At 43.8% G+C, this 288,358-nt stretch overlaps 3 protein-coding genes across 8 annotated transcripts; 1 reads left to right on the top strand and 2 right to left on the bottom strand.

Annotated features, from left to right (window-relative positions):
• Positions 1-51,930: 51,930 nt before the first annotated feature.
• MPPE1 (metallophosphoesterase 1) lies at positions 51,931-74,314 on the top strand. Of its 5 annotated transcripts, none has more exons than XM_030335659.1 (12): positions 51,931-52,030; positions 52,918-53,000; positions 58,310-58,423; positions 62,174-62,556; positions 65,725-65,833; positions 68,439-68,542; positions 69,184-69,258; positions 71,098-71,206; positions 71,349-71,414; positions 71,500-71,622; positions 72,325-72,465; positions 73,481-74,314. In XM_030335659.1, the coding sequence occupies exons 4-12, from the start codon at positions 62,288-62,290 to the stop codon at positions 73,661-73,663; spliced, it is 1,179 nt and encodes a 392-aa protein (XP_030191519.1). In that variant the 5' UTR covers positions 51,931-52,030; positions 52,918-53,000; positions 58,310-58,423; positions 62,174-62,287; the 3' UTR covers positions 73,664-74,314. The 5 variants fall into 5 exon arrangements, with proteins under 5 accessions (XP_030191519.1, XP_030191516.1, XP_030191517.1 ...); XM_030335656.1 differs by having other exon boundaries at positions 71,346-71,414; XM_030335657.1 differs by lacking the exon at positions 58,310-58,423 and having other exon boundaries at positions 71,346-71,414.
• A 313-nt stretch (positions 74,315-74,627) lies between these two features.
• GNAL (G protein subunit alpha L) lies at positions 74,628-227,735 on the bottom strand. Of its 2 annotated transcripts, none has more exons than XM_030335654.1 (12): positions 226,940-227,735; positions 181,119-181,191; positions 180,367-180,421; positions 180,143-180,262; positions 118,721-118,818; positions 87,454-87,508; positions 86,192-86,265; positions 85,585-85,643; positions 84,962-85,082; positions 82,923-83,053; positions 80,904-80,971; positions 74,628-76,471 (listed from the first exon to the last, which is right to left on the bottom strand). In XM_030335654.1, exons 1-12 carry the CDS (start codon positions 227,304-227,306, stop codon positions 76,325-76,327), a joined length of 1,368 nt encoding a protein of 455 aa, XP_030191514.1. In that variant the 5' UTR covers positions 227,307-227,735; the 3' UTR covers positions 74,628-76,324. The 2 variants fall into 2 exon arrangements, with proteins under 2 accessions (XP_030191514.1, XP_030191515.1); XM_030335655.1 differs by lacking the exon at positions 226,940-227,735 and adding an exon at positions 181,454-181,927.
• On the bottom strand, positions 93,084-95,814 carry CHMP1B (charged multivesicular body protein 1B). Its single transcript, XM_030335662.1, has one exon. It carries the CDS (start codon positions 95,698-95,700, stop codon positions 95,101-95,103), a length of 600 nt encoding a protein of 199 aa, XP_030191522.1. The 5' UTR covers positions 95,701-95,814; the 3' UTR covers positions 93,084-95,100.
• Positions 227,736-288,358: the final 60,623 nt, after the last annotated feature.

Raw genomic sequence — 288,358 nt, 5'->3', positions numbered from 1 at the left:
ATCTCAAGAATCATGAGATCATGACCTGAGTGGAAGTCAAGAGTTGGTGGCTTAACTGACTGAGCCACCCAGGCGCCCCTAAGGCCATGTTTTATATTACACTTTAAAAATGTTTGTTTATTTATTTTTGAGAGAGAGAGAGAACACAGTGGGGGGAGGGCAGAGAGAGAGAGAGAGAGGGAGACACAGAATCCAAAGCAGGCTCCAGGCTCTGAGCTGTCAGCACAGAGCCCAACATGGGGCTCAAACCCATGAACTGTGAGATCATGACCTGAGCCGAACTCATGCTCAACCGACTGAGCCACCCAAATGCCCCTAACCTTTAAAAAATCTAATCTGAACTTAAAAAAAGAAAGTACTTTTTAGTACAGTTAAAAATTGTGTTTATACACACATGAAGAGAGAGAGAGCACATCACCATATACCTTTAGGGAATTTATAGCTGACAGAGGAAAGCTAGCAAATAAAGAATCTCAAGAATTTTCATTTCTAAGGCAGCCATTGCTTTTAAGCTAGCATATTTTTCACTTTGAAGGATGAATATGAGATTTAAATGAGATATGTGCATTCTACCTGTCTCTCACAAAAAGGAAATATTTTGATCAGTATTAACGTTTGAGTCTCTTCTGCCAAGAGAGGAAAGCAGTTTAAGAGGAAAATAAAACAAAGATAAATTTCATATTTTCGTGTGGATTTATCCCCACAGATATCATTTGTTTATTCATTCATGCGTTCATTTATTCAACAGGCATATCTTCATGACATAGTGGCTCTTGGTGTTCAGGGAAACAAGAAGAGAGGGTGATTCTATATTATCAGTTCTATATTATCAGTTATTTCGGTTGGTGGCTTTGCACATGGAAGGTGGCCACCACTGAGTTGAGCTGGAAATGTCTCTGGACAGGGGAAAATATCACGTAGGGCTTAAGAGAAAGAGGATGGGAAAACTGGTAGATGAGCGTAGCAACAGATTGTCATTAGATTGTCTTTGGAAACTGGTTTGCAGAGTCAGACAAAATCCGGGGGACAGGTGCAGAATTCAATCAAGTGTCACTGTCACATCAGTGAGAGCTGTGGTCCCAGCAATAGGAAGAATGTGAAAATGAAGCAGAATGTCATCAAATTCAAAAGCCTGGAGCAGACACCTTGTCTTCCTGGAATTGGGTTGAGCATTGTTCCTTCAGTGGATGGGCATCTTTTAAGTGAAGAAATTAAGTGAATTAAATGAAGAAATGTAGGATGTAGAATTAAGTGAAGACATACTAAAGAGAACCAAACTCATAATCCCAGGATCTCCATGTTAAGGGATTGTCGGTGAACACATATACATTAAATGTATAAATGTAATCTAAAAATTTAAATGCACTTAACAAAACAATCATATTATAATAAAAAAATCACTTTTTAGAAGTGATTGTTTAAATTTGCTAAACAAAATATGAATTAAGTTGAACTAGAAACTTAGTAATAAATATTAATTATAGGACCAAAGCCACCTGTTTCCTCTGCACAAATACCATCCTCGAGGACACTAAACAACTCCCTGACTCATATGACTCTCCCTTCAAAGCCTATTTCTTTTGGAGGTAATGGTGATTGTGGGGGGGCCATCATTGAGACCAGAGACAGAAAGCAAAGTAAAACAAAGATATTTCTTTTATTCCGATATGAGAGGTCTCTTGAAGTTAAAGTTAACTTCTACAAAGTCAATCCTACTTTTCATTACTTAGGGAAAAAAAGTCTTCATATTTATATCATGAGCATTGTTCTCATGTCTTCCGCATTCCGGAACTTGATTTGCCTTTTGTTTGCTATTTGCAGTGCTTTCTAACATTTGTAACAAATGACATACTTGAACACTCAAGTTGCCAGGGTTCTAGTTTTCTTCTTCTTCTTCTTTTTTTTTTTTTTAATTTTTGAAGTTTATTTATTTTGAGAGAGACAGAGACAGCATGAGTGGGGGGAGGGGCAGAGAGAGCGAGGAGAGAGAATCCCAAGCAGTCTCTGTGCCACCAGCACAAAGCCTGATGTGGGGCTCGAACTCACAAAACCTCGAGATCATGACCTGAGCTGAAACCAAGAGTCAGACGCTTAACCAGCTGAGCACTCAGGCACCCTTAATTTTCTTATTTCATGTTGATGGACTGTTGTATCCACTTTGTGTCTTATAAAATGGTTTCACATAAGGTGGGAGCATATTTCCCCAGGATTCCAAATAGTTTTGTGATTAAAGGTGAAGCCTTCTGGAAACAGGGGAAAAAGAGAAAACGGGTGCCATCCATTGATCCCTAAATCTCAGAAACAAAAACAAGGAGATACATTCTGAGGCCATATTGTTAAGGTTAAGCCAGAGTTTGAATATCTAGGTATTGCATGACCCCACCCACAGTAAGACCATCATTAAAACAAACCTGTCTCAGGGCTACTGCAGAGCACAGACTTTGGGGAATTCAACAGGCCACCGACATGGCTACTCTCTAGCTGACCTCCAGAAGAATGTACATGTTTGTGGTAGACTCCAGATTTAAGCAGTGCCAAAGAGAACACACTCCTTATTTTGCAATGTGAGTATGTAGAAAATACACTGAAAGGACTCTAAAATTTGCCCAGCAGGACGAACAGAAATCTTAGGCATAAAGTCCAGCTGAATCAAGGAGTTTCTATCTCCTTCTGCTTGCTGGAACAACAACTCAAGCCAGCACCACTTGTCTGTGTCACAATGGCTTGAAACATTTCTAAATCTAATACACCCCTTCCCACTGTGCAAGAAAAAATATGCAAACATGAACAGATGATTGGAAGCATTCATTTCCAACTGATTTGCAAAATTAAAAGATTTGTCAAGATGTTACCAAAAACAGGGGCGCCTGGGTATCTCAGTTGGTTAAGTATCCGACTTTGGTTCAGGTCATGCATGATCTTGTGGTCTGTGAGTTCAAGCCCCACATCCAGCTCTGTGCTGACAGCCTGGAGCCTGCTTTGGATTCTGTGTCTCCCTCTCTCTCTGCACCTCCCTCGCTCGCATTTTGTCTCTATCTCAAAAAATAAATACACATTAAAAACATTTTTACAAAGATTTAAATAAATTTATATAAAAAAGATGTTACCAAAAATGTAGATTCTTATTTGCCTAAAATGAATCAAAAAGAATTCAAATAAGAAATTTTAAAAATAATACATCATTATTCATAATAGTATGTGAACAACCTAAGTGTTAACAGATGAATGGATAAAGAAAATGTGGTAGGTGGATAGATAGATGATAGATAGATCATAGTTCAGCCTTTAACATGAAGGAAATCCTGTCATTTCTGATAACATGGATGAGCCTGGTGGGTATTATACCAAGTGAAAAAAGCCAGACAGAAAGCATGGTGTCACTTATATGTGTAATCTGAAAAAACAGTCCGACTCATAGAAACAGAGAGTGGAACAGTGGTGCCACGGCCTGGGGGTTGGGAGAAATAGGGAGAGGTTGGTAAAAGGTTGTACATTGTACACTTTAAATATCCTACAATTTTACCTGTCAATTATGCCTCAGTAACGCTGAAAAAATAATAATAGTCGATGACACATTGTCCAGCAGTGATTTGTTGTGTAAACTAAATTTTTGTTTTGGATCAGCTAGTTCTTTTTTTTTTTTTTAATGTTTATTTGTTTTTGACAGACAGAGCACAAGTTGGGGAGGGGCAGAGAGAGAGAGAGGGAGACGCAGAATCCAAAGCAGGTTCCGAGCTCTGAGCTGTCAGCACAGAGCGTGACTCGGGGCTTGAACTCATGAACTGTGAAATCATGACCTGAGCTGAAGTCTGACACTTAACTGACTGAACCACCCAGGCGCCCCTGGATCAACTTTTTAACCAAATTGTTTTGGATCAAATGGTCTGCCACACAAAATGCGGATGAAGGGGGTATATAAAGCAAAGATAGAGGACAGGATCATATTTTTCCAAAAGTGCATTCTCAATCTTGTCCTAAGGCTAGTGGGACTTCCAATGGGTGTACCTGCTGTTGGGAGAGGAGGGAAGGAAAGGGAGGTGAATGGGGGGACAGCAACATCAGCCCAGACTTGCTTATCTTTCCAGGTCCTCAAATCTTGATCTATAGGCTCTTTTTGACACAAGAGACCCTTTGAGTGATTGCTAATCCCTCTCACCCCACCCCCCAACTCCCACCCCAGTCTGGGGAACTTGTCTTCCCTGCCAGTTTTTCCATGGGCTCTACGGAAAAGGCCGAGGCAGGGAAAGATTTGCTCAGTACTCAGACACTGCAGCAGCAGAAATGGTTCATAGCTTCCCCATATTCTTTTTTTTTTTTTTTTCAACGTTTATTTATTTTCGGGACAGAGAGAGACAGAGCATGAACGGGGGAGGGGCAGAGAGAGAGGGAGACACAGAATCGGAAACAGGCTCCAGGCTCTGAGCCATCAGCCCAGAGCCCGACGCGGGGCTCGAACTCATGGACTGCGAGATCGTGACCTGGCTGAAGTCGGACGCCTAACCGACTGTGCCACCCAGGCGCCCCGCTTCCCCATATTCTAAGATCATTAAGAATCAAATGTCTTTAGAATAAATACTCTGTGGTGCCTGGGAGTGGGAAAAGAAATGTGATTTATCAGGCAATGACCTTGTCCTCTTAGAGTAGCTCAGGACGTTGAAGGAGAATTGGGCATGAATGTGATAAATTATCCTGAAATTTCAATGTATTTGGACGGGGCTTGGGTAACTCCTCTTAAGTATGGTTGTTCTTTTTTTTTTTTTTTTTTAATGTTTATTTATTTTTGAGAGAGAGTGCAAGAGGGGAGGGGCAGAGACAGAGAGAGAGAGACAGAGGATCCAAAGCAGGCTCTACGCTGACAGCAGCAAGCCTGTTATGGGGCTCGAACTCAGGAACTGAACCCTGAGATCATGCCCTGAGCTGAAGTGGGATGCTCAACCCGACTGAGCCACCCAGCGCCTCAGTATGTTTATTTTTAAATGGTGTGTGTCCATCTGAAAGGAGGACAAGAGGTGTGGACTAAAGCAGTTTGCGTCTGAGCACTTCACGGTTACTACTGTCCAAAGCTTAGATCAGCCCCGAAAGCAAAACAGGTAGAAGCCTACTATCTTTTTGGGCTTTGGGCCCATCTTGGTTTCTCATGCACCCTCCTCCCATTGCTGCTACTGTGACAGGCTTTCTCATTGAGACCCCCACCCCCACCCCAATGTACCCATTTCTCTGTTAAACCCCTGCCCTCAACACACACACACACTCAGCATCTTCACAGAAAGCTCTTCCTCTCTCTTCTGGTCCTAAGTGAAAGCAGGCTGTCTCTAGCAATAAAGCACCCCTTCTGGAAACTCTTCTGCATCTCTAGGGCCTGGGGTATGTGAGTGAGGACAGAAGGATGGGGGTGGGGAGAAGGAGGTTAGTGTTCCCTCATCCCTTCACATTTTACACCTTGCTCTCCTGACTTCAGGGGAGACCCCAACTCCAAGGAGATCCCTCCCACACAGCAACTCCACCGTCCTCAGGGTGTTAACTTCAAGGTCATCATTCACATTTTGCAGAGTCCATCTCCAGAATTATAGTTTTTTAACCCTCCCTCGGCCTATCCCATTTTTCCAGATTTTGCCAACGTTTAAAAGAATGACAGACTGCAGTAGTCTCAGAGGTTCTTGACCTCCTGCCTCCAATGTGTTCATTCCCATTCCCATATTCCACTCCCTGTCTGAACTGTCCATATTTCTTTCTGTCCTGCACCTATTCCCACTATCTTAACTGTCCTGATACCTCCAAGAGTGGAGCACCGCAAAGGATATGACTTCAGACCCAACGTAGGCTCAGGGTCCAGGTATGCTACTCGCTAGGACATCAGGCTTTACCTGAGACCTTATCTCTTTCACTTCACTTTCTGGTCATCTATAAAGTGATATGACACCAACTTCATAGGGCAGTCACAAGCAGTAAATGAAGTAACAGCTAAAAGATCTGGCACATAGTAGGTGCTCATTAATGTTGGCCACTTTCCATTCCCTCGACTTTGGTGCTTCCCAGCAATGCTTTTCCTCTCCCCTTCACTGACGTTTCCAAACCTCTGCTCACTGTCCAAACGCCCTATTGCACTAAGTCCAAATGCACTAAGAGGTAATTCACCATGGTAACACACAGCACCCTTCCCCTGCACTCATTTTCCCCTGTTTCAAAAGATGCACTTCTCTGTTTCCTCCCTATTGTGCTCTGGACCCATTCCCTCCAATTTCCCTCTGGACCTCACTTCATCAATTACTTCCTCTCTCTGGTATGTTTACTCCCTACATCCATTTCCACCGACTATTTCTTCCTACTTGCTCCGCCCATGATGTCTGCCTCTTCTTAAATATCTTCTGTTGACCTTGCACCACTTCTAGTCACCACCTTCCCATTGTGTCTGGATCTCCTTGAAAGAGCCTTCCCTCTCCTCAGTGCCCAGCCAGCCAGCTTCCCCTCAACCTGCTGCAGGGCATGTGGCTTCCTGTGTCACCCACCTCACCTGCTTTCATGAATGTCGCCAGTGCCCTTCTGAGTGCTGCATACAAGAGACTTTTTAATCTTTTTTTCCTACTTCAATTCTCAACAGCATTTCACTCTGGGGGTGACTTCTTGTAGTGCTCTACTCTTTGTGTCCAGGACCTCAATATCTGCTGGTATATTTTTTTGCATGACTCTGGCCACTCCTTTTTCAGTCTCCTTTGAAAACTATTGGTTCCTCTTGTCTAAGTCCACTCTCTGCAACATATACTGTGTGCCTATTGAGTGCCAGACCTGTGTGGATGGATGTGTTGCAGACAGACTAAGACTATAATAATAGAAGCACAGTCCGAAGCTGTACAAAGACAAGACCCACGCTGGAGCGTGGTCAGGAAAGGCTTCATGGAGAGGTGAGAGGAAGAGTAGGTGTCCACAACCAGACAAGGAAAGAAAGGATATTTTAGGCAGAAGAAACATTCCCAGGGCAATGCCTGAAAGGTAGACAGAAGCAGATTTACAGAAGTAGAATTCTGAGTAACACAAGTCTCAGAGGTACTATGTTCCTCTGTTTCAGTGTTCTCAACCAGTGTGATCTTGTCCTTCAGGGGACATTTGGCAATGTCTGGAGACACTTTGGGTTGTCATGATGTGGGGAGTGCTATTAACATCTGGTGGATAGAGGCCAAGGATACTGTAAAATATCCCACAATGCACAGCATAGCCCCCTCCCCTCCCCAACAAAGAATCATCCAGCTCAAAATGTTAATAACGCTGAGGTTGAGACATCATGTTTTATTCTAACTTTAGCCTGAGGAGTCTGGCTCCAGGCCAAGTTTCAACGTGTGATGTTTTCAGACCAGACTGCAGGCAATTACAAAGTTTTACCTGGCAGGTCTCATAAGGGGTAGGCTCTGCCCTACCCATGCTAGACTTGGTGCTCAGCCAGGGCACTGCAGTTTTCTGGACAGTGTTGCAAAGACTCAGAGGCAAGCCCCACCGCGCTGCACCCCCACCCCCCACCCCAGCCCTGCTCTGAGGCATATCTGCAAGCCTGGCCCAAACACCCCCACTTCCAGGCCTCTTTTTGTGGGGGGGTTGTCTCAGATGAGGCCTTTCTCAGGACCTCTGCCAAGACCACCTGGTCTGGGGGGCCTTGAAGACACTACTCTCCACTCTGACTCAGCATTCAGTACTTTTCCACTCTTAGCCTTCCTCACCTCTACCTCCCCAGGCCCCCAGGTCCTGGCGGCTCTACTCTCTGACTGGCTGTAGACCTAGTCACATTGTACAATTATTTGGCTTTCTTTGTCTTCGAATCTGAGAGGCCCTTAATGATTTTAGAGCTGAGTGAACAAAAGCATGTGTCAGTTTTCCAGATGGCAAACCTAAGAGGGGTAATTCACAGCAGATGATAGAAAAAGGCTTCAAGGAATTTTGTGGACAGCTTGGCAAAGGAAAATTTCACTGGGGTCAGTGGAAACTCCTCTGTTTAGGTCTCAAAGAGTAACTGTGCAAGTGCGGAGTGAGTGCCTAGGGTTACCTAGCACTTGTGGGACCAGCACCCCGAAATGTTAGGATTCCCTGATATTTAGAGTCATGTAGTTTAGACTCCAATTGTACTCTGGCTGGGTAGGTCATCCTGGAGTGTGTTATTCAGTTTTTGACATGCTCGAAAAAGTTATTTGCTTAAATTTGTGACTAAAGGCATTTCATTGTGCAGCCATGCATGCTCATGACACAAAGTCTTCATGAGGGCATGTATTGACAGGTGTCCTCTCAGCTCGGACACTGTCTCCCACTTTCCTTCTCCAGAGGCAGTGACTGTTTTATGCAACCATTTTTTAGGAGGGTCCATGACAAATCTGAATACGTCCAAGGAAACAATTGGGTCAACGAAGGATGCTTATCTTGGAGAAGGAAAAACCTCTCAGCATGGTGGAGAATGAGGTAACATGAAGAAGTCTCAGGAAAAGAGATTGGAACAGAAGTGGATTTGCTATGGCTTTCATGGAATAGAAGCTTCTGGGCCCCCCACCTGCGCTATCTTCTTTGAAGACTTCCACCTAATATCACGTTCATCATTGTTATTCTTTTTTTTCTGAAGGAGAGCCCTCCCCCCACCCCAAGTTGAATAAGATCAGCTCCACTAATTCTGGATCCACCCCTGATCTAGAATTAATCTACATAATTCCTTGGGACAAAACTAGGATTAATAGTAGAAAGTTACAGTGAGGCAAACATTGCTCAAGATCTGGAAATTCTCCCAGTTAGAGCTATTAAAAATTGGGATGGGCTGCAGAAAACCAGAAAGTGCGTCATTGGATGCCTTGGGTAGAAGCGAATGAGGCAGGGGTGTTGTAAGAGGGGCTGATGATCTCTCCCAACTCTAGGAATCAAAGTCTCTGAGATAAGCTACAGAGAGGGCACTAAGACAGCATTTGCTTGCCTATGTATTAATAGTAGGGACCCCAAGTCCAATAGCAGGGACCCCCAAGTCCAGGCACGTATAGTTTGCTAGGTTTAAGTCACTGTATTAAAAAAAAAGTAATAAAAATATTCAGAAGCATTCAGTGTTCCACGATGAACTTTCTCAAACATATTCAAACCAGTAGGAAGTCACTGAATCGAGTTGGCAATAGACTCCTAATCTATTACTCCTAATCTCCTGCTCCTCCAGCCATGCTCCCAGATGCTGGATTCCTTGCTCAAAATCAGCTAGAGGCGTGGTTGTATTCCTTCGGTAAGGTCTCCAGCGCAGAGAGAAGTGGCCAGCACCCCACCATCACAGTAATGTTTGTTGCTGTTGAACTGTCAAGCGCAGTGGCCACTGGTCTTTTCAGGCACATCAGTAGACGCTTCCTCACGACGAACCACTGGCGATCATTTCACTACTAGTGATGCCGTCATATGCTGCGGATTACTGGCGTCCCATTTTCATCAGGAAGAACTTCAGCACTGCATTCAAGGCCAAACACATCCATATCCATCCCATATTCTGACCTTTAAAAGTTTGTTTTCTTGGACCACTCACACCCTATATGACATGGATCACGGTTCTCGGGACAGCAGAGACAACCCTAGGCATTTCACTAGAGAGAATTCAATGTAGGAAATTGGCTGTGCAGGTAAGAAGGCAAACACAGAAAAGTGTTTAGTGAGCGGAGATAGTGGGGGCTGGCTCAGGAAACAAGGCAGAGGCCGGATCACCAGAACCTGCCAGCTGGGAGGGGTGGCCTGAGGCGGGGAGCTGGGCCTCCATGGAGAGCTGTTGCACAGGCAGGGCAGAGGCATGGAAGAGGGGCCTTGAGGCCAGACTGCTGCCTGGTGGTGCTGTCACCTCTGCAAGACACGGGCAGACTGGTTTGGGGGTCTGGAAAAGAGCTGGGAGTCTGCCAGTGTGATGGTGACAAGAACAGCAGGCCAGCAGGTGGCCATTCCCTCCTCAAGCCTTCCAGTGTCCTCTCGGTGCTCCCACTGGTGGGTCCTAATGGGGAGCCAGCTGGCAAAGGGAAGTGTATTTGCAGAGCCTTGACCTTGGCCTCAAACTGCAGAGCAGAGCAGGGCGGTGCTGAGCTGCGAGGCAATGACTTAATAACTAGCACAGCCTCACCTGCCCGCAGGACACCCAGACCCCTCACCACCTGGTCTGCTGATCACACTTGGAGGGTCTCCTTCCCTCCCCGATGAGGGGGTGTGGTCCCTCCCCGCCATCTCCCGGGGAGAACTGATGATGCCCACTTCGGGTTCTGTTGTACCTGCCCAGGTAATTAAGAAAGCACTGGGAACACATCAACATGTCTGTTTCTCCCTGTTAAAATCCTGAAGCCCCTTGATGGAAAAGGGTGAGTTTTCATCATCGTGCCTCCAAAGCTATGGTTGGCACATAGCACATACTTTAAAAACATTTGTTGAGGGAGCGCCTGGGTAGCTCAGTCCGTTGAGCAGCTGACCTCTGACTTCGGTTCAGGTCATGATCTCATCGGGCTAGCTGTTATCTGCGCAGAACCCACTTTGGATCTTCTGTCCCTCCCTGGCCCCCTGCCCCTTCCCTGCTTATGCTCTCTCTCAAAAATAAATAAATCTTTAACAAACAAACAAAACATTTGTTGAATGAATATGTCGTAGATGTTTGCCCAGTCATGGCACTGATAATCTAATTGGAAGAGGTCATATAAAACATTAATATACAAATTGAAAATCTTTAAAGGAAAGTGAAGCACACTGGACTTTAAAAAAAATTAGTTTTTGATTTTTCCTAATTTAGAGAAAACTCTAACAACTTCCTTTTAGTAATTAAATGTATTAGGTAGCTTTTGAGGAGTCTCTAATATAACTTTCCTTTAGTAATCAAATGGATTAGGAACTTTTCGGGAAGAGTTTAAAAGTCCTCATCTCTGCATGAGTTGGATAACACACATGGAAAGTACTTGTGGTCTGAGAACAGAGGTGTTTTCATATATGGAAGGGTTTTGTTCTTTTCCCATTTTCTTTGGGAAGGATGGTTATTCTTTTACGGAAGATGACAGAAACAGCAAAACAATGCTAAATTTCCTCCCAGGGAAGCACATTGGCCCCACAGAGGTCACTTCTCAGTTCTGAAGAGGGCGTTCCCTCTCCAAGCTGTCCGCTGGGGACGGGAAGGGCTCAAATGATGTCTTTGGACTCACGGTTGGCCCCGTGACAACTTTGGAGAGTAAAGTAATGCTGACAATAATAAGGCGCATTAACCAAGGGGCGCATTAATCGAGGGGCACAGATACTTTAAACAATATGAGGCTGACACTTGAGCCCACTAAGAGGCTAGGAGGGCCAGGCAGCTCGGCGGCGGGGGGTGGGGGGGCGGTCAGAGACAGGAGACCCAAGATGGCACAGAGTGAGTCCTTGCACACGTGTGACGAGACCTGTGGGATGGACCCAGTGCACAGCCTATTCTCTGGGGCTGTAACTCCCAGGTGGGCGCTGGTCTGCCCCCATGACATTTATACCCACACTAGAGTAATAGGGACAGCCCCATGAGATTTTCATTCAGCTAAGTGTATTTCATGTGAAAAAAATGTCCTTAGCCCAAGTCATGTCCCTTCTGCATTTTGGTGTCAAAATGTCATTTCTGTAATAAAATGATCGTGATGGGAAATGGCAGGGCTTTCTTTTTGCTTTTCTTTTTCGCTTGGCCACATACATGATTGACTAATCTATGTAGGTCACAAAAACAAAATTTTTTTGAGACATTGCTGGTGTGTGGAATCTAGAAGTCTGGGAACCACGATAAAAGACATGTCCCGGGGGCCCCTCTCCTGAGTCTTTCCTTAACCAAGAGGGAAAGAACTGGGGGAGGGGGTGTTAGTCAACAAAGGGCAGCTCTTCATTCTTGCCTGATTAAAAGCAGAAAAACAAGTCATTGGGGACACCTGGGTGCTCAGTTGGTTAAGTGTTGGACTCTCTTGATTTTGGGTCAGGTCATGATCTCACAGTTTGTGAGATTGAGCCCCCACTCCCCTACCTTGGGCTCTACACCGTCAGTGCAGAGCCTGCTTGGGGTTCTCTCTCTCCCTCTCTCTCTCTCTGCTCCTCCCCAGCTAGCATATTCTCTCTCTCTCAAAATAAATAAATAATTAAAAAAAAAAAGAAAGAAAGAAAGAACAAGTCATTGGTGAGAATCTCCAGAACTTCCAAGCCTCAATGAATTTCTCCAAGTACTAAATAGGAATCTCCCTTTCTCTCTCTCTCTCCCTCCCTTCCTCCCTCTCTTCTTTAAAAAAAAAAATTCTTTTAATGTTTATTATTTTAGAGTGCATGAGAGAGACAGCAAGCAGGGGAAGGGCAGAGAGAGAGAGACAGAGAGAGAGAGAGAGAGAGAGAGAGAGAGAGAGAGACATAGAATCGGAAGCAGAGCCTGAAGCAGGGCTCGAACTCACAGACCAAAAGATCATTACCTGAGCTTAAATTGGCTACTTAACCGACTGAGCCACCCAGGCACCCCTTTCTCCCTCTCTTTGTCTCCGTCTCCATCTCTCTCAAAATGCCCTTTCAGGGGAAATTAAAAAAAAAAAAAAAGCCCACTGGAAAACATGGTTGTTGTATGAATATTCCAAAATTGGATTAGTCAGAAAAAGAAATCATGTGGTTGTTAGGAGAAAAGAGCCTGGCCTTTTCTGTGACATGGGTGACTGCGTCTCCTTTACTAAACTGTGGTAGAGGGCTGTCATTTGTGTGGTTTGATAGGGAGGCAGTATTATTCTCCAAAAAGAAAAGAAGATTGTGGGTTTTTTTTTTATCAATACTTAATGAACTAAAATTATAAAATTAAAAACGAAATGTTCTTCAACCTTTATGTTCAGTTGATAAATCGTGCTCATTTTTTCAACCACCTAATAATGTTGGGAAGTCAAATACAACTTTTCATTATTATTTTTTTTAATATTTATTTATTTTGAGAGGGAGCGTGCAGGCATGTGAGTGGGGGAGAGGCAGATAGAGGGAGAGAGAAAACGTCAAGTAGTTTCCACACTGTCTTCCCAGAGCTCAATCTCACTAACAGTGAGATTATGACCTGAGCCGAAATCAAGAGTGGGCCATTCAACCAAATGAGCCACCCAGGTGCCCCTCCTTGTTCTTTAATCAGCACTCAATCTGTGTGTAAATTTGACTGATTAAATTCCCCTAAACAACAGCATTTCCAAACTTGACTAAATTCTCTTAGATAGTTCAAACTATAGTTGAGTATGATATCTAATTCTTTCAAATACTTCAACTGGGAGTTTTTATAATTCTGAGAGGCAAAATTGCCCTGTACCCTCGAGTATTAGCTTGTCCATCTGATAAGTCAGACTTCAGAACCCAACAAATCAGGATCCCTAGCCCTATCACCCATCCTAACCGCAGCCAAAGCATACATAAAATAGTGCAATGATTGCAAAACTTGCTACCACGACTATATAAGCAACTTAAACAAGCCCCCATATAATAGGCTGGAGTTCCTTCTTCATCTCAGAGTTAAAAAGGTGCTTATCGGCCACGGAGTTGCATCCCACATCCCAGGCCCTGGGCCTGCAGTGCCATAGGGGAGAGAGCAGGTGTGGGGTCTCAGGACTGGAGCAGAGGCCCAGTGAGTCAGGCTGGCACCCTCATTCCCAAAGACCTCCTTACCACCTGGTAACTCACTTCTTTGCCTTTATAGATTTTCCCCCGATAACAGTTTACCCCTGCATAGTCCCCACCTGCCTCTACCTGGTCCCCTATCCCCCTCAGAGGATCCCAGAGTCAGTCCTGCACCAGCAGATCAACTCTCCATGCCCTGATGCACACTGCATGGCGACAGTTGTCAAACAAAATACAAGCCTGGTATGTAATCAGGGGTTATCAGTACATATCATTTTCTGAACCTGTTATTAGAAATTTATATAAAGCTTTCCTGAAGCACGCCTCATACTGTTTGCCTCTTTTGAGGTTGTAATGGACTCAGGGGCTTTACAGAATGATTATTTTCCTTTTAATGCTCACACTGTCACAAGTGCAACCCATGGGAGTCCCTTATTTAAATTAGCTCCTTTTTAGTCTTGAAATACCCTGTATCTTTGACAGCAAGCAAGCTGTGTCAGGCTGGTTTTCATTTTCCCTCTCTACAACATAGAATCAGCTGCTATGATTGAAAGCAGCAGAGAGGCCCTGGGAACGTGACACTGATTTAGGCTGCTTTAGTAAATATCAGAAATTCATATGTATGTGTCTAATTTTACCTCCATCTTTATTTACTGAGTACTCCTTTAAAATTTTTTTATGTTTTTTTATTTTATTTTTGAGAGAGAGAGAGAGAGCACAAGTGGGGAAGGGGCAGAGAGAGAGAGACACCAAATCCAAAGCAGCCTCCAGGCTCTGAGCTGTTGGCACAGAGCCTGACGCGGGGCTCGAACCCGCGGATGGCGAGACCATGACCTGAGCCAAAGTCAGATGCCCAACCGACCCACCCAGGCACCCCTGAGTACTCCTTAAAAAAAACTTTTTAAAAATTTATTCATTTTGAGAGAAAGAGAGAGAAGAAGCTTGAGTGGGGGAGGGGCAGAGAGAGAGAGAGAGAGAGAGAGAGAGAGAATTTCAAGCAGATTCCATGATGTCAGTGCAGAGCCAGACTCAGGACTCTTTACAGGACTTGAACCCTCGAACCGTAAGATCACGACCTGAGCTGAAACCAAGAGTAGGATACTCAGCTGAGCCACCCAGGCGCCCAGGAAGCACTCTTTATTTAAAGCAATCTGATGTAAAATAAAATAAAATTTTCAGTATTTCCCTCCCTTTTCTGAGCCACCGGCTTCTCTCATCTGACATAACCGTATCTTCTCGCCAACTTCAGTGCATCATGCTATATGTTAGTTTCCCCAACAACATGATTAAATCACATCACCTAACCTTCTGTCACACAAATGTGCACCTGTTTAGATCCTGGAACCCTCACTTGGGTCGCCTGCTCTTTTAAAGTCCTTATGTGTCCCATTGGCCATTGTTCTGGATTTGTCTGACAATCACCACACTCTATTAGGAGCCAGAGCTTATGGGGTTAGACATAGAAGACTGAAATGTAAAGATGCTTTCATATCTCTCATAACACCAAAATCAGTAAGATGCCTTGTGACTATCAGGCATTAATACTTACAAACGGACTGTTAATATTACTTTACATACCAAACCATTGACTGCAGTTTTGGTACTGCAGTGTCTGTGCTTGTGGGTGGCAGAAAAAGAGAAAAGAGAGGGGACAGGCCTTTTTAGTCACTTTTGGCTCAGTTCACTTACAAACATTAATTCAACAAGCATGTGAGTTCCCACTACGTGCCATGCCCTGTTCTAGGCTCCAGGATCCCCGTCCTTGTTGGGATTACATTCTAATGCCAGCAAATACACTGTGTTAGCTAAAGCATGTTTGCTTCCAAAACCTGATTTAAGCATGTTCTAATTCCCCAGGAGACTGTAGGAGCAGAAAGAGGTCCCCTTACTCCCGATATATAATCCCTCTAACTGAAGAGCTATAGCATGGAACGCTTTTAACAGAGAACAATGCCTTCCAACGAAAAGGCAGGAATCTGGGACAGATTACTTATTGAGTCACTGAATTGCTATGAACGATTTTCCATTGAAATATAAATGTTAACATTCCAGGCTTTGCTGGCTTCATAGAGAGATTAGAAAGTAGGAATGTACTAAGAATGTGCACACAGGAGGACTCCAAGATTAAGAGAAGGAAGGCAACAAGAGGAGGGGCAGAGGACGCCTGGAGCTGGTCTGTGTCCAAGCACATCTAGATGGCTTCTCAAGGGCACATAGGCCTGTGCTCAAGGACATTCTCAAGGACAATGGTGGCCTGCACTCTGTTCTTTGCCTACAGATTTTATTTGATTTTTAAAAACTTTTTACGAGGTACACATACATTCAGAAAAGTACATATACCCTAAACATAAAACTCACTGAATTTTCAGCAACTGAACATACCTATGCAAACAATCCCAATTAAAAAGCAAGATTTTATTTTGGGCACCTGGGTGGCTCAGTCAGTAAAGCCTCTGACTCGATTTTGGTTCAAGTCATGATCTCATGGTTCATGGGTTTGAGCCCTGCATTTGGCTCTGTGCTGACAGTGCGGAGTCTGCTTAGGATTCTCTCTCTCTCTCCCTTTCTGTCTGTCTGCCCCTCCCCTGCTTGGGTTCTGTCTCTCTCTCTCTCAAAATAAGTAAATAAGCACAAAAAAATAAATAAATAAAGGGGCGCCTGGGTGGCTCAGTAGGTTAAGCGTCTGACTTCGGCTCAGGTCATGATCTCGTGGTTTGTGAGTTCGGCCCCACGTCGGGCTCTGTGCTGACAGCTCAGAGCCTGGATCCTGCTTCCGATTCTGTATCTCCCTCTGTCCCTGCCCCTCCACTGCTCATGCTCTCTCTCTGTCTCAAAATAAATAAAACGTTTAAAACATTAAAAAAAAACAAATAAAAAGCAAGGTTTTATTTTAATAATATGAACAATTTTGCATGTGACATGAAATCCAAAAGGTCAAAAGAGTATGTATGAAAGAAGTCTCCCTCCTACCCCATTTGCCAGTCGCCCAGTTCTCCTTTCTAGAGAAAAAAAAACATTAATAGTTTCTCACCCAGTGGGTTTTATTTAGTTTAGAAAGAATTTTTAATTCCAGGATAGTTAACAGACAATGTTAGTTTCAGGTGTACAGGTGTGATTCAACAATTGTATACATTGCTCAGTGTCCATCAGAAGTGTGCTCTTAATCCCCTTTACTATTTCACCATTCCCCCTCCCCCCCCTCCTGTCTGGCAACCATCAGTTTGTCCTGTATAGTTAAGAGTCTGCTCTTTAACCAATGAGGGTTTTAAGATTTTATTTAAATTTCTTTTTTAGCATTTATTTTTGAGAGACAGAGACAGAGTGCAAGCGGGGGAGGGGCAGCAGACTCTGAAGCAGCCTCCAGGCTCTGAGCTGTGAGCACGGAGCCCACCGCCCTGGCCTGAACCTGGGAACCTAGAGATCATGACCTGAGCCAAAGTCGGAAGCTTAACCAACTGAGCGCCCCAGGCGCCCCAAGATTATTTTAAAGTAATCTCTACACCCAAGGTGGGGCTGGAACTCACAAGCCCAAGATGAAGAGTCACATGACCTGCGCAATGAGCCAGCCGGGCTCCCCTAATGAGTTTTAAATCAGACTTTCTGACAACTGTAGGCTCTTTGCTGGGTGGGGGATGGGAGGGTGAAGTCCTCCCTTTATAGGAGCTAAATAAGACCCCTGAACCTGTCCCAGACTCGCCTGGCCTAGGCTGCCCAGAGACAACAGCCAAAAAGGGTCCAGGGCCGCGATTCAAGCAGCAGCCACGCCAAGGTCCGCCCCCACGCCCGCCTTGGCCCCCCGCCTTGGGTGACAGGTTGGGGGAAGGCGGGGCACAGACGCGGGGGAGGGGTGGGAAATCTGAGACTCGAGTCGTATGGGCCCCTGGCCATTAAAGAGGAAGCTTCCGGGCGGCCCAAGGGTGGGCAGAGGGCCATCGTCAGTCCTGGGAAAGGGGAAAGCAAGGAGGCCTAGAGGGCGGCCTTTCCCCGGGAGAGCGTGGAAGGAAGGCGGCGGCGGCCACGCCAAGGAGGAAGAGAGCAGGACAGGGTGGGGACAGCCCCTCCGGGGGCTTCTGGGGGCGGATCCCCGGGGTCTGGGGGTAACCCTTCTGGGTGTCCGGGGACTGTCCTCCCTCCGGGGTCTGGGGGCGGTGCTCTCCGGGGTGTCTGGGGACGGTCCTCTCGCTGGCTGGGCTGCAGCGTGGAGACCCGGAGGACCCGGCGGGGCGGCGGCCCCGCCCCGCGATGCTTTTTCTTTGGGGATCTCCAGGAGAGCCTTTAAAAATAGCCTGGCTGACGTGTGAAGAGCGGCTTCTATGGCAAGGGACGAGTGCCTGCTCTAGTGCAAGCTTGAGCGAGGATTGAGCGAGGAGGAGAAGGGGCCGAGGCCGCCCGCGGGGAGAAGCGTCAACGCCGCCGCCTGAAGTGGGGCAAAGGTCGCGCGTGGCACCCACCGCCTGCGGCGGCCCAGACGCTCTGGTTCTTGTGCCGGAAGCATTTTCACTCTCAACATAATAGGGAAAACAGAATTTTCCATAAAAGGATTTTGTTTTTCCCTTGAAGACGGTACACTTACCGGGTCATCTTTGGGCCTTCCCTTTCTTGATAAAGAAACTCAAAACAGTGACCTCTTTCATATATTCTAGTTAGCTCGTGTCAAATGAGACGTTTAACTCATCAGCATTTCGGTTAGGTTTGAAGCTGATTGTTAGATAACAGATAACTGATTTATGGACACCTGAGTTCAGTCCGGAGCTATGCCACCTCGGGGGTATTGAGTTTCTGGCCTCAGGTTTATCACCTCTTTGGGAAGATGAAACTAGCACCTTGGATGTAATCCATGACACCAATTTGCGTTACATTGTGAAATCCGTCGACGACTTTTCTAAGACTTCAGAGGAGGAAGAGACCCATGCGAATAAAAGAATCGGGGAAACATTCCAAGAAGAGGCCCATCTTCAAGTTTAGGTGAGATTTCAGTAAGTAGTCACTGGATTACACGGAGTTGAACCTCCTGGAACCTTTTGTTGCCTTTTATAACCGGAAAGCAGGGTGTTCAGGGAAGGCTTTGCCCACACAGGGCTATGTACATCGCCCAGGTGAACGCACTCGAAGTCCCTAGCACCTCAGAAGCTCCCCTTGGGGGAGGGCCCACTGCTCGAGAAATCCCTACCCCCACCCCGAGGTAACCGCTGTCCCAACATTAACACCACGTGTCCATTTTGTTTCCTTTTGAAGGTTCACTTATGCCCTCTGTGCCAGCTCTCAGGCTGCCGCCTCTCGGTTCCAGACCCACGCGCCCGTCGGCCTCGCGCTGCGGGCGAAGCTGCCTCAGCGCCATCCCTCTGTCCCCTGTCCCTTGATATGCCAGACTCCCCTGGAAACCAGCTGCAGGGAACCTGCAGCTCGCAGGAGAGGGGAGGGACTTGCTTCTTCCTGCTGGCTTCCTGTTGGCTCCCTTTCCTGCCAACGTCACCCTAGCAACCTGCTCCCCCCCCCCCCCCCCCCCCCCCCGCCCCAGTGCCAGCAGCGCTTTCCGGCAGCAGTAATGAGGTCTAGTTTGTAATTTTCGCAGCAGTTAGAGAACCCCTCTGAGCGCCCCCCCAAGACACCGGTCCCAGCACCAGACGGTTGGGGAGGGGGCTGCCTCCAAGCTTCTGGATTTCAGGAATTTCAGCTTTTTTCTTCTTGTGCCCCAGTCCTAGGAGGTGGTAGCTACCTCCCTGATACCTGTTTTTGACTTTTAGTCATCTAGTTAATATCTTTATACCTAGTTAACTGTTCTTTATGATACATCCTGTCTATTGGGTTAGCTGGTGTGGTTTCTCTCTCCTTACTGGTTGCTGACTATAGAATCTATTCTGGGTTAATTTGTGCCTGGCTTCTTTCATGCATCATGGGAGTTAGACTCAGCTGGCTTATTATACGCCGCGATAGTTCATGGATTGTCGCTGCTGCTTATCACTCCGTGGACACACCGCCTTTTATTTATCCAAATACTGTTGTCATATTTTCAGTTTGAGCTATGACATGATGCTGTTGTGAATATTGTTGTACGTGATTTTCAATGCCTAATGTGCGTGCATTTCTGTCTGTGTGTCCCAGCAGTGGAAACGCACGATAGGGCATGCATATGTTCAACTTCAGTAGATCACGTACACGGTTTTCTAGAATGGTTGCACCGGTTACACACCCATCAGCGGCAGTGCAATGAGAGTTGCCATGTTGCACATTGTAATGAGTTCTCCATACCTCAAACTTAAAAATGTTAGCTATTCTGGGGCGCCTGAGTGGTTCAATTGGTTAAGCTTTCAGCTCAGGTCACGATCTCACCGTTTTGTGTTCGAGCCCCACAGAAGTCTCTGTGCTGACAGTGCAGAGTCTGCTTGGGATTCTCTATCTCTCTCCCTCTCTCTCTCCCCCTCCCCTCCTCATATTGTCTCTTTCTCAAAATAAATAAACTTAAAAAAATTTTTTTTAAATTTAGCTCTTCTGGTATATGTGCAGTGGTATCCTAGTGTATATGTCATCTGCATAACAACTTCCCCCCAAATTTGGTGGCTTAAGAAATTCATTATCTCACAGTTTTTGTGGATCACCATTTCTTTGGGAGAGACTTAGCAGGGCAGTTCTGCTCAGGGTCTTGGCTAGAGGCCCCAGTTGCTCTTGGTGTTGGCCTCCCTAAAGCTCCTTGGGCAGCCACCTAACATGGCAGCCCGTGGTCCTGTCCGAGTGATCCAAGAGAGGGGGCAAGGGGGAAGCCACACACTTCGATCTGCTTTATTCTCTGTTGGAAACCAGTGTTTACTCCTAGACTGCCCTCAAAGGAACTAGTCCCCATGTCTTGAAGGGAGAAGTAGCAAAGGATTTGTGGACTTTAAAACCCTCATGCACACCATGGTTTTCATTGACAGCTGGTTATTAACAGAATTGAGATTGCCCATTTGAGTATGCTCTTTGGCGAAGTGTCTGTTCAAACCTATTGCTCATTTTTTTCTCTTTATCGTTTTTTATTTTATTTTTATTTATTTATTTTTCTTTATCGTTTTTTTAAAAATTGATTTGTCGGAGTTCTTTGTCTATTCTGGGCACAAGCTCTTTGTGAGAAGTAGGTGTTGCCAATATCTACTCAGTCATGGGAAATTTCTCCTTTATGCCTTTCAGCGTTTTCAAATTTCTTGCTGTTCGCACATGCGACTTTTATATTTTAAAATATCTTTAACAAGTAAAAGCTCTAGTGGCAGACCAACAGGGAAGCAGACGACGCAGAGTTAAAACATCAATGGATGTGAGGGAAGGAAGGCAGTAGGTGCTGGCAGGACAGCTATTCACTGGAAATTAGTCACTGACCTGAACATTCCAAACTCTTGTTTCTTTGGAAACATATGAGGGCAGACATTTAAGAAGACTTAATTAATAAATTTCTGTTTTCTGTCCCAGATTTTGGAGATGACTCCAAGGATAACATATTATGTTCCCTACCTTCCCAAAAAAGGGTTACCTCATCCCCAGGGATGCAAATGTTTTCAGTTCTACTGTTTGCTTGCTCACAAAAAAAATGCATAGCCCCGAGCTGAAAGTGTGAGCAGGAACACTGTATTTATTTGTAAGAAACTAGCGAAGCAGCAGAATTTCTACGTTGGCTGATCTCAACAATCTCTAATCAACGTCCCCTTTCTCGAGGTTTCCTTCAGAATTGATTTATCTTTAATTTGTTATGGGAAAGCCTTCTCCATTATAAACCCTTCACCAATTAATACAAATATTTTCAGATATCCTAATTCTTGGTACTTTGTTGTCCTTTGGCACTTAATCTAAAACTCTGTCTTGAAAGAATTCTTAAGTTTTCAGAGCCCAAAATGATATGAATGGAACAATATTATTTGTGAGGTCAATGAGTGTTTTTTAAACAGTTTAACCTGAGAAATAAAATTAAAAGCCTCCAGATTTTGTCTTCCCTACTTAGTGTCTCTTGGAATCCTGCTTAACGATCTCTTTCCTAACCCAACCCCTTACCTGGTTAGGATCTGCTGTTTGAAACATAATGTGAAGAGGAAACTTATTTTAACACTGTAAGGATCTGGGAAGTCTCATCACAGTAGAGGGCAGCTTGCGCCACCTGCTGGGGACATTAATAGTCCTTGTATCCTCGGCATGAGTCTAATTAGTTCACAACCTGACCACTTTTAGTATTTCTGATTGACGATTATTTGCCTTGAGACCCTTTGTCTTTATGTTTCAGAGAAAAGCAAAATATAACTTACCCTAGAGACAAAATAAATTTAAACCAAAATCTATAGCGTTATCCCAGCCAACATCTGCTCCTACCCCAAAGGATGTCCTAAGGAGTGGCTCAGATAATAGGCAGAGCTGAGAAATAGCTAATGTCTTTAGGGTGATCACAGTGGTGTGTGTGTGTGTGTGTGTGTGTGTGTGTGCGCGCGCATGCGCATGGTCCCACCAAACTGATGTCCTTCCCTCCCTCTCTTCCTTCCTTCCTTTCTTTTTTCATCTTTGTGTTTCTTCTATTTCTTTCCCTCTTTCCTTCCTTTGACCCACTCTCATTCATTCCCCCTCTTCCTCCTCCTTCTCCATATTCTTTCCCTTTTCATCTCCCTTCCTCTCTTTCTCTCTTTCTCTAATGAACAAAACAATTTTTTGAGAATCTGATATGCATCCAGAACAAAAACTGTGAGCGAAATAGCTCTAGGTATATTCTTTTGTTGGCTAACTTCCCAAGTTTTAGACTCCTGCAGAATTCTGTGCTGTGAGCTGAGGAAACACAAGGAGCCGAATACTCAGTGTTCATGTGGTTCTTGGGTGCTGGGCTCAGAGTACCCCGTCACTAGCCAGTCTGTTGGGGCCTCTGCTCCCTAAAGAGCCAGAAAGAGTGCAGTCAGAGACCTGGGCCTGGAGGTTCCAACTTGGCCCTCACGACTTGTCAGTATCAGTTGTTTCTTTGAGCACTATCTAGCCTGCAGCAGTGTTGAGTCCCCAAACTCTCTACTGTCTGCTGGATTCCTGCCCCCTCACCCCGCCCTTTCCCCCACACCTGTACTCCTCTCTGTCCCCCACCCTTGTACTGGGAGCACCCCTACTCTATGATGGTCTGGGCCACTGGTCTTCTCAGCTTGGTCTTCCCTGCTCCTACTCTTGAGCCTGAGCCAGACCCCACCCAACCACCCAAGGATAGACCTCATTAGCTCTGTGCTCCTCAAGGAAGAGTTTAACAATGAATTGACGCTCCATGAATACCAGACCCACTGCTTTCTTTGCTTAGTTACAACTGGTTGCTATTCCAAACTCAATCTAGCTGATCCAACGGTGAGTACCTTAAATCCTTATTTTCTTCCTGATGTGATGGCAGTTTCCATACTGATGACTCTAGTAGGTTTTACTTGCAGGGATTTAAGAAAATTACCTTATCTAGTCTGAATTGGAAACCCAGTGAACTAATTTCATAATCTCTGGGCCTGTTTCTTTATCAGAATGGGTTAGAATGCGTGATAGGAGGTGATGAGTCTTAGGGTCACAAGTAAGACTTACTGTACTTTGTGCTCTCAGAGCAGTCTAAAAGTTACATTACTTTTTCTTTTTACTGTTATTGAATATAGGGGGAGAGTGATTGTGTCTACTCTTGACAGGTGTTTGAGATAATTCATATTTGAACATATCTACGTGAGAATAAAAAGTAGTCTCCTTTGTCTTCTATTTCTTTTGTAAAGTTATGAAAATAATTTTAAAACTGTGTTGACTATTACGTCTTCAGAGAAAATTGGTCAGATTTCTTTGAAGGTCTGTCCTAGCTTTTGAAATGATACCTACTATCATGTGAGCCAAAGCAGGCAGTTTTGATCCTTTCTTACGTGAAGGTATAGATGGCACCAGAGCTGAAGTCCATCACGGTTGATTTAAACAATTATAAATAATTACCAAAGCAAATGAAATAAGCTAAAGTTTTAAAAGTGTCACAACACAATCAAGTACTTTCTTATGGACTGGTGAGGGCAATAGTCAAGAAACCATAAAGAATCTTGGAGGTTTTCAAATTATCTAGTGGGATTTCTTTCTTGACATATTCAATAATATACATTGAAATTAAGGCTGGGTAGCATTTTAGTGAAAAATCAGAAGTCCCAGCCCTCACTCTGACCGGCTAGTGACCTTGGATACGTTACTTAACCTTTCTACGTTTTAGTTTCCACGATTGTAAAAAAAAAAAAAAAAAAAGTGATAATAACAGGGTTCATTTCATGGGATTATGGGTCTCACTTAATTGTCTTAAACGAGTTATTAGTGTTTAGTATGGGGCAAGGTGTATAGTAAGTGCTCAATAAATGTCACTTAATGAAGCAAATTAGTTTCACATTCCTTTCTGTAATACGTTACTGTGGTAGTCAGCCTCCTGATATTCATGCCCTTGTAGAGTCCTCACCCATATTGTACCAGAGTTAGTCTGTGTGACCAATAGAACATGGCAGAAGTCAGTGTGTTACTTCTGTGATCGGGCTATAAAAGGCTATGGCTTTCACCATCTTGGGCTCGCCTCATTTGGGGGGAGACATTCAGGTTGCTGACAGTTTGGCTACTGGCAAGGAACTGGGGTATTTGGCCAATAGCCAGGGGGAACCGGACGCTGCCATCAAATATGCGAGTGAGCTTGGAAATGGATTCTCTAGCCCCCGATGATGGCAGCCCCAGCTGGTGGCTTAACGGCAACCTCATGAGAGACCCTTGCCCCAGATCCCCAGAGCCTAAAATAGTGGTGCATGTCACAGCTGATGATGTCTTAGATTTCAAGAAATATTCTCATTTGTCTAAATCACATCAAAGTCACATGGTCAATCTCCCCCCCCCCCCCCCCCCCCGCCGAACCATACTTCTTAAACTGCCACAATCTTCATTTTTAGAAAAAAATGAGTGTATATCTAAAACGGAGATGCAGGGCGCCTGGGTGGCGCAGTCGGTTAAGCGTCCGACTTCAGCCAGGTCACGATCTCGCGGTCCGTGAGTTCGAGCCCCGCGTCGGGCTCTGGGCTGATGGCTCGGAGCCTGGAGCCTGTTTCCGATGCTGTGTCTCCCTCTCTCTCTGCCCCTCCCCCGTTCATGCTCTGTCTCTCTCTGTCCCCAAAAATAAATAAACGTTGGAAAAAAAAAATTTAAAACGGAGATGCCTAGGCACATTTGCCATCTGGAGGGATTTTGGCAATTAGTGACCAACTGTGAAACCAACTTATCATTGTGCAATTTTTTACATCGGAGGTGTTGCAAGGGATGTTGATTATGGTGAAGAGGAGGTGATGGCTTAGAAACCTGTAAAAGTGTTCTGGGAAGGCACGGAGAAAAAGGCTGCTGATTATGGGTCCACAGGATAAAGCCTGGGTATACAGGGACTTTATCCTGTGGCTCATCAGTCTCATCCACAAGTCACTGGTAGGTTGGCCACTGATATCATGGGATAGAATGAAGCCTGCGGGGAGGGTGTCTCCCTCTCTGTGCTCCCTCCCCACATCCCACATCCACATCAGCTAGTGTTGGACGTAGTGTGAGGTGAGCTGAGGGAGGGAGGAAGGAGGTAAGGAATATAAATGAGGTGCTTCCAAATTTCTCCATGGTAACAAGAATGTAGTTTGTCAGCAGGGAAAGTTTGGATCCCTGGAATTAGACTTTTAGGTGTTTGTTTAAAACTAATGCAGATCACCAACATGCTCATAACGCGTTTACTGGTTCATCAGAAAACCCACCTACAAATTGTAGGGTATGATCCAACAGAACTGTCACGAGCTCCATATTTGTTACATAATTATTATTTCTGCTTTGACAATGCCCTGCAGACTCTCCCCTCTCTATTTTCTCTCCATCACCCTAATGTAGTGCTTTGGCTTCAGCCTTTTGGCTGACCCTCCATCCAAGCACCATAATGTTGGCACATCAAGGTTCCTAAAGCACTACCGTTTAGTGCTTGCAAACTGCAACAGATGCTGTGGTTAGTGGAATGACGCCCCTTCCTCCGCCAAAGATGTTCACATTCTTATCCCTAGACTCTGTGTATATGTGACCTTACATTGCAAAAGGGAATTACAGTTGTAGATGGAATTAAAGTTGCTGTGGTAAGATAAGAAAGATATTTGGTCTCTGTCCCCACTTCCTGAAACAGTGCTCCTACAACTCTTAGAATTCCTAAGTGAGGAGGTGTTCCAAGGAGGTGACTCTTGCTACCCCAGATAGCATCAGGGTAAGAGCCAGTTGCCAGAAAAGTCAAGAGTTGATTAGAATCTTGGAATTTTCAGCCTCATCTCCCCAACCTCTGGGGAGGAGGGGAGGACTAGAGATTGAGATTGTTGCCAAAGGCCACAATCATGCTTACGTAGTAAAACTTCATAAAAATCTAAGGAGATTCCAAGTTGGCAAACACATCCATGTGCTGGGAGGGTGGCACATCTCATCTCCACAGGGATAGAGGCTCCTGCACTCGGGGTACTTCTGGTTCTTGCCTTATGTGCCTCTTTATTTGGCTGTCTTTGTATCCTTTAAAATTTAAAAATTTTTTTTTTCAAATTTTATTTATTTTTGGGACAGAGAGAGACAGAGCATGAACGGGGGAGGGGCAGAGAGAGAGGGAGACACAGAATCGGAAACAGGCTCCAGGCTCTGAGCCATCAGCCCAGAGCCCGACGCGGGGCTCGAACTCACGGAGCGCGAGATCGTGACCTGGCTGAAGTCGGACGCTTAACCAACTGCGCCACCCAGGCGCCCCTGTATCCTTTAAAATTTAATAGCAAGGATAGCAGTTTCCTGAGTTCTTGGAGTCATTGTGTATGTGGGGTTGTATTGTGGGGACCCCTGACTTAAAATTTTTTTTTAGTGTTTATTCATTTTTGACAGAGAGAGAGCACACAAGAGGGGAAGGGGCAGAGAGACACAGAATCTGAAGCAGGCTTCAGGCTCTGAACTGTCATCTCAGTACCAGAAGTGGGGCTTGAACCCACGAACCATGAGATCATGACCTGAGCTGAAGTTGGATACTTAACTGACTGAGCCACCCAGGCGCCCTGGGGGGACCTCTGACTTTGTAGCCAAGTTGAAGAGAAGTGAGGCTAACCTGGGCACCCGATACTTGCAACTGGTATCTGAAATGAGGGCAGTCTTGTGGGACCAATCTTTAAACCTGTGGAGTCTGATGCTAACTATGGATAGTTAGTGTCAGAATTGAATTGAGTTGTAAGACACTCAGTTGGTGTTAGGAAATTGGAGCAGTAGCGTTTGGAAAGATGCTACATGTTTGGTATTAGGAGGAAAAAAGATCCTCAGTTTTTGATCAGTTGACCTTGAAAAGGGGAAATTATCCTGGATTATCCATGTGAGCCCATAAAATCACATAAAATCCCTAAAAGTAGAAGAGGGAGGTGGAAGAGGAAGTCAGAATAGTGTCATGGGAAAAGGATTAGATCCATCATTGATGGCTTTGAAGATGGAAGAAGTGACCATGAGCCAAAGAATATGGATGGCTTCTCAATGCTATAAAAGGCAAGGAAATGGATTCTCCCCTAGAGCCTCCAGAAAACTCAGTCTTGCCAACATCTTGATTTTAGCCCAATGAGACTCATGTAGGACTTATAACCTACAGAAGTGTAAGATAATAAGTCTGCTTTTCAAGCCACTGTATTTGTTGATAATTTGTTGCAGCAGTAATAGGAAACTAACACAGATACCATTTCAATCTTGGTCTTATGTTACATTAGACAATACCCTACTTCCTCTATCTTATCCAAAGTCTACCTACCTTAATGCTTAAATTTCTTTTTGTCTTTCTTTCCAGAGTTAACATTTCTTGAGCATGTATTTACAATTGATGTTCATTATCCTTGGATCCTATATTTCTGAATTTGCCTACTTCCTAAAATTTATCTGTAACCCCCAAGATCATTCACAGATACATGCAAGTGACAAAAAGGTAAATTTCCCAATATGTGTATTTCCAGTTTGAGGTCACACAAGACCCTCTCTGTGGCCTTGTTTCAGCTCTCACGCTGTGAAGAAGAATCCTTTCGGAGTCTATTTAGTGGCCTGTGTTTTGCATCTTTGTGCTTTTTGTTGGCTGTCTTGTTTACAACAGGCCCCAAGTGTAATGCTGAAGTGTGGTCCAGTGTTCCTAAGCTTAGCAAGAAGGTGTGATATGCCTTATAGAGAAAGTGCCTGTGTTAGATAAGCTTCATTTAGGACATGCCGAGGGTGCTGTAGGCTGTGCCCTAAAGGAAAATCAATCAACAACATGTATTAAAGAAGGTGTCTTTAAACAGAAACACACATCACACAAGGTTCTGCCTTGATTTGCTAATGAAAATGTTGTGACCAGTGGCGTGCAGGAACCTAATCTAACATTTCCTTTAAGAACAATGGCTCAGTATTCACTAATTCAGTGAATGCCTCAAAGAAAGAGAAATTATTGCATTCACTCATACAAGCTAACACATTATTTTTTAAAGCAGTCTCTACCCCCAATGTGGGGCTCAAACCTACCACCCCAAGATCAAGAGTCTGATGCTCTACTGATTGAGCCAGCCAGGTGCCCCAGACTAACACATTGCTGATACGTAAAAACTACTTAATAACTGCTGATTGATTCTGGGGGGAAAAGCAGAGCAGATCATTTTTTTTTTGTGATGAAGTTATGTGGTGTGTTTTGTGGTTTGTTTGGCATATAGTGATTTTTATTTGTTGTATACAAATATCTTCCCATGCCTGGCTTAACTAAGGCTAAGAATGAAGTGCTCACAAACATGTCACTGTTCCCTAATAACTTTTTGGTTTATGTAGGATGTATTTGTGTGAATAAAACTAGAACGTGTCTATATTAAAAGATCAAGGGCTCAACCTTCTCATTTTGGGTGGGGAGAATATTTCCTCTCATTTAGCTCAATAATTGTCAGCTTTTTATTTTTAGTATTATTATTATTTAAAATGTTTGTTTTTGTGTGTGTGTGTGAGAGAGAGAGAGAGAGAGAGAGAGAGAGCGAGCGAGCAGGGGAGGAGGAGAGAGAGGGGGACAGAGGATCTAAAGTAGGCTCTGCACTGTCAGCAGAGAGCCTGACCTGGGGCGTGACCCCATGAACCACAACATCATAACCTGAGCTAAAATGGGATGCTCAACCAACTGAGCCACTGGCCATAAAGTCAATTTTCAGTTTTTTAATCATATAACCTTAAAGGGATTTTGAAAAACTGTACCCCTCACCCACATTAAATAGTCTTCAAATAATTTCTTTATAAGTTTAAATAGTTGCTAATCTGATGCAATTGTCAACACATTTAAATGAAACTGTTACATCTGTCTTTTAAATATGTCCAAGGAAATATAAGTGTCATTGTGATTTATACCCACCTATATACATTTAAAAAAATGAACACGCTTATTTATTTATAAATTTTATTTATTTACTTTTTTAATTTTTCCTTTTATTTTAATTTTTTTTAAATTTACATCCAAATTAGTTAGCATACAGTGCAACAATGATTTCAGGAGTAGATTTCTTTTTTTTTTTAATTTTTTTTAATGTTTTATCTATTTTTGAGACAGAGAGAGACAGAGCATGAACGGGCGAAGGTCAGAGAGAGAGGGAGACACAGAATCTGAAGCAGGCTCCATGCTCTGAGCTGTCAGCACAGAGCCTGACGCGGGGCTTGAACTCACGGACCATGAGATCATGACCTGAGCCGAAATCAGACGTTTAACCAACTGAGCCACCCAGGCACCCCCAGGAGTAGATTTCTTAGTGCCCCATACCCCATACCCATTCCCCCTCCCACAACCCCTCCCATAACCCTCAGTTTGTTCTCCATATTTATGAGTCTCTTATGTTTTGTCCCCTTCCCTGTTTTTATATCATTTTTGTTTCCCTTTCCTTATGTTCATCTGTTTTGTCTTTTAAAGTCCTCATATGAATGAAGTCATATGATATTTGTCTTTCTCTGACTCACTAGTTTCACTTAGCATAATACCCTCCAGTTCCATCCATGTAGTTGCAAATGGCAAGATTTCATTCTTTTTGATTTCCGTGTAATACTCCATTGTGTGTGTGTGTGTGTGTGTGTGTGTGTGTGTGTGTGTGTGTATATATATCCCACATCTTCTTTATCCATTCATCCATCGATGGACATTTGGGCTCCTTTGCATACTTTGGCTATTGTTGATAGCGCTGCTATAAACATTGGGGTGCATGTGCCCCTTCGAAACAGCACACCTGTATCCCTTGGACAAATATATAATAGTGCAATTGCTGGGTCGTAGGGTAGTTCTATTTTCAATTTTTTGAGGAACCTCCATCCTGTTTTCCAGAGTGGCTGCACCAGTTTGCATTCCCACGAGCAGTGCAAAAGAGATCCTCTTTCTTCGCATCCTCGCCAACATCTGTTGTTGCCTGAGTTGTTAATGCTAGCCATTCTGACAGGTATGAGGTGGTATATCATTGTGGTTTTGATTTGTATTTGCCTGATGATGAGTGAGGTGGAGCATTTTTTCATGTGTCGGTTGGCCATCTGGATGTCTTCTTTGGAGAAGTGTCTATTCATGCCTTTTGCCCATTTCTTCACTGGATCATTTGTTTTTTGGGTGTTGAGTTTGATAAGTTCTTTATAGATTTTGGATACTAACCCTTTATCTGATATGTTGTTTGCAAACATCTTCTCCCATTCTGTCGGTTGCCTTTTAGTTTTGGTGATTGTTTCCTTTGGTGTGCAGAAGCTTTTAATTTTGATGAGGTCCCAGTAGTTCATTTTTGCTTTTGTTATCTCTTTTTTTTAATGTTTATTTATTTTTGACACAGAGAGAGAGACAGAGCCAGAGTGGGGGAGGGGCAGAGAGAGAGGGAGACCCAGAATCTGAAACAGGCTCCAGGCTCCGAGCTGTCAGCACAGAGCCCAACATGGGGCTTGAACTCACGGACAGCGAGATTGTGACCTGAGCCAAAGTCAGACGCTCGACCGACTGAGCCACCCAGGCGCCCCTAACATGCTCTTTTTAAAGTCAGAAATCTTACATTTTCTTCTCATCTTGAAATAACATTTCTATTACATACACTTGTTTTTGAAAGTCTTTTATTGATTTATACATGAAGATATGTATATAAATGAAAATTCAATCTTTAGAAAGTCTCCTCTAACCATTAGGCTTTAGGTGTTTAATCATCTCTTTCCAGTAATCCAGAGTGAGGTTGATGAGAAATGGTTTGTATCTTTAAGGAGAATGCATTTTTCTTGGGAAGGCAAGACTCACATGTAGAAAACAGTAAGATGACTATTGAGCAGTACTTGCAGAGTTGATGCATGGACTTTTAGGAAGAGGGCGGCCACCAGGAGTTGGAGTACCTGGGCCACCAAGCTGGAGTTGCTTGGGTACAGAAAGGACATTTTCAAATCTGTATCAGGATAAGTTGCTTTTTTTTTTTCTGAGTGAAATATCCAAGTCCATCTTAATAATTAATTCAAGATGAATTATTTTAAGATGGCCCAATTAAATTCTGTTTAAGGCATTGTGCTAATTTCTGGGGATACAGCAGTGAATAAAGGATTTAAAATACTCCTACAGCCTGTTCTTTTTCCTAGTGGTGACATTGGGGACAAGAATATCCCTAGAAAGATCATCACTAAAGGGGGAACAGGCAGAGAAAAATGACAGGAACAGCAAACAGTATAAGAAGCTAATATTAAAAAAAATAAAAAGGCAATTACTTACTGGAATTAGTAATATATTTTTCTTCTGATTCATTTACCATAGTTGAAAATGCATTCTCTTTTCTTCTGAAACTGGCTGGGTCTACATATGAAAAGTAACTGAACTATGACATGATCTATAAACTAATTAAATTGTTTCAATTACTCTGGATTGCCACAGGGATTGGCAATGATTAACACAGTATCAAAGGCTAGTTTATGTGTCATAATGCAATCTGAGGTCTCTTTCGTATAAAACCCAAGATTTATTTTTATTTATTTATTTTTATTTTTTATTTTTTTCCAATATATGAAATTTATTGTCAAATTGGTAAAACCCAAGATTTAACGCTTTTTAAAAACTTTTTCTTTCTTTCTTTCTTTCTTTCTTTCTTTCTTTCTTTCTTTCTTTCTTTCTTTCTTTCAGAGAGAGAGAGAGAGTGAAAGCAAGCCCAATGTGGGGCTCCATCTCATGAACTGTGAGATCATGGCCTGGGCCAAAATCAAGAGTTGGATGCTTAACCAACTGAGCCGCCTAGGTGCCCAATCTAACATTTTATATCTAGTAAAGGGTTTAATCCTCACAACAATATTATGAAGTAGATATTGGTATCATTCCCACTTTACAGATCCAGAACAAGGGATTAAGGAACTTGTCCAAGAACACACAGTTAATGAGCGGTAGAGTTGGGCCTTAGGTCCAGGAGGTTAGTCCCACAGTTGAAATGTCTAACTACTGCACTAAACATAAGGTTGCGTAGAGTCATGGCGACATATCCGGTTATATCCAGTTCCAAGTCATCGGATGGCACCCGTTCCAGGCCATTTCAAGAACTTTGTAAGCTCCAGGCTTGTTTCAAATTAAAAATCCCATTGCGTTATATTAAACATTAAAATGCTTCCACACCCATATTAAAAACTATATATGTATTTGTATTGTTGCTGTAATACATTTGGAAGGATTTCAAAAAAAGCACTTTTGCTCTTGAAATTACTTAATCTTGAATAATATTCAGTCTGTACTTGACCAATTTCTTGACAATCTCTGGGCACACTCAGGGATTTGATCAAAGCAAGAAAAAATGTTTTTATGAGCAATAACGTTTTTATGAAAACTCAAGTTTCCAATGAATAAATTGGATACATTTTATAGTGTTAATGAAACACATTAACTCCAATTTCACAGTTTTCCTTTCTGTATTTTAGAATTAAAAGTTATTATAAAATAAAACCCAGGCACAGGAAACCACACAGACCAAATGTGTGAGCTATGAATTATTATAAAGCAAACACTCTTGAAACCACCACTCAGGTCAAGAAGTGCAACTTTTCCAGACACCCCAGAACCCCCTACCCAGTTGCTGTTCTCAGTCACATCACTCTGCCCCCCAAAATAACCATTATCTTGACTTTCATAATAATCACTTCCCTATGCGTCTTTGTAGTTTTACTACCCACATAGACAATGTAGTTTGGTCTTGTCCATTTTTTATAGGTCTTTTGAGCTTCTTTTAATTTATTTTTAAGTTATTTTGTTTTTATTTATTTATTTTTGAGAGAGATATAGAGAGATAGAGAGAGAGAATCCCAAGCAGGCTCTTTGCTGTCAGCACAGATCTTACCACTGTGAGATCATCCCCTGGGCTGAAACCAAGAGTTGGACGCTTAACTGACTAAGCCACCCAGGTGGGTTTTTTTGTTTGTTTGTTTTTTGGGGTTTTTTTGGTGTTTATTTAAATTCCAGTGAGTTAACACAGTGCAATATTAGTTTCAGGTTTACAGTTTCGTGATTCAACACTTATATATGACCCCTGGTTTTCGTCATAGTTTCTTTTAATTTAAAGGCTCCATTTGCGGGGCACTTGGGTGGCTCAGTCGGTTGAGCATCTGACTTTGGCTCAGGTCATGATTTCACGGTTCATGGGTTCAAGCCCCACGTTGGTCTCTGTGCTGACAGCTCAGAGCCTGTAGCCTGCTTTGGATTCTGAGTCCCCCTCTCTCTCTGCCCCTCCCCGCTCATGCTCTGTCTCTGTCTCTGTCTCTCTCTCAAAAGTGAATAAAGATTAAAAAAATTTTTTTTCAAGCTCCATTTGCCATCCTCTCTTTTCCTTACAATCTATTTGTTGAAGGCCCGTAGAGTTTGTCCTGTAGAATTTCCCACAGCCTGGATTTTGCTGGTAGCACACTCACACCCAGTTTAACATGTTCCTCTTTCCTCAGTAGGCCATGCACGTTGTCACCTTGATCGGAAGCTTGATCGGCTTCTTCCCCTTGGCAAGAACAGAAGATGGTGTGTTCTTTCCTCAGGCAGAAGAGACCTAATGCCTGATGTGTAATGCTAGAACTTGTCACTGCTCAGTGATATTAATTCAACAGGAGTTACAAAGTAGACATAATCTAATTATATCCTGTCTTTTTCATCTATTCACTTGGAGTACTTCCATAAAACATTTCGAGATCAACTCTTTACTAACCCAGTGTACAGTTCATATAAGAAAACCAGGGTACATTTTAATTCTTTCTCTTTATTTGTTTGCTGTGTTGATTATATTTTCATGGTGCAGTTCAAAAATTAGTTTCTTATTTTATTATCTATTTTCAAAAAATGTTTATTTACTTTGAAAGAGCTTGAGTGGGGGAGGGGCAGAGAGAGAGAGAGAGAGAGAGAGAGAGAGAGACAGAGAGAATCCTAAGCAGACTCCTCTGTCAGCATGGGGCCCAATGTGGGGCTCAAATTCACAAACCTGGAGATCATGACCTGAGCCTAAATCAAGACTCACATGCTTAACTGACTGAGCCACCTAGGTGCCCCCCAAATTAATTTTTTAAAACAATATTAATATGAACTCATGGATTTCAAGGTATCTCATGGGTTTTAACTCATTGTAATTATTATCTTTGTTGAGGTTCGGATATCCTGATCTTTGACCTGAGCCTTTTCAAGTTGCCTTTAAGTCTTTTAGATATCACCCTAGTAATCTTGGATAGACCTTTTTGTCTACTTTGTAACCCCTGTTGACAAAGCAGGAAAGAACATCCAAAGAAATAAAGACAGTGTCTTCAGCAAGTGGTTCTGGGAAAACTGGACAGCCACATGCAGAAAAATGAACCTGGACCACTTTCTTACAACATACACAAAAATGAACTCAAAATGGATAAAAGAATTAAACGTAAGACAGGAAGCTATCAAAATCCTCGAGGAGAAAGCAGGCAAAAACCTCTTTGACCTTGGCCGCAGCAACTTCTAACTCAACACGTCTCTGGAGACAAGGGAGACAAAAGCAAAAATGAACTACTGGGAACTCATCAAAATTAAAAGCTTCTGCACACCAAAGGAAATAATCACCAAAACTAAAAGGCAACCAACAGAATGGGAGAAGATATTTGCAAACGACATATCAGATAAAGGGTTAGTATCCAAAATCTATAAAGAACTTATCAAACTCAACACCCAAAAAACAAATGATCCAGTGAAGAAATGGGCAAAAGGCATGAATAGACACTTCTCCAAAGAAGACATCCAGATGGCCAACCGACACATGAAAAAATGCTCCACCTCACTCATCATCAGGCAAATACAAATCAAAACCACAATGATATACCACCTCATACCTGTCAGAATGGCTAGCATTAACAGCTCAGGCAATAACAGATGTTGGCCAGGATGTGGAGAAAGAGGATCTCTTTTGCACTGCTCGTGGGAATGCAAACTGGTGCAGCCACTCTGGAAAACAGGATGGAGGTTCCTCAAAAACCTAAAATTAGAACTACCCTACAACCCAGCAATTGCACTACTAGGTATTTATCAAAGGGTTACAGGTGTGCTGTTTCGAAGGGGCACATGCACCCCAATGTTTATAGCAGTGCTATCAACAATAGCCAAAGTATGGAAAGAGCCCAAATGTCCATCTATGGATGAATGGATAAAGAAGATGTGGTATATATATATATACTATTACTCGGCAATCAAAAAGAATGAAATCTTGCCATTTGCAACTACATGGATGGAACTAGAGGGTATCATGCTAAGAGAAATTAGTCAGAGAAAGACAAATATCATATGACTTCATTCATATGAGGACTTCAAGACCCAGAACAGACCCAGAACAGATGAACATAAGGGAAGGGAAGCAAAAATAATGTAAAAACAGGGAGGGGAACAAAACATAAGAGACTCATAAATATGGAGAACAAACAGAGGGTTACAGGAGGGGGTGTGGGAGGGGGGATGGGCTAAATGGGTAAGGGGCATCAAGGAATCTACCCCTGAAATCATTGTTACTCTATATGCTAACTAATTTGGATGTAAACTAAAAAAATTTAAAAAACCAGAATGTAAGCATACTAAGTAAATAGATAAATAAATAAATAAAATGAATTAGGAAAAAAATAATATTTCCACATTTTATCTTATTTAGAAATGATCTAAATATTCAACAAATATCTATCATTTAACTTAACCTAGTATAACTCTAAGGTTTTAAGTTACCAGAAAGATTTTGGAAGTTATTTTCAAGCAGACATATTATAAGACGGAAGTATTGTTGAAGGATTCATTTATAAACTTTTATACCACTTACATCTATTTAATTCATATGTTCCTAATGATTATTTTTGGACTGCTCATGAAAATCATATGAGACATTAGTAAGCTAGCCATCATCTTAAGTAATTTTGGTGTTGTTGACAAATTGTGTAACATATGCTTGTTTGGCAAGTATCAAAAGTCACAGAAGTAAAAAAAAAAAAAAAAAAAAAAAGAGGTTAGACTGGGAGAGAGCCAAAGCATAAGGAGATTCTTAAAAACTGAGAACAAACTGAGGGTTGATGGGGGGTGGGAGGGAGGGGAGGGTAGGTGATGGGTATTGAAGAGGGCATCTTTTGGGATGAGCACTGGGTGTTGTATGGAAACCAATTTGTCAATAAATTTCATATATTAAAAAAAAAGTCACAGAAGTAAAGAACCAAAAATTTAAACATATGACTTCCTTTTTTTTTAATTGCTGTGTTTGACATACATCAGACAATTAATTTGCTCTATTTTTATTCTTAGGATAAATTGTAATTTTATGATCTTGTTAAAAGATGAAGTGAGGCATATTAAAAATTTTAAGAGTTTATTTGATATGGAAGCAACCTGTGTCCATCAATAGATGAATGCATAAAGTAGATGTGGCATATATTTACAATGGAATATTATTCAACTGTGAAAAAAAGAATGAGATCTTGCCATTTGCAACGACATGGATAGACCCAGGGGATATTACACTAAGTGAAAGAAGTCAGACAGAGAAAGACAGATACCGTATGATTTCACTTATATATGGAATCTAGAAAACAAACAAACAAACAAAAAACCCAGAAACAGATCCGTAAATACAGAGAACAAACTGATGGTTGCCAGAGGGAAGGGGGTGGAGCAGGGGTAGCATGGTTGAAGGGGTGTGGGAGGTACTGGCTTTCAGGTATGGAATGAATAGGTAATGGGAATGAAAGGTACAGCACAGGGAATATAGCCAATGGTAGTGTAATATGTTGTCTGGCGAAAGATGGCAGCTCCACTCGCAGTGAGTATAGCATAATGCATATAGAGTTGTTGAATCACTATGTTGTACACCTGAACCTATTGTAATGTTGTGTGATGACTCCACCTCAACAAAAAAAAAAAGAAAAGAGTTTATTTGAGCAAAAGTCTATTCAGATGGGGAAGCATCAAACTGGAAGGGGTTAGAAGGCACTCTATGGACAGGAGCCTGGGGAAAGACTCAGAGAAGGTGTGGAAACCAAGTCAGAAAATCACTGATTGTTTACAGCGTAAAGTCTAGTTGGCTGTTGGTGCTTGGTTGTCCTTAGGTTTCAAATTCACAACCTTGAGCTATTTATAGACCTTGGTTTTAGTTTGCTTAGGTGAGCTGCCAAGAGCATTAGAGTCACTTCAGTGTGATGGCCTCCTTGTTTCATGAATTCAACAATCTTAAATATCTAGTAGAAATAACTTAAGCTTATTTGAGTAGTAAACCCAAGTAGAATATAAACACATGCCTCCATTATCCTAAATGCTGATGACTCTGAAGACATGCCTGTTTTTATTAAACCAGTAATATTAAATTAGCCCCATTTTCCAAAGATGATTCCAGTTCACGTGAACTTAAAAGGTACTTGGATTAGTTCCAATTTTTCTGAAAGTTTTAGCAATATCTAATTGGTGTAAGTGCTTGTGTTTTTCTAAGCCAATTAAAATAGATCTCTTATATGGGATTTTAGATTAATTCTGGCAATACCCTCTGGAGGGAGAAAATGCCACGTACACGCATCGTACATACATAGACACAAACATGCAGTCAGACACAAGAATCTTAAAGCTTGCATCCTAAAATTTTAGCCATGAGTCAGGCCAACATAGCATTCAAACCCCACAGGTTTATATAAAATGGCTGGATCCAAACTGTGTTTCTGGCAGGTGGAACAGGTTTAGGCTACCTGCTCAATGAAGCCTACCAATATTTGGGGGGAAGACTTTCATTTGCCCTGATATGTAATGATAGAGGCTGTGGACTGAATTTTAGGCAGGAGCTCTTTTGGAAACACCAACAGATTGAGGATTTTAAAAGCTCATCTGAGTGGATAAAATATCTAGTTCATTTTTGGGAAGTTAGAGTAAGGAGCCCTTCAGTTGAGGGACCAACAGTAACCTCCTTGGAAGTTTCCATTTCAGAGAGGTTTCTTGGCTTCTTGAAACAACAGTTCCTACCATCAGAGGTTTGGGGCAACTGATATTTAGAAAGTTCCCCCCTTTTGTTTTTTTCTTAGGTGCAGAACAGTTCCATTTCCAATGTTCTGACCTTTCACAGTATCTGCAAGAGTCTTCAGATGAACAAGGGAGATGTGGGAATTGGTAAGAAGGATGTCTGGGCTTTGAATTACTTCTAGGGTGTCACTTTCTGTCTTTGTAAAGATTCGATTAGTAAGATGGGGTCAGTTTTTAATTCCTCAAAGAATTTGGTCACCTCAATGATAATATCAAGGGGGTGACTCTCATCCAACTACATCGTTTTGAATTTGTTTCTTTATTTCAGAAAGATTTCCGACTAAGATGAAAATCTGAGGATTCCCAAATTCCAGATTTATAGCTATGTGCCTTTGGGTTGTTTTTAAGTCATTCCACAAAGGCTAGAGTTTGTTTTCTTTTCCTCTGAGTACATAGTTCCATTTTAGCCCAGTTATTCATAGGTGAGGAGGCCTTAAAAACAGCTCCTCTTGGGCCCTGAATGCTGGCCTCCAATTGGGCAACTTCTGACCACAGACTCTTAAAAAATCCTTTCAAATATATTATTATCAGGTTTGGTGAAGACAAACGTTGAATTTTCCTGGCAGTATTGACCCTCCCACTTTGTTTCTTTCCAAAGGTATACCTATTACAAATGTGACTCAAAACCAAAGTCAATAATTATGCCTTTTTATAGCTTAACCAGGGACCCAAGAGGATTTCCAAAGCGGGTGCAAAAGACGCAGCTACCATGATCTAGAGCTACTCCCAAAGGCAGCCAGAAGAAAGAAAGACTTGGGGCGCTTGGGTGGCTCAGTTGGTTACATTTCCGACTTCAGCTCAGGTCATGATCTCACGTGGGGTTCATGGGTTTGAGCCCCACATCGGGCTCGTGCTGACAGCTCAGAGCCTGGAGACTGCTTCGGATTCTATGTCTCCCTCTCTCTCTGCCCCTCCCCTGCTCACGCTCTGTCTTTCTCAAAAATAAATAAACATTTTAAAAAATTAAAAAAGAAAGAAAGAAAGACTTAAGTGAGCTTCCTGATCTCTGGCAATAGTCAGTAGGATATCAGCAACAGTGGAGTGCAGCCCACATCTCTGTGTGGTCAACTACAAGTTCTTGGGGTTCCCCAACCTGAAGGTTGGCTGTTTGCAGATGCAGGTCTGACAGCCTGACACAAAATGGACAATAAGGAAAGCAATGGCTGTCCTTGGGAGAGCAAGGATCAACAACCAAAGAGTTCTCAAAACCAAGAGTCACCCAAGAGTAATACTCAAAGAACTGGTTCTTCCAAGTGTTTCCTCCTGCTAATCCAAATATAGATAAAGAGGGGCTCTTGCTGTCCTCATTTGATCAGAAATCTGTGAGGCTGACTTGGTATGAATTTTTACTTTTTGCAAGCTTTGTCAGACATCCTGAGTTCTCAGCTACAACCTCTAAAATGATTGAGGTGTCCCACCTGTCCTTTGTGATAGTCAAAACTCTAGCGGAGTAAAAAAAAAACAAAAACAAAAACAAAACAAAAAAACCAAAAACCAAAAAACCAAAAAACAACCATCTTTTCCTCTATTCTCTGAGGTTCTGTAAGTGGGGCCTGTGAATTAAAGCTATGAGACAGAGTAATAGGAAAAAAGTTTATTTTGCAGGCACACAGCTCCTTCTCAGAAAAGAAGTAAAAACTCGGAGAAGCAGTTAGGCCTGGGGCTTGTATGTCATTTTAAAAAAGGATGATAATTGTGGGGTAGACGCTAGACAAAGCAAACTGGGGATTTGGTAAATTGTGGGAAGGTGACTAGGAGAAGTATATACTAGTAAGTTTTGTTAGGCAGTCTCAGGTGACTTGTCTTCCAGTACAGGAGAAGGGGACATCTTTAAAAATGGAAATTTCCATTATGAATGGAAGCGAAAGGTATGCCCTGCTTTTAGTCAGATGGGGTGTGGTGGTGTAGACTCTTGCCGTGTTTGTTGTTTCTCAGTGCCTTCAAGGTAAAAATAATCATTATGCCAAAGTGGCATGTTCTGGTCTCCTTCACAAGTTTCCATAGTGAAGAGGTTGGGGGCAGCTTCCCCCAAATGTATCCCTTTCGCCTGTGGACTATCTTGGGCTGAAGGTGATGGAGACCCTGTGGGCTCAAGAGAAACTTTTGCCCCTCCCTTAACTATGTAGAAGAATCTCAATTGGGGCTGTTTCCAAGAATAAGAATTCTTACCAGAGATAAACTTTATCTGAGTGACCCACGTGTATGGTGAGGCAAAGGTATATGAATTGCATGCCTTCCCTCTGAAGTCCCAGACCCTTACCACTTTCTTCTTAGTTCAGGATGACATATATACCTCATTTGGAATTTCCATGTCTGTGTGGATTCCCGGGACATATGACATTAAGTTTGACTTTCTTCTGTTAACCTGTCTCATGTCAATTTGATTCTTAGTCCAGCTAGAGAGACCTTGAAGGGGGCAGGATATTCTTCCTCCCCGACAGTGGGGTACACACCCCCAGCATGGCTGATTCCAAGTGATGTTACCAGTGTGATGTCACCGCTTGTGGATTTTGGAACAGCGCACATGGCTTCAGCATACCCCTGTCTGTATCTCCTTTCTTCCACACCAAGAGTCCTGGTGTAAAGGGCACAGGGCCTAATAGATTAGAATATCCCACAGTTATTAAGTTGCCTTATCCCCTGTTATACATGCAAAAGTGTTAGAGTAACACCATAAATACCATTGTTAGCAATATGCTTACTGAAAACAGCAATTTGTTTTTGCATTGTGCTCTCCATTCTTCTATTAAAAAAAAAGTTGTTCTACATCTATTTTGTCAGGGTGCATAGCTATTACATACCATACTCTCTCTTTTAACCAGAACTTGGTCTGAGTTCAAAAGGAACTGTATCTCCGATGTTCACCATCAATGCTTTTACGTCAATGTCTCTCCCTCGTCCCTTCAATTGTCCAAAGCTTGTTTTCTGGAAGAAATCATGGGAACTCAATTCTCTGAATTCTTGCATGTTGATAACAGTTGTCTATGACTCTAACACTTGAAATTCCATTTTGCTGCATATAAAAATTCTTGGTCACATTTTCTTTCCTCATGAAATCAGAGTAGGTATACTCTGTTTTCTCCAGTCAAAGTCGGACGATAATCTTGTCAGGGAGCAAGAACTCCTGTCCCCTTCAAGGTCTTTCTAGCTGGACTAAGAATCAAATTGACATGGGACAGATCCACAGGGGAGAATCAAATGTAACAGTGTACTTAACGGGGAATCCACAGAAACACGGAGATTCCAAAGACACTCAGAATGAGGCGTGCATGTGTCCCTCAAGGGGGTAGGGGTCCGGGACTTCAGGGGAAGACATACAATCCTCAGGAATAATGTAAAAGAGTAAATGCTTGGTAAACAAATGTTTGCTGAGCCACTCGGACACATGGGACATAGAGGACTTTGGTCAACAGGTCTTGCTAGGCTCCTTCTTGTCAACCACACCTGGTAGTATAATGTAAAAGAGTAAATGCTTGGTAAACAAATGTTTGCTGAGCCACTCGGACACATGGGACATAGAGGACTTTGGTCAACAGGTCTTGCTAGGCTCCTTCTTGTCAACCACACCTGGTAGTATAATGTGGTGATCTGTGGTGATAGCTCCCTTCCCAGAACAGGTCCTCGAATTCTTTTTAGGCACTTGTGGGGGAAGTAAAGAGCTTTTTTTTTTTTATGTATCTGCTGGGTTTTGATTGCTTTTTCGACTCACAATAATCTTCGTGCCAAAGTAGCCCATCTTGGGGTGGCCTGCCCTAGTTCCTACAATATCAATATTTTTCCCTCATAAATCACTTTTTGCCTAGATGCCCAAATATATTTTCTTAGCATTTTTCTTTAAAAATCTCATCATCTTACTGGAATGTGTCTTAATGCTGAACATTCTGAATGAATATTCTCAGGTACATAGGGAGTGCTTTCAATATGCTTCGAATATGTGCATTTTTTATTTCAGAAAAACCTTCTTGAATTACAGGTTTTAGAATTGTTCTCTGCTATTACTTTTCATCTTTAGGGACTCCTGTTATCTGCAAGATATTCTTGCCTATCCTCCATATTTGTCATATTCTTTGAAGCTCATTTTACCTTTCCTCCATTTCTTTTTGATTTTAAGATCATTGTTTATTTCCTTTCACGGTCCTTTTGGTTTCTGTTTCTTCATTTTTCTTCTCTTATTTCCAATTCTTTCCTGAGTTGTTACTTCATTTCTGAGTTCCCCTAGTCCTGATTTAGTCTGCCTTCATTCTCTTGATGCCTTTAGCTTGTTTTGAAATCATAGGCTCTGGCTCGGGTGTGTTTTGTGGGCATGTCTTTGTGGCGTGCTTTTGTTGTCTGTAGGGATGTTACTCTACTTCTTGCTCAATTTTCTTCTGACGATAACTTTGATAGTTTTCAACCATGAGTCTTTAAAAAAAATTTTTTTTTCAACTTTTTTAATTTATTTTTGGGACAGAGAGAGACAGAGCATGAACGGGGGAGGGGCAGAGAGAGAGGGAGACACAGAATTGGAAACAGGCTCCAGGCTCCGAGCCATCAGCCCAGAGCCTGACGCGGGGCTCAAACTCACAGACTGCGAGATCGTGACCTGGCTGAAGTCGGACGCCCAACCGACTGCGCCACCCAGGCGCCCCTAAAAAAATTTTTTTTTAAGTTTATTTATTTTGAGAGAGAGAGGACAAGTGGTGTAGGAGCAGAGAGAGAGGGGAGAGAGAGAATCCCAAGCAGGCTCCGCACTGTCAGCACAGAGCCCGATGCAGGGCTCGAACTCACAAACGGTGAGATCATGACCTGAGCCTAAATCAAGAGTCCGACACTTAACGGACTAAACCACCCAGGCTCCCCAACCATGATTCTTTTCTAATGCACATTCTTACGTGAATTTACTTCTCCTTGGCATCCAAAAGGAGGGCTTTTGCCAGTTCACTTAACAATGCCTTCTGTTTTTCGAGAGTATGTTAAAATATGCAAGCTTGCCTACTGAAATTTCTCCTTTCCCGCTTTTCTCTGTCCTTTCTCTTTTCCACATTTCTCTTGTCCCTGTCCTGCAAAATTCTTATTGCATCCTAGGAGTTTCCACCCCATGGAGGGTCTTATCTTTATCCCTGTGGAGAAGGAAGGATTGTTCTAACCCTTCAGGTCTATTCGTGGGCTCCTTGCATTTACTGCTATTGGATGGATGACCTTCCTATTTTTTGATGGTGTTCCTTCCATAGGGGAAACTCAATGCTGTTTCAGGTTTCCTCTTTTTTTTTTTTAATGTTTATTTATTTTTGAGAGGGAAACAAAGAGACAGAGAACGAGCAGGGGAGGGGCAAAGAGACAGGAAGAGAGAAAATTTGAAGCAGGCTCCAGGCTCTGAACTGTCAGCACAGAGCCCGACTCGGGGCTCAAACCCATGAACCATGAGATCATGACACCTAACTGGCTGAGCCACCCACGCACCCCAGGGTTTCTCTATCTTTAGGTCCATTAGACGTTTTATTGTTCCCCTGTTTCTGCTCACACGTACTCTGATAGCACCAAATCTTGCAGCTATGCTGTGATTCATCCTCATTGTAAAGACATTTTGGGGTCTGTGGGGATACCTTGTCAACTAATTTTGTCCCAGCCATTGTCCAGGGGTTTTGGTTTTGTTATCTAGTTACTCAGTCCACTGCATCTAATAGATAAATGGCCCTTGATCCATGTTAAAAAAAAAAAAAAGGGAAATTTTAATGAGTTAGTCTTAATAATTTGCACCCTGGACTCTGACTTGAAATAAACACATCAGGGCAGAACAAATCAGAATAATCCTCCTGGGAAAGCACTAACCAAGCTGCTTAAAAGCAAGTTTCCTGAAAAGTAATTAAAGTTCCCTAAACTAGAATCTCTGACAATAAATAACATATCTTAATGTTTTCAATTTATCCAATATATGGTAGTTGCCCCCCTTATCTGAATTTTGCTTTCGGTTACCTGTGGTCAACCATGGTTTAGAAGCAGATAATCTTCCTTCTGATGTATGATCAGAAGGTCAAAAGTAGCCTAATTCTGCATCACATGCCTACGTTACTCACTTCATCTTATCACGTAGGCATGTTATCATCTCACATCATTATAAGAAGAAAGATGAGTACAGTGTGATAAGATATTTTGAGAGAGAGAGACCACATTCACATAACTTTTATTATAGTATAACATTATAATTGTTCTATTTTATTATTAGTTGTTGCTATTAATCTCATATTGTGCCTAATTTATAAACTAAACTTTATCATAGGTATGTATGTATGCACAGGAAAAACCAGTATATGTAGAATTCAGAACTATCTGCCATTTTGAGCATCCACTGGGGGTCTTGGAATCTACCCTCCATGGATAAGGGGGCATTGCTATATTTTTACTGGGAATTAGTTACGTGTTGTGTATTCTGTTATAAGCTATTCTAGATAGGAATAGGTATGAAACGTAGCCCCTCTCCTCAAGGAGTTTCTAATTTAGTTAGGATTATATTGGATACCTGAAGTAGGAAGGTGATTTGTAAACTGCAATGCTATAAACCATGTCAGTCATTTAACCTCTTGCTGCAGGGGTCTCATGTGAAAACTCCCCTTCTCCATTGTTCTCTGTAATTTATGAAGATCACATTGCATGCACTACTTGGAGGGAAGGAAAAATGGATAGACCAGGTTGCTGTTGTTTTTGACCTTTATAACCTAAAACAGAACCCTGAAGGGGAGCAGAATTTGCCACCTCAAAATGTCTGTTTGGCATAAGGATTGTTGTTTTGAGCTAAAGGCAATGAAAACCAATCAGATTCAGGAACAGCTCTTTACTGCCTCCTCAGTTGCCTAAACTTACATTGAAAAGGGGGGCCTGTATCAGGGAGAGAGTTATTACCTTTTTACCTAAGAAACTTATGTATATAATAGGTCAACCATTGTTTTCTAAACACCTCCTCTTGCCTTCCTGTGAATGGCCTTCCTTGCCTTTGCAACCCCAGCCCCTAACCCCTTTCGTTAGTTCAGGATGCTATATAAGCCTCAGTAACCTGGCTGCTGGCTGCGGCTGCTTTTTGGAATATATATATACACACACACACACACATATATATATATATATATATATATATATATATATATATATATATGTATATATATTTGTTTGTTAGTTTGTTTTTTTGAGTAGGCTTCATGCCCAGCATGGAGCCCAACGTGGAGCTTGAACTGACTGACGACTCTGAAATCAAGACCCGAGCTGGGATCAAGAGTCAGATGCTTAACTGATTGAGCCACCCAGGTGCCCCTGGATCTTATATTTTTATGGGGCTCTTGTAAATACTGTTAAAATGAAACCACAAGCCCAAAATGGAGTCACTTGTGCTAGGCCATGTCACCAAACCAGGGCTTAATACCTAATCTAATTGTGGCTGCAACCTCCACCAGAAATGTAGTCTTAACTGAGCAGTCAGGAATTTTGTGGTCAGGATCAATAAGGTCATGTGGCACATAGGCCCTCTCTGCCCCCAAAGAAAGATGAGGTACCCCACCTAATAAGACCCTTTTGTCCCCAAATGAAGGTGACCTCACTTGAAATAATTTTTTTTCCTGTTTATGACTTATTTGTCCTGCCTTTAAAAACTTTCCCTTTCTGTAGCCCTTTGGAGCTCTCCTCTCCTTGCTAGATGGGCTGTCGGTGATTCATGAATTCATGAATAAAGCCAATTATATCTTTAAAATTTCCTCAGTTGAATTTTTGTTATTTAGTAGTAAAAAATGTGTGTGTGTGTGTGTGTGTGTGTGTAAGTAGGCTCCATGTCTAGTGTGGGGCCTGAACCCATGACTCTGGATCAAGAGTCACATGTTCTACTGACTGAGCCAGCCAGGCGCCCTGAAATTTGTTTGTTTTTACCTGTTAATCTGTTCTTATCAATTTGATTCGACCAATTAAAGAACGTACAATACAGGAAGGGAAGATGTTTCCATCCCCCAAAGGATGTTTACCTTAAGAAAAAAATCGCAATGGTCAAAGAACCAAATCTAAGTTGCAAATGGATAACCGAGGTAGGAAATGGCTCCTTTAAGCTCTTTTGCCATCTTGAGCAAGAACTCAATGTGTCAAATCAAGATTGATAAACCAGATAAACTGAGAATAGTAATTTACATGCAAACAATTCTCTCATTTATAAAATTGTTAGTGAGCTCTCATTCTGCTTTTGTGTTTGATTTGCTTTTTTGCTGTTTGCCTACTTGTATCTCCCCCTCTCCCTCCCTCCCCCTCCCCCAGCCCTTCACAGCTTGGTTTCGGTGCCTTTTTAAAAATGTTTCTGGTGATTGTCTATAGAGTTCAGTACTGTGTATAGCCGAGTCAGGAGTCTGCTCTGTCAGATATCCTGGGACTCTCTGGACTTTGGCTCTTCTCTTGAAATGAGGGTAGAATATCATGTAGGGCAGATAGAACACTACATTGTCCCCCAACATGACTCCCAGTGTATACATCCTGTTGAATCTTCCCTTTGAGTGAAGGTGGGACCTAGGAATGTGGCAGACTACCACTCCTGTGAGTAGGGTGTGATATATGGTAACAGTGAAGTGTAAAGGCATTTAAGGTCCCTAACAAGTTGACATTAAGTCAATCAAAAGAGAGATTATTTCAGGTGGGCCTGATTTATCATGGGACTTCTTTAGGTCTAGTGAAGAAACAGAAGAAGTCAGATAGATTTGAACGAACAGCAGCAGATGCTCTCTGGTTGGCCTTGAAGAAGCAACTGCCATGCTGTGGGAAGTGCCATGGGGCAGGCACAGCGGGAGGTCCTGGGAGCTGAGAGCTTAGTCCTATAATCACATGGAGCTGAATTCTCCCAGCAACCATGAACTGGAGGAAGACTCGAAACAGAATGTTGTAAATTGCTGTTTGTGGTAACTTGTTACCCAGCTATAGAAAGCGAATACACAAAAGTCCTTCTGCTGAATGTCAGGATTCATACTGTCTCTCCCCTCAGCTTCGTCTCTATCTCACAGCACAATCCCTAGAATAATCTGTGAAAATTTAGCCCCTAGGAACAGAAAGTCTCAGTGCATGTCTGTTGCATTGCATGGGTGAATGAAGGCAAGAATGCAAATAGCTGGATACTCTGGAGTTTCTGCTTCATGTGTTTCACTTTTCTCCAAGGTGTTCATGCACAGGATGCAGGTAAATATTTTTCTATAGGGCAATTATGGTTAAAGTGCCAGAATGATTGCTCAACTATGTCCCTGAGGCTGTCTGATCCTGGACTTTTGTTTGTTGGGAATTTTTTGATTACTGATTCAATTTCTTTGCTGGTAATTGATCTATTCACATTTTCACTTTCTTCCTGATTTACTTTTGGGAGTGTATATGCTTCTAGGAATTTACCCATTTCTTCTAGGTTGTCCAAGTTGTTGGCATATAATTTATCATAATGTTCTTTTATAATCCTTTGTATTTCTGTGATGTCAGTTGTTATTTCTCCTCTTTCATTCCTGATTTTACTTGAGTCTTCTTTTCTTTCTTTCTTTCTTTCTTTCTTTCTTTCTTTCTTTCTTTCTTTCTTTCTTTCTTTCTTTCTTTTATGAGTCTGGTTAAAGGTTATCAATTTGTTGATCTTTTCAAAGAAGCAGCTCCTGGTTTCATCTGTTCTATTGTTCTATGTGGAACAATCTGTCCTATTGTTTTTTAGTTTCTGCTAACTTTCTGTTCTAATCTATTATTTCCTTCCTTCTACCGGTTTTGTTTTTGTTTTTCTTCTTTTTCTAGCCCTGCTAGATACAAGGTTAGGTTGTTTGAGATTTTTCTTGCTTCTTGAGGTAGGTCTGCATTGCTATAATCTTCTCTCTTAAAAAGGTTTTGCTGCAGCCCAAAGATTTTGGACCATCGTGTTTTCGTTTTCATTTGTCTCCATATATTGTTTGATTTCTTTTATTTCTTGGTTGACTCATTCATTGTTTAATAGCATGTTATTTAGCCTCCAAATATTTGTGGTCTTTCCACATTTTTTCTTGTGGTAGATTTCTAGTTTCATAGCGTTGTGCCTGGAAAAGATGCATGGTATGACTTCAATCTTTTTGAATTTGTTAAGACTTGTTTTGTGACTTAACATGTGATCTATTCTGGAGAATGTATCATGTGTTCTTGAAAAGAATGTGTTATCTGCTGTTTTAGGATGGGATGTTCTGAATATATCTGTTAGATCCATCTGGTCCATTGTGTCATTCAATGCCACTGTTTCCTTGTTGATTTTGTGTTTGGATAATCTATCCATTGATGTAAGTGGGGTATTAAATTCCGTACTATTATTGTATTACTATCAATTACTTCCTTTATGTTTGTTACTAGCTGCTTTATGTATTTGGTTGCTTCCACGTTGAGAGCATAAATACTTATAATTATTACATCTTCCTGTTGAACCGTTCTCTTTATGATTATATAGTGTCCTTCTTTGTCTCTTGTTACAGTCTTTGTTTTAAAGTCTATTTTGTCTGATAATAAGTATTGCTACCCTGGCTTTCTTGTCACTTCCATTTGTATGATAAATCCTTTTCCATCCCTTCACATATTAATTATACTTTTAATGATACTTTTTAAAAGGACATATATAATTCTTTTTCAAATTAAAATGCATCATAATTTTGTTAAGTCGGATTCTGTTATGCTTCAGGTATAAATGAAGTACTTTTATTTTTATTTTTTTAAGTTTATTTATTTTGAGAAGGAGACAGAGAGAGGATGAGCAGAGGAGGGGCAGAGAGAGAGGGAGAGAGAATCCCAAGCAGACTCTGTACTGTCAATGCATGGAGCCCGACACGGGGCTCAGTCTCACAACTGTGAGATCACGACTTGAGGCAAAATCAAGAGTCAGATGCTTAACTGACTGAGCCACCCGTGCACCCCATGAAGTACTTTTAAAATGTATTTCATAGTTAGGTCTATGTTTTTTGGACTTAGCAAACATTACAAAAAATTTTAACCATACACAAGAGTGGAGAGAAATATAATGAATGCTTATATTGGTTTTCTATTGCTGCTGTAAAAATCACTATGAATTTAGTGACTTAAGGCTACACAAACTTGTTATTGTTCTGTAGGTGAGTAGTCCAAATGAAGTCTCACTGGGCTAATCAAGGTGGTTCTGTGAACGAATCCATTTCCTTGCCTTTTACAGCTTCTAGGAGGCTACGTGCCCACATTCCTTGGCTTGTGGCCCCTTCTCCTCCATCTTAAACATCACTAACAGCAGGTGGAGTCCTTGTTAGGCTGCATCTCCCTGACCCTCTGCTATGCACTGAATGTTTGTGTCCCTCCAAAATTCACATGTTGAAATCCTAATGACCGTGGTGATGGTGTTTAGAGGTGAGGCTTTGGGGAGGTGTCCGGTCCTGAGGGTGGAGGCTTCATGAATGGGATCAGTGTTCTTATAGAAGAGACTTCCTGGGGCTCCCTTACCCCTTCTACCATGTGAAGGCACAGTGAGAAGGTGCCAGTGATGAACCAGGAAGGTGGCTCCCAATTTTCAGCAACCATGCTGGTACCTCAGTCTTATATTTCCAGCATCCACAAGTTTGAGAAATACATTTGTGTTGTTGATAAGCCACTCGGTATTTTGTGTTTTGTTATAGGACTGACACACTCCTGTGTTACCTCCCCTAACTGACACAGCTGTCCTTCCATAGGGAAGGACCCAGTGATTAGACTGGATAACACAGGCGAACTTCTCACCTCAAAGTCCTTAACCTTAATCACACTTGCAAAGTCCCTTTTCCCATGCAAGGTAACATAGTCACAGGTCCGGAGATTGGGATGTGAAAGTCTTTGGGGGGCCATTGTTCTTCTACCCACTATGCCATACACCCCTCTTCTTGCTTCAACATTACCAACATTTTGCCAATGTTGTTTCTTCTCCTACTTCCCTGTTTGTTTTTTTAATTTCCTGCAATATTAAAGCAAATTCCAGAAACCTTATAATTTGGCTGTACTTTAGTTTCTCTAACCTTAAAAAAAAATTAACCACAATAGCATTATCACAGCAAAATCACCAACAATTCTTTGCACATCCATTCCACGTACATGTTTCCCAATCTTTAATTCTTTTTTTTGAAAGCTAGTTTGTCCTAATTCTGACCCAAACAAGACCCACATACTTGCCTTTGGCTCAATGTGTCTCTCAAGCCTGCTTTATAACAAATTTCCCTCCCCTCCTCTCTCCTTTTTTTTTTTCCCTGATGCTGTTTATTTGTTGAATAAAGAAGGTAGGCCATTTGGGCTGTAAAAATTCCACATTCCGGATCCAGGGAATTGCTTCCTGGTGGTGTCATTTAACCTGTTCGTTTGGTCCTATATTTCTTTGAGCTTGGAGTTAGTTATAGGTTTTACTGGATACATTTACTTTTTTTTTTCTAGTTAGTGAGAATACTTTAGAGATGATGCTGCATACTTCTGTTGCATCATGTCGGTGTGCATATGGTGGCAAGCTGTGATGGTAAAATTGTTAACCAGGAGGTATTTGAAAATATTACAATATTCAGGGGCACCTGGGTGGCTCAGTCGGTTAAGTGTCCAACTTCGGCTCAGGTCATGATCTCGCAATTCGTGGGTTCCAGCCCCGCATCCGGCTCTGCGCTGACAGCTCAGAGCCTGGAGCCTGCTTCGAGTTCTGTGTCTCCCTCTCTCTCTCTCTGCCCCTCCTCTGCTCATACTCTGTCTCTCTCTCTCAAAAATAAATAAATGTTAACAAATTTTTTTAAAGAAAATATTACAATATTCTTAATCAATAATAATGTTTCCATTTACTGCTTACTTACCAGATAGCAGGCATTTAGCTGGTTGCTTTCTATACGATTTCTATTATATCTCTGCACATTAAGTATACTCAGTTAGCAAAAATATACTAGAATTCGTTGGTTGGGAGACCCTGTGTGTTATTGCTTCGAGCTTCAGTTTTACTTCTTGTAACGTGGGGTAATGGTTCTTGCTCTTAATTTACAAGCTTATTCTGAGGATTATTTGAAGTAATGGATGTGAAGGCCCTTTGAAAAGTAGACCATGCCATGCTATACTGTTATTAACATTAGTTTGAAAAACATGAAAACTAAGTCCCCAACAGTCGCTCTGATGGCCTCATTTATTCATCGCACACTCCCTGAAGGCACTTTGCCAGGCCCTGGAGAAGACGACGGTGAGGGAGACCCAGCGTGGGACTCCGGAGCGCGGTCCAGCGGGGCAGGAGGAGGGAGCGAGCAATCACAGCGCCACCCACCGACGCCGCGCGGGGGTCAGGCGGCTCGACTTCCCGCCGCAGGCAGCTCCCCGGCGCCCGGGGCGCGGAGCCCGCCTCGAGCCGCAGCCGTGCAGACCGGAAACGAGACCGGGGCCGCCCTGACCCACGAGCGAGGCACCGGGGCCGCCGCAGGGCCGCCCTGACCCGCAACGGACGGCGCACCCCGCCTCCCCTCACGGGCGCTCGGTGCGCCAAAGGCTTCGCGGCCGCCGCGCCCCCCTCGCCTTCCCGGACGTTGTTCTGGGGGTTCCAGGGAAGCTGCAGCACTAAGGACTCACGGGGAGAGAAAAGTCTAGAAGACATTAAGGATGGCGCAAAGGACCGAGTCGTTGCGGAAGATGCGACCAAGTGTTGGGTTTTGCTTCTTTGCACCGACTGTTTAGGAACGCCGTGAGCCGCAGGGCCGAGCTGCTACCAGCTGGTCAGTCCGCACCGCCCGAAGAGTGCCGGGAGCCCGCGTTCCAGAACGCCGGCCCCCGGCGGGGGCGCGGCTGGGGGCGTGCCAGGGGCGGGGCTAGGGCGGGCCTCTCCTTGGCGACTGTGCGTTTCCCCGCCCGCCCGAGGCCGGCGGGGCGGGGTTCCAGGGCCGACCGGGACCCGCCGGGCCATCCGCGCGGAAACTGGAAGCTGGCGGGGATGGTCGGCGGGCTCCAGGACAGGTGAAGTGATGGGGGTCCGGCTTGCCCGGAAGCCTTTGCTTTCTGATCCGCCTCCCTTGTTGCTCTCCGCCCACAGCAAGCAAGATTTTCCAGGAATTCTTATGACCGTGTTATATAATATTTAGGCTTCTAGGTTAATTGCTATTTCTTGTTACTGCAAACTGGAACCTCCTTGCCTTTTTAGCATTGCAAGTTAGCCTATTGAAAAAACGGTATTCTGGGAATTAGTCATTCTTTGCTGGAGAATCACGATTACTTAAGGCCCCTGTATTACATCGTAGGGGCCTCTCTCTAGTTCACCTATGTAGACTGACAAAAAAAAAAATACGTCTTATTAAAAAATACCATTTAAGATGGAACATTTAACATGCAAATAGCCATTGATGACACTGTGGTAATATGCTTAAGATAATGGGCAAGTAAGAGAAAAAAACTACAGGTCAGTGCATGTTAAACATGTTTTAATGTTGTTTTTGGGTGGAGGGAATTTAGATATTTAATGATAGCTTTGAAGTTAAAAGTCACTCAACGGATAAAATATTTTGTTCCCAGTTATGGATTGCAGCTACTATTCTTATGTGTTGGGCAATGTAGAACAATGTTGCAATATGAACAATATAGAACAATGTTGTAATAATATAGAGCAATCTTAATATTTTATGCTATAATTTAAAAGAGCTATTCTAGAACAATAACATGTCAGTCATTTCTGTTTAGTGTGTGGTTTTCAGGTTATTTTTGTGTTGTAACGGCCAATCAGCTTCCTTCTCCTTGTGCCACAGGGCAGCAGTCACTGCCCTCTGGGAATTGATGCATCTTCCACTTTAATTAAATAGCTAAACGAATGAAAGATTCTTCAGTAACACACACATTTTGTTTTATTTCAGGTAGAGGTGCTCTGATTTGGGGGAACACAAGCCAACTTAGGGCCTTCATACCAGTCTCATCTACCAGTTGTATCCTTTAAAAGGTGAGAAGGTGACTTAGTGATATTCCCTTGAACACAGGCTCCCAAGACTTCTTTTTAAATATAAAAGTAGTGGCTTTATGGGGTGCCTGGGTGGTTCAGTCGGTTAAGGTCCCAACTTCAGCTCAGGTCATGATCTCGTGGTTTGTGGGTTTGAGCACTGCATCCGGCTCTGTGCTGGCAGCTCAGAGCCTGGAGCCTGCTTCAGATTCTGTGTCTCCCTCTCTCTCTGCCCGGCCCCTGCTTGCACTCGGTCTCTCTCAAAAACAGATAAATATTTTAAAAAATTTAAATATAAAAGTAGTGGATTTAGATCCAAAAAGGAAGCCTTTGCTCTAGGACATTGTTAGCTTGTAGGGTCTTGTGTGTGTGTTTTGTGTTTGTGTGCTGCTTCCTTTTTAAAGAAAATTGTGGCAAAACCTGCATAACATAAAACTTAACCATTTTAACCATTGTAAAGTGCACAGTTCGGTGACGTTTGGTACATTCACATTATTCTTCAACCATCACCACTATCCATTTCCAGAACTTTGTCTTTTTCCCAAATTGAAACCCTGTAAATAATGACTGCTCATTTCCCCCCTCACCCACCCTGACCCCTGGCCACCACCATTTTACTTTGTCTCTATGAACTGTCTACTCTAGTCCCTTATGTAAGTGGAAGCATATAGTGTTTGTCATTCTGTGTCTGGCTTATTTTACTTAGTATAATGTCTTCAGGGTTCACCGTGCTGTATCATGTATCAGAATATCATTACTTTAAATTAAAAAAAATTTAATTGTGGTAAAATATACATAAAATTTACTATCTTGCCAACTTTTCATAGACTTTTTTTTTTTTTAAAGAGCAGTTTTAGGTTCACAGCAAAACTGAACAGAAAGTAGAGAGTTCCCATATACCCCTGCCCCCACATAGCACAACCTCCCCCATTATCATCATTCTCCACCAGAGTCATAAATCTGTTACAATTGATGAATCTACACTGACATATCAAAATCACCCAAAGTCCATAGTTCACATTAAGTCTGCTCTTGGTGATGTACATCTAAGGGTTTTAACAATGTATAGTGATATTATATCCACGTATTAAATATCCACGTATAAAAATACCCAAGAGTATTTTTACTGCCCTAAATATCCCCTGTTCCCCGCCTGTTCATCCCTCCCTTCCTTCCCCTAAGCTCCCTGGCAATCACTGATCTTTTATGGTATCCATAGTTTTGTCTTTTCCAGAATGTCATATAGAAAGAATCATATAGTATGTAGCCTTTTCAGGTTGACTTCTTTTGGTTAGTAATATGCATTGAAGGTTCCTTCATGCCTTTTCATGGCATGATAGTTCATTTCTTTTTCGCACTGAATAATATTCCATTGTGTGAATGTACCACAGTTTGTTTATCCATTCACCTATTGAAGGGCATCTTGGTTGCTTCAGAGTTTTGGCAGTTAGGAAAACAGCTGCTGTAAATGTTTGTGTGCAGGTTTTTGTGTGGATGTAAGTTTTCAACTCATTTGGGTAAGATAACAAGCAGCACGATTGCTGGATCACAGGGTGAGAGTATACTTAGTTTTGTAAGAAACTGCCGAACAGTCTTCCAAAGTAGCTGTGCCCTTGTGTATTCCCACTAATAATGAAGGAGATGGTCTGTTACTCCACATCCTCGCCAGCATTTGGTGTGGCCCGTGTTCTGGATTTTGGTGACTCTAATTTGTGTGTGTGTCTAATAGGTGTGTATCTTGTTCTTGTTTTAAATTGCATTTCTTTAATGACCTATGATGTGGAGCTTTTCATATACTTATTTGCCATCATACTTCTTTGGTGAGCTGTCCTTGAAGGTCTTCGGCCCATTTTAAATTTATTTTCAATTATTAATTTTTCATTTTCCCCCCCAGCTATATTGAAATATAATTCACAAGTAAAATTGTACATATTTAAAATGTATGATGTGATGATTTGAGATACATCCCTATAGTGAAGTGGTTATCACAGTCTACACAACCATCAGCTAAAACATCCATCCAATTGCATGGTTATTTTTGTTTGTGGTGTGTGATGAGAATGCGTAAGATCTATTGTCTTACTTTTGCCCACTTTCTAACTGGGCTGTTTGTTTTCTTTTCTTTTCTTTTTTTTTTTTTTAAACGTTTATTTATTTTTGAGACAGAGAGAGACAGAGCATGAACGGGGGAGGGTCAGAGAGAGGGAGACACAGAATCTGAAACAGGCTCCAGGCTCTGAGCTGTCAGCACAGAGCCCGACGCGGGGCTCGAACTCACGGACCGCGAGATCATGACCCGAGCCGAAGTCGGCCGCCTAACCGACTGAGCCACCCAGGCACCCCTGGGCTGTTTGTTTTCTTATTGAGTTTTAGGAGTTCTTTGTATATGTTTGATAATAGTCCTTTATTAGAAGTGTGTTTTGCAAATATTTCTTCCAGTCTGAGGCTTGTCTTGTGATGCTTCTGAATCTCTCTGTACTCCATTTTTAAGTGTATAGTTCAGTAGGGTTGACATTGTTGTCCAATCTTTAGTGCTTTTCCATCTTGCAAAACGGGATCTACACCCATGAAACAACAACTCCCCGTTTTCCCTTTTCCCAGCCCCTTGGTCACCCCCATTCTACTTTCTGTTTGTATGAATTTGATGACTCTAGTTACCTCTTATAAATGGAATCACATAGTATTTGTCTCTTTGTGACTGGCTCATTTCCCTTAGTATCATGTCCTCAAGATTCATTCATATTGTAGCATGTGTCAGGATTTCTTTCCTTTTAAAGGACTGAGGAATATTCCATTATATATACACACGTGCCACATTTTGTTTGTCCATTGATCAATTGACAGACATTTGGGTTGTTTCCACCTTTTGACTGTTGTGAATAATGCTGCTGTGTACATGGGTGTACAGATATGTGAGTCTCTGCTTTCACTTCTTTTGAATGTTTACCTGGAAGTGAAATTGTTGGATCATGTAGCAGTTCCATTTTTAATTTTTTGAGGAACCACCACACTGTTTTTTATAGTGGCTGCACCATTTTACATTCCTACCAACAGTACACATGCATTGCAATTTCTCCACATTCTCATCAATGCTTATTATTATTATTTTTTTTTATAATAACAATCTTGTTTCTCCCCCTCATCCTTTTCTGTTTTTTTGTGGTTTTTTTTTGCTGTTGTTTGCTTGTTTTTGAGCAACTTGCATGAGATCACATACTAGGAAATAATACAACTGGGATATAGACTTCCCCAGCTGCTGGATCATGCCATCCCCGGGGCTTAGGAGAGAACCCAGGAGCTACCAAGCAAGTACATGAAAGTCATGTACTTCCCTTGTAGAAAGAAAGCTCTTTTCTCTAAAAAGGCTCAGGGAAGATTACTTCCCTTCCATCAGAGGGCCACCCAAACTTTTCTTTGGAAGAGTTCCACACAGGGGCTGGTGAGAAAATGTGTTCTGGCCACCTGTTTTGCCCATCTTTAAATTCCTGCTTGGCCCTTTGACCAGAGGGAACAGGTACATCTTCTTTAGCTGTTTCTCTTGTTCCTATGACTGGAGACTGTGAAGCGTTTAAAGACCAGAAGAGTGATAATATATGTTTGTAATTCTAGAATGTTTGAGACGGTAAGCTTAAATGGGGGTCGTTAACTCTGTGGATGCGTATCGAGCACTTACTGTTTGCAGGCACTATCCTGGGCACCGGCAGAGGCGGGATATGAAGACGGTGACTAGTGCAATGAGAAATGTATTTTATATCATGATCAGGACACACAGATCCGTGTACTGAAAAGTGGAAGCAAAAGTTTGGTGAAATAAACTTTATGATGCCTTGCCTTGACTCTGTACAGTGCAGGCTAATTTTTTCTATTCTGTTTTCTTCTATCTAATTTTTTAAAACTCTGGTCACAAACCGCCAAACTGATTTCATGAACCAGAGATGGGTTTCTTTTGGCTTTTTGAAAAATTCTGGGTTGGGAGATGTTACCGATGCCATCGTGTGTGATGTCAGGAATACGGAGTGTGTCGGTGGTAGAAATCAAAATCTCCAGATTCCGCGCTTTAGTTTTTACCAGGGCCCTCTGGGACCTTTAATATCAAGTGTAGCTCTCTTAGAGACAAGTCGGGAAGGGTCCTGAGGGGAGTGCATCTGCCTTTTGATCCCAGCCAGACTGAATATTGTTGGGAGGCCTGTATAGTTTTCCCTCTGGGATATCATTCACCGAGTTTAATAAAACTGACAAATTGACCTTGGGGGGTGAAAACACGAACATTTCAGTAATTTTGCGTTTTGAACCCAAATCTGCTACATGCAAAGGAAAGCGTCTCATATGGACAGAATTCTTCATCACTTAACCACAAGCACTTAACACGCAGAGAATATCATCTTTATTGAAACCCCTCATAGCTTAGTTTTACACCTAGTGATATAAGATGGATAAACATCTTTTCCCCCCATGTATTCACTGAGGAGGCAGGAAGAGCTGGCCATATCTGGGCCTGGGTGGAGCACTCCACAGTGTTCTGATAAAGGACCAGACCCTCCTTCCATTTTGTCTTAGAAAGAACACAGTTTCTCTCCGTTAGCCTGTAAAAGCCTGAATGTGGAAGATATAGTAGCATTTAGTTATTCAGGCTGTGTGGCTGTGGAGATTTTAAATCATTGGCCTACATATTATGGTTGAGATAAAATTACAAGTTTACTTCTAGTAAGGGAAGGGTATGGGGATTTTGGATGTCAAGCATTAGAAAGTCCAACTCAGTAAATGAGTGGGGAAGACAGCCGAAGATGGCCACAGCTTCTAGATTCTAATTTCTGGCCTTTATTCTCCACTGGGCTTCATTCTCCCTAATCTGATTATGGCCATTTGAATTGAGTTCCCTTGCCTTGAGCCTGTTGAAATTCATCAGATTGTAAGGTTTACTGTCTAGTCTAATCCTGATATACCTGCTTCATTTAAAAAAATTTTTGTGAACATTATTTCTGTCAATCTCCATGACATCAATGGAGGCAAGTGCTGTGACCCCCATGATGAGGCTCAGAAAGGGTAAGTGGCTTGCCCAAGGTCACAGATAGCAGAGCTGAGCAGTAGGTGGGGTTTTGTCCAATTCATCGTAGCTACTCTCTCTGCTGGTGGGTATTCATAACGTAGGAGAAAATACTGGAAGAGGAATAAGTGGCTGCTGATTCCCTATAGAGCTCTTCAGTTTTCCTGTTTCCTACCAAGAAAGGTAGGCTCAGTTGTCCCATGTCTGCTCCAGGGGTGGAGTGTCCTTTGCTCCCAATGGCTGGTGGTCAGCATGCTTTTTTTCACAGGTCAGCTGCATCAGAAAACGAGGACGCAGCGCCGTCCCTGGGGTTGGCTTAAGTGCAAGTTGGCTTGAACCCAAGGGGGAGGTCACTTTATACCCATCTGGAAGCAGCCATAAGGTAGGAGTGGCATCTCATTACGTAATGTGCACCTGGCATGGGGGCCTTGCTGTGTCAGTTCTAGGGAGAGATTGGATCCTTTCCCCACCCCATCAGCCCTAAAAATTACTGTCTTCATTTCAGGAGGTAAAAGGGGATATGCTTTGACCATAACATTGAAGACCACATTGGAGATACTACTTTGATGAGTCACACGATGAGTTTGGATAGAGAAGGAGAAGTAGTTTCCCAAGATTTGAGCAAAAGGAATTTTTGCTTTAAGGATTTGGTGTCAGAGGTTGTCAAATAATGGTTTTCACTCTGGTGAGGAGTTCTATTTCTTAAAAATGATCACACTATACTGGAGAGCTGATTGACACGGTGTTAGGGTTTTCTCAAGAAAGTATGGAACAGTACCAGCTAGCTTGCTCTCCCTCTTTGCCTTTCCTTTTTTTTTCCCTCCTACCCTCCCTCTCGCCTTCCCTCCCTCTCTCCTTCCTTTCCTCCCTTCCTCCTTCCCTCCCTCCCTCCCTTCATTCTGAGTCCTCTGGCTGAATGGCTCTGTGTGGAATATCTTTTATTTCTTTGTGGAAAAAAGAACACAGACGCTTGAGGGAAGGGCAGGGGCTCCCCCAACCTTTTGTTGCCACGTGGCCTTCCTTAAGCTGAGGAATTGTTCCCTGCCTTTGCTGCAGTCAGCCTGGAGGCAGGGGCCAGGCTGAGCCTCAGCAGGATCCAATGGGAACCTGGGAACCGGGTCGGGGAGAGCCAGCGCCACCTGTGAGTGCAAACCCGTGGCTTGTCTCTGTGTGTCCCGTTCTGCTCCCTTGGTCCAGGGAAGCTGACAGACTGCAGCTTTGTGTCCCCTCGGCTCCTGCCCCCCCCCCCCCCCCCCCCGTCTCTGCTGCACTTGGAGGGCAGGGTGGGCCTGCCGTGCTCCAGGCCATCCATCTTCCCTTGCTGTGTTCCTGGATCTTAGCTATCACCACCGAAAACAGCTTCTCTCATGAAAGGAGGTGGGTGTAGAGAAGCAATTAGAAAGTTGTCATTCTGGTTTTTACCTCGGGAACTTGGAGCCTATAAAGAGCAAAGCTTTGCATGTTAAGAGAATTCTGAGGCTAACTCCAGAAGGCTGGCATTCCTTCCTCTCAGCTTGTCCTCTGCGGCGTGAGGAGACATTAAAGTTTTAGGAAGTTTCAGCTGCTGTTTTTAGGATTTCAGGAGATCCTTCCACCTTTTGAAAGAAAATGAGACATTAAGACCAAATGGTTGCTTCAGACATATTTGACTGAATCAAAACAAAGGAAATTGGATGGTATTAAGAAATACATTCATTGTTCCTTAGAGTCTTTGTCTCTCTCTTATGAGCATCACCCAAACAAAATCCGTACCCTTAGTTGTTACTGGCAGCAATTGCACCTCCTTCTGGAGTTTGACTGCTGATAAGTGGATGACAGCAGGAGTCCTTGCTTTCTCCTCACCTGCATCAGATTAAGCACCAGCCTTATGGGCTGGAGCCTTATGGGGTGGCTGCACCCCCCGAGTTGCCCAGAACTGCCCTGTTTTTTTATTATTGTTAGTGCCACCTTTCACTCTCAGAGGAGTCCCCAGTTAGAAGATAAAGTACGGTGATTTTAGTTATGTGGCACAGGGGTTCAACCTTAGAGAAAACAGAGGGGGCGAGGAGGTTCTAAGTACAAGGACAACGTATGGCACATGGTCATGGTGGTCGGACCCGCTTGACAAAGATACTATGGATGTTCTGAGTAGAGTTCCAGGAAGAGCATTTGAGCCCAGGTTACATGCACAGCTGCTTTTGACCTCTCTGTCTGAAAGGATGCATTTAAAATCTGGCATTCGAGTCCTGTTCCCTCTTTAATCAAATACTTCCCAGTAAGAATGCCACTCGAGAGCAGGTGGAAGAAAGTGAAGGCTTGGGCACAGAGCCATTCATTCCCCTCCTATCCTCTCATTTCTTCTTTTCTGAAAAGCCATAGATGGGCGTGAGGGCTTCGTAGTCCAGCAGACCATTGTCACAGCTCCATTTGGAGAAGCGTGAAGTGTATCCATCATCTTTCAGTTTCTGAAGGCACTTTCAATTCTGGGGTTATGTTTTGAACCTTTGGTAATGGCTCAAAATACATGTTTACCCCCATTTATTTTTCTTTAGGTAATTTTTATGTTTACTCCCACTTAGTTTTCTTTAATCTTACCCTGTAGATAAGATTTTTAAAAAGTCCTGTATCTTAATATAGAATGCCGCTGTGCAGTAAGCAAGGGCCTTTTATAGGGACTCGGGCTTACATGCAAACATGAACAGCTCTGGAAACGGAATTTTGCAGACATTGTTGTAGACCCTCCAGGAATGAGACTGTTCGTGACCCCTTGTCTGTCAACCATATGAAGGTTCCTGCATTCATCTTAGAACATCATTTCCCCAGAAAGGGCTTTTCTGTATATATTGGCTCAGTCAGCATCTGGTCAATGTCTCTCATAGCCCCCACCCACTCTGAGACTTCTGGAGTTTTTCCCATATCTGAGTTCTCTGCAGCCACCAGGTCACTACCCTTTAAGATCCTCATCCTTTTTTTTTTTTTTTCTTTTTTTAAATGTTTATTTATTTATTTTAGAGAGAGAGAGAGAGCGAACAAACAAGGGAGGGGCAAAGAGAGCGGGAGGCACAGGATCCGAAGCAGGCTCCAGGCTCCGAGCTGTCAGCACAGAGCCTGACACGGGGCTTGAACCCATGAACCGTGCGATCATAACCTGAGCCAAAGTTGGATGCTTAACTGACTGAGCCACCTAGGCGCCCCTAAGATCCTCATCTTGAGCATAAGATGAAGAACTTTAGTAGCATTCCACTTTTTTTTTTTTAAGTGGGCTTCACTCCCCTCCCATTGCGAGGTTCAACTCACAACTGTGACACAAAGACCTGAGCTGAAATCAAGAGTTAGCCGCTTAACTGACTGAGCCACCAAGGTGCGCCGCTCCCCCACCCCACCTCCCCACCAACATGCCACTTTTTAAAGCCCATTTCAGGTCGTCCATGTACCAGCCTTTTTCTTCATATGTGTCAAAAGTAAATGCTTTTTTTTTTAATAGGATGCAAAGTTCATTTATGATTCCAAAAAATCCAGAAACATTTTAAAGTTTCCCATAGAGAAACCATGGCACATAAATGTCTTCTGACAGAAGGCCATCCAGAATTTTAAGGCCGATTTGCAGGTGAAAACCCATGTTTGTGAAACATATAGTCCTAATGCATCATTGACAGATGTGTGCTCTGTGAGGCTCCGGCCTCCGAGCCCAGAGTGGAATGGATTGCTCAGATCCCTGAAGCACATTGTCTGTGAATATTCACTTCTTTTGTGGAAAAGCAGTGTGGAAAAGTGATGAATTCATACCAGAGGCAACACAATGCAGGGGGCTTCTGGCCTGTTGATTTGTAAGGTCCAGGAAGGGCAGTGAATCCCTTTGGGATTCAAGTTACTCCTACTTAATATTTGTTGACTTTCCCTATTATGTGTCCTACCTTAACATTGTCTGGACGGATTGTTATTTAATGATTTCCAAAGTGGTAGTAAAACCTTTTTTAGCGGGAAGATCATTCTTCTAGCATAATCTGACATAGTATTCTTGTACAAGTATTGGACACTTCATGTATTTGGCAATATAGGTAGGATTCTGGAACTCATTAGTTCTTAAAAGAATGAGATAGTGTGTGTGGCATTATTACAGAACGTAATCCAATCATTTCTCTTTTCCCTGTAGGTACATGGCTAAGCCCTGGACACCTGCCGCACCTTATGCAGGATTCCACAGTCCCCCCTGGTGAATTCTTGATGGATTTCACTCCTGATTGCTGGCAATTCCTGGGCAGGAGAGATGGCCCTGATCAGGCTGGGGTTTGGAAGGCAGCATCTTTATCTGTTAAGGAGGAGGAGTTTCTTGCTGTCGAAACTCATAGCCGTTGTCTTTGCTGTGCTTCTATTCTGCGAATTTTTAATCTATTACTTAGTGATCTTTCGATGCGATTGGCCTGAGGTGAAAACTCCAGCCCACAACAGTGGACAAGAAACTCTGAAAGCCATGTTTTTGGCTGATACTCACTTGCTTGGGGAAATACGAGGCCATTGGCTAGACAAATTACGAAGGTAGGAGCTACAGTCAGAAATCTTTCTGATTCTGAATCTTTCTGGTAGAGAGTCTCTCTCCATAGGTCAAGGTACTCATTAGTTATTTTCTTCTCAAAGAAAGACACATGGGACATGGGACTTTTCCTTAAACATACCATTTGCTGAGCATCTGTTATTTATAAGGACCCAGGATTTGGAAGGCAGGTCTGGGTTTGAGTCTTGTGACTTTGGACAGGTTACTAGGGCTCCTCCAAGCCTGTCTGCCTCCTTGTTAGTAACAGAGACCTTATGGGCTGTATGAGGAAAATGCCCACAGTAAGGTCCAGCACATGGGTATGGCCGGTCAAGGTAGGTTTCCCTTTTCTCCTGGGCAGGGGGAGAAACAGAGCTGGGTTGGTGGTCCTCTCTTGCAGGCAATGGTGTGTAGTTTATCATTTTATTTTTTAAAATTATTTTTTATTTTTTTAATGTTTATTCTTGAGAAAGAGAGCATGAGCAGTGGAGGGACAGAGAGAGAGGGAGAGACAGAATCTGAAGCAGACTCCCAGCTCCAAGCTGTCAGCACAGAGCCTGATGCAGGGCTCAGACTCATGAATTGTGAGATCGTGACCTGAGCTGAAGTCAGACACTTAACTGACTGAGCCACCCAGGTGCCCCAATGGTGTGTAGTTTTGAGCCTACTTGAGCAGATATGTGGCTTTCACCCTGGGGAGAGGATCAGGTCCTGTCTCTCCCACTTAGACCTGCCTAGCATAATCCATCTGCTTTCCCATCAGAAGGCTTTTTAAAAAATTTAACTGTGATAGAGTACACATAACATAAAAGTTACCATCGTAAACAATTTTAAGGGTACATTTCAGTGACATCAAGTACATTCATATTGTTGTGCAACAATCACTGCCAGCCGTCTCTGGAACTTTTTCATCTTCCCAGGCTGAAACTTGGTCCTCATGAAATACTGACCCCTCCTTCCCCCTCCACCCCAGCCCCTGCAGCCACCATTCTACCTTCTCTCTCTATGGATGTGTCTACCCTAGGTTCCTCATATAAATGGAGTCATACAGCATTTGTCCTTTTGTGTCTGGCTTATTTCACTTAGTATGATGTCTTCAGGGTTCATCCATGTTGTGCATGTGTCAGGATTTCCTTCCCTTTTAGGGTTGCATAATATCCGTTGTATATGTAGACCACATTTTGTTTCTCCATTCACCTGTTGATGGATACTTCCACTTTTGGCCATTGTGAAGAATGCCCACCGAAAGGCGACTGATGGGGCTTTCTACCCCAGGGCATCAGAGCTCTCTTCTTGTCCTTGGTGACGCACTACCCTGCCCCCTTTTCCTCATCATGACTGCATTTGTGCAGGTCTTTAACCTTTACTAGGAGGAATATCCGTGAGCACTTTGGATATGGATGAACCTTGGGGGTTGGGGGTGGGGAGGGGGTGAGATGTGTAATGTCCTTAGAGGTGAGTGACAAAGGCGAGACAAAAGAAGGAAAGATGGATGGGGCCTTCCTTCTTTACTCAGAGTTTTAAACCAAAGGAGGCATGAGATAGAGAAGGGCCAGGGTGAGATTTCCTTGAGCTTCATTTGGGTTTTACCAGTTGAGCTTTCTTCCCTGCCCTCCTGCTGCTGCTGTTTCTAGGTGCTTTCTTCTCCAGGGTGACTAACATTCAATCAAGAAAAACTGAGAAATGAATTTTGGGAGGTATCTTGAGTGAAGGGGTGCACCACGCAGCAGTTTACATGGGGCCTGGCCAGTCTTCTCTGACCCCAAATTACCTTCCCCTATTTATGTGCCCCGGGATGTCACAGTCCCCTTGGGTAGAGGAAAAACAGCCAGGAGGATGCCTTAAAAAGCAGGAAGAGTTGGAATCCTTAGGAATAGGACACAGGTCATAGTTGGTCAGGGAGAGGGGAGGGTGGGTCAAGGAAGCACTAACATGTTTGAACACCTATTGTGTGTTGGTGCTGTGCTGGGCACTTGACAAATGCTATCTCATGTAGGGGCGCCTGGGTGGCTCAGTCAGTTAAGTGTCTGACTTTGGCTCAGGTCATGATCTCATGGTTCGTGACTTTGAGTCCTGTGTCGGGTCCTGTGCTGACAACTCAGAGCCTGGAGCCTGCTTCGGATTCTGTGTCTCCCTCTCTCTCTGCCTCTCCCCTGCTTGCACTCTCTCTTTCTCTAAAATAAATAATAAAACACGAAAAAAAAAACCAAACCCCAAAACAACAGATGCTATCTCATTTAATCCCATAACTGTCTTATGAGAGACATAGGATTTATTATTCCTGTTTACTAATGAAGAATAGAAATCAGAGAGAGTAGGCAGCATCTTCAAGGCCACACAAGTGGTTAATGGGTGCAGCTGGAGTGCCTGTCATGTTCTAGATCCCCAGCTCTTTTCATTTACTTGTCTTACCAATGGGATGATTTCTTGGATGTCTGAAGTCTCTAGGATTTACAGTTTTGGTATTAGCTAGTCTGATTCTCTCTTTATCTCCTCCCAATTCTGAAGGCACGTAGGAAGTTGAGGTCCCTTCAAGAAGAAAGTGAAACTTAAGCCAGATGCTATCATCTCCTTGGTGTGGTGCAAAATCAGTCTATGCGAGGCATCTTTGGAAGCTGCGTTAAGCCCTCCCTGACCTCTCGGGCTGTCATGAGGGATGGCTTCTGGGGTACAGTGTGTGTGGGGCCTAATCTGTGGGTGTCACATAGGGGGAAGTCAGCCTTTAAGATGTGTGGGTGGGGCAGTCCGACTCCCTGGGGGCTGTTGTTCCCCACATTTAATCAGATATGGACTCTGACCCTTCCAAGCATGGATGGGAAGCAGGGATGGGGCCATGAAGGAGAATGGGACTGTTCCGTTTCCTTTTTTTAATTTTTATTCTTAAATATTTATTTGAGAGAGACAGCATGCGTGCGCTAGTGTGCGCAAATGCAGGAGGGGCAGAGAGAGGAGAGAGAATCCCAAGGAGGCACCACGCTGTCAACGCAGAGCCCAATGCAAGGCTTGAACCCACGAACTGTGAGGTCATGACCTGAGCCAAAATCAGGAGTCAGACGTTTAACCAACTGAGCCACGCAGGCGACCCTCAGCTCACTTTTTAAATGGCCCATAAGACAGATCTGGGCTCTCCTAAGAAACAGACTGATGCTGTGCTTTTTCCTGTTGGCCTCAAGGGAGTGGCAAATGGAGAGAGCCTTCCAGACAGCTCTGTGGTTGTTGCAGCCAGAAGTCGTCTTCATCCTAGGGGACATCTTTGATGAAGGGAAGTGGAGCTCCCCCCAGGTAGGACCCTATGATCCGGGCACCCTCATCCCATCCTGCTTTCAGGGTGCAGCACAGGCAGCCCAGAAAATCCATGAAGCGGTATCAGTGAGAGTTGAAAGTTTTGCTTACTACCAATATTAAAAATGTATCGTCTATCTTGAAGGTCATTAGGATCTGTACCTTGAGTTAAGCTAATCTTAGACAGTTGAACCTTGAACAATGCCAGGTTAGGGGTGCTGACCTTGTGTAGTCAAATATCTGTGGGTAAGTTTTGCTTCTCCTCAAACTTAACTACTAATAGCCCACTATTGACCGGAAGCCTTACTGTTAACATAATTAGCACATATTTTTTTATATTACATGTATTCTATACTGTATTCTCTCAATAAAGTAAGCTAAGAGAAGAAAATGTTATGAAGAAAATCTTAAGGAAGAGAAAATACATTTATAGTATGGTCCTGTCTTTATATCTATATATATAGATATATTATATATTATATATATACACATATATATATTATATAGAGAGAGTATGGTCCTGTCTATATCCACATATAGGTCGACCCACACAGTTCAAACTCTTCTTGTTCAAATATCAATGGTATTTGTTTATGTAGGAAATAGGTAGTTTAGTCAGACCTTACTTTGTTGGAATGTGTATTCCCATGATCCTCTCAGAAAGGGAAAAAGAGGCAAGGTGGGTGCAAAGTTGCTTTTCAGCAGAATTACAGAATGCATATGGAAATATAATTTGACTTAATGCTCTTTTATTTAACCACGAAATTATGAGAACTGTGCTATAAAAGTTACTTGCTACTCTCCTTTTTCTTTCTTCTGAGGGAGAGGTGCAGAAGGGGCCTTAGGGGCCTGTTGTGAGGCTACTGTGCCTGTAGGGGTCTCCATCTGGGTGGTGAGGTGGCATAAGCCTTTCCATCACCAAAGAGAAAGGCTGTTCTCACCCTAGCTGTCAAAATATTTGGCTTATTATATTCCTGGAATTAACGGAAAAAAAGAAAAAAGCTGTTTTGCTGCTTAGTTGAAAATGTTTAGTCACAAATGGTTTTTAGAAGGGATTTTGGGGGGTGGGATATTTTTAAAAAATCCATTGGCATTTCCCAGGATAACCCAAAAGGCATACAAGGAAGGTCTTGGTCCAGATCTGATAGAAACCCACTATTTATAAGGTTGCCTTGTTCGTTATAATCTAGTCTGTAATTAGATATAAGATAATGGAAATACTATATGCAACAAATAACTAGTTATAAAATGAGGCTGGATATACATGTTGCTTTTGCATGTTGGATATGCGACAAATAACTAGTTATAAAATGAGGTTGGATGTACATGTTACTTTTGCTTAATTTTGAAAATTAAGGGCAGCATTTTATGTTTTTATGTTTTTCTAACTTTGTTATTCTAACTTTATTTTTATTTTTTAGTGTTCTTTAAAAAATGTTTACTTTGAGAGAGTGAGTGGGGAAGGGGAAGGGGCAGAGAGAGAGCCGAAGAAAGAGAATCCCAAGCAGGCTCTGTGCTATTAGCTCAGAGCCCAATGTGGGGCTCAATCCCATGACCCTGGGATCATGACCTGAGCCCAAATCAAGTCAGATGCTCAACTGACTGAGCCACCTAGGCGCCCCTATGTTATTCTACCTTTAAATGTTATATGTTAAAGTGAAGTCTTTGTAAATGTATTGAAGGACTCTCTATCCAGCATATTTCTCTAGTGTGGACCTTATTTAAAACTTTTAGGATAAAGTTAATTACTATTCAACTAAGTATTGTCTTCCTAGTGTTTGTCCAAGTGATGTTTTTAGGCTTAATAAAAGTCAGAATGATACAAATCTAATTCTCAAGCTTTAATAGTTAAAGCAAATGTCAGCAGAATCTTGAAATATTTGTTGGATTTTGTCTTTCCCCCACATCCCATCCATTCTCATTCCCACAGTTGTAACCATGGGGAAGTGCTAAGATGAGGGATGTACTCATCCTTGTATTGGTTGAGACATACGAATTTGCTTGGCATTTCCTAAGAGCCTCTTCTTACAATGTGTCCAGATCTGGAGTGATTATCAGCCTGGACTCCATGGTTGGGCTTCGGGGGATCTTTTCAGGGGATCTTAAAACAATGGATGTATGAATCAAATATTTTGAGGATTGCCATCTAATGTTTTAATATGGGGGAATATCATTTAAATTTTTTTCAATGTTTACTTATTTTTGAGAGAGAGAGAAAGACAGAATGTGAGTGGGGGAGAGGCAGAGAGTGAGAGGGAGACACAGAATCTGAAGGTCTGAGCTGTCAGCACAGAGCCTGACGTGGGGCTTGAACTCACGAACCATGAGATCATGACCTGAGCCGAAGTCAGACGCTTAACCGACTGAGCCATCCAGGTGCCCCTGGGGGAGTATCACTTAATTAAAAGTTGGCATCAGATTAAATAAAATATTAAGTCTTAGAAAAAGAAGTATGACATAGAATTGGAAATTCTAAGTTCTACATTAGCTCTATGAGCATCTGATTTGGACAGGGTAATTAACTTATCAGAATAAGGAGCATATTTTTTAGCCACAGGGAAGAGAGGTTTCTGTAGCTCTCAGCAGTGACCTGTTTTTCCCACAGGCCTGGGCAGATGATGTGGAGCGGTTTCAGAAAATATTCAGACACCCACGTCATGTGCTGCTGAAGGTGGTTGCTGGCAACCATGACATTGGCTTCCACTATCAGTAAGTAGTTCAGTGAAGCATTGCATCCTGAGGGCTCTCCTTAACTATAACTTTAAACCTACCATTCTGGTGAAAGCCTTACTTATGCTGTGTGGGGGACATTTGTTGCCCTTGAATGATGTAAGCCCAGGAGCATAAACTCCACAGGGCAAAGATTTTTGTCTTGGCACTTGTATACCCTTAACAAATCTCTGTTGAATAAATGATTTGTATGTGCCCTTGGGGGATTCTGACTTGAAACTTACGTTTAATGACCAATTGTTTTCTTTGGGACTCAGAAAACAAGACCATTTACACTTTTGTAAATGGCATTTATATAGTGCTTATGATGTGCCAGCCTGTTTTAAGCGCTTTACTTCCTTATAGTAACTCATTTAATCTTTCTGATGGTCCTGCTATTTTAACCATTGTGCTGGTGAGGAAACTGAGGCTCTGGGGACTAAGTCACTTGCCCCAGTCTTTACAGTCAGTCAGTGGTGGAGCTGAGATTTGCACCTGATAGCCTGGGCCAGCTGGAGCTCTCACCTCAAAAAGCTAGTCTGGCACTCAAATCCTGAGTTATTTCTTGTGTTTATGCTAAGTCTGAAGAGGTCCTAAGATGGCTTGCTCTGAAAAATGTTTCTTTTTACAATTGAACATAGGATGAGCACATACAAAATAAAACGATTTGAGAAAGTTTTCAACCCTGAAAGGCTGTTTTCTTGGAAAGGAATTAAGTGAGTATTATTTATGAATTAAAAAAAAATTTTTAACGCTCATTTATTTTTGAGAGACAGACAGATACAGAGCATGAGTAGGGGAGGGGCGGAGAGAGAGAGGGAGACACAGTATCTGAAGCAGGCTCCCAGGCTCTGAGCTGTCAGCACAGAACCTGATGTGGGGCTTGAACTCATGAACTGTGAGATCATGACCTGAGCCAAAGTCTGACACTTAACCAACTGAGCCACCCAGGCACCCCTATTTGTGAATTCTTAAGGAGCCCTTCAGTCCTTGGAAACTTAATTTTTTAAGGGAACTGTCTTCGCCTGCCACACCGGGCTCTGTGTGGCGTGGTTTACGGTTTCTGATGAAGGCACCACAGGCCTCATCCTGCCTGACGGTCACTGTCAGAGTCACCAGCCCGGTGGACCAGCCAGTCTCTGACTTTGCCTAGCCACTGAGGGCAGCGTCTTCCTGTGTGCGGTGTCTCTGGGTGATAGAGATTCCATCAGGCCACTTTGTAGAGGAGTATATTTCATTTGTTCAAAATGTACTTGTTTCCCTTTATAAAGGATACTATTGACATCATGCTATCCCAGGATTGGGTGCAGGTGTGTCCACTGGGCTGTGTAGCTGTGTGCCCCACCCCCACGCCCGTCAGCCTTGATCTGTGGACCAAAGTGTCCCAGCCCTTTTGTCTGACCACAAATGAGCACCTGCTCTCCTTCTGCGTGGCCATTTTCGTGCTGTGTCTGGACCCTGTCGAGTCCGTGTGTATGTTTGCAGCACAGTGGACGAGACCATACATGGTGTTCTAGTTGCAGACCTAGTGGAGAGAGAAAAGGTGGGAGAGGAAGGCTCTTCCTCTTTAGGTCATGGCCCCCATGGGTTTCCAGCACTCGTGACTTTGGCCATGATAGCTCACTGGGCCCATCTCAAGAGATGATCTGTGACACTCCCAGAGACCAGGTCGGGGGTTCTCTACAAATGCTCGCTCTTTCCCTCCCTTTGCCCATAGGACTAAGTTTCTAGTAGCGTCCTTTCCTGAGTCATATGAAGACTTGACATAGTTGTAGTTCTTTTTCCCTAGGGAGTAGAGTTTAGGAAACTTGAAGTGCACTGACCATATTTCAGATCGTTTAGTTAGCTCCTTCTCACTAAAATTCTTTAAATTTCAAGCAATCTTTACTGACAGGTGCCTTCTTCACGCCCAGTTGATACGTGTAGGAGATGAAAGCATATTTAATGGGAGTCTATAAAAATATAATTAAGGTAAAGTGGTTGTAAAGGGCAACCAAAACTGACTTTATCATCATCCTAATTTGGGATTATCCATACCAGTTAGCTGTGACCTGCAAACCCCCTCCCACCCTGCCTTGTTTTCTGAGTGTGCAGATGTTAGCAAATGTTGCCTGTGGTTTGCTTTATGTAATAATAACAGTATCTAACATTTACCAAGTACTTCCTAATGGCAGGCTTGATGGTAGTATTTCATTCCGTCCTTACCACAAGTCAGTGGCATGGGTGTGCTATTATATCCCTGTCTTTTCACGTGGTCAGATGCGAGGCTCAGTGGTAGTCTGACCTGAGAGCTTCTGTAATCTGGGATTTCTGAAAGTTCAAGGTTAAAAATCTTCTTATGATGTCTTAGACTCCACTCCCAGTATACTGCTGTTTTGTTTTCTTGACTCGTACCTAAAAACATAGATTAGTCGAGTGGAGATTTAAAGCTGTTCTGGGGCATGTTTCTTCACACTATGGGTGCTTTCCTTTTGCTTCACGGGAACAGCATTGTGAGAAGACAGTACACGGGAAGCCCAGTGGCCCTGACTCTCTGCCTCCTCCCTCTGTCTCAGTTTTGTGATGGTCAACAGTGTTGCCCTGGAAGGGGACGGCTGCAACCTTTGCTCCGAAGCAGAAGCTGAAATTATCGAAATTTCTCACAAACTGAATTGCTCCCGAGAGGTAGGAGAGCATCTGAATGCACAGGTGCTTCTGTTCTGGCATCTTCTGCGGTGTGGTTGCTGCACTTTGTGTTTTGTCCACCTCTCAGTTCCCTCTTCCCTTCCTGCTGGGGTTGCCGGGTTAACTGATTCCTCCCCAGCAGGAACATCACTCCAGCAGGTGCACAGATGAGCAGCCGCTGCCGGCGTCAGCCCCGGTCCTTCTGCAGGTGAGCGGGGAGAAGGTGGCTCTGCATATCTGGTGGACCAACCAGGGCCTCCTGGTCACATCTGACCGTCTCGAAATCCTGGCAGCATTTCCCCCTTTACCGGAGAAGCGATGCTAATTGTTCCGGGGACGACGCCGCACCTCTGGAAGAGCGGGACATCCCCTTTAAGGAGAGATACGATGCACTTTCCCGGGAGGCCTCACAAAAGGTTTGCTGTGGACTCCGATGCCCCCCAACAGACAGACAGATGGCTGTCACAGTTAGCCACCTGAGGGCGGAGGGCAGGGCTTTGGCAACATCAGCTTTTCCTATCACCCTTTTGTCCCTCCCGTACCCCACCCCCGGTACTTCAACTGCCTAGTATCAAGTTAATGAACATCCTCAGCTTTAAAAAACTTTATTCGAAGTTTTTTCCACCAATTTAAAGGTATTTGGAAATGTGAATGGAACTTAGAGTTAACTTTGGGGGCTTAGGATGTGCTGACTTGTATGTATTTATATAATACAAATATGTATTTATATATTACACAAATATGTATTGTATAATACTTAAATTATAATTATGATATATCAGTATATGAAAATATTTTTGTTATTTTATAAATAAAACATAATGTAAATATTTATATCATATAAATACATATTTGTGTAATGTATGATATGCTGTACTATGTGATAAGATACAAATATATTTATAAAATACATCTACAAAAATATTTATAAAAATATAAAATCTGCGATGAGAAGGATAGATTTTCCCTAAAAGCTCGAACTTACTTTTGATAGGATTTTAAGAAAAAAATGAAGCACTCTACCAAGTAGGGATTTTATATTTATGTTACTGAATACGGGCCCCGATGGGGCTCTGTCAGAGCACTAACCAGCTATCGCTGTCCCCCGGGTGCGGTAGCTGCTCTGGTGGCTCCGGCCGCGGCTGGTCCTGAGCGGCCACACGCACAGTGCCTGCGAGGTGCTCCACGGGGCGGGGACCATGGAGATCAGCGTGCCGTCTTTCAGTTGGAGGAACAGAAACAACCCCAGTTTCATCATGGTAATGTGGACGTTTATTTTCATCTGAAAGCTTTCATATAAGTATTGACATCAACACAGTAATCAACTATTTAATTGCTGCGATCCGTAAACACATACAAAAGCTGTAAATACAAACTTCCCCTGCTCCACACGCGCACTTAGTTTGATACACTGACCCCTGTCTAAACACCTCCCTGGGGACAAATAAACATGGCATTGCTCCTGTAGGGGGCGGGGTGGGGGGCATCTTACAGAGTGATTCCAGGGACGGCACTGTTCTCAGGTCTGAGCCTCTGCGTTTTTAATTTTCTAAGGAAACAGGATCATGTCTTCATTAGCCATACTCCATCATCTTGTCTTAGGTTCCAAACGTGCCCATTTGCTCTGGCAGAAAAAGGCTATGGCTTTTGTAAGTTAGCTCAAGATGTTTCAGTTAGTGGCCACCTGGTGTTTATTTCACCCAGGTCATAATGCTTTTATGTCAGGTACTTTTACTTCATGAAAAGGTGGGGAAACCCTCATGTTTTCAGATTCAGAGTAAACGAAACCATTCCCCAGTGTCGTTCCACACAGCAAACATGTCTTCAGAAAAACCCATTGAGGTGCCCCCGGCACATGCATTTCTGGGTAACAGGTTGCTTACTTTAGCATCGAGCGCCATGAGAAATGGCCTTGTAGTCACTCCCCATTTCTCAATGGCCACTTACATATGGCCTCTTACATATGCCTCTTGTATCTCTGGCACGTATGCCCACTGCACTTTAGAGGAACCCATTGTGCCGGGGACTGGTTTCAACGGAGAGGTCAGCTCCACTCGGCACACTGGGAGCCTCCACGTTGTGTCTCCGATCAGTGCTTGGGGTGGGTGGCTGGCTCGTGGAAGCTGTGCCCCGCAGTCTCAGGGGAGGAGAGCCACTTCCTGGCCTCACCTGAGGGGACCAAGAAGGCTGTGTCTCCTGTTTTGTCTAAGACTGGTGTGTTGGTGCTGCGGCAGGGCTCTGACTGCAGCATCACTATTCTCATTTCCTTTCCAGGGCATGTTGACCCCCACAGAGTACGCCCTTGCCAAGTGCTACCTCCCCTATGAGAACACCGTTCTGGCCACATACTGTGTAGCAGTTGGGTTCCTTGCGGTCCTCACGTTAGCTCACTTTAAGCTCCTAGCCTCGCCTCTTCTCTTTGGTTGGAACTTGCTCAGAAAACTTAAGACAACGTAAAGCGCAGGAGACGCTTTTGCATTTCGTCACAAATAACAAAGGCAGGAAAACTGAACTCTGGGTAGTGCTCATGTGAGAAGGGGACAAAGGGGGTGGCGGTCTTTACACCCATCACAGGAACTGTAAATCACGGATGCGAACTCCTGCAAGGATAAATAGTTGACTGTACTATTCTCATGCTATAACAATGGAACGTGTACTCTACAACAAGTCTGTTTTCTCATTTTATCAAATATATGTATAACCAAAGATCGTGTCTGTACAATATGTAAAAGCTATTAAAGTCTCACTTGCATGCACTATGCTGTCTGTCCTTCCCCAAGATGGAGCCGGCACCTGGGATTATGTGTGCACAAACACTGGGCTTGCTTCTGTCCCCCTACGAAGTGGGCCTCAGACTCCTATATACTATAAAGCTATGCACTTAAAATAAAAGTACAGACGCCACAAGCAGGAATATATTGTTTTCACAGACTTTTGTGCTTCTGTGCTCATTATGGAATCAGATTTTTAGCTAAGTGTAATTTTCTCTCCAGCAGGCCAAGCTGTTAAATCTGAATTTAATGTCTGTCTGTGATCAAAAGAAACCTGACAAAGAGCTGGGAAGGGGCTTTTGGTACTTAAAAATAAATATGTCTTGATAATTTGAAACCAGGTAAAACGTGTTCTTTTCCAAGAGTCCAACTCTGTGTTTGAAGAGGAAGTTGAGTTACTGCTGAGTGATAACGTATATAACAGTATGCAGCTTTTGCTTTTTGTGCATATGGGGGTGTGTGTGGCTCTTCGGTTCACATTTTATGTGGAAAGTGCAATGGAAACACAGTAATTTCTACTTTATGTGTCTTTATGTGTGTCATTTCAGATCAGGGTTTTATGAAACAGGGAAGAGAGGTCCAGGAATTTAGGGATGCTGACATAAACAGTGTGCTTCTTACACTGACTGTCTACAGAGTTATCCTTTCACTCATGGAAAAGTAGTATTTCAGTCTGGATGCATTTTTTTTTTTGTTTTGTTTTTAGTCTGGATGCGTTTATATAGGATTACAAAATGCCTACTTATAGAGTAAACTTGACAATACTAAAGACTAAAAGGAAATGAAGTCATGTCAGCGAGGCTGTCACCTCTGGGTTTGTATTGTTGAAATCCACCTTTGGACATCTTTGCAGATTATCTCGCACCTAAGGCAACGACCCTCAAAGTTGTGGCTGTGGGTAGAATATGAAGCATCACCGCTATCGTGATTCTTGCTTTCTAGATACTGCGCTGTACGATAACTTCTGACGCTGCATTTACAAACCTTTCGAGTGTGAGAAACAGCCATATATTTTGACTTTGTCTTCCAAATAAAGGTTGTGTAATATTTCTTCTTGAGAGCAGGCAAACGGAGATGCCATCCTTTGACTCTCTTGGGCTGGACACGAACACAGACACCTCTGTCATCTTCTTGCTCTTTGTTTACACTGGAAGCTGTGGCCCAAGTAAGTGGTTCGAAAACTTTGACTAAAGGGAATGGTTGACCTATTTCCACTCAGGGAACTTGTAAAAAGTCTTTAAATAGGAAAATAATCAAAAGACATATTGTCTGGAGAAAAAAAATCCTTGGTTCTTGAAAAGCTTGTGATGTTGGTACAAAATTATTTGTAAGAGGTGAATGATTAATGTGGATAATTTATATATATATGCATATATATATTTAATCAAAGATATTTTTAAAAGCACTAACCTGAAGAATATCCTAAATTCTACACACACCATTCTCTTTTTTAGAGCAAGCAGCAGGTAATGTTGACATTTAGCGGTTCAGCACGATAAAAACACGTTTCTTTTACAGATACAGCCTGATCGAGGCACAAAGATCTACAAGGATTTTTGAGTAATTATAGAAAATAATATTACATTTTGTGGTCTGTACAGTTATAATAAACCAGCAGTAAAACAACAACAAGAATATATGAAGGGAGACTCTTGTCCAAGCATATCACACTCTAGAGAATCATGTGTAGACAGGACACACTTTGCAGTGGTGAATGTAGTAGGTTGTCTGCTCAGAGTAGGTCTAACTTAATGCCTGAGGTTGGCAGCGACTCAGATATGATTGAAACGGGTTTCTCTCCACCCTGTGACTTGGGGTCTAGCCTCGCTCCTGGGCCAGTGCAGCTCGGGAGAGGTGGCCACTTGCCCATGCATGTGGCTCACCGCCTCATACCCCTGCCACTGCAATCATGCCTGATAAGTCAGAAAAAAGTGCCATTTCTCCCCCCTTTATCAAGTTCCTGCCGAATCAAGAAATCACTGAATGGATGACTAAAAGGGGCCCTCACCCAGAGGGGTTTCACTGCAGCACCACCCAAGTGAGAGTGCTGGTTTGCAGCAACACAAATTGGTGGGGTTGGGGAGGCTGTGGAAGGTTGTGTTCAGTGAAAACGAAAGCTACAAACCAAACCTGAGGGGAACAGAGGTAGCCAGAGGCTTGGTGGTCACACAGGTCAGAACAGGACAGGGCGGCAGCTGGATGAAACCGGGAACTCCCTACTTTCTACCATGGCTTGGGGCTGACAGACAATCCTGGAATAAATGTTCCACCTGGTGGGGTGGCCAAGGGAGGAGAGGCAGGTGGAGAGAAGGTGCCAGAAGGCGCGCCCACCTGCCCCAGGGCTGCCTCACAAGAGTTCGTACTGTTTGAGGTGCATCCTCTGGATGATGTCACGGCAGTCATTGAACACTCTGCGAATGTTCTCGGTGTCCACGGCACAGGTGAAGTGTGGGTAGCAGTAATGTTTGCCGTCCCCTGTCGCTGTGCTGATCCTCTGGGAAAAAAAAAAAAAGCCATCTATGCTGTGGGACCCTGACCACCATGCCCAGGGGTACATGGGAACACTGCTGCTACTCCATTAATTCTTGGAGAAGAATTTGGGCAATACTTTGATCAAAGACAAGAGGAGCTGGGATTGTGACTGTTTAAATACTGAGTACCCTGCTGGAAACTCAAAGAACGTCACACTTACTTCTGGCCACAGAAGCTTAGTGTTCAGTTGACAGAGGACATATATTTAAAAGACAGCCTCTCAGGGGTGCCTGGGTGGCTCTCAGTCGGTTAGGCATCCGACTTCAGCTCAGGTCTTGATCTCACAGTTAGTGAGTTCGAGCCCCGCCTCGGGCTCTGTGCTGACAGCTCACGGCCTGGAGCCTGCTTCGGATTCTGTATCTCCCTCTCTTTCTCTACCCCTCCCCCGCTCATGCTCTGTCTCTCAAAAATCAATAAACATAAAAAAAATTTTTTTTAATAAATAAATAAAAGACAGCCTCTCAAGTCAGGGTAGAATTTTCCGGAAATAAATGTCAGTCCCACACCAGCACTGTCCAATGGAACTTTTTGCACTAATGGAAATGTTCTGTATTTCCCCTGCTCTTGCGGGAGCCACTATCACTAACTGACGCAACAGAGACTGGAGTTTTAGTTTTAATTTTAATTAACTTAAATTTAAATATCCACATATCACTAGTGGTTCCATGTGGATGGCTCATCTGTCCTACTGAGCCCTCCTCCACATAACAACTTGAGCATTTCCTGGGGCGGGGTTGGGAGGGGGGGTCCCCTGGTTAGTAGTGGGAGGCTTCGTGGGCTTTCTCCCACAGGAGAAAAAACATGACTGATGAGGATTCAGAAGGACATCTTGGAGGGATACGTGCATGTGCATTGGGAAGTCAGGTGGGGCAGTGTGGAGAGAGGCTGCCATGGGCTGAATGGTGTTCTCCCCCACCGATTCCTGTGGTGAAGCTCTAACCCCCAGCACCTCTGAGTGTGACTGTATTTGGAGATAGGATCTCTTTTTTTTTTTTTTTAAATATTTTCTTTTTTAATGTTTATTTATTTTTGAGACACAGAGAGGCACAGCATGAACGGGGGAGGGTCAGAGAGAGAGGGAGACACAGAATCGGAAGCAGGCTCCAGGCTCTGGGCCATCATCAGCCCAGAGCCCGACGCGGGGCTCGAGCTCACGGACCGTGAGATCGTGACCTGAGCTGAAGTCGGACGCTTAACCGACTGAGCCACCCAGGCGCCCCTAGGATCTCTTTTTAAAGAGGTAATTACGGGGCACCTGGGTGGCTCAGTCGGTTAAGTGTCCGACTTCGGCTCAGGTCATGATATCGTGGTCTGTGAGTTCAAGCCCCACATCGGGCTCTGTGCTGCAGCTCAGAGCCCGGAGCCTGCTTCGGATTCTGTGTCTCCCTCTTTCTGCCCCTCTCCCGCTCCCTCTCTCTCTCCCTCCTTCTCAAAAATAAGCAGTACAAAAGAAAAAAGATAAGTTAAAATGTGGTCATATGGGCAAGCCCAAACCCAGTAAGGTCCTCATAGGAAGAGGGGAGATTGGGACACACACAGAAAAGGCCATGTGGCAACACAATGAGAAGGCACGAGAAGGTGAACATCCACAAGCCGAGGAGAGAGGCCTCAGGAGAAACCAACCCTGTTGACATCTTGATCTCAGCTTTTAGCCTCCAGAATGGTGAGAAAATAATGTGTTAAGCCCCCAGTCGGTGGTGCTTTGTTACGGCCTCCCCAGCCAGCGAATGTAGAGGTCACATGGAGCTTTCTTCATAGGTGCCCACAGGGATCCCCGGACGTCCTCCTCGTCCCCCCTCCCATCCCCTTTCTTGCAAAGCATCTTGGGAATCAAGATGAGACCTCTGCTGGGCTGGGGTAAAGATGTTCATCAGGTTATGAACCTCCTCCTGGGAGCACAGACTTATTTTAGCAATAGTTAGGATTCTCTTGAGCAATTATAATTTTTTTTTTTAATTTTTTTTTCAACGTTTATTTATTTTTGGGACAGAGAGAGACAGAGCATGAACAGGGGAGGGGCAGAGAGAGAGGGAGACACAGAATCGGAAACAGGCTCCAGGCTCTGAGCCATCAGCCCAGAGCCCGACGCGGGGCTCGAACTCACGGACCGCGAGATCGTGACCTGGCTGAAGTCGGACGCTTAACCGACTGAGCCACCCAGGCGCCCCGAGCAATTATAATTTTTAAAAAACTTAAGGACACTGAAACGTGTAGGGTAGGTATCTTTATAGCCCTAGAACATGGGGAGGAAGAGCTGTGTCACACGGGGTGGGTGAATAGGTAACAGGCTTTCTTCTGTAATGATCTGACCAATCTGTCCCCGCCTGGGGCAACAAGAATGTCAGGCAGAGTCATTACAAAGGTAGTGGCTGTCTGCTTATCTCTAAACACACTGATTTTCACTTTAAATGACAGCAATAAGCTTGTCAAGGAAAACTGGGCAGTTCCAGACTGTGCTTGATTGGGTCCCCTGGCTGTTGCCCATCTCTGAGGTCCCCTGTCAGGAGATGATGTTCAAGGTAAAAGAAATCAGAGGGGAGCTCATACAATACCAGGAAGAGAAGCCCGATTAAAGCATACAGGCTTCTAATAGATGCCTAAGGCATCAAGACACAGGGTGCCACTCATGCTTACCACCTGCTTTAAAAGGTCTGGTGACGCTTGCCCTGGAGGACTCTCTGGCCCAGGTCTGGGCGTGGGCTTGCAGGTGGTTTCCAGTGTGAGGGACAGGACCGCTTGACGGTGACTAGGGGAACACGGGGGGGGGGGGGGCGACCACCTGGACCTCCCTCCTCCTGGCTCCTGGCCCCTTTCGTTCTGAGTTCCTCCTGCTCTGGGGATGAGTTGGGCCTCCCCGTCGTGGGAGGAAGTGACCCTGACTGGGACAAACCTGGTGGTTCTTGCCCTCCTCACGCGATGACAGTTGAGAATGCTCAGACAGCATGTGGCTCTTTCTTACAGAGGGGTCTATCTCATTATGCCCTTGCCGTTCTCTCCCCAAGCCCACCTTTACCTCCTCAAGGCCAGGTCCCCCCACAGACCTCTCCCTCTCCATGTACGGCCTCTATTCCCCACCCCGTCTCAGGGCCTTCTATCACCAAAGTTATTGTTTCGTCCGAATTTGCTCCCGTCCAGATTCGATACTGTTAACCATTTCTGTAACCTGCTCCATTGCCTTCTAGGTCTGGGGTTAGGGCTTCCAACTCAAAACTCCTCCCATGACTCACTGGCCCAGGCAAATTCCACCATAAAAAAACCCCTAAATCAATAACCCCTAGGCGTTTATTTCCCTGACTTGCAAACTGCATACAAGCCAGATTTCTCCCACTGTTAGAGAATCAAAGGTTTCTTCCCAACACCAAATGGTGGTGGCACGGCCATTCATTTGGGAGGGGGGGAGCTCTGTTTCTAATCTTTAAATGCCTCATAGGCACACTTAGTTAACTTTTAGTCCTCATTAGGACAGCTTTTTGTGTGTTTTTATATTTTATGGTCTTGCAAGATGTTCCTCCAATAGGAAGCCTGTGATAAACTACAAACCGATTTACCTTATCCAAGAGATTCACAAGGCACACGGGCACAGCAAAGGTTCTAGAAAGTCTGACAACGGAGAAACCTGTCTCACTTGATTTATTTCCCAGATTTACTCCTTGCAGAGCCCTTTCCCTGTGCTACCTGTTAACCTCCTGGGGAATACTGTTCCTCAGAAATCACTCTGGGGACTTGACTTCTTATCCTTGTTACTTTCTCACTCAGTATAAGATTTCAGGAGGCAACCGATGGGGGCCCGTGGTGGGAATAGGATAACGAGGTTCCCCTGAGGAGTCAGGAAGGCACCTGATCCCCGTGGAAATGTCAGGCAGACTGTGGGACCGTCCCTGCTGCACACTGGGCCGATTGTCACCTCTCCAGAAGCACACAGTCCACGTATATATAATTCTTTCACTTTTTATGTAAATTTGAAATCATCTCAAAATAAAAAGTTAAAAAAAAAAAAGAGAGATCTGAATTTTTCTGAATGTCTGAATTAGCCTCTTAGTGGTGAGTGAATGAAAGGGGGAGGGGCACCCAGTGTGGGTGCTGGTATTTCAGACTCTGCTACAGGCTTCTTTCCTTTTAGGAAAACACAAGTGAACAGTCTGGTGGTCTCAGTGCCATTCTCTGGGGCCTTGTGCTGTGCTCCTTGTTTTCGCTTGGGCGCTGTGTGACCTGAGGTGAAAAGCCCCACCTCTCTGAACCCCAGTATGGTCAGTGGTGAGATGAAGTAATAATTCCTTTGCCTCTCATAATTTGGGTGGAGATTAAATCAGATCACGAAAGGGTAACTGATATGCAAATTGCAAAGAACAATACAACTCTAAGGAGGTAGGAAAGCAAAGAATAAAACTGCTTACCAAAAACAGGTCTCGGATAAAGAACTTGGCTCGTGTAACTTTGGGATCTTCTCCTGCATCTGGTGTTGCTGTAAAAATTACAAGTGGAATTTTGTTTAGGTGATGAGAATACAACTCTATGGAAAATGGAAGAGGAATTACAAAGTAGGGCTGCGGTGCACTCACAGCACTAAAAGACACTCAGAGCAAAGCAGAAAGCTGAAATGTAACTTTATTTCTCTCATTTAGCAGCTGATGAAAGTTTTGGTTTTGTTTCTGATGATGGGGGATGACTGCCACTCAGAGAAAATGAAAGCATGCCACTGAACACTGACCAATCCCACAGCTGCCATCCCCTTCAGAGCTCCCTTGAGAGAGAAGGTTCCAGGGGCTGTGGTTTTAGCAGTGGTTGTGCTCATCGGGTCTGCATTCTCTTAGCCTTGTTCCCGGGAGACCCTCCCCTTCACTGTTCCTACCACAGAGCCCTTCTGTGAAATTGTAGTAACCTGATTCTTCTCCCATGCAGATTCCAAGTTCCTAAAATCTCAGCTTCCCTGCATGGTCTCATCGCTCTTTTCCTTCTCTATTGCAACTACTATGATTATATGATTATTCACGATGAGCAGGTGATGGGGAATTCTACAGATGCTGAGTCCGCCCTGATCTGGAGACCTGCCGTGCTTGACCCAGGGCAGGTGCCTGGGCAGGTTTGGTGCAGAAGGGAGGGAGGAGCAGGCAGAGAGAGGAGCACAAGATCCACTGAGGGTGTGTGTGGGGAGGAGCACAGGATCCATGGAGGGTTTGGGGGGAGCACAGGATCCCCTAAATGTGTGTGGGAAAGGAGCACAGGATCCACGGAGGGTTGTGGTGGGGAACCTAGCTTGTAATATTTTCTGGCCGGGTCACGTGTGGCCTCAGCTTGTGGTGAGATTAAGTCTGTGTTGGTAGGGATCGCAAGTAGAGTTGTGGTTGTGTTTCAGAAAGATTTTGGCAGCAATCCAAAGACCGTTCTGGAAAGTTGAGTGAGCAGAATAAGGAAGCCTGGGCAGGATGCTACCTTGACCAGATCCGGAACTGAGAAGAGGGGAAGGAGGGCCCGGACCAAGACAGAGAAGCGGGAGAGCACATGACAGTGGACGCTTCAGTGTTGACTGTCCAGAGTGTGGGGATGGGAGCCTGGCTTGCTGAGGGCCGTAGTCCAGAGATGAGAGGGCAATGCAAGCCGAGCTCTGCTGACTTCTCTTACACCAGGGGCTCAACACTAGACTGGCCAACGTTAGCACAAGGATGAAGAATTTTCTTCACTTCTTATCTAAGTTTCTAGGAGAGTCCCTTTCATTCTGCTTTATCTAGCTAGGGGTTCAAATTTTAGGAAGTGGTAGCATTTCACTGCCAATGAACCCCTCCTACAAGGTGGGCCAAGAACCGAGGAGCCGCAGTTGGAAACGGGATGTGCCCCGGTCCAGGGCTTTAGCACTGAGAGCCCCCTGCCCCTGAACCCCGCACCTGCTCGGCCAGGCCATCCTACTGGTAGCCAAAGTCATCGCTGGGCCGTGGTGGCTGGACGGGTCGGCTTGGGCACGAAGGTTCAGAGGCTGCCTCGTCCTGGCAAGCTCTACCTGAGTGACCTTGAACGACTGACTACCTCTCTCAGCTCACTTTCCACAGGAAAACATGCAAATAACAAACTTCCACGTAGGGTTACAGTGAGAGTCAAGGTCGACGTAAAGGGCTGACACAGTGCCAAGTTCAGGACAGACCCAGCCAAGACACCAAGAGAGAGTACTTAATAGACACACACCCAAAAGTGCCCTGTCTTCTCCTGCACAGTTTGAATGGAAAGTCAAACCCCGACAAATGGAATCCTAAATAGGACATTTTAACACTCTAGCATTTGAAGGTGGGGGCAGCAGTCCGGAGAGTTATGCAAATTAATTGAATTTCCTAAATTTGCATCACATCTGTTGGAACTACAGTTACAGGGCTAATGAAAAAATAACCAATTTTTTTCCTGAATCAGAACTGGTTTTGAAATCTTACCATCTTCAGGAACAGTATAATTTGCATACTCTGGGAAATAATCTTCAATTTTTGATTTCCCCGCCAAGACTTTTTCTGCCAGCATATCCTGTTTGTTCAAGAACAAGATGATAGAAATGGTCCGTAACCACCTGAAAAGAGAAATAAACATACAAACTTCACATCCACTAGTACGTGAAAGTACCTCTAACAGAGGAGGTACTCAGTGAAAAGAACAGCATTTCCATCTTCCTGAAATGTACAGGATCTAGAATGATTTGATGTACCAATCTTGTGGACCCCCACTCCATCTGCATGCAAGACATTCTTATAGTAAGTAAACCTTATAATAAATAAATAGAGTTAATTTAGCAGTTCAGTATTTTCTAATTAATCTTTACTGAGAATATAAATTTACTGGTACCAAAGCTAAGGTTTATTTATGGAATAAATACACCCGGAGTTTTACTAAGAAAGGGTCAGATAAACTAGAAGTTAGAGCGATAATAACAATAAAATACATGAGTCATTAGCTAATCACACAGAATGTAATTTGTAGCTGGCTTGAGTCAGAACAGGCCGAATTTCTCCAGAGGTGGAGCAGGTTGTTAACCAGATATCGGTCATGACCACTGCATTGGATAAGTTAAGGGGAGGGGCTCCGTTACAGTGGAGGAAAGGTTCTCTCTCATTGTTTTCCTAAACAGACATGAGAATTGGCTTAAGATGAGCTCAGTATGCACATCAGCAAAGCCTTTGTAAATTCTGTTATTTCAAAGGAATCAAGCTGATGACTAGTGCACAGGAATCTTACTATGAATTAGAAACACAATCTATTCTTCCTCCAAGTGGAAATAGTTTTACTGTTCCTTGTTATAAAATATATAATCCTGGTAAAAATGAATTTGTAATCACAGAAAATACATAGAAAAAAATCAAATGTAATTACACACAAAGGCAACTATTAGAACTGTTATGTTTTTACTTCCAGGTTTTTTCCTATTCTCAGACATATTTATGAAATAAGATCATGGTGTTTTTTAATCTGCTTTTTCATTGAACAGTATTGTGGTCATTTTCTCATGTGGTTGTGTGTGTGTGTGTGCTTACATATATATAATTAAATTTATATATATATAAATTATATATAAATATATAATATGTATAAATGTAAAATTTATATATACGCTTATATAAAATTTTTTAATGACTCCAAAGTATTCCTTCATGTACCCAGTATTTCCCGACTTTTTTTCTTTCTCATTAACTGTCTCAATACTATATTACTGAGAACAAGTGTTAAACACTTGATAAATACTTTCCTGATAATCCGAATGTTTTGCAAGGTCAGCTTACGTTTCCTGTCCTCCTTGGTGATATTTCTTCTTAAATAGTTCAGAAGACACTTCGATTTTTATATAGGTATGTATCGTGTGTGTGTGTTTGCTGGGTTCCTTTCTAAAATAATCACCCCTTTGCACTAGTAGCAATTTCAAACATGATTATGCTGTGCCTTTGACCTGTAAGGGATCTTCTAGAGATCTAGTTATTTGTGGATGGTACTTTCTAAATTTTAAAAACCAAGCAAAACCATTTTTTAACCCTCGATATAATCTTGAGCTTTAAAAACGGATATTTAAACTTTCTTTCTTTTTTTTTTAATTTTAGAGAGGTAGAGAGGGGCAGAGAGAGAAGGAGAGAGAGAATCTTAAGCAGGCGCCATGCTCAGCATGGAGCCCAATGTGGGGCTCGATCTCACAACCCTGAGATCATGACCTGAGCCGAAATCAAGAGTCAGTCACTTAACTGGCTGAGTCACAAAGACGCTCCTTAAATTTTCTTAACAGAGCACTATCAGAGCTTCATCGAGAACTACTGCCCATTTTAAGTGGGTCTATACACGAGATGGACCAAAAGAGATCCTGCTAACGGTTTTGGATTTACCAGTAAGAAAAGAATGAATATATCTGGAGAATAAAAATGAAAGCGAGCTGAGTGGTATTTTTAATGAAAGAAAATTTGCGATCCAGAGGTGCAACTGAATTTCTTATTTTTATAACCTGTTGTTCCAGATGCTTTCGAAAAGGTCCAGGGACTCTCTGAGCCTGTTGGTGTTGTTATCTTCCCGAATCACCATGTTGTAGCTGCTGCAGGCCGCAACATAAATGATAGCCGTGACATCTTTGTGGAAGAAGAGAGAAAAAGGGAAGCCCCGGTTAGAGAGCCACTGCGTGGTTATGATCAAGTACACGTCCAGCTGCTACTCATTTTCATCCCGTGATTATAAGAACGACTTAAAGAAGCACTGTGTGTGTGGTTGTTTCAGTAATGCATCCGTATGAGCAAATGACAAATGTAAATTTAGGATGCTTAAATTCCTTTTTTAAATTAAAAAAAAAAATTTAATGCTTATTTTTGAGAGAGAGAGAGAGAGAGAGTGAGTGGGTTAGGGGCAGAGAGAGAGGGAGACACAGAATCTGAAGCTGGCTCCAGGCTCTGAGCTGTCAGCACAGAGACCGACACGGGGCTCGAACTCATGGACTGTGAGATCCTCCCCTGAGCCGAAGTCGGACGCTTAACCTACTGAGCCACTCAGGTGCCCTGGGATGCTTAAATTCTTTATGAGATTCACATTTAAGGCATTTGATGGATGGTCTAATCTGATTCAAAGCACAGAAATCACCATTAAAGCACTGGATCCATTTTCTTCTCTCGTCCCTCTGGCCGCCGACATCAAACATGCTGTGGAAGAACAACAGGACACGATGATGGGGTTGGGGGGGGGCGTGACACCTCTGTGCTTCTTTCCTTGGCTGAGGCTCCCGGCCTGAAGCACTGCCCCATGGGTGGCCCCCGCAGACTGCTCCACTGGCTCTAAGTTTCTGCCTGGCCCGGGAGTCCACACCAAGCTGTTCCTTGGGGTCACAGCCCTCACTCTGTGGTCACCAGGCCGGCTTGGGCCCCTCTTCTCAGGGCAGCCTATGCCGGGCATCCCCCTGCCTGAGCGGGTCCTCTGTACCTACCCAAAGGCCACTGGATCTTTCTCACCTTCTCAGGTGGCTCTGGTTCCCATGTTCCTCCCTGCCCTAAACTTACTGCATGCCCTTTAGGGCCACAGAGTCTGTACGGACTTATCCAAAAGGACAGCGAGGCACATTTGGGATGTTTGATGTCCCAGGGCCCATGGGAGGAAGGCTGGGCTCCCCGACCCCATCAGGACGCCAGCAGACAGCCAGGGCGGGGGGCGTCCTGCCCTTGTCTCCGCAGCTGGTCTGCTCTCAACAACTTACTGAAAGTTTACTTTGTCCACTTGGAATCGGGTCTCAAAAATCCCCGATGTCAGAACTCGGCATCTGAGAAGGTCCTGAGAACAAGAAGACAAACCAAGTGGCAGCACTGTTCTTCAGAAGGAAAAGCCCTGATTGCAACCATAATAACGGAGTTTTTCAGATGACCATCTCTTCCAATTGTAAGAGAAACAATAATAACTAAAAAGTCAGACAAATGCTCTGTCTCACCACCTCCCTCCCAGCAGAAAGTCATAATTAATGTATTAGTTTTGTCTTAGAGACTTAGCAGCTGTGCTTTAATTTCCTTTAGTAGGTTTTGCTGTTATTGTTGTTGTTTTTTAATTTATCACTTCTGCATGTATGTTCATGCCTGTCCTGCACCTGACAGGAGACCCCACGGCTCTCTGCTTGCTGCACTTACCTGCAAAGCCACCTGCTCCGGGTGCAGACCTTCTGGGTGAGAAACCAAAGGCTCGAAAACAAAGATTTGGATAGTTTTGAGCTCTTGGGGTCAGCCTCACAGAGAGATGGATTTTGGGGTGAGAGAAGAGCTCAGGCCTTCAGGAGAGGCAGAGAGGAGAGAGATGCCAGGAGGGGCCCACTGCCAAGGCCCTCCAGGGGACATAGGACACTGGGGGGGGGGGTGTTGGAGAGGCTGTTTGAATGGAGCCCCCTAACTTCTTTGGCGTTCACTAGCTCTAGAGGCTGCTGGGAGCCTCCTAAGCTGAGCAATTCAGGGTTTTCTCCAAGTCTCTGCAGATGCCTGAGTGCCAAAGGTTTCGAGGGGCACAGAGGGTCCCTCTCTTCTACTTACGAATGTGCAGTGGGATGCTTTCATCCAGCTCAACCCAAAGACGACGCTCTGGGTCACACCCAGAGAGCGTGCCTGTGATATGTGAGCCAGGCCAGGGCCCAAAGCAGAATGGGCAGAGTTTACGAAGCTGGTGAAGCACAGGTTCAGTTTTCCGTTCACGGCTCCCAGAGGCACGGGAGTGGCACATTCCTATTCCACAGGGGAAATTACTTTGATATTGGCAGTTTAGAAAGCTAGTAGGTTTTAGAGAGCTAAGTCAGGAGGCACAGCACAGGTTCTGGTGGGTACGCTGCGTGTACGTGCAGGGACAGTGGAAACGATTTGCCAGAAGTAGCTATCTTGTGGAATCCCTCCTCCTTAATCCACGTTAAAATAGTGAGTGATAACTGGCACTTCCTCTAGTCCCAGGAAGTTCAAAGAGGTGGTTGCGGGCTCCCGCTTCACCTACCTGGTCTGTGGGTGTGTAGTCCACCAGACTGACACTGTCGATTCTTTCCAGGAAGCTGAAAAGAAAGCCAGCATGGGCTCAGTAGTGTTCTCTGATGGCTTCTCTCCGGGACTGCGGGCCAAGGGGATGGGCTCCTCACACAAGCACAGGAGGGCAGGGGCAGGCAGAGAAGCTGGGGTAAGTTCCCCCTTCCTTCCCTGAATATGTGTCCTCCCAGACAGCAGAACATTCCCGATGGAGGGGCCAAGGCTGACTTTTCTTTTTTACCTCTTTTTTTTTTTAACCTTCCCTCTTCCCTTTTGTCCACCGCCCTAGAGTTGGGGGGGAGGGGCCGCTCAGCAATTGGGGAGGGGCACAGGGCCTCCTTCAAAGCCACGCTAGTAGCAGAAGCCCATGTTGCAACGTAAACACAACGCGGGAGGTCAGAGACGTTCCTTTAGTGTCACGGGTTCCTAATAAGATCGAAGTAATGTGCGAGCGCGCACACATCAGCAGGTTTAACCTGGTGTGTTCACCTGGAGGGACTCACAGAGGGAGGGAGAAGTAAATGAAAGGAAAGGAGAGGAAGGAAATCGCACTGTATGTGTACGTGGAAGGAGACGTGGGCACTTGCTCTCTCTCCCCACAGAGAGGCCACCCTGTCCATCTCCTCGCCAACCTTGCTTTATTCTTCTACGTGGCACTTACCACGGCCTGACACGAGTCACATTTATTTGTTTATGTTTATTATCTATCTCTTCCTCCAAAACACGAGACCCCCAGGGCAGGTCTTTGTCTCGCTGGCCCAGGTATCCCCAGCACCTAGCGCAGGCCTGGCCCCTAAATCTTTGTTCGGGGAATCAATGCTCCGCTCCTCCTCCCGCAGCTAGAAGACGTAACTGAGCAGGGGACTGGTTACCTGGTGAGTAAGGACTGCTTCTGGACAGAGAGGGGGCAGCGGAGGCTTCAAAGGGAGGGAGGACATACAAGTGAGGGAGGGGACTGAGTGGCCCCTGGTCTCCTGGCTGTGGGTGAGGCTCCAGCCCTGGGGAGAGTGAATGTGCCCCAGACTAGGGAGGACATGGCTGACTTCCTGGTCTGTCCAAGCGGGATGGTTTGGGTTCCATTACTGGGCCTTCCTCTAACGCTCTGATGCTTGTGGGCATTTTGCACAGTGCGGGATGCTGTCACCTCCCCATCTCCACATGCTCCCCCCCACCTGCCTGAATGGCAGGCCCGTAAGATGCTTCCAGCCTGGCAAGAGGGAGGCTGAAGGCACATTAAGACTACTCAATTCCCTTGGCTATTGTTATCTCCTCCCTCCTGGAGAGCTACAGATAGCCCCCAGTGGCCCGAGATGTGGCCTGGTGCTGGGGTGACATTTTGGGGGCCCTTCATGACTGCACTGCCTGTCACGGCAGCGGTCGTGAGTCATCTGCAGAACTGTGGCTAGGCAGCAGGGCTGCTGAGAAGCCAAAGGGACCCAGATCTGCCTGCGGCCTCTCTGGACCGGGCACTGCGAGCCCTGGTAGGTGTTGCTGTGTGCCTTCCAGAAGATGGGTGAACTGGCCGGTGGGGAGAGCTGGTCCCTGAGCAGGAGTTCGGGCAGGGCACAAACAATTCTGCAGGTGGGGCAGGAGGGCCTGCCTGGGAGCTGGGGAAACACAGGAGCCCCAGGGAGGGGCCTAGCTTGCTTGAGGTCTGGTTTGAGAGCCACAGTGCAGTTTGGCTCAGTCCTTGCTGCCCTTGAATTTGGTATGGTGGAGAGCGTCTCAGAAGTACCCACCCAGTTCCTGACCGTCTAGTGGAAAAGGGGCGGAAAGACTCTGATGGAGTCAGAGTGAGACAGGTTTCTGCTCCTGGAAAGGGGGCTCTGGTCTGTAGCCCAGCCGACCAGGCGGTCCGGTTGGGACATGGGTGCTGCCCCCACACTACGTGGGCTACAGTAATTCAATTCAGAGATGGTCTATCCTCCCAGCAGGAGACACATAAAACTGAACATGTGATACAAAAACCAATCATCTCGGATGAAAGGGGCTAGAAAATTAACCTAAATATGGAGCCTTTGGGTATAGTTAGAATTTAGGAAGCAACCAATTTCAAACAGGATGCAAGAGGGTGGAGGTAGGTGGGTGAATTAATTCAGATGGTAATAACTAGTATAAGTAGAAACAATGAAATGTGGTTAAAAAAATACATCAAAAGTTCTTGATAGATGTGATTAAAGACTGTCTTCCAAAGGAAGAGGTGGGAGTACCATACCGAACGCTATTAAAAATAAGTGGTTCTGAGGTGCCAGTGACAAAGGCAAAAGATGTCGAGTTCTTTCCCATCCCTAATTTCCAGGGCAGATATTCAAAGTTCCACCTGGCTCTGGTACTTAATGATCTAAGTGAGACCTGAGAGGCACCAGAACATTTCCAAGAGTATCTTCTCAATTGTTACTGACGCTGAACGGTATTGTGAGTTCATGCATTTCAAATCTGTGCAATGAAAATAAAACGTGACAATTCCCCCCTGAATGTAAATGCATCCCCCCAGTTCTTTGAAAGACCCTCTAAGGCATAAAGGAATGACAGAAGAATCTATACTGTGGATTTCTGCCAGCCTTTTGCCTTAATCTTTGATTCAATCACTGTATTTTTTCCAGCATGCTGTTAGAAGTACTTCAAATCAGAGCTCCTAAGATAATATCTATAGAAAGCTGAGTTTTAAAAGGGTCTTCTAAATCATACACAGAATTTCACATGACTACATTTTAAAGGGTTACTAAAACTATCTTCTTAAATATGCCACTGCCTCTTACGTGGGAAAATTAACCAGAGTTAAGACTCAACCTTGGAGACCAGTCACTCACACTGAATTCAGTTGCAAGACAATACCAAACTAGAATTATAAAAAGTCACCATAGTGATGTGCATGCTGTAAAAAAGTAGTTAGAAAGCAATTTATTTTGATTTTTTCCCCCCATTATTTCCAGCTACAGCTCAGGATATTCGTGCTTGGAGAAACATTTTCATGCTTTCCATTTCCATCCCCTCTTCTGCTGGATACTGGCACAAAACAGCAGCTCATGGTCTATTTCTCAGCTGCTGTCTGCCACCCCACTATAACTCAAAAGTCACCGAGTTCTTATGACCATGGCATTGATCATGAAGCAGGACAAGGGAGTATGAAAAGATGAAAACTGTTGTTTAAACACCTTTAAACAATGAGATCTGAGAAAAAGCACCAACTATATTTAATTAAAATGTATTACAAATTGTTTCGTTTGTGAACAAGTGGCAAGCTGGAATTCTGGCAAAGGTCAGTGAGAAACTTTTCTCAGCGTTAGTGAAGTTTACTTCATGATGCTAATGTGCAAGACATACAGATACCGTTGGAGGAGAAAAATATGACCTCCACAGTGACAAAGCACCAGGCAGTTCTGACGTGCAGCAGGTGAAGACCTACGCTGCCCAGAATGCGGTCCTCAGACCGGCAGCACGTGCCAACCTTAGGAATCGGGATTTCCAGCTGAGCCACATCCCTAGGTGGTTCTGACCCACAGCATCCCCGGTGCCTCAGTGACCCCTGTGCACGCATCTTTTCCTCTGTTTTTACTGCCATCCTGCTCTAGGCTTCATCTCGTGTCAGCAGGACAATACAGTATCTGATGACTCACACTCCTGCTCCTTTCCTCGGGGTAAAGTCCACATTTCCATTCCAGCCTCCAAGCCCTTCGCAACCTGTCCAATCTCTTCCCTCTTTTTGATGCCAACGAACCCTCCACTCCTTTCAAATCCCCGTGTGGTTCTGGGCCTCTCAGACCTTTGTGTAATTCCCACTTTATTTTCTTTGAAGCCCCAGATTCAACCCTACCTCTTGCAAGAAGCCAACTCTAACCACAACGGACACCGTGATCCCATTCTCTGTGTACTCAATGTGTATGATTTGATTAGTATGGGCTACTGCTTTATGCTGTAACTTATTCCCTTTTTTTTTAAATGTTTATTCATTTTTTGAGAAAGAGGGAAAGAGACAGATTGAGCAGGGGAGGGGCAGAGAGAGACAGATAAACAAAATCTGTAGCTGTCAGCACAGAGCCCGATGCGGAGCTCGAACTTAGGAACTGCGAGATCATGACCTGAGCTGAAGTTGGATGCTCAATCGACTGAGCCACCCAGGCGCCCCACTTAACTTCCTTTTTAAAAGTTGAAGTATAAAACACATGTGTGTCAAGTGCACTAAGCTTAGTGTTCATTTTGATGACTTTTTAACATTCGTATACACTCGTCTCCATTTTTCTCTCTGTGTGTATGCTTTACCTACCTAAATGTATGGAGTACTGTTTAAGGCAGAAGCGTGTCTTTTCCCTAGAAAGAAGCCCAGATCTATCTAGTCGACATCTGATATACTTTAGTCTAAATCTTTTACTGTATTCAGTCACGCTGAATAAACACTGCTGAATTGTTTGTCCTGCTACTATTCAAGAGGGAGGGAGGATGTATAAACCTCAAACAGTAGGAACAAACATTTCAATTTGAAGAAACGTGCTGAAAGAAAAGGATACACGGTGCTTCTGAGGAGACATAACAGGGCTCTGGCCGAGTGCCCCCTGCACCCTCTTTACCCATTGTGTACGTTGTCATTAGAGAACTCTAGGCAGGATCACAGCTGAGAACCCCAAGGGAGCATGCGTTCACACCAGGGACACTACCAGGAGCCAGCTCAGCTGGGTACCACACCAGGCCCAGTAATTGGTGACCAAGACAGACACTGCCTTACCATCTAGTTGTAGAAAAACAAACCTAGGTAAACCAGGCAGGCATTCTGCTATGATTTGCTATGATGACCAGTGCCTGTTCCTCAGTTCATTGAAATGTCCACTGGCTTGGAGCTTTTTGCCAGTATTACAGAAGGTGTTGAGCTTTGGATTTTTGGCTACAGAAATGGCTCCTAGAAGATGTTGTGTGTATTACAGAGGAGGCATCTAAGACACAAGGTTCCTCCCTTCTGCTTTATGATGTGAGGTCTGTCTGGCTGACCCGAGACTACGTTCTGTTAGTAAGGTTATCAGATGGGTGCTTATTTTAGGTGGCTCTTTTCCAAGTCAAGGACAGCAGGGTAGGCACCCAGTGTACAAGACTCATAGCATGCCTCCACCTGAAAGGCACATATTCATTAACATTTCTGGAAGAAACAGCTTTAGTAAGAGTTCTAAATTGCACACGTATCATCTGAAATGAAGGAAGCTAAATCGTTCATAAAATAAACTAAAAGTATATTATAAATCCATGTTAGAAACTGTACATTTGAAGGCAGAAAATGAAAAGGAGATTTGAGTAAAAATTTTACTAGTACCTGCATGGAAGATTAACTATTTCTGTGGGATGTCTGAGCGGAAGCCTTTTATAAAATAGATCTATCATTAGTCCAGCAAGTTTCAATACAAGGAACAATTCTTGCTGCCATGAAGAAACTATTACAGTAAAGAAGTAATAACTAGAGTTTCTAGAAATATACATGAAAATTCCATGCTAACAAAACAGAAATTAAGGTGGTAAGGGAGAGTGTGGAAGAATACCATGCTTTCTGAACCAAATCTTCCTCTGAATTCTTTTTTCTTACATAGTTTTCTTAAATAGGATGTACACTCACATGCAATAACATGCAGTTTAAAATGATTTATTTGACAAACTTCTGTGGCTTACATTTCAGCATTTCATCAGCTGCAAAAGTGAGGAAATAATTCATGGGCCTGGTATGCTTCTGAAAATATTTATGGTTCATAAAAATGTACATTCATATAGTTTGAAATGAACATATTTTAAGAAAGTTCAAGCATATACAAGCATTGTTTAATCTCACAAAATATATTAATTTTGTTGGGAGTATTTGCACTATAAAAGGGTCTTTAATTTACCAAAGGATTCAACACTAGCTATATTTTAAGTTGTAATTATTTTTCCCAGTCTAAAGAGGCGGTTATGACTCATGCTATGCTCACATAGCTGCCTCTGTGCAACCATGTGGATAAGAAGAGACCCCAAAAGGGAAGAGTTCTAGAAAGAAGAGGCAGGGACAGATAATCAATCGACAGGTATCCCTTACGGAAGACTTCGGAACATCCAAATGTAAAGACACTTAAAAATGAGGGTCAGTCCTCATCTGCATTTACCTGTTCATTTTTTTTTTTTTTTTCTTTAATACACCCATTCATACTGGAAAACGTAATGGTGACTGTTTGGCCATGAATCTTTCAAGGGGCTTGAAAGAGTCCCTATAACTATTTTTTTGGAACACTGGAATTCTCTTATGGAGAAATCTACCAGTGAAGGAAAGGGGAAATTTCAAATATCCACAAGTATTTAACTTAGATTAATACACTTGCCAAAATAAAAGCAAGTTGCTGTTCTCCACGTTCAGAGGCTTTGAGAAAGTGGTGGTTACATGCTTTACTTTGCAGCCAGAAAACACACACTGCTGTTCTAGAAAGATGAAAGGCAGCACAGATGGGCTCTAGCCTTAGAGGGTCAAGTCTACTGTCAAATTCTCCATCTTTCCTCCTTCCCAGACTTCCAGCTGGCTGCACATATACTTAAGTTATTTGCATGGCTAAATAAAACATTCCACTTACTTCCAAGGCTTTTCAACAAGTTGTTCCTCTAAAAGAAAATAATAAATGCAAGTAATTAGAACCTAAAATGCAGTTCTAATTTGATGTCTATTTTTGGTTATTAAAATCAAAAGAAAACCTACAAACACACCACCCCGGAGTTCTCTTAAACCAATCAACAGTTCTTTGGCAATGTTAGAGTAATATGACTGCCATGCTAATTAACATACTTTATAACAAGGCTAATTAAAGTGTTGAGATAGGAAAATAACTAGAAGTGTGTTCAAGACGTTCATTTGAAACTGTCACGTTAAACCTTGTCTTTTGACAAAGTCTTTAGTAAATAAAAATATAAATGAGCAAACAATTTTTCCTTATAATAAATGAAATTATGTGGCCTTTTTCCAGTTGTAAAAACGGAACTACCACATGAAAAATTTATAGAACATAAACAGTAAGAAAATATTATGCACAATGTCCCACCATAATTTCAGTATAAATTATGTGAACAGATCAACAGAAGTCTGGAGGCGATGGCAAAAAAACAAAACAAAACAAAACAAAAGACCCCCCAAACCCCACGGAAATAGCACGGTCCATTAAGTTGAATGAGGTGTTGATAGCCCTGTAATCAATCTAAGTAATCCTTCTCCTCTTAATTTTTATGCACCACCTGTCAATTCTAGATATTACCAATTACACTAAATTAAAAAAAAAATCCCCAATTTTGAAAATTCAGAAAGAAAACTGAATACACCGAACAAGAGTTTGGACCAAATTTTTGAGAAAGATTCATACACACCAAATTAACTAGTTCTGTTAAAAGGCAGCTATAAAAATACACATCATCACAAGCTATACGGAACTTTAAAATCCAGTTAAGATGGAGGGAGCCTGGAATTTCTTAGTGTATCTGGAGAGCACTGTAAACCCAAAGGTAGAAGCATCTTAAGTAGAGAGCATTTCAGCATTCTGGCATGTTCAGAGTTTCTAGTGTATAGTATCTCATTAATATACAGAGCATTTCAGAAGGTGGCTACGGCCAGGAAACCTCAGAGTGGGTTCTGTCGTCACACCTGATCCCGCAGGCGGGCCAGTCTCTGGGACAGTTCATCCTGCTCGGCGGAGGCCACGCTCGTGCCCACAGAGCCGGTCTGCCCCTGCGGCAGCTCCATGTTGAGGTCTAGGCCGGCCTCGTCTGCCATTTCCTGGAGCAGCATATCCACTTGGTTCTGGGGAGTGGTCAGCGTAGTCGTGCTGCTCATCGTGTCTTCCATTTGCTGCGTCTGGACGTCCAGCGTCTCAAACTGGTGCTCAAATTTGTCCATCAAAGCAGAGATCTTCTCCAGATTCATAGTCTTCAACGTCGCATCCATCGACTTAACCACACCGGCCATCGACTTGGTCACCTTGCCCATCGTCACCGCCGTCTGGACTCTGGCAGCCACCGCATCGACCCGCGCACTCATTCTCAAGAAATTCACCGCTTGGTTCTTCTGGCGAATGGCATTTTCGGCGTGTATCCTCGCCACTTCCATGTTGCCCTTCTGAATGGCCTTTTTAATCTTGGCCTTTTCGGCCTTTTCCTCCTTGTCGCATTTTTTGGCACTCCTGCTGAGTTCTTTGGCGGCGAACTTTAGGTTGAACAGGTGTTTCTCCATGTTGGACATAGTCGGACGGTTCCTAGGGGTCTGTGGCCAGGGCCAATATGAGCGCGGAAGAGGGAGAAAGAGGGAAGTCCGCTCCCGGCCGCCGCTCCTTTGTTTTGGTCCCACTTCCTGTTTCTACGGCGCGCGGCGCAGACGGTGACGTCAGAGCCCGGCGCCGGGGCGGGGCCTGCGGGACGGACGGCGCTTGGGGTGGGGCGGGGGCGGAGCCTGCGGGACCCAGGGGGCCGGGGGACGCCCTCTGAGGCGGGGCTCGGACCGCACCACGCAGACGCGGACGGACGCATACGGGTGGACGCTGCCGGTGGCGACCAGGGCGCTTGTTTTCTACGCCCCGTTTTACAAACATTCAAGCATTAGTAAATTGACAAAAATGAGTGTATATGCACACTTGGGAATTAATCTACCGACGCAGGCAGGCTGTGTCTCGAACTCCCCGTAAAAAAATCTCGGAGGTCCAACTTGGTAGGGCTTCAGGTGTCTGGTCAGGGGGCTAAAAACCGTCAGCCAGGTCTGCAGACCAGCGCTTTATTTGCCCGGGTAACTTCCACTTCCTCAGGGGAACCTGAGCCGTGGTTCATTAATTCGTTAACAAAACAAAACAAACCTGCATCCCCGACTTGCTTCTCAATTTCTGACTACAATTTGGAAGGGAATATTGTGATATCCTTTTACTGCAATGGGTGAAAATACCTTCAGAACCGTGGACCACCATATTCATACGGTAGCTTTAAGTTCAGCTTATAGGTGCTTTGCCAGCAACTGTCATCCATCTTTTGCTGACACAATTCTATCTATTTGACGTTTTATAAATATCCAAGGAACTTCACTCACATTTAAGCTTGACAGGCTACATTGTCATTTTAAATTATGCAAGCAGAGGATGGTGAAGTATTGGGACCGACACCCACTGGCATACATCAAAACTGTCACTTGGTATTATACCCTTAAAAAACTCAGGCTTTGCAATGGCGGCAATGTGTGCTGTAGCTTTTTTTTTGTTTTAGAAAGATTCCTCAGGTACAGCAATAACAAAATACAAGAAGGCCCAACCTGCCCTAATGAGCTAGGTTGAAAATGAAGAGCGAGAGCTAGTTCTGTTCAGAGAGAATTTTAATCCAGAGTCATACCATCCCGTTCGGTTTCCTGTGGTAACTTGCAAACCGTCTTGCACCACAAAGTAAGGGGGTGCGCGTGTCACATGCATCTTCTTAAACCACAGCTCTGATTAGATCACTCATGTGCTCCAAAATCTGGGCAAAAAGGCTGAACTTCTCTGTGAGGCATACTGGGTCCCCACCTTCTTTTTCTTTCCTTCCTCTCTGTGCCAGTCAAACCCGACTGAAGCATGGAAGTCTATGATCATTTGTGTCACTTGATCAGTGTGGAGAATGAGGCACGCTCCTCCCTCTGTGTACATTGTCCCTGTTGCCTGAGCTTCCACCCCACATACCTCTGCCTATTGAGATCCTGACATTTCTTAAAAGCCCCCTCCTCCATGAAGCCTTCCAGGATCCCTCTCCTCTGTGCTGCCTCTGTACTCTGGACCTCTGCCTTAGCACACAGGGCATAACTCCTGGTACTGGGTCTGTGGGTTCAGGGCACTACTGTATTATCAACCACATGGAGGTAGAGAACAGTTTTATTCCTTTCCCCCTAAGGAACCCAGCAAGCTCTCTTCACAAAATAGGCACTGAGTCCAGTAAGACTTTGCTGAATTGAATTGTGGTTGAGAGGAGCTAGAACATTATCCTACTTAGCAGCTTAGCCAAGATTACTTTTTTTCCCCAAAGCAGAACTCTTTCTTCACATGGGACACTTCTAGAAACAACAGAAAAAAGCAAATAAAAGGAAATCTGTTTGAAGTGGGGGTAGAGGACCTACGTCTCCTTCTCTGCTCACCCCCACCCCCACTCACCCTCCCTTTCTTTTGGTTTCCTTTCAGTTAGCCAAATGGTTCCTTGACATGTTCTTTAGTTTGCCCAATGACAAATTCTAATCAGGTGAGAGGGTTTGGAGCATAATCATGAGAAACTCTGATAGATGAGGAGGATGAGGACAACAAACATTTATTAAGTACTGGTGTGCCAAGCATTGTTCCAAGCACTTCACATGAATTAGCTCATCTCACCTTCACAAACCCTCTGGGGTAGATGCTACTAACGTCTCCGATGTGCTGGTTAGGAAACTGAAGTACAGAGAGCTAGGCAACTGGCCTGTGATCACACATCTGCTTCGTGTTAGAAGTAAGATTCCGTGGGAGCACCTGGGTGGCTAGCCCGTTAAGTGACCGACTCTTGGTTTCGGCTCAGGTCAGGATCTCACAGTTAGTGAGTTAGAGCCCAACGTCAGGGTCTGTGCTGACGTTGTGGAGCCTGTTTGGGATTCTCTCTCTTCCTTGCTCTCTGCCCCTCCACCCACTCAAAATAAATAAATAAACTTAAAAAAAAAAAAAGTAAGAAGATTCCATGGATATAATGAGACCAGTATAATAAGGAGGACTCCAAGCAGTTAATAAGAATAATAGACTGATCATCTTTGGCTTAAAAGAATAAGGTGACTTAGCTGTTCTTTTGAGAAGACTGAGGAGTTGCATGGACTCTAAGGTTGATGTGACCTAAGTTAAGGTTGCTAAAAGCAATTAATGCCCCTTGAAGCTACTGTCACTGACTGATGGCAAGTCTCCTCTCTGGGCCGGTCAGTCTAGAGCATGGGGTAGGGTTCCAGAAGCCATATTTTTAGACAGCAGGAACAAGGAGGGGCCAACTTCACCTTTGGCCAATGCCCTTCCTCCCCCTGAGCTGGGTAGCAGCAGTCCTTAGGCCTCATCCTCTTCTCTCCTCTATCAATACCCCAGCCATCCCCATTGTGTTCAGTATGATCTATAGCTAACACTCACTTGTGCATTTCTAGAGCAAGTCTCTTTCTGAGCTCCAGCATCCCCAACTGTCTCCGGACACTGGAGAATTTGGGGTGCCAGACTGTTTGGCAACTCCTCCAATTGACTGAACTCTCAGTCCTTCTCCCGAAAACCTGCTCATCCTACCTATGAAATGGCACCTCTGTTCACCCAGTTACTTGCTCGAGCCAGATTCTTAGGAATCATCCTGATGACTCCCTTCTCTACATCTATCTACATTCTGTTGCTAAGTTTTCCATTCTTTCCATTCCATTGAGGGTGTAAGCCTTCAGGGTCTGTTTCAGACTAGCATGCTTTCTTTTTGTGTATCTAGGAAAGGGGAGATTATTTTGAGTTTATGTAAGATTATCAAGGAACCTTTGTCCTATGGCAATTCTGACTGCACATGGGAATCTCCTGGACTCAATTCATGGTGTAAAGAAAGAATACAGACCTTCCTTGATTTACGATGTGCTATATCCCAATAAACCCATCATAAGTTGAAAATACCCTAAGTTGAAAAAAATGCATTTAATACATCTACCCTATTTAAATTTTTTAAGTGTTTATTTATTTGAGAGAGAGAGAGAGAGAGAGACAGACAGACAGACAGAATCTGAAGCAGACTCTGCATTGTCAGCACAAAGCCCGACATGGGGCTTGAACCCATGAACTGTGAGATCATGGCCTGAGCCAAAGTCGAACACTCAACCGACCGAGCCACCCAGGTGCCCCAATACACCTAATGTATTGAACATCATACCTTAGTCGAGCCTGCCTTAAACGTGCTCAGAATACCTTCATTAGCCTGTATTTGGGCCAAATCATCTAACGCAAAACCTATTTTATAATCAAGTATTGAGTATCTCATGTAATTGACCGAATGCTCTACTGAAAGAGACATACACAATGGCTGCAGAATGGCTGCAAGGGTATTATCCTTGTGATCATGTGGCTGTCTGGGAGCTGTGTCACTGCGAGGAGCTTTACTGCACATCGCTAACCTGGGAGAAGATCCAAATTCCAAGTATGGTTTCTACCGAACGTGTATTGTTTTCACATCATTGTAAAGTTGAAAAGTCCTGAGTCGCAACATCGGAAGTCCTGGACCCTCTGTAAACAGTGTACGATCGTGGGACTAGTCAAAGCTTCTGCAGTACCTTATAACACCCAGATCCAAAGTAGAAACTTTCTTCTTAGGGACTCTAAGAAAATTTTGATTAGAGTACAGATATCTCTAGAAAACTGTGAGTCAAGCCAGCTAATTATTTTTACCATAATATGGGGAAGAAAAATGTTTTAATTTGGTTCATACGGCCTATTCTGTTTCTTTCTTCCTTTGAACCAATACCAATGGCTAAACTTGAGATATTTAAGCGGGTCCTACGGCTTGAGTTCATTGGAAAAGAATCATTTGCTAAATCTAAAGACATTCCAAAATAAAAGAAGGAACTAAATACATATGGAAAATAATTTTATTGTGCGTGTTAAAATCCTACTTCTCACAGGTAGTTTTCCAGGGGGGTTGAAACGTTATGCCTTGAATTCTCTTTTAGAGTTCCTCTTCACTTCCCACAATTGTACCTATGTATGTATCTGTGATTATCTCAGTAGCAGTGTGTCCTTTCCGATTTTCCCATGGTGACATTTTGTTTCTTGACCTGGTACCAGTCAACCTCTGGGACACACAGATGCTTAATACATTCCTGTTGAATGTATGAATGCATTCAAAGAACATGGCATTGGATATATATCTTTTTGGTGACCACTTTAAGGGCTACATTACATATACCGTATTACTGTATATATTATATATATAATTGTTTCTATCACCTTTTAATTTTGGAACACGGCTATAATTGAAAACTCCGAGACTCCTCACACCTTGGGAAATTGCAAAGTCATGGTACCTCAAACTATGTTAACGTGATGTCAACGTTTTAAAATGAGTACAAGGAAGAGTTAGAAACAGGAGAGTTGCATTTGAGTGGACTTCTGCATTGCTGTGCATACAGGCTGGTAACGCCTAGATTATTAGTCCTGACGGTGGTGCAGGGAGTTAACACTCTTAGGAGTACCCGAATTCCCTATGTCCTGATGGTCTAATTTGGGATCTACCAACTGTACTGACAAGGGGGTGCTCGTGTTTCCTCTCTATACTGAATAACTTACCTGTGTGATGACAGGCTGGAAATTAAATCTAGATACTCCTGGCTTTCTAAGCATAGTCCAGGATTTCTTTTGGTGTCGAGTGGAGCAATGATCACCTTGTCCTAGATGTTCAGAGAACTGGGTGGGAGGCTCCAGATTCCTTCCCAGTCCTCTTTGCAATAAAGAAAGATCTAGATTTAGAAAAAAATCAGTGGCAGTATTTTTTTTTTTAAGTAATCTCTAAATATTAATTTTTCTGCTTGGGTTTTGTTAAAGCATAACTCTACACTCTTTTTAGTTCAGTCTTATTTTAAGATGATTTTGGATCTTCTCAGCAAAGGAAGCAATGGGAAAGCAGAGGGAGAGGCGTGCAGTGTGGTCCTGACTGAGCAAGGGGCCCGGGGCTCTTTTTTTCTGTCCTGGGCAGCGCTATCAGCTCTCCTTGCTGGGCCTCATTTCTTCATTTATAAAACTGGAAAGGGAGAAATTATGATCGTAACAGTGGGTAATAAGGTCTGCATCAGGTCTTGGCACCAGGAAGGACTGTTCCAAACCACTAAATTAAAAAAAAAAAATCCCTCAGAATAATTCAGGCAAAGTCTCGAAATAGCGTGTTCTGGCAAAGATATAAAGCAACGAAGACTCTCCCTGGGAATGTCAGTGGATATAATCTCCTTGGGAAAAATAGCATTATCTAGTAAAGTTAAAATATGCATCCCCTATAAGCACCAATTCTTTATCTGATTATCCACCCTAGAGAAACTCTTGTACCTGTATACGAGATTACAGAACAAAATGTTCACAGCATCATTATTCGTCATAGCCCAAACCTGGAAACAACCCAATTGTCCATGAACAGAACAGAAAAATAAATTGTGGTGTATTTTTATAATCGAATACTATATAGTAGTGAAAATAAATAGCTATCACCATACTCAACATATGAATAAATCTTAAAACCTTAATTTGAGTGAAAGAATCAGACCAAAATAGTATAGGCTGCTTAATTTCATTAAAAAAAAATCCTGAAACAGTCTGTACAGATTCACTGTACAATTTACTAAGAGAAAAACGTGTATTATCTAAATTGTCCTTTTCCCAGCAATTTGTGATGGACGTTTGCAGATCTCACAGGGCACATGTGGAATAGATTCAGCGAAAACAGAGAAGCCAGTCTGTGTCTATTTCTGTGTTACTCCTCCGTTTACAGAATGTTCTGTAGAAAGAAAACCTACTCCTTCGATGGGGTTCCTGCCTCAGAGGGAGACAAGAATATGAGTAGAAACTAAACTACGGAAGGAAAACAAAGACCTGAAATATTTTCTGTCTGTGAAACAAGCAATATATTCCTCTTTCCAATCACCGTTCCCCCTTTCACCAGAAATCTTTATTATGCTTTTTTTTTTTTCTTTTTAAGAAAAACTTATTTCCCTGCATAGAAACACACGGTAATATCTAGTACTGCCTGGCTGTCTAATGGGACAGCCAGTCTAATGGAAAGCAATTTCACAGCTACAGATCTAGGGCAAATGGGCAGGGGGGCCACACTGGCCTGCCCAGGCTTCGTGCGGGGCCACTCTGCAGGAAGTGGCTGTTCTCACATCACTTTAAAAAAAACTTGAGCATTAAGCTTACAACCTGCGAGTTAAAAAATCGTTAATGTGCACACAAGACAGCGAATTTTGTTGCACACTAAAACCTTCTCTTGTCTTCCTGTTGGTGCACCCTGTGTGTATAATGTAAACAGATCATCAGAAGCTGAGAGCTTCCCCAGGGCTATTTTGGACTGAGTAGGGGGAGGTGGTGGGGGTGGGGGTGGGTCTTTACTGCTGCTTCCGGGAACCAGTATGCGCTGTTGACGCACCCGTATCCCTCATCAATGCTGGATCTGATCTGCACTGTGACACAGCTTTCAAGTCACATCATCTCACAGTTAAATGAAACTTAAGTCAAGTGACTTAAAATATTCACATCCACAGAATAGAGAGTACTAGTTCTAAGGAATCGCATATTCTGAGAACCATTTGAAGTCTTTTCAATTCTGGTTTAACCCTTACAATATACAAAAAGGAAGGAGTCATTGGCCATTAGTGCCCCTGCAAGGCTGAGCCTGGGAATTCCTTTTGGTCAAGGAAAAGCTGCAATTCAGCTTTTGAGCCAGAACATAAAGACTGTAGTTTAAGCTGGTATCTTCAGTTAAGCAAAACCATATTAGAAACCAAATACAGGGGCGCTTGGGTGGCTCAGTTGGTTAAGCATCCAATTCTTGATTTCCACTCAAGTCATGGTCTCAGGGTTGTGAGACTGAGCCCTGAGTCGGATTCTGTGCTGAATGTGAAACCTGCAGGAGATTCTCTCTCTCTGCTGCTTCCCTGCTCCTCTTTCTCTAAAACAAAAACAAAAACAAAATAAAGAAAAGAAACCAAATATAACTTAATTCAGGGAGTCCTACTAGAAATAATTTATTTTTTAACCCTCTGTTTACATTGTATAAAGCCCTACGGCGAGGCAGAATATTTCTTGTTGCTTCTATACTACTACAACGTACTATTACAGGATTCATTTTTCTCTGAGACAGTGAACACTGGTGGCTTAATTAAAGTAAGCCAAAGATAGATACATATCTTGTAAGTGTTAACTTTAAAATGGTTTTGAACTAAGACATCAAGTGCCAGATACCTTAACTAAAATATAATGGATATGCATTCTTGTTCTATAATCTTCAATGGGGCTGGGCTAGAATCTTCCAGCTCGTGCCCAAAAATATTTAGTGAGTTCATGGCTCAGGGATGGGAGACAAGTAATCAGCAAACGCGATGCATGTATTAATGTTCCATAAAGCAGAGGTAGTTATTTCCCCCGGTGTTTCTTCTCGTGGAATGTTCTGCACAACTGGGGCACCAAGGTGCTGGCTGAGCTCTTCCACTAAGATAAGTTCAACATGTGGTGGTTTCTTTTCCAGGAACTACCAGACTGCCTCAGGACATGATTAACCATGTCCTAAATATAATAAGTCCCAGCCAAGATTAACATCTGGAAAATAAGACCTAATAGTAAATCTTAGCACACTGCAGGAAAAGGAAAATGTATTTTTATGAGTAGTTTAGGGGTTAAAGGAGAATTTTCAAAGCTAACTGAATTGCAACTTACGCTACAGTGTGAAACTTTGTGAATTCCTCCAAGTCATTTACAGGAAATAGAATAAGGACACCAACACAAATTGCATTCAACATGGTTCCTGATCACTGGAAGCATCCTAGGGTTTCCTTTCTGCAGCAGCTGACAATGGTGTGTCTGTGACGGTACCATCCTGGCGGGTCCCACTATCTGCCCCAGGTCCTTGCAAGGAAGCTGACCTTTAGAATCTAACTGGAAGCATGTGGTTGAAGAAGGGTAGAGAAAGGAGCAGTAGGGACTTCTGGACGAGGCGAGCCTTCTGAGAAGGGGTACCCCGTGGGCTCTCTATTTTCAGAGACCAAGTATATGCTGATTTGTTCAGACCACACCATTTGTCAGAGGAAGAAATGGGATTGGCCCTTCCAATCTACATTTACCTGACGCTGAGTTTCTTACCTGAAAAGAGATCTGAGACGTTTTTAACATGTTCAATGCAGGATAATAAAATTTTTTTCACAAATGACCTATTAAGTCTCGTAGATTTTAGAAGAAGATATATTTAGTCCCTGCATGGATCTTGGCAAAGTATAGCAAAGTAATTTATTTCTTAGCAGTTACCACCTGCCTCAGGTAGCTTGGTACGAAGACTCTTTCATTTCTTCTTCCCAGAAATGATGCAGAACATTCACATTAATGCAAAATATTAATTCCAGATTCATAGTAATATAAAATAGATTAAGAAACAATGGCATACTGTCCACTTAATTGTTGTTATATGAATAAAACTGCTAGTGAGCAAATGGAAATTCTCTTTGTGCTTAGATTTCCTCAATCTGATATAATAATAGAATAAACTTGGATTTGAAAGGTAGCTTTTCATTGATATCATGCATTCTAATTATTATGTGATCGATGTGGTCTGGTGTAAAAGAAGATATGTAATTCTAACCACTGACACCATGCACTATCTCAAGGAAGGCTTTTTCCTTTCTTCCTGTTTTGAGGGCTTTCTTTAATGTGAAATTGTCAAAGGGCAGCTTCCTTACTGGCTAAATCCGATTTAAAGGCTTTAACTAAATTTCTTGATACTGTGAACACATTCTTGTTGTTTACTGGGCGGAGGGAAGTAGTTCTACAACGTTCTGCCATGATATATACAGTTTTCTCTGAGACAGTGAACACGTCTGCCCTAAAGGAGGCCACGAGGTAGTAGCTATGAATATTTCATGCTTTTAAGGGCTGAGTAATAGTTCATCGTATGTACAGACCACATTTTGTTTCTCCATTCACATGACAGACATTTGTGTTGTTTCCACTTTCTGGCTATGTTGAATAATGCTGTCATGAACAGATAGCGTGCCTTTACCCGAGCTTTACAGGAAAATCAATTCTGTATACCTGAGAATGGCAGGCTATGAATGGTACAGAACACAGAGAAAGGAAAGTTATAAAAGTCCATTCGTTTAACAACTATTTTCTGAACACCTGCTATGAGGCAGGGATGGCTCCAGGCACAGTGGCATGTATGCAATAATTCCATGTGAGCAGTCGAACTGGCACACGAACCATCCACAAGGAAGACTTTAAAAACGTGGTTATAAAGAGGTTAGAGTGGGAGAGAGAGCCAAAGCATAAGAGACTCTTAAAAACTGAGAACAGGGGCGCCTGGGTGGCGCAGTCGGTTAAGCGTCCGACTTCAGCCAGGTCACGATCTCGCGGTCCGTGAGTTCGAGCCCCGCGTCAGGCTCCGGGCTGATGGCTCGGAGCCTGGAGCCTGTTTCCGATTCTGTGTCTCCCTCTCTCTCTGCCCCTCCCCCGTTCATGCTCTGTCTCTCTCTGTCCCAAAAATAAATAAACATTGAAAAAAAAAATTAAAAAAAAAAAAACTGAGAACAAACTGAGGGTTGATGGGGGGTGGGAGATGGGCATTGAAGAGGGCATCTTTGGGGATGAGCACTGGGTGTTGTATGGAAACCAATTTGGCAATAAATTTCATATATTAAAAAAATAAAAAATAAAAAATAAAAAAAATTAAAACGTGGTTAGGTTTATTACTCATTCAACAAACATTTAATGAGACGTTACTGTATCAGGCCCTGCATGGAGAGGAGTAACTCAAAATGTCACAGAAGTAACTTTATGTAAAATTACCTGCCAATTTCCATGATGATTATTTTTTAGAGAAGTTAAGACATATTTTCAGCATGAGAATCATATTTTGAATCCGTAGCTTTGCTTTTTCATTTTTTCCTCTCTTTCCTCTCTTAAACGGATTTTAAAAGTAAGAATATGCAAAATGTGAAATGTTAGGAGTCTTATACTGAAAACTATCCACAGCGTAATTACTGTGACCACACTCAATTCAAACACACAGATATGCCGGAATTCACTGTATAGGGAAAGGAATATGAAGTTCTATAGAGCAATTGTTCACTACTTTTGATGGAGTCTCTCCCCCTTGCCTTGGAATTAAATAGAAAGGCCCTGAAATTAGGAAATTCAAATTATCAGCAGTCTCCAAATGAATTTTACTCAGGAGTCCAAGTTAAGATCTAACAAGCTAGTTGCAACAAAGGATCTGAATATAAAGTGCATTTGAAATGCACAATTCAATGTGTTTCACATATTCAGAGTTGTGTAACCAACTCCATGATTATTTTTAGGACATTTTCATCACTCCAAAGGGAAACCTTGTACCCATTAGGCAGTCACTCCTCATCGGTCCCCTCACCCTCCCTCAACGCTATGCAACCCTAATCTACTTTCTGTCTCTAGAGGTCTATTCTGGGCATTTCCTATAAATGGAATCATACAGCATGTGGCCTTTTGTGTCTGCCTTCCTTCACTTAGCATCGTGTTTTCAAGGTTCGCCGAGGTTGCAGCTTGGATCAGTGCTTCATTCCTTTTTATAGCTAGCTAATCATCCATTGTATGGATAGACCCATTCATAATGTTTACCCATTCATCAATTGACGGGTATTTGGGTTGTTTCCACTTTCTGGCTCTTACGAATAATGCTGTTATGAGTATTTGTCTTGAAGTTTTAGTATGGATGTGTTTTCAGTTCTCTTGAATATGTATCTGGGAGGGGAACTGATGGGTCATATGGTAACTCTGATTCACTTTTTGTGGAACTGCCAGACTGCTTTTGGAAGCAGTCCTACCATTTTATATTTCTACCAGCAATATGTGAGCGTTCCAATTTCTCCACATGCTTGCCAACGTTTGTTTTTTATTTGGCTTTTCTATTATAGCCATCCCAGTGGCTGTGAGGTGGTTTTACTTTGCATTTCTCAATGGCTAATGCTACCAAGCGTCTTCTCATGAGTTTATTGGCCATTTACATATCTTATTGGGGAAATGTCTATTCTGCTCCTTTGCTCTTTCTAAAATTGATAAAAGTGTTAATGTTAAAGTTATTTCTATATTTATTATTGAACTGTAGGAGTTATTTCTATGTTCTGGATCCAAGTCCCTTATAAGATACATGATTTACAAATATGTACCCCCTTCGGTGAGTTGTCTTTCCCTTTCTTGAACCCCCAGGACCTCTATAAAAAAACTATCCTGGCTTTCATTTGCAAACCATACTCATGATAGGAATTGGATGGAAATGGAAGGTAAATGAGAGTGGCTTCAGAATCTGAGAAAATGGGTGCCCTTGTGAAAATCCACTTATTTACAAGCTTAGAGCCAGGCCTCATCACTTTTATAATTTACCATCTGGCCACGTCTGGCACACACGTGTGAACTTGAACTTTTAAGAAATAATCTCTCAGATCTTTAGGTTTGGTTTTTTTTTTTTTTTTTTTTTTAAGGTTTATTTACTTTTGAGAGACAGAGTGTGAGTCGTGGAGGGGCCAAGAGAGAAGGAGACACAGAATCTGGAGCAGGCTCCAGGCTCCAAGCTGTCAGCACAGAGCCCCCAACGAGGGGCTCGAACTCACAGACGCCGAGATCATGACCTGAGCCGAAGTCAGACGCTTAATCAACTGAACCACCCAGGCACCCCATTACATCTTTAGGTTTAAGATTTGAAATACTGGATAAATCAAGTAATAATCTGGCATGATAGAGTCCTGTGTAAACTTAGGTGATTTTGTTTCCTCCTCTTTGGATAAGTACGAGGATTAATTCGTTAACTTATGAAACGTGCACAGAATAGTGCTCCACATGGTAAATTTCTATAACTATGAGCTGTTTTGTAGCTACCTTTTGAAGGTTAGAAATACAAGACATACCTCTAAGTCTTTCTGAAGCTGTACACTTTGTTAATTCTTGTATTTGGTGGTTTTCAATCTGAGGTCCTTGGGTTCCTTGGAAATATTTCAAAGAATTCATCAAATACTTAAGAGAATTGCAATAAAAACCTCTTACAGGCAAATGTCTCATGTGGCATGTTATACTTATGCAGTATCACTGGTGTGTTAACCTGTGTTGCTATGTAATTTATTTTTTTCTATGTTTTCTGATCACATCTGTACACATGTATTTTCCTCCCCCTACATTTTCTAGACTTCTGATCACATCTGTACACATGTATTTTCCTCCCCCTACATTTCACTATGAAACGTTTCAAACATACAACCTGAAATAATTTCATAGTGGATGCTTGAGTACCCACCATCTAGATTTTGCGATTACCATTTTACCATACTTAAAAAATGATCTATCTCTTATTTTTGATACATTTCAAAGAAATTGCAGACATCAGTTCGCTTCCTCCTAAATACTTCAGCATGCAGATTTTTGTCTACAGATCAGCATTTATTCACAATTTTTTTCTGTGGATGTAAAATTTAGGTTGAAAGAAACACAAATCTTGAGTGCACATTTGCTGAGTTTTGATACATGTGAACACCTGTGTGACCCCATCCCTCACCAAGCTATTCTGCACACATTTTCAACTTCTTGCAGATGTGCTGCTGTGCTGGGAGAGGGGCTGTGGCAGTGCACTGGCCGTTGTGTAGACGGCACAGCACCTGTCCAGCAGTGTAACCATGAAGGTAGGTCCCCGTGAGGCACAGACGAGGCAGCTCCCTGCTGCAGAGAGGTCCAGCCCACAGGGGAGTCCGGGCTCTCATCACACGGCAACTGTCACAGGTGAAAATGTGGCACAGAATAGATTTCTGTCTTAAAGACTGTATCTGTGCATTAAAAAATTTAAAGATCTAAGAACTTAAGTGTCTATCAGACACTTTTTAGAAGTGTGAGTGGGCTATTAGGAATTCAATTTGGAAGAGAATTTCTTGCTCTTCTCCTTTTCACATGCAGCATAATTTAACTTAAAATGTTTCTTGTGATTACAGAGCAAAAAAAAAAAAAAAAACCCTTATTTTTGCTACTATTTGTTATTACTCATCTGCATAAACCAGAGCGTTTCCAAACACCCTGCCCCCAGCAGGAAGAAACTGGATGTTGAGCCCTCGTGAAAGATTCAACGGTCATCTATGTGCACTGAGTTTCAATTTCGTTTTTATCAAAATGGCCACATAGATCTTAGGATAAGTAAGTGTTATCAAGGTGAACATCTAAAATAACTTTCACTCTAATAAAATACCACTTTGGTGGGGCGCCTGGGTGGCTCGGTCTGTTAAGTGTCCGACTTCGGCTCAGGTCATGATCTCAGGGTCCGTGAGTTCGAGCCCCGCGTCGGGCTCTGTGCTGACAGCTCGGAGCCTGGAGCCTGTTTCGGATTCTGTGTCTCCCTCTCTCTCTGCTCCTCCCCTGTTCATGCTCTGTCTCTGTCTCAAAAATAAATAAACGTTAAAAAAAAAATAAAAAAAATACCACTTTGGTTTGATACGGTTATTCTAATAAAATGCCACTTGGAGTTGGTATTTGATGCACGTTGCCTTTGGTCCTGCTGTTACAGCTTTGGAAGCTGGCCTTAGTCTTTATTTAAAAAAAAAAATTTTTTTTTTAATGTTTATTTATTTTTGAGACAGAGACAGACAGAGCATGAACGGGGGAGGGGCAGAGAGAGAGGGAGACACAGAACCGGAAGCAGGCTCCAGGCTCTGAGCCATCAGCCCAGAGCCTGATGCGGGGCTCGAACTCACGCACCGCGAGATCGTGACCTAAGCTGAAGTCGGACGCTTAACCGACTGAGCCACCCAGGCGCCCCTGGCCTTAGTCTTTAAAGTGGGCCCCGGGAGTGTTTCTTGGCACTCACTGAGCCACTGCAAAGGAGCACGGGAGAGAGGTTAAGGGTGTTGCGAGGCTCCTCATTGCTGCTGACCCCCTCTTCACTACTGGCACCCCTCACAGGACACTGTTTGACAAAAGTCCTATTTCTAGAAATAACTGGGGACATACAGCTAAGGCAGGAAAAACATTATTATAACACTTTTTTTTTTTTATCATATATAGTTCAAAGGCTTGATCTTCACAGCTTCAAAATGAATCTAACAATATCTACTGAATGGGAAACACCAGAAACCACTGTGACGTGCTGGAAGGGACAGGACTTGGAGCCCCATCTCAGCATCCTCTCTTTATAAGAAGCCTGAGGATTCAATGAGATGATGCAGGGGAACCAACTAGGATCCTCCACTCAAGGGAGTAGTTTTCCTGAAAGATTTGAAACATTTGTTTACACATGTGAGATAGCCAGGATCTCTGATCCTGATACCTGGCACAGAGCTTTTGAAACTCTTGTCAATTCCTAAGTGATAAGAGCACTGGGAGCATTTTCCATTCTAATATTTGGTCATGGGCCCCTGTTCTTAACACTGCGCTCCTAAATCCCTTGTACCTTCCCGTGTGATAGGAGTGTCTTTTGTTTCGATGAGGCGACTCTGGGTGGGCTCCCTGATGGGGCTGGTCAGCAGAAGGACCAAACCATGACTAGAAGCTTGGCTTCAGCTCCTGCCTACCCCATCCTCCAGGAAGGGAAGAAGGGCTGGAGTTAAGGACAGTTCATGCCTACATGGTGAAGCCTCCATAAAAATCCCAAAGTACAAGGTCTGGAGAGGTTGGTGAACACATGCATGTACCGGGAGGGTGACACATCCCAATTCTATGGCGACAGAAGCTCCTGTGCTCGAGACCCTCCCAGACCTCGCCCTGTGCATCTCCTCGTGTGGCTGTCCATGTATATCCTTTATCACTTCCTTTAATTAACCAGTAAATGTAAGTAAGTGACCTTGTGTTCTGTGAGTCGTCAGTAGTAGAGCAGAAGCTATAGATAACCTGGAGACCTATCGCTTGAGACTGGCGTCTGAAGTCGGGGGCAGCCTCGTGGGACTGAGCCCGCAACCTGTGGGATCTGACGCGGTCTCGGGGTAGACAGCATCTGCACTGAGTTAAATTGTAGGACACCCAGCTGGTGTCGTGGGGAATCACTTGGTGTGGGAAAACACCCCACACATCTGCTGTGAGCAGTGTCGTGCGTGTGTATCAGGTGAGTGTGAGAAGGAGACACAGGGGAAGAAGTGCAGGCTTCCTACTCACACAGAAGCCCTGGTGTTAAGCAAGCCCTCTTAAAAATTCCTTCTCAGGACAGGGTTTCCAAACGGGCACGGAAGAAAATGGAAACAACCAGGGGCTGACCGACTGACTCTGGGGTATTTGGTCCATCTACTTTGTCCTGCCACTGATGCCATGCTTCATACCCACAAGAAATGGACTGTACTGCCCATAGAAGGAATGCGTCCAATTCCGCAGATCAAGAAAATGAATCTGACAATACATTTGGCTAGAAATAAAGATCAACATGAGTGTTAAGGACAATGTGTAGGTACTGCCCATAAAAGGAACACGTCCAATTCTGCAGATCAAGAAAATGAATCTGACAATACATTTGGCTAGAAATAAAGATCAACGTGAGTGTTAAGGACAATGTGTAGGTGCACCCAGTTGGTTGATTATATATTCAATGGATTCAACAGCGTGTAGTAACATGGACATTTTAAATTACAGTTTCGTTGACTTGAAGATGACCTCAAAAAAACAGCTTTGGGGCGCCTGGGTGGCGCAGTCGGTTAAGCGTCCGACTTCAGCCAGGTTACAATCTCGCGGTCCGTGAGTTCGAGCCCCGCGTCAGGCTCTGGGCTGATGGCTCAGAGCCTGGAGCCTGTCTCCGATTCTGTGTCTCCCTCTCTCTCTGCCCCTCCCCCGTTCATGCTCTGTCTCTCTCTGTCCCAAAAATAAATAAACGTTGAAAAAAAAATTAAAAAAAAAAAAACAGCTTTGCAGCTGAGACTTCATGTTTGCTAATAATTTCCTGATTGTCCTGAAAGCTTAAATCTGGGGACTTGGGAGCCATGAGAACAAAATCAGTCCTAGAGAGTAAATGTGGTCAATGTGGTCAATGTGGTCCCCAAGACTCCTGAGAGATGGCCAGAGGCAGACAGGGGCATAGCAGAAAATCACTGTACCTTTCTTGCAATTCTTTCCTTTTTTTCTGGAATATTCTCTCTGAGAGTATTCTAAAACCCATTATTCAAATGGATGCACTCCCAGAGGTGCTTATCATGTAAACAATCAGTACAAAGCACTGGGACCTGCACTGAGCAACAGAGTTTCAAGCTACATTAAGCGAAGTCTGATTTTATAAACCTGTTCTAAAGATCCAATTTTCTCTGATTTGCTTTCTCCCAAAATAGCTGTTTCCATGGCTACATAATCACTTATTATTAGGACTTAGAGGAAATGCATTTTGGGGGATAATGCAGGAGAGATTGTCTTTTAATTTTCACAGTGGGAACTGGGCAATTCTGTACAAAATATAATCTCTACTTATTTGTACGGCTTGCTTGGTGCTTCAAAGACATTCATTTTTACCCAAAGTACAATACTTAATGCTCGGTTATGATGACTGTTCCCACAATCCTCTAGCCAAATCGGTCTGTCCTGGCGTTAGACAGTGCAGCCTGGTTGCCCTGCCTTACCGCAGCCTCTGCTCAGGGATGTGGGTGTGGCCACTGACCGCCCAGGGACAGCAGGTGGGGCCACCATGTGAGCAGGCTGGGATCATGGCCAGACGCAGGCTGTCTCCCTTTTAGCAAAGCTGATCTCTCTGCTTCCTCTGGGACCTGGCCTGCAGTTGCAGAGTGGATCTGTCATTAGGAGCAAAGCCAAGCTGAAATGTCCACACAGCAGGAACAGAAGAGCTGGTCCCCACAGCATCTTTGACTCAACAGTGGTTTCCAAGAGAAACTCAGAACAAATTCCCCTCTTTTTGAAGAAGCCTGAGCAAGTTTCTACTCTTTGCATGCCAAATAGCATAATATAGATCATCATAGCTTTTTTTTGTTTTTATACCATAGGCACTTTATAATTTGGGGGCTCCCATTTGCTCATATGTGTTTGCAGAACTGGAGTGTGGCATGCATTTGTGATTGACAGAGGCCTTCTAAAAAGCAGGCCTTGTAAGCTCATGTGTAGACTTTCATCTGATGTTGACAAGAGGACCCCTGGCTCATCGAGGAGACTGTTCCCTGGCCAATCTTGACGAGTGTTCCCTTTGCCTTTCCTGCCCTGAATCCCTCCCACCTCCACAATCTTTCTTTTTTTTAGATTCAATATAACCCACATAACATATATTTCATATAACATAAAATTCACCATTTTGATTATACAACTCAGTGGTTTTTAGCACAGTCACAAGGTTGTGCAACTATCAATACTATTCCAGGATATTCCCATTGTCCCCCAAATAAATTCTATACCCAGCAGCAGTCCCTCTCAATTTCCCCTTCCCCAGGCCCCTGGCAATCACTAACCTACTTTCTGTTTCTGTGGATTTGCCTGTTCTGGATGTTTCATGTAAACCGAATCATATCATATGTGCCCTTTTGTGTCTGACTTCTTTCACTTAATAGAATGTCTTCAAGGTTCATTTATGCTGTCTCATGAATCAACGTTTCATTCCTCTTTATTCCACATGATATTTCGTTGTGTGATGCATCAGGTTTTGTGCATCACTTGAGGGACATTTGGGTTGTTTGCACTTTTTAGCTATTGTGAGTAATGCTGCCATGAATATCCGTGTGTGAGTTTTTGTGAGGACGTATGTTTTTAATTCTGAGTAAATACCCAGGAGTGGAACTGCCGGCTACCTCTGTGTTTAAGCTTTTAAGGAACCGCCAGACTCTTCCCAGATTCCTCACCGGCAGCTCGGCCTTAACGGAATTTCAGCAGCACTGAGAAGCACCTCTTCCCCCAAAATATTCCCAGGGTTTTTGCCACGGAAGAGGTTACTTTAACCGGGCTGAGAATTATTCCCTTCATAACAAGCATGAACGTTCAAAATACAATTCTGCTGAGCCAGGTAACACGGTGACTTCAATTTCCACCAAGATATAAGTTCTATATTTTCTCTGAGCAATTTTAATGAGAGGGAAAAAGAAAATGCGTCAGAACACTGGGGATCTGCAAGGGGGAAGAAGGAGGCCACGGAGCCTGAATCCGGGGTAGGGTGCGTATGTTTAAAGGGACAGGCCAGCTTTTCCTATCAGTACCATAGTGAACACCAGGCTCCTGTTTTGCTAACTCATTTATTTCAAATAGCCCCTACTGAGCAGCAACTTCATGAAACAATATTCACCTAAGGGCTGGGCATTTAAGGACGAATAAGACACATTCCTTGAGGAATTAAAAGTCTGGTGGGTTGGACAAGATGACCTGAGGATCATCGTCCCAGGGATTTCCTGAGATCATGTCCCTTCATTGTTTTGATGCTGAAATGTCTTTTTTTTTTATTGGAGGGATGGGCATGGCTGATAAAGGCAGCTTCTGTTCCTTTTTTTAAAAAAAAAAATTTTTTTTTCTTAATGTTTTTATTTATTTTTGAGACAGAGAGAGACAGAGCATGAGCAGGGAAGGGGCAGAGAGAGAGAGAGACACAGAATCGGAAGCAGGCTCCAGGTTCTGAGCCATCAGCACAGAGCCCGATGCGGGGCTCGAACTCACAGACTGTGAGATCATGACTGTGAGATCATGACCTGGGCCAAAGTTGGACGCTCAACCGACTGAGCCACACAGGCGCCCCAGCTTCTGTTCCTTAAAATCCAATTTGGCAGCATGAAATTTGGTAGCTGTATGTTGGGTCTAACCAATGTTATTGAAATATTCCTTGTATTTTAAATCCCTCACCCCCACCTCAAAACCTGAGTTTAGACGAAAAGCAACAGCTATTAAGAGACAAAGGGTATTGATCCGTCTGGATTCCCACATGCATTAAAATAGATAAAAGAAGCAATGTTGGAGAAGTTAGGATTAGTGAGGTCTAGAGGGGGAATCGCTTCCTGTGATTCTGCCAGGCCCCGAGTCAAGAAAGCATAATGAAGCTCTGGTGCCTCATTCCTGACGAGCCTGGAGTCTTGACCTTACGCACAAGCACTTTGTGCCCTGGCTCTCGGTAATCTGAAAGGACGGGACTGAAGGTCGTGGCTGTGTGCCACCTGTTTCTGGGAAACTGTGATCTTAAGTGCCTTAGTTTACCTCTCTGGACTTCAGCTTCCATGCTGGTGACATAACATCAGGAGCTTATGTGGGGCTCACCCACGTGCCAAGCACCATTTAGAGGACTTTGGTATATACCTATTTAATCCTATGGGAACTGAATGAGAATGGGACCCATGTCTGTTCCCATGAGTTTGCCCAGAGTCTCACACAATGGTCGGTGGGAGAGCTGAGATCTGAATCCTGCCTCTTGTCAAGGCTCTACTTCTTCCTTTTAAAAAAATTATATTTGCATATTCTACCTTAAATTAAGTCATGATTTTTATTCCTGGAGTGGTAGGAGACTAAGTTGTCTGTTTCTCTTTAAAAAAAATTAAATGTTTATTTTTGAGAAAGAGAGAGACAGAGCATGAGAGGGGGGATGGGCAGAGAGAGAGAGAGAGAGAGAGAGAGGGAGACACAGAATCTGAAGCAGGCTCCAGGCTCTGAGCTGTCAGCACAGAGCCCCATGCAGGGCTCGAGCTCACGGACCGCAAGATCATGACCTGAGCTGAAGTTGGACGCTTCACCAACTGAGCCACCCGAGCGCCCCAGTTTCTCTTTTTTTTAAGAAAGAGAAATTCCTAACTTGACACTGAGTAGCACTGTGGTGTTTGCTCATGATGTCCCTGCTCAAGAAATACGGGAAAACAATGATAAAGCACATATTCACATCAACTTTAAATGCCAACGTATGTGAATTTTAAAATTATTTTGAGCTGTGCTTGAAATTCCCATTGCTAGCATTGACTTCAGATAGTCCTTCCATCTGTCTAACACTGCCATGGCCTTTACATGACTCTGAGATGATATGTTCGAGAAAGAGCGAGTAAGAGCTGGAAGGAAAGATAGAGGCCCTTTGGGAAGTGGAGTGCCTCCTGAGACCCTCCCAGGGTGAGTCCGAGCTCCCCTGGGAAGCTTGCCCCACTCCACACCCAAATCTAAACCAGTCTAAACGTACCACACGACGTGAGAAAAACCACAGTGATGTATTCACCAATGTAAACTAAGGGGCACGCCAATTTGAAAAGGGAATGTTGATTTAAGGCAGGACTTGAAGAAGAGGAATTTTAAATACTTTTCTAGTTCATGAAAAATTTCAATCAGTGAAGGGTTTCTTTAGTATATACAGTGGAGGGTCATTAATGCTCACCTCAGGGTGTATGCAACAGGTGTGTGCCATGCCGAGACCGCTCCCTAGATGTACCTGCTGCTCACCAAATGCTTGAGGACCACCTGCTTGTGGACTGGGGTGGGGGGGGGGTGAGCCAGTTCTTGGTCATCGTAAGAAGGAAGTTAAGTAAATTGTAACGCCATCAATCCTCCCCCATCTCAACCCCAAGATCCTCTTCCATCCTCTAAAGGACTCCCTCTCCATCTACTTCTCAGATGTGGTTTTAGGCTCCTCCTCTTCCTGAAACCAACCTCTGAGGATTGAATTTCCATGTCCAGGACCCTCTCCTCTATATACCCTGCCAGTCTCAATTGTGAGCTCCAGGCTCCTGCTTCATCTTTCCCCTCGGGTATTGCCTTTGGGATCGCTAACTTAATTTCTTCAAACCGGCGCTCGATACTGTCCCCTGTCCTCCCATAATACGTCCCAGGTTCCTCCATCTCAATAAATGGCACCATGACCTATCCTGTTGTCATCCTTGATCCCCACTTTCTTCCGCCTCCTGCATTTTGACCCACCATCTAGATCTGCCCGTTTGTGCCCCAGGGCTCGCCTCCACGACCCGAGGCATCCACTCGGGTCCTTGTTTCCTTCTTTTAATTCTCCACACAGCAGTCAGAGTGACCCTGACAACGTCACTTATTGAGTTGACTTTTACTCACTGCATTTGGAGGAAAATCCAAGTTCCTTGGCATGACCTTGGCACTTGGCTCCACTGACCTCTCTCATCTGTTTACGGCTACTCTTCCATTACCCATCTGCCTTCAGACTGGCTTCCCGTCCCTGCCTGGGACACACCCAGCACCTCTCCTTGGGCCCTTTTTATTGGATTGGCTTCTCTCAGTGTCCGCCACAAGATGATGCTGCCTGAACTCCTATGGGCGCCCACACAACTACCCTCTCCTTGAAATCAGTATTCAGGGCATAGCTCCATTGGTGGGTAACAAATATTGTGAACTCCCAGATTGTATGCTCATGAAATCTCTTCCACACGTATGAAGTTTTAGAGTTTACAGACTTAAAATGTAAAAGCACTCATTTCTTGCCGCCCCAAGAGTTATATAAAACAACTTTAAATACAGTTTTTATCAAAATAGCAAACATATCTAGAGCTTCTTGATTCACATTCTTCTCAGGCCCATTATTGACTAACAGATATAGAATGAGGCTAAAATAGCAAAATGAAATAGGAAAATGAGCATTTCAGGGAAAAACAGTGAGCCAGCCTAGGCACCAGTATTTTCCTTCCTTCTTTCTTTCTTTTTTCTTTCTTTTTTTTTTTAAGTTTCTTTATTTCTGAGAGAGGGAGAGAGAAGAGAGAGAGAGCACGCGCGCAAGCATGAGTGGGGGAGGAGCAGAGAGAGGGAGACACAGAATCCAAAGCAGGCTCCAGGCTCCAAGCTATCAGCACAGAGTCCGATGCGGGGCTTGAACTCGCAAACTGTGAGATCATGACCTGAGCCGAAGTCGGATGCTTACCCAACTGAGCCACCCAGGCGCCCCCCCTTTCCTTATTTCTTGTTTCTCTTCTTACATTTTTTTCATCAAGTCTTTACTTACTATATTAATTACCACCTACTTTCAAGGTTCTAGTCTACTTCTGACTGCATAAGATGATCACTTAGTACTTTAAGTGAGAGCTTGGGCACAACTGCAGATATCGATATTATTTTATTTATTAGTATTTTTTAAAAATGTTTTATTTATTTTTGAGAGAGAGAATGTGAGCAGGGGAGGGGCAGAGAGAGAGGGGGGCAGAGGATCCGAAGCGGGCTCTGCACTGACAGCAGAGAGCCTGATGTGGGGCTCGAACTCACGAACCATGACATCATGACCTGAGCCAAAGTCACATGCTCAATGGACTGTGCCACCTAGGTGCCCTGATATTATTTTAAAATTTAATTTGGGGGCCCTGCTCCAAAATGAATATATAACAGTGAATATCTAAGTGCAGTCTAATTTATGGAAATACCTGTAATTTTATAGAAAGCAAAAAAATGAACAGAACTAAAAACACTGATCAGGGTAAAATGAATACACCTGCTTCTGATTCCTATTGGATTTTTAGTTTTCCATCCACCAAATGTGTGCCACTTTAAAAGCTGATTTCTGTAGTAAGATGTTAATGCTTTGTTCCTTGCACTGAAGAGACATCATCGACCCTGGGAGGGCAGCGAACCATGGGTGCAAGGGGAGCTTCAGACAGGCCAGGCCTTGATCAGAAGCTGACTTACTATTGTGCGCAGTCTATCAGCTGGTATTCGTTGGACCTCTCAAAGCACGCCTTCACGCCTTCATCGTCCCAAAGCTTCTTCACGTGATCAAAGAATTCCTAAAATCGGAAAAAGTTACAAAGAAGAAAGCACATGTGTTATCATCTTTTCAAAAGGTAAAAGTAAAAAGAAACTGCCAAAAAAATTTTTGCAGGTAGCGCATGAACGGTTTTCTTTGAGGGAGTCGATGTTACACGCCATATACACCACACAGGGCTTGCGATCAGCGTGACGAAAACACGCACCTCTGTGATCATCGCTCACATCAACAGGTCACACATTCTTGTTGTTCCAGGAAGTTCCCCCAAATGAAAATTACAAGTCAAAAGTAATTTTCTGGCATTCACCAACTATACATATGACAGCCATTTTAAGAATAATTTTAAGGTTTTTAGTACTCAGTCACCTGTCTAGTGGTAATGTCACCTCAGCAATGAAAAATCATGCCTAGGGGCGCCTGGGTGGCGCAGTCGGTTAAGGTCCGACTTCAGCCAGGTCACGATCTCGCGGTCCGTGAGTTCGAGCCCCACGTCGGGCTCTGGGCTGATGGCTCAGAGCCTGGAGCCTGTTTCCGATTCTGTGTCTCCCTCTCTCTCTGCCCCTCCCCCATTCATGCTCTGTCTGTCTCTGTCCCAAAAAATAAATAAACGTTGAAAAATCATGCCTATTACAATGATAAGTTTGTGTTAGCTGCTGAGCCATGATTAGGAATGGGCATGACTGAACAGATGGGTCAAATTCGGCCCAGAAGCATTAGGTACACCAGAAGGAAACCTTTAAAATTTCACTCTTCGGGGATGCTAATTCACCGCTTTTTGGCATTTTTTAAAACTGTGAGTTAAATGTTGAACTGTGATTTTGGTTCCCTCAAGCCCATATGAGCGCAAAGCTCAACTTCATCCATTACGGCAAGGAGCACCCTCCCTGAAAAGGAGGCCAAGAACTTTCCTTCTCTCGAAGTAAGAGGTGGCTTTATGAATTCTTATTTCCAAAATTACCCAAATTAAATTAGCAGTGCTATGGAACCAAATGACAACACATCAGCTGCTAAATATAAAAGAAGTTATGTAAAATTTCACAAACCCGTTCATTAGCATATTTATATCCCTTCCCACATCAGTCATCAGCCCTTCCCGGCAGCCCTAGGCAGCACCCAATTCCATCTCTGATCTGCACGAAAGGGTCTGGGGCTTCTGATGCCTTATGTTCACTGTGGCTGCCATGTTCTCTAAGAATCAGCATTGATTTTTTGGAGAAAAAAAAAATAAAGGGCTGGTTCTTTTGTTGGAGATTCACAATTCCATACAAGGGCGGATCCAAGTACTGTGGGGGCCTCTTTGAAAAAAGAAGAATAAAATCATGAGTACACAATTCAGTACAAAACCCTAGAAGGGGCAGTAGGACTGAGGGGCCCTGAGCTTAAGCTTCATGAGGTTCTGACTGCCCAGAATCAGGAACAATCTTTAAAGGTTTGCCACATCTTTACACGTGTCATCTGTCTGGCTGCCTGTTGTCATTAACAAATCCAAACTATCCACAGCTGACAACGAAGGGGAACTCCATATGAAGGAGAGATGCTGAACCTCTCAATTTTTATCTCCCTCGATTTGTGGTTCCTTCTGGTGTCTCCCACCACTGCTCTTGTCACTCCACTGATGAAGTTTTTATCAGTATCCTTAAAATTTTTTTTTCATTCTAAGAGCCATATGAAGACACACACACACACACACACACACACACACCCCAAATGAAAACTACTCTACTTGATATTGTCAAGACGGTCTGGTCGTGGAAGACAGTGATAACTCCTGTGTCATGGTGATATTCGGAGTTAAACCCCATCTCTCTCCCCCTCCTGCAAACCCCAAGTGCAACAGTCGCTTGAATAAAGTTCCTGACTGTCTTTATCAAGTGTCAGAATCATTTTCTTCTGTCAGCAGTCTGAGCTGAAGCCTCTGAGACAGAATTACAAAGCAGTGCTTGAATCACGAACCAAGATACAGGATTTCTGAGGTCCGTGTTCATAGCAGTAGCAGAACAGGAATCGCGGGCACTGTGGTTTTAAAGCAGATGATCTGGACAACACCAGATGAACACAAAAACAACAGTCTCTCTGTTTCAGCTTCCTAATTGGTGACCAAAGATGTCGGACTAGAACAGAGCTAGAGATCGACAGAGACCCTGGATTCTCCATGTTTACTTTTATTTTTTTTTAATGTTTGTCCATTTTTGAGAGACAGAGTGAGAGCAGGGGGAGGGGCAGACAGAGAGGGAGACACAGCAGGCTCCAGGCTCCGAGCTGTCAGCACAGAGCCCGACTCGGGGCTTGAACTCACCAACCACAAGACCGTGACCAGAGCTGAAGTCAGACACTTAACTAACTGAGCCACCCAGGCACCCCACTCCATGTTTACTTTTAAGGGGTTCTAAAAACCTCATGGAAAATTCCAGAGCCGCTACTGCTGTTGCTTCTGCCTTTTATTAGGGAAAATTTCAAACTTACAAAAGGAGAGAGAAGAATTCCCCAGGCCTCTCATTCCTCAGCCTCCACGTTTATCAACACATGGCCAATCCTCTCTCTCTCCCTTTTAATAACTCATGGCTTTTCCCCCACATTTCCTATTTTGCAGCACATCTCTTACATCTTATCATTTTATTTCAACATTGTTTCTAACAGATAAAGGCTCTTAAAAGTCATAGCCACAGTACCACTACCTCCATGAAAAATATCACAACAAATAAAGAAATGATTCCGTAACATCATTATTCAGTCAGCCAATTCAGCTTCTTCAGCTATATTTAAACAGTTGTCCAGAGCCAGGCTAGAATTTTCACGTGTTTGCTAAACCAACTGGGAAATAAATATGAGGAATAATTTTGGTATGCCTCCATTAGCAACTAAGGTGAATAGTATTAAATAAAAATAATTTCAGTGTCGTGCGTGTGGTGTGTATGTGTCTGAAAAAAGAAGGATGATTCACAGAGAAATGTAATTTGCTTTTGACAACTGAGAATATGTAGAAGTTGAGAGTATAAAAAGAAAATTCTTGGGGCACCTGGGTGGCTCAGTTGGCTGAGTGTTCGACTCTTGGTTTTGGCTCAGGTCATGATCTCACTGTCATGAGATCAAGCCCCCACGGGGGTGGGGGTGGGGGGGGTCTATGCTGACAGCATGGAGCCTGCTTGGGATTTTCTCTCTTTCTCTCTTCAAAAATAAACTTAAAAAAAGAAAATTACGGACATTTCTTAATTTTCTTCTGTATTACTGAACAAAAATTGCCTTGTGATCTTCATATATTTAGCAACTGAAATACACATTTATGTTATTCTTATTTAAAGGGATTTGACATAGCATAACCTATAAAGTTATCAAGTCACTGAGTTGTACAGCTGAAACTAATGTCACATTGTGTGTCAATGCTCTTCACATTTAAAAATAAAAAATAAAAAAATCCAAAGGGGTTTGAGTTGTGTTATAGAAACTAAAAACCAGGAGCGCCTGGGTGGCTTAGTCGGTTGAGCATCCGACTTCGGCGGCTCAGGTCATGATCTCCCGGTTTGTGAGTTCAAGCCCCGTGTCGGGCTCTGTGCTGACAGCTCAGAGCCTGGAGCCTGCTTCAGATTCTGTGTCCCGCTCTCTCTCCACCCCACCCCTGCTTGTACTCTGTCTCTCTCTTTCTTTTTTTTTTTTTAATTTTTTTTTTTCAACGTTTATTTTATTTTTGGGACAGAGAGAGACAGAGCATGAACGGGGGAGGGGCAGAGAGAGAGGGAGACACAGAACCGGAAACAGGCTCCAGGCTCTGAGCCATCAGCCCAGAGCCCGACGCGGGGCTCGAACTCACGGACCGCGAGATCGTGACCTGGCTGAAGTTGGACGCTTAACCGACTGCGCCACCCAGGCGCCCCTGTCTCTCTCTTTCAAAAATAAATAAACATTAAAAAAAAAATTAAAAAAAAGAAAGTAAAAATCATACACACACAGGTCTTGAAGGAGAGCTTTCACATGTGGCGTGGATGGAACCCCTCCCTGGGTTGAGTGTAAAGATGTTCTTCATGCTCATTACCTAATATCCCTTCTAAGACGACTACGGAAAATCTCTCTCCAATATTAGTATCGGGAATACTTTTTCTGCATCTCTCAAAGCCACTTTTTATATTTTATTATTAATTTTTAATCACAGGGACCCTCTGGCTCTTGGGCTGTTTTCATTTATGTCACTGAGTTGACTGCACGAAAGCGCTGAGGTCCTGTTCTGGGGTCGGTCTTCATGCGTGTCAAGTCATGATCTCATGGTTCTTGAGTTCGAGCCCTGAGCTGGGTTCTCTGCTGTCAGCACGGAGCCTCCGTGGGATGCTCTCTCCCCCTCTCTCTGCCCCCTCCTCTCTCTCAAGAATAAATAAAGATTTAAAAAAAGAGGTCATACCTAGTATTTACTGAGTGCCTTGTATGTTCTAGGCAGTATTCTACGAGCCTTATATACAAGGTCTCCAAGCCTCACGCTTTGGATTCTAACTCCACTTTCGGTTCTGCGTAACTTACTCTCCTGATCCTAACTTCCTTCTCCTGCGTTTTCACATATTTCATTACCTTGTATTACAACTTTGTAAGCAGCACTAAATCCTTTCTGGAACAAGCTGAAGCACAAACAAATGTTTGCTGGATCTTTCTATGGGAACACAGTGGGTAATGTCCACCACCACAATCGAACGGACCTTAGGAATAGGCAGTGGGAAGGTCAGAAGCCCTTTATTTACTGGGATTTTCTACAGCTCAAGTTGCGGTCTGATTCATTTAAAATACACACACTCAATTTTATCCCTTGGCTAACAGAAAGACTGAATAGGTTTTTGTCATTTGTTTTTTCAGCTATATCTGGTGGATATCATGCCTGCCGACACTATCGTTCTGTTATTCGTAATCTCTGTCCGTCCTCAAATCTAATTCAATACAGTATGTCTAAAATTCTATTGAGAAACAGCTTTTAGAAACTATGTTAAAAGAAAAGCCAAACATTAAATTACTAGCAGTCCCCTCATCCATGTCCTATGACCCACCCTGGGCAGCAATCTCAGCAGGTTACCACGTATGAAAAGAGGTCCCGCTGGGGCACCTGGGTGGCTCCGTCGGTTAAGCCTCTGACTTCTGCTCAAGTCATGATCTCATGGTTCATGAGTTCGAGCCCTGAGGTGGGCTCTCCGCTGTCAGCACGGAGCCTCCTTGGGATGCTCTCTCCCTCTCTCTCTGCCCCCTCCTCTCTCTCAAGAATAAATAAAGATTAAAAAAAAAGAGGTCATACCTAGTATTTACTGAGTGCCTTGTGTGTTCTAAGCAGTATTCTAAGGGCCTTATATACAAGCTCTCATCAGAGACACCCCTGCCATGTAGGTGATTCCATTCCCATTTACTGAGGACAGAATGAGTTGATTACGGATACTTGATACTTGCTCAAGCTCTCTTGGCTAGGAAGTGGTCGACCCTGGATTCCAAAGCCTGCTCTGAGGCCAGCTGGCTTCCTTCTCCTTTGCTGGAATGGCTGCTCCCAGTGAGGGCAAACGCAAATGTACAACGTACCCCACACTCGTCTATTTTTTTCTCCTTTAGGACAGCCTACTTTAACTATTCTTAGAATCATTTTTAACAGCTTTTGAGGTATACTATACATACTACAAAATTCACCCATTTACTTAACAAAGTCGTGCAACCACCAACGCAATCAAGTTTTAGAACGCCTCCATCATCTCCTCACCCCTCTCTGGTGCCAAGCTCCGCCCCAACCCCGGGTCTCAGACACCGTTCATCTACTTCTGTCTCCACAGCTTTACCTTTTCTAGAAATTTCATATAGATGCAATCACCTTGTCTTTTTGTGTCTGGTTTCTTTGACTCAGCATGATTATTTTCGAGATTCACCCATTTTGTTATGTATATTTTAGCAGTCTGTTCCTTCTTAAAAATTGCTGAGTTCTACGCCAGTGTATGAATATACCATGTTTTGTTTATTCATTCACCAGTTGATGGTCATTTGGGTTATTTCCAGCTCTTGACTGTTATGAATAGTGCCATTAGGAATATCTGTGTACCAGACTGGGTTGATAGCCAGAGTGGAATTGCTGGATTATATGGTAGGTGTTTAACTTAAAAATTTTTTGTTAATGTTTATTTATTTTTGAGAGAGAGAGGGGGAGAGACAGACTGTGAGTGGGGGAGGGGCAGAGAGAGAGGGAGGCACAGAATCTGAAGCAGACTCCAGGCTCTGAGCTGTCAGCACAGAGCTCAACGCAGGGTTCAAACTCACGAACTGCACCAAAGTCAGATGTCCAACCGACTGAGCCACCCAGGTGCCCCGGTAGGTGTTTAACTTTAAGAAACTGATGCACTGGAACACCGGATGGCTCAGTCGGTTAAGTGTCTGACTCTTGATTTCGGCTCAGGTCATGATCTCACAGTCGTGAGATCCACGTGGGGCTCTGCACTGGGCCACAGAGCCTGCTTAAGATTCTCTCTCTCCCTCTGCTCTTCCCCCAGTTGCATGTGTGCTGTCTTTCAAAAACAAAACAAAACCAAAAAAAACCCCAACAGCATCCCCCCCAACCTGCTGCATTGTTTTCCAAAGTGGCTATTCCATTTTACATTGTCAAGAGGTCAGTGTCTAGGGGTTCTAGTTTCGCCACACGGTCTCCCATGCTTGCTTCTGTCAGTCTTTTTAATTTGAATTACTCTGGTGAGTGTGCAATGGCATCTAATTGTGGCTTCAGTTTGCATTTCCCTGACGACCAATGAGTTTGAGCATCTTTTCATGTGATTGCTAGCAACTTGCGTATCTTCTTTTTGAGTGTCTGTTCAAATATTTTGCCCACTTAAAAAAAAAACTGGGTTGTATGCCTTCTTAGTATGGAGTTTTATTTCTTTTACAAGAATAAGGGATTTAAAAAATTGTCTGGATTTAAGTCTTTTGTCAGCTCTAGGTTTTGCAAATATTTCCTCCTAAAGTGGAACTTGCATTTTCATTTTCTAAAGTGTCTTTTGATGAGCAAAGTTTTAAATTTTCTGATGCCCAGTGAATCAATTTTATCCTTTTAGCATTTATGCTTTTTTTGTGTGTTCTAAGAAATCTTTTCCTAACCCAATGTAAAAAAAAAAAATATATATATATATATATATACACACATATATATATTTCCCCCAAGTTTTCTTCTGTAAGTTTTAGAGTCATAGTTCTTACGTTTAGGTCTATGATTCATTTGAGTTAATTTTTGAGTATGGTGTGAGGAAAGGGTCAAGTTTCATTTTTTTTCCATATGGGTATCCAGCTTCCCCAGCATATTTATTGCAAAGAACCTTCCCCACTGACTTACTTTGGTACCTTTGTTGAGATAGACTATATACATGTGGGTCTATTCCTGGACTCTCAGTTCTGTATCACACTGAACTGTATGCCCCTTCTTTCGCCAACAATACACTGTCTCGATTGCTGCAACATGTAGTAAGTCTTAAAATTAGTAGTGTGAACTCCTCTAGCTTCGCTTTTCTTTTTCAACATCATTTTGGCTGTTCTAGGTCTTTTGAATTTCCACATACATTTTAGAATTAGCTTGTCAATTTCTATAAAAATCCTGCTGGTATTTTGATTGAGATTGCATTGAATATATAGTTCACTTAAGGGAGAAGTGTTCTAATCCATGAATATGATGTGTTTATTTATGTCTTAATTAAATTGTTTTGTAATTTACTGGGTATAGAGCTTTCATATCATTTGTTAAATTTTTTCCTCTATAGATTTCTTGGATGTTATTTAAAAAATTTTTGTTAACATTTATTCATTTTTGAGAGATAGAGAGAGACAGAGCATGAGCATGGGAGGGGCAGAGAGAGGGAGACACAGAATCTGAAGCAGGCTCCAGGGTCTGAGCTCAGCACAGAGCCTGACACGGGGCTTGAACTCATGAACTGAGAGATCATGACCTGAGACAAAGTCGGACGCTCAACTGATTGAGCCACCCAGGTGCCCCACTTGGATGTTATTTTAAATGTACAGGTTTTTAAAATTTCATTTTTGGATTTCTTTTTCATTGCTAGTATGTAGAAATACAATTGGTTTCTGTATATGATCTTATAGCCTGCAACCTTGTTAATCTCACCTGTAAGTTCTAGGCGCTTTAAAGTGCAGCTGTGTATAGAAACAGCCGTATGGCTCTGGTCTCTCCTCTCTCTTCCTAAAGTGTGACCCGTTAGGCAGAATCATACCCTGGAGCAGAATCAGAATTCTCTGTGGTTCCAAGTACAGAGCGCTGAGCCTAGGGGACTTCACTCCCTGCTGTGGCCATGTTTCATGGCTTTTGCTGCTCTTAAACACTTTTTTTTTTTTTTTTTTAAGATACGCTAAGGGGCGCTTGGGTGGCTCAGTTGTTAAGCGTCTGACTTTGGCTCAGGTCATGATCTCGCGGTTTGTGAGTTCAAGCCCCACGTTGGGCTCTGTGCTGACAGCTCAAAGCCTTGAGCCTGCTTCAAATTCTGTGCTTCCTTCTCTCTCTGCTCCCCGCTCCCTGCTCACACTCTGTCTCTTTCTAAAATAAATAAACATTAAAAAAGTTTTTAAAAAAGATACACTAAGATTTGTCTAGGGATTTTACTTTTATTTCCAAATTATAACCTCACAAAACAACTGCGGTAAGTATAAAGTTTTAGTTAATCAGATCCACGAACCACAGCAGAGAATTAAATAAATCGACCTCATAGTGATGAGAACATAATATTCCTCAAGTATTTCTTTCTCCACAAACTTAATTTTTGAGCTTTTGATTTCCCCTTCACAACACTCCCACTCTTATACCTAAGAGTCTCTCTGTAAAATCCTAATTCTCTGAGAAAATTGTGCACTTGGAGAATGTCTAAGAGACTCATCAGAGAAACTTATTTGTGTGGGAACAGAAATAAAATAATTAGGTATTTTCATTAGGGATAAAAGACTCAAAGAATCACGACTTTAGTCACTGCTTCCAGACAATTCTCTATCAAGTTTTCTGACACAAGTTCTCGTTGGAACATAATTACATAACCCTTTAAGGTATTATTCTTGGTCTTCTTAGTCACTCTGAATTCTTTGTTTTTTGTGCTGAGAAGCAACATGAAAGGAGGACCCCTCCTCTTTGGGAAGAAAGTGAGATTTAAAGTAAATGTCTTTAAAAGTGCGTTTGCTCTATTTCTGCTGGCAACAATTATAGAATTAGCTACACATTTCTTTGAGAAAGTTTTAGTGTAAAACATACTAACGGTATCTAATAAGGAATCAGAAAATACTCATGGTTTGAGCATGGATTTTTGTACTGGAGTGCCTGGGATCAAATCCCAGCGACTGAGACTCAGTTTCCTTTTCTGCTCCACAGGATACAACAGTTCTTCTAGGCAGAGGTTGGCTGGGACAGGTCAGTATCTGGGGAACAGGAGGTGCACGTGTGAGGGGTGAGGGCAGGAAGGAGACGAAGTAAGGTGGCTGGAAAGACAAAACGAGACGTGGGATGGGGTGACGTGGGGGAGCCAATTCTGACTCAAGACAGCCAAGAGAGTGATGACCAACAGCGTGAGGTGCCGGTGAATGGTGAGGGTCCGGGAGAGTCCTTTGACACAGGACAGCACAGAACACAGCGCAGTGTTTCTGTAAGAATGGGGCAAGAGCCGTCAGATTCCAACAGGCCGAGAGGGAAACACACGGCGAGGAAACAGAAGTCACGGGTAGGCTCCAGAATGGAGTTCTAGAAACATCTACCACACACTTGCTGGTACAAGGCATTACACCAGGCGCTGGTGTGGGAAAGAGAGGGCTTGGGATTTCAGAACGTAAGGAGAGGGATGAGCTGGGTCACCAGCACAAGGCAGGTGATGGTGCGGCTGTGCAAAGAACCAAGAGCAGTGCTTAACTTCCCACCCAGTGCTTCTGATCCTGGATTTACCCCAGACTTGCAGACCCTTCCAGAAAGCCCTCCCCCCCCCCCCCCCCCCAGCCAATGTGGCTTGTCCAGATTTACCCATTTAACAGCTGGGGAGGGAATGAAGCTGGCTGAATACTGTGTAAGATTACTAGAAGGAAGGAAAGAAAAGGGTGCAGGATATTTACATAAGAATGTGTGCTACAACTTGGGAAATGTGCCTTCATGGCCTTGTGCTGCAAACTGAGCTTCCGAGTCCTTTGCACAGGGGTAGGGTGCCTGCCAGTGACCTCAAGGACCAACAGCTCTCCCCCGCAACAGAAACAGGGTGCAGCCAGGAGCTGCCATGGGGGCAGCTATGTGTGTACCCGGACCCTAAAGTTAGCTGACGGTGTCCTGAGTGGGCAAGAACACAATCACGCGGGGTTTTATCATGGGAAACGTGGGGCCCCGCAGCTCTGCTGGGTGGACCAGTCAGAGCGCTCTCTGGGAGGTGACAAACAGCCACCAGAAACTTCGGGACCTCGCACTACATTGGAGGCACTGGTGATTCAAATTTCTACGTAGATATAAAAGAAGGTATTTCAAAGGCAACCACGGAGCTCCTTGGCGATTCTGCAGCAGCTGCCAATCTGACGACAGACAACCGACATAAAAGGGAAGGAAAACTGTCCCCAAGCCCCAAACACCGTGCGTGTTTGTGCAAGATCGTCTTTCGGATTTCTTCCATTTCGGGGACTCTATGATTTTAAGTGTTGTGTTTTTCCTCTTTCTTTTTATTTCTTATGCACCAGTTTTACTGGGATGTAATTCACACATCATACAATTCACCCATTTAAAGTGTACAATTCAATGGTTTTCAGTATACTTGTAGAGTTGTGCAGCCATCTCGACAATTGCTTTTGGAACGTGACCTCTCCCCACCCCCCGAAGTCCTGTACTGTCAGCAGTCACCCCCCACGTTCCTCCCCCCCAGCCTGTGGCAATCACTGATCTACTTTCTCTCTCCTCGGAGCTGCCTATTCTGGACATTTCATATACGTGGACTCGTAGAACACATGGGTCTTTTGTGTCCGGCTTCTTTCCCCCAGCATGTTTCCAGGTTCATTCATATTACAGTACGGATCAGTGCTCCATTCCCTTTTATTGCCAAACAATATCCCATTGTGTGATGGATCACATCTTGTTCATCCATTCATCATCTGGTGGACATTTGAGTTGTTTGCACTTTTTGGCTACCGTGAACAATGCCGCCACGAACATCTGTGTGCGAGTGTTTGTGTGGATGCATGTTTTTAATTCTCTTGGGCACACACCTAGCAGTGGGCCTCCTTTCTTTCCCCAGGGAAACATCTGGAACCATTTACAAGCATTACTAATTGGAATTTCTAATTGCACGTGTTTAATTCATCTCAGCATTTGATGACCAAACAGTTATGTGTCCTAACGGAGGCTGACAGTGTGGTAGATGTTACAAGACGGTCAACCTCATCTAGCTTCTGAATGTACTTCAGGTTTAATGTGAACACAGACGGGGGTGCCTGGGTGGTTCAGTTGGTTAGGTGTCCGACTCAGGCTCAGGTCATGATCTCTCGGTTCGTGAGTTCGTGAGTTCAGGCCCCGCGTCGGGCTCTGTGCCGAAAGCTCGGAGCCTGGAGCCTGCTTCGGATTCTGTGTCTCCCTTTGTCTCTGCCCCCTCCCCCACTCACTGTCTGTCTCTCGCTCTCAAAAAATAAATAATGAACGTCAAACAGATTTAACTTTGAACGCAGACAGACCTGGCCTTCTTGAGCTCCTGACAATTGCAGAATAAAAAGACTCGAAGATGACCTGAGGCCCCGGCTCCTCCCGCCTGGGCCCCACATCTGTGTTCTGCTGCAGCGGCTGGCAGTCATCTCCTGAGCTCACTTGGGGCCGTGCCCCGGGGAAACAGGAGGCACCAGGGAAGGGCAGAGCCGGTTCTATTCCTTTGGAGCTTACAGTGACCAAGTGAGTGTTTGGAAGGAGAGTTGTGTGGGGCGGAGGGAGTGATTATTCCTTCCACACCCTCCACTGTGGACTCAAACAATAGGTGTTATTCATCCATAGGTGTGATTCGGCCAATGTTATCGAGGGCCCGGAATGGGTAAGCTTTGTGAGGGGCAAGAACAAAAGACAAAGTTTAAAAAAAAAAGGAATGAAAAGCGCCTGGCAGGCAAGAAAGGGGGATTTCTTGTGCAGGTGAGGATTAAGCTCGTGACCTCCCAGCTGTGCTGGGTTCAGTGGTCAATTCTCAGTCCCCTCTTACCTGGCCTATCATAAGAAGCATCCAACACAGCTGACCACAGTCTCTGTACTCCTGGCTTCCAAGACATCTCCCTCTCTCCTGACTTTCCTCCGACCCCATGGGCAGTCTTGCTTGGTGTTCTTTGCTTGGTCCTTCTCTCTTCCCAGCCTCCTACCACTGGATGGACTCACGGATCCTCCTGGGTCGTCTTCTCTGGCTAAACTCACTTCCTCGGTGAGTTCCTCCATCCTGAGACTTACATACCATGAACATGCTTGTGACTTTCACACTGACGTCTCCAGGTGAACTCTCCTCTGAACTCTGCACTTGTGCATCCATTGCCTGCTTGACATCAACACCTGAATTCTAATAGGCGACTGCAACTCAGGAAGTCCAGAACAGGATGCCTAATTATCCCCCTAAAACTTGCCCCACTTTAAGTCTTCCCCTGTCGCTGGCAATGCCACAATTTAGTTGCGCAGGCCCAACCCCCGGAGTCATCCTTGACCCCTTTCTCTCACACCCGACATGTGATCCTCAAGGAAATCCTGTCGGCTGTACCTTCAGAATACACCCAGATTCTGATCACATCTTGGGCCTGTGCTGCTGCATTCCTGAAGGCAGGTGTCACCCGGGACAGGAAGGTATTGCCACTGAACCCCACCTGACTTGTTTCCACCCTTTCTTACCAGTCTCTTCAACTCCGGAGCCGTGGAGTTTTTGAGAACGTAAGTCTGATAACATTACAACTGGGTTCAAAACGATCCCATGCTAACAGCCCAGTCTCCACAGATGGGTGCACAGATGGACAAAATGTGGTATACACATACAATGAAATCATTCAGTCTTAAGAAGGAAGGAAATTTTGCAATATGCTACAACATGGGTGAACCTTGAGGATATTAGCCTCAGTGAAGTAGGCCAAACACGAAAGGACACACACCGCACGATTCCACCTATATGGCGTACCTACAGTAGTGGAATTCACAGAGAAGAAAGTGGAATGATGGTTGCGAGGGGGTGGGGTGCGGGGAACGAGGAGTTTGTGCTTAATGGGAACAGAGTTTCAATTTGGGAGGATGAAAAGGTTCTGGTACGGATGGTGGTGATGGCTGCAGAATAACATGAACATACTTAATGCAACAGAAATCATACACTTAAAAATGGTTAAAATGGCAAATATTACGTTTTGTGTATTTACCACATAAATGAGTTTATTAAGAAAGCCAAGCCAATCCAATCCAATGCTTCCCATCCCAGAGTTAAAGCCGAAGTCCCCACGTTATCTGACTCCCCTCCCCCATTCCTGGACCTCTTGCCTTCTCGTGTCTTCTTGTGTCTTCTCCGGACACAGGCCTGGCTGTTCCTGGGCCAGGCCCAATATTCTCGTTTGCCCCACCAGACTGTCAGCTCTGTGAAAGTAGCTCCTCTACCTGCTGCTGTATCCACAGCACCTAGAATCATGCCTGGCACATACACATTTGACGGCCATTTTTGGAATCTATGAATGGATGGGAAGTCTTTGGAGGTCTGGATCAAGAGAACCCCAGAACTCTGCTCTAGGGATGTGAACTCAGGGGCGACAGGGAATACACCACTGTATACAGCAAGCCTGGAGTGAGCTTGCCAGAGGAGAGAAGGAGTGATAAAGCAAGAAAGGATGGCAAGGATGGGACCTCAGATTGGAGATCCGGAGGAAGAGGAGAGCCAGGAGAAGATTAAAAAATGTACTGTAAAATGAAAACCAAGATGTAGTTGTGGGAGCAGGGCCGCTAGCCAAGATGGAATTTAGCCGATTACCGAGGTCAAAGTGAAAAACCACTTACAACAAGATGGTAGACACATGGCTTCCTTCAGAATCAGTGCAGTTATTCCAGTAAGAATTGAAAGCAACCTCCAGGGGCTATGCAAGACATAAGGAACACAACAAACAGAACAGCTCTAGTTCTCGCTCTCGTGAATCTCTTAGAGCCAAACCATCTAATGAGCAGCCAGCAACAGGGTTTTAGGGGGAAGTCCACAACAAGGAGGATCTTTATTAATTTTTTTCCTACCTTGACTCCAAATATCAAGAAAGTGATATTTTCATGGCAAATGGAACAGTAAGAGGGAATAAATTAAGGCAGCTGACAGATTACAGGAAGAAGAAATATTTTTCATATAATCTTTAAAAAAACTTTTTTTAAATGTTTATTTATTTTTGAGAGAGAGACAGAGACAGAGACAGAGACAGAGACAGAGCATGAGCAGGGAAGGAGCAGAGAGAGAGGGAGACACAGAATCTGAAGCAGGCTCCAGGCTCTGAGCTGTCAGCACAGAGCCCAATGCAGGGCTCGAACTCATGAATTGTGAGACCATGACCTGAGCTGAAGCCGGAAGCTTAACCGACTGAGCCACCCAGGCGCCCCATTTTTCATATAATCTTTATCCTAAATCCACTTTTCTTCCTACCACAAGAAAAATGTCCCTCAACTTTCAGGGAAACAGGTAACCGAGTTATATTTGGAAAAGCTTTGAAAAAATAAACACTATATATGATGGTTAAGCATTGCACTGATTATTGTTGTGCCTATTCTAAGGACAGCCTGAGCTCACTTATCTGACAGTGTCTCCTTATTCCCTGACCACAGAGCACTGTCCTTGGAAGAACCTGGTACTTAAAGTTGGAGAAGAACAGTTCTAATGTCTTTCCTTGGGTGTCTAGTGTATGTCTTAAACTCCACACGGTCGGTGTTGAACTCCCGACTCCCACCCCCCACCCCCCGGCCAAACCTGCCCCCTCTACAGCCTTCACGTCTGGGCGGATGGCAACTTTGTCTTTCCAGTTGATTGGAACCAAGTGTGATGTCATTTTGATGCTCCTCTTCCCCTCACCGACCACACTGGGATCCGTCACCGTGACTCTGCTTTCAAACTGTAGCTGGGGTTGAATATCTCACCATGTGCACGGTTCTAACCACTAATACCTGCCACTTAGGTTATGGCGAGACTCCCCCCACCGGTCTCCCTGCTTCCACCTACAGCGTCTTTTGAAACTGCAGAGGATGATGCTTTTATAGTGAAGGTCAGCTCAGGTCACTCCTATGGGGCACCACTCACTCAGAGTCCCCAGAGTAACTGTAAGACCCTGTTTCTTCAGCACCCCTCCCTCCATACATCTCTCTAGATTCATGCCATCAGCTTCCTCCTGCTCACTGTCCAGCCACGCTGGCCTCCTGCTCTTCCTTGCACCCCTGGGGTCTCCCATCCTGGGGCAGGACCTTAGCCCTCGCCTAAGCCTGCCCAACCATTCTTGTCTCTGCAGTCCTTAGCACCTCCTAATACTCTTTAACAAATGCAGTTATCATGTCCCACTTATTCCTTGCATTCCCTGCTAGACTATAAGCCCTACGAGGGCAGGGATCTTCATGTTTTCTTCCCTGATGTATGTCAAGCACTTGAGATAGTCCTGACACTAGGGCTCGAGACATGGTTGTTTCACAAGCAAGTGGACAAATAAACTGTTATGGGAAGTCCCCTCCTCTCGCTCTGTCAATGTTCACCTCCATAGCAAAAGTTTATGCTAATTGACAGCTGAAAATTTGGGGCGCCGGGGTGGCTCAGTCAGTTGAAGTGTCCGACTCCTGGTTTCAGCTCAGGTCATGATCTCATGGTTGGTGAGGCTGAGCCCCGCGTCAGGCTCCGTGCTGCCAGTGCAGAGTCAGCTTGGGATTTTCTTTCTCTCTCTCTCTCTGCTCCCTGCCCCGCTTTCTCTCTCTCTCAAAATAAACAAACTTAAAAAAAGCTTAGAGAAAAAAGAAAGCTGAGCATTCATACACGTTATTTGTCAGTAAATTTGAATTGATGGAAACCTGGTTTGTGTCTACAGGTGGGTTTCATCATTTGACGTTTAAAGGCACGTTTCTTCCAGTTTTCTCCTATGAATAATTTAAAAAGTACCTTTTCTCGATCCCAAGAACATTACTGTCTTCAGGAAGTTATAAAGAACTCATGTAACTGACAGCGTGTTGAGCACGACAGGTGAAGGTGCTTCCTTTCTAGGACAGACAGAGCTCAGCCTTCCACACGGGAGCTTCACCACGATGCGCCCTGCAAGTTCGAGGCTGCCCAGCCCTTTCCGGGCCGAGCTCTGACCCCCTGATCCTCAGGGTGGTTGTTTGCCCTGAGGGTTGTAACCCATGGCCGTGTCATCTGGCATGGTCAAGTTCTACCTGGGCCTGTGTCTTGAGGGACATTCTCCTGACGCGGTTGCCCCTTTCCTTCTGTTGGCTTCCGCCAGGATTTATAACTCTCTTCCCACCAAATGCTGTTTCTACATGGTAGTAAATGGCCCCCTGCCACTTACGCATCTCCCCAGAATCTCCAGCAAGAACCGTTTATTCCATACTCGTCAAATTCCTAATTATGACCAGCAATGTGCATGGATAACAAACAACCAAAGCGTAAAGTTACACCCTCAATTTACTCTTCCGTACAACTGGTCACACAACCCTCACGTGATTCTTAAATTCTGGGCCTCACTGCCAGGGTTGGTAGGACACTTGCTGTTTTTCATTTTATCCACCCATCCATCCACCATCCATCCATCCATCCACCCACCCACCCATCCATCTATCTATTATCTGTCCATTTTGTGTATGTTTACATTTGAAATAAATATATAGAAATAAGCATATATATATATATATATATATATATATATATAGTCAATTTTAAGGCTGTTGGTCCACAGGGGAAAAATCAGAACATGGGATATTAGATTCAACTTACAAAATAAAACAAGCAACCGTGATAATAATAACAGCACTTTGGTTTCATGGTCTGTGAAGAGTAGAAAGAGATGGGAGAAAAGGAAAGGAAGGGGACAGAGGAAAACAGACACAGAACAGGGACAGGAAGATAGCTTCAGATGGAGGGGAAGACAGGAGAGAGGATGAGAATCAAAGAGAAAGACTCAGGGGCACAGAGACACAGGGGTTCGCACACACCTGGCAGCAAGGAGACAGTGGGACGTTTCGTAAATTGCGTCATTTTCAGACATGGCTACTAACGTTTTAAAACCAGTGATTAAAACAAGCCACAAGCAAAAGTAGTACTAACTAAGGGTAGGTCCGTTGCTAACAAGCAGAAGGCTGCATGGGCTGGATCGTGACCCTGTTACATCACTGTGTTACTGTATAAAACCACGGAGACATCCTCACTGTAGAAATAATAGAACATTTGTGTTTAAGGCGGGGCAACCAAAAGATGCCACAAGACATTGAAAAATGATTGCTCTAACACCTCTTAAGGAGACAATGGTCCTCACAGCAAAACACTCAGACTGCTCCTGGGCCACAGAGGTACCTCTCCCAAAAGCACAGTCTCAGAGGGACTGATGGCCTCTGTGCCTGGGGAAATAGGCTTGGGAGCATAGGGCTCATTAGTTTGAGGTGTGTTTTCTGAAGATGTTGTTGGAAAAGGTATATTCATTTAAAATATGTTAAGCTACTTAAGTGCTTTTAGCTAATGATCTGACATCCACATTTGATTCTGAATGTTCCATCTTTTGATATAAACACTGCTAATTAAGAGAGAATGTCTTTAAAATCCACGAAGGCATTTAACAACAAATATATCAAAGTAATATTCAAAGGATAGAATTCTGAATGTGATAAATATCAGCAAACCATTTTATGTATGCATGTTGTAAATACAAACACAATTTATACATCTTTGATGAACTGGATCGGTACTTGCCTTTTATTGTAAAGATCACAGAAAACGGGAAGACTTAAATGCTAACTACTTTAAAGTATATTTATTTACTTTTGTGAGAGAGAGAGAGAGAGAGAGCAAGTAGGGGAGGGGCAGAGAGAAAGAGGGAGAGAGAAAATCCCAAGCAGGCTTCATGCTGTTAGTGTAGAGCCCGGCATGGGTTTCGAACCCACAAACTGTGAGATCATGACCTGAGCTGAAATCAAGAGTTGGATGCTTAACCGACTGAGCCACCCAGGTGCCCCTTAAATACTAACTACTTTAAAGGCACAAGGAATAAAGAGAATTAGCTACGTAGGGGAAGGTCCACCCAATTCTGGATCCAATCCATCCAATTCTGTGTTTTGTCGCCATGAAGCTGAACTTCCCTGTGGAATGAGATGGGCACGAAGCCCCCTGTCATCAACCCCAAAGGTCCCGCAGTAGGTCTCAAGGCACATAACACTAACCTGAGGGCAGGAGTATCACCAGCGTGCTTTACATGTCTGTTGCCAAACACTGTACCTGCTCATTGTCTATCTGTTATGGGGAAGTATGTGCTAGAAAATCTAACTTACTCATTTAGGTTACAATGTCTACACCAGCACTGTGCGATTCGTTCACTAACTCCTTGCTCCAATTCCACTTCATGATGTCACTTCATGGTTGGTCCGAAACCACTGGGACCTTTCTGTTTTGTGTTTCTCTGTGTGGGTGGGCCTGTTTGCAAAAAATACATAGCAGATTCTGACAGATTCATTTCTAAACTCAACTGGAAGCGGGGCACCTGGCACCTGGTTAAGCATCCGGCTTTGGCTCAGGTTATGCCCTCATGGTTCATGAGTTTGAGCCCACGTTGGGCTCTCTGCGGTCAGTGCAAAGCCCTCTTTGGATCCTCTGCACCCCTCTCTATGGCCCTCCTCCCCCTCAAAACAACAACAACAACAACAAACCCCTAAATTCAACCAAAAGCTTACTTCTCTGATAACACTGTCCCCAAAGGGCTCTCAAAAAGGAATACTAAATAATCAAGTAATTCAAGGGACGGAACTTTGTATACCATAAACAAAACATTCTTTTTTCTGTTACAATTAGGTTAGTCCCCCAAAGTAGTAAATATGACAATATAAATCAAAAGCCTTAGGGATGTTGTACCTTTAAGCAGTTCTGTTAGGAATTTATCCAAAACAGTGTGAAGGTTCCTCAAAAAATTAAAAATAGAACTGCTCTATGACCCAACAATAGCACTGATAGGTGATGCATAGGGGAACATGTACACCAATGTTTACATCAGCACTTTCAACAATAGCCAAATAATGGAAAGAGCCTAAATGTCCATCAACAGATGAATGGATAAAGAAGACGTGGTTTACATATACAATGGAATACTACTTGGCAATGAGAAAGAATGAAATCCTGCCATTTGCAGCAACATGGATGGAACTGGAGGATATTATGCTAAGTGAAAGAAGTCAGTCAGAGAAAGACAGGTACCATATGTTTTCACTCATATGTGGCTCTTGAGAAACTTAACAGAAGACCATGGGGGAGGGTAAGGAGAAAAAAAGTTACAAACAGAGAGGGAGGGAGGCAAACCATGAGACTCTTAACTACAGAGAACAAACCGAGGGTTGATGGGGGGTGGGGGAGAGGGGAAAGTGGGTGATGGGCATTGAGGAGGGCACCTGTTGGGATGAGCACTGGGTGTTGTATGGAAACCAATTTGACAATAAATTATATTAAAAAAATAAAAATAAATTAAAAAAGTAACTTATCCTAAGTTAAATCAAGAGTTGTAAAAAGTTACATGCAGTATTTTACATATATAATAAATTTCATATACTACGTAATAGCAAAAAATTAAATGTCTACAATAGGGAGTCTGCCAAATGAGTAATGGGACGCTCGTATGATGAATACTATATATAGTAGAGGGCAGCCATTAAAAATCAGGTTGTAAAAGTATATTCATTAAATGAGAAATGTTTCTAATAAGTTTAAAAAGCAGGTTTTAAATCAGTAGCAAACTAAGATCCCAATTTAATAAAAAACGGGCATGCTTGTCCATAAGATACTGGAAAGATGTCACCGAGGGTTCGTAGTGTTTATCTCTGGGGACTGGGGCTGTGGAAGGATGTTATTTTCTTTCACGGTACTTTCCTGTATCAAAACTAAGAAATCCTACAACATATGCACTCTCACCACGTTAGTCAGCACATTGTGGGTGCTGGGGTTACCTCTCGCTGGCTTTCTGCTTAATTATGTTCATTTCTGAATACACAGCAGGTCTGCACAGACGTAATGGGACAGAATGGAATGATTGTTTTCCTCTAATGCAGTAACAGTGTCCTTGCAGGGAAATGTTCTGGTGTCTTTAAAAGCAGACTGCAGTTTTGACCAACCTCATTGCTGGCCCCTCCGTTCCTGGTCCTCAGTCATCTGGAGCTGATGAAAGGGGAACTGTTTTACCCCTACCCTGGGGGGGTACCCCTTCTCCTTCGAGAAGGCTGTTCTCCTCCTTACTGGAGTCTGAGGAGATCCAAAGAACCCAGGTGAAACCCAGACCTTCAACAGAGGGCTGCTTTTCTCAGCCAAGCAACCGAAGTGTGCCGAAGAAGCACACCGAAGAAGCCTGGCCGGCAGAGGCAGGGTCCTGCTGTTACCAGCTCCCGACACAGCCAGATGACCCAGATGTGCAGACAGAGCCCTAAGCTACACCATGATCAAGTTTCAAGGAAATAGCTGCCTATAAAGGATCTCAGTTAAACTTTTCCCGTGATGGAATTTGTATTATTTTAAGTATCAAGTCTTTCACCGTATCTGCCCTTTCGTCACTATCCATAAATCTGTAGTTTAGCATGACAGTCCTTGGAAAAACGGCAGTATTTTAAGTTGTTTTAACCTATTTTTTACTCAACAGAAATTCAAGAAAGCAAATTTTTCCTGATGATGGGCACAGACACTGTTAGGTGCCTCTTTAGGTACCTCTTAAGATTTTTTCAGAAAACTGAATTGAAATTTGCGTAACATAAAATCAACCATTTTAAAGCATGCAATTCAGTGGTATTAGTATGTTCACAAGGCTGTGTACCCACCATCTCTGTTTAAGTAGGTTCTAGAACTTTCATCAGTTCAAAAGAAAACCTGTGCCCATTAAGCAATCAATCTCCATTCTTCCTCCCCGCTCCCCAGTACCAGGCAACCACTGGTCTGCTTTCCGTCTCTATGGATTTGCCTGTCCTGGAGATTTCACAGAACTGGAACCCTACGACATGTGGCCTTCATGCCTGGCTTCTTTCACTCAACGTAATATTTTCAGAGCTCGTCCACGTTGCAGCACGAGTCAGCGTGTTACTCCTTTGTGGCCGAGTAATATTCCATCGTACGTACAGACCACGTTGGGTTTATCTGTTCATCTGCTGATGGACATTAGTTTCTTCCGCCTTCCGGCTATCGTGAATAATGCTATCAACATTAGTTTATGGATATCTGCTCGATTCCCCGCTCTCAATTATTTTGGAACTGCTGGGTCACATGGTAGTTCTTTTAACCTTCTGAGAACTTCCAAACTGTTTTCCAGAGTGGCTGCAGTGTCTTTCTTTCCCGTCAGCAGTATATGAGTGTTCCAATTTCTCCGCATCCTCACCAATACTTGTTATTATCAGTAATTTTTATTTATTTTATTAAAAAATGTTTTCTAATGTTTATTTTATTTTTGAGAGAGAGAGAGACAGAGCGTGAGCAGGGGAGGAACAGAGAGAGAAGGAGACACAGAATCCGAAGCAGGCTCCAGGCTCTGAGCTGTCAGCACAGAGCCCGGCGCGGGTCTCGAACCCATGAACTGCGAGACCATGACCTGAGCTGAAGACGGACGCTCAACCGACTGAGCCACCCAGGCGCCCTGGTAATTTTAATTTCTAATGACAGCACATCTAGTAGGTGTGAAGTGGTATCTCATTGTGGTTCTTATGTGCATTTCTCTAACAGCCAGTGGCGTTGAGCATCTTGTCATATGCTTATTGGTCATTTGTGTATTTTCTTTGGAAAAATGTCTATTCAAGTTTTTTGCTCATCTTTTTTGTTATTCAGTTGTAAGATGTTCTGAATACTAGACCTTTATCAGATATATCGATTTGCAACTATTTCTCCCCATTCTGTGGGTTCTTTTTTTACTTTGTTGATAATGTCCTTGGATGCACAAACGTTTTAAGTTTTGATGACGTCCAATTTATTTAACTGTGTTTTCTTCTGTTGCTTCGGCCTTTGGTGTCACCGCTAAGAAATCACTGCCAACTGCAAGGTCACGAAGATTTAATCTTCTAAGTCTCTTTATAGTTTTAGCTCTATGTTTAGGGCACTGATTCATTTTGAGTTATCTTTTGTGTATGGTGTGAGGCTACATACATTGTTTGATGGTAGTTCAATGCAGGGGTACCTGGGTGGCTCAGTCGGTTAAGCGTCCGACTCTTGATTTTGGCTCAGGTCATGATCTTATAGTTCGTGGGATGGAGCCCTGAGTTGGGCTCTGCACTGACAGCACAGAGCCTGCTTGGGATTCTCTCTCTCCCTCTCTCCTGCTCCTCCCCCATGCTCGCTCTCTCTCTTTCAAAATAAATAATTTAAAGAAAGGTAGTTTAATCTAGACTATTCCTCAAACCCACGTGAATATTTGTTGGAAGGCGACATATTTCAATGCTGTTAACAAGTCCATACTACATAAACATACCTAACTTATCAAGGAATTTTGTAGTGCCCTCTTTCCCACAGAGAGAATATGAAGACTCTCACACAGAATCTTCATCAGTATGTCACTGAGATGGTAGTTTGCCAAAGACATTTTGAAATAAGGATTACCTTCTCCCTCAAAACTTGTCTTCACCGCTCAAGTATTCTCTACATGCCAACAATCAGTCAGTCACTCAACAAACATTTACTGAATTCCAACTCTGTACTAGGTACCGTGTTAGGGGTTAGTGAGACCACAAGTGAGTGGGAAATAATCTGAAGTTTTGCAAATTATGTGCCTAGCACAAGGCGAGGTGCTGGGGAGACGGATCCCAAGTATTAGCCCCCACCCCGGGTCTCAAGAAGTTAACTCCTTAGTAGGGAGACCGTGCTCAGATATACCAAGTAATGAGAAAATAATAAAAGGCAGTGAAGTACTGAAAAAAATATAATGACTAAATTTACAGTACCTGGGGCCCTAGGAAGTGAAAACTGCAGGGACTCGGGAAAGGGAGAGATTAGATCAGAAAGGTCTCCAAAGAAGGCAGGCTTAAACTTCAGAGAATCCGCAGGATGCGAACAATGAAGGTGGGAATTGTCAGGAGCCTTTGAATAGACAGGCCTAACGTATTGGGTGGGACGTTGATACCAGGGCACCTGGAGGGGGAGGCTGGTGGTGCTGCCGTGGAGGCTGGAGAGAGGTCCCTGCACACCTGGATTACTGCAGAGATGGACACAGGAAAGCTACTTGATCCCAGAGGCCTTTGTAGCATTGTCTTCTGTGTCCTGATCATTAAACCCAATGGATCAGAAAGCTCTATACCTACGTGTTGCTGGTGGGGCTCAGGTCTAGGTCTGCACCCAGAAGCCAACCTCCTTTTCCCCAGTAACAGTGTTTTACCTAAATGTATCACATGCACAGTAGGTTGATTTTTCTTTTTTTTTGGTGGTTACTATATGGACACAGTATCTTATTTAGATAGCAGTGGAGTTGATCATAGGGTTTTGTTTTGTTTTGTTTTCATTTTTAAAAGCTTTTGAAATGTTTTACCAAGAAAAACTCCCAGAAGACACCACCTCATTTATTCCAAACAAACAAGCATGATCTCTTGGTAATCAACCTTCTGTTTAGAAGGCAAACACAGTCCCCTATGGCTTCTCTGATCACCTCTTGTGCCTGCGTGTCTCTGTTGCCCAACAAGGGAGTTGTGGCTGCACAAAAAACACCTAGCTGTTCCCACTCCTGTAGCTGGCAACGAAGATACAAATGGACGGGGAATTTAAAAATAACTGTGGCCGAGAGATCTCTTACAGAGTGTCAGCATCACTTTCTTGGAAACCTTCATTAGGATGCCGGCAACGGCTAACGAATCCACACAAGCTTCACGACACAGAGCTTTTCTTCACAGTCAGCGAAGGGACAGCTCTGTTGGAGATCGTCATCGTTCCCAAATCAGGATATCTTACTCTATACGTTCTGAGTCGTCGTTTTATCTCTTGTACTAAGCATTGAAATAGTTTAGATAGAAAAATCAATAGGCTGCAAACCACAGAATTTTACTTTATGTTAAATGCCAAAGGAGCCTCAGACATAAAAATTGAATGTGTTAACAGACTCTTTTCCACCCCCAGCATGTCCCCTCAGCGCCACTGTAACGTTAAGAATTGCAGAGTTAAAATAAATGTTACAAACTCTTGGCACATTTGCACTAACAATGAGGTCTCTCTCCAAACAACACCCCCCAAGGGGCACAGTGATGTCAGACTGTTGGAAGCTGGGGAGTCATGATGCACTAACAAATGCCCTGGAGAATTCTCCCGTTCCAGTTACGGTGCTGTGAGGTCCCAGGGGGACAAATCGCACCCCCACCCACCTACCCAAGACCCAGCGCTCAGTTCCTCATCACAGGAATGGCTCGAGTGACTTATATTTAAACTATCAAAAACCATTCTTCCATTTACATGTTTTACTTTGAATACATCTGCCATCTCGTTACTTTGACATAAAAGCACCAGGGGCGCCTGGTGGCTCAGCTGGTTGAGCATCTGGCTCTTGATTTTGGCTCAGGTCATGATCCATGGTGGGATTAAGCCCCACGCCCAGAGTGGAGCCTGCTTGGGAATCTCTCTCCCTCTCTCTCTCTCTCTCCCTCTGCCTCTGTCCCCTGCTCTCTCTCTCTCTCTCTCTCTAAAACAAAATAAAGTAAAAGCACCATTCGTTGGCCACTGGAGAGGTTTAGAAAACTGAAGCCTTGAGCTTGGCTTTCTAGAATTTTCTTCTCATTTTTAATACCAATGACCTGAGCCTTTTCTTCTTCCTTATTAATTTAACATATAATTGGCATATGACATTATATTAGTTTCAGGTGTACAACATACTGTTTTGATTTTTTTATATATTCCAAGTGAGACTTTCCTTCTTCAACTACTGCTATATATTACGAGTAATCAGATTCATGATATACTTCAAACAAAATATTTCCTTTGAGACTGTCACTGTGAAACACAGTAGGGTCACTGGGTCACAAGCTACATCTTGTAACAAAGGCATTTTATTTTTATTTTATTATTATTATTATTACTATTTTTAAATTCTTAATTTGTTTTTTTAATTTACATCCAAGTTAGTCAGCATATAGTGCAAAAATGATTTCAGGAGTAGATTCCTTAATGCCCCTTACCCATTTAGCCCAGCCCCCCCCCACACCCCTCCAGTAACCCTCTGTTTGTTCTCCACATTTAAGAGTCTCTTATGTTTTGTCCCCCTCCCTCTTTTTATATTATTTTTGCTTCCCTTCCCTTATGTTCTCTGTTTTGTCTCTTAAAGTCCTCATACAAGTAAAGTCATATGATTTTTGTCTTTCTCTGACTCACTAATTTCGCTTAGCATAATACCCTCTAGTTCCATCCACATAGTTGCAAATGGCAAGATTTCATTCTTTTTTATTGCCAAGTAATACTCCACTGTATGTATGTATATATATATATATATATATATATATATATATATATACCACATCTTCTTTATCCATTCATCCATCGATGAACATTTGGGCTCTTTCCATACTTTGGCTATTGTCGATAGCGCTGCTATAAACATTGGGGTGCATGTGCCCCTTCGAAACAGCACACCTATATCCCGTGGATAAATACCTAATAGTGCAATTACTGGGTAGTTCTATTTTTAATTTTCTGAGGAACCTCCATACTGTTTTCCTGAGTGGCTGCACCAGTTTGCATTCCCACCAGCAGTGCAAAAGAGATACTCTTTCTCCACACCCTCGCCAACATCTGTGGTTGCCTGAGTTGTTAATGTTGGCCATTCTGACAGGTGTGAGGTGGTATCTCATTGTGGTTTTGATTTGTATTTTCCTGATGATGAGTGATGTGGAGCATTTTTTTCATGTGTTGGTTGGCCATCTGGATGTCTTCTTTGGAGAAGTGTCTATTCATGTCTTTTGCCCATTTCTTCACTGGATCATTTGTTTTTTGGATGTTGAGTTTGGTAAGTTCTTTATAGATTTTGGATCCTAACCCTTTATCTGATACGTCATTTGCAAATATCTCCCCCCATTCTGTTGGTTGCCTTTCAGTTTCACTGATTGTTTCCTTCACTGAGCAGAAGTTTTCAATTTTGATGAGGTCCCAATAGTTCATTTTTGCTTTTGTTTCCCTTGCCTCCAGAGATGTGTTGAGTAAGAAGTTGCTGCGGCCAAGGTCAAAGAGATTTTTGCCTGCTTTCTACTCAAAGATTTTGATGGCTTCCTGTCTTACATTGAGGTCTTTCAACCATTTTGAGTTTATTTTTGTGTATGGTGTAAGAAAGTGGTCCAGGTTCATTTTTCTGCATGTGGCCGTCCAGTTTTCCCAGCACCACTTGCTGAAGAGACTGTCTTTATTCCATTGGATAGTCTTCCCTGCTTTGTCAAAGAATAGTTGGCCATACATTTGTGGGTTCATTTCTGTGTTCTCTATTCTGTTCCATTGATCTGAGTATCTGTTCCTGTGCCAGTATCATATGGTCCTGATGATTATAGCTTTGTAGTATAGTTTGATGTCCAGGATTGTATTGCCTCCAGCTTTGGTTTTCTTTTCAGGATTGCTTTGGCTATTCAGGGTCTTTTCTGGTTCCATACAAATTTTAGAGGATTATTTGTTCTAGCTCTGTGAAGAATGCTGGTGTTATTTTGACAGGGATTGCATTGAGTACGTAGGATTGGGTAGGATTGACATTTTAACAATATTTGTTCTTCCTATCCAGGAGCATGGAATGTTTTTCTATTTTTTTGTGTCTTCAATCTCTTTCATAAGCTTTCTATAGTTTTCGGTGTATAGATTTTTCACCCTTTGGTTAGATTTGTTCCTAGGTATTTTATGGTTTCTGGCAACTGTAAATGGTATTGATTCCTTCATTTCTCTCTGTTGCTTCATTATTGGTACATAGGAATGCAACCAATTTCTGTGCATTGATTTTATATTCTGCCACTTTGCTGAATTCATGGATCAGTTCTAGCAGTTTTTTGGTGGAATCTTTTGGGTTTTCCACATAGAGTATCATGTCATTTGTGAAGAGTGAAAGTTTGACCTCCTCCTGGCCGATTTGGATGCCTTTTATTTCTTTGTGTTGTCTGATTGCTGAGACTAAGACTTCAATAATATGTTGAATAACAGTGGTGAGAATGGACACCCCTGTCTTTTTCCTGACCTTAGAGGGAAAGCTCTCAGTTTTTTCCCATTGAGGATGATATTAGAGTTGGGTCTTTCTTATATGGCTTTCATGATCTAGAGGTATGATCCTTCTATCTCTACTTTCTTGAGGGTTTTTATCAAGAAAGGATTCTGTATTTTGTCAAATGCTTTCTCTGCATCTATTGAGAGGATCATGTGGTTCTTGTTCTTTCTTCTATTGATGTGATGAATTACATTGTTTTGTGGATACTGAACCAGCCCTGCATCCCAGGTGTAAATCCCACTTGGTCATGGTGAATAATTTTTTTAATGTATTGTTGGATCCAGTTCGCTAATATCTTGTTGAGGATTTTTGCATCCATGTTCATCAGGGAAACTGGTCTATAGTTCTCCTTTTTGGTTTTGGAATCAAGGTAATGCTGGCTTCATAGAAAGAGTTTGGAAGTTTTCCTTCCATTTCTATTTTTTGGAACAGCTTCAAGAGAGTAGGTGTTATCTCTTCCTTAAATGTTTGGCAGTATTCCCCTGGAAAGCCATCTGGCCCTGGACTATGGTTTTTTGGGAGATTTTTGGTTACTAATTCGATTTCTTTACTGGTTATGGGTCTGTCCAAATTTTCTATTTCTTCCTGTTTCAGTTTTGATAGTTTACATGTTTTTAGGAATTTGTCCATTTCTTCCAGATTGCCCATTTTATTGGTATAAAATTGCTCATAATATTCTCTTATTATTGTTTGTATTTCTGCTGTGTTGGTTGTGATCGCTCCTCTTTCATTCTTAATTTTATTTATTTGGGTCCTTTCCTTTTTCTTTTTGATCAAACTGGCCAGTGGTTTATCAATTTTGTTAATTCTTTCAGAGAACCAACTTCTGGTTTCATTTATCAGTTCTACTGTTTTTTTTTTTGTTGTTTGTTTGTTTGTTTCAATAGCATTAATTTCTGCTCTAATCTTTATTATTTCCTGTCTTCTGCTGGTTTGGGGTTTTACTTGCTGTTCTTTTTCCAGCTTTTTAAGGTGTAAGGTTGGGTTGTGTATCTGTGACTTTTCTTCCTTCTTTCGGAAGGCCCGGATTGCTATATACTTCCCTCTTATGACCTCCTTTGTTGTGTCCCAGAAATTTTGGGCTATGGTGCTATATTTCATGGCGCATATATTTCATAGCTATGGTGTTATATTTTCATTGGCTTCCATGTACTTTTTAATTTCTTCTTTAACTTCTTGGTGAGCCCATTCATTCTTTAGTAGGATGTTCTTTAGTCTTCAAGTATTTACCTTTCCAAATTTTTTCTTGTGCTTGATTTTGAGTTCCACAGCATTATGGTCTGAAAATATGCACGGTATGATCTCGATCTTTGTGTACTTGTTGAGGGGTCACCCTGGAATTTAAGAACTGGGCCTTTTACAGCTCCTGGGCCTAAACTTTCCATTTACAACTCAAAGTTAGATGAGCATTATTTGTATAAATAGCATGTGAAACTCTGTGTCAGCGTAAGCTTGCTTCCAAAGTATGTTAGTTAATGCCAAGATAAAAATGGAGATGAAATGTAAGTGGGATGAAGGAGATACACAGAGTACTTTAGTAAAAAATGCACTTAAAAAAGGATATGTTTGTTTATGTTTGTAATCCAGAAGAGCATGGTTGTGTTATCCGATCTGTGGGGAATCTGTCTATACAGAGTCTCCTCACCAAATGCTTCGCAGGTGCCATCACCTGGTGCTACCTGTACACGAGTCCCCCAAGCCAGCCATGAGGCTGTGAGAAAACGCTGAACAGGGATCAACAAACATCTGGAAGCAATGCCAACATGGTGGGAATCTATTACTCAGAGTCTCTAAACCTAGAGACCCTTCCCGGTGCCAGAATTGCGACCACCATTTTAAGATTCTTTAATCACTCACAGCTTCCTCAGGCTCAAATACACAGTGAAAGACCAGGACCATTCTGGGCCACGTTTGGCCATTTTCCACGGGCTCCATCGTTCTGCCTGGGGCTAGCCTTGGCTGACTTCTTGGCATTCCATAGCATTAGCCCAGTCCTGTGCCTGCAGCTGGGAGCTTCCCACCAAACCCCGCGCCAGCCGTCCTCTGTGTCTGGCAGGCCTGGCTGGGTGGGGAGTGAAAGCACAGGTGGAAAAAGGCCCAGGTCCTGTCCCCACACTGGAGGCCAGCGAGAGGTGGGGCAGGTGCCCGAACTGACACAGGGCTGGTGGAGCCACTGTGGCTTCAAGCCTTCTTTGTAACCAATCCTGAGCATTTACTTTACCATATACATCCTGCTTTAGCAAAAATGCTGTTGATGACTTTTAGTGAGTCAAGATTTGTTCTGAATTGTAAACACAAAAAGAGCTGTGGGCAAGTGCGGTTCTTACTGTGACCGTGAACGGTCCCTGCAGAGAAAGCAGGGCAACCCGCACCAGTGACTACTCATCACGTGACTAGACAGTTCCTGCACATTCACTGAACATCGCTGAGATTTTAAAATAGGTTCCTTGAACCTTCCCCCAAGAATTCCTGAATCAAAATCTCAGAGGGCAGCTTGGGAATCCTGGTTTAAAAGCTCCCCAGATGATGCTGGAGTGCGGCCTGCTTTGGGAAGAATCCACTGACCGCGTGGTTGAGAAGTTCTCAGGACTCTCCAAGATCTCAAAGGCCTGAATATGGGAGTGGCTCCAGGTGAGATCAAGGATTAATTTGATGGGGACAGAAGGAAAAGAAAAAGTTGCAGAAGGAAGTGGGAAATTGGCAATGCCAATGGGACCAGGTGCTAAAACGCACTCTGTGCCTTTCTTTATTATCAGGCCAGTCTGGTGCAGGTTGCCCAGGATGCTATTAAGTGGATATACCCTAGATAGACATGAAAACCTCATGAGGTAAGTAAAATTCACCAAGGCCGATAGATCTCAAATACAGGAAATCATCCAATCAGGATGAACGTTTATGAGTTAAGGGATGGCTGCCAGATGATGCCAAAGTCTGGAGTGTTCTAGATCTTATGTCTTATGTCAATGTTGCAAAAAGTCACTAATGATAAAATTAGATGATGCTGTAAATGTTGAGAACAGCTTCAGACCATCTTTCTGAACATCAGATCGTTGCCTCCGAGCACAAGAATGGTTGCCAAACAAGTGATGTGTTATTAGCAGAGACTTCTAATATCTATACATCACAGACCTGTACATGCGCTGTTTTGAAGTTTGTCCAGAACAGACTTTTGCCGTCGTCAGATTCTTACTTTCCTTTCTATTTGGTCATAGGAAGTAGAGACAATTCTAAACGAGGACTTTGTTAAATGCCAGGATCTCTTGGTCTTTAGCTCCCCATGAATATCAGTCTTATCTTCCTTATTAGACCATAAGCTCTAGAACAGGGCTTATTTATTTATTTATTCAGTGTTTTAAAAAATATAATTTGTCAAACTGGTTTCCATACAACACCCAGTGCTCATCCCAACAAGTGCCCTCCTCAATGAGAGCAGAGCTTATTTAAAAAATATTTTCCATACCCCTCAAAGCCCCAACCCAACTTCTTGAACACTGGAGGAGTGAAATGAACATATGTCGTATAGTTTCGTTAGCCTGGTATGCACAAAAGTGAGTTGAATGAACAGAGAAACTCAGAAATGATGTTCTGAAAAATCCAAAAAGATTTAAATGGAAACTTGTGAAAATCTATCCACTACATTTCCTTAGTCACATGGCAAGAATCCTTACCAAACACTACTTCACATTCAGATCTGACCCCCAAAATAGATTTCTTTTCAGCGGAAGTTCTAGTGCTCAGTGGGATAGGAAAAATCAACCGAGTTTCTGTTCCCTTTACACATTCTTCTCTGTATTTCAGTAATTTGGGGTCTTGGAGTAAACTGCCCTCTGGGGCCATAAGCCCTCCAGAATGGACACCCCCTCCAGGGCGAGCACGTACTCTGTATTAGAGCGTGTCCTGCATTTTCAGACTCTGAATTGTAAGCTGGAATAAGCACACAAAAGGATGAGATAAACTTCCCCTTCTCCTGATTTCTGAGAGCCAGAATTCTTCACCCTGCTTCTGATCACATCCTTCACGGGTGAGGAATAATAAAGGAGGGGCAGAACCCACTTTTCTTCTCTCTCCTTTTGAGAACAGGGAACAGCCATTTTTCTTTCACTTTCATAATTTCCTCCCTTGGGAGAGGAATTCAAATGTCTTTCATTTGCAGGAGAGTGGGAGGAAGGTGGGTGGAAATCTTTAAAGACCTTCAATAACAGCTTGACACAGAGCTGAGCTGGCGCTGTAACCCATTCGGAGCCGAGGCAATCTCTGGCATTTCGCTGGAGGCAGGGAACGAAACCAGGGCTCTGGTCAGAATGACCCCTTAGGGCCTCACGTACACCAGCTTGGACCCAATTTAGGAAAGACGTGTGGCAAAAACACAAAACTAAAACAATGCAGTTCGCTTTTAAATTCCCTGGCACTGACTTCTCTTACCTAAGAGAATCGATTATAGGCTAGGGAGGGAAAAGACAAAACCCTTAGAAAGGCTGGATGGGGCGCTCCCTGGACGACAGTTCTTGAAGGGTCATGGCCGCACCGGGTCGGTCCCTGCTGGCCCGCACGGCGCCCGGGCTGCGGGGAGGAGTGCTCCTGGGCACTGGTGCTGACAATTCCAGAGTGGCCCCGCATCCTGTTTCCTCTGTTTGACCTTTATATTTTCCATTTGTTGTACTTGTTGGGAGGGTCGAGGCATTCCTACTTACTATGGAGCATTCCTACTTCCATCTGCTGTACGGACACCAACCCCCCACTCCCCCCCCCCCCCCCTCTAGAGGATCGCTAGGGGCTGGAACCACGTGAATGGGCAGAAGCCGGGTGCACCTGCATAAGCTTCGCGTCGGCTTCCAAGGACCTTTTCACCTTTCAGCTTTCTGGACTTAATTTCCAAATTCCACTGGGGCAAATCTCACAAAAACCCGTCTAGCAGACTTCTCTGGATTGAAGCAGGGGAAGAAATTTCAAATGGCTGAGAAGAGACGGGACCTGAGCGTGGGGCTTGACAAAGAGTATGAATCACAGTAATTCCAGACTTTGGAGGAACTAAAAATGCTACAATATCTGGAACTTTCTCTCCTCAAACACTATTGTGCTAATTGTCTTCTGGTTCTCAGTTTTAAATAGTAGTGACTGAGTAATGCCTCTTGTTTATTCCCTTTTTCTAAACCTGACTTCTCTGTACACCGTGAATCATATTATTTCCTCCCACTTTTCTGACTCCCTCACGTACAGGACACCCAGGCCCGCACAGCTGCCTCAGAATTAAACAGAACACGCACAATGAGTTCCTTTAAGGCTCAGAAATCAGGTACTGACTTATTTTCTCTCCCGATTCCACTGAGGCTGAAAAAGATTTATTTTTCTCCCTCGTGCATCCCATTCAGATTCATAACGCAGTCATTTTAAACACACAGACCGGAATCCAATTTCTTGTCTCAGAAGTAACATGCTAATCTGTATGTTACCAGTGAATTACCAAAAGCCCTAAAAAGTGCATGCACAAAAGAAAAACGGAAAGAACAAAACTACACGCTCTCTCGCCATACATAATCCCGTGGCTCTTTGTAAGCAAAGGCATCAAGAATACATTGAAAGAGCACAGCATTAGGCTTACTACAGCTTTCAGTAACTAAGGTGGCACGGTTACACCTGTACACAGAGAACAAGGCTGTCAGCAACACCGCCCATCAATGTGGAAAAGGGCCAGGTGGTTGGATTTAGTCCCCATGTCAGGCCATGGTATTGGCATAGGAGATTTAGAAGCAGTCAGCTGGATTAAGGGGTCACGTCCATTTGGCTGGACACCTCACCCACGGACCTAAAGACAGAAAAGTGTCACAGAGAAGGTTCTACAAGAGTAAGAGGTTCAGGGGTGCCTGGGTGGCTCAGTGGGTTGAGTGTCTGACTTCGGCTCAGGTCATGATCTCACGGTTTGTGGGTTCGAGTGCCACATTGGGCTCTGTGCTGACAGCTCAGAGCCTGGATGGAGCCTGCTTCAGATTCTGTGCCTCCCTCTCTGTCTGCCCTACCCCACTCACTCAATATAAGTAAAACATTAATAAAATTAAAAAAAAAAAAGAGTAAGACGTTCTTGTCATCACTTGGAGGGCAAAGGAGGACACATGGCTACCAGGCCCAGGCTGTGCCCACTCCTTAGTGAACACCACCCAAGATGGGTCTCCCTTCACGACAGCCTCCACCCTCTAAGGGTGCAGTGGGGTTTGGAGAAGCACAACGAACAGCCGCAAATGGTCTTCTCACCTGACCCCGTGTGTGTCAGTAACATTAATGCTGAGGCTAGTTAAGAAGATATCATTAGTCTCCTTGCCCACATCCTCTGGATCAGCCCTGCCTAGAGCCACTACTGACAGGTGGCTTTTGAGCACCTCACCTGTGGCTTGCTCAAACTGAGGTGTGCTGCACATTAACATACACACTGGATTTTGAAGACTGATTACACAAAAAGATTCTAAAATATCTCCATAATTTCTAAAAATTACACACTGAAGCAGTCTTTTGGATGTACTGTGTGAAGTAAAATATATTATTAAATTTCACTTGCTCCTTTTGGCATTGGAACAGTATGGCTACTAGAAAATGTAAAATTACATATGTGGTTGTCATGTGTCGTTCACATGGTACTTCCATTTTTTGTATTTGTTCAGTGCGGGTCTAGAGAATGCATTCATTAAAAACGTGCTGGCCACAGTTCCATGTAACGATGCAGTCACTGTGAGCTCAGCAGAATATCTTGGCTTTGCAAACATATAACATGAAAAGTTTGATTTAAAATTTTTTTCCTCTGCATGGCGAATATGGAGTACTTACAATGTGCAAACATTGAGCCCAATCTTTCATGTATATTAACTCATTTAATCCTCACTACAACTCTGTGAGGTAGGACCCATTTTTGAAAGGAACAGACTGAGGCATACTGAGCTGCTCCCCAGGGAAGGGCAGAGCTGGACTCCAAACTTAGGCAGCCTGGCTCCAGTGAGCAGCCTTCTCTCCACCGCCCTTTCTGTTGACTGTTGAAAGTTTAAATTACCTTTAAAAGAATTTGGATTATATTGATAATAAAAAAGAAATAGAAGAGGCATCCATCTCTGGAACTGGAGTCTGATTAAGTGCAAGCATGACTGACAGAAAGCGATATGAAATTTACACAATGATAGTTAATTACTTTTACAAGCATAGATTTTTGTACCACATCTTCTGCATAATTGGAGTCTGTTTTCATGAAGGTAATACCCTCAGTAACTGTGCCAGCGAATCTGAAAGCACTGCCATCTGTGACAATAAATCCAGATCTCAAATAAAATTCCCGAGATTTATGACTCTTTTTCTTGTGCAGTATGCTCACCTAGCCCCTTCCATATCATCTATGTAAAATCTTCCTTTAAGATGGGACATGACACAAAGAAGAATGTATGTCAATGAATGAAGAAAACTCGAATTTCTTTTTAATGTGGACTGCAGGTGAATAGCACTGGCTAATGATACAAGGTCATCGTTAGTTCTCACCTGGTCTTCTTTTCTTTATCTTATTATCTATTTGTTAAATAATACAGTGAACACCACGAACACCCTCTCTTCCCCCACACTAGGCACGATCAATAATGGACATTCACCCAGGTGCTCATCCAAATGCCCTTTCTCTGCCTCCTCTCCACTACCCTGAATAGTGTGATGACCATTCTCTCCTCTTTTAAAAAAGTTCAGCACAAATATATGCATACTGAAACAATATGATATTTAATTTTGCTTATTTTTGAGCTTTACAGAAGGGTATTGTATTATATATCACCTTTCAACACTGTAGTTTTTCATTCAACATTAAGATACGGAGATCCATCCATCTGCTATGGTATGGGTGTAATTCATTCATTTCAGCTGCTGCATACTTCATTGTATGGCTATTCCTCATATTATGTATCCATCGTCCTATTGCTGGGCATTTGGTTATTTCCAGTCTTTTGTTCGGATTAACAGTACCACTATTTATTCTGAAGAATAACATGTTGAAACATGTTTCCTGTTACACATTTCTAATGATAACATTTATTTATTAAAACAAATTTAACTTTGAAATCCCCTGTAATCCTTGCCCTTCTGGCAGCAGTATTTCTTAGATTTTCCTTAAAAATGGCAGAATAGGGGCGCCTGGGTGGCGCAGTCGGTTAAGCGTCCGACTTCAGCCAAGTCACGATCTCGCGGTCCGTGAGTTCGAGCCCCGCGTCAGGCTCTGGGCTGATGGCTCAGAGCCTGGAGCCTGTTTCCGATTCTGTGTCTCCCTCTCTCTCTGCCCCCTCCCCCGTTCATGCTCTGTCTCTCTCTGTCCCAAAAATAAATAAACGTTGAAAAAAAAAATTTAAAAAAAATGGCAGAATAAACCAAGACCCAGGAGTTTGATGATTCTACTGTGTCCAATTCATAATTTCCTATCCATGTTACTTACCAAATAAAGCTTTTCAGTCCCTTTAATTACAAATATAACACACACAAATCACTTTATATATATAAAATATAAATTATATATAAGTCACAAAGTACTTTACCATGCTCACAAAAGACAACATTTATCTTCAAAGAACTCTGTAATTTGTACATTATGTAAAATGATGTTTTTTTAAAGAATTATGCAATTAGCCAAGGAAATGTTTACGACTGCTCTTCTCTTTTTTTCAAAGCAATCTGATGTTTAATTTTTCACAAAATGCTGTATTTTCTCCATTCTTGAGGTTCTACTGTTTTAATAATAGACTTTTGAGGGTATGGGGGAGTATGGGAGAAGAATGCTATCACATTAAATGTGCATATCTATTATAAGATACATGGCAACCTCAGAATTCCATTTTTAAAGTAAATTTTTTTAATGTGTTTATTTCTGAGAGAGTGAGCAGGGAAGGGGCAGAGACAGAGGGAGACACAGAATCCAAAGCAGGCTCCAGGCTCTGAGCTGTCAGCACAGAGCCTGATGCCAGGCTTGAACTCACAAGCTGTAAGGTCATGACCTGAGCTAAAATTGGACACTTAACTGACTGAGTCACTCAGGCACCCCTCTAAGTCCAATTTTTTAAATTTATTTTTTATTTTTTAAGTTCATTTATTTTGAGAGACAGAGTGGGGATGGGGGAGAGAGAGAGGGAGAGAAAGAATCCCAAGCAGGCTTCACACTGTTAGCACAGAGCCCGATGTGGGGCTCGAACCCATGAACCATGAGATCATGACCATGAGCCGAGATCAAGAGTCAGATGCTTAACTGACAGAGCCACCCAGGTGCCCTTCTAAGTCCATTTTTTAATGTATAAGACAGAGAATGTTTTATTTGTAAGGACCACAGGTATGGCATGTTGAAAAGATGCCTATAAGAGTAAATGTCAGTAAGGCAAAATAAAAGACCTTTTCCCTACACTGAAAGTCTTACTTTGAGAACTTATTTGGAGGTTCTAGCAGAGGAACACAGATGCTTGTACATCCTTGACCAACGAATGGTCCTCCTCTGTGGGAGGGACGCGCATGGAGCAGTGAGGAAGGAAAGGGACACCCCCTAGCCAGTGTGATCAGTCAAATCAACCCTGGGGATCAGTGGGGTGACAGGAGTCACAGCCAAACCACACTCACAACCCAAAGTCTTAATTTGAAACAGCCCTAAAGATCACTCATAAGTTTCTGTCATTTACTGGTTGATATTTATTTTTTTTTTATTAAAAAAAATTTCTTTTTAATGTTTTATTTATTTTTGAGATAGAGAGAGACAGAGCATGAGCAGGGGAGGGGCAGAGAGAGAGGGAGACACAGAATCCAAAGCAGGCTCCAGGCTCTGAGCTGTCAGCACAGACCCCGACGCGGGACTCGAACTAATGGACTGTGAGATCATGACCTGAGCCAAAGTAGGATGCTTAACCGACTGAGCCACCAAGGCGCCCCTGCCGGTTGATATTTAAAATTTAACTTGTAGAATATCGCTCCAGAACCACGGGCTCTGAGTTGGTTAAAATGCAAAGATACCTGGTAGAGGTAACACGTTAGTAGTCTGTTATCAGTCATTCACACCTTGGTGAGGCTTAGTTAGGTCTTCCGGGTTTGGCATGGAGTTGTCAGGATTGTATACGTCTTTGTGTTTCCTGCTAATTTTTATTGTAATTCAAGTCCCTTTCTGGTGCTGGCATTTGAACTTAGCCAACAGTAATAACATCTATATAATAATAATTTACATCTATTTTGTGTGTGTGTGTGTGTGTGTGTGTGTGTGTTTGCGTGTGTATGTTTAACTTACCAAGCTTTTTCATGCATGAGATCTAATTCATTTCCCAGCACAACTCCATGAAGTAGGTATGATTATCCCCATCGTACAGATTGGAAAATTCAAAGGCAAGTTGGCTGAGAGACTGTGTCTGGCCAAGAACTGACTCAAGTCTTTTTAATCTTGGGTTCACTGTACCACACTTCACTGGGGTTGATTGGAATAATTTTGAAAAACTGTTTAGACAGGACATTCATCTTCCATATAGCTAAAATATTTTTATCTTAAGGAGCTAAAGCTTCCTTGAGGTGCCTGGGTGGCTCAGTTGGTTAAGTGTCCAACTCTTGGTTTTGGCTCAAATCATGATCTCACGATTTGTGGGTTTGAGCCCCGCCTAGGGCTCGGTGCTGACAGTGCAGAGCTTGCTTGGGATTCTCTCTCCCCCCATCTCTGTCCCTTCCCCACTTACATGCACTTCCTCTCTCAAAATAAATAAATAAACTTAAAAAAAGGAGCTAAGGAGTTTCCTGCAACATAACCACAAGAATTTATTTTTTTGAAGACCTTGAAATATTTAAAGATCCAGAGTTAGCACATCTTCAACTTGACAAAACTTATCCTTTTCTAGGTAGAAGGGGCATAATAGGAAATTTTAGATATGCACTCTGAAAGAAGGCCTATGTATCAGGATTCACATATGTAAAAACAGTACACAAGGCTAAACTTCCGGATAAGAGAGCAGGAATGTGATGAAGGAAAATTCCCTCAACCTCAGGGACTGGTTTCGAGTCCCTACTGAATAATTTTATGTAACAGCACATGAAAAGAAGTTAAAAAAATTGAGAATAGAAACTGATCACAGAGATCTTTTTATACTACAACCAAAAAGGTAACACAAACCACCTGAGACTCTAAGAAAGAAAAAAACTACACAACCAAACACTGTAAAAAGACACGAAGTGAGCCAACGATCAATGTTCGAATGGTGTATGTATTCCCACAACGACATATTTATTAAAGGCCTTTCTCAACGTGAAAGCCGTTGAGATGCAGTAAGCCGAAGAATCCTTCAAGTGAGTGGAAAAAGAACGCCTGGTTGACACTTTGCCCCTTGATCTCTGTTCCTGACTGCACAATTAAATTTTTCCAGTAGGATGCAGGGAAATGAATAAAACTGCAGGCGTATTCAAGTGAAAATGGCTGACTTTCAGCAAAAGTTTGGCCGATGCACTGTCCTTCAGGGCAGGGACTGTGATATCCAGTTTCCAGGCCATCCTAGACTTGACCTCTGGAAATTCTACTTGAATGAGTGAATGATCCGGTCATTCCCACACTTCCCTTTTCATTTACCTGCATTTTTGCTCCTATAAAAAACCTGAGTGACTATTAGATCTGATTATTTACAGAACAGCTGGAGGTAGGTCACAATGAACTGAAAGAATGCTCTGTGATTCCAGGTCATTTCCCCCTCTTATGCTGTTACAGGAGGCGGAGCCCCTGCCACACAAGCTCCTGTCAGCAGGTCGCTCTCTGTAAGAGTGGCACTTCATCAGAGGACTTATTCCAGCCAGTGTCCACCAAGCAATCTCACTATCTGTCAAGGGCAGTGATGGGTCATAATAAGGATACCACGTACTTGAAACTTGAAGAGACCTAATAATATAAACTTAGGATGGCAAACTACTAATGGCAAACTACTAAAGGTACAGATTTGGTAACCAAGAAAGTTGCTTCCATCATAACGATTGCTTGTAATCTTTTGCCCTACATTTGGCAACAGCATGAGACGTCATTCTCCAACCCAAAGTGTGTTTGTCTCCGTGCCACCAACCAATGCCACGGTTACTGGGCTAGGAAGAACAGGTCCCTCTGTGACATCTACACACTGTTTCTAGTTCTTTCCATAGTCAACAGTCAGTGTGTCTCCTGATTCATGATGGCAACTGATAAAAATAGGTTCTTGAGAAAAGGGATTTTTACTTTCTCTATGAATTTTCACCAATGTTCTTATTGCATTACTTAAGTAGTATCGTTGTCATAATTCTACTGGTTCTTAGAGCTGAACCGGCCTTTCAGGGATCACCTTGCTTGGCATCCATTTTTACAGATGATGCGACAAAACCCCCGGATATTGAGTGATGTTTTGCTTGTACTCACTGAGGGGAGGAGAAGCCAAGTCCCCTCCTACAGAGCTTCTCTGTCACATCACCCTGCCTCTGCAGATGTGACTCCAGGCTCTGAATGTTTGCATAATGATCTAGGGGATGCTCACTCGGTCTACAGTTAGCAGCATTTTTGAAGAAATAACTGAAACAAAATTAAAATTACTGGGAAAATAAACGGAACTTAATGTGGACACAAAAGTAACCTTGTCTATAGAACCACAGATGGGTCAGGGTTCAGACATTCCAGAGAATTCAACTCATCTTTGATACTGAACTATGTTCATCTGTCCCAAGGATGGGTCAAAAGAAAACCTTTTCCATTCCAAAGGCAGGTAACCAAACAGCTGCTCTTTTCCCTGCCTCAACAGTCACTAGTCCCCGTATCTACGTCATGGGTGGCGGTGACAGTCCTTTCCTGAATAACGTGTTTGGAGGCAGCACCGGCATCTGTGGGAAGCAAGCCAGTAAATGGGAATCTCAGGTACCAGACGAGCTGGTAGGGAGGTGTAGATTCTGGGGCCAGAGGCAGCAGTGTGAAGATATGCAGACAGGCTCTGGACCTGAACCCACCACTGACTAGTGGTGTGGCCCTCCTTCCTGCACTGCAGTCTCCTGGTCTATAGAAGACGGGACACCAAGAGGCCCCCCTGCTGGGTTGTGGTGGGCATTAAGTGAGCATGTGTGTCTGAAGCCCTCAGTGAGCACAGAAGCACCTGTTCTTCTGGGAAGGCGGAAATCCTTGGCAACCTTCACAACAGGGAAACAGGCCCGTCCAGCTTACCTACTGGGTTTTGATTCAGCAACTTGCAAAGAAGAGACTGAAGAGAGGGATGTGGGGGAAAAAATTTCCAAATCCTAATTATATTACAGGCAGAGCAACACATTGTTCTATCGTCTCGTCATTCTTACTCGGATTTGAAGACGCTTTTCGTGAGCATGCCCTTCCCATTCCAAATGCACCGTTCAAATGAACACGTTGCTTAGATTCATAGATCTCTTCGTTTATATGCCTCTCTTAGAGGTCTTGTGACAAATCATTTGCTGTATTCTGAATACACAGTAGTATGAAATGAAACAGTAGCAGTCTGAATACCTGTTGCCCAGGCCTTCACAGACACAGAAGGTGCCAGATGAACCGAGCTCCTGAAGTAGGTCAGCTGGAATAATGGGGAATTGAGTGTGATTTTAAGCTGTATGGTTCATTGTACTTTAAAGTGAGAAATTCTCACTAATTCCGTGTCATCTGACACACGACTAGGAAGAATATTGATCCCAGAAGAAAGGGCTGTCACTGTTAGTCATGCCATGAACTTGGGGAAATCCTACCCCCTCCCCAGGATTCTTGCTTCTCATCTCTGACTCTTCAGAATTCTCTGAACTTACACAAGCACATCATAAACTGAGTTTTTATAAGAGGATTAAGGGAAAAGAAGAGTAAATAAAAATGCATTTGGCCTTCTGATTCCTAATGATGAGGAAAAGTAAAAGGGATTTTTTTGAAAGTAGTTTTTTGTTTATTTATTTTGAGAGACAGAAAGAGAGAGAGAGAACATCCCAAGCAGCCTCTGGGCTGTCAGCATACAGCCTGACCTGGGGCTCTATCTCATGACTGTGATGACAGTCAGGACCTGAGCTAAAATCGAGTCGGACGCTTAACTGAGTCACCCAGGCGCCCCAGCAAAATGGCTTTTCATTTTGATACATCCTTTATGCTTTTACGATTTACTTGTTTTTGAGGTTTCATTTTTGGGGTGCCCTCCTGGCAGGCACAAGTGCCTAGAAGAATAACAGGTGAAGAAATTTGACAAACCATGAAGGAACCTACAGCCCATGATCCAGTAACAAGTCTTAGTGATGAAAAGTACATTCTCAACAAAATTACTTTAATGTTTTCAACAAAGCCAAAGGATGAAAAGAATATTGTAGTATTTCTAAGTTTTAAAATCTTATCGTAGGAGTTCTCTCTTATTATTAAACACACCAGAAAGTGTTGCTCTTATAAGATTTGAACCCCAGGCGTCTACGTGGCTCAGTAGGTTAAGCGTCTGACTTTGGCTCAGGTCATGATCTCACAGTTCACAAGTTCGGGCCCCACATCGGGCTCTGAGCTGCCAGCTCAGAGCCTGGAGCCTGCTTGGGATTCTGTGTTTCTCTCTCTATCTGCCCGTCCCCCGCTCACGCTCTCTCTGTTTCAAAAATAAATAAACACTAAAAGAATTTTAAAAAATGTGAACCCTCTCGTCATTAACATACTCTTTACATAAAAAAACTTCTTTTCTCAAGAGTATGGAATTTTTTTTCCTAATGAGCTAATTAGAATAAGGTTGTTATCTAAATAACATTTTGTATAATTAAAACAAGAGTGGCTAGAGAAATCAAAAGAACAACATGGGTACCTGAATTTAAGAACGAGAAAAGTAGCTTATGAAACAGCAGCAAAAATGTGAATCCTACAGAACTGTATTGAAAAACAAGATTCTAATAAACAAAGAGCAATTCTAGAAACCAAAGCTGTTGAGTTTTCGACATCACTAGACCATGAGAACGGATGGATAGGTTATACGTCACTTCCATCCAGACTCTCCTCTCTGGGCGTTAACTATTATAGTTAAACCTTAGGTAAACCAACAGTTAACAAGATTCCAAACAGCCTATCAATCCAAATCAAAGATTTCTAGATACTCATGGGTTTAACTTTTTCAGCAAAACGTATTTTCCCCATATCAATGACTTTTGGATAGAAATCTTTCTGAAGCGGTCCATATATCCTTGCCTTCTTAAAAGTCTGGTGTTTCACTTCTTGCTTCTTAAAGACTCAGGATATAGATTATGAGTATCAATTATTGTATCTGACACAGACAAGTGACACCCAAGGGAATCTGTTCCTACATAGGATGCCTCAGAGGATTTGTTTTTTGAGTTCTTATGCATATGTTCTACTCATTTCTGTCTTTTTTCCCAGTTGCTCATAGTACTTTTTTTTTTAACGTTTATTTATTTTTGAGAGAGAGAGAGAGAGAGAGAGATGGAGCATGAGCAGGGGAGGGGTAGAGAGAGAGGGAGATACAGAATCTGAAGCAGGCTCCAGGCTCTGAGCTGTCAGCACAGAAACCCACATGGGGCTGGAACCCACAAACCATGAGATCATGACCTGAACTGAAGTTGGACACTCAACTGACTGAGCCACCCACACGCCCCTGTAGTACTTTTTTTTTTTTTTAAGGTTTATTTATTTTGTGCAGGGAGGCAGAGGGAGCGGGAGACAGAGGATCCGAAGTGGGCTCTGAGCTGACAGCAGTGAGCCCAATGTGGGGCTCGAACTCATGAACCGTGAGATCATGATTTAAGCTGAAGTCGGACACTCAACCCACTGAGCCACCCAGGTGCCCCTTCTTAATTTCCAATCTGATACAGGCTTAGGGTTTCGGTCGTAGACAGACTCTTGGACGTTAAGGCTTAGAGTGCAGGCTTTAGAGGCAAGTAGCAGCCCTCCAAGCATGAGCTATGTGATGTGGGGCCAGTTATTCCACTGAACCCCTTCATCCACTTCATGGGGTTTGTAATGGTGGTTACCTCATAGGTGTGTGTGTGTGTGTGTGTGTGTGTGTGTGTGTGTGTGTAATGAGATAATCCACGTACAACCTCAGAATGGTGTGTGCTGCAAAGCTAAGTATTCAGCGATACCCAAACCAATGGCTTGAAGATGTTTTCATGTGAGGATGGTTAAGCCATGGGGACTTGGAGCAAACCCAGCCTGGCCACCCTCTTCATCGTCACCGTCACCGTCACCGTGTCAGCAGTTGGCTATTCCCCTCCCTCAGAGTGGGGAAATGATACAGAGCGGTTCCTTTAAGGCAGAAGGTTCGTCTTCAGTGATCAAGAACCGGAAAGAAGCCCCAGTCAAGGGCAGATGCAGCAGGAGGTCTCTGCCTACACACTGGGCTCTCCCGAGATAAAGCAGCCAGGCCTGTGCTGTGGGAAGAGCTGTCATCTCTCAGATGAGGAAGTGAACGATGGCCCCGGCTGGGGGGACCCTGCCCACCCCCAGACAGACTATCATGTAGTCAGATATAGGACCCCGCTCATACACTGCTTACGTCTTCTCAGAGACGTACAAATGAGTCACCAAGTTTCATCGACCTCAACTCTGAAAACAAAGATCAAAATGAGGGACACCCTGCTCAAGTCACACCCTGCGGCTGAAATCAGGCTGATTCAGCGTGTGACGTGGACCAGCGGTCCCTGAGCCCAGGAAGGTGACACGACAGGCTCTGGAGTCAGACCCCCTGGGTTCCTGACCTGAACCACGTGCCCACCAGCTCCATGGCCCCCTGGGCACGTCACCTGCTTCTCTGTGCTTGTGTGTCCTCACGTGTGAAGTGGGGAGAGCAGCGGCCACCCCAGAGTGCTGCTGTGGACACACAACCTAGGGCAGCACTTGGCGTGCAGAGTTGCATGAGCGTTACTCGTTATTTTCATTGCTACCAACTCAAGTTACCAACATCACTAAAAATATATATATATACACATATATATATACACACATATATATGCATATATATATAATAGTGAAAAGTGAGGGGCAGAAAATTTTTTTGGTTGGGTATCATGCATTTTAAGATTCCAATTTGATTTTTCTTATATTTTCATCTAAACTATATAATTTACTCCAGATGAAAACATTTTCTGCAGCATATAGTATTTTTAGCTCTTCCCGTACAACCCCAAGCCTTGAAAAGGTACAGAAGAGAGACAGTCCTCTGCACACAGCACAGCCTGACCCTTCATTGGGAGCCACGCTGGCTCTGGGGCAGCTCCCAGAAGTGCCGGGCAGCCTGGGCGCAGTGCACGCATCTGACGGGGTTGGGGGGGGGGTGCATGGGCGCTGTCCCATGTCGGTGACAGCTCCCATCGCCCTGCTCCCGAGAGCCCTGCTGGTCTCAGGAATTCATCAAGGATCCCAAGCAGTGCACTGTCTCTCTGGAGAGAGTGGGGGCAGCGTCTCCTCACCTCCCCCGGAGAGCAACAATACTCTGCGTGTTTCTGGTGCACAGGTATCTAACAGCAAAATCCCTAAACGAAGTTTCCAAAGCTTCAGCACTTGGCAACGTCAAATAAATGCCACCAGAAAGGCTATTAGATAACAGCTAACATCTGTTGGAAGCTTGCAGGATGCCAGCCACAGTGGCAAGCACTGAGATGCATTAGTGTATTTCATTTCCATCACAAGGTAGGCATTATTATTATTATCCCCATTTTACAGATGAGAAAACTGAGCACAGAAATGTCATTTAAATCACCCGAGGTTATATAGTAGACGACAGAGAGAAGAGTCTCCATAACATTTAAGGAGTTTCCTCTAGTCACCAAAATGACTCACATACAATTGTAGTTTTTGTTTATTTTTTGAGAGAGGGAGAGCGCTCGTGCGCGCGAGGGGGAGGGGCAGAGAGAAAGGGAGCCACAGAATCTGAAGCAGGCTCCAGGCTCTGAGCCGTCAACACAGAGCCCGACATGGGGCTCGAACTTATGAGCCGTGAGAGCATGACCTGAGCCCAAGTCGGAGGCTTAACTGACTGAGCTACCCAGGCACCCCTGTTTTAATGGAACTATATATGTAGAGCTATTATAATTAGATTTCTGGTGCAATTTTGCTTCCTTTCTTTTCAAGAAAAAAAAAAAAGAGCCTGAAGAAAGGATACCAAGCTGAGTAAGGGAACGAGTTCAGAGACTGATTACACAGAGCACACCATCCTGTTTATCTCCCACCCCCAACATGTACTGAGACTCTTTCAGGGTGACTTCACACAAAATCCTTTAAACTGACTGCTTGAAGTTCTCGCTGTTACGACTGTAAACAAGCAAACATGTCACATTCTCAGCCACCAAGGATGTGTAAGCACTGAGGCAGCCCTGACCAAATGCATCAGGGCGGGGGAAACAGGGACACCGAGGGGGAGGGGGGACGGGAGGATTTGCCACCTCTTGGCCCACAGGCTCCTTGCAAGGCTTAGGAAAGAACCTTGCCCTGCTAAAACCTGGCCACTGATGTGCCCCTCATCGGGGCCCTGGGCATATAAGGGACTGAAGGCTGGTCGGCGACACTCAATCCGTAAGGTTAAACCACAGGAAACTGCATATTGTACGTCAAAAATGGCCGCATACTGGCAATCCCTCTTCCTATAATCTGTCCTATTTATTTTACAACTGGACATTTTAACCCCCTTCTCCTATTTCGTCCATTCCCCCCCCACCTCCCTCCTCTCCACTCTGCCAAACATCACATTGTTCTTTGTATCTATAAGTCTGTTTCTGTTTTGTTTTGTTTATTTGCTTTGTTTTTTAGATTCCACATGTGAGTGAAGTTATATGATATTTGTCTTTCTCTGACTTACTTCAATTAGCATAATGCTGCCCTCTAGATCCATCCATGTTGTCCCAAAGAGCAAGATCTCATCTTTTCATGGCTGAGTAATATTCCATAGTTTATCATTTCATCTATTCACGGACACCTAAGTTGCTCCCATATCTTGGCTATTGTAAATAATGCTGCAATAAACACAGTGGTGCATGTATCTTTTTAAATTAGTGTTTTTGTTTTCTTCAGATAAACACTCAGAAGTGGAACTGCTAGATCATAGGTTAGTTCTATTTTTAACTTTTTGAAGACCCTCCATACCCCTTTCCATAGTGGCTGTACCAGTTTGCATTACCACCAACAGTATATGAGGGCTCCCTTTTCTCCACATCCTCACCAACATTTGGTATTTCTTGTCTTTTTGGTAATAGCCATTCAGACAAGTATGAGGTGATATGTCCTTGTGGTTTTGATTTCCATTCCCCTGATGATGAGTGGTGTTGCGCATGTTTACATGTGTCTTTTGGCCATCTGGATGTCTCTGGAGACATGTCTATTCAAATCCTCTTTTTTAAGTTTTTTTTTTTTTTAATTTATTTTTGAGAGAGAGAGAGAGAGAGAACAAGCAGGGGAGGGGCAGAGAGTGAGGGAGACACAGAATCCTAAGCAGGCTCCAGGCTTCAAGATGTCAGCACAGAGCCCGACATGGGGCTTGAACCCACAAACCGTGAGATCATGACCTGAGCCAAAGTCAGACACTCAACCCACTGAGCCACCCAGGCACCCCATCCTCTATTTTTTAATTAAATTTTTTTGTGTGTTGAGTTGTGTGAATTCTTTATATATTTTGGATATTAACCCCTTATCAGTGATATCAGTTGCAAATTTCTTCTTCCATTCAGTTAGTTGCCTTTTCATTTCATTGAAATATTTTGTTCTGTCGATGGTTTCCTTTTCTGTGTAAAAACCTCTTAGTTTGATGTCGTCCCACTGGCAATTTCTTATTATTCAATCTAATAGGTAATACAAGTCTTCTATATAAATGCAGATCTGGATCATACATAATGAAGCCAATAAGATGAAAAGCAAATGAGGAATTAGGAGACTCTGTGTCTAGTCCTGGCTTGACCTCTGGGTCAACACATTTGGAAGACCCTAGACAAGTCTCTTAAGGTTCTGCTGTCACATCTTGCTCATCTATAAAGTAAGTTCACGCTTAAGGCTAGACTAGACACACTTAAGTCCGCTTCCAGCTGAAATGCTAAGAATCAAGAAGTCAAAATAAGAGTGGAGAGAAGGATGGGGCGCCTGGGTGGTTCGCGTCCGACTTTAGCTCAGGTCATGATCTCATGGTTCACGGGTTTGAGCCCTGCGTCAGGCTCTGTGCTGACAGCTCAGAGCCTGGAGCCTGCTTCAGATTCTGTGTCTCCCTCTCTCTCTACACCTCCCCCACTCATGCTCTGTTTCTCTCTCTCTCAAAAAGAAATAGTAAAAAAAAAAAAAAAAAGGAGTAGAGAAAAGGAGGTGTGGTCAAAATGAAGTGAAGAAGTCAACTGCATATGACCCATGATCTATTGGGACAAGAGTAGTGCCGAGTACAGAGCAAGTACTGGAAACAGACACCCTGGAAAGAGTTAATCTCCCAAATTTCTTGGTCTCATGAAAAATAATTTGGCTTAAGTAGAAAGTAGTTTCAACTGTATCCTCAGTGAAATCAGCTTGGACCATTTAAAGCAATCTTTTCAATGAAGCTCATACATTTTCTGAAGTTCTTGTAATTCTTTTCTATTATCTGTGCAGTTGTTTTTATTTCTTTCTACTGTAACCCTTACACTATAAAATCTTACACTGGAGTAAGTATAAAAGTCTCCAGTTGAATTACCTAGAGCTCAGCTCCAAGACAGCCATGACTCTAAGAACATCTCACCAGGATATTTCTGCAGGGCTAGACTCTCTTTCTCGATTCCTGTTGTGAGCAGGACTCTGCGGATGTTTCACGATTTGTACAAGGTGCTCTGGCACCACTCCCCTCCATCCCTGGTCTACCTGCCAAACTCCTTCATTCTGCGGTCTGGTCCAGGTCTCACCTTCCCTGGGACAGGGCCACCAACCGCTCCCTAACAGGCCAATCCGACCCTCCTCTGCATAGACAACATACCTCAACGTGTCCTAGTTGTTTATTTAAACTCCTTCTGGACACACAAAAATGTACCTTGGCATTTCCAGTGTTTACCCCAGTTCCTGACATACCAGGTAACCATTCTTGAAAAACTGTATTGAATGCTTATTCGGAGAAAACTGATAATGGGTAATTTGAAAGATAATTACCCTCTGGTAAAGGAGAGAAATTCACATGATATGATGTACTACTTATTAAAGATAACTTTTAACAATGATCATCTTTATCAGCTTAATTCTTTCAAGCAGATAAAGATGCCAGTTGATGTCCTTTGAGTTTCTTGGGTAAGTGATTACATAGTTTCACCAAAACAAATAAAAATACAACGTTTTAAGAATTATTTTAAATAACCTAAAGAAATTTAAAAACGAGTACTTGGTTATGATATGTCATCATTTAAAATGCAAAGCAATCGAACATTTAAATAATGTAAAAATTTAGAGGAGACTGGGTAAGGAGAGGAAGCTTGAGAAAGACGGGTTAGGGTTCTCCCAATAATTTCTCAAATCAGTCGTATTCTCACTAAAGGTATTCTTTAGGGTAATGAATATGCTGCTACGGATAAAAACAAATGAAACCTGGTAATAATTCCATAAAACTGCTAACATTAGTTTTGATTAAAATAAAAACTCAAGTAGCGATTCTTGTTTTTTACAAATACTCATTTGACTGAGATTGTGTAGATGGTTCTAGAACCCAATCAAGAATCACGGATGGTAAAACTCATTTTTGAAACCAAACATCACTCACCTATCCGGTGGATGATAATAAAAGGGGGGAAAATAAGGAGAAAATGTCTGTTTTCCTTTTCCAGAGAGAACTGTAAAAGGAGTTTTTGCTGTGAAAAGTTTTCATTCTTTTCAGATATTTTTGAAGAATTATCATTGCACTAAGTGTAATATTTTATTTTATTTTATTTATTTTATTTCATTTTATATATAGACAGGGTGTGTGTGCATTAGTGGGGGAGAAGAACAGAGGGAGAGAGAGAGAGAGAGAGAGAGAGAGAGAGAGAGAGAGAGAGAATCTTAAGCAGGCTCCATGTTCAGCACGGAGCCTGACATGGGGCTCGATCCCATGACCCTGGGATAATAACCTGAGTCGAAATCAAGAGTTGGATTCTTAACTGAGCCACCCAGACACCCCATAAGTGTAATATGTTTAAAACAATGTTCACAACTTACATAATACTTTGTGCATGATTCAGCCTGTGTGTGTGTGTGTGTGTGTGTGTGTGTGTGTGTGTTTTAGATGTGTATGTGGATAAATACGTAGGATAAACAAGATTTTGGTAAGGTTCATTTCACCTCAATGTGGGATAAGCAAGTTCAAATGGAAATGAGTGGCTGTTTATCTTTTCTCTTCCTACATATTACATGCTTTATAGAATGAAAAAAACACAATTAGCCTGAATATAGTTTTGACTACTAACACTTCTTTAAACACTAAGTAATTATGTGCATGTGTAACAAACTGACTGCCACAACTGTGATTTCACTACTTAAGCTAAAAGATGACATTCTTTCTTTTTTTAAACACCATGAAGCCAAGTCGGTAGACCGTGGGCTCACCTTAGGCTCCAGCCAAGCTCATGGCTTCCACAGTCCGTCAGGACAATGAAGGAGCTACACTGGCAGATGGATCCTGATTTCGTGATGGGCGTGTGCTTCCTGACCAAGTGAGTGCTCGTGTGATTCCGTGGACTGCCAATGTCTCTTCCTGTCTGCATTCTTCTGTTCCGTCTCCCAGAAGCCTTGTTCCAAATCCACAGTGTGCCCGATTTTTTAATAAAATGAACAGTAAGTGTTCCAGCTGGGTTGGCAGCCTCTGTCCTGTCTCCCTAACTCTCCATCTCCTTTCAACACCCACCTTGACTTCAGCTAGGCTGGTTTTTCCCAACTCGGTCCGTAGCTCTTGCTGCTCTGCTAATGAAAACATTATTCTCCCAGGAAGTAGCCCCACCACACGAAGCCTGTGGTCTGATCTCTACTGTCCTTAGGAATCTTCTCTGAGTGGCTACAGAATCTCTAGTCTATCCTGCAGGAGGTAGCATTCAATTATACAACACTGTGTGGCTCATTAATTCTATAGCACATACCATAGCTTGCTGTACGTACGTCTTGTTTCTTCACTAAGTCGTAGGTTTCCTGAGGCTACAATCTTTGTGTAACTTTGCATAACTCACAGTCCTAAGTACAGTGCTGAGTGTGCGGCAATTACCTTGGTGACCACAGTACACATTTTGGAGCAGAACTCTGTGGCAAATGCCATGGCAAGCAAGGAGGCGATGGTTCCTACCCCCACTAAATACACGTTTATTGGCAAAACACAACACGACTATGACATGTGAGCTTTAAATAAGAAGGACGGGTAAAGATTTGAAATCATGACACATAACCCACTTTCTAAGTGAGTTTAAGCCTTGCTAATCGGAGGAACTCAAAGGGGGCAAATACTCCTTTCTTTAGTTACTTATATCCCTCAGCATTAGTTGAGAACTTCCTAAGTACTCAAAAGGAACCTCTGGCAAATCAGTATTTAAATAAAGACGAATAGCACCCAAACTGTGTTTTGGGAATCGTGGTCGTTCAGGCAGAGGAATTAAGAAACAGCAGGCAGGTTTTGCAGGTGGTAAAGCAAGAAGTGGTGGGAAGGAGGGACCACGTATGATGTGCGGAGGGAGGTAAGCATGGCACATGGGAGGAAACCGGGGTCTTTCCTAATGCAGAAGTTTCAAGGACTGGGAAGTGTGGGAGGGACAGAATGTCCTAAAGCCAAGAAGGAATACTACAGGATGGGTACAGAATGAACGGGAGACTCCTATGAGACAGGGCACACGGCCCGACAGGAAATGGTCAGAGAAATAGCCCCAGAGAACTACCAAACGCTCTGACAGGCTATTAGCCACCCAGAACCCAAAGGTCAAATGCCCTCCAGGTGTTCCACTTGGGTTAACTGTATACTGTAAGGTACCCCTCGGAGGGATGAAGGCTGTGGCTTCTACACTTTAAAACATGGATGTTCACCCTCCAGTTCTATCCACGTTGTTGGGAGAGTGAACCATGCTAAGTGAAGTAAGTCAGTCAGAGAAAGACAGAAACTTAACAGAAGACCATAGGGGAAGGGAAGGAAAAATAAGTTATAAACAGACAGGGAGGCAAACCATAAGAGACTCTTAAATACAGAGAACAAACTGAGGGTTGATGGGGGTGGGGGAGGTGGGTGACGGGTACTGAGGAGGGCACTTGTTGGGATGAGCACTGGGTGTTGTATGTGAGTGATGAATCACAGGAATCTACTCCTGAAGCCAAGACTACACTGTAGGTGAGCTAACTTGACAATAAATTGTTTGAAAAAAATTAAGAAAAGAAAAAAAAAGAAAACTATTACTCTGAAAGCAAAAAAAAAAAAAAAAGAATAAATAAAACATGGATGTCTAATAAAACTTTCCTATATTTTCATAACGAAGTACTCTGGCATTTCGTCTAAGCACCAAAACCATTTCCTTACAATTTAATGCTAATTCGTCAATGTCAAATTTTATTTCAAAAACATTCACTTGGCAATTCAGGCTAGATATCTTCCCCACACTTAAAAGATTAACTGCAATTGTGTTTTATAAGTGACTACCACTCTGAGATAAAAAGACGTTAAAAGGACTGCTTTCTGAGGGCCCTAAGTCAATTTTATGCTACACCGGCTGTCTCTGGGTGCGAGACTGGGTATCTAGGGGCTGGAGTAAGAGAGAGACTTTTCACCCTTTTACATCTTTTGGACTTTGTGCCATACACAAACACTTCCTATTCAAAAAAATACAAATACAACTTAAAAAAATGCAACTGCTTTGTGTAGTGAAAATGTTATGCATACAGTGGATTTAATTTAGTCCAATGTTGTTAAGAAAGGCAGAACAGAAAATGTACAGGAGTATTTTAAGAGGTGAGGAAAAAACCCCACACATTATGGATGAGGTTCTCAAGCAAAACTAAAAAAATTCAAAAATCAGTGTCTGGAAGGAATCTTTTCAGGAGTAAAGTCATTGCTCTGCCTCTTAAAACCTCAGTGTACCTTTCTCACAAACCACACGTGTCAACTCGTTCAAGTCTTAATGTGACATAAGTATAGCCTACTTGTCTGCTCCTTCCACCATTTCCTGAGAGAGAGTCATAAAGTTCAAGATGTTTTCTCTCCCAGTTACATAAAACTAGCAACGATAAGGACAATATGCTCTAATGCTAAGGTATTTTTAAATGTCATAGGCTCCTGGAAAGAGCAAGTGTCCTTCGAAGTGAACTTCTGCTTTGGTAAGCCAAGTGACAAATTCCCAACGTATCAAAATTTGAGATGAGACTTGACAGCAAAAATCTCACACTTTCAAAGGATTGGAGGTTTCAATGACATCTTACTCAAGGAGTTAAAAAAATGTGTTGCTTTATTTTGTGACCCTTGAAAAGGTGTCCCCTGTAAGGAAAAACACTCTAGGGAAGAGTTGCCTTGTGGGCTCAAGCCTGGATTTCTTGGTGTGTTGTAGACGAGAGGTTGCTCCACACGCTTTTATTATCAAGAGCACAGAATAATGGCCTTTTAATTATGTGAAGAGCAGCATCACGATCTACGTTCTATTTGGTTTTCACTGTAGGATGTAGAGAGAATCAAAAAAATTGGTAACAGCTTGCCCCTTAAGTATTTACTGTGGATAGAATTTATTAGTCTGCTAAAATCAGAGTGTGAATGTTTTGATAAGAACAGGGTAGTTATATGGCCTCAAAAAGAACATTCCTAGAACAGACGTAGGAATTACAAAGAGGAAAAGGGCAGCAGACCCCACCTTCACTAAGAGCTTCAGCGTTAACATCCGTGATGCACTAGGAAGGATACGAGGTCACTTCTGGGCTTTTGCTGCCAAAGCGTTAATCGCATCTGGTCACGACACATCAGATGAGCCACAGTGAGGGCACTCCACAAAATTAATGTCTGGTCAAGGTCAGGACAGAAAGGAAGGCTGAGGAACTGATGCAGAATAAAGGAAAAATGGAAATGAAATGTAGTGCTTGATCCTGGATTGGACTATTGACCAGAGTTCTCACGATGATGATGACGATGATGATGGTGACAACGACGAAGACGACGCTGCAATTTCACTATATTATTCACTATATATTATTATCTGGACAAGTGGTGAAAACTGAATAACATTTGTAGGTTACAAAACAAGACCAAATCAATGTTAAATCTCCTAATTTTGATAACCATACTGTGCTTATCAAAGTGCCTGTCCTTGTTCATCACAATACACACTGGAGTATTTAGAGGTAAAGGAACACGGTGCCTGCAACCAACTCTCAAATGGTTCATGAAAAAAATGGGGCGCCTGGGTGGCGCAGTCGGTTAAGCGTCCGACTTCAGCCAGGTCACGATCTCGCGGTCCGTGAGTTCGAGCCCCGCGTCGGGCTCTGGGCTGATGGCTCAGAGCCTGGAGCCTGTTTCCGGTTCTGTGTCTCCCTCTCTCTCTGCCCCTCCCCCGTTCATGCTCTGTCTCTCTCTGTCCCAAAAATAAATAAACGTTGAAAAAAATGTGTGTTAGTGTAGACAGAAGGGGGAAGCAAATATGGCCAACTAGCTATTGGTGAATCTGTGTGATGAGTGCCTGGAAGTTCTTTGTACTACTTTTGCATTTTGGGGGTAAGATTAAAAGTGTTGCAAAATAAAAAGTCACTTGTTAGGAATGCCCCTTATGATACTGTTTCAAAGAAAAAAAATGGAATTTTGTTTATTTTTATTTATTTATTTTTAATGTTTTTACTTATTTTTGAAGGAGAGAGAGAGAGAGAGAGAGAGAGAGAGAGAGGCAGAGCATGAGCGGGGGAGGAGCAGAGAGAGAGGGAGACACAGAATTCGAAGCAGGCTCCAGGCTCCGAGCTGTCAGCACAGAGCCCGATGTGGGGCTCGAACCCACAAACTGTGAGATCATGACCTGAGGAGAAGCCGGACGCTCAACCGACTGAGCCACCCAGGCGCACCAAAAATGGAATTTTAAAAAAGCATCCTCACTGAAGCGCTAGTCTTGTCGATGGATCTAACCAAAATACTTTATTAAAATAATATCAATTCCTTTCATTTTATACCAGCTGTGCAAAATGAAGTATGGGGGTTCCATTTGTCCTTAGCATTTTGACACAAGCAAAGTGAGGCTTGGAAGCAGGTTTCTGATGGGGGACTGCCTTCTGCCCAATGGCAGACGGACCCTCAGAGAGCCTTGCAAAGGCAGACATGCAGGAGTGGCCTCTTAATGGATTTGGGAGTAGTCTTGCCAAAGACAACTTACATTTTGTCACTCCCTGACTAGAATCAGTGAATGGTTTTCCAGAACCTTGAGGAGGAGGCCCAAATCCCCTGGCCTCAGCTCAGCATGAAGCTGGTCAGGTGGGGCCCCCCACACACTTCCAATAGCTCCCCATAAACATCTCTAGTGTAGCACTGTACAACCACATCCACTTTGTTCATAAGTCTGTATTCCCTCTAGAGGATAAAAGCGTCTAGAGGAAAAGTAGTGCTCCTTATTCATCCTGGTATCCACAGACACTTAAGTGTGTTGACTAAACACTGAAGAAGCAAGAGGAGCTAAGGTAACCTCTTGCACATCCACCTTTCCCCCTCAGCAGCACCTTCACACTCAGTTTTGGCAGAAAATCCTTGGGGGTCATCAATGCTATCCCACTGAAGACTGCTCTTCAGACCACTCTGTTATAAAGGCCTCTCTCCGGAGAGAAAGGGAAGCCATGTTCCATCTTTGCCAACAGCCAGGGTACTCCACGCGCAGTGGGAAATCATGAAACTCCCTGCTTCCCTGGCAAGTTCTTTCCCTCGTTTCCTGCCCTTTCCTCAACTGGACTCTCAGACTAGATGGTCTCTAAGGCCTCACCAACAGTCCGTTTTCAACACACACCACGGTTTTTAAAATATGACTTTGATAACGCCCTGTAAAATCAATATGGCGGCCTTGCTCTGAGACATAGGCACTCACCACTTCCAGCAAACTTCAGAAAAGGAAAAAAAATCCAGGGGTGCAAATGAGAGAAAGAATGGTTATTCTTTACTTAAAGAAGTAATCTTTCTAGGATTTTTTTTTTTAAAACTAGAGAAACACATCCTGGGACATTTAAAATATTTTATTTAGCAGAAGTCTAATGCTGAAAACTTTCCTGAGGAGGAAACTATTCTTGAAATGTGATGTATTTCAGTATTAACTTCCCTTGCGGAGGGAGGGGGTGCTTCAGGATACAGATCATCTCTCTATTATTAGAAAGGGTGTGTTGGGGTGAGTACCGGGTTACAAGCATTAGCCAGAAGCTTGCTGGAACGTGTGGCAAAACCAAGCAGACACTGTAGCCCCAGGGAGGAAGGTGAAAAATGTGACAGACATCTGGCAAATCAAGGGCAGTTACAGGTGGCCTCAGAGAACCTGTCGCTAGGCAAGGCACAGAACGGAAGGGGAGGACCAAGAGGGGCAGAGATGGTGGTAAAGGAGGAAGCCGGAAGTCACTTCAAGAAAATCTGACTGGAGGTAAGATGGAGTAGGAGGAACACGGCTGAGACGCGGGGGGCTGTGGGTGACAGAGGCCAGGTGGGAGAGTACCTGGAGGAGCTCCCCCTGCCCCCGGGGCGTCTGTGCTGTGAGGAGACACTCAGGCCAGGGTTCCGGAGCAGTCAGGGCCAGTGGATGGCTTGACAGCTCTTTGGGGATAATTAGAGACACCTCCTCCCAGGTATGTTGTGAGGTGTTGGGGACATCAGCACTTGGCGTGGACAGAGGACACGGTTTATAGGTGCTGGCTCAAAACAGGGCTGCAGGGTGCAGCTGGCTGGTGGGGGAATAGTGAGAAGGTTCAGTCGTCTCCCCCCCCTGCACCCAGAGAGGACTTGACAGTGTGCAGGCAGCTGAGCGTTCATCGGAGGCCACCAGGGCAGGACTGCGGTGAGGAGGGCTGGCACCAAATCAATGCCGGATCACTGCTTCAGTCCTCACAACGACCTCACGCAGTAGGTACTGTGATCACCTCTGTTTCACAGTTGAGAAAAGGCAGACGGCAACGAAGTGATTTGCTCAAGGTCCTGCAGTGGCGGGGACGTCAGAATTGGAGCCCAGGTGGTCTGGCCCCAGTATTTTCCCTCAAGATCAGGACACTGTCCAGTCCACAGACTCCGAGATCCTGGACAGGAGTCTCTGGAGCACCTTGTCCACTTCCTAGCCCAGGAGGATGCTCTTTCTAGGCCCTGCCTTGGCCCTTGAAAGCACAGACGCAGCCTGAGCCCCGCGAGGCCATTCTCCCCTTGGGCTCCCGTTCAGGGCAGTCAGCTCCCCACCCCGCGGCTCCCCACACCAGGGGCGGCTGAGATCTGGGAAGGGTGCGCCCAAAGCGCCCCCGTGCAGTAATCCCTGTTTATTAATCACATCTGAAATTATCCAAGAGGATTTTTCTCTTGGATGCCATATATACAGATTTCTAAGAGTTTCTGGGTTACTGTGGAACACATACTGGTAGTTCCCACTTCTTACACTTCCTCATGTTACCCTTCTCTTTTACAACACAAAGTAAACCTCACTCCTTCGAAAGGCAAAGAACAGGGTGGGTGCCTGGGACGTGGATCGAAATGTCATCTTGAGTGAAAGCGAGGGTTCACTGTTTCGTTGTATGGAGGGGAACCTTCCTTTCCGTAACACAGCGTGATGGCCCAGGTGGCCAGTCCCCTGACTTGTGACACCCACAGCTCCCTAGTGGAGTGGACAAAGGATTGTGTTATATTCTAACAGGCACTCAGGAGTTGTTTTCCGTGTACCCAGCTGTGTGGTGTGAGTTGTTGGGGGAGAGGACAGGAGGACAGCCAGGGGAAAAGCCTGTTCCCTGGGAGCTAACACAACTGGCCTGTCATTTTCTGACAGTGCTGGGGGGCTCAGAGGGTCCTGATGAGGTTCGAGGGCAAATGCTGGGGACCTAGGGGGGTACTGCAGCTGGGGCTCCAGACGGAAAATTTACTCCTACCTGACATATATTGTGGGCTTTAAAGACTTTTTGGGTGGTGGGATGAAAGAGTTCAGTTGGTTAGAAAAACACTAGCCCACTAACCTGGGTGATGTGAGTCCTAGAATTCTGCACGCATTCCCCACAGGACACAGGACAAGCGCACAGTCAGGAGTAGCTAAGGGTGCATCAGCACCGGATGCTTCTCAGCCCTTCCGTGCACCCTCCTAACAGCCGCTCCAGGAAGCCTGGCTTCCACATCTGTTCTCACTGAGGGGCAGGCCACTTGCCAGGGGTCACGTCTTTTGAGAGTGGTGGATCTAAGACCCAAGGTGGGCAGCTCCCCGGGCCCTACCCCTCTGCTCTGCAGGGAGCCAGCCTATTCTTCAACCAAATTCCTGGTGTACTTTTACCTGGGAGGGGAGGACAGAATAGTTCCTGCTCTCCGGGCTTATGCTGACCTATAATTCTGATAAAACGGTCACTTAGGAAATAGCAGCTAGTAATGACAGATCAACACATCAGACTGCTTTCACATTTCTCCTTGAACCTTATTTATCAGCTTCCCCTTAGAAAAAAAAAACCTAGCAAGCCACAATTTTAAAAGAGCTAATAAAATCCCCACATTTTAAGAAGAAAGGAACCATACAAATTACTAATTCAATTTAATTAATTGACTTAGGTTTGGTATTGTGCTAAAAGTTTTTTGGGAGGTGAAGGGGGAATGTGTCACAGTCATCAGCTGAAACAATTTTCAATCACCTCATGTGTAGATGAGCTGGAGGCAAAGGCATGGTCCTGACGAGCGCAGGGGTTCCTGGACGGACCCCAGTCCACAGAAAGACAAGTTTTGGATGTATGCATGAGAAAAGAAGTAACTAGGCATCGATCAGTGAATACCATCCCACACCAGGCTGCTCCGTTATCTCCCATCTGAATTGCTTCAATAGCTTCCTGAAGTTGCCCCTCTGCAGTCTTGGGTTCCTACTATCCATTCTCCACCTACAGCCAGAGTGGTCCTGATAAATCACAACCAGAGCATGTAACTCCTCTCCAAAGGCCCTTCAGATCAGTACAGATCTGGGAGGTCTGGCCCTGAACATTCTCCCTTACCCCCACCTCTCCAGAACAACTGTTAGCTGGAGAGATGCCATCCCCTGTCCACCTCGGCATTCTGTATTAAAACTTAGGTTTCAAGTAATTCAGCTGCCATCCAAATGGAAGGCAATATGAACAGCAAAAAGCCAAAAGGTAAACTTAAGTGTAATATTCTTAGAGAAAATCCTTAAGACACCTCAAGATAAGGCTAAACTTTTCACGATAATGGGCAATCTCATATAATTTTAAATGTATATTCTGATTTTTCCTTCTTAAATTAAAGAACCCTGAAATTAACTTTTTATGATAAAATCCTTTTCTATCTACAAGAAAATGAGCCTAAGACCTCACTTATGACACCGAAAGACTTTCTCAAGGATCCAATCTCAAAAAGTCCTAGATTTAATGAATTTGTGCTGTATTTACTATTAAGATACTTGATTTAGCTCTACTTTTATGGCCTATACAATAATATATATTTTCTTTAAATAAAAGTTAATTTTCTCCAATATCTTAATATCTTTCTCAGTGAGGATCATCAAAATATGAATCCAAGAAATATTCAAGTTAGTAATGTAAGTGATGACTATTTCAGAGCATGATAGAATACATGTTACTGAAAAATGTGTGGACATTAAAATAAAAATGGAATCTTCAGAAGGAACGTTATATGTTTAGGTATTAATTTCCTTCTTTATATAAATGTAGACTATTAGAAACATAATCACATTTGACACACCATAGGCACATAAGACAAAAGAATGTCAGGTTTAAAACCTACCAAAAGAGAAAAAAAAGGATTATCTCTGAAAGAGCATAATTGCATTCATCCCAGTCAACCCAGAACTGTTGGGTCCTAATTCTCTTTTATTTTATTTGTAATGAATTATGGTTTCTGATACTTATTTTTAAGTAGCCTTAACACACCTATGTGAAAATACATGTTTTCAAAGGAAATGGGTCCTTCAGTTTTCTCTTTTTATTAAAAATATTCATGATAGAGCTCAAAAACACTTTCACAGGTTAGGTGCTTTGGATTCCTTAGTAATCCCCTCAGGAGTTACTGTTTCTGAACTTGGCATTGAATATGTAATCCCTTATCAGGCGTGAGCCTATCATGTGCAGAAGAAAAACATGTGACTAACACACCTTAATTCTAATTCCTCATTACATGATAAGAATCACTTTTTCTCCTAAGTCAGAATGATATAGGAGATATTTTATGGTTACTTACTTTCAAGCAAACATGCCCAGACAGACTTGAGAATTCAAGTATATGTCTATGAATGTGTAAATCTGAAGTTGCATGGGAACGCCATCTGTGATTTGAGCTAGGACCTTGTAGTTTTGGGGGACCTCTTCGATACATACAGTGTCGCAGAGTACTAGGGGACATCCTATAGCTCTAGCTGGCTGAATCACTGCTTTGGTCCTACCCCCTACGCTCCTCCCTCATCATCTCCTTTACCCCCTCTAAGCCATCCAGTTAAAAACACAGCTCAGGGAGCACCTGGGTGGCTCAGTCGGTTAAATGTCCCACTTCGGCTCAGGTCATGATCTCATGGTTCATGAGTTCGAGCCCCGCATTGTGCTCTGTGCCGACAGCTCAGAGCCTGGAGCCTGCTTCGGATTCTGTGTCTCCTTCTCTCTCTCTCTGCCCCTTCTCCACTCATGCTCTGTCTCTCTCTCTCTCTCTCAAAAATAAATACACGTTAAAAGTAATTAAAAAAATAAAAAAGACACAGTCCAGTAAAAAAGCGTTCCTGCTGTGCCAGACACCCTAGCCCCCTTTTCTAGCCAGTTTGCCACTTCTAACCCTCCCTTTTAGAAATTCTAGAGCTCTGACTGGTTACACTGGAATGCTTATCAGAAGCAAAAATCAAATGAAAGGATGCAAACAAAAGCTTTAAAAAAGGGTAATCCTTATCTGCCATCTTGCTGCAAAGCCTATAGGACACGATGCTCCCGATAAAGAGACAGGGTAGGGGCTAGAAGGTGCACACTGGCCCAGACTTCGGTCAGAGTATTTTACACACTGTCTGTTGTACACACTGCTTTTTGCATCACCTTCCCTTCGAAGAGAGGACTCTGAGAAAGAAAAATGCCTCAAGAGCCCTACACCGGGTGATGAAAACTTTGAAATTCTGTTACTGTTGGCAATGTACACATATACACACACACTCACGCACGTACACACACACAGGTGCACGCACAAATATGTTCTTTTGGCACAGCTATAAGAAAGATGAGTTTCTGAGAAATCTAACAAATATATTTTCCTTTGACACATGCTTAATCCAATTACCACACAACAATATTTTGAAAATATGCATATACACCAAAGAAAAGAAAATTACAATTTATTTCACCCTTTCACATGAGCCATACTGCCATCCCCCTGGTTAGGAAAGTGCCCGTAAATACTGCAGATGTGAAGCAAACTACATTTTTCCATCATAGAATAAACACTCAGAAGGGATCCGTGTTATTTACAGCATGCATTCTCTTCTCATTTGAGCTACAGGATGCGCATCGTAAGAGTGACCTGAATTCTGTTCTACTATTCCCATGGAAGCAATCACTTACCATAAGTATTTCTCTCTGCTTACGTAAATTCTATACTTTGGTTATCTGGGAAACTGCTGAGTTATTAATTTAGAAATACATATAGGAAAAAGTACTATCAATATTTTCCTAAAGGTATGCTACTTTCCTGATTACCGACCTCACGAATACATTCATAAAAGCGTTTCTTACAACCCTATCGTCTTTAATATTTTTAACAAATGTTAATACTTTGTTATGAAGGAAAGCATTTCTCTAGGCAGAGACCTAGATTTTAAAGAATGTCAAGAATAAAATAATATTAGCATTGATTCTCAAGCAATCTCATTGAAAATGGGTCTCTCTTGAACCATTTAAAATATTTCAAGAAAGATTTACTTACCTGGGAATATTCAAAGTCAGTGATAGGAGCTATACTCTTGATATAGTCTGATCGAAACTGGTTTTCTGGGTTGGCCAGTGGAACTGGAGGTATGATAGTACTCATAGCAGAAACAATTGTCTAAAATGGAATGAAGAAAAAAGTATATGGATAAATAGAACATTGAGGCTCCGTGTATGACAACTAAGATATACCAAACAAACATTTTTTTAAAAAGCCCTTACCACAATAGCGTCTTTAACATTTTTCCGGATGTCCAGGATTTTCTGTTTCTTTTCCCTATATGAAGAGAATTGTTATTAATTTAGTTCACTTTTAGCACTCACTTGAATCAGTTGATGTGGGGTTTTAAACTTCCAGCTGCAGCATGGGGCTAGACTGGTTTTCCTGGGGTCAATGTCAACCCCCAAGACAAAAGGTGCAAAGTTTTTAACTGGTAAAGGAAAACATGCTTTTTTTCTAATCTGTACTCTAAGCAAACTTGAATGCATGCGTTACAGACCATATATAGTTGTATACAACTACGCAGGCTACACATAGCCTAGCAAAGTGGTTATGAATACTGCATATAAAAGATATACAGCTACACTTGTAAATACATTTCATTTGAATTATCATATGTTGATAGTTAGGAATTGAAATAGAAGCAGACAAAGGATATAGAGAAAAATATTTAGTGACATATTGGTTAAGTGTACTCAGAGCAAAACTAATAACACAGACAAATACCTCAAGAACATCTAATAAGTCATATTTTGTTAAGCAAGTTATTTTATTTTTTGAACTAGACACCACCAAAAGGATTAGGCTAAATATTACAAATTCAACAACAGGCTTCTCTTTTCCTCCCTCTCAAAAGTCTGCTCGGTGATCAAATTAACTGTTTAAAGAAAGCACTTTGGGGGAAGCTAGAGAGAAGTGAAAGAGTTCGCATGCAGTTTGGAGGCAAAGGCAAAACTGGTCGATCGTTCCTTACTCAGGATTAAATCCATTGACATGCAGGATCCTCATTTGTTTGACGATAGTGCTTTTCCCCGACTCACCAGCGCCTGCAAACAAACAAAAAGATTGCTGTGATCTGTAGCCCAACACCGTTGCCATCGCTGCCGACAACGCAGACAGCAATTACCCTACCCAGCGTGGGTATTTTCCAGCACGCGCCAGCTCCTGGCTGGAGGAGCGGGTTCCCGGTCGCCGGCGGTGCGCGCGGCCCCCTCCCGGCCCTGCCCGCCCGGCCCCCGCGCTGGCTCGCTGCGCTCTGGGCTGTGCGCTCCGCTCGGGCCGGGGCCGCCAAGCGCCCACCGCCCTTACCCAGTAGCAGCAGGCGGTGAGTCGCTTTGTAAGCCAGACGCTCCTTCTGCAGCTGCTTCTCGATCTTCTTGTTGGCCTCGCGTCGTTCTTTTTCATCGACGCCCTGGTCTTCTGCGGTTTTGCTGTTGCCCAAACACCCCATGCCTGCCCCCTTGGATGGACGTCGGGCAGAGTTAGGAATTTGCACAAAAAGCAATAGAGAGTTGTAGATGTGTGTAGATCCTGCGACGGCTTCTCCTCCTCGCTGCTGAAAGAGATGCTCTGGTCTCTCGGTGTTTTTCGATCAGAACAAGCGTTCCGTCTCCCTCCCTCTGCCCACCGCAAACTCCTAACTCAAAAGGATGCGAGGACGACTCGCGGAGCCAAATAAATACTTTTTAAAGGTAAAGGCTTAGTATTTTCTGCTGGACAAACAGCATGGCATGAAAGGAGACGGGGGCCGAGAGCGCCGAGCTCTGCCGGAGCCAGCCGGGATGGCGCTGCGCCCTCCGCTCGCCCCGCGTCTCCGCGCCCGCGCCGCCCGCAGAGCTGAGCCCCGCTCAGCCCCGCCCCCGCCTGCGCGGCGGGGAAGCGCCCAACGGGACCGTGAAGATGCCCGGGCCCCGCGGGCTGCTGGCCGACCGCGGCGCGGAGGGACGGAACTCGTCGCCGGGTCCCCGAAGGGCGATCGTGGGCACCAGGCGGCTGGCTCGCGCTCCGCGCTGCCTCCGCCGTCGGACGCGCGCCCCCTCCCGGTTCCGAGCGACCCCCGCGCCTCCGCCCGGCCGGGAAGGGGAGCTGGGCCTGCTGGCGAGGATCTGGCAGGGGCGCTAGCGCTAACGGCGCTGGAGGGGTCGGGAGCTGACCTCTAGGAGCCCGGCCCCGCGGGACGCTCACCCGCGCGGGGTCCGCACCGCGCCCGCGTGGCCCTCTCGCACTCGGAGCCCGGGAGAATGGGTCTGGGCGTGCGCTCCCCGCCGATGTCTCGGACGCCTCCTTGCTCCCAGGCGGGCGAGGACTCGCGCAGGATCATGCATATTCTATCAGGGAGGAGGATCTGTAAGAGGCTCACCAGTCACACCGCCTTTGTTCGTTCATTTTCTAGACTATTCCAGCGCACCCACGCTGCCGCCTCCCTTAGCCTCTTGTCTTTATCTCCAGCCCCCGTTTCTCCTTCGCAGTTCTCTGAACAGCTCTACTACTTCCCTAGGAAACTCCATGGCCTTGAACTTGGCATCTTAGCGGTGGAACTGATGAAGGCAGGAGACCGGACTGTGCTCTCATTCGCTGTGCTGAGTGCGAGTTCCCAGAGACGGTCCGTCCGCAGTCTTGCAGTCGACTTTTTGGATTTGAGGGAAAGATGGCAAAAGAGGCGACCCAGAAGTCCAGGTCCCAGATCACTTCCTTGTGCAGCGCTGTTAGGGCTCGGTGAGGCCGGCACACAGATTCTTTTACATGGCCTTGTTCATCTGTCTTCTATGCCCCAGTTTCTTCCCTCCCAGCCTACATTTCTCCCTTTCTCACCAAGGCCTGATCTTCTTTACAGAGAGCAAACACCACGGCGGGGGTGGGTGGGTGTGGGGTGTTTTCCTTGCTCTGCTGCCCCCTCTCCTCTGCAGCCTGCACCCAGGGGCACAGCCGGCTTCACTTGTCCACTTGTCTCTTCTCCTCTGGCTCTCCCCTCTTTCCTCAGCCTCCCCTTTTCTGCTGGCTCGTAACCTCAAGTGGACAAACGTATTCACCTCTGCCTTATTCAAAACCAACAGCACCTCCTTACATCTCAGGCTCCTTGTTAGTGTCACCATTTTCCCTCCTGCACATGGCAGCCTAGAGTTAGGAAGGGCATCTGACTCTGGCCTGACTTTCTTTACCTCCTGTTCACACCTCTCAGCTCCTGGCAGCCTGGCTTTGGCCCACCTCCCTACTGAAGATATTCAGTATATTTCAGAATATTGAAAATATTCTCATTAGGGTCTTCAATGGTCTCCCAGGCACTAAACTTCATTCATGAACTTAGGTCTTTACTCTCTTTGACCTCTCCAGGGAGCTGGCACTGACCCTCCTTGAGACTGTCTTGTCCTGTGGTTTTGATGTCCTGTTCACCCTCTGCCTGGTGGAGGTGCCTGAGACCCCACCACTCTTTCTCCCCTTGCACACATTCCTGGAAGGGCTGACTGTATCCTCAACAGTCTGTGCACACGGCTCTATGCCCACATCACATCTCCATCCCGGCTCACCCGCTTGTCCAACGCCGTCCCCAAGCACACCTCCATTTCTATGCCTCACAGGGATCCTCACTTCTACCTGCCAAGGGCTGAGCTCCTCCCCTAAGCCTACCCCCACACCCCCAGCCTGTTCCTCTCTGTTCTCTCTCTCTGTGATAAGGGCCCCTGATTTTCCAAACCAGAACATGGGAGCCATTCCTGACTCCTTTTGCTTCTTGCAAACCCGAGTAGTTACTGTGTCCCAAAGAGTCTGTTTCCTAAATATCTGTCCTGTCTTTTCCACCCTATCTTCCGTTGCCATGGTCTTAGATCACGAATCTAACCTGGACTTCAGCAATGGCTCCTGCTCACTCACTCCAGTGCTGGTACCATGTTGCTGCAGTGACAATACAGATCTGCCATGTTCCCGTCGCCTATGAGGGCTTGACCATGATCCTTCAAGGCTGGGTTGATGTAAACTCTGTGGCCACAGCTTTCTCAAGTCTGTCCCCTTCCCAGCACTGCCCTGCCTCTCCTTCCAACTACTTGTACTTCCTGAACACCCTAGCTTATCCCTGGGTCCACAGGCCGGTTCTTTCTGGAATACCTGGAATACCTTCTTCACTCGGCCACCTCCTCATTATCCTTCCAGCCTCACCACTCCCTCCACATGCAGGTTAGGCCCCCTTCCCTGTGCTGCATCCTCTCACCAGCTCCTTGCATTGTAATGGTTTATTTGCAGCTTTCCCCACAGTTCACTAGATGGGCGACTCTACGAGGGCCAGGTCTGAGTCTGCCCTTTACACATGCAGCACCTGCATCCAGTCCAGGGCTCGGCCTGCAGGAGCTGCCTGCCCCAGGAACCTTCATGGAATGGATGAATGAATTCATGAAAGCCAGAGATAACTCTGCTCAAAGTCTGGGGTCTCATGAAAGGAATTTTGTGATCAGGTTTTAAGTTCAGAGAGTACTTGTCCAGGTTAGTATCATGTCGAAATTATTCTTTTCGACAAAAGCAAACCTCCAGTGCCATACTATACTCTGAGCTAGGTTGAAAGTTCTCGTGTTGTGTAAGGGGACTATTTATCACTGTTGCCAGGCCTCACACCTCGAGTTAACACAACTGTTCACACGTGGCAACAGCAACCTGGCATGTACTGTGGCTACTGGGGAAGTCGGGAGGCGAGAAAAGGTAAGTAAAAATTGCTTAGTGTAGTGGGATGTTTATAAGGATTTGCCAACTTTCGTAATGCCAAGATTTTTAGAAACTGTTAGTTGGAAGAAAAAGTTTCAAAACGAATCCCATGGAAACTTATAAAGGGAGAATTAAGTTAGAACCCCCAAACCACACTTTGAAGGCAGCCTGATAATTCGGTGACCCTAAAAACACAGCAAAAAGTTTCCACTTGTTCAGATCTAAGAATTAGGGCTGTTACAAGACAAGACAACAGGTCCAAAATGGAGTCCCTTATGCTAAGCCCCGCATCACCAAACTGAGAATCAATTAGTTTTGACTTTCCCAGAAATGAAATCTTAAAGCTGTCAATCTGGAACCGCCAGATCAGCACTAGTTAGATAATCTGCCTCATACACTCCTGTCATCTCCTAACGGCAAGGAACCTTGCAATAACCAACCCACTTTTTAACCTAGTGTAATTGCCTTGTTTCCGCTCCCGGCTGGGTATGGAAGTCTTTATTTTGTACTGCTCCTCGGAGCTACTTTCCATCAGCTAGATGGGGTGTTGCCTGATTTGAATCGAGTTTTGCTCAAATAAGCTCTTAAACATTTTAATATGCCTGAGTTTATCATTAAACAGGGTTAACGATAAATTCTTATATTGGGAATTCAGAAAGACTTACGTGAACAGGTATGATGAAAAATATGCCATAATACACCCAACAAGTTAATATATCAATATAATAATAATAGTAATAAAAAATAATAATAATCCGTGTAAAATAGCTTCTACTAGTTGTCCACTGATTTCTGGCACTGTACTAATCCTTCCCATGGAGTAATTTGTGTAGCATTTTCAGTAAGGAACTATTGCCAAGATTACTTCCAGAAGCTTAGAAGGGCGAGGAAGAGGTGCATCTGGGATATAAACCTTTGTGTCCTGGCTGCGATATCTGCACTGTACGAGGTACAGTGTGCCCACAGTCCACTGCTAAACATTCGAAAATAGAAAGTCAACGTCCGTATACAGTGATGCAACAAAGCCAGTTTTACCTAGTCTGTTATCAGGTAGGAGTTCAAGACACTTTTTTTGTTTTTTTTTAAATCCAGTCATCTGGCCTTTTTCTGTCTGGTCTGGGAAGCGAATCCTCATTTGTGTTTTAAACCATGGGATCAGAATCCCAAATCCCAGCTGGCTCTGTTGCAGCAGCAGGAGGGGAGCTTTTGGGGAGCACCCAGGGTAACCTGGAGCGCAGGCAGCGTGAGCATCTGTTGCCAGGCAACGGCTATGCAGCAGCATCGCCCTCACCAAGAAGCACGCACACCCACCTGCAGAGACTAAGGGCTGCCCTGCAGCTGCTTGCCCTGAGAGGAGGGGGTGGCAGCGGGGCAGGGAAGCGCCTGCGCCTGCCTCCGAGGCTGGGAAAGGCCCTGGGCTCACCAAGGAGAACTGAGAAGGCACAGAGTTTGAGGCAGAAGGACAAAGGTCAAACAAAGTGGTGTTTTCCTCACTCTTGTTGATATTTAAGACAGGGTATCTCAAATCTGAGTGCATTTGGAAGTTTAATTATTTAAATTTCTTTTACACTTAGTTTTGTGACTTTTGAACAGTGACTTTAAAATTTGGTTTTGCCTCCGACCCTCTGATTTAAGCTGGCACGTGATGAAAACAAAAAAGAAACTGCACCTGTTCTCTGGTTAGCTGAACTCAAGATCGTGGCAGCAGGACCGACACCATTTGCTTCCCCCTTAAGGAGGTGCCGGTAGAAGTGTAATTAACAACCGGCTGGAACATTCAAGGAAACGGTTTCAGTTTATGACAAGCCTAAATGATTATTTTAAAAATGTAGTAACTGGTCTTGGGGTGGCATTTTATGCTTTCCAACTTCCTGAACATTAAAGCTGCAGTAAGAATTTTAGAACAGATGTATCAAAAGTTTTAGAAGAAAAGGAACAAAACAGTTTAGGAAAGGTGCATAGTTACTAATTCCATGCAAGGGCAGTGTTCCAAGAAACTAAAAGCTGCAGCCAGTTTTGCTAAGCCCAGGGCGGGGGTGGGGTGGGGGAAGGGGGTGGTGCCAGCATGGCCGCCGGCTGAGCGGATGGTGTGCACACAGCCGTGCCACCGTAGACAGCTTGCTGTTGTTTTATCTCTTTTCTTTCTTAGCGCATTGGTGCAAATAACCCGTGTAGATTATTTTCCCTTAGAACAGAGCTCACTGCATGACCTAATTACCATACACTTAAAAATACTGTGGTTAAAAAGTTGTACATTTTTTATGGAAAAGCAGGGACACATTCAGTTTACCCTTTCTGTACATAATACTCTGCAATCAAATACTTGAGAATTCATTGAAATAATTTGTCTTTTTCACCCTTGCTCCTCCAGCCAAAGTAATATTAAGTAGCATTTGGAAGGGCCATACATAAAGGCCATACATACATAAAGGCCATACAGAGGTAGTGATGCAGTCTGTTTAGCTGACAGCTTTAAAAACTAAAACAGCAACGAATCTGTAGGAAAGGTATTTTAACTGTCTTTCACCCTGCCCTGTGTCCAAAAACCTAGGACTGAAATATCCTTATTGGAATACACAACTCAGTGTGACAGGCAGGAGTTTAATTACAGTATAAAAATAGAAGTGAGACTACTGAATACCTTAAAGAAAACAACAACAAAGACTCCATAAAGCAGAATGGGCAATCTGCAAACAGCGTGAAACTATTACAGTGTTGCAGTTCAAAACATCTGCGAAAGCTACCAGGGTCAGGTTATGAGGCAGAGACATCAGAAGGGCAGCTTGTATATTGCAAGAGAAACCGCACGCATCAAAGTTGCATTTAGTACACATTTCCCAAACAGAAATCAAATAAGGGGCTCAAGAAAGACGGAGTGAAAAATTAGCCTTCCACCAGTAAAGATTAGCATCCCTAGCTATTTTATCCTGATCTTCAACCTTAGATGGCCTAACAAAATATGGGACTACAGCAGATTTTCAGACACAGGTTGCTCAATTGATAGATTTTGATACTGATGTAAAATTGCAAAGATAGTCTGAACAGTTTTAAAGATCTTTCTTTCTTTACTAATTAACAACCATCAGATGTAAGATGTAGAACTTGCAAACAAACAAATCTACCATATGTGAATCAATTTTACATTTTTTTAAAAGTTTTTTAATTCCACTTAGGTCACATACAGAGTTATACTAGTTTCAGGTGTACAATATAGCGATGCAACACTTTCATACCACACCGTGTGCTCATCCCAACAAGTGCGCTCCTTAATCCCAGTCACCTGTTTCACCCATCTCCCCGCCCCCCCCCCCCACCTCCTTCTAGTAACCATCAGTTTGTTCTCTATAGTTAGGAGTCAGTTTCTTGAATAGTGCTTAAATCTAAGGAACATTTTATGATAAAAATAGTTTTAGCATTTAGTTCTAGATACCATGAGTTTTCTAGTCCTCAGCTAACTATATCCACCAACACTTTTTTTTAAAGATTCAATCTCATGCAATCTCTGGGGTTAGAAGAATGCGCCCGGTGATTAAGAGTTCTCGCCCAATTTAGTTTTTTGTAAAGTGCATCACATTCTTCCCCTGATTGGGAGCAAAAAGAGACAATGTGATGCACGTTTTAAATGCTTACAAACATTCTCTTGGTGTCAGTGAGGTGCCCTTATGGGATGCCAGAGCTTCAGGAGGCTTGGTGACATGAATCCTGGTTTTCGCACGCCTATTCGTAGGGTTGGACTTCAGCGATGCCTGCCTGCCTCACAATTGTCCTCCTAATTTAAGCAAATCCAGTAACAATATGCTATAAGGCAAGGTCATTAAGAGAATCCAATTTTGTATCTACGCAATATAGATTCATGTCATTGAACACATGTTTATCTCTTCCTACAGGCCATCATCTGTGGAGATGTACCACTGAAGCCATTTTCTCACCTTCTCGAGCAGCTGGGGAAATCAAACTAGCACACTGCCATCATTCAGAGGTCAATGTGTGACAACATGCATGAGCCCAGGGCTGAAAGGGGTGGGAGGGTTCATGGAATTGGCAAAAGCTTCACCAAGGAGGAGGGGCCCCAGGTTGGACAGGGTAGGGAGTAGGAGCACACTACAGGTGAGGAAGAGCTGCTTAAGTAAAAGCAAAGGGGAGGGAATAGGTATAGCAGAGGACGCAGAGGGACGCATGGTGCACCGTGTCCCCGAGGTGGGGTGAACCCAATGAGCCCCAGGAAAATACATACTCTTGGCATGGCAATTTTCCTAAGATAAAAGCTCTCCCTTGGCTTGTATAGCTCAGAGGTTAAGAGCATGGGTTGCTGAGCAAGAATGGCTGGTCTCAAATCCATTTTCTGCTGTGTGGTTCTGTTTCTTTCTCCATAAATGGGTGAGAACAATGGCACTCACCTCATAGAGTTACGGCAAGAATGTTATGAATCGGTTCATCTTATCATAGTGGCTGGCAAGGAGCAAGCTCTCAATAAATGTAGTAATTATTATGATTCAACATTAATTTAACAAGTACAATTTAACAATATCCACTTAACTCCTCTACATGAAGCAACGCGTTTTCCTCGATGAGCTCCTGATTTTTTCTACTAGGCAGACACACGAGCAATGGCATATAGTACAGTCAACAAAGATTGGTTGAGGGTCTGAGCAATGGCAGACACATGAGCAATTGGTTGAGGGTCTACCTACACTCAGCTGAGCAAAGTACTAGCCCTGGCTGGGGACATAAAGGCAACATGTTGGAATCAGAAAAAAAAAAAAAAAAAGCACAAGTGGTGGATGGATAGACAAAATGTGGTCTACACATAGGATAAAATAGTATTCTGCTTCAAAGAGGAAGGACATTCTGGGGACCCCTGGGTGGCTCGGTCTTTTGAATGTCTGACTCTTGATTTTGGCTCAGGTCATGATCCCAGGGTCATGGTATTGAGCCTTGCATTGGGCTCTGTGCTGAGTGTAGAGCCTGCTTAAGATTTTCTCTCTCTCCCTCTGCCCCTCTCCCCTGTTCGTGTGCGTGATCTTTCTCAAATAAAAAAAAAAAAAAAGGAAGGAAGGACACGCTGAAGGGTGCTGCAACATGGGTGAACCTTGAAGACATTATGCCAAGTGAAAAAATAAAAACAGTCACTAACGGACATTTACTGTGTGATCCCACTTACGTCAGGGACCTAAAGTTGGTCCGATTCATGGAGACAGAAAGTATAATGGTGGTTGCCAGGGGCTGAGGGCAGGGAATGGGGAATTATTGCTTAAAGGGCAATGAACATTTCTGTTTGGGAAGAGGAAAACATTCTGCGGATGGATGGAAGCAGTGGCTGCCCAACAATGGGATGAATGCAGTTAATGCCACGGAATCATACACTTAAAAATGGTTAAGAGGGTAAATTTTATGTTATGTGTATTTTGACACAATAAAAACAAGAAAAAGTCGCATGTAGAATATTTATCATGCCAATGTGGAATAGAGAAATCTTTCTCCTTTGTGGTTTCAGGATGTTTGTTTTGACTTTTCTGATTCTGGTTAAGGGACTTCAATTTGTTTGGAAACATTTACTGCAATTATAGATTCTTACCAGCAGGTGGCAATGTAGAGCTGGAAGGACAGATGGAAGCTGTAGGGATGCTTCAGTGGTACATTTACATTCATTCTTTCACCATTAAGTATGTTTTTAAATGTCTATATATGCATAGCCTTGAGATTATAAAGATTAATTAGACACGGACCCCATCTCAAGCAGTTTACTAGTCTAGTAGAGAGGGGAAGACATGCAATCAAGTAAATGCGATCAAGTTCTCCGCATTCTGTAGAGATTACAGCAAGGATACATAGAGGGTGTGTGGTCAATTATAAAAGTGAAGAAAGAATATCATTTACTTTCCCAGGGAAATGCATGCTAACCTTTGTTACTCACTCTTCATCTTAATTTTGAAAAGACACTGAAAGGTGCTTTATTTCTAGCATCGCATCCGATCCTCACAGCGGCTTCCAAGATGCACATTATTATCCCCATTTTGCAGAAAGGGCTGTTGGTCTGAAGGTCCCACCAGGGCCTGAAAGGGGTGGGGCACCTGTCTGATCGCAAAGCCTGTGCCTTGTCCAGAAGGAACTCTGTGGCCCTTACAGACTGAAAAAAAAAAAAAAAAAAATCACACCATTCTTCTTCCACTATTTCCAAAAAGAAAAAAAATCAAACAAGTCCACCTCCTTTCTAACGCAGTTAGGCAGATTAATCTGCATATAATGACTGATGAACTAATTAACTCTTTGCCCAGTTGCCTTAGCAACTGGCTTCTTTTAGAATTTGGCTTAGTTGCAGAGTTTAAAGCAACAGTATTCCTTATAATAGAATGTCAAATTGTATATGAAATTAAATAGAACATAAACTCATTTTACCACAGGTGGGAACCTGTGGCTTTCTCAGAAAAGTTGCAATGTCTCTTCCTAAAGCTTGCAGGGCTGTTGGCAAAGAACAACGAAGATAGAGTCTGGTATTTATTTATATTTGCCATTACATGGTTTGTTTACATTTGTCATTAAGTAGGAACCACTCAGTGGATTTAAACTGTAAATAAATGAAAGACTGACATTCCAAAGGGGAGTCTCTGACTGAAGACAAGCCCCAAACTATCTTAGATGTATTGTAGGATTGAGCAAGTGCAGAAATGTGTTGATGTGGTTATAGACAGCCAGGATTTTCAGAGGGGAAGAATAATGCACAAATACAGAATGAGGAGGGGCGCCTGGGTCGCTCGCCAGTTAAGCGTCCGTCTCTTGATCTCAGCACAGGTCACGATCTCTTGGTTCATGAGATCGAGCCCCACGTCAGACTCTGTGCTGACCACGTGGAGCCTGCTTGGGAGTCTCTCTCTCTCTGACCCTCCATCCTGCTCATGGCCTCCCTCTCTCTATCTCTCAAAATAAATAAATAAACTTAAAAAAAATATAGAATGAGGGAAGGCAAAGAAAAGCCTGTGAGAATGAGTTGGGATTGTAATGACCGCTGGGAAATCATGATTTTCAAATATGTACGTATATGTTCATAGTTATGGGCACATATGTGTGTTCAGTTGTATGCTTGTGTATATATATATATACGTACAGATCATTGACCTTGAATAATGCAAGGTTGGGGTGCCGATCCCCTGCATAGTTGAAAGTCCATGTATAACTTGACTCCTCAAAAATTCAGCTGCTCATAGCCTACTGTTGACCAGAAACCTTACTGAGAACATAAACAAATAATTAAACACATATTTTGTATGTTAAATATATTATCTACTGTATTCTTATAATAAGTAAGCTAGAGAAAAAATGTTATTAAGAAAATCATAAGGAAGGGAAAATATATTTACAGTACTGTACTGTATCAAAAAAAATCTGCATGTTGGTGGATTTGTGCAGTTCAAATTTGTGTGGTTCGAGGGTCCACTGTATGTGCATATATTTTTTAGTGTTGTCTGCTGAAAAGGCCAAGAAGTTAAGACATTCCAGCAGCAGTGAGCGCATCTCCTGTCCAGATCTGGGTCTTTAATCTTACGACCACAAGGAACTTGAGCTCTCCAGAGAAATGGCTGGTACCAGCATGGGGGCCAGGGAAGCTACAGGCTATACCTGGAACATTGTTATGCCAGAAGGTAAGAAAGTGCTTAAAAACCATCGGGGTCATGTCATCAGAACACAAGAGCCAGATCGAAGGGGCTCTTACCTGGTCAAATCCGGATGACATGAGCACCCACATATTTACTCACACAAATGAGTTCTAAAGCACTGAAGAATACAGGAATATTATGTGTCCTTGCCAATAACACATAGATAAATAAATACATGGGGCAGAAAGGAGGGCTCTTGCTGGCTAGCAGCCAGAGAATGCGAACGGAGTCCTGGAACGGGAGAGTCAGCGCTTGTAACCAGCACAGTGAACTCTGGGTCAGGCAAGATCCAGTGACAGAGGCTCAATCAAGGGGAACATTAAAAAAATTTTTTTTTAATGTTTATTTATTTTGGAGAGAGAGGGAGAGAGAGAGAGAGAGAGAGCGAGAGCGTGAATGGGGGAGGGGCAGAGAGAGAGGGAGAGAAAATCTAAAGCAGCTCCAGGCTCTGAGCTGTCAGCACAGAGCCCCATACGGGGCTTGAACCCATGAACCGCAAGATCATGACCTGAGCTAAAGTTGGGCATGAGCCACCCATGCACTCCATCATTAAAAAAGTTTTTTTTAATGTTCCTCTAGATTGAGGGGTGCCTGGGTGACTCAGTCGGTTGAGCGTCCAACTTCGGCTCAGGTCATGATCTTGCTGTTCATGAATTCGAGCCCCGCATCGGGCTCTGTGCTGACAGCTCAGAGCCTGGAGCTTGCTTCAGATACTCTATTCCCCTCTCTCTGTGCCCCTTTCCCCTCTCAAAACAAATAAATGTTAAAAAAAAATTAAAAAAAATAAAAAATATGTTAATGTTTATTTATTTTTGAGAAAGAGAGAAGAGTATGAGCAGGGGAGGAGCAGAGAGAGAGGGAGACACAGAATCTGAAGCAGGCTCCAGGCTCTGAGCTGTCAGCATAGCTGACTATTGATTACTTAAAGTAATCTGTACACCCAACAGAGGGCTCAAATTCACAAGCCTGAGATCAGGAGTCACACACTCCACCGACTGAGTCAGCCAGGCGTTCCCCAGGTAACATTTTCTTGAGGAACAGAATTTCTGCATGATCTCCCCACAGACTGCTTATCAGTTACAAAAAAAAAAAAAAAGCTACTCAGTGGAGAAACTAGGCAACAATTTGGGTAATTAAAATGAACACCATCACAGGAGGAGGGGCTGGACATTATCCACTTCCAGATACAGATCCTGAGAAGGACACATGTCATCTAGGTAAGTATTCTGGCCAGGGAGGCATAACCTGAGCTTAAGTCAGGAGGAAACATCAGGCAAACCTAATTTTTTTTTAATGTTTTTTATTTATTTTTGTGTGTGTGAGAGAGAGAGAGAGAGACAGAGTGAAAGCTGGGGAGGGGCAGAGAGAGAGGGAGACACAGAATCTGAAGCAGGCTCCAGGCTCTGAGCTGTCAGCACAGAGCCCGTCGCGGGGCTTGAACCCACAAACTGCGAGATCCTGACCTGAGCCAAAGTCGGACGCCCAACGGACTGAGCCACCCAGGAGCCCCCAAACCTAAATTTTACCAAAAGGAAGGTGGGGGGTGGGTATGTATTCTTCAAAAATGGCAATGTCGTAAAAGCAATGCAAGACTGTGGCAATGTTCCAGGTCAAGGGTAACTAAAGAGAGGTGGAAACTAGACTGGATCCTGTGCTGGAGGGGAAAGGCTATACGGGACATAGTCGGCTCAACTGATAACAACTAGAATACGGGCTGCAAATAAAATATATTGATGGTGTCAATGTTAAACTCCCCGAAGTTGCTAACTGCACCGTGGTTATGTAAGAAAATACCCCTGTTGTTAGGAAGTGAACGCTCAAGTCTTTCAAGGGTAAAGGGCCACGATGCTGACAAGTCAGTCTGAAATGATTAAGGAAAAAAAGAATCACGAATCTAGATCTATACCAAAGATTCGTACAAAGAATGCAAGTGATGAGGCATGTGTGGCCAATGTTAGCAGACGCTGGATCTGGGTGACAGGTATCCGAGAGTTCTCTGTACTCTTCTTATACTGGAAACTTTTCTGAGTTTGAAATTACTTCTAAATAAAAAGTGAAATCACGAAAACAGTACCACAGGGATTCTGTGCTCCACAAAAGGCTCAAAAACGCATTAAAAAATCAAATGCCCCTAGGGCATTTAGGTTTGTCTAGAGCCCTCTCCAGGCTGCGTGGCCTTGTTCAGTCAACAACCTACGCACCCACAATATGTCGTTTAGTAGTACATCTAGTGCATGGAGTATGGTAAGAACATGGTGTTAATGTGGGACAGCTAAGCACATGTGACCATCCTCAGCCGCTATGGTCATTAGTGCTCCTTTAGAGGTGCAGGTGTTGAGACCTCAAAAATCACTTGCTGTCCTGCGGCCATCAAACAGGTCCACAGCTCTTTCATGTGCGGTTCACACCATACAATTTTCCCATGCGGCCTGGAAGGAGTGGTCTCGAATTCCCTACTGGGTCCCTGGTCCAAGGGGAAAGCGCTTAGAGGCTAGGAGGAGGGAGGCTGGAGGCATTGTCCACCTGGGCTCTGCCCATGGGAGGTCAGACCTTCCAGACACCCTCCTACTCCTCTGGAAGACTGGAATCCAGCGCTCGCGCCCTTGACACTCCCCACCCCCGCCCTGCTCCCCGCCAGGAGCAGATGTGACAATACATGTTACAGTCAGTGAAGCCACAGAGGCCAAGAGCCAGGGGCACCTTGGTCTGGGATGTGCTCAGGCACGGCCCAAAGCCTGTCAGGAGAAGGGCCCTGGAGGAAATAGAGAGACTATCACTAGCAAAGTTTGTGGGGGTACAGGCTGTGTTCAGGTTGGGGAGTGCCGATCTCAAAGTTTGCAGCCTGGTAGCTGGAAGAGATAATGTTGGCTAGCTGGGTCTGTGGGAAGTTTCAAAAATTCAAATAAGGAATGTAAGTCAGCCCTTTATCCCTTAAGTGCTGAGATACCAGCAGGCCTGTTAGCCTCCAAGTCCATTACCTTAAGTGAATCAGAAAGGATTCTATGCTGGGTATTTTCCTGGTTCTGCAGACCTGTCCTCTTGTGCCCAGGAGGCTGGTTTCTGCACACCACCTCATGTGGGCTCCGGGTTCCCAGCTCCCATGGGTGCAGAGGGGATGGAAAGGCGGGGTGGGAGGTGGTCACAGTGTGTGCCCTAGTCCTCTCCCTGCCAGACTATTGTCCGGCTGTGGCTTTCTCCTCCCCTGAAAGCCACAGCTCCTGGCCAGAGGCCCTTTCCTTGGCTCCAATAACTGCTGTGGCCTCCTGCCCCTTAGGCCTGGGCTAGCAATGGCTCCCTGCTGTTGGCCATCTCCGGGATACGACACCATCCCTTTTGGGTTTTCCTAATCCTGTGCACACTTTTATAAATAATATTTTCATCAAGCTCCCTGAAATAACTTGGTTTGAATGGGATATTTGTTTTCTGCCAGGATCCTGACCCAAACACAGCCCTTCCTCTGAGCTGATGTGTCCGTGTGCCAGGCCTGTGGTTTGGGAAGCAGAGCCATCTGGGTTTCAGTCTCCATGGCTATTTTGGTTAGGTGTCCCTGTCCAGTGGAAAATCGGTACAACTGTGTTTGAGTGGAGCCCAGGCATACTGTCAGGTTCTGAGCGGGCTGTGATCTGACATGGCCTTTGCTTTCAGAAGGAAGAATCGTTCCCAAGCTGGAAAAGATGAGTGAAGGGACAAGGGGGTGGCTCAATCAACAGAGAACTGGAGGCCCAGGCAGGGTGCTGAAGACAGCGCACATTACGAGGAAGAGCGGAAGGGAGAAACATTCAGAGAAACTTGCAAGAACGTGGGGGCTTGGGGAGAGGGAAATGAAAAAGTGCTCAAGATCCTTAGAATTGGCTAGAAGACAATATACCCGGTGTAAAAGCATTTGTGGGTCATTATTACAAAGAAGCAAGCTATTTTTCTTCTACAGAGATCTTTAAGATATGTACAATAAACTGATTTAATAGTCACCACGTCAATATTTAGCTACATGTTTTTCAAATTTTTTTAAAATATGAAATTTATTGTCAAATTGGTTTCCATACAACACCCAGTGCTCATCCCAACAGGTGCCCTCCTCAATGCCCATCACCCCCCCCACCCCCCATCAACCTTCAGTTTATTCTCGGTTTTTAAAAGTCTCTTACGGTTTGGCTCCCTCCCTCTCTAACTTTTTTTTTCTTCCTTCCCCTCCCCCATGGTCTTCTGTTAAGTTTCTCAGGATCCACATAAGAGTGAAAACATATGGTATCTGTCTTTCTCTGTATGACTTATTTCACTTAGCATAATACTCTCCAGTTCCATCCTTTTGCTACAAAAGGCCATATTTCATTCTTTCTCATTGCCACGTAGTATTCCATTGTGTATATAAACCACAATTTCCTTATCCACTCGTCAGTTGATGGACATTTAAGCTCTTTCCATAATTTGGCTATTGTTGAAAGTGCTGCTATAAACATTGGAGTACAAGTGCCCCGATGCATCAGCACTCCTGTATCCCTTGGGTAAATTCCTACCAGTGCTATTGCTGGGTCATAGGGTAGATCTATTTTTAATTTTTTGAGGAACCTCCACGCTGTTTTCCAGAGCGGCTGCACCAGTTTGCATTCCCACCAACAGTGCAAGAGGGTTCCCGTTTCTCCACATCCTCTCCAGCATCTATAGTCTCCTGATTTGTTCATTTTGGCCACTCTGGCTGGCGTGAGGTGATATCTGAGTGTGGTTTTGATTTGTATTTCCCTGATAAGGAGTGACGTTGAGCATTTTCTCATGTGCCTGTTGGCCATCTGGATGTCTTCTTTAGAGAAGTGTCTATTCATGTTTTCTGCCCATTTCTTCACTGGATTATTTGTTTTTTGGGTGTGGAGTTTGGTGAGTTCTTTATAGATTTTGGATACTAGCCCTTTGCCTGATATGTCATTTGCAAATATCTTTTCCCGTTTTGTCGGTTGCCTTTGAGTTTTGTTGATTGTTTGCTGTGCAGAAGATTTTTATCTTCATGATGTCCCAATAGTTCATTTTTGCTTTTAACTCCCTTGCCTTTGGGGATGTGTCAAGTAAGAAATTGCTATGGCTGAGGTCAGAGAGGTTTTTTCCTGCTTTCTCCTCTAGGGTTTTGATGGTTTCTTGTCTCACATTCAGGTCCTTCATCCATTTTGAGTTTATTTTTGTGAATGGTGTAAGAAAGTGGTCTAGTTTCATTCTTCTGCATGTTGCTGTCCAGTTCTCCCAGCACCATTTGTTAAAGAGACTGTCCTTTTTCCATTGGATATTCTTTCCTGCTTTGTCAAAGATTAGTATGTTTTTCAATTTTTAATTTTGAACTTACAGAAAGTTGTAAGAATAGCATAACATTTTGCTGCAGACCCTTCACCCGGATCCTCCATTGGTAGCATGTTGCTGCATTTGCTTTATTGTACAATCTGTGTTTTCATACTTCATATGCACACACTTTTTCTGGAACTATCTGACAGTAAACTGCAGACATTATGTCTTTGTCAGTGTGTATTTTCTAAGAACGAGATTCTCTCATAGAACTACAAACACTTCCATGGTCCTAGTAACTAATCTAAAGTCTATACTCAAAGTCTGCCAGTAGAAAGATTGATGTCCCTTACAGCCATCCTGTCCGTCCCCCTTCCGGGAGCCAGCCCACCATCACGCAGCATTCTGTTGTTAGGTCTGTCTTTTTCCTAATCTGAGAAATGTCCACCCTGGTGCTGATGTGGGAAAATGAGAAAGGATGCTTTTCATGTGCCGAAGGAGGCTGTGATTTCCAGCAGCTTCCAAACAACATGGCAAAATCTACTCTCAGACATGTGCCCGTCCCCCAGGGCCTTGTGCAGAATCCCGGTGCAAATCTTTTAGGACGGATGCTGTACAAAGGCATTGTAAAAGGGGCATGGCGCTTTTTAAAATCCTCATTCATGAGATTGCCTTTTACCATGACTTAATTTTCAAATTACTTAAAAATCAAACCAACGCCTCCACATTAAAAAGAAAGAAAACCACACAAAAGGATCTTTGATGAAAACTACCCTGCCGGTGGAAAGAAAACCAAGTAGTTGTAGAGGCGCCCTGACATGTTAGGTCAGGTCCCCAGTGGGCTGCAGGACAATGTAAGGTGTACTTCCCCGCTTGTCTAAAGTTATGTATGCCCCAGATTCTTGTCTGCGACAATGCAGAGGGCCCGAGGGGCACCCGGAAAAATTGGGACAGGGGAAGGGAAGGTTTTCACTTTTGGTTCTGTCCTTCCGCATTCTCTGAACTTTTTACAATTAATTTGTATTCTTTTAAGCAAAAGAGACCAATGGACAAATGAAATTACTGAAATCATCAGTCCCTTGTAGTCACCTCTTCAGTTAATCCAGCTCCTTTCCGAGCACCACTTGCTAATACCTTCAGTGTCCATCAACCCTCACACTGGCCCAGTGTTTTCCCCTCCCTGTATTAGTTCGGCCTCTCTCTCTGTCTGGAAAGGTTTTCAACAGCATCCTTGCACATCTATGCACATCCTTTTGCAGCCCTAGACTCCTGCCAGTGTCTCCTGTCCGAAGGCGACCCTGGTCCTGCAGTGACACATCTCATGGAAATCCCACTGGGTTTTTAACTCCCTCCCTCGTCGCTGTGGTTCTGCGAATGCCTAGTGTCTCTACTAGAATAAGCCCCTCCAAAGGCTGTTTCCCACAGGACTTGTCAGATCCACGATGTTTACTGACTGAAGGAGAGAAAGACTACAGGGCAACCTCCACTTAGGGACAAGCGGTGTTCCTCTTGGAACCCAAAGCCAATGCCATGAGGTGGTTAGGATCCCAGGCTAGCCCATGACATCCCCACAGATGCCCATAAGGATTCTTACCCAGCCATGTCTAGTTTTTTTCTGTGTTGTTCTTGTCAGCACCGATGTGGACAGAAAACTCCTGAAACTCAGCCATTTCAATTTTATTCATGTCTCACAATCGTTTCTGTTTACTATTTCCTAAAGTATGATCCTACGATATTAAAAATCTGAAGCAATATATTTATGGACACAGATTTTCCATGAACACTATTGTCATCTTTTTAAAGTTTGTAATCCATAAAGGAAAAAAGTTTATTACTGCATATGAATTTTCCTGGCATAGAATTCCTTCCCCCCACCAAATAGAGAATAAGAAATATTTCAACCTTCATTGAATATAGTTCTGAAATATTACTTTGCCTTTCTGCTTAACCAAATAAAATGTTTTTAAAGTAAGTTACCTTTCATTAATTTTATAGGATCTTAGAGACACTAAAATAAGTGATCAAAATTCTACATTCTCCAGGGTTGTTTCTTTCATATGACACTAAAATGCTTGTATGCAAGAGACGTTAAAAAAAAAAAAGGTTATATTGTGGAGGGGGCAGCTGGGTGGCTCAGTTGGTTAAGTGTCTGACTCTTGGTTTCAGCTCAGGTCTCATTAGACTCTCCTGTCTACTCTAGCTCAGGTCATGATCTCACAAGCCGTGAGATTGAGTCCCGCGTCAAGCTAGCACTGGGTGTGAAGCCTGCTTGGGATTCTCCCTCTCTCTCTCCCAATAAATAAACATTAAAAAATAAAAATAAGAAAAGTTTTATTGTGGAAATTTTCAAACATATGCAAAAGTAGACAGGTGAGTCTAATGACCACCTCACCATGCTCTCGGCCCGCGGAGCTCCAGTGATGACGGTTTCAACCTGATCCAGACTTTCGATCCTTTTGCACAAAGAAAAGGTTGCTGCTCTTGCTTAAGCCCCCAACTCCATCAAGAAACCACTGAGCCTCTGGACAGACAGCTGCATCTGTCTGAGGACATGAGACCCCTCTGATGCCTTAATCTTTCCTGGTGAGACGGGAGCATGAAAGTCTTGGAAAGTCTTGCAGTCTTGATGATCTACAAATCAGCACCCGTGCAAATCTCCTTACGACGTGGCCCAGAAACACCTCAGTTCATCAGTCAGGGAGAAATAAGAACCACTTCTTCACCGCTACTTCTGTCAGCTCCTTACCTTCTTACTTGCGATATTTGGATTCGGTTTGTGCAGAGTTTATCACTGATCTCCCCAAGTAATTATGGCATGCTGATGACGTGGCAGGTGTTGTCCCAAGGAGTCAGGGACTCACACACTGACTAGCTGTGGGTTCTGATGAAGATTCTGTTCTTTATCCCGAGAATGGCGGAAGTCACAGAGCTGTCAGAAGGAGGGCAGTGACAGGGAAAGTTTACTCTCAAAATGATTCTGATATGTGGAGAACTGATTACAGGTAGGACAAAACTGGAATCAGGTGGCAGTTAGGACGCGCTGTGCTTTCTCTGGGGCAGAGACCATGCGAGCAGTTTTGGACAGTGGACAGGTGCACGACCTGACCAGAAATGTGCAGAATCACATGAGCACGTAAGTCTTGGGCTTGGATTTCTTTAGCACAGAAAAAAATATTCCCAGAAGAGAATAAAGAACATACAGATGACGGGATGGTACCTGCTGCTGGCTTAACTCCAACTCCAGAATGCTGCTGTGTGTCCAGGTAAGCGCCACCCAGGCCTCATCCATGGGCACTCTGTGGGGGCCACCTGGTATAGCATGCATCAGACGGACCACTTGAACTTCCCTTTGAAACAGGTAATGGAGGAAATCGTCCAGTACTCACCATTTCATATCTAGGAGCTTAATACGTGACAGTTTTCCACTAACAACAAGAACTTGGGTGGCAGCCGCCCCAAGTAACCAGTATTGGACTCTGAAGGTCCCTGGAGCCCTGGTGACAGATTGCAAGAAGCCCCTCCTCTCTACCCCCTACCCGCCATTCTGGGCCCTCGGCCACGAGTCCAGCTTTCCTGTTCGACAGCACCATCTGGCGGCTGGGTCAGGAATAACCCAACTGTGAGCACCTAACTTAAGCGTCTCACTTTCAAGCGCCAGCGAACCACCGCCAGGCACAGCCTCTTTTTCCTTCTCAGCAGGACAGCGCACAGATTAATTTCTCTTTTGCCCCTGGTTGCTATTTCTCAGATATCAATTAATCAAAGCTCAGAAAACACCGGTTTCAAAAACACACAGCACTTCCTTTATCCACTCCTTCTTCCCCTTCTCTTTTCCTAATATTGCTGTTTTCTCTCTCCTTGAAGGTCCCAGTACTTCTGCTTACCCTACTGCTGTTAGCTGTTAAATTATCGTGTTCGTGACCAGTTATTAGGGCCTCCTGATTTAACAATGACATTGATAAAACCGATTCAAGGTATATTCACATCTTAATTTGTTTTGAAAATTCCATATATTCCCCCTAAATTTGTAAATGTCAGTAAAAGTCCATATTTAGAAACTTGAAATTAAGACTCTTGATATTGCTAACGTGCAACACAATTAAAATTATAAAAACTAGGGGTGAAAGTTGACATTATTTACTATTGAGTAGATATCCCATGGGCTAGCACACAAGGCTCAGAGTTGCATGTGGTTAGGAACAGAAGGCTCTAGTGTCCAGAATATTTAAGGAACTCCTACAACCCAACGACAGGAAGACAAATAACCCAATTAAAAATGAACAAAGGATTTGAATTTAGACACTTCTCTAAAGAAGATACACAAACGGCCAGCCAGCACATGAAAAGATGCTCAAAATAAAAATTGGAAGCACAGTGAAAACAATTTCACACCCACTAGGATAGCTGTAATCACAAGGACAGACAATAACAAGTGTTGGTGAGGATGCAGAGAAACTGGAACCCGTACGTATTGCTGGTGGAAACATAAAATGACTCAGCCGCTCTGGAAAACTCCTTTACTGTTCGTCAAAAAGATAAAGAGTTAGCATATGACTCAGCAATTCCACTCCTCGACATATACCCACGAGAAATGAACACAACCTTGCAGGCAATCACTTGTGCATGAATGTTCATGGCCGCATTCTTCATGATGGCCAAAGAGTGGAAATAACCCAACTGCCCATCAATGGAATGAATGGACAAATAGTGTGGCATATCCATGCAGTGGACTCTTATTACACCACACAAAGAAATGAAGTAACGGTACACATTACACATGGATGAAAACATCATGCTAAGCAAAAGAAGCTCAACACCAAAGACCGTGTATTGTAGAATTATTTATATGACATGCCCAGAACAGACCATTCCATAAAGACAGAAAATAGATTAGTGGTTGTTAGGGGCTGGGAGGGGGTGGAAAATGAAGGATGGGGTTTCTTTTCTGGGGGTTTCTTTTCTGGGGGGATGACCATGTTTTGTAACTAGACAATGGTGATAATGCCACAACCTCGTGGATGCACTAAAACCCACCGACTTGTACCATGTAAAGAACAATAAATTTCATGGTACAGGAATTATATTTCAATTAAGAAAAAAAAAGGAACACACAACAGTCTTTCTGGATTGGAATGAAAATGCATAATGGGATTTTCATGTTCTCATTTCCGTTTTGTCAGTGGTTGTTTCTGATTCATTTTGTGCCAGATTCTTCCAGGTTGTATGGAGGCCACAGAAATGAACCCGAAATGAACCCAGAAATGAACCATGGCTCTCACAGAATACATAATCTGATAATAGATTTAAGCTAAGCTCATGAATATCTACAACATAAAGTAAAAGGCATTGTAAGGGAAGTACCTATAAAATGAACAAAGACTTCCAACAGAGAGGATGAGGACATGTTTCAAAGAGGAGGGAACACTTGAGATGGCTTCTGAAATATGGGGATGGTATCTAGCCATTTGGGGAAGGGATTCCAGGGGCAAAGGAAGCTGAGGAGGCAGCAAGCAGAGAGGTCTAGGCTGGTGGGTTCACACTGCAGATTAAAGGGGGTGTGGTTCATAAGAAATGGGGGAGGGAAGCCAAAAGGTGCAAACTTCCAGTTATAAAATAAATAAGTCCTGGGATATAATATACAGCATGGTGACTATAGGTAATAATACTGCATTGTATATTTGAAAGTTGCTAAGACAGTAGATCTTAAAAGTCCTCATCACAAGAAAAAAATTTCTGCAGTCCCTATCAAAACAACACCAGCATTCTTCACAGAGCTAGAACAATCCTAAAATTTGTATGGAACCAGAAAAGACCTCAAACAGCCAAAGCAATCCTGAAAAAGAAAACGGAAGCTGGAGGCATCACAATCCCGGACTTCAAGCTGTATTGCAAAGCCGTAATCATCAAGACAGTATGGAACTGGCACAAAAACAGACACATAGATCAGTGGAACAGAATAGAGAACCCAGAAATGTACTCAGAAGTGTATGGCCAACTAATCTCTGACAAAGCAGGAAGAATATCCAATGGAATAAAGACAGTCTCTTCAGCAAGTGGTGCTGGGAAAACTGGACAGCGACATGCAGAAGAATGAACCTGGACCACTTTCTTACACCATACACAAAAATAAACTCAAAATGGATAAGAGACCTAAATGTAAGACAGGAAGCCATCAAAACCCTCAAGGAGAAAGCAGGCAAAAACCTCTCTGACCTCGGCCGCAGCAACTTTTTACTCAACGCATCTCCGGAGGCTAGGGAAACAAAAGCAAAAATCAACTGGTGGGACCTCATCAAAATTAAAAGCTTCTGCACAGCGAAGGAAACAATCAGCAAAACTAAAAGGCAACCGACAGAATGGGAGAAGATATTTGCAAATGACATATCAGATAAAGGGTTAGTATCCAAAATCTAGAAAGAACTTATCAAACTCAACACCCAAAAAACAAATAATCCAGAGAGGAAATGGGCAAAAGACACGAAGAGATACTTTTCCAAAGAAGACATCCAGATGGCCAACCAACACATGAAAAAATGCTCAACATGGAAATACAAATCAAAATCACAATGAAATACCACCTCACACCTGTCAGAATGGCTAACATTAACAATTCAGGCAACAACAGATGTTGGCGAGGATGTGGAGAAAGAGGATCTCTTTTGCATTGTTGGTGGGAATGCAAGCTGGTGCAGCCACTCTGGAAAACAGTATGGAGGTTCCTCAAAAAACTAAAAATAGAACTGCCCTATGACCCAGCAATTTACTACTAGGTATTTATCCAAGGGATACAGGTGTGCTGTTTAGAAGGGATACAGGCACCCCAATGTTTATAGCAGTGCTATCGACAATAGCCAAAGTATGGAAAGAGCCCAAAGGTCCATCGATGGATGAATGGATAAAGAAGATGTGGTATATCTTCTTTATACCTATATATACCTATATCTCTATATATATATCTATATGGAGTATTACTTGGCAATCAAAAAGAATGAAATCTTGCCATTTGCAACTATGTGGATGGAACTGGAGGGTATTACGCCAAGTGAAATTAGTCAAAGACACAAATCATATGACTTCACTCATATGAGGACTTTAAGAGACAAAACAGATGAACATAAGGGCAAGGAAGCAAAAGTAATATAAAAAGAGGGAGGGGGACAAAACATAAGAGACAAATATAGAGAACAAACAGAGGGTTGCTGGAGGGGTTGTGGGAGGGGGGATGGGCTAAATGGGTAAGGGGCATTAAGGAATCTGCTCCTGAAATCACTGTTGCACTAAATGCTAACTAACTTGGATATTATTTTAAAAATAAAAAAAAGAAGAAAAAATTTCTTTTTGTAACTCTGTGTGGTGACAGATGTTAATTTATTATGTGATCATTTTGCAATCTATCCAGATATTGAATCATTATGTTGTACGCCTGAAACTAATATGCTATAGGTAAATTATGCCTCAATAAAAAATACTAAAACAAAATAACCTCCAAGAAAACAGGTTTGCCATCTAAACGTGCACTCGTGGTCTATAGCATCATGCCTCATAGCACCCACCTGCTGGGGCACAAGAGGAAAGCATTTACACGTGGTGCCGAGGACTCTCCTTACTTATTACCATTCTGATCTTAATCTGACGTTCATTTATTTATTGAAAACATCCTTCAGGCACCATGAAGGACACAAGAGACTGAGTAGGAGACATGAAGGCTGAGGTCCCTTGTCCTAGGAGTTTATTGGTGTCAAACACTAAGCAAACACATGAATGAAAATATACTTGAGAAATGCAGTAAGTTCTATGAAGAAAAGAGACAGTTAATCCCCGGAAAGAATAAAATGGGCAAGCAAGTAAAGCCTCTGAAGAGGAAATGATAATTGAGCTCACATGTGAAGAATAAGATGGAGTTCATGCAGGAAAATTAAAAAAAAAAAAAAAAAAAAAGGACGCATTTTCCAGTGGCAGGAATACCAAGTATAAAGAGGTTAAAAAAAAAAGGGACAGAGGGGTGCAGAGAAAGTCATCTATAAAGTACGCCTGAAATTAAGTTACTGGTGGTATTTCACAAAACAAAACAAAGCAAAACAAAACAGGGGTGGGGGGTGGAAAACAGCATAGTTGGGTCATTAAGAGCCTTAAAACAAGCCCGCTTTAGGCAGGAAAGCTTGTATTCTTTCTAACCTCTCAGGAAAAAAAAATGTTCCATTTCTCTGTGTTAGATGATGCAATACATCACATTCTGAATGTCATTCCCAGGATTTTAGAAAAACGGCTTACATATCTTCTTTGCTGCCAAATATTAAATTGTACAAAGACCAAATAACAAATCAAAACTATGATACTAGAGGTCTCCCCGCGCCCCCTCCCCAAAGGTTCTGACATCTCTCAATGAGACGTTATCTACTAAATGGTCCACCCGCACCAATGTGTTTAAACTCTCGGAACTGTAAGTGATGATTTGTGATTTCTCCCATGAGAGGAAGCAGCCTTTCCTCAGTAGGCTCCCAAGGAAACAATTTGCCTTCAAAATGCATAAGTGTTTTCAGCTTGCAATATTGATTGGTATCATAAAACTCACTAAGACAGAATCCAGGAACATTTTTCTTTCCTTACAGTGATTTAGCAAATATCTGTTTCTGTTCATTTCATCGCTATAAGGAAATAAAAATATGAAGAAATCAAGGTCTCTTACCAAAGATTTGTGGTGAAATTAAGGTCAGAAATAATTTTAGAAAATACTAAATGAATTTATCTTTTTTTTTTTAATTTTTTTTTCAACGTTTTTTTTATTTATTTTTGGGACAGAGAGAGACAGAGCATGAACAGGGGAGGGGCAGAGAGAGAGGGAGACACAGAATCGGAAACAGGCTCCAGGCTCCGAGCCATCAGCCCAGAGCCTGACGCGGGGCTCGAACTCACAGACCGCGAGATCGTGACCTGGCTGAAGTCGGACGCTTGACCGACTGCGCCACCCAGGCGCCCCAAATGAATTTATCTTAAAAAGTAACTTGTATGGTGACAGATGGTAACTAGACTTAGTGTAGTGATCATTTCATAATGCATATAAATTTTTTTTTTTACATTTATTTATTTTTGAAAGACAGAGACAGAGCACAAGTGGGGAAGGGACAGAGAGAGAATGAGACACAGAACCCGAAGCAGGCTCCAGGATCTGAGCTGTCGGCAGAGCCCAATGTGGGGCTTGAACCCACCAACTGTGAGATCATGACCTTAGCTGAAGTTGCATGTTTAACTGACTGGGCCACCCAGGCACCCTTCCTAATGCATATAAATGTCGACTCACTCTGCTGTACAGCTGCAAGTAGTGTAATATTGTATGTTAACTATACTTCAGGCTTTTCAAAAAAAGCAATCCTGCGGTTTGGGAGAACAAATGCCAGTTAGAAACAATTTTATTTTATTTTATTATTTTTTTAAACGTTTATTTATTTTTGAGACAGAGAGAGACAGAGCATGAACAGGGGAGGGGCAGAGAGAGAGGGAGACACAGAATCCAAAACAGGTTCCAGGCTCTGAGCAGTCAGCACAGAGCCTGACGCGGGGCTCGAACTCACAGACCGTGAGATCATGACCTGAGCCGAAGTCGGACGCTTAACCGACCAAGCCACCCAGGCGCCCCTAGAAACAATTTTAAACTCTCAGTTGAATTGTCCAGTTCAGAATTGTTCCGCCTCTTTCCACTGGGCTCTTAAGACTCTGTGATGTTGGAGGGAGCCCTGGTGGCTGAGTGGTTAAGTGCCCGACTTCAGCTCAGGTCATGATCTCATAGTTTGTGGGTTTGAGCCCTGTGTCAGCCTCTGTGCTGTCTCCCTCTCTCTCTGCCCCTACCTTGTTCACGCTCTCTTTCTCTCTCTCAAAAATAAATAAACGTTAAAAAAAAAAAAAAAAAAGACTGTGATGTTGGAATCACTGGTAGCATATCTGAAATAGTGGCCGGAACAGGCAGAATGGAGCCCTGGAAGTGACGGAGTGTGGATGACAATGCCGTCAGGACATGTGGACTTCCTGGTTCCACGCTACTCCTCTCCCTGTAACTTACACGTTTGAGTTCGAATTCTGTCACTTACGATAGAAAGGGTCTGGATTAAAACAAGCAATGTGCAATTTCTTCACACAGTTGGCCCAATGAATGGCTTCTTATCAGGCTTTCTGCCTTTGAGTTTCAGGTTTGTAACTTCAATTAGGGGTCCTGATGTAGAGCGAAGACAGAGGGGAACAGAGCATAAAAGGAGTAAAGCAGTAGGGGGTCCTATAACAAAGTAGTTTATGGTGCCACGATGGCTGGCATCACGTAGGAGCTCCGAAAGTGTCCAAATAGGCAGTTAGTTTGAACACAAAACTCCTCTTTCAATCCTGAGTACACGACAGAGAGATTAGCTACACCACTCTCGCCCCCTCCCACATACCAAAGTCCCACTTCAGAATTTGGTGTTTAATCTTTGGGATCATTAGAACTCATTCCAGCCAGAGGTGGAGATCTTTTTTCTGCATTAAACATATTAAATTCAGGTATGATGCAGCAAGCCGTAATTTATGATCTCATTATACAGTTAGAATCGTCTTTGTTGAATTTTAATGTATCCTTTAAAAAATCCTTTTTTAAAATAGCAAACATTTACTACCTTTTTACCAAGTACATGCAGGCACCACTTTTAAGGTCTTCATTAAAAAAAAGCAAAATTTACCTACAGTGAAATACACAGATCTTAAGTGTATAGTGTGATAACTTTTGATACATATTTACACCTGTAGAATTACCACTTTGATCAACATATATAATATTTCCATGACCCCAGAAAAGTGCCTCATGACTGTTTCCAGAAATCTGCCCCCCAAAACTACTATTGTGATTTTTATCATCATAGATTAGTTTTACTTGTTGTTGAATTAAATATAAATAGAATCCTAAGTAGACACTCTTTTATTTCAGCACACCTTTTTATATACGTGCATAATACTTTATTTTTATTTATTTTTAACATTTATTCACTTTTGAGAGACAGAGACAGAGCAGGAGTGGGGGGGTTGGGCAGAGAGAGAGAAGGAGACAGAATCCAAAGCAGTCTCCAGGCTCTGAGCTGTCACCACAGAGCCCAACATGGGGCTTGAACTCATGAACTATGAGACCATGACCTGAACTGACATTGGATGCTTAACCGACTGAGCCACCCAGGCGCCCCTATTTTATTTTATTTTGTTTTTTTTGTTTTTTGTTTTTTTTAATTTTTTTTTCAACGTTTTTATTTATTTTTGGGACAGAGACAGAGCATGAACGGGGGAGGGGCAGAGAGAGAGGGAGACACAGAATCGGAAACAGGCTCCAGGCTCCGAGCCATCAGCCCAGAGCCTGATGCGGGGCTCGAACTCACAGACCGTGAGATCGTGACCTGGCTGAAGTCGGACGCTTAACCGACTGCGCCACCCAGGCGCCCCTATTTTATTTTGTTTTAAATGTTTATTTATTATCTTTGAGAGAGAAAGAGAGAGAAAGAGTGTGAAGAAGCAGGGGAGGGGCAGAGAGAGAGGGAGACAGAGGATCTGAAGTGGGCTCCACGCTAACAGCAGAGAGCCCAATGTGGGACATGAACCCACAAACAACGAGATCATGACCCGAACCGAAGTTCGACGCTCAACCGATTGAGCCACCCAGGCACCCTATTAGTTTAATTTGTTTTAAGTTTATTTATTTTGGGGGAGGGCAGAGAGAGGAAGAGAGAATCCCAAGCACAGAACCCAGTGTGGGGCTGTGTACATATTTAAAAAAATTTTTTAAGTTTATTTATTTATTTTGAGAGAGAGAGAGTGTGAGCAGGGTAGAGGCAGAAAGAGAGAGGGGAGAGAAAGAATCCCAAGCAGGCTCCTTGATGTCAGCTCACCTTGATGGTGGCTCAAATTCACCAACCATGAGATCATGACCTGAGCTGAAGTCAAGAGGGGGCATGCTCAACAGATTGAGCCACCCAGGTGCCCCTCTGTACATATATTAAAAAAAATTTTAATTTAATTAATTAATTTTTAATTTACATCTAAATTAGTTAGCATATAGTGCAACAATGATTTCAGAAGTAGATTCCTTAGCGCCCCTTACCCATTTAGCCCATCCCCCCCTCCCACCACCCCTGCAGCAACCCTCTGTTGTTTGTTCTCCATATTTATGAGTCTCTTATGTTTTGTCCCCCTCCCTGATTTTATATTATTTTTGTTTTCCTTCCCTTATGTTCATCTGTTTTGTCTCTTAAAGTCCTCATATGAGTGAAGTCATATGATTTGTGTCTTTCTCTGACTAATTTCACTTAGCATAATACCCTCCAGTTCCATCCACGTAGTTGCAAATGGCAGATTTCATTCTTTTTGATTGCCAAGTAATACTCCGTTGTATATATATCCCACATCTTCTTTATCCATTCATCCATCGATGGACATTGGGCTCTTTCCATACTTTGGCTATTGTTGCTAGTGCTGTTATAAACATGGGGGTGCATGTGCTCCTTTGAAACAGCACACCTGTATCCCGTGGATAAATGCCTAGCAGTGCAATTGCTGGGTCATAGGGTAGTCCTATTTTTAGTTTTTGGAGGACCCTCCATACTGTTTTCCAGAGTGGCTGCACCAGCTTGCATTCACACCCTCTGTACATATTTTAAAAATTCATCAATGTTGTTTGTTTTCCATTAGTAATTTTTATTGTTGAATATTTCGTTGCATGAAGATACATAATTTGTTTATGCATTCTCCTGTTGATAAAATTAGGGTTGTTTCCTGTTTTTGGCTATCTTGAATAAAGTTGATATAAACATTCTGTATAGATCTTTTTTTTAATTTTTATGTTTTTAAAGACTGTTTTTCATTTTATTTATTTTTAGAGAGAAAGAGAGAGAGCACAAGCAGGAGAGAGAGCAGAGGGAGAGAGAGAGAGAGAGAGAGAGAGAGAGAGAGAGAGAGAGAATCTCAAGCAGGCTCCATGCTCAGTGCAGAGCCTGATGTGGGGCTCGATGCCTTCGAGGCTGGGATCACAACCTGAGCTGAGATCAAGAGTCCACACTTCACCAACTGAGCCACCCAGGCACCCCATGTACAAATCTTTGTGCAAACACATGTTTTCATTTTTCTTGGGTAAATTCCTAGGAGTGGTATCACTAAGTCTTAGGATAGGTATATGTTTAACTTCACAAAAAAACCCCAACAACAACAACAACAACAACAACAACAAAAATCCAATAATTCTTTGAAGTAATTGTACAACTTGTACCACCAACAAAGAGTGAGACTTTAGGCTCTAGATAAGGGCTCAGCAAACTTCAGTTTGCCACCTGTTTGTATATAATCCATGAGCTAAGAAAAGTTTAAATGGCTGAGGAAAAAAAAATCGGAAGAAGAATAATACTCCACAACACTTTACAATTCTATGAAATTCAAATTTAAGTATTTATAAATAAAGTTTTATTGGCACACAACAACACTCATGTGTTTCTGTGGGGTCTGTGGCTCCTTTCTCGGTACAACGCAGCACTGTGTAGCTGCCACAGAGATCCTATGGCTTGCAAAACATATTTACCATCTGCCCCTTAGAGAGAGTTTGCTGACCCCTATTCTGCATGCTGATCAACATTTGGTATTGCTGGATTTTAAGCCATTCTTGGGGGTGTGGACTGCTATCTCCATGATTTTAATTTGCATTTCCTTGATGACCAATGATGTTGGCAGCTTACTGATTTTTCATGCATCATTTTTCGTGAAATGTCTGCTTCAGATCTTTTGCCTGTTTTAAAAAATTTTTTTTTCAACGTTTTTTATTTATTTTTGGGACAGAGAGAGACAGAGCATGAACGGGGGAGGGGCAGAGAGAGAGGGAGACACAGAATCGGAAGCAGGCTCCAGGCTCTGAGCCATCAGCCCAGAGCCCGACGCGGGGCTCGAACTCACGGACCGCGAGATCGTGACCTGGCTGAAGTCGGACGCTTAACCGACTGCGCCACCCAGGCGCCCCGTTTTTTTTAAAAATTTTTTTTTCAACGTTTTTTTTTTTTTTTTAATTTTTTTTTTTTTCAACGTTTATTTATTTTTGGGACAGAGAGAGACAGAGCATGAACGGGGGAGGGGCAGAGAGAGAGGGAGACACAGAATCGGAAACAGGCTCCAGGCTCCGAGCCATCAGCCCAGAGCCTGACGCGGGGCTCGAACTCACGGACCGCGAGATCGTGACCTGGCTGAAGTCGGACGCTTAACCGACTGCGCCACCCAGGCGCCCCTCAACGTTTTTTATTTATCTTGTGCCTGTTTTAATTGGGCATCTTTTTATGTCAGTCTGTAGGATTCCTTTTTATGTGCTGGAAACAAGGGCTTTGCACCTGTGAGATCATGACCTGAGCTGAAACCAAGAGTTAGATGCTTAATCAACTGAGCCACCCAGGTGCCCCGAGGCTGTTTCTACTTAATAGTGGCCCGGGTATCTTATTTTAAATTGTTAGGATACTTTTATCCCGTAGTCATACAATTCAGATATAACAGCCTCACATATTTGGTTATAATGTTCTGTTTTGAGAATTTAGAGCACACACAGAGACAATAAGTCATAGCTCTGCTTCCCCCCCCCCCACCCCCACCAACTATAACGATAATCCTGGCCTCCCCCTGCCCCACCCGAACTATAACCATAATCCCGGAGTCCTTGCCTTCTCTCTCACTCATGTCCAATTCATCAGCAACTGTTAATCTGCTTTCAAAATCTGTCTAGAAACTGACCACTTCTCATCACTCCATTGCTACCACCCTGTTCCAGGCTTCCACTGGCTATTTGATTTATTACAATAGCCAGAGTAAAATCCAAGATCTTTTTAAAGAATTTTTTTTTTTCAACGTTTATTTATTTTTGGGACAGAGAGAGACAGAGCATGAACGGGGGAGGGGCAGAGAGAGAGGGAGACACAGAACAGGAAGCAGGCTCCAGGCTCTGAGCCATCAGCCCAGAGCCCGACGCGGGGCTCGAACTCACGGACCGCGAGATCGTGACCTGGCTGAAGTCGGACGCTTAACCGACTGCGCCACCCAGGCGCCCCTCCAAGATCTTTTTAGTGTCTTGTATGTTCCTACGTGGTTGGCCACCGGCTGGGCTTCTTCCTTGACCATGCTAGGCTCATGCAAACCTCAGGGCCTTTGTACTCGCCTCTCCATATCCTGAGATGCTCTTCTCCATAAAATTACCTGGTCCTATCTTTTATCTCCTTCAGGGCTTGGTGCAAATATCCATCTTCTCAATGAAAGCTTCCTGAACAAATTGCAACCCAGTGCTCATTCAGCAATCCCTGTGCTCATCAGATGTCATTTAGGTGGCGGCAATGATGAAGCACAGCAGAGGTGCCTAGTGGGCAGGTCCCCGGAAAGAGAAGTGGTTATAGAAAGGCTGGGAAGAGCTAAAATCCTAGTGTCACTTATTTTTGCAATTCTGTTTAGTTGCTGGCACTGGGGGTGGCCTTAGAAAACCCTGATTCTGGGCTGTTCCTTTATTTAGATAAAACTTGGGCTTTGTCCCCCGTAAGGTGCAGATATTCCTGGGGAAGGGAACACGTAAGACCTTGCCCTTAAGCCATGGTACGAATTAAGGAACGACAGGAACAGGGGGCAGGAAAGTGCCTTCAGCGTACTCTGTGTCTTGAATTTTCACAATGATCCTTCTGGAAAGTACTCTCATCTTCATGTTATACTGAAGGAAAGGAAGCTCAGAGGTGTTGAGTAACCTCCCAGGGCCTACACGGCAGGGGCTCTCTGTTAGTTCACACAGCCGCTTTCTTTATGGATATGTGCATGCAGAAGACAGAAAATATAGACAATGGTTCTGCCATATGTAAAGATCCAACTTCGACCCACAGCACCCAGCCCAGGAGGCCAACCCACTCTCTGCACTAACCAGCCCAGGAAGTAAAACCCTTATCTCAAGCAACTTGTTCCAGAAGGCAGACAATAACCCTGTAACAATTGGTCCCAAGTGGCCAGGACTTGATTAATAACTGACAGCTTCCTTAATTTTTGTCCCCAACCTCCAACTTAGGACCACCTGGAGAATGGCAAATAGGTACTCCTAACCAATCAGATGGGATGCCCTTTTTCTAGTTAGCCCACCTGCAGCCTCCCCTCACCAGCAGCCTCTGCTGGGAATTCCACCTGAGGCCTTTCCTTTTTTCCACTGAAAAGCTTTCTGGCTCCTCTGCCTCTGTCTCTGAGCCTGCCAGGTGCAGCGACGGTGGCCGACTCTCCCGCTGTCACAGGCTCTGAACGAACAGCCTCTGCTTGTGCTCATTTGGGTGGTCACCATGAAGTTCCACAGTGGGTTCACAGAAGCAGCTGAGTTCTGGGTACACAGTGCTTGTGGATGCTTTGGGGTGATAAAATTGTTGTTGGTTAGCGTGAAGGACTGCGGTATAGCAGCGTCTCACAAGAAGCGGTGTTCAGTCTGGGTTCCACGGTGTCCATGGCTGGGAACTTCAGAGAGGATGCTCCCAGCAACCTGGGATGGGGGTCCTTCCCTCCCCGCTTCTGTCACCCCTGCCTGGGGGGTGGGTTGCAGGGGGAGATGCAGGAAACAGACTATTCAGTGAAGACACAGGGAATGGAGTCTCTAAAAGGCGGCTAGTTAATACCAGCCGTGGAAAAGTCTGTTGACCCTGTACCTGTGCTCCTTCGGAGCCCTGACCGGGTGCGGCTGAGTCCTCCCCTCCTTTTGGAGGGGAAACTGAGTAACAGAGCCCACGCTGGCTGGGGAGGGCCAAGGGGGAAATGTGGACCAGGGAGGGAGACCAGGCATTTCCAATTGGACTGGAAACTCTATGGAAAAAATTACAAATGATCTCGTACCATCCTTTGGCCTCCAATTGAATTACAATTCTCTAGTAATAAAATGTTATCCTTGGTAATGGACTTAATCTTCATTTAATAACGCGACAGGAATGACTAAAATGCCCCACTTAAGAGCAAGGTGCTGTATGGAGAAAATGAAAGCAAATACTGATATCAAGAAAGGGGAAGAGAGGCAAAAATGGAGGAGCGGAGCCCAAAGACCCTAGCGCGGGCCACTTGGTGGGTTCTGGGGGCCGGGGAGGGAGCTAGTGAGCGGATCAGGCAGCTGGAGCTGTCCCTCTGCACCTGTGTATTAACAGGAGCAGGTGCATATTCATGTGGGGGAACATGTCCTCACAGCTCATTGGTCATTGGTTGTCCCTAGCCCTGTCCTCACTGCTCCCACCCTCTGCCCTGAGAGCCTGGGCCCTTAGTACTTCCTGGGCCCCTACCGAGGGGCTATGCCAAGAGTTTTGGCAGAACTCCAAGCTGTCTTCCCCTGTGGTGTCTAACTGGTTCTCCTCAAAACACTGAATTTCTTTGCACAGCAAAAACCTACAATAGCCAAAAAAGAAAAAAAAAAAGAAAGTGTAACTCCCAATACACTGCGTGATCCAGGCTGTGACCCACCGTGTGACCCACAGTGATCCATGGTGTTCAGGTTCTTTTGAAGAATGGCTTGCTGCTTTTTTTTTTTTTTTTTTCCATTTTGGTTTGAATAACAGGATTTTGAAACCCATCATCTATATTCCTAAGTGAACATTCAGCTATGCTTGATTTAAATCAGGGACAATTTACACATAGGATAACCTATAGGAATTTATGTCAAGGGAGAGCTGAGGCAGAAATAAAAGGCCTTCCTTGGGATGGGGCAGTATCAGGGGAAGCACGCCTCCCTGTGTCCACTTTGGTGACTCACTGACCCCAGATCCCTCCTCTTCCTCCATCCACAGGGCCACACAGCTCCTGCGTCTGTACCTGTGCGAGACCATTGACCCTGTCCCCCTGCACCCTGTTATGAGCTCATTATTGTGTCCAAGCCCAAATGGGAGCGGTTTCTTCTAAGAAAATACCATTAGACCAGAAGAGGAAAGTGGATCTGAATATTAAAGAAACATTCTCCATTAGGCACAGCAAAGTATATCAGACCAACTTCCTCTCTGCCTGCTTTTTATTTCTATGCAGCATATATAAATAGTTGATGTTCAGCATGCTGTTCCATTAACAAATAATTCTACAATGAAGTACCAGTTAAAATAATTTCAGAGATAAAGAATTATGTAATTGTCCATTACTGGCCCAGGAAGGAAAGAAATGTATTAAATGGCTGTCTTCCTCTCATGGCATCTGATTGGTTTTCTTTAGCACATTGGGTTTCTTAGTACAACGAAAACCTGTAATAACCAAAAAGAGAGGGTTACTCCCTCATGTCCCAAGAATGTCACATATGTCAATTACAAGGTATCTGAACTGGACTTTGAACTTTGCAGTGGACCCAGAGTTTTAATGCACCTCTGGAAAACGTGTGATTTTTTTTTTACTTTTTGTTTGTTCTAAGTGGAACCTTAATATACTCTATTCCAACAAACCCCTCAAAATAGAAAGCAAATCCCTTAACTTTATAAATGGAAATATTCAACAAGGGTATTTTCATTTTTCAGTGAGAAAGCTCTTTGGAGGTCGGACTTGGGTGACCTCTGCCCAGAAGCTCCTTTGTACGGCCTCGTCCCTCTGTCCTCAGTGCATCATGGGTACTGGGTTATGCTGTGTCATTCGGGTGCATTATATCCTTGTCTCCTGCACAAAGCCATGAGTTTCTGAGGATGACCTCGTATGCCAGCCCTTGGCAGACCTGGTAGGTCGCAGGTACCATTGACTGTGATCGAAATAATGAAGGAGTGGCCCATCATATAGCACTGACCTCCTTCTGAGCACACAAGTGACTCAAACAAATAAGGTCAAAGAGCTGATTGATTTGGAACCTACACTCCTCTGGGATATGCTGGCTTTGGCCTTGTTCTAGGTTTCCTTCTCAGGGAGCTGTGGCCTTATGGTTTGTCTACGTGGTCTCTAAGGCCGAACAACCCTCCTTGGGGGCTCAGGTAGGGTGAGGCCCAAGCACTCCCAGGGATTAGCACCCACCTTCTTATTCTGTCCTGCTTCATGCTGTGGGCCCTAATCCACTTTCCGAGTCTTGCTCTGCTCATTCAGAATGGTGACTTTTGTGTCTACATAGATCTTGGTAGCTGGCCTACCTCTGATTGTCTTTCCCCTGAGAAAGAAATACAATCTGGGTCTCAGTGCATGTGTGCCTCATGATTCTGACTCGACCTGATGCCTCTTACTGAGAAGCTACTTGTGGGGAAAGAAGAATCAGAAATTTAGGTCTTGGCCTCCCAGCTGGAGCATGCATGGAGATGCCAAATTATACTCTCTAGATGTTTCTAGAAGCTCCTGCAAAACACAACTGCTTCTCTGCAATGAAGTTAAAGGTTTCACATTATGGCTTGGCATTTATTTTTACAGTTATTTTCTTTCAAACTATAAAACAACAGTTAATTAGAATTATACCATCAAAAACTCCTTACCACTACTGTCCAGGGGCGGGGGGAAGAATTGCCAATGCCTGGATCCTGGGTAAGCTATTCCCCTCACCTGCGCACGTTTTAAAACCACTTTCATCAAAACTTAAAAACTGTTGTCCTTGGGGCATCTGGGTGGCTCAGTCAGTTAAGCTCTCAACTTTGGCTCAGGTCACGATCTCCTGGTTCATGAGTTCGAGCCCCGTATCGGGCTCTGTGCTGACAGCTCAGAGCCTGGAGCCTGTTTCGGATTCTGTGTCTCCCTCTCTCTCTCTGGCCCTCCCCCGCTCGTGCACTGTCTCTCTCTCTCTCTCTCTCCCAAAAATAAATAAGCATTAAAAACATTAAAAAAGAAGGGTGTCCTTATGACAGTAGTAAATAAACAGTGTCCACTGCTTAAATGTGGACCGTTTTTGAGGGTCGAATAACAGCCCTGAACTTCACAATGAATATGTTTCTTCATAAAAAAAAAAAAACCAAAAAGATAAACTTTTGTTTTCTTCATGCCTCTTTACAGTCAGTCTCCCACGATGGTGTAATTCAAGATGCAGCTTCTAGTATTGATTTATGAAGCACTTTGATGGTTGGGGGTAAAAGGAGCCATCTCCCTCTCACTTCACACTGCATTTATACTGCCGTTCAAACTTTCTTCATGTTCTCAAACCATCCGTCCTATTTGGTAAGCACCCCAGGTCTCCGCTACCTCCTGAGCACCTCTGGGTTCTTTCTGTGGCTCTACGATGAATAGGGAAACCGGGCTGCCAGGTGTAAACTCCCAGCGGGTTTCAGGATGCTTCTGCTGGTGGTCTGCTTTCAGGATCTGTAACAGCATTATACACATTTATGTGCAAACGCCAAAATTCCTCCAAGCAATTAAGTTCCTGCCTTCCTTGTGCTCCCCTGCTAAGAAGGCATCCTAAGGAAGGGGGAAGCCTATCACACTGTTAGATTTCTGTGTGACCCCTACTACTGGTGTTATTCACCCATGCTGTTGCCATTCAGCACATAGCACGCGCACACTTACATTGCTATTTCTTTTGTAGGCTCATGCCCTTTTTCTTTGACCACACTGTGAGTATCTTCTGGGCTGAGACTGTATCCTCTGCCCCTTGGAATCTCCGTAATATTACCCAGAGGAGCAACTGCCACACAGTAGGCTCTCAAAGAAATGTGTGTGGTAAGTGAGCAGAAGTGATTCAATGGATAAAGCACCCTTTTCCCTCGTGGCTCAGGGTATCGATACAATTGCTCCTTGTTTTCCTCTCACGCCAAATGTCCTCTGGCTGAGTTCGTCCTGGATGACTTTCAGGGCGTATCTGACTTCCTGGGAGAGAAAACTCACTTTTCTGCTGCAGAAAAATGCACCGAGTGAGCCCTAATACAAGGTATGCGGGCCTCCCCTAGGTCTGTCTCTTCTGTTAGGATTAAAGAGAAGGTGACCCAGTGGGCTGCTTTCACACGTCCTTACCCACCATCTGGCTGCAGCTGTGCTGGGCATGTGGCCCACACTTACCCTGGGACAGCTTTGCATCTTCACTGCCCTCACAACAGCAAGTGAAGGCTTGATGGGAGGCCCCCCCAACATCCTGTCTTCAGTGACACTGGGTACGACCCCTTTTGACAGCAGCAGCATAATGATGCTGTGACTGCTCTTGACTAGGACACAGAGATCAGGCAGCCCTACAGAGCAGATGCGAGGCCGCCTGGAGGTCTAGGGCGCGGCATGCTACTCCCCACACTGCGGAGGGGCTGCATTGCGTTCTAAAAGCCTTCTTGGTTGCCAATAATTTACCCCCTAGTACTGCAGGAGGAAATGTATTCAAGTCGTGCTTTTTTATTCATAAGCCATAGCTTTTGGTAATGACACACGATCTCTCCTGCTTTGGTCAACTTTTTGGGCTTTTTAAGAGGAGGGCCTGATGCTTGTGGTCCTGGGCTCTTCCTCTTGGGATCCTAATTCAGGGATTAGAATTTTTCTCCTTTTCTATTAAGGGAATTTTAAAAAAAGATCTAATTTTAGAGTAGTTTTAGATTCACAGCAAAATTGGAGAGTATAGAGACTTCCCATATCCCCCTGCCCGCCTTCCCCGCAGCCTTCCCCTACCACTGACATTCCTAGATCAACAGGGTGGTTTGTTTGTTACAGCTGATGACCCAACACTGATGCATCTTTATCCGCTGAAGTCCATAGTTTATGTTAGGGCTTTTCCTTGGTGTTGTATATCCTTGGTGTTGTATCCATTGGACAAATGGATAATGACCTGTATCCATCATTACAGCATCATACAGAGTAGTTTAGCTGCTTTAAAATTCCTCTGTGCTCTGTCTATTCATCCCTAGTAAGGAAATTTTAAAACACTAGGCACTTTTCACTGTCCCTAAATAGAATTAGAATCACTGCTTCAGCTGACAGTCTGATTCTCTTCTCTTTTTTTCAGTTTAAAGAGTTTGTTTTGGCTTGAAACCAACCAAAAAAATAACTGAGTATTAATAAATGTAGACATGAAGTCAATTATTCTGGGTGCTGTGGGGTAAGGAACAATCATTCAGGGTTCTTTGTTTACTCCAATTGCTTTATTGATGTCGTGGGGTTTTGACAAGCTCCTGCTTATCTTTCAAAGTCATGAGCTGATTTGAGGCCCTCGTAGTTAGGTCTTACCTTTGAAAATGCTTATACTCGGAAACTTTTCATAGACCGAATTAGCTAGAGAATTTGCTCGATCTTTTGGTTTCAACTGAACTGAACAACCTGCTTGCCACTGAAGAATTTCACTCTAGATTGCAAATGTGTCTGACAATGTCAAGAGAACAGTTACCTGGGGTAGAGGTGGGGTGGGGGGGGTGGGGGGGGGGGGGCAGGGCCCACACACCTGAATGCGAGACAGCAGACTCATGGGAGTGCTAGGCAAGCCCGGGCTCTCTCAGGAATCCTTGTGAGCACAAACACCTGATCATTCCTTTCCCCACGTCTTTCTCTTCACCTGCAGGAGGCAATCACCAGTACACATCCTGCAATTTCATTTGGATCCTTCCAAACCCTTTCCTTAAGGCCCACGTTGAAAGTTGTGGTCACTGCTGTATTGTCCTCTCCAGAATGGGCTCTGTGACAGCTGCACTGTTCCTGCCTTCTTGTCTCCAGCCTCCTGTACCACCTTTGCATAAAGTGGAAAACGCTGGGGATTCCTTTTTGGTCCTAATTATCTTTGAACTCCCAGCTGAAACTCCTTGGCTTCTCCCAGATGTCTTTGTTATTCTTTATACCTTTCCTTCTGCAACACTCTTCTGATCTGGGGCCCTGTCCTGGGCCCTTCTTCTCCTACTCTGAATATTCTCCTGGGGTGGCATCCCCTCCCCCAGGGCCTGTTGCTTCCCAGAGAATGCCCACCGGCTTCTCATGGGTGACTCACCTTCAACACATTCCAAGGGCAACTCATTGTTCTTTCACTCCGCCTCTCTCTTCCTCCTAAGTCCCCTATTGTAGGGGGTGCCATTGCCATATTGCCCGAGAGAGAAATCTAAGATTTCACCAAGACTCGCCCCGCCGCCCCCCTCCCCCCCCCGCCGCCCCTCCTTTCCACCACCTCCTCGGTCACCAGATTTGGTGGATTCTACTTTGCCTATATCTCGATCCCCTCTGGCCCTTCCTCTTTGTTGTTACTACACCGGCCTGCATTTACTTCTTCACCTCTCTTGACTGGACCATTGCAACCTTCTCCAGCTGGCTGTTTGCCAGTGTGGTGCAGTGAAGCCAGACTGCTGGGTTGGAATCCTGGGCTCCATTACAGAGAGGTTGTGTGAATCTGGAATGGGATTAGTGTTTTTAGACTGTGTGATCTTGTGTTACTATTTAGTTTACAATTTAGAGTATGGGTATTACAGGGAGGAGTGGTTCCGCTGAATATAGAATTCAGAGATTGTGCCAATTTATGGAGTCTTCACCAGGTGCTAAGCTCTATGCCAAGTAAGTTTACATACTTTTTTTTCTCAACTAATTTCAATTAATCCTGTCAGTAAGCATGTGGCATCAGGATTATTATCGATATGGAAACGGCAGCCCTCACCTACGGTCGCATAGCTGGTAAATGGGTACGTTGGGATTTCAAACAAAATTTCTGACTCCAATGCCATGTTCTTAAACACCATGCATCTTTTAGTGGATCATAAGTGTATCCCCAAGTTTTGAGAGCATTCATAAAAAGACTTACATATTCCAGTGACACAATCACAGTAGTTGACATCTAGCTTGAGACCAGTTTCAGAGCCAGTACTAATCATCTGTATAAACATGAATGGGTTTGCAAGTCGTTATGGACTGAGCGGTGTCCCCTCAAAAGTCATATGTTGAAGCTGTGTTTCTGAGCGTGACTATCTGGAGACAGGGTTTTTAGGAGTAAAGTTAAAGGCGGTCATAAGGGTGGCACCCTAATCCAATAGGGTTGGTGTCCTCATAAGAGGAAGGGAGACCAGTGCCCTCTCTTGCCATGACAGAGCGTTCGAGAAGGCAGCCATCTGCAAGCCACGAAGGGAGACTTCCTCAGACACCAAATTCTGCTGGATGTTGAACCTGGACTTTCCAGCCTCTGCAAACTGTGAGGAAATTAATTTCTGTGGTGTAAGCCACCTTGCCTGTGGTGTTATCACAGCCAGAGCTGACTACGACCCAAGTCAAAGAAAGCAGCTTTGACTCAGTGCTCTGACCTTCCGGTGTTTTGACAGGTCAAAGAACAGCTTGAATTCTGGGAATGAAATCTGGCTTCATGTAAACAATGCCAGTGTCAAGCCTGTAAAACTGTAGTTAATGAATTAAACAGTAGAATGATACAGAAGTTGTGACTAAAATACCATAAGGGCATGACATCCCCTTCCAAGGCTGTAAGGAAGTGTGACGCTTCTGTGACTTTAGGAAAGTGAAGGTGTAGTCAGGTTATCTGGGACTTCTACTGACTTTCAGAGCCACGCTCCTACGGGAAGCTGGGGCAAAAGGAAGGCAGCGAGTTGACGAGGATGTGCCGCAGACAGCCACGAACCTCAAGTCTACTGCACAACTCAATGGCTATCTTGGCCACTGTATGCATTACCATGAATTAAGGGGGGGAAAAATAACCCAGGGGCGCCTGGGTGGCTCAGTCGGTTAAGCATCCGTCTTCAGCTCAGGTCATGATCTCACAGTCCGGGGGTTCGAGCCCCGTGTCGGGCTCTGTGCTGACAGCTCAGAGCCTGGAGCCTGCTTCAGATTCTGTGTCTCCCTCTCTCTCTGCCCCTCCCCTGCTCACACTCTGTCTCTGTCTCAAAAATAAATAAACATGAACAAAAATTATTACAAAAAAGAAAAAAAATCCCAGCCATTTATTTGAAAACAAACAAACAAACAAAAAAACAAGTGATCAAAACCCTACAGTGGAGAATATTCCACGTTTCTGTGACTATACCAACCGCCTCCTCTTGGAGCAACTGAACACTTGGACTGAGGTCATTCTGGTTTGTACTAACAGCCTGGCGCAGAGGGAAATCAGCAAATGCCCCAAAGGGATTGCTTCCCTGGTGAAAGGTGTATTTCTGGCACAGAAGTACCAATCATACAAACACAGAACAGGAAATAGTTGAATACAGGAAAAAAACATAAATCCTACCCACCACTGAGAATTGGAAAATTGAGTAACAATCTGGAAAAGGAATAGTATCAAATGAGTAGCTGGGCCGTACATGACGGCTCTGCCCCAACAGGTATGTGGTGAACAAGGTTCACATCAGAGTCAACAAAAGCTGTGGAAGAAAAGACAGTGGCATCTACTATACGATAACCCCATGAGCTCAGTGGTAGAAAAATTCGCTCGGACAATGGTGAATGTAGCTTTCCTTGCTCAAGGTGTTTGGATAAATATTCTGATCCTACCTTCAGTTTTGTCAACTGTGTTTTCATCGGTGTAGACCCAGGGCCGCTGCCACTGGAGCCTAGAAACGTCTGTGTTGCTTGGGATAGAGATCAGAGATAAGAACTGGTGGCCTGTGGACTGCATCAGGCACATAGGTTGTGTTTTATTAATTCGAGCCAATGCTTAAAAATAAGTAGGCGTCAGATGAAAATGGGCATTTTCATCTTGTTTCAGAAATTCAGAAGACCTGGCAACAGTGGGCCTGAGTTCTCACAAGGCAACAGTGGGATGAAGCTAGGACACAACGGCCCCTTGTAGTCAGAGTGTGGTCTGTCTCTGAAACCTCCTTCTGAATTGTGCCCCTCCCCCTACCTCTCATTCTTAAGTTGAAGCCCTAACCCCCAAAGAGCCTATATTTGGAAACAGGGCATTTAAGGAGGTTCTTAAGGTTAAATGAGGTCATAGCGTGGGTCTCTAATCTGATTTTTCCGTCTCCCCTGTGTACAGGTGTACAGAAGAAAGGCCGTGTGAGGACACAGCAAGAAGGTGGCCATCTGCGAGCCAGGAAGAGAGGTCTAAAGGAAACAAAATCGGCTGCGCCTCAGACTTGGACTTCCAGCCTCCAGAACCGTGAGAAAATAACTGGCTGTTGTTTGGTACTTGTTATGGCAGTTCAAGCCTACTCATATACAGCTCATGCTCTGGAGAACAGAGTTCTCTGAGAACTCCTCCCCATGGTCCACCCTACATACCTGACATATGCCCACTTCTCCGAGACCATTCCCTCCCCTTTCCTGCTCCACTGCTCTAGCTCTGACCCCAGGATCCCTTCTGGATCTGTGGCCTGCTAACTGGAACCTCCATCTTATCTCCACACCGTCGCTGCACCCTCTTAAAATCCAGCCACCCCATGCCTGAAAGAATGCTCCATCTAAAGGTTACAATGGAATTACATCCCTCTTGTTGTTAAGCCCTCATGGGTCACATTGGCTCCCAGACTCTGGTGCTCTTAGCACAATGTGGGGTGCTAAGTCCTGTGCAAGAAACAAAGCCCAGGTCATTGGCACGGAGCCAGGGGGGCATCAGCATGCATCAAAGCGCCCATGAAGTCCTGTGGACTGTAACAAAGTGCCAAACAAGAGATGCAAATAGAATTCAATATGGACACGAGTGAGTTAAACATTTATTCCCATGGAAGACTGTGGGCATGTCTCCTGGAGGAGATATCAACATGGAAGATGGGACAGCCTTGGACCAGGGAGCATGGAGTAAGGAAGGGCCCTGAAGTGCATGCGTCCTTCCTGAGCCTGTGAGTTCTCTGATGCACATTCTGGAATAAGTAAATGGGGTCCGCAAGCAAGATAAATGGCTACTCAACACAATAGCAGCAAAACAAACATTTGAGGACACGAGTGGTCAGTAAATCATGCTTTTGATTCAAAGTTTTCCAGCTAAATCCATTCTAAATCCTAACAAAACCAAGAACCTTTCTCAGTTTAACTCAAATCTATACAAAATCTGATAAACCATGTCAACCTGATGCAACAGTATATGTTTTAATGTTGACATCTTTGGGTGACAGATACAATGTATTTTTCCCCCAAAGGGTGAGTCGTTGGGTTCAACACCATTTTCAATATGAGGTTGATATACAAGTTACATTAGGCTATGAGACAATATCTTTAAAGAGGATAGGCATTCAATATGTGTTACTAGAAGTTAGTTCTTTGGCGCACATCAACCCCTTCATTAGATAGATCTCCCAGTTTCTCTTCAAAGAATCATAAGCTTATTCATTTTTATATATATCAGACAAGCTCTGCTTCACCTATCCTTTTATTTTTTTAAAAATTTGTTCAACTGCACAATCACATTAAAACATTACATTGCCACAACCCTAGACCTTATTTTATTCTTCTCTTATTTCTTGCGACCACAATCCTCTCCTTTTTGAGTTATCTTAATCTGATGCACTTACAAATTTTGGCTTGAGCAATTTCAAATCAATTTCCTTCCAGACAAATAAGTGGGTGGGAGCATGCTTTAAGCACTTGCATTTCTGAAAATCTATTTTACCCTCATACACAAACAACAGTTTAATGAGATATGAAATTCTAAGATTACAATTCCATATTTTCGGAACTCTGGAAATGCTGCTCTGTCATAGTGTAGACGTTAGCACTATTGATGAGAACTCTGCTTCTGATGTGGTCCTTTTCCCTGTTCAGGTAACCTGCTTGCTTGTTTAGTTTTTTCTTCTCTGTTTCTCTCTCACCAACCGCCCCCCGCCCCCATTTCATTTTATTTTAGAATTCAGATATCTCACCAGGATACAACAGCTAGGGTTGTGTTGTTTTAACTAGTCATTCTTGCAGTAAGTGAGCTCTTTCAAATTGAAGACTTAATTGGTTCTCTAAATGTTAAAAAGGCCACCTTCATTTATAACCAGGTATCTTAAGTCATGGAATGGGTTCTTTTCCTATGCATAACAGAGCACAGAAGTAAACAGTTTTTTTTTCTTTATTATCTCATAAAATTTGGGTCAAAAGCCCACATATTAATTACACTTTTTGCCTTACAACTTATTTTTTTAAGCAGTTTATTTATTTAGGGGTGCCTGGATGGCTCAGTTGGTTAAGCATCTGACCAGCTCAGGTCATGATCTAGCAGTTCGTGAGTTCAATCCCGGCATGGGGCTCTCTGCTGACTGCTCAGAGCCTGGAGCCTGCTTCGGATTCTGTCTCCCTCTCTCTTTGCCCCTCCCTTGCTTGTACTCTGTCTCTCTCTCTCTCAAAAACTAAATAAACATACATTTTTTAAAAATTTTATTTATTTATTTTGAGAGAGAGAGGTAGAGAGAACACGAGCAGGGGAGGGGCAGAGGAAAGAGAGAGAGAGAGAGAGAGAGAGAGAGAGAGAGAGAGACAAGGAGGGAGGGAGACAGAATCCCAAGCAAGCTCTGCTTTAACGCGGGGTTGAACTCACAAAGGGTGAGATCATGACTTGAGCTGAAACCAAGATTCAAGGTTTAACCAACTGAGCCACCCAAGCGCCCCTTGCCTTAACATTTAAAAGGCGTCAAGCAGCATCAGGAATTCATGATTTTTTAAAAATTTTAAAGGATTTATTTTTATTCTCCAGTAGAGTACATAGAAAATGCTTTCCGGGTGTTAACTTGGAGAAGCACTGCTATGCTTGCTACAGCTAAAGCTTTGAGAAAATCCTAGCAAACCGTGTAGCAGTTTGTTCCTTTAAAACGCTGGTGACTTTGTGCCCGCTTTCTTGCAGGCAGTTAGCACCACGCACAGCTCTCGGGGAGCCTGCCACGCTACTCTGCTTCTGGTTCTGAAAGAGAAGCAAACGTTCCGAGAGCACTAGGGCTGCGATTACTCAATGAAATAGAAGTGCCACATCTTCAGCTGTTGAAGTTACTTCTACAAGCCACACCCACCGACAACTCTGCCCTAATTCTGCGATTGGAATAAAGCTTTGCGGTCACGCTAAAAGGCCTTCCAGTCTCCTGCCATTTGTGTTCCTAAAACAAAGTGCAGCGTGACTACACCGTTGCAGGAAATGAGATGCTCGCGTTAGCCATCCCTGTGGATCACAGGCCGGGGAAGCAAATCAATTGAGGGGGGAAAATTCCCAGAGAAGCTCATTAATTAGTAATAAATGGGCTAATGGCCCAAATCACAAGGTGTGGAAGGCAGCTAAGGCCGGCAGTGTGTTCTCGGCCAAATCACGGATGTAAATACTGTCGGTGTAAAAGTCGACCTAGCGACGATTTCAGCCCGACCACCCGCCCCGCACACGTCTGCGACCGTAGCCCACCGGGTGCGGAAGGACCCGGGCCCCGCGCCCGGCCGGGGCGGGGCGCGCGCCGACGACACCTACCCAGCAGCAGGAGCCGGTGCGTCTGCTGCAGGTCGCGCTTCTGCTCGCGGAGCATGCGGTCGATGTTCCTGCTGACCTTCCTCGCCTCCCGCTCCGCCTCGCGCTCCTCCGCGCGTAGCTGCTCCGGCCGCCGTCGCCGCTCCTTCTTCGGGGCGGCTTTGGGCCGCGTGCACGCCGGGCTCTCGCCGGCGCCCCGAGGGAGCGGGGTCTGGGCCGCGCCTCCCCCTAGCCGGGTCGGGGCCGAGGCCGGGGTCGGGGCCGGCACCGGGCCGGGCCGCGCGTCCTCCGCAGGCGCTTCCGAGGCGGCGTGGGGGACGTCCTCCGGGTCCCCGAAGAGCAGCGGCCGCAGACTGTAGCACAGACCCATGTGGACGCGAGGGCGCGGGGCGCTCGGGGCTCAGGCCGGGGCCCCCGCGGAGGGGCGGGAGGGGGCTGCACCCGCACCCGGCGCGGCGCTACCGCCCGCAGGCTGCGGGCTGGGGGTGCGGCGGGCCCGGGCCGAGGGCCACGGCCCCTCACTGTCCCGGAGGGCCATTTTGCATTTTCCGCCGGGTGCAGGGGGTGGCAGCCGCCCGGGCTGGAGATCACCTGATAACGCGGCGAGCCGGCCGCGCCGACGGGCCTCCACGAGCCCGGCCCCCGTTACCGTAAATACCGCCTTCCGGGCCGTCCCCCGTTACCGTAAAAGCCGCCGCCAGGGCCGACCCTCGTTACCGTAAATACCGCCGCCAGGGCCGACCCTCGTTACCGTAAATACTGCAGCCGTGCTGGTTGCACCGTAAATCCTACCGCCTGGTCCACTCTGATTACGGTAGATACCGCCGCCTTGGCCCGGCCCCCGAGACGGCAGGCACCGCCTCGCGCTCGGGGCTTCGATACCGTAAATACGGTTGCCCGAGTCCGGCGTGCAGCTGCGGACAGTGCCGCAGTGGCGGTGGTGGTGCCGTCACCACCCAGAGCTGCCATTGCAGCACTTAAAATCTGGGATAGTGGTAAAAGAGAACGGGAAGCCGGAGAAAGGGACGGAGATGCTAGCTTTCAGATCTTGAACTGCCGGATGTATTCCCTGCAGAGATTGCCGCACCTTGCCTCGCCTTTTTCTGCTCACTTACATTTTACACGCATGCAGACATGTCTACACACTTTTGGTCCTTACCGTAATTCTATTATGGCTTCGGTGTCGACAAAATCTCCAAATCAGGAGGTCCGTGACATCATTTTTAACAACTACACTTAAGAAAACACTGAAAAGGAGAACATGTAATTGTCATATGCTATTTTTATTTGCTAAGACGAGTTATGAAATTGCACTCTGTATACTATTTGTTGATCCACAGTATAGGGCAGAGAGGAGCAGAGGCACATCCAGACGGAGTGCCCTTTCTCCAGGCCTCCTATGGCTACAACCTCCCAGAAATCCCCAGTTTCCATTGTTTCCCCTTTAATATCCATCATCTTATAGATCGTTTGCAACAGATGAAGATTTCTGTTAGCTTTTAAGAACTCTGCTATAATATGTGGTCCTTAATTTCTAGCAAAATGACATGAAATATTACAACTGATGGTTAAATATATCTAATATAAATCCTGTTAATACAGCAGATTGGTCTGCTAAATGCGACACAGCATGTAACAAGTGTATGCTGTACCAATTGGCACTCGGTGTAAATATTACATTTGATTAAGTTTTTAAAGAAGGAAATTGGGAGATCTAGATTCACATTTACTTCAAGGCCCCATTAATAACAAATGTATATACCATGTAATGTTTTGGATCTAACAACCCCCCAATTTCCCCAAAATTGGCTGCATTTTAGATCTTTGAGTAGTAGAAGAAAGAGGCTATAGAAAATCTAACTTGAGAAAACAACAAAAAAAAATTATCTCTGTCATTCTCACTACTCCTTCACTGACCCATCCTCCCTGTTATCCATCCACTTATTTAGTATTTAGCAAGCACTGACAATATGCTAGGCATTCTGGTTTGTATCTGGTGAGGCAAAAGACATGGGTCCTTGTGTTTATACACTAGTGAGGTAGAAATATGTTCAATCACATACACACACAACTTAATACATTTATTATACATTTCAAATTATGCAAATGCTGTTAAGGGAAAGAACAGGGTTCTCTAAGAAGTTATAAGGCCCAGTTTAAATTGGGAAGGGAGGCCAAGAAAAGGAAAACCCTGATTCAAAGTGATACATGCACCCTTATGTTTACAGCAGCATTGTTTACCATGGCCAAGATATGGAAGCAACCCAAGTGTCCATCAATAGATGAATAAAGAAGTTGTAATAGATATATACATATATATTATATAGTAATATAGTATAATATATGGTATTCCATTATGTATGTATACATATATATTTTCATACTATATATCATATATGTATCTTGATTTTAGCTCAGGTTGCGATCTCATGGATCATGGGATTGAGCCCCGTGTTGGGCTCTGTGCTGACATTTAGAATCTGCTTGGGATGTTCTCTCTCTCTTTCAAAATAAACAAAACCAAAATACTTTGAAAAAAGAAACTTTTATTTTTTCTCAACATTAGGAATCAAAAGACCAAATGCAGCTTTTTTTTTTTCCCCACTCTTCTTTTCCTTTGGTCCTCTTTTAAAAATTCAAATTATGGGGCACCAGGGTGGCTCAGTCAGTTAATCATCCAACTCTTGATTTCAGCTCAGGTCATGATCTCATGGTTCATGAGATTAAGCCCCACATTGGGCTCTGTGCTGACAGCACAGAGTCTGCTTGGGATGTTCTCTTTCTCTCAAACAAAATACTTAAAAAAAAAAGCCCCTTCACTTTTCCTCAGCATTAGGAATCAAAAGGCCAAATACGTTTTTTTCCACTCTTTTCCTTTGGTCCTCTTATAAAAACTCAGATTATGGGGCTCCTGGGTGGCTCAGTCAGTTAAGTGTCTGACTGTTGATTTTGGTTCAGGTCATGATCTCAGGGTTTGTGAGTTCGAGCCGCCCCCCCCCCGGGCCATGGGACTCTATGCTGATAGTGTGGAGTCTGTTTGGGATTCTTTCTTCTCCTCTAACTTTGCCCCTCCCCCACTCATTCTCTCTCAGTCTCTCAAAATAAACTTTAGGGTGCCTGGGTATCTCAGTTGGTTAAGCGTCTGACTTTGGCTCAGGTAATGATCTCATGGTTTGTGGGTTCAAGCCCCACACCAAGCTCTCTGCTGTCAGCACAGAGCCTACTTCAGGTCCTCTGTCTCCTTCTCTCTCTGCCCCTCCCCTTCTTGTGCTCTCCTTCTCAAAAATAAACATTCAAATTAAAAATAAACTTTAAGGGGCGCCTGGGTGGCGCAGTCGGTTAAGCGTCCGACTTCAGCCAGGTCACGATCTCGCGCTCTGTGAGTTGGAGCCCCGCGTCGGGCTCTGGGCTGATGGCTCAGAGCCTGGAGCCTGCTTCCGATTCTGTGTCTCCCTCTCTCTCTGCCCCTCCCCTGTTCATGCTCTGTCTCTCTCTGTCCCAAAAATAAATAAAAAACGTTGAAAAAAAAATTAAAAAAAAAATAAACTTTAAGAAAAATAATACTACACACACACACACACACACACACACACACACACAATGGAATATTACTCAGCCATAAAAAATAAGGAGATCTTGCCATTCACAACATGGATGGACCTAGTGAAATAAATCAGAGAAAGACTAATACCATATGATTTCACTCATATGTGGAACTTAAGAAAACAAATGAACAAAGAAGAAAAGAGACAAGCAAAAAACCAGACTCTTAAATACAGAGAACACACTGGGGCATAGTAGAGAGGAGGTAGGTTGATGGTGGGGATGGGTGAAATAGGTGAGGTGGATTGAAGAATAAACTTATCATGATGAGCACGGAAAATGTATACAATTGTTAAATCATTATATTGTACACCTGAAACTAATATGACAGTGTTTCTTTTCTTTCTTTTTTTTTTTCTTTTAAAGTAGGCTCCACGGCCAATGCAGAACCCAACATGGGACTTGAACTCACGGCCCTGAGATCAAGACCTGAGCTGAGATCAAGAGTTGGATGCTTACGTGGATGGAACTGGAGGGTATTATGCTAAGTGAAATAAGTCAGGCAGAGAAAGACAGATACTGTATGTTTTCACTCATATGCGGATCCTGAGGAATTTAACAGAAGGCCATGGGGAAGGGGAAGGGAAAAAAAAAGTTACAGAGAGGGAGGGAGGCAAACCATAAGAGACTCTTAAATACTAAGAACAAACTGAGTGTTGATGGGGGCTGGGGGAGAGGAGAAAATGGGTGATGGGCATTGAGGAGGGCAGCTGTTGGAATGAGCACTGGGTGTTGTATGGAAACAAATTTGACAATAAATTATACTTAATACATACATAAAAAAGAGTTGGATACTTAACTGACTGAGCCACCCAGGTGACCCTACACTGTATGTTAATTATACTTCAAAAAAAAAATTGGTAGGGAAAAAAGTTTGTGTATGATACAGGGAAGGCCTTTCAGAGGAAGGGATATTTGAACGGAGACCTGAGGAATATATACCAATTCCTTTCCTGTTGTGACTTATTAGCTAAACCTTGTCAACTAGTATCACAAGAGACGGATAACATTTTATATATTTAAGGCAGGTGAAAATAGAAAATATAGATTTTAATTTTTTTAACATTTATTCATTTTTGAGACACAGAGAGGGACAGAGCGTGAGCAGGGGAGGGGCAAAGAACAAGGGAGGCACAGAATCCGAAACAGGCTCCAGGCTCCGAGCTGTCAGCACAGAGCTGAATGCCGGGCTTGAACTCACTGACAAGGAGATCATGACCTGAGCTGAAGTCAGATGCTCAACTGACCGAGCCACCCAGGTGCCCCTAGATTTTTAAATTACATAAATTAATTTGTATCTAAATGAGAATTCACTCACATTTAAGAATTTATTTAAAAGAAGAGCTAGAAGACAATGTTTTCTATTGGTACCCAATATTATAAACTGAAAATAATTCTTGAACTCTTATTAACAGACTCTTAGGAAAAACTGTTGTGCCCATTGTGCCCACATTTCAATTTCTTTCAACACTTTTAATTACATATCAATTATACAAAATTGATTACATGTTCTCCGCATAAGATCAATTAGAATATTTAATACTTATATATCACTGTTAATTAAATTTAATGTTTTCTAATGCAAGGCTGATTTTTAATTCATGAATAATTGAGTCATATCAGTAAGCAATTTCTAATGTCAAAGAATGATTGTGAATCTGAAAATAGAAATTATGAGGGGACTCTAAAGTAAATGTAAAATTATAGCATGTTAATTTAGGGTGTAATTTTATGTTTAATCTTAACTGATGCCAATATGATTATTTCAGTCTGAATCCATTTTCCTCCGGACTTCCTAAGAGCAAACCAAATTAGATGTAGTGAAACATTATGTCTAAGGTCTTTGTATGGAAATTATGTTCAGTTGATGAAAGTGGCATTTCTCACCCCAGTTGGAGCTATATTTGAATAGTATGATGTATAGTTATAGAGGATTGATTAAACAATGATACATCCTCAAGAATGTGGTAATAATGTATCCATTAAAAATGAAAGAGGACTAATTTCCTATAATACAAGATTTCTCAACCTTGGCACTATTGACTTTGGTGGCTAGATAATTTGTTGTGGCGGGGAGCTGTCCTGTGTATTGTAGGATGTTTAGCAACATCCTTGGCCTCTACCCAGTAGATGCCAGTAGGATTCTTCCTCAATGGTGACAACAACAATAAAATGTCTCCAGTTATGCCAAATATGTACTTAGGCAAAATTGCCCCTTGTTCAAAACCATGGTTGCAATAGAATGGCAGAGGAACCAACTCAGTTGGACTAATCAATTAAAAATATCTCCCATTTGAATGTACTAGAGAGTAACCAGGATGAATCTACCCTTGAAAGATAAATATGATGGATAAGATTTGCGATTTTAAGGCTTTTTGCTTGAGGACATTTCCCAATCTGTAATCAGTGGGCAGCAGAAAGCCACAATTATGGGGTCCAGGGCAAAATGAAAATCCTATGCCCCTTGTTGCAAATTTAATTTGAAGACAATAACAGAATATTAAACCAGGCCTGAAGTCCTGTGCGACTTTGCCCGTGAAGCTGGGCCTACTTATGGGCTTGAGATGTTAGAGAATAGAATTTGGGAAACAGCCAGAAAGTTAGTAGTGAAATCCTAGAAGGGAGGGAACTTTAGAAATGTGAGCCCCACAAATCTGTATATAAAATCCACTCAAATCTTTGGCTGACTATTAAACAATAATGCAGGAGGAGACCCTGGGGGCCTAAAATATACAAAGGGACAAAGATTTCATGGTCTTCTTTCTTCAGGACAGGTAGAGTTTGAGTCCAACACAATTACTGGGTTAGAGAACAAAACAAAACAAAACAAAACAAAAATCACTCAGTAGAGAGATACAACAGAAAACAAAGTCTCTACAAGATACCATTTATAATTCCTGGCATCCAATGAAGAGCATTAGACAAGCACCCAGACAGAAAAATGTGACCCATAGTTAAGAAAAAAAGCAATAATATAAATCGATGCCTAGATGAACCAGATGTAACAATCAGCAGACAAGGGTTTTAAAGTAGCAATTAAAAACATGTTCAGAGAGTTAAAAGAAGATGTCTACATCATGAAGCAACCCATGGAGAATTGAAACAGAGAAACCGAAACTGTAGAAGGGGAGCAAATGGAAATAATAAAACTCAGAAGTACAACAACTGAAATAAACAAAATCACTGGATGGGCTTCCCAGCCGGTTGAAGATAGAAGAACACATTGATGAAATTAAACATCTATCCATAGAGATGATCCAATCTGAAGAACAGAGAGGAAAAGACAACTGAAGAAAAACTAGCAGATCCTCTGAGGACTGTTGATCAATACTATGTGGTCTAAACTAAGAGCAGTTAAAGTCCTAGAAATAGATAGAAATTGGGATAGAAACAATATCTGAAGAAGTAATGGCCCCAAACTTCTGATATTTGATGAGACAACATTAATTTGCAAATCCAAGAAACCTCAGTGAACCTTCAAATATGAAGAGAGATGAGAGAATAAAAGTAGCCAAAGGAAACAGAGACATTATGTATAAAAAGCAGCATATGAAAAATGCTGGCTTTTCATCAGAAATGGTGGATGCTGAAAGGCAGCAGGACAGCATGGCTGAAGTGCTGAAATACAGAGAAATATTGCCAACTGACTGTTTTATATCTTTTGAAGCTATACTTCAAGAATAAAAGTGAAAAAAATAAGATTAAGGAAAATAAGAGAAGCTAAACATCAGCTGACCTGTGCTGTGGAAAAATGCCAAATGGGAGTCTTCAGGCTAAAGGGATGTGACACTAGATGATAACTCAGATCCAGAGGAAATATAAAGATCAGCATAAATGGTAAATATGAAGACTGTCTGTATTTTTCTTTTTAAGATTTCTTTTATAAACACGCCTATTTAAGGAAAATTATTAATAGTGTATTGTGGATTTATAATGCACTCAGGTGAAATCTATGGAAATGTTACAAAGAGTGGGGTGGGCAAGGGACTAGACTCTCACAAAGTTCTAATGTTTTATGGAAAGTAGTATAATATTAATCATAAGTAGATTATGATAAGCTACCAATAGAATTTTCTGCACTGATAAAAATGTTCTATATCTGCATTGCTCCCTAAGGTAGCCACTAGTTGTATTTACTTCCTGCACACTTGAAATGTGGGTATTGTCACTGGAGAACTCAATTTTAATTTTCATTAATTAAAAAAACAGACTCTTGAATACAGAGAACTCGTGTTTGCCAGAGGGGGGGGGGTGAGGAGATGGGCAAACTAGGTGAAGAGGATTAAGAGGTACAAACTTCCGGTTATAAAATGAATAAGTCATGGGGATGAAAGGTACATCATGGGGAATATATAGTCAATAATATTGTAATAACATTGTATGGTGACAGATGGTGACTACACTTGCCGTGGTGAATAATGTATAGAATTGTCGAATCACTGTGTTGTACACCTGAAACTAATAGAACACTGTACGTCAATTATACTTCAATAATTTATCAAAATAAATGTAAATGGTAACATGTGGCTAGTGGCTACCATTTTGCACAATGTGGCGCTAGAGAAACCACTAAAAAATAGTGAAAATTAGGATACCTAGAAAGCTAATTGGGGAACAAACTGAAATACCAAGAAGTATTCAATTAAGCCCAAAGAAAGAAGAAACAAAGGGAACAAACAAATGAACCAAATAGAAAACAAATAGCAAAATGGCTAATGTAAATCCAACTATTGTAGTAAATGTAAATGGACTAAACCTTTTAATTAAAAGACAGAGAATGTCAGAGTGAATAAAGAAGATCCAACTTTCTGCTGTTTATAAGGAACACACTGTAAACACAGACACAAGTAGGTAGATAGTAAAAAGAAGGGAAAATGTATAGATGGTGTGTGAGGTTCCTAGTGCTGCAGGAACAAATTACCACAAGCTGAGAAGTTTAAGACAACAGATGTTCGTTCTTTCACAGTCCTGAAGGTCAGAAGTCAAAATTAAGGTGTTGGCAGGGCCACGTTCTCTCTGCAGCTCTAGGGGAAAGTCCTTCCTGGCCTCCTCCAGCTTCTCGTGGCTCCTGGTGCCTACTGACTGTGGCAGCAACTGTGCAGTGTCTGCCTCTGTGTTCACTTGCCTTCTGCCCTGCGTCTCTGAGTGTCCTTTTCTGTCTCTTATAAACATGGTCTCATTGGGTTTAGGGCCCACCCTAATCTAATATGATTTGATCTCTATCCTTCCCTTAATGATAATCTGCAAAGATTTTATTTCCAAGTAAGGCCATGTTCTAGGACTTTAGGGGGACACAAATTGTGGAGAGACACTGCTTAACTCACTACATATGGAAATATGAGTCATGAGGAACCTGGAATGGCTGCATTAATACCAGACAACATAGCATTCAAGATAAGGAGGTTCACTGAAAATAAAGAGCACTACTTCATCATGATGAAAGGACCAGTACATCAGGAAGACATAACAAATATAAATATATATACGGAGCTTCAAAATGCATGAAGTTATAGCTGACAAAACATAGAGAAGTAAAAAATCCACAATCTTAGGTGAACATGCTTGTCTCATTAACAGAAAAAACTGAAAGGTCCTAATGACATCCCAAGCCACATTTATCTAATTGATATTTATAGAACACTATATCCAACAATTGCAAAATGCTCCTCCCGGGTTCAAGTGAAATGATCACCAAGATAGACCAGAACTAGACCAAAAACCCTATCACCAAATTATAAAACACTAGAAGTCTTCTAGAGCGTGCTTTCTGACCACAACGGAATTATGTCAGAAGGGCAATAAGGTATCTAAAAATCCCCTAATATTTGAAATCAAACAACCAACTTTTGAGTGAGCCATAGTTCTTAGACAAGTTCAATAAGGGTAATAAATTCCTAGCAAGGGGTAGAGAAAATACAAATTATCAATACCAGGTAAAAAAGGAGGAAAAATGCTACAGGAACTAGATATGTCAAAATGATAAATAGGAATATTATGGACAAATTTATATCAACACATTTGGCAATTTAGGTGGAATAGACAAATTCTTTGAAAAATGCAGTTTAACAAAATTAATACAAGAAGAAACAAAATATGAATAGTGGTGTATCTAGCAAATAAATGGAAGTTGTTACTGAACATGTCCCCACAAAGAAAACTCCCGAGTACTGATCACTGGTGAATTCTACAAAACATTTAAGGAAGGTAATAATACCAGTATTAAATAAACTCTCTCACAATAAAGAGGAAGAAAAACATTTAAAACTCTGTGACTTGTTTGAAGCTAACACAACCTTGATACAAAAACTTGACAGATGTAGGAGATTTTATATAAGACCAGGAGATTTTAGGCCAATATTGCTCATCAGTATAAATGCAAAAAAGCTTTCAAAATGTTACCCAGCAATGTAGAAAAATAATATGTCACCATTGAGTGGGACTTATCCCCATGATGAAACGTTGATTGAACATATTCTCTGGATTTCCAAGTGACATAATTGTTTACATAGAAATTACTAAGGAATAATCTTAAAAGCATTCTAGAACTAAAATGTGAGTTTATCCAGGTCTATGGATATGAGATCAGTATACAAAAATAAATTATATTACTATATACGAACAACAACAGCAACAACAACAACAACAACAACAACAACAACAACAACAACAATTGGAACATGAAAATTTAAAATTCCATCTATAGTTGAACCCCAAACTACAAAATAGGAATAAATTTGATAAAAGATGTAAAAAACTTCTACACGGAGAGCTATAAAAACGTTGCTGAGAGGAATTAAAGACCTAAATAAATGGAGAGGCACAACATGAAAGACTCAGTATTGTTATTTTCCCCAAACTGGTCTATAGGTTCAATGCAGTATCAGTTATAATCAAGAAGCCATTTTTATAGGTGTTGATAAGCTGATTATAAAATTGATATGGAGATGCAAATGACCAAGATTGTCCATAAGAATCTTGGTAAAGAAGACCGAAGCTGGAGGACTTTCATTACCTTTCTTCAAAACTCACTGTAAGAAGACAGTAATCAAGATAGTGTGGCACACAAGGACAGGCAAATATATCAGTGAAATAGAATGCTGAGAGCAGAAATAGACCCACATTCACATGGTCTATTGGGTTTCACAAAGGTGCCAAAGTAATTTAATGGGAAAAAGTTTTTTCAACACATAGTGATAGAACAAGTGGATGTCCACATTAGAACAAAATGGGCCCTGTTCCCTACTTCCCACCACATACACAAAAGAAATGGGGATAAAATGTAAACTTACGTATAAAATCTACAGCTTTTTAAAAAGAAAACATAAATGGATATCTTTGTGACATGCAGGTAGACAGATTTCTTGTGTGGGACAAAGAAAAATAAACCATAAAAGAAAAATTGGACTTCAAAAAATTAAAAACTGCTCACCAAAACATGCTATTAAGTGAGTAAATGAAGTATTTGCAATAGTTACATTGACAATGAACTCCCACAAACTAACAAACATAAGATTCCTAAAAAATGTAGACATTTTTAAGTGTAGACACTCTATGAAGGAGAATGTTTGGCCAATAACCAAATGAAAAAGTGATCAACATCTTTAGTCGACCACAAAATGATAATTTAGCCTATATCAACTGAAATGGCTAAAATTAAAAAGATACTCAACACCAAGTGTTGGTGAAGATGTGGAGAAACCAGAACACTAATGTTTTTCTAGTGGGAAACTACAATGGTCCAATCACTTTAGAAAAAGTTTTGAAGTTTTATTTTATAAACTTAATAATTTACTATTCTTTTAAGCCAGTAATTCCACTCCTAGGTATTCGTCCAAAAGAGATTTAAGATTGTGTCCACAGAAAGACTTGATACAAATACCCATCGTCAGGATGGTTACTAAAAAAATTGTGGGATATTCATAAAATGGAGTATTACTCTTCACTAGAAAGAAACAAACTACTAGGGGTGTCTGGATGGCTCAGTTGGTTAAGTTACTGACTCTTGATTTCGGCTCAGGTCATGATCTCTCAGTTTGTAAGATCAAGCCCCATGTTGGGCTCTGTGATGACAGCTCAGACCCTGCTTGGGCTTCTCTCCCTCTCTCTCTCTCCTCTCTTCCCCTTGCCCACTTGTGCTCTCTCTCTCTCTCTCTCTCACTCTCTATCTCTATCAAAAGAAATAAACATTAAAAAAAAAAGAAACTACTAATGAATTTTACAACTTCGATGAACCTCACGGACATTTTGCTGAGTGAAAAAAGCCAACACAAAAGACCACATACTCTGTTTAGTTTAAGTTCTAGAAAAGAGCTAATTCAAGTTGAAAAAAATTATAATAATGGTTGCCTCTGTTGGACAGTGTTGAATGAATTTTCAGGGGGATGAAGAAGGTTCAATACGATAGGGATGTGGGGTTATACATCTTTCAAAATTGTACAACTAAGATGTGAGAGTGCATCGTATGTAAATTTTACTTAAAAAAAAAATCAGGCGCCTGAGTGGGTCATTGGTTGAGCGTCCAACTCTTTAATTTTGGCTCAGGTCATGATCGCAGGGTAGGGGGATTGAGCCCCATGTTGGGCTCCAGGCTCTGTGCTGGGCATGGAACGTGCTTAAGATTCCCTTCTCTGCCCCACTCCAAACCTCCCCCTCTCCACACCTCCTTTCACCCTCAAGTGCTCATGTGTTTTCTCTCCAAAACAACAACAACAAACACACAACCCACCTCCCACCCCTCCACAAAACCCCTAAAGTCTAGTGGAGTGTTGGGAAGTGGGTAGAGATACAGATAATATAGGAATAGCAGAATGTTTATAACTGTTGAAGTTGGGTAATGAATACATTTGGGTTCATTATACTATTCTCTTTATTTTGTGTATGTTTGAAATTTCCATAATAGAATGCTTAAAAATCATGAGCAGATACAGATTAAATATATTATGCAACATTATGACAATGAAAAATGTTGACAAATTTTAAGACACACAAAATATTATACATGAAAAAAAAGAAACTTCTACAGCAACACCTTGTGAAAAGAAACAACTCAGTGCATAGAAAGTCACTGAAAAATTACATTCTAAAGTGTAAGCAATGTTCTCTTAATAGTTGAATTACAGGTAATTTTTTGTTATTTGTGCTCTTTTTTATCTCTCTCCCCCCTACCCCCCCTCAGTGAGCATGTATAGTTTCATCATTCTATTGATATCTTTCTTGCAATTCATGTAGGTAGTTGACATCTAGTTCAATCCAAAGTTGGTCTGGGCATTTGGTTATTTTGTATCTTTATTGATGCAGAAAACGGCCCTGAGGTGAACCTAAGACCCAGGAGGTATGCACAGTAAAACCTTGGATTGCGAGTAACTTGTTTTATGAGTGTTCTGCAAGATAAGCAAACATTTCTAATAAATTTTAACTTGATAAAGGAGTGATGTCTTGCAATGCAAAGTACTATGTACCACTGAACATCACATGGTCACTCTTTCTCTGTCTCCCTCACACTTCTCTTTCTCTCTCCCTCTCTCTCTTTGGGATTGTGGGTGATCATCTCCCATGCTCAGATGCTCAGTCTCAGGCAACGGTGTTTGGCAGAAATCAGTGATTTTTCAGAACGTTGGAAGGTGCCCACAACTGCCACCAGTGTATTTTCTGTCACTTCGACGCACCTATGGACAGTCCTTTGCTTTTCTATGCAAGAGTAAGCTTAAAAATGCTTTGCTTCATTCTAAGTCAGGCTGCCTGCAGTTATAGACCCTTTCCTCAGCTGCCTTTTTGCCAGTTACATTAAATACAGTGTATGACAAGAGTTTATTAATACTGTATTGTAGTCAACATCCATTAGTGATGGTGAAAATAGTCCTACACAACAACCCTCCTCTCTCTGGTCTCCTGTACCAGCCATGAAGGTTTTCAAAGGTAACTGCAGATTAATTTATTTGTCTTTATACTTCGTATTTTCTTTATTATTTTATACTATTTTTACAGTATTGTGATCATTTTTACCTGAATATTTTTGGGTTGTGGAACAAATCATCTGAGTTTCCATTATTTCTTACGGGGAAATTTGCTTTGATACACAAGTGCTTTGGATTATAAGCATGTTTCCGGAACGAGTCATGCTCGCAAAGCAAGGTTTTACTGTATTTGCTTCTCCTAACCAGATTCCAGGTTACTGAGAGATTTAGAGTTCAGGGACATTGCAGGTTCATTTCCTGACCACCACAGAGCAAATATGGCAAAAATTTGAGTTAAATAAATGTTTTGGTTTCCCAGTGCATCTAAGATTATGTTTACACTCTAATGTAGTCTATTCAGTGTGCACAGGCATTATGTAAAAAAAAATTATGCACATACCTTAATTTAAAAATACTTTACTTCTGAAAAATGCTAACCATTGGGGCGCCAGTTGGTTGAGCATCCGACTCTTGGTTTTAGCTCAGGTCATGATCTCATGGTTGGTGAGTTCATGCCTCACATCAGGCTCTGTGCTGATAGCGGGGAGCCTGCTTGGGATTCACTCTTTTTCCCTCTCTCTCTGCCCCTCCCCCATTCTCACTGTCTTTTCTCTCAAAATAAATAAATTTAAAAAACTTTAAAAAATGCTAACCATCATCTGACCTTTCATCAAGTGGCCATCACTGGTCGCAGATCACCATAACAAATACGATAATGAAAAAGTTTGAAATATTGAGAGAATTACCAAGATATGACCTAGAGGCATGAAGCCAGCAAATGCTGTTAGAAAAATGGTGCTGACAGACTTACTGGACACAAGGTTGCCACAGACCTTCAATTTGTAAAAAACACAGTATCGGCGAAGCACAATAAAGTGAAGTACAGTAAGACAGGTAGGCCTGTAGTGGATTAATATACCCGTGGAGTGTGCACAGTGGTTTGCTGGAATTCCAGGAGAAAATAAAAAGACATCTCTAGGGGTGCCTGGGTGGCTCAGATTGTTAAGCTTTTGATTTGGGCTCAGGTCATGATCTCATGGTCTGTGGATTTGAGCCCTGCGTCAGGCTCTGGGCTGACAGCTCAGAGCCTGGAGACTGCTTCCGATTCTATGTCTCCCTCTCTCTGCCCCTTCACCTCTCATCCTCTCTCTCTCTCAAAAATAAATAAACATAAAAAAATAAAAAAAGACATCTCTAAAAATTTGTATTAATTTTTTTTTTTTTTGCATTTCTTTATTTTTGAGAGACTGAGTGAGACAGAGCGCGAGTGGAGGAGGGGCAGAGAGAGAAGGAGACATGGAATCTGAAGCAGGTTCCAGGCTCTGAGCAAAGAGTTCACCACAAAGCCCAACGCGGGGCTCGAACCCACAAACCGTGAGATCATGACCTGAGCCGAAGTCACACGCTCAACTGAGCCACCCAGGTGGCCCCCAAATTTGTATTTTATATCTCAATTTTTTAAATATCAGTTTTGTGTGTGTGTTTTATAATGATCATGATATATTAGTATGACTGGTAGCATGCACATGTCAAAGGTTTGAATTGAAATATTTTTTCACTGACTGGGGGAACAAAACCACTGGGACATACTGATTTAGAGGATATTTGGCCGGCTATGCCATTTGGGCATCTCTTTGCTGGTCACTCTGGGAGGCCCAGGGAAGTGGGTGGGGTCTTCCTGGGCTGTTGGGAGTGGGCCTCTGGTGGGGAGTTGAAATGGCATGGGGTTCTGATTGCTGGTCCCTGAACAGAGACTAGTCTGCTGCTCACAGCCACAGCCAAACTGATGTCATGAGGACTGTCCCCAACCTGATGGAGGTAGAACAGAAATCAGGAGAGCTTCTACCCTAAGCTCACCTAAATCCACATGTTCAATAGCTGTTTTTTTTTTTATTTGTTTCAAATTTTTGTTTAAATTCTAGTTAGTTAACATATAGTGTAATATTGGTTTCAGGAGTAGAATTTAGTGATTCATTACTTACATACAACACCCAGTGCTCATCACAACAAGTGCCCTGCTTAATACCCATCACCCATTTAGCTCATCCTCTGACCACCTCCCCTCCAGCAGCCATCAGTTTGTTCTTTATCATTAAGAGTCTCTTATGGTTTGTCTTCCTCTTTTTTCCATTCCCCTACATTCATGTGTTTTCTTTCTTTCTTTTTTTTTGTTCTTCTGTTTTATTTTATTTTTTTAAATATGAAATTTATTGTCAAATTGGTTTCCATACAACACCCAGTGCTCATCCCAAAAGGTGCCCTCCTCAATACCCATCACCCACCCTCCCCCCCCACCCACCCTCCATCAACCCTCAGTTTGTTCTCAGTTTTTAAGAGTCTCTTATGCTTTGGCTCTCTCCTACTCTAACCTTTTTTTTTTTTTTCCTTCCCCTCCCCCATGGGTTTCTGTTAAGTTTCTCAGGATCCACCTAAGAGTGAAAACATATGGTATCTGTCTTTCTCTGCCTGACTTATTTCACTTAGCATCACACTCTTCAGTTCCATCCACATTGCTACAAAGGCCATATTTCATTCTTTCTCATTGCCACGTAGTACTCCATTGTGTATATAAACCACAATTTCTTTATCCATTCATCAGTTGATGGACATTTAGGCTCTTTCCATAATTTGGCTATTGTTGAGAGTGCTGCTATAAACATTGGGGTACAACGGCCCCTATGCATCAGTACTCCTGTATCCCTTGGGTAAATTCCTAGCAGTGCTACTGCTGGGTCATAGGGTAGATCTATTTTTAATTTTTTGAGGAACCTCCACACTGTTTTCCAGAGCGGCTGCACCAGTTTGCATTCCCACCAACAGTGCAAGAGGGTTCCCGTTTCTCCACATCCTCTCCAGCATCTATAGTCTCCTGATTTGTTCATTTTGGTCACTCTGACTGGCGTGAGGTGATATCTGAGTGTGGTTTTGGTTTGTATTTCCCTGATGAAGAGTGACATTGAGCATTTTTTCATGTGGCTGTTGGCCATTCGGATGTCTTCTTTAGAGAAGTGTTTATTCATGTTTTCTGCCCATTTCTTCACTGGATTATTTGTTTTTTGGGTGTGGAGTTTGGTGAGTTCTTTATAGATTTTGGATACTAGCCCTTTGCCTGATATGTCATTTGCAAATATCTTTTCCCACTCCTTTGGTTGCCTTTGAGTTTTGTTGATTGTTTCCTTTGCTGTGCAGAAGCTTTTTATCTTCATGAGGTCCCAATAGTTCATTTTTGCTTTTAATTCCCTTGCCTTTGGGGATGTGTCAAGTAAGAAATTGCTACGGCTGAGGTCAGAGGGGTTTTTTTCTGTTTTCTCCTCTAGGGTTTTGATGGTTTCCTGTCTCACATTCAGGTCCTTTATCCATTTTGAGTTTATTTTTGTGAACGGTGTGAGAAAGTGGTCTAGTTTCATCTTTCTGCATGTTGCTGTCCAGTTCTCCCAGCACCATTTGTTAAAGAGACTGTCTTTTTTCCATTGGATATTCTTTCCTGGTTTGTCAAAGATGAGTTGGCCATACTTTTGTGGGTCTAGTTCTGGGGTTTCTATTCTATTCCATTGGTCTAGGTGTCTGTTTTTGTGCCAATACCATGCTGTCTTGATGATGACAGCTTTGTAGTAGAGGCTAAAGTCTGGGATTATGATGCCTCCTGCTTTGGTCTCCTTCTACAATATTACTTTGGCTATTCGGGGCCTTTTGTGGTTCCATATGAATTTTAGGATTGCTTGTTCTAGCTTCAAGAAGAATGCTGGTGCAATTTTGATTGGGATTGCATTGAATGTGTAGAGAGCTTTGGGTAGTGTTGACATTTTAACAATATTTATTCTTCCAACCCATGAGCACGGGATGTTTTCCCATTTCTTTATATCTTCTTCAATTTCCTTCATAAGCTTTCTATCGTTGTCAGCATACAGATCTTTTACATCTTTGGTTAGGTTTATTCCTAGGTATTTTATGCTTCTTGGTGCAATTGCGAATGGGATCAGTTTCTTTATTTGTCTTTCTGTTGCTTCCTTATTAGTGTATAAGAATGCAACTGATTTCTGTACATTGATTTTGTATCCTGCGACTTTGCTGTATTCATGTATCAGTTCTAGCAGACTTTCGGTAGAGTCTGTCGGATTTTCCATGTATAATATCATGTCATCTGCAAAAAGTGAAAGCTTGACTTCATCTTTGCCAATTTTGATGCCTTTGATTTCGTTTTGTTTTCTAATTGCTGATGCTAGAACTTCCAACACGATGTTAAACAACATTGGTGACAGTGGACATCCCTGTCGTGTTCCTGATCTCAGGGAGAAAGCTCTCAGTGTTCCCTCATTGAGGATGATGTTAGCTGTGGGCTTTTCATAAATGGCTTTTATGATGTTTAAGTATGTTCCTTCTATCCCGACTTTCTCGAGGGTTTTTATTAAGAAAGGATGCTGAATTTTGTCAAATGCTTTTTCTGCATAGATTGACAGGATCATATGGTTCTTATCTTTTCTCTTATTAATGTGATGTATCATGTTGATTGATTTGCGAATGTTGAACCAGCCCTGCATCCCAGGAATGAATCCCACTTGATCATGGTGAATAATTCTTTTTATATGCTGTTGAATTCGATTTGCTAGTATCTTATTGAGAATTTTTGCATCCATATTCATTCATCCAGGATATTGGCCTGGAGTTCTCTTTTTTTACTGGGTCTCTGTCTGGTTTAGGAATCAAAGTACTACTGGCTTCATAGAATGAGTCTGGAAGTTTTCCTTCCCTTTCTGTTTTTTGGAATAGCTTGAGAAAGATAGGTATTATCTCTGCTTTCAATGTCTGGTAGAACTCCCCTGGGAAGCCATCTGGTCCTGGACTCTTATTTGTTGGGAGATTTTTGATAACTGATGCAATTTCTTCACTAGTTATGGGTCTGTTCAAGCTTTCTATTTTCTCCTGATGGATTTTTGGAAGTGTGTGGGTGTTGAAGAATTTGTCCATTTCTTCCAGGTTGTCCAGTTTGTTGGCATATAGTTTTTCATAGTATTCCCTGATAATTGCTTGTATTTCTGAGGGATTGGTTGTAATAATTCCATTTTCATTCATGATTTTGTCTATTTGGGTCATCTCCCTTTTCTTTTTTTCTTTTTTTTTAATTTTTTTTTAACGTTTATTTATTTTTGAGACAGAGAGAGACAGAGCATGAATGCGGGAGGGTCAGAGAGAGGGAGACACAGAATCTGAAACAGGCTCCAGGCTCTGAGCTGTCAGCACAGAGCCTGACGCGGGGCTTGAACTCACGGACCTCGAGATCATGACCTGAGCCAAAGTCGGCCGCTTAACCGACAGAGCCACCCAGGCTCCCCTCCCTTTTCTTTTTGAGAAGCCTGGCTAGAGGTTGATCAATTTTGTTTACTTTTTCAAAAAACCAACTCTTGGTTTCATTGATCTGCTCTGCAGTGTTTTTAGATTCTATATTGTTTGTTTCTGCTCTCATCTTTATTATTTCTCTTCTTCTGCTGGGTTTGGGGTGTCTTTGCTGTTCTGCTTCTGTTTCCTTTAGGTGTGCTGTTAGATTTTGTATTTGGGATTTTTCTTGTTTCTTGAGGTAGGCCTGGATTGCAATGTATTTTCCTCTCAGGACTGACTTCGCTGCATCCCAAAGCGTTTGGATTATTGTATTTTCATTTTCGTTTGTTTCCATATATTTTTTAATTTCTTCTCTAATTGCCTGGTTGACCCATTCATTCTTTAGTAGGGTGTTCTTTAACCTCCATGCTTTTGGAGGTTGTCCAGACTTTTTCCTGTGGTTGATTTCAAGCTGCATAGCATTGTAGTCCGAATGTATGCATGGTATGATCTCAATTCTTGTATACTTATGAAGGGCTGTTTTGTGACCCAGTATGTGATCTATCTTGGAGAATGTTCCATATGCACTCAAGAAGAAAGTATATTCTGTTGCTTTGGGATGCAGAGTTCTAAATATATCTGTCAAGTCCATCTGGTCCAATGTATCATTCAGGGTCCTTGTTTCTTTATTGACCGTGTGTCTAGATGATCTCTCCATTGTTGTAAAGGCAGTATTAAAGTCCCCTGCAATTACCACATTCTTATCAATAAGGTTGCTTATGTTTGTGATTGTTTTATATATTTGGGGGCTCTCGTATTCAGTGCATAGACATTTATAATTGTTAGCTCTTCCTGATGGATAGACCCTGTAATTATTATATAATGCCCTTCTTCATCTCTTGTTACAGCCTTCCATTTAAAGTCTAGTTTGTCTGATAGAAGTATGGCTACTCCAGCTCTCTTTTGACTTCCAGTAGCATGATAAGTAGTTCTCCATCCCCTCACTTTCAATCTGAAGGTGTCCTCAGGTCTAAAATGAGTCTTGTAGACAGAAAATAGATGGGTCTTGTTTTTTTATCCATTCTGATACCCTATGTCTTTTGGTTGGAGCATTTAGTCCATTTACATTCAGTGTTATTATAGAAAGATATGGGTTTAGAGTCACTGTGATGTCTGTAGGTTTCATGCTTGAAGTGATGTGTCTGGTACTTTGTCTCTCAGGATCCCCCTTAGGATCTCTTGTAGGGCTGGTTTAGTGGTGACCAAATCCTTCAGTTTTTGTTTGTTTGGGAAGACCTTTATCTCTCCTTCTATTCTAAATGACAGACTTGCTGGACAAAGGATTCTCGGCTGCATAGTTTTTCCGTTTATCACATTGAAGATCTCCTGCCATTCCTTTCTGGCCTGCCAAGTTTCGTAGAGAGATCCGTCATGAGTCTTATCGGTCTCCCTTTATATGTTAGAGCACGTTTATCCCTAGGTGCTTTTAGAATTTTCTCTTTATCCTTGTATTTTGCCAGTTTGACTATGATATGTTGTGCAGAAGATCGATTCAAGTTCTGTCTGAAGGGAGTTCTCTGGGCCTCTTGGATTTCAGTGCCTTTTTCCTTCCCCAGATCAGGGAAGTTCTCAGCTATGATTTCTTCAAGTACACCTTCAGCACCTTTCCCTCTCTCTTCCTCCTCTGGAATCCCAATTATGTGTATATTATTACCTTTTATCACATCACTTAGTTCTCTAATTTTCCCCTCATACTCCTGGATTTTTTTAATTCTCTTTTTCTCAGCTTCCTCTTTTTCTATAATTTTATCTTCTATTTCACCTATTCTCTCCTCTGCCTCTTCAATCCGAGCTGTGGTCGCTTCCATTTTATTTTGCAGCTCATTGATAGCATTTTTAAAACTCCTTCTGTTTCTTAGTCCCCTGATCTCTGTAGCAGTAGATTCTCTGCTGTTCTCTACGCTTTTTTCAAGCCCAGCGATTAATTTTATGACTAATATTCTAAATTCTTGTTCCGTTGTATTGCTTAAATCGTTTTTGATCAATTCATTAGCTGTCACTACTTCGTGGATTTTCTTTTGAGGAGAATTCTTATGTTTTGTCATGTTGGATAGTCCCTGGAGTGGCGTGGAACTGCAGGGCACTTCCCTTGTGCTGTCTGGAGTCACTTGCATTGGTGGGCGGGGCCACAGTCAGACTTGATGTCTGCCCCCAGCCCACCGCTGGGGCCACAGTTAGACTGGTGTGTACCTTATCTTCCCCTCTCGAAGGGGCTGGACTCACTGTGGAGTGGTGTGGCCCCTGTCTGGGCTACTTGCATACTGCCAGGCTTGTGGTGCGGCTTTATGGGATCTGGCATATGAGCCGGGGTGGATCCACAAGGTGGACAGGGGCGGGAGGGGCAGACTCAGCCTGCTTTGCTTTCAGTGGTCGGCTTCAGGAGGGGCCCTGTGGCACCGGGAGGGAGGCAGACCCTTGGAGGGATGGATCCATAGACGCACACTGTTGGGTGTTTGTGCGGTGCAAGCCAAGTTCGGTGCCGGGAACTGGTTCCCTTTGGCATTTTGGCTGGGGGATGGGCGAGGGAGATGGTGCTTCCTAGCCCCTTTGTTCTTCTCCGAGCTGAGCTCTGTCCTCCTGGGCTCAACAACTCTCCCTCCTGTTGTCCTCTCGCCCTCCCTCTCTCTCAGCAGAGCTGTTGACTTATAACATTCCAGATGTTAAGTCCTGCTGGCTGTCAGAACTCACTCTGTCCGGCCCCTCCGCTTTTGCAAGTCAGACTTGGGGGCTCTGTCTTGCCGGGCGGGCTGCCCCTCCACCGCCCCGGCTCCCTCCCGCCAGTCCTTGTAGCATGCACCGCCTCTCTATCCTTCCCACCCTCTTCCGTGGGTCTCTTTCCTACGCTTGGCTGGAGAATCTGTTCTGCTAGTTTTCTGGCGGTTTTCTAGGTTATTTAGGCCAATGTGGGTGGAATCTAAGTGATCAGCAGGACGCAGTGAGCCCAGCGTCCTCCTACACCACCATATTCCCAAATTCCTCTGTTCTCATCTGTTTTCTTAAATTCCACATATGAGCACCCCAATATTTGTAGCAGCATTATCAACAATAGCCAAAGTATGGAAAGAGCCCAAATTTCCATCAACTGATGAATGGATAAAGGAGATGCATTTATATACACACACACACACATATATATATATACAATGGAATATTACTCAGCCATCAAAAAGAATGAAATATTGCCATTTGTAATGACATGAATGGAGCTCGAGTGTATCTTGCTAAGTGGAATAGCTTGTATCTTACAAGCAGTTTTGATGCCCCCTTAAAACACCCACATGTAGCCAACTTAATTTCTAATAATAAAGCCAATAGTATTTCCTACACAAAATAGCTGTTTGTTTTAAAATAGTATCCCAAATGGTTCAACAGTCTTCTGCAGTTGGGGAATGGATGGATAAAGTGAAGCATAAAGAAGTGAAGTCACTCACATCAAAGGACATTCATGGAAATGGACCTATATTCTTGATATTCTTCATATTTAGACACAGCTGAGAAAACAACAATTAGAAAACTGAAACTAATGACCAAACTCTAGAGCTCCAAGAAGAAAGAAATCAGGAAATAAAGGGAGAACATAGTTACCATACTGTCCTTTAAGGATTGGTGAAACATGAGAACAATACAATCTCAAATGAGATGTTTTCCTGCAATTTCATTTGCCTGTTCCGAGATTATCTGGTTGAATTGTGCATGAAGATACTACTTAAGCACTGCATTCATAAAATGAAGTATTCACTGATCACCCGTCTTCAAATGTAGCCACTGACTGTAAACATTCAGCCATGAATATGCTGGGTCTGATGAAGATAATCATTGAACAATGCAACAGACAGGATTAACCACTGGCTCATCATCCACGGTGTGAACATACTGGATAATATGTGTATGTATATGTGTTCTGGAAGAGTGTGTGTGAGTGTGTGATTGCTTCCAGCCTCTAGAGCAACGCCTGGCACATAGTGAGCACTCAGGAAGCATTTGTGCTTATCCGCTACAGTGCCATCTGTGTGTGACACATCATCTCCCAGAAACTCCTTTTTGTTTAGTTTTATTTTTATCAAAATTGTATACACATATTTTAGAGGGAAATTGTTCTCTAATTTATGAAAAACGGCTTTCCTTTGCCAATCTTCCCACCCATTTCTGGTTCTCAGGAGGCAGCCAATTTCAACTTTCTTAGCTTTTTTTTTTTTTTTAGTATTTATCTTATTCCTGTAATTTACATATGTAATTTCCACTGCTACTCCCTGATTGTTCAATTTCAGGCAGTCTGTGGGCTTCCCAGAAGGGAAGTTGGGACTTCAGCTCTTGTTAACACCCTGCCTGCTCCCTCCACCCCTCACATTGACTCTTCTAAAAAAGACTTGATGTGTAATTGACATGTAACATTCATTATGTGTACAAGATAATGATTTGCAATTTGTATGTATATTCCAAAAGGATCACCACAGTAAGTCTGGTTAAAATCTGTCACCATACACAGTTACAATTATTTTCCTCGTAATGAGAACTTTTGAGATTTGCTCTCTTAGCAACTTTCAAATATGCAATACAGTATTACTAACTACAGTCACCATGCTGTATGTTACATCCCCAGGCCTGTTGTACCTTTGCCTCCCTTCACCCATTTCGCCCCCCACCCCTACCAATACCCACCTCTGGCAACCACCAATCTGTTCCCTGTATCTATGAGTTGCATTTCCTGTTTGTTTTGTTTTGTTCTTGTTTTTTAGATTCCACATATAAGTAATATCATACAGTATTTGTCTTTCTCTATCTGACCTATTTCATTTGGCATTTTGCCCTCAAGGTCCACCCATATTGTTGCAAATGGTAGGATTTCCTTTTCTTATGGTGGAATAATATCTCACTGTATATATATTTTCTTTATCCATTCTTCCATTCATGGACACTTAGACTGCTTCCATGTCTTGGCTATTGTAAATAATTCTGCAACAAACATGGGGGTGCAAATATATTTTCACCATTCTTCATTCCCTCTCAAAAATCCCATAGCATTTTATTAAAATTTAGGTCAGTATTTAGCATTTACATCATTATGACTAGGTAAATTCTCTTTATAGTTGAGCCACTTGACTATACTAGTATCACTTTTCCATTTCTGTACGGTGTTATATTTCCTCTAGAGTGCATAATCCTCTGTCTACTCTGGTTTTCTACATCTTCATCACTAATTCCACTCTACCTTCTGCTCTCCTCTCCCCTCCATTGTAGGAATCACCTCTGAACACATTCAAACATATTAGTGTTATCAATTCCAGTGTTTGCTTCTATCTGGACTGGTTGCTCTCTCTCTCTCTCTCAGCCTGGGTACTGCTGGGGCTTTCCCTTTGCTAGAAAATTCCTCAGCCCAGGTATTATTTCACTTCTTTTGGCCTCCCCTCCCCTCCCCACCCCTATTTTATTACATAATGTTTAAAAATAAAGATTATTACATAGCATTTCATCATTTAGACATATATTCATTTTCTTTTTTCTTTAAAAAAATTTTATTTTAGAGAGAGAGAGCACATTTGTGAGTAGGGGAGAGGGACAAAGGGAGAGAGAGAATCTTAATAAGCAGGCTCCATGCTCAGTGTGGATGCAGAGCTCGATCCCACAACCCTGGGATCATGACCTGAGCTGAAATCAAGAGTCAGACAGTCAACCAACTGAGCCACCCAGGTGGCCGGATGGATATTATTTTTCTTAATCGTTCTGATTTTTTCCTTAGGAAATATCGTTAGAAGCAGTGTTACTGGTTGAAATGAATTAACTTTATAAAAAGACTATTTTTTAGAGCAGTTGTGGATTCAAAACAAAACTGAGCAGAAATTACAGAGATTTCCTATAGATCCCCTGTTCCCGTGCATGGGTAGCCTCTCCCATTACTGACATCTTAACTAGAGTGATGCATTTGTTACAACTGGTGAACCTACTTTGACACATTATTATCAGCTATATGTTATAGTTTACATGGTGGTTCACTTTTGGTGCTGTACTTTCCGTGGACTTTAACAGATATATAACAACCATGTATCCACCACTAAGTGCCATACAGAATACTTTCTATGTCCTAAAAGTTCTCTGTGCTTTGCCTATTCATTTCTTCTTTCCCCCAGTTGCTGGCAAGTACTATCCTTTTACTGACTGTGGTTTTGCCTTTACCAAAATGTCATATAGATGCAATCATACAGTGTGTTGTCTTTTCAGATTGGCTTCTTTGCTTAGAAATATGCATTTAAGTTTCCTTCATGTTTTTTCATGACTTGATAGCTCATTTCTTTTTAGCACTGGATAATATCCTATTGTCTGGATACACCAGTTTATTTATCCATTCACCTACTTGCTTCCAAATTTTGGCCATTATAAATAAAGCTGCTATAAACATCTGTGTGCAGGTCTTTGTGTGGACATGTTTTCAAGTCCTTTGGGTAAAAATACCAAGGAGCACGATTGCTAAATTGTGTGATATCATGTGTCTTTTATGTAGGATTCCCTATTCTCTGGATGCTATGAATTTCTCTTTCTTGCTTTACTTCCTCTATTTTGTAGAAAACATCTGGTAATAGCGTTTTTAGAAAGGTACATTGGATGTAAACTTGCTGAGCAGTTGTGTATCGAAAAATGGCTTCTTCACCATGCTTAATTGCTAGTTTGGCTGGATATAGAATTCCGTATTTGAAATATTTTTTCTTAGAATGTTTAAGGCATGCAGTTTACTTTTTTAAATTTGAATGTTTATTTTTAAGAGAGAGAGAGAGAGAGAGCGAGAGCGCAGGGGAGGAACATAGAGAATGCGAGAGAGAGAATACCAGCAAGTTTCTGCACTGTCAGCTCAGAGCCCAGCACTGGGCTCCATCTCACAAATTGTGAGATAGATCATGACCTGATCCAAAATCAAGAGTCCAACGCTTATGACTAAACCATCCAGGCACCCCATTCCTCTTTTATTTTCCAGCTATTCGTCTTTTTGCTTTACTTTTTGTGGGAGTTTTAACTCCCTATTCATTGCTTTAAAAAAATACACAGATACGTAGAGATATAACTCACATGTCCTAAAATTTAGCCTTTTAAATTGTATAATTCAGTGTTTTTTTCTCGTATATTTACAAAATTGTAAAACCATCCCCTCTTCCTAATTCCAGAATATTTTCATCATCCCCCAAAGAAATGTGTATTTATTAGAGGTCACTCCCTGCTCCTCTCTCCTCCCAGCTTCTGGCAACCACTCCTCATCTCCTTCCTAGCTCGATGGATTTGCCTATTCTGGACATTTCATATGAATAGAATCATACAATATGTGGCCTTTTGTGTGGGTTTCTTTTATTTAGCATACTGTTTTCAAGGTTCATCCATGTATCATTACTTCATTCCACCTATTGTGCACCATATTTTTTTTATCCATCAGTTGATGGACACTTGGATTATTTTCACTTTTTGGCTATTGTGAATAACAGTGTTATGAATATTTCTGTACACATTTTGTGTGGACACACATTTTCATTTCTCGCGGGAATTGCTGGTCATGTGGTGACTCTATGTTTAATTTTTTGAGGGACTGCCAAACTGGTTTTTTCCGTGGCTGCCTCCATTTTATACTCTTACCAGTAATATATGGAAGTCCCAATTTCTCCACATTTTTTTTTTTGAAGTTTATTTATTTATTTTTTGAGAGGGAGAGAGAGAAGCAGAGAGAGGAGAGAGAGAATCCCAAGCAGACTCCATGCTGTCGATGTGCAGCTGGTCGTGAGGCTCGATGTCATGAACCGTGAGGTCATGACCTGAGCTGAAATCAAGAGTCAGATGCTTAACTAACTGAGCCACCCAGATGCGCTCAAAGTTTTCTTAGTCTTGAATTTTTTTTCCATGTTTCTCTTCATATATTTGCCTTAGTGTCTTTCATTCTGTACATTTTCCTCCAAATTATGTGGTCACCCTTTGAACTTAAAAGTGTATTGGAATCTCTGTGCACGTGGGCATTACTATACAACTGTGCTGTCTTCCCTGTAAGGTGATGTGGCTGGAACGTTTTATGGGGGTTGGCAGGGGGAGTTCCCAATTAAGTATCTTCAGGCCTTTTCTCCTGGATGATTAGATTCTCCAGAAGTTTTTTCCATGTTTTCCCCAGAGGGTCTAAGCTTGAGCTTGGCTCCTGGCATTGTGATGGTTGAGTGGGGAATCTTATCATTCAGTGTGTAAACTTTCAGTTAATTTCCCTATTTTCAGTTCCATAATCCATCTTTCAGCTGTGCCCAGGTCAGATGTCCTGATTTACCCTCTGCAAAGAACAAGGTTCGAGGCCTCTGCCAGGAGGGATGAAGGGCAGTTGTTTAACTGTGTAGAGTGAGGGAGAGGATTTGGGGTCTCACTGATTTTTTGTTTTTAATTTTTTTTCAAGGTTTTTTATTTATTTTTGGGACAGAGAGAGACAGAGCATGAACGGGGGAGGGGCAGAGAGAGGGAGACACAGAATCGGAAACAGGCTCCAGGCTCCGAGCCATCAGCCCAGAGCCTGACACGGGGCTCGAACTCACGGACCGCGAGATCGTGACCTGGCTGAAGTCGGACGCTTAACCGACTGCGCCACCCAGGCGCCCCTGTTTTTAATTTTTTTAATGTTTATTTATTTTTGAGAGAGAGAGAGAGAGAGAGAGCGAGAGCAAGCGCAAGCAGGGGAGGGGCAGAAGAGAGAGGGAGACACAGAATCCGAAGCAGGCTCCAGTCTCTGAGCTATCAGCACAAAGCCTGATGCGGGGCTTGGACCCACAAGCTGTGAGATCATGACCTGGGTCAAAGTGGGGACACTTAAACAACTGAGTCACCCAGGCCTTCCAAGGGTTTTACTGCTTTTTAAAAACTTTTTAGCACTAAGATTACCCTCATTTCTAGATTTATGTTCATGTCTGTTATATTCCTGAGTCTTTGGGTGTCTAATGACATCAACCAGGTGCTTTCCTTGATTTCCCACTGCTGTTTTATGGTACAGCTTTCTTTGAGCTGATCCCTCTGATCTGGCTTCCAAAGTTTTGTTTTCTTTGCTCCCACTGTCTTGTTCTTTTTTTATTTCAGCTTAGTGGAGTTTAGGGAGGCAGCAGATGTTAAGCACACTTGGTCAGTTTCAAAATATAGATAAAAATGAGCAAGTATGAATTCTCTGTGCACCTTGGATCACAACACACACACATATAATGCTTTGACATAAAGAATGCCTTCCTGTGACTCCATTTTTAAAAAAGACTTTCTCATCTGGCAATAATATCAGTCAGACCCAGCTTGCTCCTTTTAACTTGTGAAGTGGAGAACTCAGTCAAGGATAGCTTTTGTCCTGACAATCATGGCTATGGGGCCAGTTTGGTTCACCCAGAAATAGTACAATAACCTATAAGTAAATGATATTCAGATTTATGAAACAGTGACCTTAGGCCCACCTACAGCTATATATTCTGTGGATTAGCACAGGTGCAGTGTGTTCAGTAAACATTTACTGCCGACTACCCTGGGGAGGTCTTGAGTGAGGTGCCAGTGGTGATGAGGAAACAGGGAAGGGAGAAGGACTTTTCTACTGTTAAAGATGGTCCTTCATAGGTCCTTCTTTGTGTGAGAACGATGAATTCTGAGATCTTGCTTCCTTTCACCAAGAAACTAGAGAACAATGAACAGAAGCCTCATCTTCTCCTGGACAAAGATGTAAACCCATTTTCATCGATACCTGTGCTTCCTCTCTTCCTCGGGAGGGGTGTCTGCTTCTATCAAGGTCCTTCTGTGTCTGCTCCCTTCTCACGCCCTCTAGCATCTTTCCCACAATTATCGCCTCTCTTTCTTGCACCACATGTCTTGCTTTCTACTCAATCATCCTCAATAGGAATTCAGGTCCAATTCTTTCTCTGACCCCATGCTTTCTGGCACCTGTGCCCACTGTCCACTGAAAACAGCTCTGGCCAATGTCAGCAGGGACCCGCTTGCTGCTACAGTTGTTAGGGTTAAATTGTAGTGTAGGGCTAACTGGTGGCTTAAAAAATAACGGCTTTGTTCTGACACTGAAGGTCAAGAGGTAACAGCCTTGCTTTACTCTTGTAAATCACACTTCATACTCTTGTAAATCAGGCTTCGCCAATGAAGGAAACAAAAGCTCAAAGAAAAGAGTATCAGAGGCAAGGTCAAGGAGATCCACTGGTTGCAACTTAAAATAATCACCTCATCCGGCAACTGTTTCTAACTCATCTGGGAACTGTTTGTTCTGTTCCCAGGTGATGATAAAACGATGCGATCGGCCATAAAAACTCTGTACTCCGGCTGTTCCGGGCCGCACTCTTATCAAGAGTGTTGGTCCTGATCGGTCGGCCTTGCCTCTCATTGCAATAAACTTTGTTGTGACTGTCACTGGTGCCCGTAGCATTCTGTTTCAGGAGTCATGTGGATGCAACACAGTCATCAGGCATTTCCCGTGTCAACATCGAGTTCAGCTACATTTATACAGTTCTTAGAGTCTGTCTTCTCTCCTCTTTTGTGACTACTCTCTCCCAATTTTCTTCTCTAGCTGCTCTGTCTCACTCTCCGTTGCCATCCCTACTTCTTTGACCTAATCTCTAAATGGTGTGAGTCCTCAGGCTCAGCCCTTTCTCTCTTCCCAGATCATGGTTAAAATCCAGCCCACGGTTTGAATCCTTCCTCCACATTCGTGACCCCAGATTTCTAGCGCTAGCTCACACTTCCTCCCGACTTCCAGGTTCTAACACTTAATAAACTACTCAGCAACTGTGTTTGCATGTCTACTAGTCAACTTACTTTAACTTGTGCAAAATGAAACTCCTGCCCCCTTAACGGATTCCTTTTTCCGTCCTCCCCAAGTCAGATAAGGAGACCAAAGACCAACCATTGCTCAATACAGGGACTAAGGAGGCCTCCTCTGTCCCTCTACCTCATGCTCCACACCGGTCTGTGATCAAGCCCTGTCACTTCTACCTTCACGTGTACTTCAAGTACTTCTGTCTCCACCGCCTGCATCCTGGGTCAAACAACTGCCTTCTTTCAGTTGGTTTTCTGCAGGAGCCTAATCAAAATGATTTCCTGGCTTCCACTACAATGTGGTGGCAGCAATCTTTTAAAGGCATAAATCCAATGATGTCACTTTGTTTCTATTAAGCCTTCAGTGGTTTCCCTTTGCATTGAGAGTAAAGCTCCCACCTCCTTGCCCCGACTTATGCGCCCTGCATGATCTGGTTTCTGCCTACCTCTCTGAGTCTTCTACTACTTTCCTATAACATGCGCAGGTCCACTGTGTCTGGCTTTCTGGTCCTCAAACACCAAGTTCATGTCTGCCTCAGGGCCTTTGCAACTGCCCTTTCCTCTGCCTAGATAGCGTTCCCAGGCAGCTACTAGCTAGCATCGCTGAGTGGCCAGGAGTAAGGAATGGGAACTGAATGTAGGCTCTGTGGGAAGAAGAAGCCAGTTTTTCTAATTCCCTGTATCCCCTGTGTCTAGGTCAGTGAATGAATGAACTAGAGTTGTTTTAACCACCGTGTCTCAAAGGAAGAAGACATGGGGGAAAGCACTGAGGAGCATTCAGAAAGAAAGTGGGGTGCCCTTGCCCTTACTCCTCACTTTCCATCCCCAGAGTAGACTCTCCATGCATGGAGAAGGAGAGACAGAGGAGTTAGGAGAAGTGTCCTGCTTTCTGGCTGCAACTCGGGGATGCCAGAAAAACCCAGAGGGAGAGAGTTACGGGGTGGTGCTGCAGTTTGAAAACAGGGCCACAGACAGCTCTGTCTGTAAGTTTCAGACAGAGTCAGCAGACCCAAGGGACTAGGTGGCCACATGTGAGAAAAGTCTCTGAGGGCACTCAGGGACAGGTAGCCACCACACCTGGAATCACAGCATGATATTCCCAGTAACATGGACAAAACCCCAGGAGTAGGGGGTGGGGATGGAAAGGTGGCACGAGGCTGGTCCTCCATGAGAGCAGGTGAGAGTACTTTGTGGGGCTCTTTCCAGCTCCCACTCAGTGACATCATATTGGGAGGCTGGGATTGGTCATAATGGGAATATTTATATCATGGAAAATAGTAAATGCTAGAGATCAAGACCTTTGCTTTTTCTTTTTCCTGGACATCCTGGTTTACTTGTACACTACTGGGAACAAACCAGTAATTGACCAAGGAATTCCTTCAGTCTGGGTCGAATGAAGTCTCCCAATAGAAATTTCATTGAGTTATAAGAAAATACCTGTTATTCTTTGCATGCATGTGATAGCAATTTATTTTTCATTTTGGCAATCGTTTTCGGTGGGGTTCCCCAACGGCAGACAGACCTTGAGACAGAGATTTGGATGCAAGTGATTTGTTAAGGCAGTGCTCTCCGGAGAAGCTGGTTAGAGAGCAGGGGAAGTGAGGTAGGAAGGAGCCGGGCCAGGTGGGATTTTAGGTGATGGCTCATCTTTGGCCTGATCCCAAGGGAAGCCCTGGAGCCTATGTCACATCACCGTCTTATTCCTGCCTTGAGGCCTGGGGGGCTTTCCTGCACCTCAGTGATCAGCCACTGGCCACGAGCTGCTCAGAGGGCCACAAATTCCCAGGTACTTCCAGCAATCAGCATGTCTAATGAAGCCATTCTAGTAGCCCAAAGGCCATCTTCTGAAGAAGCTTACAGAAGCAGAAGCTGGGGACAGGCTAGTGTCCTGAGGATATAGTCAGAACAGCAGAGCACCTCCTCAGGGTAGCACCCGAAAGATGAGACTGATTTATTCATCCTCTTTGGTTCTTGGCCCATTAACGTCACTGGTCTGTGCAAGGTCCCTACCTCTGTGCAAGGTCTCTATCTCATTTTTCCTCCTTTACCCCCACCCCCACACTTCCACGTGCCCCATAAGTGCCCACTTGAACGTGTCGGATGGAGATTGATACCAATTACAACATGTGGACACGTAGCATGCTTGAAGATTACAGGTTTACCCAAAGCACCTGTGTGTGTGTGCTGGGGGAGTTGCAGTGGCACAAATGGGTTTTGATTTTAGGAAGGGACCACACGAGCCCAGAGGGGAGAAGGGGCAAGGCAGAAACCCACTCCCTAGGAATATAGAGGAAATGCATCCTGCCACAAAAGTTGGCCCTGGGGACTCCGGGACGAGCCTGGACAGTCTGCATCGTGGCGGGTCTGCAGGGTAGGGCATGCTTTGGCAGAATTCTGGTAGCTGTCAAGGGCAGAGTACCCATGCGGCGTGGGGCATGGTAAAGGAAAACTCATGGCCCGGCTCTCTGTGGAAGCCAGGATGGCTCTGGTCTGAATTAGAATCGCTGTTGATAGCAGCGACACCCTTAGCCTACAGCAACTCCGCTGTAGGGAAGCAGGTTTGCAAAGATATTGGGAAGGTTCCCTGTCCCCGTGCACCACAGCACTGCTGCCTGAGTGACTCTGTGGTGCCAGGAATCAAGTCAGACTCCCAGGAGGAGATCAAGAAGCACCAGGCCCCTGGAACCGAACAGAGATTCAGCTCACTCTTAACATAGTGGTTCCCAGGAGTGACTGCTGGCCAAGGAGACTCAAGAGTGAGAGTGGGTGACAGGCATAGGAGTTTAATTCTATTCCTTAAGAGATAGTTTATTGCATTAGCAACAAGATCAATTCAAAACCTACTTGGTGGTAGCTCTGGTCTACCATTGACCTCTCATAGGTGGACTTAGTTTCTGGTCACCCTAGCTTGTGGGCCGTGGTCCCCCCTCCACTGGTGCAGGGCGGGGGGGTCTGGCCAGCACATCCCTACCGTGTGATTCCTTCCCTTTTCCGCGCCTAAACGGGTTGCGTGGAGCCTTAACTTTGGATGAGTCAATGACAAAGTCAAGAATTAGTATCAAGAAAGATGGCCATTCTCTGTTTTGATATCTAATGTGCTGATTCAAGGCAGCCAAGGGACCTGTAGTCAGAGGAAGCCATAACAGAAAAGAAAAGAACATAACAGATGTTCAGAGAGGACCCCAGGTAAGACCAGAGAAGGCCGAGGGCTTCTCAGAGGTTGTTTCCAGGACCTGTTGGAGGACCAGCTGTGATTTTGGCTTTGGGGTCTAGAAGACAGACCACTGTCTGTGCAAGGAAAGCCCTCCTTCTTGTCTCTCCCATTTTCTCTATTTGAGAACTTCCTCCTCATCCTTTAGAAAAGCCTCCCAGACCTTTCTAAGTTGGGTCTGCTGTTCCCCTTCTGTGTTACCACAAAACAGTCTGTGTTTCCCACCAGACTCAGAACTCTTTAAAGGGGCCTACATCTTAAATTCATCTTTGTAGCCCGACTGTGTATTCTTGAGTTAGGCAATACGAGGAGGTCAAACAAGAGTTTTAAAACAGAGTGCTTGACAGAATAAGTGGCCCAAGGGATGTCCCAGGATGAGGACAAAATGTATCCATAACTTTTGACAATGAGCAGCTCACTGGTGTCTTTGACAGAAGCTGGTGTTGGCCACGTGGTTAAGGCCAGGATGCAGTGGATTCAAGAGAGGTCAGGAGGGGTGCAAGGAAAGGGGAGAATAAACCGAGCAAAATTTTCAAGAAATCTGGCTATGTGGGAAAGAGAATGTAGTACCTGGGTGAAGGTGGAGGGTCAGTGACACAGAGATGGCCAGGAGGTGAGCCCAGCCCAGGGAAAGTTGGTGGCATCGTGGCAGAGCACAGCTACCTAGAAGCCCCGTTTCTGACTGTGCAAAATTTGAAATGATAGATTTCTGGATACTGAGTCCAGATGTCACCACCTTGGCATTGGGGCCGAAGGGAATGGCAGGCCCGGGACTAGACTTCAGACAAATCGTCTGGATGGCCGGCCTAGCCAGAACAACGCCCTGCAGCACTGGATTCCTTTTTTAAGAAATAGCTTTTGTGTGATCCTGAGTCTTTGACAAAAGTATTTAAGCGTGACTTCAAAAGGCTCGAGGCTGGAGATTCATGAGGAAGATGGCGGCGTAGGAGGATGCTGGGCTCACCACATCCTGCTGATCACTTAGAGTCCACCCACACCTGCCTAAATAAGCCAGAAAACCACCAGAAGACTAGCAGAATGGAGTCTCCAGAGCCAAGTGCAGACGAGAGGCTCACAGAAGAGGGTAGGAAGGGCAGTGGGGCATGGCGCACTACACGGACTGGTGGGAGGGAGCCGGGGTGGAGGGGCGGCCCGGTGGCCAAGCAGAGCCCCTGAGTCTGGCTTGCAAAAGCGGAGGGGCCAGACGGAGTGTGTTCCGACAGCAAGCGGGACTTGACATCTGGAAGGTTATAAGCTAACAGCTCTGCTCAGAGAACGGGAGGGCTGGAGGACAACGGGAGGGAGAGTTGTTGAGCCCCTGACGACAGAGCGCAGCTTGGTGGGGAACAAAGGCGCTCGCCAGCTCCATCTCCCTCGCCCACCCCCCGGCCAAAATCCCAAAGGGAACCAGTTCCTGCCAGGGAACTTGCTTGCACCGCGCAAACACCCAACACTGTGCTTCTGCGGATCCATCCCTCTGGTGGGTCTGACTCCCTCCCGGTGCCGCAGGGCCCCTCCTAAAGCGGATCTCCGAAGGAAAAGCGAGCTGAGCCTGCCCCTCCCACCCCCGTGCACCTTGCCGATCCACCCAACTAATACGCCAGATCCCCAGCATCACAAGCCTGGCAGTGTGCAAGTAGCCCAGAGGGGCCACGCCACCCCACAGTGAATCCCGCCGCTAGGAGTGGGGAAGAGAAGGCACACACCAGTCTGACTGTGGCCCCAGCGGTGGGCTGGGAGCAGGTATCAGGTCTGACTGCAGCCCCGCCTACCAATGCAGGATATTCAACACAGCACAGGGGAAGTGCCCCGCAGTCCCGCACTACTCCAGGGACTATCCAAAATGATGAAACATAAGAATTCTCCTCAGAAAAACGTCCAGGAAATAACAACAGCTAACAAACTAATCAAAAATGATTTAAAAAATATAACAGAAAGTGAATTTAGAATAACAGTCATAAAATTAATTGCTGGGCTTGAAAACAGTATAGAGGACAGCAGAGAACCTATTGCTACAGAGACCAAGGGACTAATGAACAGCAGGAGGAGCTAAAAAATGCTATAAATGAGCTGCAAAATAAAATGGAGATGACCACAGCTCGGATTGAAGAGGCAGAGGAGAGAATAGGTGAACTAGAAGAGAAAACTATGGAAAAGAGGAAGCTGAGAAAAAGAGAGATAAAAAAATCCAGGAGTATGAGGGGAAAATTAGAGAACTAAGTGATGCACTAAAGAGAAATAATATACGCATAATTGGTTTTCCAGAGGAGGAAGAGAGAGGGAAAGGTGCTGAAGGTGTACTTGAAGAAATAATAGCTGAGAACTTCCCTGATCTGGGGAAGGAAAAAGGCACTGAAATCCAAGAGGCCCAGAGAATTCCCTTCAGACAGAACTTGAATCGATCTTCTGCACGACATATCATAGTGAAACTGGCAAAATACAAGGATAGAGAGAAAATTCTGAAAGCAGCTAGGGATAAACGTGCTCTAACATATAAAGGGAGACCGATAAGACTCGTGACGGATCTCTCTATGAAACTTGGCAGGCCAGAAAGGAATGGCAGGAGATCTTCAGTGTGATAAACGGAAAAAATATGCAGCTGAGAATCCTTTGTCCAGCAAGTCTGTCATTTAGTATATAAGGATAGATAAAAAAAAAAATAATAAAATAAAATAAATAAAAAAAAAAAAAAATAAAATAAAATAAATAAAAAAAATAAAATAAAAAAAAAAAAAAGAAGAGATAAAGGTCTTCCCCAACAAACAAAAACTGAAGGAATTCATCACCACTAAACCACCCCTACAAGAGATCCTAAAGGGGATCTTGTGAGACAAAGTACCAGAGATATCACTACAAGCATGAAACCTACGGACATCACAATGACTCTAAACCCATATCTTTCTATAATAACACTGAATGTAAATGGACTAAATGCTCCAACCAAAAGACATAGGGTATCAGAATGGATAAAAATACAAGACCCATCTATTTGCCGTCTACAAGAGACTCATTTTAGACCTGAGGACACCTTCAGATTGAAAGTGAGGGGATAGAGAACTATTTATCATGCTACTGGAAGTCAAAAGAGAGCTGGAGTAGCCATACTTCTATCAGACAAACTAGACTTTAAATGGAAGGCTGTAACAAGAGATGAAGAAGGGCATTATATAATAATTACAGGATCTATCCATCAGGAAGAGCTAACAATTATAAATGTCTATGCACCGAATACGAGAGCCCCCAAATATATAAAACAATCACAAACATAAGCAACCTTATTGATAAGAATGTGGTAATTGCAGGGGACTTTAATACTGCCCTTACAACAATGGATAGATCATCTAGACACACGGTCAATAAAGAAACAAGGGCCCTGAATGATACATTGGACCAGATGGACTTGACAGATATATTTAGAACTCTGCATCCCCAAGCAACAGAGTATACTTTCTTCTCAAGTGCACATGGAACATTCTCCAAGATAGATCACATACTGGGTCACAAAACAGCCCTTCATAAGTATACAAGAATTGAGATCATACCATGCATACATTTGGACCACAATGCTATGAAGCTTGAAATCAACCACAGGAAAAAGTCTGGACAACCTCCAAAAGCATGGAGGTTAAAGAACACCCTACTAAAGAATGAATGGGTCAACCAGGCAATTAGAGAAGAAATTAAAAAAACTATGGAAACAAACGAAAATGAAAATACAGTAATCCAAACGCTTTGGGATGCAGCGAAGGCAGTCCTGAGAGGAAAATACATTGCAATTCAGGCCTATCTCAAGAAACAAGAAAAATCCCAAATACAAAATCTAACAGCACACCTAAAGGAAACAGAAGCAGAACAGCAAAGACAGCCTAAACCCAGCAGAAGAAGAGAAATAATAAAGATGAGAGCAGAAATAAACAATATAGAATCTAAAAAAACTGTAGAGCAGATCAACGAAACCAAGAGTTGGTTTTTTGAAAAAATAAACAAAATTGATAATCCTCTAGCCAGGCTTCTCAAAAAGAAAGGGGAGATGTCCCAAATAGATAAAATCATGAATGAAAATGGAATTATTACAACCAATCCCTCAGAAATACAAGCAATTATCAGGGAATACTATGAAAAACTATATGCCAACAAACTGGACAACCTGGAAGAAATGGACAAATTCCTCAACACCCACACACTTCCAAAACTCCATCAGGAGACAATAGAAAGCTTGAACAGACCCATAACCAGTGAAGAAATTGAATCAGTTATCAAAAATCTCCCAACAAATAAGAGTCCAGGACCAGATGGCTTCCCTGGGGAGTTCTACCAGACATTGAAAGCAGAGATAATACCTATCCTTCTCAAGCTATTCCAAAAAAACAGAAAGGGAAGGAAAACTTCCAGACTCATTCTATGAAGCCAGCATTATTTTGATTCCTAAACCAGACAGAGACCCAGTAAAAAAAAGAGAACTCCAGGTCAATATCCCTGATGAATATGGATGCAAAAATTCTCAATAAGATACTAGCAAATCGAATTCAACAGCATATAAAAAGAATTATTCACCATGATCGAGTGGGATTCATTCCTGGGATGCAGGGCAGGTTCAACATTCACAAATCAATCAACGTGATACATCACATTAATAAGAGAAAAGATAAGACCATATGATCCTGTCAATCTATGCAGAAAAAGCATTTGACAAAATTCAGCATCCTTTCTTAATAAAAACCCTCGAGAAAGTCGGGATAGAAGGAACATACTTAAACATCATAAAAGCCATTTATGAAAAGCCCACAGCTAACATCATCCTCAATGAGGGAACACTGAGAGCTTTCTCCCTGAGATCAGGAACACGACAGGGATGTCCACTCTCACCAATGTTGTTTAACATCGTGTTGGAAGTTCTAGCATCAGCAATTAGAAAACAAAACGAAATCAAAGGCATCAAAATTGGCAAAGATGAAGTTAAGCTTTCCCTTTTTGCAGATGACATGATGTTATACATGGAAAATCTGACAGACTCCACCAAAAGTCTGCTAGAACTGATACATGAATACAGCAAAGTCGCAGGATACAAAATCAATGTACAGAAATCAGTTGCATTCTTATACACTAATAAGGAAGCAACAGAAAGACAAATAAAGAAACTGATCCCATTCACAATTGCACCAAGAAGCATAAAATACCTAGGAATAAACCTAACCAAAGATGCAAAAGATCTGTATGCTGACAACGATAGAAAGCTTATGAAGGAAATTGAAGAAGATATAAAGAAATGGGAAAACATCCCGTGCTCATGGGTTGGAAGAATAAATATTGTTAAAATGTCAACACTACCCAAAGCTATCTACACATTCAATGCAATCCCAATCAAAATTGCACCAGCATTCTTCTCGAAGCTAGAACAAGCTAAAATTCATATGGAACCACAAAAGGCCCCGAATAGCCAAAGTAATATTGTAGAAGGAGACCAAAGCAGGAGGCATCATAATCCCAGACTTTAGCCTCTACTACAAAGCTGTCATCATCAAGACAGCATGGTATTGGCACAAAAACAGACACCTAGACCAATGGAATAGAATAGAAACCCCAGAACTAGACCCACAAAAGTATGGCCAACTCATCTTTGACAAACCAGGAAAGAATATCCAATGGAAAAAAGACAGTCTCTTTAACAAATGGTGCTGGGAGAACTGGACAGCAACATGCAGAAGGTTGAAACTAGACCACTTTCTCACACCACTCACAAAAATAAACTCAAAATGGATAAAGGACCTGAATGTGAAACAGGAAACCATCAAAACCCTAAAGGAGAAAACAGGAAAAGACCTCTCTGACCTCAGCCGTAGCAATTTCTTACTTGACACATCCCCAAAGGCAAGGGAATTAAAAGCAAAACTGAACTATTGGGACCTCATGAAGATAAAAAGCTTCTGCACAGCAAAGGAAACAATCAACAAAACTCAAAGGCAACCAGTGGAATGGGAAAAGATATTTGCAGAGGACATATCAGACAAAGGCTAGTATCCAAAATCTATAAAGAGCTCACCAAACTCCACACCCACAAAACAAATAATCCAGTGAAGAAATAGGCAGAAAACATGAAGAAATAGGCAGAAAACATGAATAGACACTTCTCTAAAGAAGACATCCAGATGGCCAACAGGCACATGAGAAAATGCTCAACGTCACTCCTCACCAGGGAAATACAAATCAAAACCACACTCAGATATCATCTCACACCAGTCAGAGTGGCCAAAATGAACAAATCAGGAGACTATAGATGCTGGAGAGAATGGGGAGAAACAGGAACTCTCTTGCACTGTTGGTGGGAAGGCAAACTGGTGCAGCCACTCTGGAAAACAGTGTGGAGGTTCCTCAAATAATTGAAAATAGACCTACCCTATGACCCAGCAGTAGCACTGCTAGGAAATTACCCAAGGGGTACAGGAGTGCTGATGCATAGGGGCACTTGTACCCCAATGTTTATAGCAGCACTTTCAACAATAGCCAAATTATGGAAAGATCCTAAATGTCCATCAACTGATGAATGGATAAAGAAATTGTGGTTCATATACACAATGGAGTACTACATGGCAATGAGAAAGAATGAAATCTGGCCTTTTGTAGCAACGTGGATGGAACTGGAGAGTGTGATGCTAAGTGAAATAAGTCAGGCAGAGAAAGACAGATACCATATGTTTTCACTCTTATGTGGATCCTGAGAAACTTAACAGAAACCCATGGGGGAGGGGAAGGAAAAAAAAGAGGTTAGAGTGGAAGAGAGCCAAAGCATAAGAGACTCTTAAAAACTGAGAACAAACTGAGGGTTGATGCGGATGGGAGGGCGGGGAGGGTGGGTGACGGGTACTGAGGAGGACACCTGTTCGGATGAGCACTGGGTGTTGTACGGAAACCAATTTGACAGTAAGTTTCATATATTAAAAAAAAAAAAAAAAAAAGGCTCGAGGCTCCGATGGAGACAATCACCAGTGCGGGTCACGGTGTCTCAGGAAGTGAGCTAGTCCAGGGCGGGGCCGGTCCCCGGTGGGGACGGGAGGATCCGAAGGCGGTTCTGAGTCACTGGCGGTTGCGTGGAAGCGGTTGATGGGCGGGGCAGCCTTTGGAACCTTATAAGAGGCGGTTCCAAGGCCAGAAGCAGCCTGCGCAGAGCTGGGCTGGGCAGAGGCGAAGGGCAGAGTGTTGACTCTTCCTTCTTCGCGCTTTACAGTCTTTGACTCACAGTTCGGTGTTGCAAGGACCCGAGAAAGAGCAGGGCTGGGGGCGGGGGCGGGGGGGGGGGGGGGGGGGAACCGGGAGCAGAGCGCTCCTGCCACTGTCACAGGCTTGGGAGGAAGTTCCTCCTGGCCACGCAGCCGGCAGGGCTCGGGTGGGGTGAAGGCCTCAGAAGACAAGTTTCCCCTCTTCTCTCACCTCTCACCATCAGGCCGGCTCTCTGCACCCCCAGCGCCGCTGGCCAGTGGAGTGAAGAGGCAGACGAGCCATTTCTAGAGAGATTCTCGGCTTGGACAACAGCACCTGTTGGGTGTGTTGGACTCTAGCATTGGCCTCTATTCCCCATGAGGCTGGCCGAAAGGGAGCCAGAGTCACGGGGGTGATTCAAACCCACCATTCCCTGATTCTCCCAGCCATCCCTGGGCTCTATGCATTTCTCTATGGGGATATACCTACTGCCTTTCTTTCTTGTTTTGTTTTGTTTTTTTTCCTGACTCCAATCTACTCTCTACAAAATAGTTTCAAAACTTAAAAAAAAAAATAAACATCAAAAAGCAAACCAAAAACCCCAAGAAGCAGTCCCGGCATTTCCTATCAAATCTCCGTAACGTCCTCTTAGGCCCATGGGGCCTGTAGGCCAGGTCTGACGTGGCCCCCTGGCCCCAGCTCTGGTACGTTGCCCGGTGGTGTGGGTCTGTCCGCCACTGATGGAGCCACCCCGCTGCTCCTGCCTCAGACCTCCAAGAGTGCTGCCTTGTCCCGGAAACCTTCCTTACCTCTGTCTGGGGCTCCTCACCCTTCGTCTGGGTCCCGGCAAAACCACCACTCCCTTCGAGGCTTCGTGACCGAGCTGGCAGCGTCTCCCCGAGAGGCTCTGTCTCCGTGTCCTGTTAATTTGCTCTCAGCCCTCACCAGGTGTGCCGTGTATTTGCTCAGTCTGTGTCCCTAGAGGCGGTGGCCGTCACACGGGATTTCTCAGCCAGCACTCGGCACGCAGCATGCACGGTGTGTGTCTGATGAGGGGGCACCCGGACTCTTGGGTCTCCTGTTTACGTTACAACCTATGCATTCTGCCAGGAGGAAGGCTCCACTCCTGTGTTAGCCGAGTGCTTACAAGCGTTGGCAGCCTTGATTTTTACAGACTGAATCTGCAGCGTCTCAGTCAGGCTTGCAAGGGGTCCGGGCGTTTCTTCCCACTCGGGCCCGCTGGGCTGGGGAGAGGGGTGACATCTTCCCATCCCTCTCTGAACGAGCGAGCTCTTCTAGACCATGTCTTCTGGCCGTGCCTTTTCCATACTGAACTCCTGTCTGTCTTCCCTTGACAAGCCAGTTGCTTCTAAAATTTGCTCTCTGATGTCTTCTCCTCTGAATTATTTTAAGGATTCGTTTTGAGACCATTAACTTTGGTGGCCCAGTCACATATCACTTATTGATAACTATTTCTGTGACTGTGTGCTTTGTCTATCTTCCCTCCAGTACTTTTAAGTTTTTAAAGGGCAAAGGCTATGAATTTTGTACTTTTCACAGTGCCTTGCAAGCAAATCAAACCTCAATAAAACCTTGAATTTAGGAAAACAAAAAAAAATGTGATTCGTACTGGACTATAAGAGCATGCGGTTGCAAGAAAAAAATGATTTTCAAAACTGTTTTGATCACTCTTGTATCTTTGGAACCTTGAGTCGTGCCTCGTACACTAATAAGTATCGGTTGAATGAATTAATCTTTTAAAATGTGGTGGGGAAAATATCCTTATCCCATAAAATGTTCATATTTTGTAATAAGAAATTAATATGGAAGTAACATTCCACAGTTTTGAGTTATTTTGAATGTCCCTTCAATGTACCAGCTCGTCTCGATCATGTCGAATCGGCTAACAGCGTTGCTTTGCCATTTCTGTCAAAAAGGTCAATGAGGGGCGCCTGGGTGGCGCAGTCGGTTAAGCGTCCGACTTCAGCCAGGTCACGATCTCGCGGTCCGGGAGTTCGAGCCCCGCGTCAGGCTCTGGGCTGACGGCTCAGAGCCTGGAGCCTGTTTCCGATTCTGTGTCTCCCTCTCTCTCTGCCCCTCCCCCATTCATGCTCTGTCTCTCTCTGTCCCAAAAATAAATAAATGTTGAAAAAAAAATTAAAAAAAAAAAAGGTCAATGAAAAAGTAGCATTTTGGTTATAGAAATTTGCATTAGAGTCCAACAATTTAAGCCGATGGGCAAGTAGTGTGTAGCTAACACAATCTGGTAGAGAGGGGGAGTGGGATTCGTGAGAAAGTACTGTGGTCTGAGTCAGGAGACCTGTCGCAGACTGAGTTCTGTGGTTAACCAGCTGTGTGACTTTGGACCAAGGACTTAATTTCTCTGGCACTCTCCTGCCTCATGAAGACGAGGAGGTTATGTTAGATTCTGTCTAGTTTTAACATTGGGGGGGGGTTATTTCTGGATCATATCAGCTGCTTCTGAAGGTGACCCTGTGGTAGTGGAAAAATATCTGGACTGAGATCCAGGACCCTTGAGACCGTGGGGTGACAGTAGGACATACCGGGACCTTAAGCTTATTAACCTCGGGGACTTAGAAGTACAGAAGTCCATAATGCACAGATAAGACATGAAGTTAGCCCTTGCTAACCTTAAAATTGAGTTTCTGGGCCTATATAGCTGATGACCAGAACTTAGGCCTTGAGGTTCAACCAGGAGGTAGCGAAGACGAGGCCTCCAAAGATTTCGGGGAGATGAGCCATGTGCAGAATGGCACATAGTTAATTAAAACAATCTACAAAAGAAAGGCAGCAGGGAAAAAGAGGAATATAGTGTTTTAAATTTAATTCTTTACCCTGTGACAGACCGCGCCCCAATTTCACGATTATGTGTATGGCATTAGAGTCGTTACTGGCGCAATTCACTCAGACGTGACACTTCTCGACCTTGTTTCCTGTAGAGTAAGGGAGTTGGAATAGCCGGCCTCAACCTCCCTTTCAGCTCTACTGATCTGTGATTTGATTTTGCATCCCTGAAATCCTAGGTAGCAGATGCATTTTGACCTGATCTTACCCTCTTTGGGATGGCGACTTGATACTCTTTGTTGGTGGCAGGCTCAGCGGAGGGTGAAGGGCCACCGCGCTGCGGAGCTAATGGTTGCATGAATGCTATCGGGCAGAGAAGCTCATCTCTCAGCCTAGGGCCTCCTTTATTGGTGATAGTTCGGAGAGAAATCTTTGTGCATCCAGAGTACTTGTCTGTTACTGATAGAACATACTGGCAGATACGATGCCCCACAGGTTCCCAAGCTTGCTTGGCCACCAATCCCCCTTTCGTGCACAACCAAAAGTGTCCTCATATAAAATCTGTCCTTTCCACGAAGGACTGACTCCCAATCTTGCCTCTGTTCCTTCCTTCCTTTGGTGAGATGAAAGATGTTTTTTCTTTGCACAGCCAAGCTTGAGGCATGATTTTTGTAATCATGCTCCCCTAATTTACCAAGACAACATTTCTAGTAACAATTCTATTAATAGGAAGGATTAAGGCCATTTATAATAACCGTAACATGGGGGTAGAGTGGGGCCCGGGGGAGCACACATCCACTCCAGCTGGGGGCTCAGCCACTCCAAAGGCACGAGGACTATTAAATGGGAAGGGGGCGGGTCCCCAAATGGGGGTTGGGCAAAGTGGTTACATCCCTAGTTATAGAATTAATGAATCTGATGCCTCTTCTCAAACCCCCAGGAATGGGGGATAACCGTAGGTTATAGTTGCTTTGATATTTGAGGAGGAAGGCAGAGGTGCCCAGGGTTCCAGGATGGGCTTAACATCCTGTGGTCCCTCATGTGTTGCTTCAGGTGTTTTGTTCTCTCAGCTTCCAAAGTGTTTGTTGAGAAGCAACAAACCATGGGACAGACATTCTTTGCAAGCGGGGTCAGTGCATTTTCTCATAAATGTTGCTAAGAACAAGCTTGGTGACATTTTGCGTCCAAAGACTGCCCAGTGAAGTGGGGAAAGCCTGAGTTCTCGAGTCAGAAACCTGGGGGTCACATTTAGGCCTCTGTTTTCACATCTGGGTAACTGCTGCTTAGGCATTTCACCTCTCTTTCCCGACTGGTAAGATGGCGGTGGGCTCATCAGTCTCCTCTACCTGAGAGGGTTTTGTGGGGATCAAATGAGATTATGCATGGGAGAATGCTTTCATAAAATCAAATAGTTACATGGATAAAGGTCATATATTTAAGAATTTAAACTAATATATAAATGGTACGCTCCCAAGTGTTTGTGTGAGTGAATGAACTTATCTTAAATGTTTTAAATGTTTTGTCTACTTTATAAAGCCCACATCTGTGTTCAGTCAAGATATAACACCCTATTTTTGCTGCCCTAATAAGTTACCACATCATGATTCTGAGCAAGGCACAGAGTAGCCCATGCAGGGGAGGGAGCCCACAGGGATGACTGGGGGCTCTCAAAAGCTTCTCATCTTGGGTCTAGGCACCCCACCAGATCTAAAGCAGATGTGTGACAGGCCAAGGAGTCACTCATTGCTGGAGTCTGGTTGAGATGAGGACACCACTTCTATAAGAGACATGTGAATTCCAGAAACCTCAGTCAATTTCTCCATTTGGAGGGACTATTTAAAAAAGTTGTTTTCAGGGCACCTGGGTGGCTCAGTCGGTTAGGCGGCCTACTTCAGCTCAGGTCATGATCTCGCGGTCCGTGAGTTTGGTCCGTGGGTTCGAGCCCCGCGTCGGGCTCTGTGCTGACAGCTCGGAGCCTGGAGCCTGTTTCAGATTCTGTGTCTCCCTCTCTCTGACCCTCCCCCGTTCATGCTGTGTCCCTCTCTGTCTCAAAAATAAATAAACGTTAAAAAATAAATAAATAAAAAAGTTGTTTTCTAGAAGCAAAAGATTAACAGGTCATCTTGGTGAGGAGCTCTAAAGGATCCCACAGCACCAGTATGACATGAGGTCGCGTGGTGGCTGGATGGGTCAGAAGTCATCTATGACTCTGTGAGCTTCCCTGAGATTGGGGCAGTCCTGGGGCACATACTTATGCCCTTGGTAGTAAGAGCAGAATCAATATTTCTTGAACTGAACTGAAAAGGACAACCTTTCGTCCTTCATCTTACAATGGTATTAGAGGAATTTTGTGGTCCTAAAACACCTGTATTTTGGGAGCTGTAATTTAGAACTAAAACTTATCTACCCCTTTGCTACCACCTTGCTCCCAATCCTTCTAAAAGACAAAGGGGTGGGATTCTTAACTTTCTAAGGAAGACATTAACGAAAACATTAGTCTGAATGAAAATAAGATCAGTAGTCAATTTCAGGACAATCCTTCAATGTCTCTTAAAAGAGAGACAGAATAGATCCCTATCTCAACTGCATGATTCTGTGGGAATGGACTCCCACAGTTCCTACCGTAGGAAAATCATCCCCCTTGGGGTGGGGAAGTGTGTGGGTGCCCAACAACCGAAACCACAGGCAATGTGAGGGGCCTCAGTAGCAACTCGTAAACTGGCACCCCACCTGTCCACCCGAGCAGCAGAGATGAGTTGGTTGATTCACAGAGTATGTTAAGAAAGTGTGAATTGGCTGAAGACATTTAAACGTTGGGGCATTCCACACAAAAATATGTGTTTCTGACTTCCCTTGAAAAATCCAGAAGACCAGGAAGCCTGGGGCATGTATGTGCACAGGCCAAAAATGGACCTCTTTGCTGGGTGATGGCTGCCACGGGTAATGGCTGGACCCGTTTCCGTCTCCTGCCTGGCCCACAGTGATTTGAACTTGTGACTCTTGCTGCTAGGGTCTTTGAGGGAGGAAGGGAGGGGTAAACTAAGGATAAGTCATTAGAGATGTTGAAAGCTAAGCTTTCATGGTAAACAATCCAAGCAAGAAGCAATAATTAGGTATTTCAGGGCAGGAAACCTAAACTTTATAAGCTTGACTTTTCTTCGTTGATTTTCCAAGTGTATTCATATTATTAAAGTCCTTTAGAAAAGTACCAGCGTTTACAGATGGGCTGAGGGTGGGAAAAAAAAAAAAAAAGACCGAATGTGCTGAGTTGGAGGGGAGGAGGAAAGTTGCCCTTTCACTGTGGCCTTGCAAGGCTCCGCGTTCTTGGTTCACAAAGGATCCAGGGAGCCGCCAGGGGGCGCCACACAAGACCTCCTTGCTCCCTGCCACTGGAGACGTGAGGGTCCTCTTAGCCTCTCTTTTTGGTCAGTATTCCTTTATTCACATTTGTCAGAGAGAAAAGCTGGTTGGTGGAGACTGGGGCAGAGAGGGATATAAAAGAAAGAAAGCCCGAAGGGACAATGGAAGCTCAGATGAACGGAGGCAAGAAGTTCCTTTTTTCGTATTCTTAGGAAGATTTTGAGACATCTTCTCAGAGGGGAGGAGTGTGTGTGCTGTGGTGGGAGCACTCCAAGCTTATTTAAAACTTTTTAGAAGAGAAGAGATTGATAATATGGCTTGGGAATTCACTTCTCACTTATTCAGGGTGTAACGGTTTAATTTCGCGGTTCAGGAAGAAACTTGAAATCATTTTCTAGGTCAAGGTTTGGCTTAGCCCCGGATGGACATTTAGTGACTGCTATTGAATCCTAGCTCAGTGCTTGTGTGGGTGAATTAATGGGTACCGGTGCCCATCCCAGGCAAACGCCACCCCACATGTAGCCCGGTCCTGTTTGCTCAGGGACAGTTCCTGTTAGGGAAGTGCAAGGCCTCACCCTCCTTGCCTCCACTCTGCACCCGCTGCCCACCTTCAGGACAGATCTGGCGTGTTCTTGCTTCTGCAGAACAAACATTTACTGAGCCAGATGAACAATCTGGCTCTTACTTAGGTTCTGAGGAGAAATGAAGGGACTCCCTCACTTTTAACACCCCTTTCTCTGTCCTGCTCTTTCTTAAATCCCTGTCACGCCTCTTCTGGGTCTTCTCTCCAAATGTTTTCTCCAAAGGCCCTTCAAGCCCACTCACTTTTCTTTCCTGTCTGACTTCTCGAAATCTCAACTTGCCCTTTGGTCAGGAGAAACAATAGAAAAATTTCCTGAACCCCGAAGGCCTGTTCCCTTCAGCAGACCCCTTGGGTTTGGAGTTGGAAGGCCTTAATTCCTCCTAGTTAGGAGAAGTGACAGTTAAATATGACTTGCCAAGTGATGATCTGACTGTTAGCCTTTGTGTGTTCTTCTGTAGCCATGGACCTCCACGTGCCGACTTGTTTTTTGGGCAAGAAATAAAGCGAACCCTGTATTTCTGCGTATAAACAGAGGCAAAAATAGGATAATAAAAGTTAGAAGCTTTATTTGTAACGTAAGACCACAACTGCCTTGTGTGGAGGGAACCCCGGTGCGTCTTGCATGGATGGTGGGGTTTTCACGTGTGGCCCTGGGCTGAGGGAATGGGAAGGCTGGGGGGCTCTGCATTAGGGCTGGAAAGGGAAGACTTTGGAGCCTACCAGACTGGGTGCTGAGGGAATGAGAAGGGGCCTAGAACAAAGGCCTTGGGTTTCCTATCAAGATCGTACTCCCATGTTTACAGAGGAATAGTTTATGGAATCCATATGGCTCACCAAGGCTTTTGTGTAAGTTGGTTCTTTCAGGGCAGCCTGGGGAAAACGTTCAGGTTCATGACTTGGGTTGGCGGGGTGTGGGGGGAAGGTGGGGTGACCCTGGGGGCGTGGGGACCCCAGGGGCAGACAGCATGAGCACTCGCGAAGTAAGGACTTGTCTGGGAGTCTCCACAGACGAGCGTTAGGAGGCTTAGGTTTCCAACCTGTGGTAGGTTTGAAGGGATGGCGGGGGACGGGATGTGGTTCCAGGTCTGTCTCGTGAGGTTGTCATCTCAGAGAGGGCGTTGCAGATGTGCGAAGTCACCTTCTGCTAATGCTTGTCACATTTGCTCTTGATTTTCGGGGTTTGAAAGAATAAGGAAGTCAGGGTGGTTGTCGGCGAGGAAGCCGGGGAAGGGGGTCAAAGGTGGTCCAGTGTCCGCGCTACCCATGTCCTGTTGTCTGAAACCCTGTGGCAACACCAGCATATTGTAGAGGCTTTCTCCTCCCCTCGTTTAAAAGTAGAGTTTAGTGTCAGTCTCGCCCACTGAGATTCGGCCAGTCGTCGTCTTTGTTGAGGACAGTCCAAATGTGCTTTAGCTGTCAAACAGGCCCGGGGCCTGGCTCTTCCCGGGGCGGGGGCTACTGCTCTGGCCTCCTTCTCTGCCTGCAAACCACGAGTAAGGACAGGCTCTCTCTACCCCACAGGGTTGTTGTGAACAGCAAAGGGGACAATAAGTGCCAGGTGGTGCTTTAAAAAGAGTCCCGAGTGGCTGTGCAAAGTGTACTAGTTATTTGGGGGACCCGCGCGAAGCGAGCAGTGGGATATTGCGGTGGTTGAGGGTGCGATGAACTGACTACCTGTGAGCTGCCTGAGCTCAGACCTCCTTGACTCCATCCTGAATCACAGCTCTGCCCCCTCGAGGCCCTCACTGACTCCATCCTGCCTCAGGTGGCCCAGTCGCCTCTGCGACGGCCACGATGATATCCGAACGCACGTACCTCACCCCTCACGCCCAGGTGGATATTTCAGTGGAAACCTGGCTGTGGACTTTGGGCAGTGCACCCGCTTCTCGGGTTCACTACCACCTCCGCCCCCTGCCCCGCACACGGCCCCTCTGCTGAGTGTGCCTTTGCACACGCTCTCCTCACATTTTAGAAGCCTGCTTACCTTTTCTTCCCGAATGCAACCTCTTCCGGGTGCTACCACCTCTAACAAAAAGTGAAAATAATTATTCGACCTGTATATGTAGGTCCTGTATGTAGAGTTGACAGGGGATCATAAAAAGCTGCCCTTCCCTGCCAAACCGGTAATAAATGCGTGTTGTACGTTGCAAAAGTCAGACAGGCGTGCGCTTTACTTCCGATGCCTTTGGCTTTGCTCCCTGTGGCTGGAATCAGTGCCCTGTCACCAGCCAGTCTGTCACCTCCACGTAGTCCCTCCCCTGAACGTGGCAGGTGCATTTGTCACGGTACACATGCTGGTTTCTATTCGGTTGACTTTGTGACTGTAGGGTCAGATGATGCCCTTTCCCCTACACAAAGTCCAAATTCCCTGCCTGGAGTTAAGGGCTCTGCATGGTCTGGTTTGTGCCTGACTCTTTGAGGTCAACTCAGACTCTTCTTCTCCTGGGTTACCTTCTCCTTTGGCCTTTGGCCTATGTGTGGGCCATGCCAACCTGTGCCTCCTCGTCCCTGGGAAAGCTCTGCCCTCAGGCCATTCCCCTTGTGGTTATGAGCTCCATGAACTCACACATCACACCTCAGAGGAGAGATGGTGTTCAGCACCCCAGTCTTTCGAGAGTGGTGCAGATGCTCTCCGCTGCATCAGCCTTCATCATCTCCGCCTTGACCAGTCTTATTTGTCCGCTTTTGCCCCGTCTCCCCCGTTGTGGGGTGGCAAGCAGAGAGAGGTCTGGTTTAGTTCTCTCCAGCGGTGCCTGCATCAGTGCCTGGCACGTAATCACTCAGTAAACCCTATGGGACAAATGTCTTGCTTCTCCAACTAGATTGTAAGCTCTTGAGCACTGGAACAGCTTGCCCTTGCTTTGATTCCTTCTCCAAAGTGCCTGGAACACAGGCAGTGCCGGGTGAGCATGCATTCGTTCATAGGTTATCGAATGTGGTTGGCTCTCGTTTGGTGACACCAGTTGGTGGAGAGGAAGGCATCTGGGTAACAGGTTTCCCGGTGGTGCTGTGAATTTGCTCGTACACACTACATACAGATTGGGAGCATGTGACACGGGGCACGCTTTGACTTGGCTTCTAGTTCCATTGCTACCACTAAGCAGCTGTGTGTTCTTGAGGAAGTATTTTCATGTATTCTGCAAGGGAGTGAGCCTCCTAGGCTGACCCCCTCAGTTCTCATACCTCTGAATATGGGAATTAGGTAAGGGAGGATCTGGGCTCCCTCCCAGCTCTACATTCTGACCTGCGTCCTTTGAGGCCAGCACGTCCCCTCATCAGGTCTCTTCCCCTTGGTTTTTTGAATATTCACTGATCTTGGTAGCTCAATCCTATGCTGTGGGAAGCATTGTTCTTTCCAGGACAGAGAACAGGTACAAAGGCGAGAGGCATAGATATGTCACTGAGAAGTTGGGTCCGGAGGTGTAGGCAAGAGAAGAACCCCGTAGCGGGCGAGCAGAGGTGCCCGGCTGGGTCCGGCCCAGCTGTTCCGGGCTGGTTGCTCAAGTGAATGCTCTCAACGTGCCGCATCGTTCATTTGTGAGAACTGACCTTGAAAAGCAACCTGGTGATGGAGGTGAGGAGGGCAACCGATGGGCAAAAGTTTAATTCTGCAAAGAAAGTTTAATTCTGAAAAAGAAAAGACAAAAGTAAAAGTTTAATTCCGGGCCACATTGTGGTGCACAATTTCAACACAGACTCCGTGGAGGGAAAGGAAAAGCTGATTCCCGAAATTGTTTGAACGAATGCTTCAGCAGATACCCTTCAAAAGCACGAATCGGATGCTTCCTAAGGGGGTGTGTGTGTGTGTGTGTTTCTGGATGGCTTTAAGGCGTATTCCTTGTGAACATGGATAGAAAGTAAGATGCGGGCACATGCCCAAAGTGCCTGGGGTTGGAAAAATGCCAGCGCGCCTTCCTCAGCTGCTCCCACCGGTGCCTCTGCTGGTTCCCACCTACTCATTCCTCTTCCTTCCGTTCCTGGCTAATCTTCCCCGGGGGCCCAGCCAGTGAGCGTGGTCTCAGGTCACAGCTGGGGGCTCTGAAACAGTCCTGGGGAGCCTTCTATCCAGGGTGCTGGGTGCTCCCCGCCCCCAGGTCAAGTCATGGCGTCTTGTTCAAGTAGGTTTCTCCTTCCGTTTCCGTGTCTAGCGCATGCCGCTGGCCCCGGATCCTGACGCCCAGGCCTAACTTCTTGGTCCCCTTGGCAGGACAGTGCGGGCCCCTCCCTCTGGTTGCGGTCAGAGTCCAGCCACGAGTGCCGTTTGTGTAAACAACAGCGCTGCCACCGCGCCCCCCCCGCCCCCCCCAATGCAGTGGTCCTTTCCTGACAGATGCAGCCAACCAGTTCTGCGTCGGCAAGCCTGAGGGCCCACGACCTTTGGGCTTCCTTTTGTACACGTCTTAGGTGGATGAATCTGCCCTGGCGGAGGCTGGGGTGGGGGCGTGGGGGAGGGGGGGAGTCGGCTTCGTGGCTGCCAGCGGACTCTCAGGATTGGTTTCCTTTCCCTTCCCCCAAGTTCAAGGCGCTGAGGCCACGTGGCAACTGTCCTCGCATCCACACCGGTGCTTCAGGGCGAACCTTCCCCGGGAAAGGAAATTAACCTCACGTTTGAAAGCAATCCCAAACGGCTCACTAGTCGTAGGGGAGGTTGACTTGAACTTTATCGTTTGACGGTCCGGGGCCTGAGACAAACGAACTTAAAAATGAAATGAATTGGTGACTTTAGGATTGTTAAAGTGAAAAAAAAGAAAAAAAGTTGAATTGTTACCACCCCATCAGCCAATGGGGTGGTCAGGATCCTGTTTTTTAGATGGATTGTGCATGTTTATGCCAGTTGGGAGTGTTTGGGAAACTATGTGTGCTTTTCATTATTTTAAAGTCTTGATCTTTCGGCCATTATACTTTTACTTGGGCTTGCGGTAAGCACGAATATTTGTGGAAAACATCCAGCTCTGTGGATAAGGTTTGCAAACCAAAGAGCTGTTTATCCACACTGTCTCGAACCACATAAACGTGGGAGATCATTTTTTACTCGATATAGAACCACGGGGCTCTCGGGGAGGAAGGCAGTTAGACGTTTGCCCAGCCCTACCTGGTGCTGAAATTCCCTTCTGGTGTTCTGTCTGAGAACACTTCTGACGACAGAGAACTCATTACCTCTGAAGAAAGACAGGCTTAAGCTTGGTGTTAGGCCGGTCTTTTACTCAGCCCAAATGCATCTTCTCATACTTGGCTCTCTCCCTGCTGTTTGAATTTAATTCTTCCCTTTGGGGCACCGTGGAAATAGCCTGGGTTCTCTAGAGATCAAAGCTGGACGCAGAAGGAAGAGGGGCCGGGGATAAAGAGGAATGAGGCAAGGGAGTCCATAGCCGGGAACTTGTTCTTGATCATGACTGATGTCCCAGTCCACAGGACCATGCTTTTGAGGGGCTACGCCGGCCAAGCCCTAGGATGTTCCGTTGGCAATGACAAAGGGGGAGAATCCACGCATTGGTTTGGGTCTCCTACTGGGGGGATAGCTCCCTTACACTCTGGGCGCCACCCACTCATGTGTTGGTGTGGACACGTGGTGGTATGGAACAGTGACCTCTCCAAGGTTGGGGACAAGAGGCATGTGGGCAGCACTGTCAGGTTGTGCCTGCATCGAGATGGTTGGTGTACTGCTGATCAGTAAAGGTCAGACCAGGAACCCCTTTGAAAGTGAAAAGGGACACAATAATTATGTCAGAACAACAGGCATACACTGGGATTGTTCTGGGCAAACTGGGATGCATGCCCATCCTCCTCAGAGCCCATGAAGCGCAGGATCCAGGACTCATGAGGTCTCGAGGCTCTGAAGAGGTGCCTAAGAGGCTCTGCTGTGACTCTCATCCACATGATAGTGTGAGTTGAGGGTTCATTCATTCACTTCCACAAATATTTATTGAGTGTCTTCTAATACCAGCACTGCACTGGGTCCTAGGGAGACAGGAGTGAGCAAAGCCATGCACAGCTTTCTGCTTTCCTGGAGTCTGTAGTTTAAGAGAGCACATACCCACTTCGCAATGATTAAGTAACTATTTAATTACCCGTCTGGTGCTGTGGAGAAATGCTGTAAATACATAGAAGGTTATAATGTTTTCTGGGGCTAGTGGCAATCAGGAAAATGTCCCTATGGGAGTAATGTTAAAGGCGAGACACTCAAGTGTGAGCAGAATTGGCCAGGCTGGGCTGGGCTGGGCAGAGGAGGAAAGCATGAAGGAGGGAGAAGGGAAGGGGCAGGGCAGGAGAGAAGAGTGTCTTGGGCAGGGCAGGTGTCATGGCAGAAGACTCCTGGCTGCGACGAATTCGGTGTCCAAGATGATAGGAAGTGCAGCCGTGAGCCTGGGGCCCGGCATCCAAGGGGAGGGTTAGATGGGGGTGAGAGCACGTGGAGGCTGGGGCCAGGTTGCTCCCGGCACCAGGCTAAGGATCACGTCTTCGGTGATTTAAACGGAAGCTGTGTTCTCACTACCATCTGCTGTGTGGCGGCACGTGCACAGGGGAAAATCCCTAGGAGGTTTTTGGGAGTGTCGTACAGTGAAAGTTGCAGGTGCTTTGGGTAGGACGGAGGGGGCGGAAATGGAGAAAAGTCGATGGGTCGGGGATATTTAGAAGACAGGACTGGCAGAGCTCAACGACCTGACCTGTTGGGTGCAAGTGGGGAGGGACAGGGAAGGGTCAAGGATGAGCTCCAGGTTTTAGCGCGAAGGGCTTCAGCGCCGAGTTGCCATTTCATGGAGGTGAGCAGGGCGGAGAGGGAGGAGCTGTTTGTGTGCAAGGAAGAGACCCAGCCATGTGTGCGTTCTGGATTTGCAGAGGCTGGGGCGATATGCAATCCTCCCGTGGAGAGGTAAATTAGGTAGCTCATGGGGCGGACTGGAAATGGAGCAGAGATTTGGCCTGGAGTTAGGGATCGGGACATTATGAATCTCTGAAGCCACGGGAGTGGTTCGACCTTTGAAGGAGAGCCCCTAGAGAGAAGGGAGTCTAGGACAGCATCTCGGTGAACTCCGACGTTTAAAGCTTTGGAGGAGAAGGAAGAGCTCTCAAGAGGAAACTCAGAAACACTGGCCGGAGATTTAGAAGGGAAACAAAGAGAGTGGTCACTCAGGAAGCCGGGGGAAGAGTGTTTCAAGAAGGAACAAAATGGTTAACGGTGCCCAAGGCTTCTGAGAGGTCCAGAAGATCGAGACCCTCCAGGCAGCAGGTTTATCAAGAGGCAAAGTCATTGCTGACCTAAAGGAGAGCTTTAGCGGAGGGCAGGCCGACTGGGGAGGGCGGGAGAAGTAGTGGGGGCTGAGGAAAAGGAAAAGCAAACGGGGAGTGGGCATGAATCAGAGGGAGGCTGAGACAGGAGAGATGGGGATGTCGCACTGGCGGCAGGGGCCACTGGGGAGGCTCACGGCGGGAGAGACAGGAGAATGTCCGCAGGCTGCTGGGAAGAGAGCTCGCAAGGAGAGGCTGAGGGTGTACAAGAAATGGCCGCACTTTGGTTCAGATAAGGTGGTGGGCAGGATCTGATGGAGTTCCTGACTGGTGGCCTCCGATGAAACGTCTGAGATAAGTTCACCCACTACATGGTGGCAAGAAATGCTGGAGGGGTGGGGGGACATTTGGAGGTATTTACTAGGTTCCATGATACAAAGATGGCCCAGAGGAGTTAGCCAGCTCCTGAATGTTCCCTGAGAAGTTGGCCACCTCAACCAGCAGCACAGACGGTGGTCACTTTCTCAAGAGCCTGTGCAGATATTTGAGGCACAATGTTCCTGCCTTGTCACCGAAAGTCGTTCTGGGCTCAAGTATACTAATGAGCATCTGAGACACTGTTCCCACCTTCTTAGCTTTTCCGTTCAAAACGTTTTCACAAACTACTTTTCTCTGCCCCCTGGTGAGAGATCTCAAATTTGGCTTAAAAAAAAGAAATCGCTTTCTGGGAATGCCCATGACCTCATAGCTGAAGCGACAAAGCCCATACCCTTTATTTTTATTTATTTTTAATTAAAAAAGTTTATCTGAGAGAGAGACACACACACAGAGACAGAAAGAAATAGAGATTGTGAGTGGAGGAGGGGCAGAGAGAAAGGAAGATACAGAATCCGAAACAGGCTCCAGGCTCTGAGCTGTCAGCACAGCTTGAACAGCATGGCTTGAACCCATGAAAGGTGAGATCATGACCTGAGCTGAAGGCAGATGCTTAACTGAGCCACCCAGGCGCCCCCATACCCTTTAGAACAAAGTGCATTTTCTTGTTTTTTGTAGTTGTACATTGGGATGGGGGTGGGGAGGGGTGGGAGGCAGAGCTCGATTTCATTGGCACAGGAAGGCCCCAAATGCATGCATATCAGAGGGGGAAACTGTCCCTGTCTCTTGTCTGTGCTCCTTTGTTGTAGAAAAGATGGTAACATTCTCTGGGCCACATCTGGAGGCTTGAGTTTGCTAAATGTGCTCTCTACCTGGACAAACCACAGACAATTTTTCCTCCAAATTTCTATTTAAATTCCAGTTGGTTAGCATACAGTGTAATGTCAGTTTCAGGTCTACAACATAGTGATTCATCATTCCATACATCTCCTTGGGCTCATCACAACAAGTGCCATCCTTAAAGCCCATCACCTATTTCACCCATTCCCACCCCCCACCCCCCACCTGGTAACCATCAGTTTGTTCTCTACAATTAATAGTCTGTTTCTTGGTGTGCCTCTTTCCCCTTCCCCCATCCCCTTGCGTTCATTTACTTTGTTTCTTAAATTCAAAGAAGTGGTATATATACACTGGAAAACTACTCAGCTGCAAAAATGAATGAAGTCTTGCCATTCACAGACAGCTTTCTATGAAAAGCTATTTAAGGGACACTGGCCCTCCTGGGAATGCCACAGAGATTCAAGGGATTTAAAAGTCTGGAATAAAATCTGTCGCAAACCACTCTACTGGTGAACGGCCTAGTTTTGAGCTGTGTCTGGTTGAGATGCCCCACTAGTGGGCCCGAAGCCCTTGTGGGAGGGAGTAGTGTTGATCCGGAAGCTGTGGTTTAGTGCTGTGGGACTTCCAGTGAATTCATTTATGAGGGATATAAACGTTGTGCCTCGGAGTTACGATTAGGGATTAGACAGAAGGATAATAGTTATTCATAAACACGATCACTGCTGCAGGCTCCCTCTTGACTTCCGACTCCTCACAACGGGGCTGGTCTCACCTCTGATTCCTGGCAGGGAAACTTCCACTCTAGCTCTGCAGAGTAGATGAGGCAGAATCCCCTTGAACTGCCCTCAGGAGCACTCTGGACCCCATGTCTTCTTTCCCCTTGACGTCCTCAGTTCCTTGAAGAGTGGGACGATGCCTCCTGTGTGTTTGTATTCCCAGGGTTTCCCACTGAGTACTTTCTGGATGTATGGAACTCCTCGGATTTTCAGAAGAGTTGCTCAGCTGTAAAGACCAGACACTGAACTTGCTAACAAAATTTCCCTTTTACTGTGACATCAGCAAATTCTCTTTTCTATCAGCTTTTAGTAGACAAAGAGCAGCACCCTCGTAATTTTCCCGTTGTCCAGACCCAGCTTGCCCGTTCTCCTCTTCTCCTCTCCATCACCTTTCTACTGTTGAATTAATAAGAGGTGAGCCAAGAAGTGCGATCCATCTGTATAAAGCGTGACCCATGCCACGGGAATGATTTCATCCTGGAGGAAAACAGGTGCTGGCAAGGTAATACACAGCGGTGTAGAGCGCCCTCTGCTGGCTTCACTCAGAACCGCAGAGAGGGTTGGTTTAACCCGCTCTGTGTCACATTAATGGAAGAAGAAATGGCTTCTCATGAATCTAGAAACTTAGCCTCTTGGGAATGCGAAGACGTAGGTTAATGTCCCTTGGGCCGCCTCTCCAAAGCTGTAGGTTTCATTTTAGTAAGTCGCTTAGCATGACTGGGGGAGGCCGTGTTGCTTTAGAAATCAAATGGTATTTCTGCTTTACAATTTTACCAGACCCAGGCACTCAGCGAAGGTGTCCTTTGAAAAGCCACACTTACCTAGAAGCCAAAGCAGGGGCAGTGTGCCCTGAGGGAAACGGGGGTGGCTGGTGCTGAGGAAAGGGCGCTGGGCTTAGTAGTGGGGAGGTCAGCCTTGGATTCCTGGCTCCTTCCCTAAGCTGGGTTTTTCCTTGTGAAAAATAGAGTCATTTGACTAGATGATTTCTAAGGACCCTTCCAGCTCTGTGTCTATTGGAGGCAGCACCATCCCTGCCTTCCAGGAATTTATAATCCAAGTAGCACATTTACTGGACCTACTGTGGTAAAGCACGTGCATGGCCTGGCATGGCTGGTCGGGTGAAGTGATCTGACGTGATGGATGGATGGCCACCTCTGTGACTGAATACATACACACACACACGCGCATGCACACGTGCTTCCTTCCTGGTCACTGACCCTACTCAACGTTGGCTGAGGTCACCTGAGCATCCAGCACTCCTTCCCGATTCCTGTGTGCATCCCTACACAGCGTTCCCTTCCGTTGAGCAAGAGAGCTCTTTCAAAGCTTCCCCGCCCCAGTCCTTTGATCCTGTCGCCTGTTACCATACTCTTCACAGACGAATCTGCCTCCCTCCTGCTTCACAGAGGAAGACAGAAGCTATTGGTAAAGAATGCCCCCACACTGCCAGCCTCCCTCTCATGGCTGGCCTGCTCCCACTAGTATTGAACTTATTCATGTCTGCCCCATCCAAAAAAATAAGCCTCTCCCTGGAGGACACACCCCCATTCTGCATCTTCCGTGTCCTCACGTTCACAGCCAAATGTCTTGAAAGCAGTGTCTACATTCGCTGTCTCTCTGAGGGCCTTTTCCCCACTCACCCCCTGTTCAGTGTGGTTTTCTCCCTCCATTCCACTCCCCTGAAACTGTCCCCGCTGACCTCCATGTTGCTAAGGCCAGTGGATACTTGGCGTTTCTTGTCTTCTCAAGGCTAGATGGTTCCGCTCTCCCTCCGCAAGCCTCTCTCTCCTCGCTTGACTAATGGTTCCACTGGATGCTACCGGTTTCTCTCCTCTCTCTTTGGCTGTTTATTTCTGGTGTTTGGGGTCCTGCCACCTTCGTCTTTCCTTTGGGTTCTGTCCTAGATGCTTTTCTGTTTTCTCCACACCCTCTCCTGTTGAGACGGGGACAGAAGGAGGGGGAAGCAAGAGCAGAGAGGAAGGTGTCTTGAGTACGTTGGCTATGAAAAGCAAAAGTGGAGGGAACTTGGCCTTGTTTTCAGTTCCAAACTGTAGGTGGAGGGTCGGGGGACATTTATTAAGGTGGATGGAACGGTGTATGAATAGGAAAAGCACCAGTCCGCATGCCTGCACCCCGTCAGCTCCTGTGTGGCCTAGGGGGCTGGGGCCCAGACATGCACCCACATCCACAGAGGCATGACGGCTGCCAAAGTGGGGGTGGCGAAGGGGCCCTGTAGATGAAGGTGGCTGGGTGAGTTGCCTGGAGAAGGGATGGGGTGGGGGTTGTACCGTAATTGTGACAGGGGACCCCGAGGGGCCCCTAGTGCCAGCAAGGGCTGAACAGGAGTGTATCAGCATGAGCCAGTGGACAGGCCCTTTGAGAGGAATGCCCACGCTGAAGGAAAGGCTCATTTTCCCAGCTGGATGCTAGGGGCCAGACCAGCCCACCCTGCTAAGTGACCCCCCCAACGTGCACCCCAGCCAGCACGTCCAGTCCAAGGTGGAGTCTGAGGTGAAGGCATGGGCAGGCCTCCGATGCCATGAGGGCACCAGGACCCCTCCAAGTGCTGACTCCCTCTTGGATAGGAGCAAGGGAGTGGGAGAACATGGGCACTCACACACCCCCAAAAGTCACTCACAAGAGCCCATTTCATTGGGCAGGGACTGTGGCGACATAAATCGTCAGGTTGAAAGTTGTCCCTGTTCTCAAGGAGGTGTAGGGTCTTGAGAACATTCAAGTAGTTTCAGAAGATTAAAAAAACCCCACATGTTCTTTGCACATGTCAGTGTGACGTGAGAAATGTATACATTTTACAAGACACTTGAAGGGGCCTTTAAAATACTTGAAAATATACATTCATGATAACAATAAATATAGTCTGTGGATCAATACAAAAAAACCCTATGGGATGTGATATTAAGTGAGCAAAGAATACACATTGTATGTTTGATTTTAACCACTGAAAATTATATGCATTTGAGTAAAAATCTGGAAAGAAGCACAAGGAGATGAAACTACCAGTGCCATAGTCACATAGACAGATTTTTGCAAAGTTTGTATTACTGATAAAATGAAACTATTAACGGATTCATTTTATTAATTATGGTATGTTTAAGGTGATGAGTGAGAGTCCTATTTCCGTTTTGTTTTCTGGTAGGGCCTCCCACTCCACACTTCCTTTCTTCTTTCGCTGGAGCAAGTGTTTCCGTTTGCAAACCACCCAGAATATAATTTTCAGTGGCCGTTCCTTCAAAAATTGCTTTCTTAAAAAACATACAACTGACATAGCATTTCCTTCTCCTCTGAAAACTCATAGAAGCTTCAGGTGCACGCTAGGCTACAGAATAGAAAAATGCAGTTTGATCTTATTTGTGTAAAACAAGTCTCCAACCCACGTGCCCCGTCTCTGTTACTGATTCCCGACTCTATTCGACGTCTCCCTTGCATTTCAGTAAACCTGTTCTCTTGTAAAATGATTCCTATGAGACATATTATCTGTCGCTGCATGAAAAATCACCCCAATGCTCAGTGGCTTTAAACAATGCTCGGGGGTGTATTTATTGTCTGACACTGATTTGCGGGGAGGGGTCAGGGATTTGGGAGTGGCTTAGCTTGAAATTGCTCACAAGGTTGTAGTCAAGGCCTGGGCCAGCCCTGCAGTTGTCAGAAAGCTTTGTGGAGGGGGTGGAGGACCCAGCTTCTGCCTACTGCCAAATCCACAGCTGCCCCTGCATCTTAGGTTTTTGTTTCTGTAGTACCCTACCACTGAGTTCCAAAGTCTATCAGTTATCTATGACTGTGTAAGAAGTTACCCCCAAACTTAGATGCTTACAACAACAAGGTGTCTCACTTGCATGACCGGGAGGTGGGGGCTGGCTGTTGGCTGGAGCCCTTAGCTGCTTGCTCTATGGACCCCCCTTCAGGGGTGCTTGCATGTTTTGATGGCATGGTCATTAGCTTCCCTCAAAATGAGTGTTACAGGAGAGCTCAGGAGAACTCAAAATTGTCTTTGATGACCTAGTCTTGGAAGGCATATGCTGTGATTTCTATTGGTTCCACACACAGGGCCTGCTCGCTGTGAAATGGGAAGACACAAGGGCATGAATACCAGGAGGTGAGGAACACTGGGGGCCATCTTGGAGGCTGGCCACCGAAGTTGACCCTCTGGCCTCCCAATGTTACTCATGTCCTTTGCACATGCAATATACTCCTCTCTTCTCAAGGTCCCCTAAGGGTTTCATCCCACCCAAGGATCTCCTCCAAGAACCCAGGGTCTCATTATCTAAATGAGGCCCAGTTCCTCACAGTCTGAAGATCTGTGAAGTAAAGAGACAAGTTATTTGCCTCTCACACCCAACATTGAGTGATGGGACAGCAGGCGCAGGATAACTGCTATAGACATTCCTGTCCAAAAACCGGGGAGAAGGGGGCTATATGGGAGTCACTGGCCCATAGCAATTCTGAAATCCATCGGGATACATTTAAAAAACTTCTAGGACTCAGTCCTCCTCCTGCCTTGGAATGAGTCTCCCACGGCACCAGTATGACATGAAGTCGCGTGGTGGCTGGATGGGTCAGAAGTCATCTGTGACTCTGTGACCTTCCCTGAGATTGGGGCCGTCCTGGGGCACATACTTACACCCATGGTAGTAAGAGCAGAATCAATATTCCTTGAACTGAACTGAAAAGGACAACCTTTCGTCCTTCATCTTACAATTGTATTAGAAGAATTTTGTGGTCCTAAAACACCTGTATTTTGGGAGCTGTAATTTAGAACTAAAACTTATCTACCCCTTTGCTACCACCTTGCTCCCCATCCTTCTAAAAGACAAAGGGGGTGGGATCCTTAACTTTCTAAGGAAGACATTAACGAAAACATTAGTCTGAATGAAAATAAGATCAATAAATTTCAGGACAATCCTTCAATGTCTCTTAAAAGAGAGACAGAATAGATCCCTTATTTCATTGCATGATTCTGTGGGAATGGACTCCCACAGTTCCTACCGTAGGAAAATCATCCCCCTTGGGGTGGGGAAGTGTGTGGGTGCCCAACAACCGAAACCACAGGCAACGTGAGGGGCCCTCAGTAGCAATTCGTAAACTGGCACCCCACCTGTCCACCCGAGCAGCAGAGATGAGTGGTTGATTCACAGAGTAGTTAAGAAGTGTGAATTGGCTGAAGACATTTAAACATTGGGGCATTCCACACAAAAATATGTGTTTCTGACTTCCCTTGAAAAATCCAGAAGACCAGGAAGCCTGGGGCATGTATGTGCACAGGCCAAAAATGGACCTCTTTGCTGGGTGATGGCTGCCACGGGTAATGGCTGG

Source organism: Lynx canadensis, chromosome D3 (assembly GCF_007474595.2).
Source record: "Lynx canadensis isolate LIC74 chromosome D3, mLynCan4.pri.v2, whole genome shotgun sequence".
Classification (NCBI taxonomy): domain Eukaryota; kingdom Metazoa; phylum Chordata; class Mammalia; order Carnivora; family Felidae; genus Lynx; species Lynx canadensis.
Note: the sequence above shows the minus strand (reverse complement) of the source record. Positions and strands in the feature narration are given on the sequence as shown.

Excerpts from the sequence above, each read along its gene's own strand:
- GNAL (XM_030335654.1), bottom strand. The coding sequence starts at position 227,306 with ATGGGTCTGTGCTACAGTCTGCGGCCGCTGCTCTTCGGGGACCCGGAG. Across the intron at positions 180,422-181,118 it reads GTCAATGGATTTAATCCTGA|GGAAAAGAAACAGAAAATCC; the intron begins GTAAGGAACGAT and ends CTCTTCATATAG. Across the intron at positions 83,054-84,961 it reads GAAAGCATCTGGAACAACAG|GTGGTTACGGACCATTTCTA; the intron begins GTTATAAAAATA and ends TTCTCTTTTCAG.
- CHMP1B (XM_030335662.1), bottom strand. The coding sequence starts at position 95,700 with ATGTCCAACATGGAGAAACACCTGTTCAACCTAAAGTTCGCCGCCAAA.
- MPPE1 (XM_030335657.1), top strand. The coding sequence starts at position 62,288 with ATGGCCCTGATCAGGCTGGGGTTTGGAAGGCAGCATCTTTATCTGTTA. Across the intron at positions 68,543-69,183 it reads GACATTGGCTTCCACTATCA|GATGAGCACATACAAAATAA; the intron begins GTAAGTAGTTCA and ends AATTGAACATAG. Across the intron at positions 72,466-73,480 it reads ACAACCCCAGTTTCATCATG|GGCATGTTGACCCCCACAGA; the intron begins GTAATGTGGACG and ends TTTCCTTTCCAG.